Genomic DNA, 288,358 nt, shown 5'->3' with positions numbered 1-288,358 from the left:
TATTTATACTAAGAAACTAAGCATATTTATTTAATATAATTTAATTAGATTAATAATTACAACAATGATACTCTACAATGCATACAAAAATACAAACACTCATTATCTAGATCATACAAAACCAGTCACGAACTTCAAACATGTTTATGTAGCACCGATTTCGCTGAGATAATGCTGTTACAATATTGTAATATTCATTTGTGTCATAAAGAAACGTTGATAGAATAATGAAATGTATATGCTATTTTCGTAAAGACTACTTTCGTAGAAAAATACACAGTACCTCTATTACTGGGTTACACACATGATGATGATTCATCCGACCGATTTCGGCCATGGCGACCACTTTGACTCCTATCCGTCGATTTGGCGCTCGTGTGCTCGAAGATGGCTTATATAGCCTATCTTTGCGGCAAAACTCCTTGCGCATTGAGGGCACATAAGCACGCCGTTCTCATAATTATAGGTTATGGCAGCAGGTAGGCGGGCCTTCAACTGGTCGCGTTTGTAATCAAGGTCAGCTTTACGCTGATCCTCGAACTCGCGTACTTTGCTGTTCACCATCCTGCGCCATTCTAGCCGCTGTGCTGCCAAGCGCTCCCATTGAGAGGGCTCTATATCACATCTCTTCATGTGTCGTTTCACGACATCCTTGTACCGCAGGAGTTGTCCGCCATGCTTTCGCTTGCCATCCTGCAATTCAGAGAAGAAGATGCGCTTCGCCACTCTTTCCTCCGTCATGCGTGATACATGACCGCACCATCGAAGCTGCCGACGCATTAAATAGGTCTCAATGCCACCAACATTGGCACGTCGCAAGACTTCGGTATTTGGCACTCTATCAGACCATCTGATTTTCATGATGGCACGAAGGCATTTAAGGTGGAAGCGATCCAGAGTGCGAATGTGGCGGCGGTACACACACCACGACTCGGAGGAGTATAGGAGGCTTGGCAGCACAATTGCCATGTAAACTGAGATTTTAGTGGCCAACTTAAGTTCGTGTGAGCAGAAGACCTTGGAATATAGCTTTCCAAATGCTGCAGCAGCGGCACCGACCCTGCTATTGATCTCATCATCAAGGTCACACTTGGATGTTAAAGTGTTCCCCAGATAGCGAAATTTATCCACCTGCTTCAATACATCCTCACCAAGCTTTATGGTTAGTGTCTCGTGACCGTGACTGTCCAGGGACATCACCTCCGTCTTATTGACACTAATCTTCAGGCCGAATTTACGGCAGGCTTGGTGAAAAACGGACATCAGCTGTTGCAGGCCGTCTGAGGATTCTGCTAAGAAGCACAAGTCATCAGCATAAATGATCTCAGTGATCAATGCATACGACACTTTGGTGCGAGCCTTAAGTCTAGCCAAATTGAAAAGACTGCCGTCCGTACGGAAGCGGATGCGGACTCCTTGGGAAACAGTTTGTAGAACCTCTCTAACTACGACCGCAAAGTACAAGGCGAACAGAGTAGGCGCTAAGACGCATCCTTGCTTCACCCCACAGGTAACGGGGAAGAAGCCCGTCTGTTCACCATCTACAGTGACGCAGCATTGCATGTCGTCATGCAGGAGTCTAAGAAGCGCCACAAACTTTTCTGTGCATCCGAGCTTCCGTAACACCAACCATAAGGCTTCGCGAGGCACGCTGTCAAAAGCCTTCTCCAGGTCAACAAAACAGAGGTACAGCTGACGACCCTGTTCTCTGCTCTTTTCTTGTAGTTGACGCACAGAGAAGATCGCTTCGCATGTGCCTCGATCCGGTCGAAAGCCAAACTGAGTTTCGGGCAGGATCTTTTCAGATAAGTCCTTTAGGCGGTTTAAGAGTACCCTAGCAAAGACCTTTCCGGGGGCCGATAGGAGCGAAATACCGCGGTAGGAGTCGCAGTCAGATCGGTCGCCCCTGTTCTTACACACATATCACATTTGCCAAGAGTAAAATGTAGTTTCCAGCAAAAAAACTTAACATCTAAATACTAAAGTGAACCATTGAACTATGCAGATACCTCCTCCTATTCTACAGGATTTTTCCATTTATTAATATGAGATATCTGCTCGTCTGATATAATAAGCATCTTTTTTAACTTAAATTAAGACAGAAAATTAATATGCTTCAAGGTAAGTACTTAACCTTTTTATTGACGCAGCAAAACCCGTTAAGGATCCTATCCTACCTCCCACTACCTGAGTATTTAATGTGTATTAGTGTGCAATAGGGTTTTAGAGGTAGAACCATACCTATTAAAAAGCCCGCGGTGTTGCTCCGATTTCCCCTAATGTAATGGCGGTTACGGTTTCATCATTACACATGTTTTTTTTTATGTTTGTAAAGCTACTGGTGGCTCGGAGGCCTTTCCAGTTTTACCAGTGCAGGTGGGCGAGCAAAGGCTAAGCCAGGAGGGGTGAGATTTGCTAACAGCTACCCGAGCGCCTCCAGAGGAGACCTAACAACTCAAGAGTAGCTGCTTCGCGAATGAATCTACTACCGGATCGGAATCGCGACCCGCTGAGAAGATCCGGCGAGAAACTCAGCGAGCTGATTCATGGGTTAGGTTGCACGGCGAACTCTTTGTCGAGTTCGACGAGTACGGTTACCGAGGTCCCTAAGCCTGCTTCTAGTGTTAGAGCTGAAGGCGTCTAATGGGTTAATGCAATAATGCAAAGGTTATTGGATCTGATGGATCCGTAAGGACGTGTCCAGGGCGTCGCCGGTGACTGGCTCCTGCGTGGTCAGGATTCGGGGAGTAGTCAGCGGCGGCAACGATAAGGCGATTATCATAACGCATACCTTATCGAAGTACCGTTCCGACGCTGACTTCATATATTTTCGGACGGCCCAAGTCGTCGTGTAGGTCAACGTTCCTCACGAACCACGGAGCTCCGACACCCAGGTACTTGACCTTCCTGGCCCAGGGTATGGGTTGGCTGAAGAGGGTAATCGCGGGTGTAAGATTCCTCCTCCTAACCCGGGAAGAAATCCGTGTGGAGTTTCACCTTTTAAATAGGACCGCAGTGCTTTTCGCTGGGTTGATATCTACGCGCCATTTTCGGAACCACTTTCCTAAGGTCACGGCTGCGCTCTGGAGTTTCCTCGCGATTAGGGACTTGTTTCTACTCGAGTAGTAAACGGTCGTGTCGTCGGTGAATAAGGCTAGCTGGGTCGGCGGCAAACGGGGAATTTCGTTAATATATAAAGTAAATAGGAGCGGCGAGAGGACGGAGCCCTGCGGGACTCCAGCCGTGAACGGTCGCGCTGAAGGCCGGGTTCCCTCGACTCGATATCGAAAAGAGCGGTTCGACAAGAAATCCCTTATGATGAGCACGAGACTGTCCGGCACGCCCATGTTGAAAAGTTTGAAAATCAAACCGTTGTGCCACACTTTGTCGAACGCTTTTGCAACGTCTAAGAAAAGAGCCCCCGTGTATAACGGTTTAGGTCGGTTAAACCCTACGAGAATGTGCTCCGTGAGGTGGTGCACCTGTTGTACGCATGAATGATTTGCGCGGAATCTGAATTGTTCATCGATGGAAATACCCTTGGAATAGACGAAGTCTCTGAGGCGTTTGTGGAACAGACGCTCATACGGCAGCAGAGACATGAGAAGGCTAATCGGGCGGTAAGTCGTCGGATGATTTTTGGGTTTACTGGGTTTATGTATGCCGATAACGTCCGCTTCTTTCCACATGGCGGGAAAGATACAGTTCATCATAGCGGCATTGAAAATAGATGCCAACATCACAATGAGTTAGGCGGGTAGAAGTTTAATAACGCGGTTAGAAATACCGCCTGAGCGGGGTGCCTTGCGAGGACGTAGGTCTTTGATTAGATCCTTAACTTCCATAGGGGTGATTACACACGCTATCGTTTCACCACAGTATCAGATCACCCACACCAAAACGGGCAGGCCTTTACTAGTACATGGAGAACAGAGCAACGACTTATTTATTGGGAACTGTGGCAATATACCATGCTTTCTTGTCTACTCTAAAGCCTCATAATCGGTGCCGGCGCACAGTGGGTCGATACTATGATTTTAGTGACTTAGGGACCAACTTTGTTTTTTAAGATTTTTCTTCACGTAGATAGATAGAGCTCGTTAATCTCAATAATAATTGTTTTGGGCAAAAATTACAAAAACTTTATAGTTTGGTCAGAAAAATGTGTTTTATGATTTTTTTGTATGGAGCGGGTCACATTAAATTAAATTCCTGCTAAGTACCGTGAGGTCCCGCTTTGAAACTTTATTTTTCTTACACCTTGTCTAGTCTACTATCATTTGGTGCTATGAACATGTGCATAAAGTTGCAACTCTGCCAAATAAATGGATCGAAAAAAATGAATAAATACATAGAATAAAAACCTTTATTTTTATTTTCGTAAGTGCTTTTAAGTTAAATTTGATATGGATTAGTAAGTACAAGCACGCAACAATACCCATAATTACATAATACCTAACAAAAATACATTTAGTAGGTCTCTAATTAATCAATCTCTGTAATTATTAGGATAGTTAACATTAGTTACTGAGGATAATTAGTTAAGCAGCCATTACTGGGTAGTAGAAAATATAGTACACATTTGTGTCTCTCTGGAAGTATAAAGTGACAATATTTATTATATACTAACTAGTGTTCGTTTATTCGTACTACTACTAACATCTTCTGATTGTCGTCGTGATCTTCCTTTTTCCGTTATAATGGATAATTTTATTAACAATTTAGGATTATTTATGATTTTAAGAGAGCAACTACAGTCGCTGTCTCATAATAAAAACTTTCAATTCCTACAAAATCAAATGAACGTGACCGAAGAGAAAAGTGTTGAGCCCTAAATTCTGTACGCACTTTTGTTCAAATATAAGTGCAATATGGAAACGAAGTAGTCGCATGTTAGCACAGTTTATAAGAAAAAAATGTGATTAGTTCGAATGTGCAATAAACTGGCCCGAAGGCATGATACCTGAAGATATCAACACTGTACACGAAAGGCTCGAGATTTCTAATACTGAAGATGTTGAAAATGTACCACGCTCTAATGTACTACAGAAGCCTCGACATCTACTTTTACACCTCGAAAACCTTTTGAAGAATTGGGATCCAGGCACATTGAACAAATTTACCAATCGCTTTCGTTAACCCCGGATTAAATGAAAGCTACTACAGTTGCTAGTTTGAGAAACACTGGAAATGAAGATGTAGGAGAAATAATGAACCATTTGTCAAATCACCCCGAAGATCTAGAAAAAGTTAAGGAGTGTTTAAGTACAAGTAAAGTGAAAAGTAGTACATATTCTCCCGATAAGGCACTATTAGTTTCACTTAAATTAAGTAAGTGGCAGTATATAAGTCTAAGAGAAGCAGCAAATGAAAATGGGTCCGATTTATACCCTTCTTAATATAAAATTAAGCAAGAAAAGACCAAATGTTACCCAGGGAAAGACGAGGTAGTTATTAATGAAGAAAGAGCTGCTATTAAAATGCAAGCATTACTAAGCTTGGCGGTATATAGGCTTTTAAATGTGATTACTTCGGATTTCGACTCGGCAAGAGAGCTACTGCTTATAAGCAAATAGGCTTTGATAGAGCCCCAGGTCAAAGTAATTATAAACAAAAGACTGAAACAGAGTTTGATGATTCATCTATTTTCTTGACCAGTCTAGTTCCTATAAGGCTTCAGAAATTTGATGGAACAATTGTTTGGGAAAACGACCTACCCTCATCAACTTTTTGTTGCCGTCCAATAATGTTTAAATTTATAAAAGAAACGCAGTCAACAGTGGCAATTATAAAAGCTAGCATAACAGAAGAAATAGAAAGACTTCAGCCATCAAAAATCAAACAAGTTGAAGTTAAGCATCAATTGCACATGACGATGATAGACGGCAAAATAACCTTATATTTGTCAGAAACATTTTCTGCTGTCTGTGATATTTGCAAAGCAAAACCGTCAGACTTTTTTGGAGTCACTTGCTTATCAAAGAGAAAATAATGAAGGAATATTCCAGTATGGAATGCCATCTTTACATGCCTGGATAAGACGCATGGAGTGCTTACTTCATATCGGTAAATATAATTTTATTACTTCACAATTTTTTCATCCTATGTAGTTTCCTGTGAGATTATTTTTTAAATGACATTTTTTTGTTTGCGTCTTTTCGTTTGGACTTCAAGAAACGGAGTTGCAAGGGGCGATGACTAAGAAAAAATATCAATCAGAAAGAGCGCTATACCTTAAGCGTTTAATAAGGAATACGGTTTACTTATAGATGTTGTCAAGCAAGAAGCAGGAACAACCAATGATGGCAATACTGCCAGAAGATTTTTCAGGAATGCAGAAGGAACAGCCCGCATAACAGGAATACGTAAAGATTTAATGGAGAGGTTTCACGTGATTCTTCAGACTGTTGCATCTGGAGAGCGCGTGGACCTTTCCAATTTTTCCGAGTTTTGTAGATATACTGCAGAATTGTATATTAATTTATATCCCTAGTATTATATGCCTTCCAGTATCCATAAATTGTTGGCACATGGTAGTGATATACAATAATAAAAAGCTTTGCCTTTCGTGCCATTCCTATAGGTAAACTGTCGGAAGAGGCAGCGGAAGCTCGCAATAAAGATTTTCGGAAATATACAGAGAGTTGTTATTTTAGAAAGATAAGTAGACTGCCGACTAATGAGGATATTTTACACAATCTTCTTTTGTCTTCTGATCTAAAGATCGAATGGTGAAACAAAATATATAATACTTAGAGAGATTGATTAATTAAGACCTACTAAATGTATTTTTGTTAGGTATTATGTAATTATGGGTATCGTTGCGTGCTTGTACTTACTAATCCATATCAAATTTAACTTAAAAGGACTTACGAAAATAAAAATAAAGATTTTTACTCTATGTATTTGTAAGCTTGAGGGTAGATATTATCTTGTTGAACACCAAGTAAAATGAGGTCACTTTTTGATTCCTGATTTAATCAACAATATGATAACTTAATTCACTTTCACTTATCCAATATTTAACCAGTACGTACAACAGTCACTGAATCACACAACGTAACAACGTAGTAAGTGCACCGGGCAAACGCAGTCGAACGAATGTCCATTTCAAGGCACGTTCCACCTTTTTATACTAGCCGGCGCAGCTGGCTTATGAGTCACTTCTGTTGCAGCTGTTGTTTACGAGTGGAACGACACGGCCGGCGCACCTGGCTTGTGTGAGTCACTCCTATTGCACGTGCTATATAACATAAATATCGTTAACGCCGTCATATTTATTCATTTTTTTCGATCCATTTATTTGGCAGAGTTGCAACTTTATGCACATGTTCATAGCATCAAATGATAGTAGACTAGACAAGGTGTAAGAAAAATAAAGTTTCAAAGCGGGACCTCACGGTACTTAGCAGGAATTTAATTTAATGTGACCCGCTCCATACAAAAAAATCACAAAACACATTTTTCTGACCAAACTATAAAGTTTTTGTAATTTTTGCCCAAAACAATTATTATTGAGATTAACGAGCTCTATCTATCTACGTAAAAAAATTTGTTAAAAAACCAAGTTGGTCACTAAGTCACTCAAATCATAGTATCGACCCACTGTGCGGCGCTCCCGCATCTACACCAGATACCTCGTTAAGCGGGCAGCGGGCGGTATTCCGCGCGCTGTCTCGCTCAAATTCTTTGACGGCGGAGTTGCTGCTTCCTTTCTCGAGATGACTTTATTGAAGTATGTGTGTGAGTTAGAATAGGTCATAACCCTATAATTTAGTTATCTTCGCTCTCGGCCACTGCCTACATCCTGGAGTAACAGATCGTTGCCTGTGATACTAAAACGAGATCATAGCGGTGCTCAGCCTATCCGTGGCAAACGTATGTATCCGGGCGGGAAATGCGGCGTATCTGCGTGTACAAGTACTCACTAAAACAGGTATTCAGGCTTTAATGGAACCAGCTCCACTAACTTCTTTCATCATCAGACCAGCTCGGTAGAAAAGCGGTTACAGAATGACATAGCAATTAAGAGTGAAACTTGTCAACTTGATAAATCATCATTTGTCGTAATAACCTACCTATTTATTTAGACTTCTAGATTGTAATGGTTATTGTTGGAAATTCCGTCACGTCGGTTTGAGGTTAAGCGTAAACGCCTTCGGCAAAAACAATTATAAAATAACTTAGACAGTGTATTTGAATTTGATGAACCGAATTAAAAATATGAAGGATATCTATGAAACCGAATAAGACATGTACACATTCACAGCCGCGGCCACTTAATTTACAAACACTTATACTTACTACTCAATTCAAATAAAAATATATAAGCCCATAAATAAGGTAAATTTTATAGGAAATAATCGTCTTTTTTTTCCTTATTTGTGTAGACAATCTCACAGGTCGCGTGTCTTAGTGATTATTGGAGCCCACAGTCATATCACAAAGTGATTTTCGACACCTACTCGAAGAGATCTAATTCTAATTTCCAGATCATCTGATTAATATTCTGGCCTAAAGAAAAACTTCCTGTTTGACTAATTTATATAATTGTTGACGTAGCCCCAAAACAAAGTCGAATAAACAAGTCCACATTTATAGATAACTCCAATTAAAATTTAGAACTATTATTGTTTTTTTTTTACTAGTATCTAATAACCAAAAACGATTCAATGTATCTGTAATATATTGAGTTATAAACTGTATTTAAAATTTTATGAAGTGCAGAGGTGAAAACCGATGAAAATATTCTCAAGGTACAATATACAATATTCCTAAGATACAAATTTATCTTATAAACTATTATTATTGAACAGTAATAAAATTCAATAGGTATGCTCAGGGGAAGTCTGCTTTAAGGAAAATCCCCTATTGTATCTCACTGACCTTTATAACTTATAAGGGGATTGTGCGAGTGAACGATTGATAAAATAACGCTTATTATTACATTCAGAAACATATTGATTTCTTTATATTTAACTAGCGACTCGCTTCGCTTCGGAAACATTAAAACACACAAAAAAAAAAAAAATTTTTAAAAAAGTAGCCTATGTTCATCCGGGACAATGTCGGCTTCTAATGGAAAAAGAATTTTTCAAATCGGTCCAGTAGTTTCGGAGCCTATTCGAAACAAACAAACAAACAAATCTTTCCTCTTTATAATATTAGTATAGAAGTATAGATAGCGGTATGTAAACTGGCAGTCCTGACACAAACAGACACATATGGCCAATACTTATAAACCTCAATCGTTTTGTATCATTCGAATGTACAAATTAAAATGTACCTAACACCCTAATTTTTATATAGATTCAACCCTTTTTACTAAATATGATATATTAAATTATCAGACTTTCTAATGTAGGTACGCATTGTTCATTTTGATACCGATGTTTAGGGAAATTATAAACGGCCACGATACGGCAAGCACTGCAAATCATTCAAAGTGTAACTAAAGAGAACGTCGCATTGCATGGTAAATTTAAGTGTGCTATGATAAAAAAGGCATACCGCGGATCTAGCGGTTTACTGATACTCATAAATATCTGCAATTGCAATATTATAGTTGGAAGGCCGCCTACCATACGAGACTACTTACAAATCGCATCTGAAGAACATGTCATAGCTCTCAATACTATAGAATTCAGCCTAAACACGTCATTACGGATCCTCCCGATCCATTACCGGTGCTTTTAAGTACCTCAAGCACCGATCACCGTCCTCGCCAAACCCGTCGCTTGCGACGAAGGGCTCGACGAGTAAATTTGCCCATAGAGACAGCCCACAGAGTTTCTCGCCGGATCTTCTCAGTGGGTCGAATTTCCGATCCGGTGGTAGATTCTGCGAAGCACTGCTATTGCTAGGGCCAGTGTTAGGTTAGGTTAGCAATACTCCCCGTTGGAGCCCCGTGAGCTCACCTACTAGCTCGGTGAATATAGAATAACCCACGAGGTTACTAGAATAGGTAGGAAAAAAAATTGAATTCATTCATACTGGTATATTCAGTCCATTCCAAAGCCGGATCGCACACGGAAAAGTAAGTCTGTGTAATATGGACGAACTTTGCTCCGATGGCGGACGGTGCAATGCTTAAATGGATATGATGAGATCACCTCAAATAATTTATCAGATAAATCTCCATTGAATAGTGTCCATTGTTGCAATAGACTGATGTAAGTCTACAGGTTAATGGTGAGGACATTATCGACCTGAGATACGAAAAAAACCCACTAAGGACTGATTTTTCAATTATCAAATAAAAGTTTCCTATCAAATTAATTATAATCTGAGTGAATACAAAAATGAAACAATGTTTTTTTTAATTCTCAATGGGAGTGTAATTTTAAATCTGTTCATTACGTATTTTATTATGCCTACATACAACTTTTATAATAAAACTGAATAGTCAGCCCTGAGTATTGAAAAGCAGTTCCTTGGATTTTATATTTATTGATATTTGAAATTCTACATTTGAATTTGAAAAGCTTAATAATATAAAAAAGATGTAACGACAGACATGAAACGAATTTGGCACCATTTGAGGCTCTAAGCACCATGAAGAAAGTGAAAATCCATCTATATCAATAGACAAATATTTCAGGAAATGGGTAGTATATTTTTTAAGTGAGTAATTTTACGCTATCTACAACAAGTAAACAAAATTTAATGAGCTAAAATACGAGATATAATTAATGCAAATTCACATATTATGTAAGCAAAAAAGTTCAACGGGACAGGTATTGCTATAATTAACGACTAAATACGCTAATTGAGTCTAATCGAATTGAAATAAATTCTACTTAGAGTAGAGTAGAGTACTATGTAGAGGTCGTATTTTGTTTTTAATACTCTATTTTAGTGAATAGGTGAGTTTACTTGGGGTAGAGCATTCTGTGACGGCACGGGTAGGGCCTGAGCTTGTTGTGCCGGTTGCCCTTGAATGGGAACTGGAGGTAGCTGAGGCACTTGCCCTTGGTTCACATTAGGCTGCGGTGGTGCTTGTCCTTGATTTTGAGGGGGTTGTTGTAGATTTTGAGGCGGCTGCTGTACTTGGGGCTGCTGCTGTGATTGATATTGGGTTTGAGGCGGCTGTCCTTGATATTGAGCCTGCGGTGGTTGTTGAGCTTGTGGCGGTTGTTGAGCCTGTTGTGGTTGTTGAGCTTGAGGAGGTTGTTGAGCTTGAGGGGGTTGTTGAGCTTGAGGTGGTTGTTGAGCTTGAGGGGGTTGTTGTCCCTGGTACTGCCCCTGAGGCGGTTGCTGAGCTTGATACTGTCCTTGCTGAGGCTGGTTCTGTGACTGACCTAGCTGTCCTTGATATTGACCTTGAGGTGGTTGTTGATATCCCTGTTGGGGTTGCTGATATCCTTGTTGAGGTTGTTGATATCCTTGTTGAGGTTGTTGATATCCTTGTTGGGGTTGCTGGTAACCTTGTTGTGCTTGTCCCGGTGGATAATATTGGGCTTGACCCTGGTGCTGGGGTTGTTGGTATTGTTGTTGTGCCGGATAACCTTGATGTTGTTGATGGGCGTAGAATTCCTGGAGAGCTTGGTGAATTTGGTGTTGAGATCCTGGTAGTGGACGACCGTGGGGATCAACCTAAACCAAAATAATCACTATTGATAAATTTTTCCAATATAATTATTTATGTGTGACAATGTAAGAACAATTTGTAATGCGCAGTTATGTTAAAAACTTAAAATGCTCTTTTCTAAAAAATACAGCACTTACCAAACCACGCTGCTGCAAGTATCTTATCTCTTCTAGCTTACGTCTTTCATACTCTTGGTACTCTGCTTGTGTATAGACCTGATTTTCTTCAATTGGCTTCCAGCCTAGAGAGGAAACATCTTATGTAGTGATATTTAATTGATAACCTTAAAGTTTTCATACCAATCTTTTTACTATATTACCTTCGTCTTGATTGAAATCTGCACGTTGCGTGGCCATCATAAACTCATGGAAATCAATCAGTCCGTCGTGGTTCTTATCATTCTCTTTGAACACATGTTCCCTCATCCTCTCCATCTCTTCGGCTCTTTCGTGCAAATCTTTATTGGGGCCACCAGGTCCATAGAATTTATCCAATTCCTTAACGAACAGGGCTTTCACTTCATTTGCATCCCAAACGCCATTACCGTCCACATCTATTCCGAAAAAGAGGAAGATAGAACTAATTTACTAGTGCCAAAATGAATGGAGAGAGAGAGAGAGAGAGCGCGCGCTAATGTACTATTGACGAAATTAAGACTATATATGAGTTCACATTAAGCCAAACGTATTAACAACACAAATCAAGCATCAACAACACACAACAAATAAAACTAGTCAATATAAAACAAATCAAACAGGAAAACAATGATTTCAAAAGTGTTAAATACAGTCTAGCCATAGTTACGGTTATAATAAAGAAACAATAATATACATATTTAAATTTCGAACCTGACATCCTCTCACTAATAAATAACTGGTCACAACGATTGTGGATTATTTTAAGAAGACCCAATTTTGAATTTCCTGCACTTTTCAGGACACTATTAATGTATTAGCTATCGCACACTGCAGTAGTTTCATGGAATTAGGAAAGAAAAAACTAATTTTTTTCCGTTATAACAATATTTATGGCAAGACGTACCTACGTACTTAACTAAACATGCACAAAATCATTACACGACGGAACATAAATACGAATGGATGAGTGTGATGCAAAAAAAAACAGCTATAATGCGTTGCATGCTACATGTCTTACCATGCAACATGAAAAACACCTTAGGGTCGAAATCTTTCAAATCCATATGGTCACCATTTTTCCAAATCTCTAATAACTGGCCTTTGGTCACAGGATGGTGAAGCTGTTACAAATAACAACATAATATTAATAATGCGATTACTATCAACTCACCATGCATCATGAAGAAAACTTTAGGATCAAACTGTTGATCCATATGATCCTGTTTCTCCCAGACCTCTTCTAATTGTTGTTTAGAACCGGGGTGATGGAGCTGCGTTTTAATTCACATTAAATAAAAACTATTTTTAAGAGAATTAGAAACGAAAACAAACGACAGACAAAGTCCCGAGTGAGCCCTTGTATTTAGATATCGAAACAAATGTTTACAATGAAAGATGGGCATTAAATTGAATTTTTCTTGAAAGAATTGATGAACGAAAGATTGACATTGAATTCAATTCTTTCTTCATTGACCAAGAAATAATTGACAAGAACAAGCTTTGTATTTATTTAGTACTCACAGTTGCCTGCAGGTTACTACAGTCTATAAGAGGTAACATTAGATACATACATGTCACCACACACTTGCGAGACGTGGTCAGTCTCAATTACATTGGAATAAAGAATAAAGCCGTGGTCTTATATGTCGTGACATGAATGCTTTTGCCAAACAATGTTACGCCTAGCCTTGCGAAAAGTCTGTATTTACTAGAGGGATCACGGAAAAAACCTAGAAAGGAAAATACGGAGAAGAAAACAATGTTTCACATCTTGAAAACTATCCAATTCTAAAAACTAAGTTTCGTTGATTACCTACTACACTTAATAATTTGAAGCGTGGCGGCCCTGTTGGGGAATAACCTTTAATGAGGCGGAAATAGCAATGGTAATTGGCGGAAATAGATTTTATACTCGTCATTTGTATTTTTAGTTATATTTGTGTACAGGTAAATTAACAACACATTAAATTCCTACCAGCAAGCGGGTGGAATCTAACTAAAATTTGTAATATTATTTAAATCGTAAATTATAAAAAGAAAGTAATAGGCGCGTGATTAGATCTGATCGCACAACACTAGAATAACATGAATTTTTCAACATGAGCCTCGACTATGTAAGGCGGTTTAAAACCTACGATACAATTTAATTTTTTTTATTGAGTTTAAATGGAAGAAAGCTATACTGTACATGTAATTTGTTACTAAATCATTTTTGTGAAGTCCTCTAATCGTTTTGAAGTCGTTGTGGCCTAAAGGATAAGACGTCCGGTGCATTCGTATGTAGCGATGCACCGGTGTTCGAATCCCGCAGGCGGGTACCAATTTTTCTACTAGGCTGCAATAAAAGTATCGGGAATGGAATATTTCCACTGTTCCTGTCATATTAAAATCTTTTTAATCGAAAACTCCTTGGTTTTAAAAATCGAATACCATTTATTTATTTAAAAAAAGATTCTCGGTCTTGTCACGAGGTTTTGTCAAACTTGTTTAGTCGTTGAGAAAATGGAATTGACTCGAGAAAATTCAAGAGCGATGATTTATTATGACTTTCGAAGTGGTTTAACACAAAAACAGTGTGTTGACCGGATGATTTCTGCATTTGGTGATGAAGCCCCATCCAAAACCACAATTTATCGCTGGTTTGCTGAGTTTCAACGTGGACGTGTCAAGCTCAGTGATGATACCCGTCAAGGTCGTCCAAAAACTGCAGTCACCCAAGAAAACGTTGATGCTGTGCGTAAGCTGATTGAGGAAGATCGACATGTGACATACCGCGAAATTTAGGCAACTTTAGACATTGGTATGAGTCAAATACAAATAATCTTGCATGAACAATTAGGTGTAAAAAAGTTGTTTTCCCGATGGATACCGCATTCGCTCTGTGAAGAGCAAAAAGCGGCTCGCGTTACTTGGTGCGTCAGAACTCTCGAAAGATTCCACGCAGGATCCTCAAATGCTGTATACAACATTGTATCAGGTGACGAATCCTGGATATACGCGTACGAACCCAAAACAAAAAACCAGTCACGAGTTTGGGTGTTCGACAATGAGTTAAAGACAACAAAAATTGTTCGTTCACGGAGTGTTACAAAAAAAATGGTGCCCATGTTTGTCTCCAAAACCGGCCATGTTACGACTATTCCTCTTGAGGGACAAAGAACGGTTAATGTAGAATGGTATGCTAGCGTTTGTTTGCCACAAGTCGTTTCTGAACTCCGTAAAGAGAACTGCAACCGCCGCATCATCCTCCATCACGACAATGCGAGTTCTCATACCGCGCACAGAACAAAAGAGTTTTTAGAGCAAGAAAACATAGAATTATTAGACCATCCGCCGTACAGCCCCGACCTAAGCCCTAATGATTTCTATACTTTCCCTAAAATAAAGAATAAATTGCGTGGACAGAGATTTTCATCACCTGAAGAAGCTGTGGACGCCTACCAAACGGCCGTTTTGGAGACCCCAACTTCCGAATGGAATGGTTGCCTCAATGATTGGTTCCATCGTATGGAAAAATGTGTCAAATTTCGCGGAGAATACTTCGAAAAGCAATAAATACATTTTTAAATAGTAATGTTGTGTCACTTCGTTAATTCCCGAAATTTTCAGTGCCGCCCTCGTAATGAAATACGTACTCAACAAATGTTCACGATTGACTTCCACGGTGAAGGAACAACATCGTGTAATAAAAATCAAACCCGCAAAATTATAATTTGCGTAATCACTGGTGGTAGGACCTCTTGTGAGTCCGCACGGGTAGGTACCACTACCCCTGCCTATTTCTGCCGTGAAGCAGTAATGCGTTTCGGTTTTAAGGGTAAAGTAGCCGTTGCTCTGTAAAAACTAAGACCTTAGAACTCATATCTCAAGGTAGGTGGCGGCATTTACGTTGTAGATGTTTATGGACTCTGGTAACCACTTAACATCAGGTGGGCTGTGAGCTCGTCCACCCATCTAGGCAATAAAAATAATAATTATTGTTATTAATCATGAAGGATTGCCTTCATGATTAATTAAAATTATTTTTTATTATATTGATATGGGAGAGTTAACTACTCATTCAAACGTGTGTGAAACAAACGGTGACTTATAATTCGATCCTAATAAAGATTTATTTGGTAATTAAAGATTAAAGAAACACAAATTATGTGTTTCCAATGAAATTTGTTTCAAGGTTTATTGATTCAATATGAATATGTTTTGTGAGAGTTACTTAACCTTCAAGGCAACGAGTACAATAAGCATAACTTTATCGACGAATTACCCAACATAGCTAGTATGCATTATTCGATTATTTTCTAGAAAACGTCATTACAAAACAATGCTCACAGAATCTGACTCAAACAGTTCAAACACGAACCAAACGCGATAAGGGACTTATTCGAAAAGCAATAAACAAAATTATTTATCAACATGCGTTCATGGAATTCTACTCGAGTGTATATTATGAACGTTCAAAGAGGTGATTTCAACAGACGAAACTTGTATAAGAATTTTTTTATTAATTAATTTTAATAATTCCGTTCCTTCTTTACCAATTATTAAAATGTTACCTAAATACCGTAAATACATTTTGCCTTCCTTTAAGGAATTTGAAAAAATTACAAAAACGTAATACATATATACTATCTATACTATGCTAATCTTATAAAGAGGAAAGATTTGTTTGTTTGTTTGTATCGAATAGGCTCCGAAACTACTTAACCGATTTGAAAAATTCTTTCACTGTTTGAAAGTTACACTATTCCCGAGTGACATAGGCTAATAAATAACCTTTTTTTTTAAAAAATAGGTATCCTCACTAAAACTCCAATAATGTAACCCAAGGTGTAAAAAATTACCTAAAATGTTCTTTAGATCGCGTGCCCTGCGAAAACTATTGATGATAGAAGAAAATAATGTACTACGACTTTGTAGAACACCTTATTATTTACAACGTCGTTGAAAGTTTTGTTAAAGACCCGAGCGGAGCCAAAGCGGTCTGCTATAATATATATTTCTACAGAAATCTTAAGCAATGGAAACTAATAAAATAAACAAGTCTTGTATATTATTATTAGAATATTTAGGTGAGAGCTCTTATTATCCTTTCTTATTCTAATTATATAGAGACAGGTTAAAAAATATTTTTAAGATTTGATATATTAATTTGTTCCCATTGTTCTTGAGACTCTCAATATGACAATAAAAAAATCATATCTTACAGGCTTGTGATGTTTCTTGGCCTCTTCCTCTTCCTTTATTTTCTCCAAATATTCTTTATTGTCGCCCATTTCTTCCATTTTTTGATGTTTTTCAAATTCTTTTTGAATTTCGTATGTCTGTAATGAGTTTCGTTTTTTATTATTATTTTACCTTGGTCAATTAGTTTTATATAAAATTGTCTAAATTAATAATGTAAAACATATAATAATTAATATACCCCAAAAGCCGAATTCAAAAAGGAACAATATACTTTTTCTATATTTTTAACACGATGGTACTCAATCTTTGCTATATTTTAGCTTGAATCTTTGAACAAGATTATCGATAATATCATTAGTCCCGAAATTGTAGACATACATATATTATAGACAATACACTAATTTACTATCAAAATTATAGCATTTTTAAATTAAGTTGGACTAGCAAGTAAAACCAGTTTTTTTAAGTTCCGTTTTCCATTAATTAATTTCCATTTGACTGTACTAACCAAATTTATATTATGTGAACTAAACTAAATGATCTAAATGCACATTTACATTTTTAAACCAATTGTAATCATAAAATGAACATTAAATAACGGCCTTAACTTTTTTTCAGTTGGTCACTAAAAATCGCCACATTCTTAGGTTGGAGATTATTAAACGCACAATAATTTCTAATATGATTATTATATTATGTCTTACATGATAAAAGTTTTAAATGTAATTAAATTGTTTTGGAATATTTTATAAGTGGAGACAGAGAATGGTTTTTTAATCAGATTTATATCAAGAACGGGACTGACCTTAAACTCTTCTCTGCGTTTCTTATCAGCAGCTTCAAGATCAGAAGTCGTTTTCATTATAAGTTTCTTCAGATCTTCAATTTCAAATGTGTGAGCATTTGTATGATCTAAATGTTCACTAGACGGTACTTTGCCCATATTGACGTCAAGATCATTGGTGAGCTCGAATTGCTGATTCGAAAGAAAAAATAATTCAATATTAATAATTTGGTAATTAAATAATCTAGATTTAACAAATTAGTTTGCAATGAAAAATCTTACTGCACTGAACATAAATACACGAACAATGTTCATAATTCACTGTATGTACTTTGAAAAAACGAAATATTTGCCCAGTGCTTAACCTACCTCTGGCACAAAGTAAACGATACTACTGGACACTAATCCGATGGTAGATTCTGTGAAGCACTGCTCTTGCGAGGGTCAGTGTTAGCATCACTCCGGTTTGAACGCCGTGAGCTCACCTACTAGTTAAGGTTATGCTGAAATAGCCTCTCAAGGCTATCAGCTTAGGTGGGGAAAAAAAAAAGACTAAAGTAATGTACACACTTTATCAGTCAGTAGTAACTGATATAAATGAGCCATGCTGCTAAACCACATGCATAATCAAACGCATAATGCAGAACATAGCTCCCTGTACCATTATGGGACATAAGGTTCTTTCCTCTCACACTTCCATACTTGTACAGATAGAAAAAACTAAGGGCCAAATATATGGTGTGTAAATACAATAAATTAAAATTATAAAACCGTTATTATTATACCTTGGTAGCTAAGTGCCGTAATCTCTCTAGTTCTCGGCGCTTGATTTCGTCCAACCTTGTCCTCACATTGTGGTTGACAAAGTCCAGCTGTTCTGCGATTTTTCCAGACTAGAATGAAAAACAGTCTTTGCAATGTATTATTGTTATAGATATTTGCATAAGCTAGAAGGGGCAAGCTTAGTCAAAGGCTATCCACTTCCAAACTTTGAAGTGTCAGCTTAACAATTTGCAGCTACCATACATATGGTGCTGGATTCTTTAACTAGTCACAGTATTTCTAAAAAGCTTGTTTTGTTAGGCTGATATACTTTTAGCTTCTGGGCGAAACGGTGCTGTGGTCACCCTGAAGTCATTGGAAACAGTATCTTGGGTTGATGCATTTACTGTGGGAGCCTTTGTAAGAGCGAGAGCTCCAACCCAGATACAAAAGGTATTGGAGTTTTATAAGGTCTAAGGTCCATCCCAAGGTTTTGTATCTGATGTGGTGTGGTGCATCACAAAAATGTCTTTATTTACTTATAGATGATTTATTGAGTTGCTTGAACGAGATTACAACCCGTTTAAGAGTTTCAGTAGTTAACAGCATCCATATATTATATCACAATGCAAATGCTGCTACACACCTTAAGGCATAAGGTTTAAGTTTCAATTGTATAGTGTAGCAGTAGTCTCAATTGTATAGTAGTCGCAACCCTTCAAAACAGACCACACAAGTATTTCATAGCAAATATAGGCAGGGTAACGGTACACACCAATGCACACTCACAATATGCCCTATCACTAGTAATTACGCAAATTATACTTTTTGTGAGTTTAATTTTCATTTCATGATATTCCTTCATTGTGGATTCATTCATGAATACTCATTAAATACAATGTTCATTAGATAAATTGATACCTCTTATGGGGCTTATGCACTGGTTGTCGCATCACTTAATAAGAGTATACTGGAAATTTAGGTCACAATGAAAGTAGCTATTGAATGATTGTATTCCCAAACAGAGTCTCAACAGTCTTAATAATTAGTGACTACGAGATAGAAATTATTGTTGTATACCTTAATTATTTATTATATAATTAATTAATTAATTAATTCAGATTAATAAATAATTTCAGTTTACACTTGTCTAAAATCTTCCATTTTAAATGATTCTTACTTTAACATCTTCTTCATCAGCTTTCTCTAATCGCTCCCTGAAATCAGGATCGCTCTCCAATGCTTGCACAACCTCCTTGAGGTACCTATGATACTCCATATATTCCTCCTATATAGTACAGAAAATATTTATTTATTTGATAAAAGGTTGTAAATAAAAATACATAATATTTAAATACTTTATATCTTTTATTAATTGTGCATAGCTTTGTTTTTATTCACACAAGAATATGAGTTATATATTCTACATTAAAGCATTAACATAATAGAAACAATCAAACTATGCTATAAATGACTGACTCCAGAAACTCAAATCTCCTCTGGTACTTTCAGTCTTTTTATCATTTTTTATACACAAAGAACTGATGTGACTATACAAAATGGGTAAGCATGAGCAATACTATAAATAAATCTAGATTAAGATTTCGCAGAGAATATTTAGTAAAGAATACAAATGATATCATTAATGTTAATTTCCAAATGAAATTGCTTAGCTAATGAAATTAATCCAAGTTTTAAATACATGCACGCATATATAAAACTAAAAATAGCTCTCTTACTAAAAAAATTTGTACAATTTGCATAAACCAAATCTTTTTGTCACATAGTTCTAATGTTAGTTTTAACTCAGTGCACTATTATTACTATTAAATTAGGCTAAAAATAAAATGCAAATGAAATCAAACATCATTAACAAACAAGGATGTGCAAAGTATCAGATAAAAGTTCAAACACTAATAAATAATTTTATTACAAGACATACAAATCAAGAATTTAATATAAAGATAACAAATACTTTAATTATGCTTTCTGACAAGTAATCATGATTTACATTAATTATACATGTTATCTTTGTTAATTTATTAAAAAAACATGTATTTTTTTTTCAAAATCTAGCTCTGCCATCTCCTAATACACCTTGTATTAGGAATCCACTGAAGTAGTTACAATCCTGAATATGTCTAATGCAACAAAGGATTCGAGTTTGAAAGGTAGGACAGCCATTATACATTACAATTGAGACTTTAACCATATGTCTTAAGTTAAGTGGTAGCATTACCATTGTGGTAGGCCAGTTTGGTAGTTACAGTAACCACTTAAAATATGGCCATGAGCTTGTACCTAACTATCTAAGAAAGTGCCATAAATAAAATGTGATTAATGAGTGCTTGATATGCAAAGCTTTACAGTTAAGCTAATTAAAAAGTTGAAGAGTTGAAATAAATTTATTAATAACATATATATTACATACACGCCAATAGCAAACATACATATTTGGTAGGTAAAATTAAGTTGAAGTCAAACTATAATTAAAATCTAACTTTCACTTACCAAATCATCCTTAATTTCACTGTCTTCTGATTTATCAGGGGTCACAGGAGGAGCATACGAGCAGTGAAGGAAAACGATCATACAACCTATTGTAACTAAAAGCCTCATATTGATCTGCAAAATCGGAAATAATACCATTAAATCAGGAATTATAATATTATCTATTCTTTATCCTATCTTGACCATCAATCAAAGTGTTATCAAGATTCGTCGACTTATTATGCAAAATTAATTAATTTATTGATATTTTTCTAGAAATAAGTAATAATCGGATATGTAAAATTTGTTATTTATGTCTACGTATGTAGTTGAGACAAAGTGGTTTAATTTAATTAAAACAATACCTTTATTTAAACTAAATATATTTTGGAAAATAAGAGCTTAAAATTTTCTAAGGTATGAGAATGTAAACGTAATTTAATTAAGTAGTTATCGGAAAAGGAAAAAAAAACTTTCCACTTACGAGTTAATTTTGCAAGGACGACTAAATCTACATGTACGTAATGACAGTTTTCGTTTGATACTGATTGTATTATTTTTGAATAGGTGCTGTTTTGTTGCCCAGTTATAATAAACTATTTTTCAATTTCACTGAACTCCCAGTACACATAATATAAGTCAATTGACATTCATCGACGTGTCCCAATGGTTACCTATTTATCTTTTGAAGTGGGTGGGCGGTGGGTGCATTATCTATGGTGGCTGCCTTTAGAAACGTGTTGTTTAATCTATGTCGTGTTTAATCTATGGAAACGTTCTTAAAATGAAATTGTAACACCGGTCACTCACATGCGCACGAATACGCAAACCTACAAGTGTAAGATGACATTTGCGAATGATTATGCAAAGTTTTCGCTGCATTCGTGGTTTTCCAAGCTGTGTCGGTTTTTTAACAGACATCAAAGCGCGCGAACCTCGAACCTTCGCGTAGTCTCCCACACATTCGCTTGCCCAGTTGCGCCGACGATTGCGAAGGTAACGGACGTATACTATACGCCATTTTCATAGTTCGTGACGTCTACTGTGTAGCGTATCTTCACCAAAAGAAATCCCATAAAAACAGCATGGCTGTTAATGATGTCTGGGAACCACTTCGATAAAGCGGCACGACACGAGAACCCTCTCATCGTGGCCGCCGGTAACTACATTCCCGATCCTGCGAACAGAATGGAAAGCAGTCGACGTCACCCAAAACACGTCATCTCTGATCCTCCCGATCCACTAACGGTGCTTTTAGTTACTTCAAGCACTGGTCACCGTTCTCGTCGAACCCATCGCTTGCGACGAAGGGCTCGACGAGTAAATTAACTCTCAGACACAGCCCACTGAGTTTCTCGCCGGATCTTCTCAGTGGGTCGCGTTTCCGATCCAGTGGTAGATTCTGCGAAGCACGGCCCTTGCTAGGGTTCGTGTTAGCATCGTCGTCAGGTTTGAGCCCCGTGAGCTCACCTACTAGCCACGGTTACGCTGAAATAGCCTCTCAAGGCTATCAGATTTGGTAGGAAAAAAAAAATGTCTGGGAAAGAATTAAAAAGTCTTTTTCTCTTCAATGTTCTATTGACGAATTAAAAAGGAGGAGAAATTCGTGAGACATTCGTAAACAAGTTTAGGAGGAAGCGCAAACGGGTTCGCAAATTGAGTATACGAACCCATTTGCACTGCCGCTAGGTTTGCGAATGAATGTTTGACGGCCCTTCACATGCGCGCAAACATTCGTACAATGTACGAATATTTGCGCGCATGTCAGTGGCCGGCATTAGAGGTGCTCTATTGAACGAATACTTATGTAGGTAAGGTTGTAGAAAAAAAATCCGTATCATCACCGGCATCCGAGCCAATGCGCAAATCATTAAATACCGATCAGCTCATTATTTATTTTCCGATTTCCGAAAAAAAAATGTCTGGGAAAGAATTAAAAAGTCTTTTTCTCTTCAATGTTCTATTGACGAATTAAAAAGGAGGAGAAATTCGTGAGACATTCGTAAACAAGTTTAGGAGGAAGCGCAAACGGGTTCGCAAATTGAGTATACGAACCCATTTGCACTGCCGCTAGGTTTGCGAATGAATGTTTGACGGCCCTTCACATGCGCGCAAACATTCGTACAATGTACGAATATTTGCGCGCATGTCAGTGGCCGGCATTAGAGGTGCTCTATTGAACGAATACTTATGTAGGTAAGGTTGTAGAAAAAAAATCCGTATCATCACCGGCATCCGAGCCAATGCGCAAATCATTAAATACCGATCAGCTCATTATTTATTTTCCGAGGATTTGCAAGCGAATTAAAGTGTCTTTTCGCAATAAGGTGACACTCTACAAAACTTACATACGTGACCTATGCAAGCGTAGCGTTCGCTCACGCGGCCCTCACTTACTTGATACCCTTTTAAATCATACAATCCAGGACAGCCATCGGAGCACCGTGGTACGTAAGAAACGTGGATCTCCACGACGACATGGACCTAGATCCTTCAGTAAGTATTTGCAGTCGGTAGAAAAACATGTACTATAGTCATAAATAAACTGTATTCAACTATTAATAAAAAACAAAGAATACAATTACTCTCTACTATAAATACTAAATAGTTAAGCGTGTTTCAATAAAGAGCTAGGTCTAGGTCTTCAATGTCAACAAGTGGACAAATCATACACAGTCATCTGAACCTAAGATAAGATTATGTATACCTACATATATATGGTACTATGAAAACCAGGGGCTGATAGACATTTAAATGTCTATCTTACGCCAGATCGGTGTATCCTTGAATGCGTGGACAGTATCGTGGACTGAGGTGCTGCGTATGGAGCCTGATCCGAACAACGCGTTGAACTTCTGCCTCTGAGCCTTCCTATTTAGTTCGGTATTCTGTCATCGTTCTCGTCGAACCTTTCGCTTGCGACGAACTGAATTTCTCGCTGGATTTTCTCAGTTGGTCGCGTTTTCGATCCGGTGGTAGATTCTGCGAAGCACTGCTCTCACTAGCGTTAGCGTTAGAAACGCCCCCAGACTAGAGCCTCGAGAGCTAACCTACTCGCTCGGTTACGCTGGCATAGCCTCTCAAGGTTACCAGCTTAAGTAGGAAAAAAAAGTGGCTTAAAGATTAATACGCCCGTTGCTTTCGTGTCTAGCGAATAGCGATGCGACATTAGCAAATGTTCACGAATGACTATAGTAGAATTATTTTGTCCGTGCAGGTCAGGTCCGTTGTTTGGGTCATAAAACATAGCCTGGCTAGGGCGGTGAGCATGATGCGCGGGCACAACTCCATTATCGATAAAAACAATTGAATATCGAAGGCAGGTACACACACGGCGCCGCGGCGGCGGGGTGGTATACGAAGGGTGGTGTGACATTGTTACATTATGAGTCATTTGTTGTACCTACCTGCAAATTATAGTACATATGGCGAGGAGAAATGTGATTTTGTGCATTCGCTCTCTGAATTTCTTTAGTGACACAATGGCTACTCCTTTTTTGGTACAAAAACAGCAGAATTTATTCAAATATTTTGCATGTTGGCAAAAATTTACTAGCACGCACATCAACTATGTGTCAACATTTTTCACTGAAATGAGAATAGTTCCCGAAAAGTTACAGTCTTCATTTCTGCCATTCTCGTTAACTTGCTGCGGCGTTATGTGGTGTAAGCAGTGGTGTAGCTACCTAGGGGCCAGGCGGGGCAGTACCCCAGGGCCTTGAAGCTCAGGGGCCCTCGAATCCTTATCAGAAATCTCGATCGAGCTGAACTTTTGGAAATTTCTCCTATTTTAAAAATAAATATGACAGGTTGCAACCCCACTTTAATCATGACAACTCAGTTGAGAGAAATTCAAAAGTTATGCCTAGGGAATTCCCCTAAATTCTTTCTGTAGGTTGGCAGTGTTGTCAATTTGACGGATAGTGATATGTGCGTTTTATTATTCTACGATGTGCATTTTATTGTGAATTCGAGTTAAGCCTCGAAGGCTCCGACGGCCGGGCCTCCTTGGGGTGAGCTGCGCCGTCTGGTTGTAGTGTTCACCGCGGTAACCCTTACCTCACCCGGGTTTTGACCTCGGAGGGGATCGGGGATCGGAAGAGTACAGGGGAGTTTCTTAGTGCGGTAGGGCCCTGAAAACATTCTTGGGCCCGCGGTTTCGCAGTTGCGGACCAGTGCCACATACCCCGTGCGCACCCTAGACGCGGGGACCTTGTATGAAGTTCGGCCCCCAGCCCGAAAAAAAAGGACCCGACCTTTATATAATAAACCCTTGAATCTTCTCTATTTCGTTTTATTAGCCAAACCTACACCAAGTATTAATTGTAATTTATGTTGTTACTGTTTAATATTTTTATTACCCCCATGGGGCCCCATTATTTAATTTGTCCCAGAGCCCTTGGTTACCTAGCTATGCCACTGGGTGTAAGTGTTCGATTAGTGATTTTTCTTACATTTTTTATCACCAACCCACAAAATGACAAAACTAAATACACTATCAATAAAACGTATCGACAACAATAATTAGTATCACTATGCCCGTCCACAAGGCTCGTGACTCGTGAGTGGGAGAGAGCGAAATACTCGCTTCACCGCTCCGATTTTTTATGACCCAAACTGCACGGACAAAATAATTCTACTATAACAAGGTGAAGGATCGTGTAATAAAAACAAAAACGAAAAAAATTGTGTGCCCGCACAGGTACGTAGGTCTCACCGCCCTGCCTATTTCTGCAGAGAAACAGTAATGCGTCTCGGTTTGAAGCAGCGGTTGGGGCAGCCATTTTGTTGTAAGAATTGAAACTTAGAATTATTATTTGTGCTCGTGCTAGCACGAGTGCGAGTGCGAGTTCTAAGTTTCAGGCGACATTTACGTTGTTGGTGTCTATGGGCTCCGATGACTATTTAACACTGGGTAGGCCGTGAGCTCGACCAACCATCTAAGCAATATAAAAATCTTACAGCACCACTTTTCAAACGCGTCGATTCGACGGTAGTATCCCCACCGTAAAGAAAAATGGAAAAGAAGAGAGAGTGCATCTTGGTCTATCCGGAAATGTTTATGTTAGTCCATACTCAGTCCATTTAGGACAAAGAACTCTTTGCCATACCAATCCCTCTTTTGATATATTTCTCACAGGATCTGTTGTTAGCTATGACGAAGCTTAGAAATATAAAATCCTCTGAGACTTCCAGCTTTAGCTTATTGGTTCTAGCGGGACACAAGCTGCGATCAATCATCATAATTTTAATCTTTTCTCTGAGAGAACCGCCATTTCTCTGCTGGTTCGTACCAATTATTGAAATTCAAAATACATTTAAGTATGTGTGATACTTATATAAATATTAAACACCTAGACACAGAGAAAACAAATAATTGTTCCTCACACGAATGCTCAGTATTTAATTAATTTTTAATATATGCACGAATCTTTGACCATTGTGGGATTCGAACGGACGACCCTCGGCCAGTAATCAAGAACGCTAACGACTGCCCTAACGACACCTTCAAGATTTCAAGAGTGGGGCAGTACTTTAGAAATATTAACGAGGTTTCAACTGTAGTTAACGTATTCATAGAAGTGACGTTGACAACAAATCTTACTAAAGCTACCCTCAACATATCTTCTTTAAAAAATCAGATAATAGTCAACTACTAAGTTTACCTCTTAGGTGTTTGCATAGTAAGCAATTTTTTTTATTGTAAACTAGACTAGGCAATGTGTGAGTAAGATTATATTTATTCAGTTTATGCTCAGCTTAAAGTCATTTTCAGAATTGAAGACTAATTCAATTCTTGTACAGGTTTATCATGATTTGTATATTTGAAATAGCTTGCTAAAATCAATCCGGGCGTAACTGGAATATCCTCTTAGGCTACTAGCAGCGAACCGGTAGGACTTTTTTTGTTATTTGAAAGTTACTCGTAATAAATTTTGTTCTAATATTTTATGTCAGCCAACATCTCCCTTGAGTTGTGGGTGACGGAAATTATGCTATCATATTTATAAGCACCGGTAATCACTTAATGCCAGATGGGCCATGAGCTCGTTAACCCAACAGATTAGTAAAAAAAGTTATTGCTTCTAAGGACATTAACACAGAAAGTAAACAACCAATTTAATGTACTTTCACCAATCAGTTTCTAATTGGAATGTTAGGTTTAGCTACTTGCTATACATTATCAATTATTTCACATACAGATAATTTTTATTATAAATTAAATCATTTTTTTTTTTTTTTACCCTGAATTCAAAAGTGTTAAGTAATCATTCTCAAAGATAAAACAGTAATTAATCATGTCAATATACATATAAACTTGCTATTGCTTTTACTCATTTTATTGACATTCGACTTGACAGTAGCTTGCTCTTCAGATTCAAAAGTAGCATTGCATGAAGTGCAATACTTAGTAAAATACAGAATTATATAACAATTTTCATTTAGTCCATGTATACTTTTTAGTTTCTACTGTCATCATTTACGAAAATGGTTCCCTTACTCCCAATTAAAACAGTACAACAAATAAATTCACTTAAATTAAGTAATCAATAATATAACTCTTGAAAATAATTAATGAAAAATATCCAAATTGAATCAATAAAACTCAATTTTGACTATTTCAAAAATAGTACATTTCTGCTATATCTGCATTTTAAATATCCTCAGAGTTTTGCAGAGTAAGAAGACCCTGGTATTCCATTTCTTTATACATTATATCTTGATTGAGAGTGTGCAGGTTATCTTGAAATCTTTGACGTAGAGCTAAGTTTTCTATTCCTGAAATTTCAAGTTTGATCTTCTGTCGGCGTTGTTTCAGTTCATCCACTTCCAATTTAAGTTGATTAATTCTCAAAGCCATATCATCTTTGTCATGGCTAAATTCACCATCATCTTCAGATGAGAGATCACACTTTGCATCAGAAGTTGATGACACTCCCTGGGATGATTGGAACATATGAGATCCAAACTCAATGGGTAAGACTGATGATTTAGTTAGTGATTCACCCAAACTTTGATTCGTGCAATTGCCAGAAAGACGACTGTCACAAACTGATAGACGACTGTTTTGCAAATCAACATTAACAGTTTCATCTTCAAAATCACTATCGCTCACACCCCCTCCAAATATATCAACAATGTTTGATGACTCTGGTTTAGTGGCATGCAATGTTGATTGTCGTTTAGAACTTCGTTCAGTTTTTGATTTTTTTTCAGGTTTTGTATTTTTTGATGTGGTTGGTTCAGGCTTGTTCGTTTCATCTTCTTCTTTGATAACTTCCCAAGTGAAACTGATAGCTTCATTATCAGCTCTGAGTAGCCTCTTAACTTCTTTTTCTATTTCTGGTGCTTCAACAAACTTCTTCTTTAGAGTTTTTCGAAATCTGCGTTTACGAACATTCTTAGTTGGTGGAGTTACACCATGGGGCCACAAATACTTTTTATCTACCTTATAAGGATCCTTTTTTTTATTTTTTGTTGGTATTTCTTCTTCAGCTATTGGTTGGTCTGGTCCATCTTTGCAAATCATCATTTGACAAATATCTGCTGTTTTATAGAAACTTTTACCATCAATAGTTTTCAAGGACTCTACAATAGTTGGAAGGTCAATTATTTTAGCATGCATCAACCAATGATCCAAGCGTACCTCTCCACGCCGCATATCATTATCAATCTGTATGGTAAGACGATTTTTCAAATTCTCACCTGACTTTAACAATTCTCGTAGTATTTTAGCAGGATGTTCAGGAAGCTTAAGTATGAACTGTGACTCTAATTCAGCCGGATATTCTAGTTCTCGTTTGTCTTTATTCATTGTCGCTGCCTATGCACCTACTTAAAAACAAGGTGATGTACAGAAAATGTCCAAATTACAAAAATAGAGATCTGTAGCGAATTTTGTCTTCGGTTGAAACGAGAACTGCGTAAATAGATAGGATACAAAAAAATCACTTAATGAGAGCAACAACAACTTGATAAATCATATTAACACTAATTGATTGGTACATAATTACTTTCATAGCTTAACTTAAAGAAAATACATTGAGTGTCGTAAAATTTATGTTTATAAATATTGGGACGTATTTTTTAAGGGATTTTATGACCTGGTAACTAAGACCTTTAAGTCATGTCTTATTTTAATTTATATTCATATTTTTATGAAAAATGATAGGTGTTAATATGGAATGAAATGAAATGAAATGAAGATTATTAATTTGAGACATCAATCAATTGGGATGAACTTAAATGAAATGAGATAAGATGTGCCGACCCCACATAGTGGGATAAGGTGGAGAAAAAGAGAGAGATAAGATGATATGGAATTTATATGTATAAGGGAAATTTAGCTTATTTTAAAATAGAAAACATTGATGTTCGCACTACCTTTGCATAATTAAAACTTCACATACCATGAAGTACGTCCCATTAGTTGTGGACCTGTACTTTTTAGTTGTTCTATGCAAGGTAGCAGAAAAAATGTAATGTTAATTTCTACGTGTTGAAAAAAACGTACAGCCATACATTTTTTTTGTATTTATTGTTGCTACCTGAATAGAAAGCACCGAAACGTCTTTAAACCTTGCGACACTTTCGAAGCATCGATGTATACTGGGCATCACTAGTCACACCCTAGTTCGTAATTCCCTTAAAGCGACTTTTTAGCATTTTGGCGAGAACGCCAAGAGCGCAGTTATGTGCTTTGTTTTATTTTGTCTATTTAGTACATAATTCTTCAGGTTTATATGTATAATAACAGTGGTTTATAAACTGCTTCGTATCTGTGAAAGTGCAAAAATGTGGGAAAATGAAACAAAGCCGCTGAACGTAACTTCTCAGGATCCTCCAAAAAATCCACTGAAAAAGTTTTAGTAAATGACCACCCTTTTACTGAGATTATATTTTATTTCATTTTTCAATAAATAAAAAATGTCGTTATAATTAAAATAAGACTTGACCTGGTAACTAAGATCTATAGGATCTTAGTTACCAGGTCATAAAGTCCCATAGATCAAAAAGTACCCATAGATATTACACCGTAGTTCCACTGAAGTATACTGTATAGGTCTATGCGTAGTTCCAGCGTTGCCATCTGTACGAGGTTCCTCGTACAATTACGAGATTTCTGGTCTTCCGTACGAGGTACGAGGACGTTATTAGCCTCGTACAATTATGTACGAGATTTTGATTTATGAAACTAAAAAATCCTTTTTATTGCTGGGAACTTTGTTATCTACATGATTAAATTATATCTACATCTCACTAGAATAAATATGAAGGAGCTCAAGCTCGTTATCCTGAAGGTTTAAATGAAATTTTTGAGCCAGATAAGTTTTGAGCCCATGTACTGAAAACTGAAGGCTTTGCGAGCTAGCTCATTTTGCCCTATCTACATTATTCCTGCCCCATGCGAATGCCGATTGCGAGCAGGTTTTTAGTAAAGTCAATTTAATAAAAACAGATATACGAAACCGACTTCTGTGGAAACTGTGAACGGCACCCTTCTTGCTGCGGAGGGTACAAAAGGTCCAACACGTGTTGGAAACTGCGTTAATTTTGAAGCATCGAAGGAGATGTATAGTCGTATGACTAAAGAAAAGTTATACGCCAGTGTAAAACGACGTCAGTAAGGATGTTCCTGATATCATATTTGGAGATGATAAACTAAGCCTATAATAATATAATAATACATGTTTTTTTTAATAGATAGAGATATTTTATTTGTAGCAAACTTGTAAAAGTAATTTCATTTTGCAAAATATCCTAATTTTAATGCATTTTTCTTAGTTTTATTACATTTTACGCGCAATATACGAGATTCGAAAGCCAATATACGAGATTTTTATCTGCTTCTGTACGAGGAAAAATATTCAAAGGTTTGCAACCCTGCGTAGTTCCGAAAATTGACATTTATGATTTGGCTTTGGCATTCCTAGGTTAAAGATAATTGAATGAAAATCCTCAATATCCTGCGCTGGCGGGTTTTTGTAGTGTTATTCATAGATTATACACTTAATATATGTGTTATTTGTACAAGTGCAGGGTGCACTCAATAAAATACAATAAGAATTAAGGTTAAGGAAGAGGAAAATTGTGGATCATCCTGAAAATATTTAGAGAAGAGATTATCAGACAGTAATACTACGTACGTGTGTTCAGTTAGTATACTGTTACTAGAAATGGATTTTAAAATGAATGAATATACCCATGCACTGGTTGGTAAAATAAACACTGGGCTCCAAGGATTCGGCAAGGATGTGGATCCCAAAGATGTACGGCGCCAGCACAATTGCTTCGTACGACTATTGAAAGAACTGAATATAGAGGTGATTGAGTTAAATCTTGAAGGAACAATCACAGAAAATATTTTCCTTGACGATGTGGCAGTGATTTGTCATGGAATAGCCTTGTTGCTTAAGCCGCGAAACGAAGCTGAGGCGCGTAATGTAAGTTATTACAGTAGAAATTGCAAAATGTTTTAGTATGTTGCTATGATGTTAATTCAGCGAAATAATGCAACTAATTCAGTTGAAACCGTTTATCCATTACATCATTAATCCCTTTTTAAAATCAAGGTATATGTCACTGCAACATCCTGTTCTACAATAAAAAAATGTCAGTTAGGTAATGTAACATGGTTATGTTTTGTGTTATAAATAGGTTTTAACTTTGATAGCGTAATTTTTTATCTTTTATATTGCTTAGATGGTTGTACGAGCTCAAGGCCCATCTGGTGTTAAGTGGTTACCAGAGCCCATAGACATCTACAACGAAAATGCCAACACCTACCTTGAGATATGAATTGAGGTTGAGACCTTAAAACTCATATCTCAAGGTAGGTGGTATATCTCAGTGTAGCTACAACGGCTGCCCTGCACTTCAAACCAAAGCACATTATTGCTTCACGGCAGAAAGTGGCAGGGTGGTTTTGCCTACGAGTGCGGACTCACAAGACATCCTACCACCAGTACAAGATGTCCTACCACCATCTCAGCTTTTAACAAAATCTTCAGCTTAAATTTGAAACTGTTTCTATTTTGAACAATCCACAGAAATGTTTTGTGATTTTCGATTTTTGATCTGTAAAGTTGTGATGTGAGTACACTGTTGAAATAACATATTTCTAAAAAAAATTCACCACCAGGATGTATTTTTTCTGCTGTAAAAAATATATCCTCACTGCATGAGCCAGTATCACACAGCTATCACATTTTGTAATAGTTGAAAGTGATGATTATAAATTTAAAGAAAAGAGCACAAAATGGGTTTAAATATCTTAGATTTTTAATGCAGTTGAAAATCTATTTGATATCAAATTAACAAGTACCAATAAATTACAGGATACGTAATTAAGACTGTGTTTTAAGAAAAGTTTAAAAAGTCTTAACATAATTTAGGAATGAGGACATTTTAGTATAACCCTATAATTCTTAACTGAATATCTTTCAAATGTTCTCCCAGCTTAATTTTTAATATAGTCACAAGTTGGAATAGAAATTTCAGTTATGGGTTGATTATAGTTTTTTTTTTTGGGCTGGGGGCCGAACCTCCTTCGAGGTCAGCGCGCCTAGGGGGCGCGCGGGGTATGGGGGACTCAACGATCTGCAAGGTGTTGGAAACAGAACGCGGGCCCAAGGAATCTTAGGGCCCACCCACTAAAGGACTCCCCTGCACTCTTACATCTGACGTCCGATCTCCGTCCGGGGTCAAAACCAGGTCAGAGTAGGGGGGTTCCCGCGGTCAACACTACAACCAGACACGCGGCGCCACCCCGAGGACGCCCGACCGACGGGTCGTCTAGGCGATAGTTGACGACCAACGACGTCGGTCTCCGCGGTAAGGCGGCCCTACCAGGCCGCCCGGGCGATGCCGCTGTTGTTCCGGGATACCCCGCTGGGACAGAACCAGCCTGCCGGGTCGGAACGCGATACACCGCCGACCGTGTTGCTCTTCCACAGTATGTTCGGCGACGACAGCGACGACTTAAATAGAACCCACCCAAATGGACTTAAATGGAGTCCACAATGCAACAAGTTCATTTTTGGGGACTATCAACTTTGGAACTCAATGATTCAACCTCTAAAAATACTCCCAGAATTGATAGTTTTTTCACTTTCTGAATACATAGAGATGTCATTGGCTTTCACCAAATTTAATACTGGACTCCATTCACTAGATAACCGGCCATCACCATGGTTGAAGTGTCTATATTTGCCAATTTATATTGCTTCTATAACCAGTCTTGGCATGTAGCATTGTTCAGTAGATAATATCAGAATCTGTGGTTTATGAATTAATAATGGTGTGTGTAGTGCAGACAGCCATGAAAGTTATAAGAATTCAGTTTTATATTTGAAAATTTTCAGTTATGATTGAAGTAACTAGGACTTATTAAGCCAATGCATGACCGTAGAATGTAAGATATCGTTTTATTGACAGAGCTTTAATTCTAGTTTTCATCCTGATTGTGGACTTTAAAGGATATCATGTTCTAGAAACTGCGTTGTCTCCCTTGAAGCAGCTTTCATACCGGCGAATATGTTATCTTAGGAGTTGAAGGTGGTAACGTTCGTAGTTAAATAAAGGTGCCGATGTGACTTCCGCGACTGATGCGAGCTGTGTCCCGGCCTTGTTATCGTTCGATGACGGAGGCTTTAGGCTTGACGGGCCTTGCTTGAAGTCTGGAACGCCACATTTTAAACTCGATTGCTAGTTCGATTGGCCCGGGCGTCTCACCTTTCGGCTTGGGTTCGGCTCTGGCGGATCAAAAAGCTACTTTACCACAAGGTACCGAGTCGTCAGAAAGGAGACAACCATAGAATGTCAACTTCCGACGAGAACACCACTTCGGTTGGGAGGATCATCGTTGTGTTCTCGTCATCGAACATCATGGCTCCGATGCTTGGTAGCGGCGATTCTCGAAATAAACTTCTGCGAGTCTACCATCTCGCAAAAGGTGGCAGATCGTTGGAGAGAGAGAACTCTTCTCCACATTAATCTGCCGCCGTCGAGCCCCTGACAAAAAAATGGAAATTCTACAAATGTTGCGTCCCTCTTCGGCTCGTAGATTTCGAATGGAATTCAATCCACGACTCAAAAAAGTGGTACCTAATTGAAAAAGTTCAATCTTTAAGCATTTTGTTCTAAATTAAAAGTACCGGTCGATGAATAAAACGATAGTTTGTCTATGTTGTCATTTTATGTATTTTAATAACGAAATTAACCTTGCGTTAATGAGTCTCATTTGACCAATAAATAACCATTATTATTCATATTTGTGATGTTAAATGTTTTAAATTAAGTTTGAAGGCCATGTTCTCATTCATTTATTAATTTAATTTATTTGAGTCCAATGATATGTTATCTTCTCTAAATAGTACAATTTTGGTATAATAAAAGTCGATGTTCGCCTTTCTGTTTCACCGCTTACATCTAAACTACCCACCCAATTTTGAAATAGTTTTCAGTTATAGAAAAGACAAACTAGCGAGTTTTCAGTTTTTTTGGACAAGATGATAGATGGCTTACGGCATATAACTCTGGGAAAATCAAGAATGTGTCGTTCAAAGATACGAATACGAACACGAATAAAATAGATAGCTAGAACTAGATAAAACTAGTAAAATATATGATGTTATAACTATCCAACCATAGGGTATTTCATTATGCAGAAAAAATGTCTAATTTTTAATTCATAATAGGCACCCATATTATTAGCATCTACTCAACCGCGCATTAGTTTCTACTGCAGTGTATAATGTGAAAGTAAAAGTTAACTTAAAAAATATAAATCGATTCATATCCATACTAATTTATTAAATGTGAAACTGTGCTTGTTTGCGTATTCCGCTTTCACGTCAAAACGAAATAACGGATTGACGAGATTCTTTTTAAAGTGTCAGAATTAGGTCAGGACGGTGACATAGGCTACATTTTATTCCGCAAAAACATCTCATTCCCATACGAAACTACACTGACACTTTTCCTTGAACACGCGGGCCATACGTGGGTAACAACTAATGGGAAAATTGGAAATTTAAACTATTATTCTGTTTTGTCACATGGTAGATTACAATAATTTTATGTTTCTACATCGTGGAAGTCGATAAACATGTCAATTCCGTATTTCCTTAGAAAAAATACTTAATACCCTACCTGGGGGTTCTAAACACTGGCGTAGTTACATTACTTGATACCAGCACACCGCAAATCTTGACTTCAAAACTTTAATAGTAGCAAACCTTTGCCACCAATGTGGAATGGTTCAACAATAAACTCAGGATCATTGGTATTAGGTTCTTACATATTATTATGAAATTGGCGTTTTGTACGGGAGGAATATAAAGACAATTTTTTTTGTAAAATTTATTTTATTAATTAAAGTATGCACCATTTGATCCCTTTACTAAAAAAAACCATGGGGCGAGAATCAATAAACTTTTTGAAAGGGGTTTGGACTGCCGTGTCGGTGTTGAATTTTTTTCCTTGTAAAAAATTGTCTAAAATCCAGAAAAAAATGATAATCTGTTGGAGCAAGGTCCGGGGAGTACGTTGGATGTCGCAGACATTCCAATTTTAGCTCATCTAACTTAGTGGTAGTTTGTTGTGCAGTGTGTGGTCTTGCGTTGTCGTGAAGCAGCAGTGGCCTAGAGCGATTGACCAATCTCGGTTGTTTAGCAGCTAGTTCTTCCATCATGGTTTGCAGTTGCTGACAATAGATATCTGCCGTAATGGTTTGGCCAGATTTTAGAAAGCTGTAGTGAACGACACCGGCGCTAGTCCACCAAACACTCACAAGTAACCTTTCTGAGTAAATTTTCGTTTAGGGCAGGATTTGGCTCGGTCTCCAGGGTTCAGCCATTGCGACGAGCGCTTCCGATTATCGTACAGTATCCACTTTTCATCACAGGTAATGATTCGATTTTAAATCCCTTCAATATTGTGTCGGTTGAGCAAAGTAACACAGCAGTCGACGCGTGTTTGCAAGTTCCATTCACTTAATTCATGAGGTACAACATATCGTTCAAGTTTTTCTTTTCTTTTCCGATTTGTGTCAAGTGGATTAATACAGTTTTATCACTTACCCCGAAGCCTGCAGCTATCTCTGAAGTGCTTTGTGATTGATCCGCTTCCACAATAACCTTTAATTCTTCATTTTTCACTTTGGTCTCCAGCCGTCCACGGGGTTGGTTCTGAAGGTCGAAATTTCCAGAACGAAAACGTTGAAACCAAAAACGTACCGTGCTTTCTGTTGCGACACCAGCGCCATCATTAATTCTTCGAGCTGTTTCTGCAGCAATGGTGCCACGGTAGAACTCGTACTTGTAAATTTACCGATAGGTATTTCATGTTTTCCGTTGTACGGTAATAAGCGACGCCAAAGAAAAAATAATGAGGAAAAACAAATGAATGACTGTTTTCAAAACACAAATGAATTTCTAAATTTGAATTTGGAGCTCTTAACCAAAGAGGACATATTTCAGATCAAAGTGGTCAGTACGACAAAACGCTAATTTCATATGTAAGGACCTAATATTGGGTACATATAGCGTGTCCGCGATTAGGTATAAACAGGTCTGCATTACTCAACAGTGACAACGATCTATTCAATTGACCCCTTTAGTAAAAACTGACACCTTAATTGGTCCATTCATTATGCTGTTTGCGAATGTTCATTTACAAAAGTTATTTCTTTTTCACCTACATAATACTGAATGAAAAAAAGATTTTTTTTATTGCTAATATGATTGGACGAGCTCTCAGTCCACCTGGTGTTAAGTGGTTACTGGAGCCCATAGATATCTACGACGTGAATGCGCCACCCACCTTGAGATATCAGTTCTAAGGTCTCAGTATAGTTACCACGGCTGCCCCGCCCTTCAAACCGAAACGCATTACTGCTTCACGGCATAAATAGGCAGGGTGGTGGTACCTACCCGCGCGAACTCACAAGAGGTCTTACTACCAGTAGAATTTCTCACAATAAAGCTTCATTATATGCTACAAATTAAATTAAATCAAATTAATAATTATTTTACTTTTTTTAATATTATAATAACCCCAAATTGCATGTTCTTTATTGCACATTGAAGAGTGTTTTGTATTGCAGACGAATAGCCACAGCATTCAAGTTACAATAATGTAACCCAAAAGTACCAGTACCATATCTTAACAAGTACTTAACATGTCTTGACAAACCAACCAATTTCTTTGATAATTCAGTTTTCCAGGTATTTGAAAAGAGTTATAGGAACACACTTTTCACGACTGAGAGCACATGACAGCCATACCCTACTCACCTATAGGTACATTACTTTTCTATTTAATCTTGTTTAATTAGTTCAAACGACGATAATATACATATTACCAATTTAACCCAGCATAATGGTCGTGACCAACGGTTAGCTGGTCCAAATTGTAGTCCCAACTTTTTCTATTTGGACCTAAGCCCTTCATACTATCATCTCACGATTTCTCCGCACCAAGGGGCGCGCCTACCTGAGTGGATTTGCTAAAATCTGCCCTAGAAAGAGCAGTGCTTCGCTAAATCTACGACCGGATCGGAGTCGCGTCCCGTCAGGCCACCTAGCCCATGCCGCTGGTATACCCGAATACCGAACTAGAACCAACTTGTCGGATCGGAACCCGATACATTCTCAATCGGTTGCTTCGTGTCGGCTCCTTACAGGCACTACAGTGCAGTTATCGTCTGAAATACACGTCCTCGGTTACGGCCTCCACTACGCCTAGACCGGCAGTCAGCTTCGGTATACTGTCTAAATTGGAGTCCCCGAACTCGGATTGCGTCGCGGCTGATGCCCGCTGCCCTATAGTGTGCTATCCACAAATGGACAAAATCCCTAAATTATTGTTATCTAGTGACTACAAAACTAATCGATTCATTGAGCTCAAGACGGGCTTTATTTAACACGTTTTTAGTTTGGGGTCATTTCGAAACTACATTTTAAATGGTGCAGGTGGGTAAACAGAGTTAATATCATCGGTCACTTTGGGGCTATGCCATGACTTGTACCAATTGGCCGACTCGTTATAGTTATAAATAAAACGGGCCTTGTGTGGCTTACGACTACGCTTTACCATTACTTTGTTATGAATTCGGGTTCTAGTTTTGTTGAAGATTTCCAAATATGACTAACTTATTTGTAATATTACAATAAGTATTACATATAAAAAAATTACAACGGCAAAGCGCAGCAAGGATATTTATCACAAGATGCTTATCTTTTTTTTTGCAGCTTAAGATTTTGAAAGAAGTGCTCAAGAAAGACCTGGGACAGAGTATAGTGGAGCAAGATGAATCTGATGCGGTCATTTGTGGATCAGATGTCCTTTTCACTGGTTAGTACACCAGCACGAAAATTTATCTTGTAATATGAAAGAGCTATTCTTTAAATTAACCTATAAAGATTTAAAGAAACTCCGAATCTAACCATCTACAGAAAAAGAGATTTCATAATTATTGTACAAAAAGTAGTACAACGTGTACTTGTATGTGTAATATTACGCAATGTATCGTGTCCAATGTAGTAAATATCATAAATAATAAGATTTTTTTAATTACTTTTAATGTTATTCTAAGGTCGAGAATTTTTTGTGGGTATTTGTAAAACTACCAATGAGGCTGGAGCTAGTTTGCTGGCCGAAACATTTCCCGAGTTTCCATGTACTCCGATAAAGGTAAATATTGAAATTTAAAATAACAATTTATGGAAATTGCCTATTAAATTTTATAATTTTACATGTGAAAATAGTTCGACTTATTACATGTATTCTTTGCGTGGTATCCTAAGTCTTTGTAAATTTAAGAGAATACAGGTGACTGGAATTCTGCATTTCATGTCACCTATGTATAAAAAGTATAGGTTATAATTGACATTTTTAATGCAAATCATGTCCGTTTTGATAACAATACTCGGCGTCAAGCCATATTCAAGACGTATTCTTTGTTTTATGTTTCATTCTCCTATTTTGTTCGATGTAGTTCAAAATGTAAGTACTTACTGTGTAAATATCTAAAGCCATTTTTATTAACATTTAAAAATTAATGTAATGTAGACTAGTTTTTTTTTAAGTGAAACTTCTTTATCGACGTAGGGAGGAAAAAAACGTATGTAACGTTTTTCGGTTACGCGCCATCTTAATTTCTTCCGTTACGCGCCATGTTTATTTTTTTTATATAAATGTTAGATGTTTCAGTGCACTATAAAAATGTGCTAATAAATTTTCAGATGTCCAAAGGAGCTGAACATCTCAAAAAGTATATAACCGTTGCCGGCGATGACGTGCTTTGCGTGGGCGCGAGCCAGGAAGCAAAAGAGCTGCTGAAGAGAATGGAACGGGAGGCTAATTTTTCGTATCAAACACTGTCAGTCCCAGAAGACGAGGCTGCAAACTGTCTTTACGTTAACGGAACGCTCGTGCACAGGGCCATTGAAGAGATCCCTGAAGCGTTCAAGGTAAAGATATATTCGAAAATACCTTTACAAGAACCCCACTCTTTGTTGGTAATCGTATCTCCACAAATATACTGTAAAAGGTGCTTGTAGTAGTGCATGTATAATTCAGAAAACTTGAACATTGTAGATTTTTTTTTATTGCTTAGATGGATGGACGAGCTCACAGCCCACCTAGTGTTAAGTGGTTACTGGAACCCATAGATATCTACAACGTAAATGCGCCACCCACCTTGAGATATAAGTTCTAAGATCTCAGTATAGTTACAACGGCTGCCCTACTCTTCAGACCGAAACGCATTACTGCTTCAGGGCAAAAATAGACAGGTCGATGGTACCTACCCGCGTGGACTCACAAGAGGGCCTACCACCAGTAAAATTATAAGTATTATAAATTATAAGTATATAATATTATACTTTAAAATTAAAATTGTTCTTGCTAATTTTACACTGTAATTGCTTTATTAATAATGCGTGAAAATGTCTCGCACATTTCCAGTTACGCGAAGTAGTGTGTTTCCAATTTCGCCAAACATTCTAGCGCATTTTTTCGAATAGAAAGATGGGTTTTTCTTCTACCGTGCTGTCGTGTGAGCGTTCGCTCGCCATACCAGCCTATGAAGAAAATATAATTATAATAAAATGAGTAATAAATACGTAATTATTTCAGGTGTTCTGTGAGAAAATTGATTTTGCTCGACGTTCTATATGCCTCTCGGAACTGGCCAAACTAAAAGCCGATCTCAGTTCCTGCTCGTTATTGGTGAGGAAATTCTAAATTAATGATGCAATATTACTATCATATAAAGGCAATTTCACAATGTCTATGTGTTCAGTGGTATAAGATGCTTCCAAACTTGCTACGGAAACCGATTACATTGAAAGTAATGAGTTGTAATCTAAAATATTATTTAATTAGCTTCGCGTTATTTTATTTATCAGAATCACCATTGCTTAAAGCAAAATGGTGTAACTTTATTAATTAATGTAAATTTGTTTCAATTCGAATTTATTAGTAATTGACTTTTTCTCTATTGTCATATATTTCTAATATTTACTATTCAACAGCATGTTATTAATTATAAATAATACTTAATAATGATTCGCGATGTAATTTTGGAAATATTATTCAATTTTGTCGATTTGGTTTTTATAATGTATGTTTCTTGTTTTGTAAACTCACACATGTAATGTTCTGAATGTATCAGAACTTATTTTACTTACTAACTTGAATCTCCATAGACACTGAGATAAATTATTATTGTAATTCGATATTTTAATCAAAGTGATATTATTACTACGAAGCTTCTTCAATAAAAGTACAAGATTTATAATAATAATTATTAAAATAGTTTGTTGATATTAGTTTATACCTGACTGATTACAATATTTCTTATACCTGTTATTAATGTTATTATTATACTAAAATAATATATCGTTTCCATTGTATCGGAAAAATTAAGTAACCTTTGAGATTTTATACTGTGTTTTATATATTTAAGTGAAGTCTTAGAACTTATATATATTTCTAATAGCAACAACCCGTACCTCATTTACATTCATTCCTTAGTTTTGCAAGACTGATTCTCGAATAGTCCTTTTGGGAAGTAATTTTTTTGTAGGTTGACCCAATTAGAACGAATTGAGCTAATTTAAAAATAATTACTGTTTTATACTTCCCGATATGTAACGTTGTAATTGTCTTCGCTGCCAATTCAAAGATCAAATTATATTCATCAAACTCACAGTTAATATACAACATTAATAATATTAACAGACCTGTGTAATTATTGGTTCTCCATCCAACGAAAACGAGACTTGAAAATAATTATAGAACATTTATAAACGCACACATTGGTGTAAACATATTATGTGTATTAATTCAAAATGTGTTAAAATTTGTCAAAAACAAATTAAATTCGTCATCAAGTTTATCCAACAGATGGCGCTACTGTGTCGTTAATTTATCTGTGGTTTCAACTTTTTTTTCTTACCTAATCCTTGGTGGCCTAAGCGGCAATACCAACTACGCGTTTACTGAGTCTTAACAATCTTAAAGTGTAAACAATAATTAATTAGCAAGAAAATCTTAGCTCTGTGATAGCATTCCCTTGATTTCAAAGTATTACTATATTTAATCATAAATCAAAATGAATGAAATTAATAAAAATACTTAGTTTTCCATTTATCAGTATAATTATTCAATATATGTTGTGTTGATGCTGTCGTATAATATTTTTTTAGGGCGGAGTTTTTTTTTCAGTTTAGGAATTTTTGGACTGTTTTAATCCATTTATTTAAATGATCGATCATTCTAAAAAAAATTGTTTACAACCAACGTAATATTTCTTCTCTATTGAATCTCGGATTGCATTTTTCTCTTTAGGGCGGATAATATTTGAATCGAATATAAACTGAATCACAGTAAAGTTGCTTAGTAAAATATATTTTATGTTGAAGTTGTCCAAAACCATGCATAATATTTTAACATGACATTAATTAATTAGTAATATATGTTATTTATTTAATAATACGCCAAGTACAAAACGTGACAAATAGATTTAAATAATAATGCATAATACATTTTTTATCACGTAATTATCGAAAGCTTGGTTTCTAAACTTAGTCACAGGACCGAAAGTGTCACTTACGCTTCCGGTTTGATCTTTTAATAAATTAATACGCACTCTACATTTTTGTGGCAATTTTTCTATTTAACGTTTTAGCATCGATTTATATATAATTTAATAGGTTTATTTTTATAGTTTCGGTCTTCGCCTGAGTGCACTCCTGCATCGTTTTTCTTAAGTTTTTCACATATTTATTAAATATTTTTCATATATTATGTAATGATTATATGTTTAACAAGCTTTCGATTCCTAAATGATAACTAAAATAATATTCAAAAAGGAAGGACAGTATTATTACTTGTTTAGTATAGTCACTAATACAACGTAGATTTGTAACTCATACTGTCCTGTCTGTATCAGTAATATACAATACTATTAATATTTATTACAATGTTTACATTGTTGCTAGATTGATAAGTCGATGTATTTAAAGTACCTGTTTAAAAAAATACTTTTTATTTAAATTCGTTGTGAAAAAATTCGGAACGTAGTTCTTAATACATCACATTCTTGTTGGCCAACATGTGATTTTCTTAGAGAGGTAAATCAAATAATTTCTAAGTGGTACTGTTTTTAATCGAATGAAAGATCGATATTATTCGATTGTCGACGAGTTTACGACGAGAACGGTTAAAAGGCCATTAGCATAGTGTAGGTGACAACTATAAGAACGTCCAAAACAAAATTGTTCGACTGCCAAGGCTGAAGTTCTGACAAGATGTTTTTAAAATGACGAAAAATTATATTCCTTGGTCATATTAGCTAAAAACTGGCATAGATAATTCTTGATGCAATTAATGTCATCAAACGAAGGACCTAGGGCGGAAAAATTTGTATGAAGAGAATTCAGTTCATAATCGGATTAACTATGTTGTTTATAGTAATTGGGCACGTTTGGGCCGAATTCCGTTATAAGGTTGTAATGAGACATTTTCATATGTGTGTAAATCGATTTTATAAATGCAACACTTACGAATTTCGATAAACAGTAAAACATTACCTCGAAAACAATAAAGTAATCGAAAATTGTAAAACGAATCGCAAATCAAACTGTGAAAATATTTTGAAAACATGTCTACTGGGTTAGTGATGTTCTTATTTATATCGAATATATGTTTTTAAAAGTGTGACTTCAACAAGATGTCTTAATTTATATTTTAGTCAGTATTAAGGTCTGATCATTTTGTACACAGTTAAAACTTTGTAACCGTAAGCACAATTTTCAAGTAGATTAATACATTTATATTTTGTATTTTAATTAATATAATACCTTTTTTCGCTATGACTAATGATATAATTCTACAAAATAACGTTACGGTATTGAGCATACGGGGTATCAATTTAAAAAAAAAATTCACGACGTAAACGTCAAATAAAGAGATTGTCAAAAGGTCAGACCTAAAAATAAACAAATCATAGTTTTTTTTTATAAAGGTTTCCTTGTTTAATACAGCACGAATAGCTCAAAGCTTCCTGTGTTTATTATCACGTTATTATCTTTGCACTTATGCATTCCCTTTATCTAGTATTATTAATGTACGATTATTTATATTTCACTCGTATTCCTTCAAATTGTTATAGATTATTCGCGATAAATTATTTATTATAATATTTATTTCTGAATGTCTTTATTGTATAATTAATTAAATAGCATTTGAGTAGTTGCAATAAAATTATATACGGAAGGTATAATATTGCAACGTTATGGCATTATAACATAAATAAATGTGAAAAAATCCTGTACCGAAATATAATCTTCAAGGTGTGGATTTCCTCCGAATTTTGTACTCCAAATGTATTTTTGAATCTGAATTTAATAAATATGTGTATCTCAACTGTATACGTTTTTGATTTATTATCATTTATATGAAACATCTAACCTTGAAATACGCCATACGCCAAACATTTATCAACAGTAATTAGCGAAATTAGACCGAATAAACTATGAACAAATATTAAGTATTATGGTCACCATGACTTGGTAATATTTTTTTCGTTTCGTGTGGACTTGCTTTTTTTTATATGCGCTTGTAGGCTGACGAGCATACGGCCCACCTGATGGTGAGTGGTTACCGTCGCCCATGGACTTCAGCAATGCCAGGGTCAGAGCCAAGCCGCTGCCTACCGCTTAGTACTCTCCATATGCCTCGTTTAAAGAAGGACATGTCATAGCGCTCGGGAAACACCGTGGAGGGGAGCTCATCCCATAGCCGGATGGTATGGCCGGCAAAAAAGACTTAGAAACGCACTGTGGATGACCGCAGTGGCTCCAGCTAGTATGGATGAACTCTACTCCGGTGGCGGACGGTGCGATGGTAAAAACGAGATGACGATATCATTTCGAACGATTCCTCAGAGCACTCCCCATGGAACATAGGGTAAAAAGTACAGAGGGAGCCGAGGTCCCTCCACAGACCCAGAGGTTCCAAACGAGCCGTGAGTGATCCATTGTGTGAAATGTATCGTAACGTGTAGGTATGTAAACGTATTCCGCTAGACTGCTGACTGCTTAATATAAAAATGAATAACATCCATCTGCCACCAGCCTTCGCTTAAAAGTTCACGAGGTCAGAGCTAGGGTTACCAAAGACGTTCCAAACCTCTAATGAAAAATATTACAGCATTAAAAGACTGTGTGAAGTACGACCGCACAAAAGAAGTGAAAAAACTGCGAGCAAAGATTTTTTTTTGTTTGCACTATGTGGTTTGACGAGCTCACGACCTACCCGGTGGTAAGTTGTCACAGACAAAAATGCTAATCTCATTGTGAATACATACATTCGGACATTCTGTCATAGTCTTCAAACTGGAATGAATGACTTGTAGCCAGGGACGTCTTAAACTAGGATGGGGCTCTTGGGCACATAAGAATTTGAGGCCCTTTTGGAAAGTAAAAAAAGCGAATTATAATAATATTTTTTTACTGAGTATGACCATTTATTATAGGTAATCAAATACAGTATGATATAATATGTTATTAATTATATTAGAATGCTGCTGGTTTTTTGATTACGATTTGGTTAACGGTTTCTTTCGGGATTACTGTTGAGCAAAATCTTCTATTATAGGCATAGTATATGCATTGTAAATACCTTCTGATTACTGATCTGTGAAAAAAGTGTAATGTGCCCGACAAAAATGTTTTGAGAATAAACGTGTGAAAGAAATTGTCGGTCTTTCGGGCCCCCCTGAGAATGGGGGCCCTGGGCACGGGCTCCGTGTGCCTTTATGGTAAAGACGGTATTGCTTGTAGCAGAAAGATAGTGGCACAATATGGGCATATTGTACCATCGAAAATTGCTCGTTTTTATAAGGTAATCTTTTACCGTGAGAGTCATAATGACTGCCAATTTATCGTTTGTTCTAAATGACCACGATATTGAACACTACTCAAAATACGCCGCAACAAAAACAAAACTGTTGGATTGTTGCAGCGAGATTCGTTAAAATTGTGAATCGTTTCTTTAAACGGTTATTTTTCATTTATCAATTCTTATCCTATCCATATTAATCTAACCAAAATTTTGTGGAACCAATATTTTGTGGAATAAAATCGATTCGCACCATCAGGAATCCGGTTACCTGAGATTTACGACAGGCATTTTGTTCAGATAATCAATTAGAGTCACTAACGTGATAGGTTCATTTTTTGTAATTCGGCCGCTGCTGTCATGTTGGAAAAAGCAACTGAATAATATTACAGAATGAACGAATGCGCCGGTAATACTCGCAGCGTTCACGACAGGACGACGTACACTTCCTCGTATGCATAGCGATAAAATTCGTTACGATTTTTGTTATGTAGAAACGTCTATTGTTAGTGTGCGGGGACCGTGAGCGCTTTGGAACTTTTTGAGCAGCTTTAAAAAGGGGTAGAACCCAACATAAAAACCCACTTCCAAACTGTACATTTGATTTAAAAGACCATTCTATTATTAAACATTTATAAGAGAAAATAACAAATGTACAAAGGCTGTGTTTAATTTGTGTAATATTCAGTAATTCAAGAGATCCAAAAATAAGCTGGAGTGCTGTAGAGTAATTAGATAATTAACTTACATCTAACTGTACGATTAGCGATTAGGTCAGCACTGCCCGAGAGCAATTTAATGTCTTGAAATCGACTGGTATAATAAATGACTGTGACCTCACTTACTCATTAACAACGATATAAAACATTATTCTATCAAGACCCGTTAACATTTCAATTCAGCATTTCAATACATATAAACTTATATGTATATGTTAGGAAACATTCAAACCTTCAACAGCATTCAATGTGATCGCGGCGTTTTATTATTCTCTATCGGTCGTCGTAATACGTATTATGGTAGGGAGGTTTATGTGTACGATATGTTGAACAGCGGTTATTCAGACTACGACTTCATATCGCTAGGTGGGTGGTAGAATTCAGGCGTCGCTCCGGTAATCATTAAACATTGAGTGGTCCAAGGGCTCGTTCACTGACCTATGTAATTAAAAGGCACATAGCGATGTTACAGCAGAGACTTCTTCAGTTATGAGGAACCGTTGGCTACATGGGTTCATAGCGATGGTGAGTTCTTCGGGATGTGGATTATAACGTATATTAAACCAGTAAGTCTCAGCTGTGACCGAAAACTTAAATGCTTATCGGTCGCGACCGCTAGGACGTGGTTTTGGTATACGACAGTGAATCCAGATGAACCAAAAAATATCTAAAAATCGATGTTGCAAAATTTAATTAAATTTTCCTAATTGAATCTTCAAATATACTGACTGACATCTTTATCTTATTATTCTTTCTAAAGATTGTAATCCCAAAGTAGTAGTCGTGAAACTCAACTAAAAGATATTTTGTGTAAACCAAACCCAAACATACTCAGATTCAATTATTAAACGACGTCAAGTTTTCAATTAAAAATCCGTGTATTTGACGTTCAGTCGTTCCCGTTAACGAGCTGATAAGGTTCTTATATCGCCATAACGTCTCACATTGCCATACACGTCATGTCACACACGAGGCTTTCAAGTATTAACAAGGTCTTGGCCCAAAGTAGGTTGTCTGGTTTTGACGCGTGTCTTCGGCACTTGAAGCTCGTAATGAGCCTCTTACATCGTTACATGGTTCGGAGAAAAATGAATTTTGTTCGCAGTGTCGGCTTATAGTACATATTTACCACATGCTTCATAGTTCGTAGATCACTTTCTATCGAAAAGCATTTTATAATTGTTTTTATTATGTATGAAGATTTGATTTATATTTAATACGTTATAATACATTCAATAAAGAGCTCCTTTTTACTGAAGTGTTCTTTATTCAAGTGTATTGTTTATTATAAAATGTGGCCCATAAATCGTTTACTAATCGTAACCTTCCGATATTACGGAAACAATTTTGCTATACTCCTAACGTTTTTCGGTCGCTACGTAAAATCAAACAATTTCATACTGCAAGCGTAAGCAACACAGTGTCGTAACGAAAAAAAAAACAAAGAAATGCTTGATGGCACAATTTTGTATAATAGGTTAGATTAGACCAATAAAAAAGAATTGCTTTTGCGTTAAGGCTTCGACGGAGACGCGTTATTGGCCACAATATCAGTAATATTGTTACCACTCGTGTTGACTCAGTGGAGCTAATCGATGTGACGCGTTATTACATTTTATCGGGGAGACGAGAAAAGAGGCACTCCCGTACGAAAACAATGTATCCAAGAGATAATATCATTTATGATACAATACAAACCTCCGTGATACGGATACAATGATTCGTTTTACGATACCGAACAGAATTTTAGATTGGTTAGTATCGAGGTTAGGTTAAGCTAATCGGCAGTTTGTGTTTGAAAAAAATGAAAAAAATACAAACTAAGTTTTTCTATCTATTTTCCTACCTTCTTCTTTTTCTCCACCTTATCCCACTAGGTGGGGTCGGCACAGCAAATTTTTCTCTTCCATTCTCTTCTATCAGCCGTCATCTCAACACTCATTCCTCTCTCTCTCATATTGTCATTCACATACTCCATCCATGTCTTCTTCGGTCGACCTTTTCCCCCTCTACCTTGCACTACCATTTCCATACATGAATCTTCTCTCTACGCATCACATGTCCATACCACGCTACTTTCTATTTCCTACCTAAAATTATGAAATAATAGAGGTAGGACCTCTTGTTAGCTCACTCGTCTGTTTTCTATTATCCTGTTTGTTTCTCCCGTGAAGCAATCATGCATTACACTACAAATGATTAGATTGGTTGAACCAATTTAATTGAGGTCCAAACGTTATATTTCTAGGTATTTTTGGTACATACATTAGCTTCAGTAAACGCTTATTACAAGGTACACGAACAGTTTTTCTGGCCTGTTATAAATTGTGAGCCTTTTATGCGTAAAACGTACACTCGGGGATCATTAAAATAATTAATAGAATGCTAGTTTTAATAGTATGCCTTAAGATTGAAATCCGAGCTTAATCACGAATCACACACACTTCAATACTTAAATTCATTTTGTGTATTACAGTTTACGTTTTATCTTGTTGTTTTATTTTTTTTAAATAAAATTACTATTTACAAATAATTTAATATTAAGACTAGTCGATAGGTAGTAAGAAACTTACTTGATAAATAAATGAAGATGGAAAGCTATGGATTTACAATTAGCATATCTATAATCGAGTATTTTTTATTATGAATCTATTTCGTTCATTATAAATATAAAGCCATTACTTCGTTCCTTAGTGGCGGAATATTGAAATTATTGAGCGAAGTTTTCAATTTACTTACCCACTCAATTTCTAAAGTCCGAAGAGGGAATGAATAGGGTAGGTACGACAGGTTAATTATATCCACTGATAAGCAAGATCCGACCTTCTACGCTCTTCTAATACAGAAAAGCCCTTCAGAGATATAACAATCACAAACTTGGTCCAACAACTTGTTTAATTGAATTTTTTTGAGGTTTTCATTGAGTAAAATATTTCATTAAAATATTAATTATTTCTACAAGCTTAAAATATAGTTTATGTTTAAACAGAGGAATTTCTACCAATTACAATAATGTAGGTAGGTACTATTACACATTTGAAATTTTTGTCCTTTGCTTTTAGTTAACGTTTATTGAATTTTCAAAGGGTTAACCGCCCCTAATTGGTTAATTGAGGGAAAGGTCTATCTTTGGACCTTTTACTGAATTTGTCTTAGTTAACGAATTATATGGGACGACATTGGGTTACTTATGTTTTATTTAAACAGGTGTCCAGAAAGAATAACGTCTTTTCTTTATATTTGATTAAGAAAATTACACTAAAGTCCTATAACAAGGTAAGTTGTAAGAGTAAACTGAGGAAATCCATAAATAATAAGAGGCAGCGTCCTTTGAGTATTATAACATCATACACTTAACATCCGCTGGGCCGAGAGTTCCTACACCAATCTAATGAATAAAAAAGTAAATTTTATTCTTATAAAGTTTAGTTTAGAATTAACGTTTACTCCATTATGCAATCATTTTAATAAATAACTGAATGTTGCTATTTAACAAAAATATACTCTTTCCACTCATCCTATATAAGCCGGTGGCGTGGCACAAGTAATCGCAAACCTATTATTTGTTTTCCCGAATGTCCCATAAAACAGTAGGAAGCGTTCTCAGCCAGAAAATTTAATACTGCACCGCCCGACTTGTCACGTTGGCTGTGTCAAATAAAATAACAGATTATCGAACGGGGCCCGTGATCAGAATAACAAATGGCTAATGGCTAAAGCGGTTTCAGCTAAGCAGTCACGTTGCTGAACTTAACAAACTCGAAGTATGTTAATTTCGAAGCGCACATTTACAATGTTGATTTTTATGAGTATTCCGTAGGCTCTGGAATTACAAAAAAAAAAAACCATCCTTTAAATTCGCAGTCACATAAAGTTTTAATGTCAATACGATGTAAAAAATTTAATACATTATAATTAATTATCATTGATTTGTTGATTATTAGTGAAATCTGGTCACACTCCACGCTGAATACCGGTAAATATATTATAATGAAAAATATCGATATGTTGAAATTACTTACAGGTCATTAGTCAGTTGTGTTTGCTGATTTTGGGAAATGGTTTATTTTTCAAAATCTTAATGAAGCAAAAGAGAAAATGATGTAATGATACATAAACTGAATCTAAATAATGAAGTGTCAATGATTTTGGTCAAATTACGAGATCAAATTACGATTTGCTGGTGGTAGGACCTCTTGTGAGTCCGCACGGGTAGATACCACCACCCCGCCTATTTCTGCCGCGAAGCAGTAATGCGTTTCGGTTTGAAGGGTGGGGCAGCCGTTGTAACTATACTTGAGACCTTAGAACTTATATCCCAAGGTGGATGGCGCATTTACGTTGTAGATGTTTATGGGCTCCAGTAACCACTTAACTCGGTAGGCAGCGGCTTGGCTTTGCCCCTGGCATTGCTGAAGTCCATGGGCGACGGTAACCACTCACCATCAGCTGGGCCGTATGCTCGTCTGCCTACAAGGGCAATAAAAAAAAAAAACCCCAGGTGGGCTGTGAGTTCGTCCATCCAACTAAGCCATAAAAAAAAACTAGGTGTATGCTTTATATGTAAAACTAGTTTGAAAATATATACATAAATCAAAGATTTTAAAAGTTGACTCTAATTTAAATTATCAAGAAAATTAATAAGTATTTATGTAACAATAGAGATTTTGGCACCATAATGAGCAGTTTTGCGGTATGACCGTAGAGGCTCTAAAAGGAATCCAATTAACTTAATAGTGACTGGATCCTAGCGTAGTTGTGGGCTAGAAAAAAATACTTGGACAGAAGGTTCACATTTCTATGAGAGCAGCGAATTTTTATTCAAGAAATACAATTTTGTTGGGAAAAAAGAAATAGTCGTTTTGAAGTCTATCAATTTTTTACGAATATTATAATGGCTATTTCATCAAAACTTTTACGAGTAAGTATATTAAGTTTAATAAATTAAAAATTGATTGACAATTTACGAGTGTGACGCTCTAGCGTTTGTCACGATGAACTTTGAATTTTAATTTATAAAGAACTCATATAAATATCTACGTTATGCAAAGGAAAAAAAAAACAAACGTGTGTGCTGCTGTCCACGAGCAACAGTGACCTCTCACCATCTGGTGCTCTACCTTCCTAGGTAACAAAAGCCAACTAGATGTATTAATTAAATTATCGCCTAGTACAAGTACATAATAAAATCAGGTTGGGTGTGTTTCCATGCCTTCTGTACAACGTAACTTTAGAGCATAGTAATGCGATTTGCTTAAAAGCCTTCATTTATAGCCCATTGCTATTAATCAATATACGTTCATATAGTATATAATACGAACAATAGTACTCGTATCGTTTTCCCGGCTTATCTTTCATCGTGGAACGCGGTTCAAGAATTATTTATATATATCAATCTTTGAATTATAATTCAGGTAACTGATCAAATAGATACTTTTGATACGATCTGTCAAAGAATTGTTTTTCATGATCACGTTATCCCCGAATTGTTTTTCATGATCACGTCATCATTTTAACTGTAGCACCACCTCCCACATAAGCAGAGTTCATTCAACTATATAGAACTACTACGCATATTCACAGTGATTATAGATCTTTCGTCTAGCGATCTTTTTTGTCACATACATCGTGGCTTAAAGGATAAGTCAGTACATTCGTATCGAGCGATGTGAGTGCTCCTGTGTTTGAATCCCGTAAATAGGCACTATATTTCTAATGAAACACTTACTTAACTCATTTTCAAGTGTTAGTTACTCCCACAATGAAAGTATAATATCATATGATAAAAATCAAACCCGCAAAAATTATAATTTGCATAATGACATTTTGAATACAATCATCTTGCGTAAGGATGTCTTTTGTGCCCGCATTGTAAATCCGTATTGCGTTCTGATTTGAAGAGTAGGGCAGCCATTGTAATATACGCACGTTCCAAATTAAGTGACGGCAGTAAGGTTGTCGATGTTTATCGGCTCCGATAAACATTTAACACTAGATGGGTCATGAGCTTACCTGTCTAAGCCGTAAAGAAAAAAATTGACGATGTTTCCTGAACGTGATGACGTGTCCTTTTTCAGACGAGGTTTGGAGAGAGATTTAAGTTAAGTAGCAGCTTGGCATTCCTAAACTCCATAAGTGACAGCAATCACTCATTATCAGATGGACCGTATGCTCGTCTGCTTACAAAGGTAACAATTAAAAAAGTCAAAATACACATTTTATTCTTGACTCTAAGTTTTTTTTTTATTGCCCTTGTAGGCAGACGAGCATACGGCCCACCTGATGGTGAGTGGTTACCGTCGCCCATGGACTTCAGCAATGCCAGGGGCTGAGCCAAACCGCTGTCTACCGCTTCACACTCTCCACAAACCTCATTTGAAGAAGGACATGTCATAGCGCTCGCGAAACACCGGCGAGGGGAGCTCATTCCATAGCCGGATGGTACGTGGCAAAAAAGACCTCTGGAAACGCATTGACGATGAACGCAGCGGTTCTAGATAATATGGATGAACTCTGCTCCGATGGCGAGAGGTGCGATAGTAAAAAGGAGATGAGGGGATCATCTCAAACAATTCCTAAGAGCACACCCCAACTCAAGTACTTCAACACTATGTTACAATATTAACGACATTCGAATTCTTCAGTAAATTCCATTTTCCATGACCGCCCGCGCGTCGTCTACCAAAGTTTTTAAAAGCAGATGTCTGAGCAACCTGTGCGCTAACTTTTCATGTCGCGAACTCGACGACCGTTCGAGTCTTTAAATTGTGTGAAGAAACCAAACTATTTCGTGTGGTATTTCAATTATTTCGAGTCGGCAGCGTAGCGTTTCCACATTATTTCCTCTTAACAATGTTCGAGTACACGAAATAGGTGACCATTAGTAGTTAACGTAAGTAATTTCGAATGCAGCAGATCTGATATTTGTATTCATGAGTCATGAATGCATTGTGGAACACAATCGGATCAGGTATCTCGTTAGGCTTTTATCAAGCAACAATGTGCGATTAAACTACAATGTGAGTTAAATAGAACTCCACATTTGCTACGTGCCTTGACTATTTTCAACTGATCAAAGGTACTCGTCGGATATATGCGTCGGCGGTTGTCAAAATGTAGATTTCGCTCCCGCTGACGAGCTTATTTGCACAACTGACGTTTGACTGCATCAGTATAACGATCATATGAATCTAACCTGCGGTGTTTTACGTTAAAAAGTCATAGTAGCCTAATTATTAAGACCCCTACGGTGGCAATGAGACCTCGCTGGCAGGAGCCAATTGCCGGGGAAATAGACACAAAAGATATTTTCGTACTAGCAGCTTTTACATTGTGTAATGAAATGGATGAAATGATTTCATCATCCCGCTTATTTCGGTGGTAGTGCAGCAGTCCTCCTTCTTAGTTCCAAGGGGGGGTACAGCCGATCTCACAATACAATGAAGTCTTCAAGGTTGTTGCTCATTTTCTATGACTTGGTAGCATTAGATAGGAAGTGAGAACGATCAAATTTCTAGCACAATAATAAATATCAAAAAACTTGTGTTGAGATTTTAACCTCTAAAGAACCGTAATTACTAACAGATCACATCCAGGTTTACCTTTAAGACGCAGCGCCATCAAAAAAAGTTGTCTGTCGGCGTGGAATAACAATTATAATTGAATAATGGCAAGGAAATTAACAGAGAGCGGGCAATACCGTGTCTGAATGGAATGCTTAATATTATAGTTAATGCCATCAATTAGTCAACAAGCATATTGTCCTAAGCTGGAGTACAGATTGGTACCTGACCTCTGAAGACCGGCCGTGACCCATATAATCATTGGTATTATCTAATAGTGCGTGGTGAGAGATTGATCACGAGTGCTAACGATTAATAATAAAGCTCAATCGTCCGTAACCACGAAAACTGTAAAGCTATCTTTATATTGGACATAGTGAAACAAAAATGTGTATTACGTTCAATGTTTTTGCGACAATGGGTGGCAAAAATTTATAAATTATAGCGGCGGTATTATTATATTACATATATATATATATATATATATATATATAGGTATGTATATTTATAAATATATTAGGGTAGCCGTTGTAACTATACTTGAGACCTTAAAACTTATATCTCAATGTGGGTGGCGCATTTACGTTGTAGAGGTCTATGGGCTCCAGTAACAACTTAACACCAGGTGGGCTGTGAGCTCGTCCACCCATCTAAGAAAAAAGAAAAAAAAAGCGGCCCGCTCAGGTCTTTAACAAAAATTTCATGATAAAAAACTATAATACGCACACATTAACCCTTACATTTGCGTAAGGTTTCTAAAAATAGTAAATTATAAAGGTAGTTTGAATAATAATTATTATTTTAATGAAATTTTATTTTCATTTAAATAATATTTGTTTTTATCTATTTTATTTTTATATTATCTTATTATTTTTATATTATTGTTTTTCTAATTTTCGTAACATTATTGGAGTTTTAGTAAGGATTCCTAATATTTTTTTAAAAAGAATATATCCTATGTCACTCGAGGATAGTGTAGCTTCCAAACAGTCAAAGAAGTTTTCAAATCGGTTCAGTAGTTTCGGAGCCTATTCAATACAAACAAACAAACAAATCTTTCCTCTTTATAATATTAGTATAGATATAGGCAATATTAAGTGTTTAGATTTTTATGGAACACAATGGCGTCGAGCCGAATACAACGTTTTAGTCAAAGACCGAATTTCTAGATGTCCCTTTTAGTAAAATTAACATTTCAGATTGATGCCTCATTCTTAGCTTGAGCCTTCAAATGTTTTGAAATACGTAAATATAACGTCGGAAAAACTCTAGGTAAAATTTATTTATAAGTTCTATAAATACCGACCGTTTCAAATAAGCTTTTTTTATATTTTTAATCAATCAGCGAGCATGTCTGTGCTCTGATATTAATTCCTTTTAAAAGTTAGATCAAAATACATAGGAGAGGAGGTGGAGACATATTCTTGACGCTTAACCTTTCTACTAATGCAGTTGATGATTTCTATTTCGATACGCTACCCTATCTTAAAGGAAGGGAGTAGAGAACAGAGGGCAGTATAACTAAAAACCCGCTGTCACTTTATGATCGGCACCTGACCCGCACATTTCATCGATTTTTCGTGCTATATCTGCCTTGCTGTGTTACTCCCATCATCTCATTCCCCATACAAGCGTAGGCGTAAGGACGCCGAATTAGCAATAAACTGATAATTTAACGTAAAAGTTTTTCTACAAAACTGAGCATCGCAGCTTAAAAGAAAACAGCTGGTGGATTCCTTCTACGTGTCTCCTACATGAAGCTATACATAAATGATATTTTTTGTGCTATAATTTTCTGTTGCAATCTAGTTGTCTTTATGTTTAATAACTTTTATTTCATGTAAAGTTTAAAAGGCCTTAATGACTGAAAACTATGTTCCGTAGTAAAATATTTTTCATAATATTTCTAATTCACTTCGTGCACCTACCTCATAATAATGTACGGGCTTAAATCTAGTCCAAGCTCTAACATACTTATTACACTGTCTTGCATTATCGTAAATCATTTTACGGTACATTGAAAAGAAAATTGTTATCAGCAATAGAACGAAAGTTATTTTATACTAGTGAACGTGAGAAAAGATAATATTCTATCCAATAAATTACTTTAGGTTCGTAGCTTGGTCTACGATAATGGTATGGGAAAAATCCTTTCGGTAAATTTTTCCTTTCGTTAGTACGTTACGTTTCCGAACGTTCATAGGGACTAATAGTTGTGTTTAATATTCTCATAGTTATAACATTCTCACTTAATTTAGTTGGAGTTGATTTACAGTAGATTAAAACAAAGAATACATTAAATATTAAAAAAAAAAAAAATTAAATTTTCTATGTTATATTTATATCTCTATAATAATAAAAAACCTAAATCGCAGTTCAATTTAGAATATTGGATTCAAAACTTTGATTTTTTAAGTAAATTTTCATATCGCATATTGCAATATGGAATAGAAATCTATTTATTAACTTTTTGCCCCTACCTAATCGTTGTTAGCCTAAGGGGCTATTCCAGTTACACTGATACTCACAGGGCTCAACCTGAGAGAGCTTGCTAAAACTAGTGCTAGCAAGAGCAGTGCTTCACCGAATCTACCAGCGGATGGGGATCGTGACCCATTGAGAAGATCCGCAAAGAAACTCAGTGAGTTGTGTCTATGGGCTAGGTTCGACGTAGAACTCGTGGCCGTATTCGAGAAAGGTGACCTATGTTTGGAGAGCCGAAAAGTCCAAGAGAGGGTCCGGAGGATTCGATAAGACGTGGTGAGGATGACGGTGGCTTTGCATTTTCTCTTCGCCTGGGTCTGTTATTTAATTAGAGGCCACCACGATAATAAGGTTATCGTGTCGCGCCGCTTTTTAGAAGAAAAGTTCTAACGCTATCTCCAGATACTTATGTACTCGTCGTGAGAATCAACATTCCTCATCATAGTGCCCCGACAGCTACCCTGCATTAAAAAGATACTGAAGCCTGCGGAGGGGGATTATTCTCCCCTTAAGCCACATCGGAAACTGTACACACCAATGTCATCTCATCATCATCATACCGAATCACAAAAATATATCTCCACGGTCATCACTCTCATTATCACATTTATGAATATTTTATTCCTCGCCGACATTACTCATCACCCCTGATAGGCAGGGAAATCAAACCCGGGTACGGGAATTCCCCGGGTCCGACCCATGCCTCGGTAAGGAGACAGGACTACCCGTCGACATTTGAGAACGACGCCCCAAAGTTATAGCAATATACAGCTCTCTACTGAAGTGATTTCTTTTTACGTAATTTTTTTTCAGTCCACGCATTTCCACTTCATGACATCAGCCTCCCCAAGGTTCGCCAACCAGGTGTTACGGAAGTTTTACGCAATACCTAAACCAAGTTAATCTTCAAATTCATTCGTTTTCCACTAAATGCTAATAAATGCTGATCAACAATCATCATCAATGGTAATAGGCAAATTCATTATGTTTACTGATAAGTTCAGATTATTTTAAAAAAAAACGGAGATTATTTCTTCAATAAACGATTTAAACTGCTCTTCTGACAAATGAGTACGCGTCGAAGTTACATCGTTAATTACATCACAGGTTAAACGCGCGAGTTCCAATTAACACTACCCTGGTTTTCGCGAGTGAATTCGATGTAATGCTAATGTCAATGCAAGGATGCTTCAGTGTATCTCGTTTTGATTTTGTATTTTTTTTCTGCACAGAGGTTTACGGATATGTGTATGTGTGAATATGAAGGTCCTTTCACATAAAAATGGTAATTAGACGGTGTTGTGGGTCTTTTACGCTAGTCAACCAAGCTTACCTAAGTGTAAATATCTCCATATCACGCCCTGCCATCAGTTATAACGCAAATCAAATTTTCGATTCTATTTTGTTTTCATCGTGGAATTTATCCGGGCGTCTTTTCTAAGAACAAAGTACTCTTAGTAATCGCCTTACTCGATATGATTGCACAGGGCTTATTACTTGCGGAACTTGGATGCTCCACTATACTTTATTTCTGGTTAATTGTTTTTTTTTACTAAAGTTAGCTTTAGTATTTGGCAGGTTAAAAAGCAGTTCATTGGCAACCCTGTCCGTTAACAATGTTAAATACGACACGCGCTCATTTTAGTTGTTGTACCAACAATTATGACCGGCTGATAAATGACAATATCACATTTATAATCAAATAAATCAGATATTATTGAAAAGCCTTATTAATTTAAACATGTACATTTTCATTTTCGGGTTTGCGTCATTGTTTCAAGTTGCTTAACTTCATTAGTATCGATTTTAGTTAAAACATTTAAGCGGAGTAGGAAATTAATTTGGTTTGTGGTTTATAATTGTTTTCTGTAATTGGCGTTGAAAAGCACGATGTTTGGTTATTAGCGTTCTGTTTTAATTACGGAATTATTGTATTGTAATTAGTTTATGTAGAGAACGCTCTAAAGCTTGCCAAGTAGGATGAGATTTTTCATACGAGTGTAGTTAGCTCTTGTGAACACATTAAGCTATTATCTCACCTTGAAATAGCTACTTGCGACCATTTCAGGGTCGCAATAAAAAAAATTAACGTTTTTTTTTTAATTTAGCTTTCTTTATCTCTGTTTTACTGAAACGGTATGTAGGGGCAAAAGTGTCAAACCAAACTTAATATTCAAAGTAACTCACTAATTACTTCAATTGATAGCCACTGAGTTTCTCGCTGGATTTTCTCAGTGAGTCGCGATTCCGATCCGGTGCTAGATTCTGCGAAGCACTGCTCTTGTTAGGGCTAGTGTTAGAAAATTCTTTCAGGTTGAGTCTTTGAGCCGTTACATACCCGTCAGCGCGAAGACGGAATAGCTTTTAGAATTTACTTAGAATTTACTGGTGGTAGGACCTCTTGTGAGTCCGTGCGGGTAGGTACCACCACCCTGCCTATTTCTGCCGTGAAGCAGTAATGCGTTTCGGTTTGAAGGGTGGGGCAGCCGTTGTAACTATACTGAGACCTTAGAATTTATATCTCAAGGTATGTGGCGCATTTACGTTCTAGATGTCTGTGGGCTCCAGTAACCACTTAACACCAGGTGGGCTGTGAGCTCGTCCACCGATCTAAGCACTAAAAAAAAGCCTCTGAGATTACGAGCCAATAGGTAAGGGAGAAAACCAACCTCATTTTTCATGAAACAATGTAAAATTCTTTTAACTAGAAGGTGTAAATATCATCCGATTGCTTAATACCAATGCGTGTAGTCAAGCTACGTTCGTTATAGCCGACGAAATAGCAGCAATAACTACACGCTGCGGGCTTCATTGTCGCGAGAACTGATACGCTGACCTCGTGCAGTAAAACGCACGTGGCGCTCCAAACTTTATTATAAAGAAAATAACGCTTGCTCATTTTACTCGTACTATTATAATGGAAAGTTTACAAACATAATGTACGTCAATCTTATGTCATGCCCACTGAGTTTCTCGCCGGATGTTCTTAGTGGGTCGCGTTACCGATGCGGTGGCAGATTCTGCGAAGCACTGCTCCTGCTAGGGCCAGTGCTAGCAACACACCCGGTTTGAGCCCCGTGAGCTCACCCACACGTCAAGGAGAAGCTGATATAGCCTCTCAAGGCTATCAGCATAGGTAGGAATAAAAAAATTAAAAAAACTTATGTCATTTGTTTACGTTTGCTTATCATCAATCACTAAGGATAAACTCCAGTGGTACCAGTCAATATTAAATTCTATTAATGGTAATAGGGTGCATAGTAAGCCCTCACGGATAGACTGGCATTGTACTTATTTTTGCCGAGATAAACTTGTACATTCCTATTTTATCGGTGAGGGACCCGTGATATGATACAAATGAGACTCGATCTCATGACTCAAGGGGATGGCGCTTTTACATTGTTATAGACATTACCACTATTATTATTATTATCGCGTTATCTCCTATGGGTTAAAATAATAATAATAATAATAATCGTGATAACGTGTACAGCAATTTCATAACTGTATATAAACATAACGCAATGTAACTTAGTATTAATTAGTTGCAATATTAAACTTTCTAGATGCTCGGGCTACTAGATTGTTTTGTTTTGCACAGCTTTGATTAGTTTGGGACCGAAAAAACATAGCGCACGATAAAAAAAATATTATAAAATGTACTATCGCCACTTGATTCAAAATGAACTAGCGACAATTCTGTTAATTCATTTTGGTTATTTGAAAACTAAACAATATTCAAAGTTTGTACTATTCACACATTTACGGGTGGTAGGACCTCTTCTGAGTCCGCACGGGTAGGTACCATCACCATGCTTATTTCTGCCGTGAAGTAGTAATGCGTTTCGGTTTAAAGGGCGGGGCAGCCGTTGTAACCATACTGAGACTTTAGAACTTATATCTCAAGGTGGGTGGCGCATTTACGTTGTAAGATATCTATGGGTTCCAGAAACCACTTAACACCAGGTGGGCTGAGAGCTCGTCCACCCATCTAAGCTATAAAAAAAAGTAAGTTCAGATATTTTTGTCGTAAAAACTAAACCAAGAACAAGTTAAAAGGGATATAAAAAAAATTAAAATTATTAAGTATTCCTAGACCTAATTTTGATCAAGGATATTATAATGGGAACTTTGTCACTGAATACGCCTTGGGCTGTGTTAACGTGGACATACAAACATGCGTCTTTGAGATTTGGAGACCTCCTAGGGTTGAAAAAGCATTCCTTACATTTGCATTAATCAAGATTTAATCAAGTAATTAAATATGTATGAAATTGATGAATAAATTGTTTCAAAATTAACATTTGAATATTGATATTTCGATTTACTAACATTGTGATAAAATTATAAGTGCCTTAGTGTTTTTTGTCATTGTATCGCCAAAGCATTTTGGGTAGCGCGAGTAATTTCATCTATAGCTTCAGTGGAGCGTGCCTAATTCTCATATTATGTTTATATTTAAATCATAACAAATATTAATTCTTTACGCGTATGTACGCAAAACTGCAACTACAAATTTCGATATGGATTTTATTGAACATATTGAATTAACAATTGGCTTTCTTACTGTTTTATCCAAATCTATCAATTAGAAAATAAAATACTGCGACAATAGTCTTTTTCAATAAATTAAATATGTTTTTGGAATTAATGGAACGGTTTTTGATAGACAACATCAACGTAAGATAAGTGGCGCGTAAGTCGATACATCTATACAAATAAATAAAATTTGTGTGTCTGTTTGTAATAATAAAATAACTACTTTTTACTAAATGCGTAAGCATGTATACCACCGTGCAAACAATTTTTTTTTTTTAATTTTTGTGTGTCTATTTGTCTGTCTGTTTGTTTATTCCGCCTAATCTCTGGAACGGTTCGACCGATTTTGATGAGACTTTCACTGATAGGTAGCTGATGATAAAAAATAAGGAGTAACTTTTTTAGACTAGCTTCACCCCACGGCGTCACCCGCGGTACGACATTAATCGCGGGTAACATCGCGGGAATCAGCTATCAATAATAAAATTTAATATTTCCGAAGCGAAGCGAGGGTGGGTCGCTAGTAATGTAAATTTAGCGATGCACAGCGGAGCATGCTCGGCATTTACTAGTTGATTATTGAAATCATTTATTTTATTTGTTGTCTCTTTGCTATATGTCTAATCAGGTCTTACAACGCTGATTAGAATTTTTGTTTGGATGACGCGTGTAATTGCCACCAAGCAAATCTAAAGAGAGCCGAAGCGCAAGAGGGTACAGACCGCAACCGTGGCAGCCCTACACAGCTGTTATCACCACAACATCCCATTTCGGCTTAGTTAATAACTTTTAGAACAACTTTCAGAACCCTTCCGCTTTCCAACGCTCTTCAAAACTGGACGGCTGCAATGTGTTCTGAACACAAAGGCGAAACGTTTATTAATAAGGATTATATTTGTTTATTCTGTGTGAAGTGTTGGTAATATGTTTGCTATGCCAGCACAGAGAAGATTAATTATAAAGTTAATTTAATTACTTTGCCTGTACTCTCACTCGAGTGTACGACTTTAATTATTAAACGACATTGAACGTCATAGCTTGATTAATTAAATCAAATAAAAATCATATTATATTTATTTCGTTACTGAAGACGAGCCGCTAAAGTAAAAACATATTATTATGTATGTACTAAAGGAATTTCTGATTACACTTAAAAAAATTGATGCGATTGAATTTTTGAAGTGCATTAACTTTGTAAAGTTGAGTGAGTTTAACAGCCTGGCCACGGGACATTCGCCGATACGAATATTCGCGCGGTGCGAACGGCGAAGCGTCTAGCGACTAAAATAAGCGCATAGAAATGTACCTAACAAGCCACGCGCACCGGCGACCGGCGAAGCGACCGGCGAAATGTACCGAGCGAATCGCGCGATGCGGCGGGCGAGCAAAACAAATGCATGAATACGGACGGCGCGAGCCACGGAGTCGAGCGGTAGTCGCGGCGAATAGTACAGTGATTAAATGAGTTTAGTTGTTTTCGCCGCGAAAAATTAACGCCGAAATTTTTATATTTTTTATTTATTTTTTATTTTATATTTTTAAAGTCGTCGTGGCCTAACGGACGTCCGGTGCAATCGTGTTGTTCGCGATGCACCGGTGTTCGAATATCAGGCGGGTACCAATTTTTGTAATGAAATACGTACTCGACAAATGTTCACGATTGATTTCCACGGTGAAGGAATAACATCGTGTAATAAAAATGAAATCCTCAAAATTATAATTTGCGTAATTACTGGTGGTAAGACCTCTTGTGAGTCCACACGGGTGGGTACTACCACCCTGCCTATTTCTGCCGTGAAGTAGTAATGCGTTTCGGTTTGAAGGGTGAGGCAGCCATTATAACTATACTTGAGACCTTAGAACTTATATCTCAAGGTGGGTGGCGCATTTACGTTGTGGATGTCTATGGGCTCCAGTAACCACTTAACACAAGGTGGGCTGTGAGCTAGTCCACCCATCTAAGCAATAAAAAAAAATTAGCTGAAATACTAGCTAGACCAGCTATTTGGAAGTCTAGCCACCCAAAGTATTTCTCGTACTTCTTGTGTAATTCTCCATCTATAGGTATACTCCGATTCTTATTCAAATCATGTACTTCACAATCTTTTCCAAATAATAGGTCCTGAACCAAAAAACTATTAATTTGTAAGCAATATCGAGATAATTTCGATATAGACATTTCGCTGTCGGACTTCCTTACTAGTCGCGGCGGCGAACGTGAGTACCCGTGGCCTGCAAACGGTGCTGCGCGAATGGTCGCCTCGTCCACCGCTTCGCTGTTCGCACCGCCGATCCCCGTGGCCAGGCCGTAAAGGTTGTCGGGACGGACGATTCTCGCGACACAAGGGCTTTCATCTTGATTGCAACGCTCCGAACTCATAAGGATTTACGGCGGACAAACGTTGGTCGGCCCGCTTCAAGAAATAAATAAAAGACAAAAGTTTGGAAACAAAAAAGTTTTAAGTTAATTTAGAGAGAAAAAAAATGCTTTTGCTAGTTGTAGGGCTGCATGCCGCTTCGGTAGGCACAAGCAACGTGCAATAAACTTGAGGTTTCGACCTCGGGTCATTCGACGTCATCCACATTGTCAGGTTCATGTCTATGTCGTTATGTCTAACACTAGGTGGGTCGTGAGCTCGTTCATCTAACTTCAGCTATAAGAAAGTGAAACCGCTTTATAACAATGAAAACTTGCTTAATTGCAACAATTTTTAATTATTATTATACATTATTAAAAGTAAATCTAGGTCAGAATAATGAAAGAACAACTATCTTTAATAATCGCATATTGGGTTATAATAAATTTGACACTGATCAAAATCACACGTACTAGAAGAGACGAAAGAAAATGAATGTAATAATATAAAACAAACTCCCTTAGCAACTCTCACCACAGCCTCCAGTCCAAAATACGATCCTTCCCGAGCCCACAAAACGTTTCTTATGATAGATGTGCCCATTACCAAAAGATTCATTATTAAATGCCGGCAAAAAGTATAACAAAGAGTCTTTATTCACAAGAACGACATATTCCTCGGAGAATAGCTGCTTCTACACGCAATAACTGAAACTGTACTACTGTTTACTAAATGTACAACATTTAAAAACATCGTTATTCTTGTAGCTGTTCGGAAATTTATTGAAAAATAATTTAGTATCGAGAATCAGGCAGTCAATATAAAAATGAGTACAGCTACTGAAAGTATCGTTTAAATTTCCTTGACAGTCAAGGGGCTGCTATAATTTAAAATCAATTACGCGTAAGTACAATGAATACGCACTTGCCGTATTTATGTGGATTCGAAGTTTGAAAATTGAATTTACTGGTTCCAGTCAAAATTGTGGCGTAAAAGCAGAGACAGTTGGAATCCTTTAATTCCTATCCTTTGATAGCTTTGTTGGTCTAGTGCTTAGTGATCTTACTTCTGTGAGCGAGGTTTTAGTTCCGGATTCGATGTTTCGACCGACGTCCAATTTTGGGGTCATTTGGAGGGCATAGCCAATTTGCCGTCAAAACTGCGGGGAGCTCTTAATAGATCGAAGCGGTATGTCACGCCTAAGCTTTTGCTTTTAAAAAGCACAAAATCAACCTCGCGTGGCGTACTGCTCCCACCTCCCCCAAAAAAAAAAAAAAATATGAAAGCCGGCTTGGCTCTGGCCTTGTTGACGTCCACGATGGTAATCACTCACCCTTGGGTGGGCTGAATGCCCGTTTGCTTATAAGGCCAATAAAAAAAGACCAACGGTGGTTTTGATCCAGCGGAATTTTTTTACAGGTATCAGTTGGCAACGTTTTCAAGGCGTTCTCCGCATAGAACCCCGACTGTCTGGCGGTATGATCGAGGTCCAGACAAAAAATCCTCTTTGGGGAAACCGTGCTAAAGCAAAAATAATTAAAGTTTAAAAGCATCTGCTATAGCTGCGCGGATAAGGTTACGACGTTAGTAATGAATGTTATTTGTTTTGAGACATGAACATCCTACCCTACAAATCAGCCTACGTGCTAGCTTCGTGGCAGTAATGGGCAGGGAAAGTGATGGTATCTACTCTGGATGGACGTGCACCAAACTAGAATAAATTGAAAACGAAATCCAACTTTGTTTCTTACGAACTGAATGAGATGAATAAACTAAAATTTTGTTATTAGCGTCGTCTGTAGTCATTCTGGTGCGAATTGTTCTTAGGGAACTTGAATTGAAAAGCCTTCCAGGCTCAATTTGAATGCAAGAAAACTTTGCAATGGCTTTTATTCCTTGTTGGGAAGTAAATGAATTTATGACTGGCGATGAATTCAGTGTTTTTTCTCAATACGACGGTTCAGTTTGAGTGTAAATGAAAATAAAGAAGTTTTTCTGTTCTCGATACCTCGTTGAAACGAACTGCGGATAACAAATCATAGCTTGGATAGCTTACCAGACATTTTAGTAAATATCTCTATATATAAAAATGAATTGCTGTTCGTTAGTCTCGCCAAAACTCGAGAACGGCTGGACCGATTTGTCTAATGTTGGTCTTGAATTATTTGTGGAAGTCCGGAGAAGGTTTAAAAGGTAGATAAATGAATGTAAATGCTCGGAATTAAATAAAAATAACAATTTTGTTTTCCATTTGATGTATCCCCCGTCGGACGGATTCCTTTTGTTTGTTTTAAGTTTATTGAGGCACTACGAAATATGCCGGGTCAGCTAGTCTCTAAATATATATCTATCTACCTTCAGAATTTTTAATGCGTACCGTGCCATATTTAATTTCAACTTCAATTCAATTGTCGCTCTAATTTTTACTAGAGAAAGACGTATATTCGGGTGGTACGAAAAAAAAAATGAAGATCAAAATTTTTTCTCATGATTACAAACACATTTACAAATAAATCAGCGAGATTGATCATGCGATTTTTAAGCAATTTTCTGTTAAATAAATGATATGTAATATGTGCCAATCGATTTTATTTCAATACTTTTTAATATTAGTCATTAGTTGTTAGCAGCACCTTGATTTATGGTTGTCAATGTCGATTGACAAACACAGTGATACTATCTCACTCTTCAGATCACATGACATTGCTTCACTGCAGATATAGCTAGAGTTATTTATTTTCTGTGGGATCGAGTTTTCCCTGTGATTTTAAAGTCATCGTGGCCTAAAAGATAAGATGCTCGGTGCATTCGTATTATGCGATGCAATGGGTATTTGGATTCCGCAGACCGGTACCAATGAAGTTTTTTAATATCATTCACATTGTTATATTACATTACATATATTTAACATAAATTCATTTACCATTCCACTTCGACTTCCACAATGAAAAAATTGCATTATGTAACAAAAATAATCCGCAAGACATCCTGTGAGTCCGCACGGGTAGGTACCACAAACCTGCCTATTTCTGCCGTGAAGCAGTAATGCATTTTGGTTTGAAGGGTGGGGCAGCTGTTGTATGTGTTGTACTGTAAAAACTGTGTGAGGCTTTAGAACTCGTGTCTCAAATCGGGTGGAGGCTTTTATGTTGTAGATGTCTATGGGCTCCGGTAGCCACTTAACACAAAGTGACCCGTGAGCTACGCCTACCGATTTAAGCTATAAAAAAAACAGAAACAAAGCCGAGCTTTTATCGGTAGAGAGATTTTTTGCAGCAAAAAAACAGTGACATTGGCCGTGGAAGGATTGCGGCATACTTTAGCATTTACTAAAGAATACCGCAATACATATTTATGTAGTAACATTTTCGTAAGCACGTGTGACTATAAAGAATTAATATTAATAATACGCAAAAATATTAAAATATTATTCTGCAAATTCTGAAAATTGCGTCTAAGTGAATTTACTACGTAGATAGAAAATGTACCTTGATTTATCTCTTTAAAATTACTAAAGAGCAGCTGCTAGTAAGTGTGGACTGTAATTCAAAGGAATCTTGATAAGCTAAGAATCAAATAGTCAAAGCTCTTGTGAATGTAAATGAGTGCTTTTGGACGGTGAAGCATAATGTATAAGGGGGAAAGCATGTGATTTTCTTGGTGCCGATGTCGAATTGGTAAAAACTCCAGTGCGGACTGCATGGCAAATGAATTGATTATAATAAAAAAAGACGTGTGGCACTCGGGGACTGCCGCGGTAAAGCTATTGCAAAGCATTTTTTTATCAACTTATGCAATTACAATTAGACAATAATAATTTAATATTAAAACAATAATAAAAATAAGACCACGCTATATTTATAAACATTAACAAAAGCAAAACATTAACTGTCCCCGTCACACTCATAAGCTAGACCGCGTGAGAGAGAGAGATGGGCAGACTTTTCATGATGCACATGCAGTGCTACGTCACGCCGCGCGCTATTCACAAACATTATACCAGCGCAACGTGTGAATGTGTTGAACGCGAGCTACATAGTAGGCGTAGTGGGGGAGTTAGGTTATTTTCGTTACGGAATTTCTTGATTCAGTCGCCGCGCTCAAGGCCCGCGTTAGAAGCTATACAATAGCTTAAAAAAATCATACGAATAACAACATTATTTATGCAAGTTGCTATGAATAACTGAAAATGAATTGAGTAACTTCTGAAATTAAGATTTATCTAGAACATGAACGCTAAGTATTGTTTATGTGAAACAATACAAAATAATTGAATTCTTGGTTTTTTTTTTGTTTTTTTATAAACATCACATTCTTTTCACTGATCTATAATTAATTGCTATAAATTATTAAGAATACAATAATTTGAGCAGGAACTTCTCAAATCTTATTGTTATTGGTAACGGTAATAGTTTCTAATTAAGAATACAGCTTGCTTATACCCACAAGAATAGTTATGAGATGTAATAAAACTGGCCGTATTTATATATTATTTAATAGACAATCGAAAAATCCATTTATCATCGTTTATGCATAACGCTACCGAAATACGAGTTTTTGTTAATGGAATTAGTTTCCCTAACAATTGACGGAGACGTAATTAAAGTGTGATTTAAACTGGAGGCCACAACGGCATCGACTTGTCGACGCAAATTAATTAGAGTAGCTAAGCAAAGCCTTTTGATCGTTGATGCTGCACTAACATCGACACGGATAAATAAAATTTGTGTAAAACAGTTTTTTTATCTGTAAAAGCATCACGTAATAAAAATATGTATTTGTTATTAGAGAGAGAGAGAGAGAGAGAGAGAGAGAATACACTTTATTGCACACCAAAACACAATTTACATTCAAGAAACAATCACGATACATTTGTACAATAGGCGGTCTTCCAAAAGCGATCTCTTCCAGACAACCGTTTAGTTTACAGAAATTCTGGAACATATAAAAATATAGCAGGTATGTTGCGGTGTACTATAGATAATACATTATTATAGAAAATATATACATATAATAAATAAAATATATACCGTTTACATATAACATGAAATATATACCAATATACATACTTACATACAATACATACTAATACTTACATACACATAATACATCAACAGTATTGAAATAATAAATGATGATACACTACTTATCAGCACTAAGCAGATAAGTAGTGTTCCTTCACCATTCTTTTAAAACAGTTTAAAGTTTGAGCACTTCTCACTGCATCCAGCAGAGCATTCCACAATCGAACCGCCTGGATGGTGAATGAATTATCAAAAAATGATGATATTAATGAGAGTTTAATTGTGAATTTAAGTAGTTTAAGAATGCGACTTCTGTGACTTAGTTACACAAATATATAGACCTGCTAAGTCCTAAAATGCAAATGAATTTATCACATTGATTACGTATTTCACGGCGAGTGCCGACCACATTATTTATTCATTGGAAGCATGATCCCTGTGGCCGTATCATGTCCTGTTCCGCTACTGACCAGACTGCATTTCGCCTCTAATTAATTAGAACTAGTTCCCATATTGTTGTTTATTGAATAGAAATTCTAAATTGGATCTAGTTTCGTCCAGTTTGTTTGACGAAATTCTTTTATAGCAAAAGTATTGTATTAATTTCTTTATATAGGATTGATGTAGTGAGTTTGTAGATCATAGGACATAGAATGACTTTTCGTGATCTATTGGTATCGTATATATGTACATAGCTGTAATTTTTTTTTTGTTTTTTTACAAATTTTACATGTACATAAATGTTATAAAATATACATGATTTAAAAATGTATGGTATTACAACAATAAGCTGTTTACTTATAGTGAATTTATTTTTAATTACATAATTATTAATTAAGAAACAAAATAGTCCTTATGCAGTTATAAATGTATTCATTCTCAGAAAATATTCAATACGAAACGCTGAATCATGGATGGTTTATGTTTAGTTGACCGTTATGATAAATGCGCCACAAATTCAATGCAATCTTTATCAGCAAATTCTGTGATTTGAAATACTAACAAGCGTTACGTTTTACTAAATACTATTGTTTTCTGAACTGTACTTCGAACTACATATAATAAATATTGCTGTACTGTACATAATTGTCGTGGATATTTTCGATAGCTTAAAATAGATTTATTATAATTGTTACTTTTATTATTTTTAATATGAATATGATAGAAAACAATATGAGGTTTGCAGTTTGTAAGCAGAGGTCTTTTGTTCCGCTCAATTACCCCCGAGTACCGAAGGCAGACTCGTGATAAATTCTTGCCGTGACCTGCATTAGAAATCACGAATAAACTCGACGGGTCTTATCTCTCTTTTGGCGTATTGTATAGGAGATTTTTGAGGAAACACGGAAAAAAATATCAGGAGGTTGTTAAAAGGTGAATTTAAACTACGTGTCTCAAATTTTTCTTAACATTTGTGTATGAAATTGCAAACTGCTTGTAGAAGCATTTGAAAAAAAACTCAGATTTTTCATTTGTTTTGATTAGTTGATAAGTTTCATCAGATTAGTTCCAATCAATAATGGTGTTTGTTTTACATCCAAATCATTAAACATGGTTAAAATTTATTTTATTAAAACGCCTTAGACATATTTAAAAAAAAAAAATTTAATGCTCTTGTAGGCAGACGAGCATACGGCCCACCTGACGGTGAGTGGTTACCGTCGCCCATGGACTTCAGCAATGCTAGGGGCAGAGCCAAGCCGCTGTCTACTGCTTTTTTACTTTTATAAGTTAAATAAAACAATAATTAAGGAAAACTAGTTTACTAGAGCCTTAGTATTTAATTCATTACTTTAATTAAAACTACTGACACCAGCTATCTGGTTTAAGTTGCGTATTTCTCTTCGAATTATTTTGAATTGCTTACTTGGAATTTCTCATTAACGTTCAGACATTTTATTATTTTATCCGATAGTCATTTGTAATATTTTAATTATTTTTTCAATCAACCTTGGCCAGTGCTCGTACAGAAATCTTAAAAAAATTCAAAGTCATCAAAAGGGAGTGTTCCAGCGAAAACTCATTCAGCAAAAAGGGTCGAACAAAGAGAAACGATAATTATTGAGTTTCACGACCAACTGCTTTTTGAAAAGAACGAATCAGTTTCATTTCGGAATCTTACCAAAGTTTAATTACTAAGAGGATATAATGTGGTCATTAGTCACTTTAAGGAGATGGAGACACTTCGTTTAGGTTCGCGTCGATACATTTTATTGCGCCGGGGCGCCACCTGATTCATTTTATTTGATTTACGATCGTAATTCTACACGGAAACGGTGTTTTCAATTTCGAAAGAACGCGTACAGAGGAATCCCAATGAATAATGATGTAAATTGCTAAAGACCCTGTTGTTACGCTACATTTCCATTTTACAATTTTAGGTAAAGTGTCAATGGCTTTATTATGAAGAGTCCACGTGTAGTCGTACCTAGCCTGACCTGTGGTAGAAACCTATTTTCTAAAAAAATCCCGTATGTAATATTTATTTCCCAAGTACTTTTACGATGATGGGATAACATCAAATTACCCAGCAGTAGAGCGCAATATGCCCTCCTATGTGTGGCTACCACTGTCCTGACTATTCTGCCGTGAAATATTCTTGCATTCCGATATCAACGTTGGTAAAAACTTTTTTTTAAATATAATTGATAGATTTACCATATAGGTCTCCCTTGTTGTTTTGTTGAGTGCTAAACAAAGTGAATTTCGTGTTCGAAACCATTAGTAAGTAGAACTTAAATATGGGTCATACACATACATAAGTTCAGGGTGTATGTTGTTTAAAAAGAATGGAATTTATTCAAATTAAATTATATCGGGACATGAATTACAGTTACCATTTTAAATACAAATGGTAATCAAGCAAAAAATTATTAAATTACCTTTTTAACTTATTTGTAACTTATGTTTTAGTTTTCCATTATCCCTTTCTGTGGAGTGTTCACAAAGGCGGTTGCTACATTTCGATATCATTTAATGTTGTTCAGTGAGAGTTATCGTACAATGAAATGCAAATATATCTTTAGTATATATGTCAAATATTTAAAAATATGCATGCATATAATTTTTATAAGTACATTAATTTATAATAAAAATTAAATAAACATTTAGTTACACGCAACCGCGTCACTTCTGTGGACTTAAAATTTCGCCAAAAAAATCAATATCTACCAAAAGTACTACTCACCATATTTTTTTTTATACTGGCCACATTATAGAGCTGCATTATTTTGTCCCTGCAGTTTGGGTCATAAAACACAGCCCGGCTAGGGCGTTGAGCACGTTGCGCGGGCGCAACGCCATTATCGATAAAAACAAATGAGTCATTGATTATATTGGTACTGCATCAGCATCAACCGTCACTGGACTAAGAACACCATCTCCACTCGAATCCTTTTTAAACACACCGTCTTCTGAATTGACAACAAGAATAGCCCGTCAACCACTAACCCCACGGAAGCAAAATATAGTATATACTGACTCAGATGACTCAGTAACCCCCAAAAAATCCAGATTCCATACATTCTTTAAAACCAGCGACACGGAGGACTCAATTCCATCCCCAAAAAAAGTTAAGTGTCAGTCGCTTTTTGATTATAGCAATGAAGAAAATGTTTAAAATGTATTTATATTTTAATATAAGTAAACTACTGGTTGACATAGGTATATATTTTCAATTTTGATTCTTTTCTGTACGAGTCTGTCCCTTCTGTGGTCAAGAAAAAAGTTAAAAACCCTGTATTTCAGCAAAACCTGAAAAACGATCTCGTTTTATATTATAATTTAGATACTATGATTTATCTATATATATAAAAATGAATTGTTGTTCGTTAGTCTCGCTAAAACTCGAGAACGGCTGGACCGATTAGGCTAATTTTGGTCTTGAATTATTTGTGGAAGTCCAGAGAAGGTTTAAAAGGTAGATAAATATGAAAATGCTCGGAATTAAATAAAAATAACAATTTTGTTTCCCTTTGATGTGTCCCCGCCCCGTCGGACGGATTCCTTTTGTTTGTTTTTATTGTATTTGTTTTAGTCTTTTATTTATCGATTGAGGCACTACGAAGTCTGCCGGGTCAGCTAGTAACTAATAAATGAGACTGACTGATTTTGTAAAAATACGATTTTTTTTTTCCAAAATTTTTACCTTGTTTTGTGTATGACCCAAATCTACGTTTTTTTGAACATTACAAGCGATAATCTTTTCTGTTATCTCACTCGGCACAAAGTAGCCAATCTTTTGAAACGGTAACTTCGGGAGATGTTTTTATGGTGTATAAATAAATTCAATACACGTCCACATTGATACGGCCCGGTTACGGTTTCAAAGGGCCGGGGAGGGCTGGGACGGTACGTCATCTGCGTGAGGCTTTCATGTTAATTGCACACTCACAACTTTGATATTTTACGTTTACACCGACGACAATTTGCATTTAATAGTCGTGGATAAAACTTTTTGCGGCCGCGTGTGCATTAAGCTCATCATTTGTGGCTTTGTTGGTTAGTGTTACGGCGAATTTAAATTGTTATGAATACCGAAGTATTTTTATTGACTTGTAAAACTAAAATTGTACTTAATGGTAGGTATTTACTTATTAGGGTAGTATATAAAATAAGAATTTTTACACTTCACATCTTTTCCGACTTATTCGCTTGGTAGCCTAAGGGGTTATCCCAGCTACGCGCCGACAAGTAGTTAAGCTCACGTGCTTAACCTGAGAAAATTTGTTATATATAATTTTTTTTATTGTTTAGATGGGTGAATGAGCTCACAGCTCACCTGGTGTTAAGTGGTTACTGGAGCCCATAGACATCTACAACGTAAATGCGCCACCCACCTTGAGATATAATTTCTAAGGTCTCAAGTATAGTTACAACGGCTTCCCCACCCTTCAAACCGAAACGCATTACTGCTTAACGGAAAGAATAGGCAGGGTGGTGGTACCGCTACGCGCGGACTCACAAGAGGTCCTACCACCAGTAAAATGGGTAGCGATTCCGATCGCCTGGGTCGGATACGTAATTAGCGGCAGTCATGATAGCAGGGTCATCGTGTCGCGCCGCTTTTCCAAAGCGTTCTGGCGCTTCCTTTAGATCGTACGATCGTTCCCTTAGAGCGTATCGGTTCTAAATTTAAGTCATCATGGAGATCGACATTACTCACGTACCGCGGTGTTCCGACGGAAATCTTGCCAAAACGGGATTGGATAACGCGGAGAGCGTGCATGTGCATTCCGCGTGAGAAAACACTACCCTTGCACCTTGTCATCACTTGTTTATAATTGATGAGAGAATGTTAAGTAGTTAACTCTTGTTTTATGTTCTTTTCAAATTTTGTTTTTTATGTCGTACTGTTAACATTTAAATTTAACCTATTTTTCCGCTGTTTGTAAAATTGCTGTAGCATGTCGTAGTGTGTTACGAAAGATTGCTGTACATGCCTGTAACTGGCTTACATACCAGTACTTAATTTTATACTTGTTAATTTTACGCTTGAATGTTTTGTGTGTATTGCTGTTGGTGTGTCTAAATAAATAAATAAATAAATGTATGCAAGTTTTATAGAGTCACCTTGTTACGATGGGATAATTTACAACGTTTGTAAATCATCCTCCATACACTTCCACATACAAATAATTTTTACCGTCATACCTCCCGCCACCGGAGCAGTACATCCATGAACCGCTGCGTTCATTGACAATATATTTTAAGAGATCTTTTCTGCCACGTACCATCCGGCTCTGGAATGAACTTCCCTCCACGGTATTTCTCGAGCGTCTTTCCGAGTATCTTGCTCCAAACGGGTTTGCAGGGAGTACTTCACGGTAGGCAGTGGTTTGGCTGTGCCTAGTATCGCTGGCATCCATGGGCGACGGTAACCACTCACCATTACCATGTTGTAAGTGGGTCTGCCTACAAAGGCAAAAAAAAACATAGGATTGTCAGCTTAAAAAGGTTCTTTGAAATATTTGTGTTCTTTGAAAGCGGTTTAACATGTTAATTTATTTATGGCGGGTGTAAGGCGCTCCTGGTTAAAACGAAAGCAACCGCTAGTGATACCTCTAAAGAAACAATTTTAGATTGATAAAAATGCTCCTAAAATTGTCTTCATTTATTTAATTCACTTTGATTACCCTTACAATCATGTTATCACGAGGGAACGCGGTCAATGTCCTCCACATGTATTTGCTTTGCATTGCAAACTCACGAAATATTCACCTATTTAAATGCAATTTATCATGCCAGCTTAGCGATCAATATTGTTTTCGAATTGTGTTAGTAATGCATGGTTTTAATCTCGGTATCCGGACTATTTATTAGCTAATCGTATAATGTTGTTAAGAGTAATGAAAACAAATATCCCTACCGGTGATTGCCATTACAAATACCCTACCAGCGGGGTACGAGGCTCTAAGTAGTGTTAAAATAGACATAGAATGCAAAATAAGACGTTTGTATATTTATTACTACTACTACGGAAATTTAAATATTCCGCAAGAGAATTTGCAACGAAACAGGCAGCACATGTTGATTTTGTAGTAGTGACAGACGCTTAGGAGCACAATTTCGAAAGACAAACAACGTTCGAGCTGCAATTTACATGACGCGTCACTGAGCATCGCGCCTCGTCGCTGCGAACTAGGATCGCGTTGCGTCGCGCTGCATAATTTTATTCAACCCTAATGCAATTCCGGATCTGGAGTTATCTTACTTATCCGTGGAATTTCATACAATTCAGTAGTTTTTCTTTTGTTTTTGAAACCAGGATGTGCACGGGGCTAGAATCGTGCAAAATTTGAGATATTAGTGTAAAGCTTGATTTTCTTCTCTCAAGTCTGCAGGTTGACGCCGGTGGTATGAGATTCTCATTAAAATGCTTGAACAAAGAGATACCGGTCTCTGATATAATTACAACACGTATCAATGCCTGCAGCGAGCGCCTTTTGTGAACGTCTGTATGATAGCAGCCCTTCCACAATTTATAAGTAGTTCGCACGATGAGAAATACAAATAACTGAGAGTATGTAATAATATAGGTATATATATAAAATTAATTGCTGGTCGTTAGTCTCGCTAAAACTTGAGAACGGCTGGACAGATTTGGCTAATTTTAGTCTCGAATTATTTGTGGAAGTCCAGAGAAGGTTTAAAAGGTAAATAAATATGAAAATGCTCGGAATTAAATAAAAATAACAATTTTGTTTTTCCTTTGATGTGTCCCCCGTCGGACGGATTCCTTTTGTTTGTTTTAAGTTTATTTTATACAAAAGTTTAGGTCTTTTATTTATCTATTAAGGCACTACGAAGTCTGCCGGGTCAGCTAGTACTGTATAAAATAATGCAAACCCTAATTTCAATTTAAATATCTAGTGCAGAAATTAACAAAGCCGGCATTTAAAAAGAAACATATTTTTAATATCGAGAAATAGACAAAATACTTTAACTTGGATAGACGAATGATATCATGTTGCACTTGCTGATACTGGGTTTTCTATAGGCTACATACAGATTTAAAGTCGACACTTACTTTAAGTCAACAAGTCGAAGTTACACTTTCATTGATAAAACGGGACTTCTACTCCTCAAACTATCACGCATGATTTCTTAACTACTATAGATATTAGGGGGAGACTCAAGTAGAAAAAATAAATGTAATAACATCGTGTAGTAAAAATGAAACCCGCAAATTTATAATTTGCGTAATTACTGGTGGTAGGACCTCTTGTTAGTCCGCGCGGGTGGGTACCACCACACTGCCTATTTCTGCCGTGAAGCAGTAATGCGTTTCGGTTTGAAGGGTGGGGCAGCCGTTGTAACTATACTTGTGACCTTAGAACTTATATCTCAAGGTGGGTGGCGCATTTACGTTGTGGATGTCTATGGGCTCCAGTAACCACTTAACACCAGGTGGGCTGTGAGCTCGTCCACCCATCTAAGCAATAAAAATTATAATTATAAGGGACACATTTTGGGGTAGTACAAGGAACTCGAAAGGGCCTCGGCTATACACCTCAAATCAAAAAAATAGCTGGATTTTTAATCCTATCTGGTTATTTCGCAAAAGTATAAGTGCCAAGATTATACTCCTTCGGTCTCAATTAATAAAATGTAGTTAGTATCAAAGTAATCATTTGGAATAAATAAAAAATTGTTTGGTGCAACAATTATTTGTCTTTTGTCTTGGACAGATTCATAATGAAAGCCGTTTTTAGTAGGTATACCTGTTTTGGTGATTACGTATTGTTACGTATGATTACGTACGTGTATTGGTGATATTTATGTTTAAAATGGCGCTTTTAAATCATAGTCACTTTAACACCGATTCAAAATGCTGGTTTCATCATTGAGAAGTAACGAAATGAAATTAAAGGCTTTCTCGTATGATAATTAGAAAATATGATTAAACCAGTACGTATAATAAGAATAGTCTGAACTAGTTCTACAGCACCGAGCACTGGCTAAAGATTTGTGTGCAGCAGAAATTCAAACGCGCGCTCTATAAAGCGCAATCCTTTAAATTGAACATCTAAAATAAATGAAGATAGCGTCTTCAAGACTCCAATATCAGATAGCGGCTGCCTTTTATTTCTTACAAGAATATTTTAACACTCTGTATACATAAGTTAGACGCATAAACGTACGGGTAATTTTCGTCGAGTGACTTGTTTTTGAGTGAATAGGTAATTTACGAGAGCGCGCACCTGCGTACCGGGGCATTGACTAACAGAGGTCTTGGCTTTATGGCTATTATACGGAGGCACATTTCTAAAGGAAAACCTTAACAAATGGAATTGGCATTACTTTGTTACGAGGCCGAGTGACGTAGACCTATTAAGCGAGCGGCGATGCCCACTGAGAAAATAAGATAAAGATATCAACACATCCTCTTCAATTCACTTCTGTGTTACAGAAAACTGTTGTCGCCCCATTGTACTGTTTTATATACCTTTGAACGAGAATAGATCTATGTATAATATTTTTATTCAATTCTTTCAGCCTAAGCGGATTTGTAGACCTAGGTAGAACGTTTCAAGCTCAACTAACCAAGTTACTATTATCTTGTATTATATAAACACGATTCTAAGAGAAAAAGTTTTGTTACAAATTCGTTCAATAGCGATATCACAATATGTTGTTGATCGGATTACCTTGAAGTTTGTCTTTAGTACATATATCGAATGTGAGAATTCGACAGAAATTTGAGATTATCTTCGGATATCTTGGGACTCTAAATAGACCGCAATGTTGATGTTACTGCTTTAACTGAACCAATATAACTAATATTATCGATGAGTACACTATTTAATTTATGTTTTGATCTCTTGTTCGTCGTCATTTGATCTATATTTCTCATGAAATGTTGATTGAAAATTATTTTCGTATTAAGACGCGGAATTAATTTAAACGAAGCTCGAGTAATCTGTCTCTTTTAAATTAAATTTATTTAACTACATTTAAATCTGAGTATTTATGAATTTCATTCAACACTAATTTAACTAGTAGTACCGCAGTAGTCGAAATTCGACAATAATTAATTGGAATTGTAAGTTTGTACACTATTATGATTGTATTTTATACTTCTATAATCACAAATTTCGCCAAGGCTACACTATAAAAAAATATTAATAAAGACAAACAATATTTAAACTATTCTCAATTTGACCACAGACGTCAAGAACAAAAGTTTGACAATAAATAGTATGCTTGCGTGTGTGCGTCAAATAATACATGGTATGTAGTGTGTGCAATGTTTTCTTTATTGATTTAATGTATCTTTTATGCATTATTTTAAAAAAATATTAGCATTGTGCACTTCTTCTCTATGTTCTCTATAAGTGTAGAAAATTTCATACTCCTCTATCCGCGCAATTTTCGTAAAAAGGGATACAAAGTTTTTGCTTCACGTATTAATATAACTAGTCAGGTCATAAGTATTGTCACACAGTAAAAACTTTTCTTTTAGAATGCTGGTCACAAAAAAGTTTATTGAATTCGAATTTCGCATTGTTCATGAAAATAAAAATGTATAACTTTTAGAATTTTACTCATTTTTAAATATGGAGTGGACGCTTAAAGAAGACCGTGTTGCAGTTATTGCGTTGCATCGTTGCGGTTACGCGCCAATTCAAATTTTTAACATACTGAAAAATTTGAATATAACCAAAAGATTCGTTTATCGTACCATCAAACGATACAATGAAGACTCTAGTGTAGATGACAGGTCAAGAAGTGGTCGCCCTCGGTCTGTTAGGACTCCAGCAGTAATAAAAGCTGCGAAGGCGCGAATTCAAAGAAATCCCAAACGTAAGCAGAAACTGTTGGCCCTTCAGATGGGGTTAAGCAGAACCACGGTGAAAAGGGTGTTAAATGAAGACTTAGGGCTTCGGGCATATCGAAGAAAAACAGGACATCGTTTGAATGCTCGTCTAATGGACCTGAGACTGAAGAGATGCCGCGCTTTGTTGAAGCGGTACGCGGGAAAAAAATATCGGGAAATTCTTTTTTCGGATGACAAAATTTTTACCGTAGAAGAGAGCTACAACAAACAAAATGATAAGGTGTACGCACACAGTAGTGAAGAAGCGAGCAACCGTATTCCGCGTGTCCAACGAGGTCATTTTCCATCCTCGCTCATGGTATGGTTGGGAGTTTCTTATTGGGGCTTAACAGAGGTACATTTTTGTGAGAAAGGTGTAAAAACAAATGCAGTTGTGTATCAAAATACAGTCCTGATGAACCTTGTGGAACCTGTTTCTCATACCATGTTCAATAACAGGCACTGGGTATTCCAACAAGATTCGGCGCCATCTCATAGAGCGAAGAGCACACAAGACTGGCTGGCGGCGCGTGAAATCGACTTCATCCGGCACGAAGACTGGACCTCCTCCAGCCCAGATTTGAATCCGTTAGATTACAAGATATGGCAACACTTGGAGGAAAAGGCGTGCTCAAAGCCTCATCCCAATTTGGAGTCACTCAAGACATCCTTGATTAAGGCAGCCACCGATATTGACATGGACCTCGTTCGTGCTGCGACAGACGACTGGCCGCGCAGATTGAAAGCCTGTATTCAAAATCACGGAGGTCATTTTGAATAAACTTTAGTGTCATAAGAATCTATGTTTTATTAAGTTCATTTTGGTATATGAATGGTTACATAATGAATAAACTTGTTTCAATTATTTTACATTAAACATGTGACAGAATTTATGACCTGACTAGGTATAGATATTAAGCTTTGAGCTGACTGAAAAAAATTTGTTTTTCTTGATTAATACTTTTATACTCATAATTTGTAAGTGTTGTTTAAATGAGATATAATACTCGAAATTATCTATGTGTCCCCAGCACTAGAATGATGAGTAAGGCGGATATTATGTATTTTATTAAAAATAAAACGCATATTGTTTCGGGCGCTTACAAAATAAGCTATGCAGTTAAATGTGATAAAATTGTTGGTAATTAACACTTATAAATTTGGCCTGATTACTTCTGAATAGACGAAAAGCCGTGATAATGGTTCATCTTGCGATAAGCTTGTTACTACATATTTATGTCTATTTCTTATATTTATATTATTATATTTATAGCAATTTCTATCTATTTATCTACCACTAGCGACCCGCCCTCGCTTCGCTTCGGAAACATTAAAACACACATGAAACAAAAAAAAAAAAAAAAAGTAGCCTATGTTCATCAGGGACAATGTCGGCTTCTAATGGAAAAAGAATTTTTCAAATCGGTCCAGTAGTTTCGGAGCCTATTCGAAACAAACAAACAAACAAATCTTTCCTCTTTATAATATTAGTATAGATCCTTACTATCTGTCTATCATCTTCCTATCATCGTTTCGTAGCAGTTACCACTTCCTATTTCCAGTATAAAAAAACCATGACAATGCGCGGAAAAATGAATCGCATTTTTTTATCTTAAGTGTTTATTCAGGATTCATTTGTGCTTCTTAGTAAATTTAAAGGGTTCCTTTACATTCCTCATGCTGTTGTTATTAAGTGTTTATCTTTCAAATTTCGGTTTGGGGAACTGCGATATGATATTATAGTACCAATATGACGAGGTAATGTTGAAAAAAATGCACTTCAATATAATACAATTAAAAATAGTGCGTCAACGACGTCGTGCGATACTGGAAAGTTTTTCTTCCTATTCGTACACTCTTGACAGAGTGGTCGTGGTCATGCATCAGTCGGATCACGGATTACGAGTGATGTGCCCGAAGAACTTGAGGATTCGTAGTGGAAAGTATCCACCAGTAGTATTTGCTATAGATTGCGGTCTCACAATATATGAATTAACTTCTGGTTTTTTTTTATTAAACGAAAAATTAATGATATTCAAATCAAATCAAATCAAATAAAAAAAAATTTATTCAACATAAATGAAAGTACATACTTGTTGAACGTCAAAAGACCTACCGCCAATTCACAAGAACTAGCCTCCGTCCTGAGAAGAATTGGCAAGAAACTCAGCGGGCATGTCGTTTTTTTTTTATTTTTAATATTGTTTTTTTTTTTTAATATAAGTTTTTTGTTAAATATTCATTTTTATAATGAGTATTATAACATAACAATTATTACAATATTGAAATGCCCGGAGCGAGCAACTCATTCCCACTTTGTGCAATATTCAATCTTCTTCTGATAATCACATTAACCTGTATCTCATACCTGAATTAATATTTAGACGAGTTGTGACTATAGTTTTTTTAGAATTCTTGGTCCAATTACCAGGAAGCACATCGGTAGCCTCATGGTCACAGGCAAGTTCGGGAAGTTCGGGGGACGGGGTCTAAAGAATGAAGCCAGACAGAATTGGTATTAAAAAAGGTAATCCGCGTTATAAAAAAAAATTCACTCGAAGGAGTTCAGTTGAGTGCACTAGTGTAAGGGTTCCGAAAATGCATAATCACTCACCTAATAGCAATTATTTCATGGCTTATGTCACGATCCTCAGTAATGAAGGACCGAAGTGACAAAAAGAAGTATCAATAAATGAATATTCTCTGCCTATATCAGTTCAAATTTTCGGTTACTTTTTGGATGTTATGTTGATGTTTGGTTTATTTTTAATTTATTTGTGCATTTTAATTTTCGGGTCTAATGAAAACCAAAACTTAATACGAACATTATTATATATTTTTTTATTTCACATATTAGTTATGTGTATTGTATTTATAAAAAAAAATCTCCTGATTTAATCCGGAGAAATACTAAATTCCGCTCTCAAGGAAAAAGTACTATAATTTTGACTATGACTAGTCTCAGATCACGTCCTCTGTCGCGTCGTAGGAATTCAGATTTACATCACTTTGATGTATGAATAAATTTTCAAAAACCAGAGCGATAATGAGTTCGAGAAATTCAGCAACTGTAATTATAATATCATTTCAAAAGTTCCAACTTATTAGATTTATCATCCAGACGAAATTTAAAATCTTATTCCAATAAAAACTGTAGGTACCTCATACTTCTGACTTATATAGTTTTTTTTATACTATGCTATGAATGATTTATATAATCTGTATCGTCTGTATTTTAAAAAGAAGAGCTGTAGTGAGGCATTAAAATTTAACTAAAAATAACGGTTGTGACGAAAAAACTTGTGCCGAAGAATTCAAAATTAAATGGGATCTGAGTTTCTTAGTTAAATTAAGGACGGTTTAGTGTCATTCAAAATAGCTAATGCAAATTAATTAATATACGAGGTTGTCATTTAAAAGAAACAAAAATGATTTGCAAGAAATATTTAATTTAATGGACTGAAGTGTCTACGTTGTATTCTTATTCATAAATCTAGAGCATTAGGAACGATTCGCATAGAGCTATGGTGCACGTGATTATTCAGGGTTCGAAATACGTTTTCAATTCGTAATTAAGGATCAATAGCAAGCTCGTTCCGTCCTTCGGACTCATTGATTTATCTTACCTGTTATGAATTTATAGCAAAATTAACTTAAATAGAGTTTCGTAAAGTACTCACCGTAACTTGTCGCTTTATATTGCTTTTCATTCAATTTACTCAAATTTGGAAACGAATTTTGGCGGCCTGACCAATTTGCCTTTCAAAACTTTAAATTGGTTTTGTTCAATGAGTGCAAGTCATTGACGTCATTAGTTAATGTTGTATTAAAGGAAACTTTATTGGGTTAACGTATATTAATATCAGTATAGATTTGTTTAAAGGCCTGAATTCATTAAATAGGCCTCCGGGTCCAATTGAACGCCTATATCCCAAAAAAATAATTTAAGTACGCAAAACCAGATTACTTATCCGTGTAAACCCACAATGCTTTCTGTATTAGCCACCGCCCATCTTCTTCTATATCTTCTTCTTAGTACTTCTTCTTCTTCTATATCTTCTTCTTCTTATGATGTACACTGGTGGTAGGACCTCTTGTGAGTCCGCACGGGTAGGTACCACCGCCCTGCCTATTTCTGCCGTAAAGCAGTAATGCGTTTCGGTTTGAAGGGTGGGTGTTGTTTATTGAGGTGGTTCAGCAATAAAATCGAGGAAACAAAGAAAAGGCGTATATTTATCGAGAATCACAATGAACAAAATTGCACAGCGCGTTGCGTCCGGTAGGCCGGTACACGTACGAGTCCTTCATTTGACCGTTAAGCGATCACAGACAATACTAGACATTACGAACATAGACAAAATATATTTTATTTGAGCGCGTCGCTAACACTCCCCACCCCAGTGCTGACACAGCACTCTTCATCTAAAGCGATACGAGCGACGCGTGCCGCGGAGCGCCGCCAAAACCCTGTCTTGGTCTTTACTTCCACTAGCCGGATACGACCATCTCTGCCCGGAAATATCTGAGTTATGAGACCCTTTGGCCACATGTTTCGTGGTGAATCGGGATCTACAATTAAGACAAGATCACCAATTTGCAGCGGCTTCTGCTCCTCGTGCCATTTACTCCTCGGTAAGAGATCTGGTAAGATCTGGTAAGAGATCTGGTAAGATCTCTTTTATCCACCTCCGCCAATACATATCAGCTAACCTCTGAGCTTTACGCCATTGTTTCGTCAAGCAAAGGTCCGAATCATCAAAAACACCAATGATTGGTAAGTTTGACGACGTACCGAGAAGAAAATGGTTTGGTGTAAGCGACTCAACATTTCCCGCTTCTACTGAAACGTGCATCAACGGGCGGCTATTTACTATGTTTTCTACTTCTGCCATAAGCGTGTTTAAGACTTCGTCTCTTGTTGCTCGTTCGTTTAAAATAACTTTGAGAGATGTTTTTACACTACGTATTAATCTCTCCCATGCCCCACCCCAATGGGGACTTGCCGGGGGGATGAAAGTCCAATCCATACCATTGTTTATACCTTCATTTTTCAACAGTTCAGTATCCAGTTCCCGCACAGATTTCTGCAGCTCCTTATCAGCGCCTCTTAAATTCGTGCCGTTGTCCGAATATAGTAGGCGCGGCCAACCGCGTCTCGACGCCATTCGTCGTAAGGCCATAATTAAAGAATATGTAGTAAGAAAATTGACTATCTCGATATGTATGGCGCGAACAGTCATGCATGTGAATAAAACTCCGTATCTTTTCACTCGACGCCTTCCTTCTGCAGCTTCCATAGGACCAAACATGTCCAATCCACAAAACGTGAATGGTCGATTGTGATGAGCCATTCGAGCAAAAGGTAAGTCTCCCATTCTAGGTACCTGCGGTTTACATTTACGTATCCTGCACAGCATACATCGGGACACGACATTTTTCACTGTAGGCCTGAGTTTCAATAGCCAATACTTTTGTTTCAGTTCGTTCACTACAGTTTCTTGATTCGCGTGAGCTGCCTTTACATGGAAATGCCGGACTATCAATTTAGCTACTGGATGTCGGCCGTCTAAAATTACAGGATTTTTCATTTCCAGGTCTACATCGACAGCGGCGTTAATGCGCCCGTCTACTCGCAGAATATTATGTTCGTCCAAGAAAGGTGACAAGGTGAGTAATTTACTTTTTTTAGGTATAGGTTTACCCTGTGTCAGTGCGGTTATCTCATTGTAGAATGATTCTTGAGCACTCTTCAGCAGCAAGCGCTCCGCTCGTTCCATCAAACTACAGTCTAACTCGCCGCGTGAACCTTTACATTTATCAATGAATCTTAGTACCATAGCTGCAGACCTCTTTAGGCGCAGCCAGGAAGAAAAACGTAGTGGATCAGGCACAGGTAAGATCACCGATGGTTCCGTGTGTGTGACTGCTACTAGCTCCTGATAACCTTCAACCACGTCTTCGTTCAGCACATCTTGAGGCCACATAGACATGTCGTCCAATAAAAAGGTTGGCCCTGAAAACCACTCGCCCTTGAAGACAGAGTAGTCATAAAACTCCCGTGTGCCTAAGTCAGCGACATTTAGTTTTGTAGGAACATACTTCCATTCATGTATACGCGTCAAGTCGTCTATCTCGCCTAAGCGATTAGCTTCAAACGTTTTATACTTGCGCGTATTGTTCCGAATCCAGTGAATAACTGTAGTTGAATCACACCAAAAATATCTTGCAGTCGGCGTTAATCTATGTTCTTTAAGTATGTTATCTGCCAATTTTGCTGCTAGACGAGCTGCTTCAAGTTCAGCCTTCGGGACAGTTATAGGTTTAACAGGTAAGACACGACATTTGCTCGCTATAAATGAAACGTATATAATACCGTTGTTATTCCAGCGCCAATATGCGACCGCACACATTGCTTTACTTGAAGCATCGCAAAACACATGCAATTGTAAGTTTTCGTAGCCGATACTCGACGACGTAGTATTTGTAGACTTTGTTGCGTAGTTCATGTAGCCACTCGTAGCACGGGGCGACGGCACAACGAGTCTGGGAGATGCGGAGGCATCGCGAGGTGCCGAGTTCCCAGCCGGCCGGTTTACACATTCTTGTCCATTTGTCTCGCTCGCTTGCGCTGTCTTCTGCCGCACCTGATAATATCTTGGTATACGTAACTCGCTAACGGACGTAAGTAAATCAATCCATTTGCACCATTTGTAGTAAATATCATCTGAAATATAGTTATCCCATCCGATATTAAGGCGCCACGTATCTTGCAGCATAATTCTTCCCTGTATGGTAAACGGAGATAAGAAACCCAAGACATCAAAAATTGACATTATTACCCTTAGCATCAACCGCTTTGTAGGGCGCTCCTTACCATGAATAATATTTTCCGGTATACGCTTTAAAGACACATCAAAACCTAATACGTCGTCTTTGGGATACCATATAAGACCCAGAGTACGCTCACCTTCGTACCGCTGATCAATCTTGAATTTTACAGCAGCAGTACCTAAGGTCGCCTCGGGTACTGCGTTCAAGATGGCAACGCTGTTGCTCGTCCAATTGCAAATCTCAAACCCGCCTGACCGATGTATTTTACTTATATTTTTTACCATTTCTATTGCTGTGACGTCATCGGGTAGGCTATCAATATAGTCATCCATATAGTGCGAATTACGTATCGCGTTGACAGCATCTGGTAAGGTTGAGACATACCGCTCAGCATTTTTATTCTTGATGAACTGCGCTATAAAGGGCGAACAGTTCGCTCCAAAAATAAGTGATGTCATCACGTACGTCTTGATATCTTCTTGAGAACTGTTTCTCCAAAGGAACCGAAAGGCTTGCTGATCTTCTTTACGAATTTTGATGCGCAAAAACATGTCTTTGATGTCACCTGTTACTGCTATTTTATTTTCCCTAAAGCGCAGCATTATACCAAATAGCGATGACAACAAATCGGGGCCGGTGAATAAATAATCATTAAGACATGATCCTTTCACCGTGGCCGCAGCATCGAACACTAGTCGAAGTTTTCTTTTGTTTGGGTTGTCCACTCCAAAGTGCGGTAAGTACCAAGTCCGGGGAGTGACCTCGGTGTCTACGAGTTCCGTCGCAAATCCATTGTCCAAGAGATGTTGGACACGTTCTTTGTACCTACTTGCAAAACCCGAATCCTTTTCCATTTTGCTCTCAATGCCTTTGAGTCGTTTCACAGCAGCAGCGTAGGAGTCTGGCATGTTACAGCTTTCATCCTTCCAGGGTAAACCAACACACCAATGATCGTCGATGAGATGCGCAGTACGTTCCAGCTGATCGATGGCGCGAACATCATCGGCATTTTGGCGCGGCTTAGCTAAAATGCCTATTGAGTCTAAGGTAAACGAACGTCTCACCTCCTCATGAAGACTCCGCAAGGCGATCTCGTCAGACGCAGGTCCATCTATGCTCTCGTTTATAATGAGAGTCGTAGCAGCTGATGGTTAGCGCGAGCTCTGCGGCACACGCACACTACCATGAATGCACCAGCCTAAACGGGTAAGTGTAGCAGACGGCTCATTTAAATTACCTAACTTAATTTCTAACGGTAACAATAAATGATAATTATCTTGACCGATTAACATTTCTGGTTTCGAATCAGTGGTACACAAAATATTTTTTAAATCCATTAAGTGGTTATACTTAATACAATTAACAATAGACAATTTTTGCACAGGTAGATTTAACTCATTAATACTACGTGCTCTCACATTATATACCTTATCGTATAAGCCACTAAGGTTCACATTAACAATTGTAGTATCGCAAACAAGTTCGTTATCAGTCCATGCACCGCGCACGTGCATCGTTTCCCGCCGGCCGCGCAGACCCGCGCGCTCTGCAAGATCGGTACTTATGAACGACACTGTTGATCCATCATCTAGTAGCGCACTTTAACTTATTACACCGTTAGGTCCATGTATACGTATAGGAATTACTTTTAGTAACACTTTATGATCACTCCCGTTTATATGCGTAACACTTTCCTTGGTACACGAAGACGGCGGTGATTTTGTTTGCAGCTGTTGTGCATTGGTAGCCGTATTATAGATAGGTGTTCTTTGGGCTTAAATGTCGTTACTTTGGTTACTCGTGTTCACGGTATAGTGTAAAAGTCGATGATGGGGTTGACCGCAGTTGTCTATATCACACACGGGCGCAGGGCAGGTATCTCGCTCGTGACGTGATAACAAACATTTGTAACACAGTCCGTTACGTTTAATATATTGCCATCTTACTTTGCGCAGCGCTTTCTTAAATTGTTTGCAATCTGTTAGTTTGTGAATGAATTTATTACAAAATCGGCATTTAGACTCGTTGTCCTGTAGTACGAATGTATGTGAGCGGGTTGTATATTCGTTCTGATTTTTCGTACGGACATGCGGGACATACCGTATGTTGGTGAATACGCTCGCTGTTGTTGATAATTTTACAGCTTCTTCGTGTAAGAATTCGGACATAATCAACAACCTTGCTTTACTGCTGTTTGTGATTAATTCATAGCTGTAATCTGACCATTTTGAAACGAGTAGTGTGGGTAGCTATGATAATATTATTGAGACAATATTTACCCCGTACAAATACTCCGAGCGTCCAACAGCTTGAACGGCTTCCACAAAATTCTGAACTTTCACTGCAAACGTCACAATATCCTTTTGGTAGTCCTGGTGCAGCGGCGGGAGTTTTTTGAGGTCACAAACGATGCGAGATATAATGCAGTCAGGGTTTCCAAAACGTAGCTCCAGTGTCGACATAACCTTTGCAGGCGACGTGGCGCTGATAAATAATGCACTAACTGCTTCCTTCGCTGATCCTCTTAGACACTTACGTAGTCTCCATAAGTTCTCCTTGTCGGTGAAGTTGCACACAAATGTGGACTCGTCGTACGCCTGCTTAAACTGGAGCCATTCCATAGGGTCGCCGTCGAACTCAGGCAAATCTTTCGGAGTAGACATACGGCTCAGTAGATTAGCGTTGGACGTATTGACGGTGGCGTTAGTGAGGTTTTTTATTGCTACAGCAAGCATTTCCACAGTGCTGTTAGATGTGTTGTACGTGGGCGGTACGTGGCCTCGTGACGTGGACGCATGGGCTGCAATTTTCTCTCTGACTACGGGAGCTGGGGGCGCCTCGCATAGCTGGCCCGGTGTTCTACCATGATCGGGGGCGAGCTGGTCCTTCTGTGGTACCTCCTCGAACGTAGTCTGATGTTTCTCGACCCATTTTTCTGCTTGATGATGAGACCTTTGAACATCTTCTCCGGTTTGTGAACTGTATTCCATCAGGTCGGTCTCTTCCTCAAGTTCCGCTAATTTTAGTTCTGTTTCTCGATCGATGAGTGCCATTTGGATTTGTGCTTTTTGTTTATCTGCTTCTAATTGCAATTTTCTTCGCATTATTTCTTTACAATAAGACGATTTGGATGATGCTTGGCTTCTATATGAGGCTGTTGCTTTTGGAAGCGGCTTATCGGAGACGATGCGCGTAGGTTCCGATTTTATTTGGCTACCCTCCATAGTAAATGTGCGACTAAAAGTTTCTGGAATTTTCGTTTTAATTTGAACACCAGGTTGCACACTCACACTTTTGTTAGATGGCCCATCCTTCAGCACACAGTCCACAAGCACTTCTGTGTCGCGATCACCATTTTGCGATGAACGTTCCTGCTCGCGGAGTTGCTTCCGTGTGTTCACCATTTTTCGCGGCGGCGTGTGGTACATAATATAATTATGAAGTAATCCGGTTCGAAGACCACTTTGTTGGTTATTGAGGTGGTTCAGCAATAAAATCGAGGAAACAAAGAAAAGGCGTATATTTATCGAGAATCACAATGAACAAAATTGCACAGCGCGTTGCGTCCGGTAGGCCGGTACACGTACGAGTCCTTCATTTGACCGTTAAGCGATCACAGACAATACTAGACATTACGAACATAGACAAAATATATTTTATTTGAGCGCGTCGCTAACAGTGGGGTAGCCGTTGTAACTATACTGAGACCTTAGAACTTATATCTCAAGATGGGTGGCGCACTTACGTTGTAGATGTCTATGGGCTCCAGTAACCACTTAACACCAGGTGGGCTGTGAGCTCGTCCACCCATCTAAGCAATAAAAAAAAAAACACATAGAGGCCTTCGAAGAGCCTTTTTTTTCGAGGATTGCAGCAATGCACTTCTGGATCTGGCGGTTCGATGCGTTTCGAGTATACTGGACTATGTTGGACTCAGTTGCTTTCTTTATTATGCTAATCCAGCGGGAAGATGATGGCCCGTCTGTTACCTTTTCCACCTAACTTTGACTCACTAGTCTCTCAATCAGTCTTATTTTCTAGATATGTGACCAAAGAACTTTAAAATTCGTAACTGCGCAATTGACGAAAATCGGTCTTTGAAATCTAGTCCTGCCGGTATTCAAAGAAATTAATAAGTTTTGGATCCTATTTTTTATTACAAGACAATTCCACAAATTTACTGATAGTAGGACCTCTGGTGAGTTTGCACGGGTAGCTACTACCACTCTGCCTATTTCTACCGTGAATCAGTAATGCGTTTCGGTTTGAAGGGTGGGGCAGCCGTTGTAACTATACTTGAGTCCTTAGAACTTGTATCTCAAGGTGGGTGGCGCATTTAGGTCGTGCATGTCTATGGGCTCCAGTACCCACTCTGTTACAACACTAGGTGGGCTGTAAGCTCGACCATCCATCTAAGCTATAAAAAAAAAAAAAATTGTCAATTTGAAATTCACGTTATGCAGTATAATTTTGCTGTGATTTGAATTTTTTTCAGCTCCAAAGACGTGCAGAGTTTTGTTGTAAAATAACGAGCACATTAGCCAAATTAATGTTGAAGCACGCTAGTTCTTCGGACAAACGTGAGCTTAGCTAATAAACATCCGTGAAGCTTAACCTGTAAATAGTGTCGGGATTCACAGTGGTCACTTTCGGTGCTAAACACAGCTCATAATACATATATTTGCATACGTTAGGATTGCTATACTGTGCTTGTTTGGTTTGTTATATTAGGTGTGGGGATTTTATTTGTTATAGAACAATCACTTCAAAGAAAATTGGCAAAAAAAAGGCTTTAAATATTATTGTAATTCCATTAAAGTTCACATAAGGTATAATAATTATAAGAAAAACAGTTTTAAAAGTAAAAGAGCAAGCTAGTTAATTTTAATGGGATGCTTCGAGGCAACTACTTAACAAAAAATTACATGCAAAGATCTTTCCGAGTTTTAAATTGGCAAAGGGGATGGTCGCAAACTTTCCCGACGCGAATCTAGTTACCGTTACACAATGAAAATAAATATTTATTGAACATTCATTTAATGTTTAAATTATTTTAATAATGTTCAGATGAACTTAAAATTCGCAAATAAGTTTTTATTCAATTTATATTGAAGCAATTATAAGGAATTGTAAAACAAAAAAAATTTTTTTTTAATAGATTGGTTGATTAGTTCTCGGCGCTGCTAGTGTGGAGTATTTACCGGATCCTATAGACTTGACAATATAAACTTGTATTACTACTTGTACTAAACTATCAAGCACACTACTTATACTAAATAGATGATATGATTAAAGTGAGTATTCTCATCTCAAAAGACCATATTATTATTTCCCGTTTGTTGTCTGTCCCGACTAATCTCCGAAATGAACGGAGAGATTTTGACAAAACTGTCAAAATGTTGATATTATAAGGAATAGGCTACTTTATTTTAGAAACCGGATTAGGGTTCCGCGCTAAAAATTAATAAAACCATTGGTATTGTGAACGGAATCCTATCTAAATTTGTTAATTAATATCAGAAAAATCCACAGCAAGCCGTGGCTGGACTTAAGTGGTACATTTTATAAAAGTTGAACTTGAACACAAAATTAATAAATCGAGACGACCTTCTAGTCTGTATTGTGGTGGTAGGTTGAGGTCCTAGCGTCATTCAAGTGCGGAATGCCTAATGTCAGCGCTTCGAACTGTAGGCAGGATCCAGGTGTCTGGTCGATATTTCGGTGCTGTTGCGTTGTGGTAAATGAGCGTAGACTGTATTGATTGTAGAGGTATTTATCTTATACCTTTAAATGAGCAATTCTTGTATATTAATATATAATTATATAATCTGAATCTCGGAAACGACTCCAAAGATTTTCATAAAATTTACTATACAGGGGATTTCGGGGGCGATAAATCGATCTAGCTACGATTTATTTTCAGAAAATGTTGTTTTATTTGTGTTTTCAATAATCAACTCTTCCCGACATCTATTGGCGAATAATAATACTATTTTTCTTAATTGAGGGCAACTAACCACTTTAAAGACACAACAAGATGGCGTTATAAAAAAAAAGCCGAGCAAAGCTCGGTCATCATCTAGTTTGTCCTTATATGACAAATTAAAGACTTAATATAAAAGAAATATAAAATCGATGCGTCGCTCTTGGCGGCTGGATTTTAAAGAGAGTTGGTGTCCGAAATTATTATTGAACAGATGCACCCGCAAATGAGGCAATACGCCTGGTTCTGGGGGATTGACCCTGGGCGATGCGACAAGAACCAACGTGGTTGGATTGGGAATAATTACCTGAGAGCATCACTGATATGATTTGGACACAGCTTAGCATCTGGTGCTCTCTACGGGATGAGAGGCACCATGTTCTCTGGCCAACTTAAATAAAAAACTTTTTAATTCATTCTATTTATTTCAAATAACATTTGTAATTGAAATTCAGAAAGCATTGTTTGACTTTCTTATGACCCGTGAATCCCACTGTTAAAAAAAAATTAAATTACATTTACGGATCGAATAATATGTAGTTGAAAATTGATTTTCGGTTTTTACAGAAGAAACGATTGCACATAGTTTCAACGAGTAAGCTATGTGTCAGTATGGTATGCTGCGAGAGCATAGTTCGGATTAATAATTATGCGTGAAAACCACAGACTTGAGCCTTCGTATGCGTGATATCCAAGCCGTTTGATCAGCATTTGATTCCCAACGTTTGATAGTATAATATACATTGCAGTCCCTATTAGAGAGGGCATTGCCTAGACGATCAGATTGCACAAAGAGATGTAACGAAAATGAAGTTAGACAAAGGATATTTGGAGCGATCCCAGGCTGAGACGGCACATGAGATGGCCACTGGATAAACTGAAGAGCCGTGCAAGCGCATTATTGACCGCCACCAAACGGCCTACCCCGTGATTAACATCTAATTTATTGCCACATCTAGAGTTACAGTTCAACGTAATCAAGATAGATTGCTCCTTTGTACGTATGTACATTAATGCTTAAATCATACACTGATTATGTACGTGGCTGAACAATGTTATAATTACAAATACCGTGATTTTTATTATTTTTATTTTTACTATTTATACATTTGTGGGAGTCCGTAACAAGTGAATACGGAGCGGGTCATGAGGTCATCCATCTACAATAATACAATAAATGAAATATCGTTTTTCTTATTTCAAGTTTTATTTATTTATAGGTAGACGAGCTTACAGCCCACCTGGTGTTCAGTGGTTACCGAAGCCCATAGACCACCACCATAAACAACAAGCCGCCAACCACCTTGAGATATGAGTTCTAGGGTCACAGTATAGTTATAACAGCTGCCCCACCCTTCAATCCGAAACGCATTACTGGTTCACGGCAGAAATAAACAAGGTGGTGGTACCTACCCGTACGGATTCACAAGAAGTCCTACCACCAGTAATTACGCAAATTAAAATTTTGCGGGTTTCATTTTTATTACACGATGCTATTCCTTCACCGTGGAAGTCAATCGTGAACAATTGTTAAGTACGTATTTCATTAGAAAAATTGGTACCCGCCTGGGATTCGAACACAGGTGCATCGCTCAACAAGAATGCGGACGTCTTATCCTATCGTATCGAGAACTAAATGCAAACTACTACTGTAAGCCAAGAATTTCTTCGAGTTGAAGAGTATTGATTTTATTTCGATGAACTCTTTTGAAAACTTATTTAGAATTATTGTAACTTCCACCAAATGTCTCAAAGTGATTCTTCGTGAGCATGATCAATCAAGTGATCTGTGTTTTCGTCTGCTTATTACAATAACAATTAAAACAGTTAAACATACCATAATTGGTACGAGGGAAGGTTAGCAAAGTAATTATTATTGAAATGTGCATTAAAAACGTCATTATAGAATAAGTCAAAAGGAAATGAATATCATAAGAGTTCGTCGCTTCTTGTTGCCTCATTAACAAGGATTTTGTTTAATAATTCAAAGAGACATTAGCTCAACGGTGAAATTCTAAAGAATTATTATTTGAAAACGAAACCCAAAAGGGAGCCCAATAATAATTCTTAGCTGGAAACATGGCAATAATGGCGTAGGTCAACACCATCTGCCGCCTTCTGATTTATGACATCTCCACGAAAAAAAAAAGCGCTCTCCGACAGTCGCTTCGGTTCGTTTCTTGCCTTTCTACAAATGACGAAAAAAGATTTTAGCGCATTTCTGCTATGTTTGTGACCTCGCCGAAGCTCCCCGCGTTGTACTTACTCGAGCGATATCCCGAAATTGTCGCGGGACCCGTGTATACACTTGAAGTACGAGTGACGTATTTCATCGAATGGACGCGAGAGAATAATGTCATTGTGAAAACAAAAACCGTGATCCTGTTATAGCAATTTTGTACATACATACAATAAAACAGATTTTAGGAAAACAAACGTTGTCTGTCTTTTTGTGAATGCTAATTTTCAGAATGCTGAAATCGGTTTTAGATTGGTATTGGGTGATGCATTGCGATTAGATGTGGTGAAATTACAATATATGATTAATTTAAATCGCTCAGAGTTGTTGTATATTGGTACTATGGCCATCGGTATGCAGTAATTAGAATATATACATCACATTTCATCGACATTTCAATTGCATAGTGTAACGGCTATTTTGTACTTTTAAAATCGGAATGCATGACGATTTCGGGACAGAAAGAGCTAAGACGATGGACGATCCGAACGGAATCACAATACGCAAAGTACCTTTTTGTAGTACCATATAATCGTACGTGAACGATACCAGAGGCTGCCGCTGCAGCAGACTCTCCTGAAGCCTTGTCTGAAGAAGGACATATAGCGCTCGGTAGAATCATGAAATGGGGTTTCATTTTCTAAGCGTACGTGTTATGATCTACGTGCTTTAGATAGCATAGATGAGCTGTGATCTGACGCCGTCAATATGATGGTAAAAAGGGAACGAAGGGAATATCTCGATCAACAACTTTTTAGGGTGATCACCATGTAATACACGGTACCAAAGACAGAAAGAGCCCAAGTTTCTCAGTAGATCAAGATGTCGCAAACGATCCGTGTCAACACGCTCACTATTGTTCGATAAAGTAAAATACGATTTTCGAGTCCAAAAAAAAAAAATCCATCTAGAACAGTTATTAACAGTTATCTTCATCTAGAACAGTTATTAACAGTTATCTTCATCTATAACAGTTATTAACAGTTATGCGTGAAGATCTTTGCGCTAATCCTTTTAATTGGTTCACAGAATTTTCAGTTTCGAATTTTTCACGCTCGCTTCACATAATTTATAATTTTGATTTGAAGACGTTAATGTTGTGAAGTAAGTATTTGATTTTGAACAGCTATTTACAGTTAAGCATGAAGATCTTTGTGCTATTCCTTTTAATTGGTTCACAGAGTTTTCAATTTCGATTTTTCGCATCGGACGCTTTCACATAATTCATAATTTTGATTTGGAGACGTTAATGTTGTGAAGTAAGTATTTGGCTTTGAACAGCTATATTTACAGTCAAGCATGAAGATCTTTGTGCTATCCCTTTTAATTGGTTTACAAAATTTTCATTTTTTTAATTCTCGCATCGAACGCTTTCACATAATTCATAATTTTGATTTGAAGATGTTAATATTGTGAAGTAACTTTTTGGTTTTCTTAAAATCAGTTCTTTCCAGTTTCACTAGAACAAGTGGGCAAGCAAAAGCTCGGCCGCCAAGAGGGTGACGTAACCTCTAGTCACAATAATAATATCGTACATTAGTGAATGTTGAATTAATAACTTCAGTTGTAACGTAATTTTATTCAGGCTCAAAACGCTTGTCAATTATTTTGATTATCGTTACTGTTTTTGCTGGTGGTAGGACCTCTTGTGAGTTCGCACGGGTAGGTACCATCACCCCGCCTATTTCTGTCGTAAAGCAGTAATGCGTTTCGGTTTGAAGACGTTGTAATTAGCTATACTGAGACCTTAGAACTTATATTTCAAGCTGGGTGGCGCATTTACGTTGTCTATGGGCTCCAGTTACCACTTGTTGGGCTGTGAGCTCGTCCACACAACTAAGCAATAAAAAAAATACGTTCATAGCTTTCAATTTAAACATAATTTTGGTGATTGCGTATTCACAATCAACAAAAACAAAATAGTCGGAGATGAATGCGAGTAGCGTAGCTCATGCAAATGTTTCTAATTCAATTTATCGTCTTAGTTAAGGGACTTTTATAATCCAGCGGGACGTACGCTTCTATATTACCAAGTTGAAAGTAACGCTTAAGATACTTGAATCGTAATAGCTGAATAATAATAAAAGTAGTTACATCATTTTTATTTGGAAGAGATGTGAGAGATCTGAATGAGAGATACATTTAGTTTATAACAGAGATTAGAGGGGCAGTGTAATAAAAAGGCCATTTTGCATTTTATCTCTTTATTACGATTTATTATAACAAACATTTAAGTAGACAGTTTCATATATGAATAAGTTACATTTATGCTAAGTAAACAGGTATGCAGTAAACACATTCTCATAACGTCGGTGACGTTCGTACAAATGTTTGAATAAGTTAGATTACTCAGACATTTCACAAATAAGACGATCGATTATAATAACGGTAACATTAAAATATATCTTAACTCTAAACACTAACAATGAAACGATTATGTAAATCAGTCGTTTGAAGGATAACTTCTAAACATTGTTTAACGTAAATGTGTTCATTTTTATTATCATGGCAATAACAGAAATTTATTTAAAACGACTACGGATTGATTGGTGATTTAAAATAATGTCATTAAATACGATGTAAATGTTTATCAACAATAAGGAATTCAGGCAAGATAACTAGAAAGAAAAATGCGAAATTATTTATTACAGCGAATTAAATTCATTTTTATTATTAAAATTTTGAAATGTCACATCGTCTGTAACCGACCGCAATTAGCTGAAAACGCGTGTTTTCTCAGTTTATGTTTAAAATAAAGTATTTTACACCGATCCGGTAACAGAATTCAGCCTTTCGCAGAGGGACGGATGTGGCCACGCATTCCATTAAAACTCGCTTCATAATTAACAGCGCCGATAACTTCGTTTACTTTGAAATCGCTTCCATTAAAGATGATTTTCAAACAATTACGGATCATTTTTACCCACATGCGTTCGAAAGAAAAAGCATGTAAACAAAATTTATCATATTAAATATTTACCTGAGCTAATCACAAGCTCTTTGTGTTCAAACAGCTGATCAAGTGACGTGAGGCGGTCTGAGGTTATTATATAAATTCGGCATTAATTATGACGTCACGTCATGTTGACGGTAATTAATTATTGTGGATCGAGAGCAGATATTAAGATATATCTGACATGTGGTCGTTGGAGGTGTTTGACGTGTATCGGTAATGATTACAATTGAAAAGATAATTGAGTAGTTGTTCTGAAGAGTTTAAATCAAGACCGTTTCAATCTGAAAGTTCCGAGGATCGTTTTCTTTATATTTTGGTATTAATCTCTGGTAGCGTACCTCTAGTAGTTTGTTTAAAAAAACGATGCATCATTTAACTGTCTCAATAAATAAAGGAATTCATATTGGCAGGCGATTGTTGTACGTTTCCGTCTATATTAAAATTCCTTTTTTCTTATCGAAATCCCAACAATGTCTTCTTTTAAATTAAATTAAGTTTCAGCAAGCAAGCAAGCAATATGGAAAATAACTGATTTATCCGTAGCTTATTTACGGACCGTGCTTAAAAATAAAAAATTAAACTGTAGGACGGAAGCTTAAAGTAATTTAAAGTATTCCTTTAAAACAATAAGGCTTATGACATATTAACTTAAATTACGAGCGATAGGTGATATTAAAGATTTTTCCCGGAAATTTGATATGATTCAATTTTTGCCTTTGGCATCTCTAACCTAGGGTTCATGATGTCATCAATAGCATTTCACAAAAGAAAACGTGTGTACGAATTCCAAGGAAACGGAATCTACTTCAAAGTTACAGATTATTAATTTACTTAGTGTGCATACATCAATAGAGTGCTGTATATGTGTGTATGTATTACATATATCGTAAAGTCACAGTAGCATTCTCGTAGCAAGACTACAATGCAGGGTTACCTCTATAGAGTAAATTAGGTCTACCATTATCACACAGCGACTTATTCTACGCTTATGAATATACTTAGAATGTTTTGTAATAAGATATTCAAGTTAGAAATTTAAGTTTTAACTACGAAATTTGATATTAGTAGTAAGTTCGCTGGTAGAAATGGAAAAAATGGGCATTTCCGTACCGACACGAGGGTGTGTTCCATTTGATATAATTTCGTACGAAAATAAGAATATTGGTGACAAATTATAAATACAGTAGTATTTGAATAAATAATACTACTTATAAAAAAAAAATTAACAGCAGAATTAAGAAATATTGAAAAGCTGGAGTATTTGTTTGTAATTTGGCACAGAAGAATCAGACGAATATTTATAGACACAAAAACACCAGACTAACATTAAAATACAATTACATCAGAATTAATCTAAGACGATCACTTAGCGAGTCTCAAAGTTCCATTCAAACGTTAATTCTAAAATCATCTTAGGCGCAAAAAACTTTGAATTTCTCACAACATTAAACTATGCGATCTAGATATTTCGATAAATATTACAGACATCGTGGATTCTCGGTTTAATGAAGCATAAATACAGAAAAAACTGAACACATACTCGATATTACGAATATAATAATTAAGATCTGCAAGCGGGTCGTTAATTATGACAGGAGGGCAGCCTCGTGCCCGTCCACGGGAACTCGGCCATAATTAACATTTATCTTTACTTAACTACCAGGTGTAGATAACTAAAGAATTTTATAATTACATCATCTAATTGAAAAGTTTAAATCTAAACACGTAATAAATATAAGACCCTGATATTCAACTACTTTTAAATACGACAGGTTTTACTAAGTTTTCAGCACGTGTATAAGGAAGAAGATGCATGTTTCTGTGTATTAGTTCCTAATAAGTTATACACCTTTATTTTATACGTATTATAAATCAAAGGTTTTGATATAATTTATGAAAGTTCCACTTTTTCTGAAGGGCACCACGCATCATTCGATAACATAAATTATTTTAAAATGCGACTAGATCTATGTTTAGAGCCAATAAATTATCTCCTAAATTGTAAAATGTATATTTAGTTTATTATAAATATAACATTATTAAAGAATTAAAATAAATCATTTTGAAAAAAAAAAGTGATGTTGATTCATTAATTAGCCGAACATGAAAATTAATCTAGAAAAAATAATCCGAAATTCTAATTATCTGCATTAAAATAATATCCCACGGCAACTGAGCTTTTCTTACCATACAGCAATAAGAAATTTATACGATAACAAAAATACAAAACGTGCTGAGCCGCTTTATTCACATCGGTCGTTTGTACTTGATAGAGGTCGACCAAAATGGATATTAGGTCATTCCCAAACAAGTTTCGAATTGAAACGCGAAACAAATACACAAATCTAACCGATCTACACATCTTTACCATGTAACTCGCTCGCATAATACACAAACGTACATACGATGAACTGTGCACTAAATTAGTTCGAAAAAGTACATTCTAATTCACTATAGGTACAGACGCTCATTGCGTATACGTTAATTAATTAAGATATTCAGGGTCTTGTAATGGGTCGAGTAATTATTAGAGGAAATTTAGTTAAATACCGTGGTATTATTTGATCGTTTACAATTGATAGAGATCAACTGAAGTGGATTGTCGCCTGGGTTGGGATAGCCGGCGGCAGACGCTGGCCTCCCGAGCCGAGGATCAGACTTGCGTGAAGCTAGCGTGCAGGGAAGTCTCCTCCTGGCCGATCTGGGTGGCCGGGCTGTAGTACTGGGCGAAGATTTTTATTTATTTATTTACATTTTATACATTTTCAAATGATTTTTGATGAGAGAAGGTCATTAGGTAACCAGAACATAGCTGTATTGCACCAGCATCCTTGAACTACCAATGCTTCGAACATAATAATTGAACGCCCTGCCTATTTCCGCCGTGAGGCAGTAATGCGTTTCGGTTTGAAGGGTAGGGCAGGCGTTGTAACTATACTGAGACCTTAGAACTTATATCTCAAGGTGAGAGGCGCATTTAGGTTGTAGATATCTATGGGCTCCAGTAACCATTTAACACCAGGTGGGCTGTGAGCTCGTCCACCCATCTAAGCAATAAAAATTGTCTGTTTTATCAATGCCATTGATACTTCAATATAACGTCGTAAAATAAATAAGATTTAATGTACACGGATTTCATGATGATTTTATAGCAATTCTCAAAAGGGAACCCACGAAATTGAATGTTTTTTTTTGTTGAAAGGAAAATTTTCTTACATATTTATTCTTTCATAACACCGTGTAAGGAAATGAGGTAGCGTTGAAATATGTAAAAGCGCGCATCTAAATGTTATAAAAAGGCCGTAACTTAGGAATCATGAAACTATCATAAAACTCATGCTGTGCCCGATGTTAGAAAACATACGCAGAATTGAGTTATGACATAAAGAAATGGAAATGTTAACTTTCTATCGTGTGTAAATAATTGTGGATATAAAACTCAATTCCTCATATGCCTTCACGATTATTTTCAATGGAATGCGGTAACGGGATGTGTTCATTTCTACTTACGCTCACTCCAGTGAAGGCTCCGCCATTCCATCCGAGTCGGTCGCTATCACGTTGTGGGGTTCGCTGAGAATTGTTCTTCCTGTCACGATTGGTTCCAGACGAAGCAAGTTGAGCGCGGGCGCGTAACGCTGCTCCTAGTGGGACATTGGCGCGGGCTGCTTCAGCACGACCATGCTGACAAAATTCCAATAATGCCACGCCTAAAGCAAGACCCAGTCCACCCAGCAAGACGTAGAACAGTCCCGCCACTTGACCTAAAGTCAGTTCCGAGCCTTGAACGTCCTGAAAAATAATTTTCATGTTAGCGCTGTTTGTCTCGACAGCTATCAAAATAATACTTAATTTAGGGGGCCAAGCTTACCTGGTTAGCTTCACATTCTGCTTTAGTAAACCATTTGCGGATGAGTTTTTGCAACTCGCCGTCATTTTTAAGTGATTGGAGGGCAAGGTTGATTCCGTCCCTAAAAACACTTCTCGTTGTAAAATCTACGCACTACGTTAAAGCTTAACGTTATTTTCGCAAGCTTTCGCATTGCAATTCTGTTTTGGTAAGTAGCTAAGCTATTTCGCTAGAGCTTAAATAGTTATTTGTATAAAAAGGATGCCCACCGCAATTTGGATCCCTTCGGCATTGCGACTGCAAAATCCTGCACCCCAGTGCTGGCAACGGTGACTAACATTTCACAGGGCTTTTTATCATTTTCGCTATTAGAACCAGCAGGATCGAAGATAAAATTAAGCCAGCCATTCCCTTCACCTCCTTCTTGGAACATTGAATTTCCTAGATTGCCAGCTGTATCCTGTCAAATTAACGATAGTAATGTACATGTATCTAGAAAGTGTAACATAATAAATAAATTATTTGTATTACCCACCTCAGGGCATGTCGCTAATTTGTTGTATGATTGACTCGGTTCCGATATACGTGTCAGGGTGAGGTAAGACGCCAAATTGGCAGTGTACGACGAGATAACGATCAATGCGAAAAACCACCAAACCGATCCTACAATTCTTCCGGAAATCGATCTGAGGAAATTAAATTTATGTATGTTTCTTTCGTCAAAACGCACTAATAAACAAAAAAACAAAAAAAAAAAAAATATATATATATATATAGGTATATTTTTTATTGCCCTTCTAGGCAGACGAGCATACGGCCCACTTGATGGTGAGTGGTCACCATCGCCCATGGTACGTGGCAAAAAAGATCTCTGGAAACGCACTGTGGATGAACGCAGTGGCTCCAGGTTATATGGGTGATTTCTACTCCAGCGGCGGGCGGTGCGATAGTAAAAAAGAGATGATGGAATCATCTCAAACAATTCTTCAGGGCACTCCCCATGGAACATACGGAACAAAAGACAGAGAGAAGCGAGATCCCTCCGCAGACCCAGAGATCCCAAACGATCCGTTTGGAACCAAACTATTTGATTTTACGTTAAATATACATAACCTGAAATCATTTTATGGACAAAGCACTAGACGTTTAATACGATTTACTTTAGGATGTAGTTGTAGAGTGACTCAGATTTTCCGCTTCACTAAAATATTTGTTTGGCGTGTCTACTTATTAATGTTCTGCTCTTCGGTGTGAGAATTTTACTACTTTAGACAATCAAATATTAAAATATACACTGACCTCGGCGTAATGTCGCTGCCCTGCTGCATAAAAGAGCCCAGCGAAAACCACATAGAATTCCAGAAGGTGAATTCGTTGACCGCGGTCGTCTGAAACGTTGCGAACGATTTTAATTAAGTTAATTTAAGCGCCGAAACATTCTTGAGGAGGGTTCGTTTTGTCTAGCTTCAAGAATTACCATTACTGGTGGTAGGACCTCTTGTGAGTCCACGCGGGTGGGTACCACCACCCTGCCTATTTCTGCCGTGAAGCAGTAATGCGTTTTGGTTTGAAGGGTGGGGCAGCCGTTGTAACTATACGTGAGACCTTAGAACTTATATCTCAAGGTGGTTGGCGCATTTACGTTGTGGATGTCTATGGGCTTCAGTAACCACTTAACACCAGGTGGGCTGTGAGCTCGTCCACCCATCAAAGCAATAACAAAAAGAAGAATATTTTGATGTTTGAAAATTTACCTTTGTCGTTGCCACTTCCGAGTGATCCGAAGTTTGAGAGTCGGTGAATGAAATCAAACGCCATTCGTGCGGGGAAAATCTCGATACCAGAAATAGTACAACACTAACGGCGAACAAGCTGAATATAATGCAGAGCTGTGAAGATTTAATACAATCATAGGTTTCATGTAAATTTATTATTGAACTAGCGGCCCTCTCCGGCTCCGCTCGAGTCTTTAACAAAAATTTCAACGATATTTGACGTTGTTTTTTTATTTTTTAAATAAAGGAACACTTATTGCGGCATAACTACAAAGTTAGACATATGCTGTCGCGACACTTTTTATAATTAATAATGTGTTCTACAAAGTCGTAGTACATTATTTTATTCTATCATCAATAGTTTCCGCAGGGCATGCAATGTAAAGAATATTTTAGGTAATTTTTCTACTCCTTGGGCTACATTATTGGAGATTTGGTAAAGATCCCTATTTTTTTTAAACTATGTCACTCGGGAATAGTGTAGCTTCCAAACAGTGAAAGATTTTTTCAAATCGGTTCAGTAGTTTCGGAGCCTATTCAATACAAACAAACAAACAAATATTTCCTCTTTATAATATTAGTATAGATAAAACTTTAATTAAGATTATTTCATACCCATATTTCCTTGGAAAGTGGATGAAGGAAACTGAATATCGTAGTGGGGTCCTTGAATGAATTTTTTTTCGTTTTGACATCGAACGACAAAAATGGTTTGCTAAAGTCAATAACAGTTTCTCTTTCTAGTGTGATCGTGAGTGGAGCTATAGCCATATCTACTTCCTGAAAATAACAAGTAAAATCACATATTTAAAATATTTTTGGATGAAACTTTGCGCTGTTGTTAAAATGGTCTACGTAATTTTAAGATAGTAAATGAATATACATTTTTATTAATTGAAAGCACCAGACAGGATTACGTCGTCATTTAAGAGGAAAAAATCCGTTTTTGTATTTATAAAAAAATCCAGTTCACGAGGTGTTGTTTAAAATTGATATTTTGTGTTAAAATTAATTCACGCGAGAAAAAGCTGCACTTTACTTAAAAAAATTCCAAATTCGATCTCTACAATACGTTACAACGTTTGAAAGAGTTTGTACAGTCTCCTCTGGCATACAATAGGTGGTTTCCAATAGCTATTTGCTTGAAAAGGTTTCTAGGAATTTCACAAATATGCTTTTGACGTCGTCCAAGTGAGTGTTTGCTATTGGAAAATCTTGCATTCATATTCGAATAGGTTGGATTTGGAATGGACATTGGAAATATACTTTTTATTTTATCGTATAGAGCTCGCTTGAAGACTGAACACCTGGTAATGTTTACAAATGTAACAAAACTATAATTTGTAATGTTAAACAAAAATATTAGCGAAAAAAGCAATTTCAATAAGTCGTTTTGAACTATGTATGTATGTTTGAAAATTGAGATGAATATTTTATTTAAATTATAAAAAAATACTCATAAAATAATAAATAATAGGAGACATTTTACTTTTCCATAATTAAAAAACGAAGTGTTTGATCATCCGTTTGATGTTGTCCTTAAAATATTAATAATGTACATTAGGTAGGTAGGTTAGGTATAAGTAGAAATAGTAATTAGTCGTAACGAAAGTCATTATTGATAGTTTTTTTTTTTATTGCTAGGATGGATGGACGAGCTCACATCCCACCTGGTGTTAAGTAGTTACTGGAGCCCATAGACACCTACAACGTAAATGCGCCACCCACCTCGAGATATAAGTTCTAAGGTCTCAGTATAGTTACAACGGCTACCCCACCTTTCGAACCGAAACGCATTACTGCTTCACGGCGGAAATAGGCCGGGTGGTGGTACCTACCCGTGCGGACTCCCAAGAGGTCCTACCACCAGTGAAAATTGTAATTAATCTAAGAGTTAAGATAGCCAATGGTCATGATCCAGTTGTGGTTGTGCAAGGTCACGATTGTTTATGCATCGGATGTGAAACTACTCACAGAAAAGTAGCTTAACTTTCGAAAAACGAATTTTATCTTATTTTGATTTTTGTGACGTTCACATGTAAGGTCGGATGATAGCTTTAATATTGAAATGTCGACCTTATGAATGGATTATTGCGGATGGGGACAAGGAGCGTGGGGCGTCCTCCAACCAAGTGGACTGACGACTTAGTGCGCACGGCGGGAAGTCGTTGGATGCGGAAGGCGGAGGACCGCATTATGTGGAAGGCATTGGGGAAGGCCTATGTCCAGCAGTGGGCAGATAAAGGCTGATGATGATGATGATGTATCAGTTTTCTTCGAAATCTGGTAGTTTATGAACTGGTCATTACAGAGGGTTAATAAATAAATAAAAAATTATAACTTTTTTCTTTAGCATTAAAATTTCGTGCTTATTTTTTCTGTTTATAATGCGATTTTCGAAATTTCGAACATAGTTCGTGATGTCAAAAACTTATATTAAAAGCATACAATAATTTAGAGAACGGAGTACGGTTCTGATCTGCTAAAAAAAAAGAGGAAATTATAAGAAAAATTAAAACACTTGATCTTCTTAAATACAAAAACTTTTATCATAAAACAGTATTGGTCTTGCCCAAAAATCGTTCGAAGCAAACTGACCTAATTAGAAAGTTTATCGCATGACCCGTCCCTTAATAAACTAATACAACCAAATGCAAATTCAATTAGCACATTTAAATCATCCTTAATAATTCGATCACTAAAAAATATATCCCTAGCAAGGAAAAGGGTTTTTAATTATTTTTGAGTGAAGAGTATTATTACGTCGGCAAACGGATAACTGAACTGATTTCAACTCCTTAATTTCGACTCCCAAGAGGACTGGCCGTGATAATGCTTTTACCACTGTCTATAGAGAAATGTCGCAAGATTTAATTTACTTTATTATGTACTTAGAACTCGTCTTTAACTGTATTAAAACGTAGCTCCCTATCGAATTTCCGTATTAGAAAGATTAAATTTGTATTTGAATGTATGTCGTCGTTTGAAAATTCTAGGCTGTTTAGCTGGGTAAGCTATTGCGAATTAAAAAAAAAACAATGGCCATTGTTAGTTGTTTGTTGCGTCATTACATTAAGGAAAATATCGTAGACTGTGATCGTGTGGTTTCTAAAAACTTTTGCACGACCCCTATGATCGAGTGACCCATTTTTAAGAAAACTATTGTAATTTGTATTACCTTTCTGACGAGTTCGCCAACCATCCCGTCCCAACCGCCAACTATTTTCGGATTGTCGTTTCCGTACTTTCCGTCTTTCACCAGCCGTAAGTCATCTAACAAACGAAAGAATCTTTTAGGACACATAACTATACTTAATTGAAAAATGAGTTTTCATAGAGCATTTATTGTTATTAATGTTTCCGTTCAAATTTATATTAGGTCAAATGTATTATTCCTGTCTTGATAGACAGCAAAGTATCCATACCTAAGTTTATGAAACTATCACATTAATATAGTTAGACAGTGTCGTGAGAGTTAGATTACAACTTGTAGGTATTATCTGATTGGACATTGAATACGGAATAGGTCTCACTTCGAAATTCGATTTTCACATAACACGAGCCGGGAGACTTACATTTGATTTCCAACTTATCCGATAACATTTTGGCGAGGTCTACACAGAAGCCTCTGTATGGGTCGTTAGGCGTGGATTCCGGCCCGCCTGCTTTATGCCGCATAACGTATGGGGGCTCTTCTATGGTGGACACTATGTATGTTTTGTTTCGATCGTATGTTCCGGGGGGAGACAACGGTGACAGTTTGGGCACCACCGGCACTAGTCCGCGGTTGTCATACCACGTCGCAATCTGTATTGAGCATGATTGAACATTTTTAGTTTTTTGTATCATTCATATGAGTATTCAGCGTCGGATAGCTTACGATTTTAGTTTACTTACTTTGACCATTTCTCCATCAACAGTGAGCTCCATGATTTGCAAGGTAAAGTTGCGACGGTGGCCCTCTTCGTTGAACCGAAGGCTTCCGGTCAGCCCATCTAACTCCGTCTGAAGCAAAACATATTACTTTCAATTCTACAATGCTTTTTGTACTTTGTGGACAGTGTAATTCGCGTTGCTCAATACTTACGTACTCCAATATTTTTCCGATATCTTGGACGAAGAACCTCTAATCGTGCAACGAAAAATCCATTTGCCCTGGTCTTTTTTTTTTTAATTTTAAATGGAATTTTTATATTTTTCAACGGTGAATCCGAGCAGTTAGCAAGTGCGAGGGTTAATTACACGTCACCCGACGAAACCTAATTAATCGTCGGGACCTCGGAACCGTCCTCATCGCGCCCGATAAAAGACGGACCCGTATTCAGCACCTGTGTTCTTGTAATATCGCTCAATTTAAATTTCGCACGACATTATTACGGACCTGATGCACCAAATAACTCGTATTCAGAACAGATAGACGGTAAAAGTTTTTGGGCTACTAATAGCGTAGGGATTCGAAAGAGACTAAGCACGAAGCAAACAGAGAGCTTGACTTTTTGACTTAGATAAATAAAAAATCTATACGTCTTGAAGGATTGGAACTTGAACAAACACATTAGTAACGTTCTTGGTTAATAAAGTTGGTCCGTTTTCCTTGGTCCGATAATAATAATTAAAAAAAAACATTTTTCACATCTCCCGATATCATTGGAAGTTTTAATCGATTCCCAATTTTCTCGAGTACATCTCTAAACCTGATCTCCATAAAGTAGGTAATAACAAAAAAAACTATGTTCACGTTAATTAATATAGGATAACCTACCCGTCAACGGAGTATTTAGTTCTACGCACTTAATTAGGAGGCCGTATTTGATAATAAGCGAATGCCGTAAACGTGAATGAGTAGTGTTGTTCAACTACATAACTGTTTATATCAGCGCGACGTTTCATGTTGCCAAAGACGTCATCCACTCTTCATTACAAGCCTGTGTGAATAACGAAGCATTCGCTAGCAGTCGTAATTGAATGTCTGAACCGATTAATCATTCGCATTGGCAATAGTGTATACAAAACGTCCGTAGAGAATAGGTAACGCTTGATGGAGCTACAACCGTTACTTTCAGAACGAAGCCGAATGTAGGTGACGATACAATGAACTCGAGACCAGAGACCGAGCTAGCGTATAATTATGATATGAGCGTGGGTTGCTAGACAAAAGTTATGGCTGAGTTACATAATAACGTGCTAGTGGGTCTCGGCTGGGGTCATTAAGGCGGTCTCTAGTTTTAAGTACCTTTTTAATCATCCGTGATATCTTGTCGCCGTGTTCGTAAGGTGTAATTTTGCCTTTAGGGTTGCAGTCGATGATGCGGCTTGTGTTCACGTTGGCATTCCGTCTTATCGTTCCCCTCAGTATATCTGGCTTCTTACGGAGTAGCCGCACTATGGCGTCCACCAACACCTGGACCGCATCGTACATGAGGGCAGCTTGGGCCTAAACACAGTGGAATTATTAAAAATACACTTTTAAATATACATATATAACTCTATATATTAATTATTTAAAATGTATGAGTATTTTAAGAAAGTATTTATAGTTTTTATAACATAATTAATTATAGAGTTCTTTTCTATATGGAATGAAAAGAAAAAATTTAAACTTTTTGTTTGATTTCTATTTTGCTATCCAAATTTCGTTTGGTGGCACTTTCTTGGGGGATTTGATCACTTTCCATGTACATGAAATGGTCATATACCATATTAAATGTATAATACATACGTAATACGTATTTTGTAATTTTGATCTTCAATTATCGTCGTATCCTCTTGTACGTGTGAATTTATCTAAAAATAACCTTTAATAATTCATTACTTTTGTGTGGGCGAAACACCCCTTAAAGTCGCTCCCCAAGATTCTCATTTCAACGTTAATACCTGAGTTGTCCCCCAAGATTGACGACCAAAACAAAGAGACAGATTTGGACGTTGTCGAGAAAATCTTCGATAAAAAGTTCCGCATAAAATCCTTAGAATTGTAAAGTACTCACCGAAATAGAATCCTTCTTCCAAACATCGATAAAATCTCTTACGACTTTTCTCGAAAAATCCAGTACTCTAAACCCAGTTATGTTAATAGCTCCGAATTCTGTGACCTCCCTTTCCCAGCGATCGTCCATCACCTGGATAAACAAATACATTGTCGACGTCTAGACACAACTTAAATATTGTGGCAGCAAATTACGTTTTCAAATTTGTATTTTTTTCCATATCACGGTTCACGAGTTCATAGTTTAATACTCGTAGTTCCTTTTAGATTTCTAACATTAATATAGAGCTCGATTTTATTTGCTAATCTTGTTTTCATTCAATTCAAATAAAAGTATGTACATTTAATTCATATTTTATCTTCTTCTCTTTCTTATTTAACTTAAATTCTCAGTTGAGGAATATAATGTGCGGTAATAAATTAGTTCTTGATTAATGTTAGAAATTTCGTCTTCACATATTTAAGTTACAGTATTAATTAGGAGCAGGAATTATTAATTTCAAAATGTCTCGTCAAATCCTGAATACGACCGCTAGAACGCAAATAGCGGTGACCTCTTCAGCCTCCTCAGAATTCCGACAATTAGGCTTTGACTTGACTCGGGGATTACTTACCAGACCGCTTAGAAAATAATGGTAGTTCCGGCGCCCGAGCCTTACGTCGCGCACGTGCAAAATTAGAGCTTCTTTAGCGAGTTGTGTTGTTGAGTCGAGTACAACGTATTTATTGCTCCAGCGATCCAGACGCTCGATCGAGCCGAGAAATGCGATCACGTCAGTTGCGTTGGAGACGCGTTTCACATTAGAAATTCGAAAAGTAGCGTTGCCCGGTTGCAGACTTTGGTACAGTTGCTGGAGGCGAAGCAGACCTATAAGAGAAACACATTTGAGCGTTCGCGTTCGATTCAGCTATAATAGCTATAATAATGTCACTTAAAATATATTAAAATAAAATGGAATGATCTTTTTGGAACGAAGTTCCTTATGGGACGATGCGGAGGGTACCCTAACCGGGAAAAAACGTCCGTAACGTAAGATTTTTATTAGTAATGCACACAGTGTACGACTTAACTTTGTAATAACGTACAAAAAATAACATATTTTTTATCATTCATTGACAACGATCTCAGAGTGTTCGTTTGCGCAATACACCAACTAGTAATTCTTATGCAAACAACCGTGAATGAAGTGTACCAGAATAAGTTCGCATGTTACCGAAAGACCGTGGGTTGTTGCGAAACCTCCAGTTTTATTTTCTTTATACCTCGAATAGAACTTAAAATTAATATTTTTATAATAAGGAACTTCGTTTCTATCCGATGTCCCAGGACACCACACATCTTTTTTATTATAAACTTTGATTTCTATTTTTATGAAACGCATTCTTCGAATATGAACCCGCACGGATGGGTAACATCATCCTATCTATTTCTGAGGCGAAGCAGTCGTGCGTTCCAGTTTGAGGGATGCGACAGTCGTTTTAACTTATAATTTAGACTCGAGCCTGATATTTTACGGACAGCCCCAGTAACTCTTAGGGTGTCGTGAGTTCTAATCATCTAGCAAAATAAAAAGAGATATTTAACGTAACACTTTTTGATACTAGACCTCACTCATGACTCTTGGCTTCGCGAAATTTGTAATTCAGTAGGCATTAAACAAGTTGCGTTTTCCCACGATAAAGAGATTTAAGTTATATCACATTTATAAAATTAGTATGGATTAATGTTATAGAAAAATCAGAAAGATCACAGACTAGTCTTAAGTTTGTAGTCTTTAATTAAAAGTAGAAGAAGCCTTAATCAAAGGCCGAAATTGCTTGGTAATTCAATCTTTTTTTTTAGTCAAACCTAAGATTGCTTCATTCAACTGGTTCAATAAATATGTAGTAAGTTGAAATTAATGTAAAAGCCCTTTGAGCAAGAGAAAACTCTAAAGTGAATATCTCAAAGGATACCATTTTTATAAAACTAATTAACTGTATTAGTATCCACAAAGTATTTTGCTGCTTGAAATTTCATTTAGTGTTTTCCGAAACCTGTTTGAAATTTATATTTTTTCAAATTTCTTTCGGTGGAACCACAGTTTCCTGGTGGCTAAACGGGAATTTATTAATGAGTCTTTTATCTAATAACAGATTTTAATTATGACAAAACTTTTTTCTGTGGTCATAAAAACCGAAAAACTTTTTGCTGGAGCTCCAAGCCGAAATTGTCATAATTCAGTCCATCAGCACAGATTAAATAAAGTCCGATGCTCGATTGTTAGTTTTTATTTTGTGCAATATCATTAGGTGGATTACCTAAAGTGTATTTTCGTCTTACATACCTATGTATTATGGAAGCGGCTTCTGAAAATGTTTTTATCAAAAATAAGATCCTGCGATACGTGGATTGCTTAACTAGTCGGATGTATATTTACTTTACACTAAATTTTAAATCTTCATTCGAGTATGTGTATATATAGGGTGTGAAAAGCAGGGTGGAGCAAACTCTTCAACTATTGTAAATATTTTAAACTAGCGACCCGCCCTCGCTTCGCTTCGGAAACATTAAAACACACATGAAACGAAAAAAAAAAAATAAAAAAAAATTTAAAAAAAGTAGCCTATGTTCATCAGGGACAATGTCGGCTTCTAATGGAAAAATAATTTTTCAAATCGGTCCAGTAGTTTCGGAGCCTATTCGAAACAAACAAACAAACAAATCTTTCCTCTTTATAATATTAGTATAGATGAGCTCGGTGCTCTGTATCTGTCTGTTTAGGAACTTTAGGACATCCTGCAAAATATTTATAAATTTTGTACATACAGAAGACACAAAGAACATAATTAAAAAAAATGCGTGTTTTGTCGATAAATAAGTGCTTTCCATAATGGCCAACACCTGAACTTTAAGTAAATATGTATCCGATTATTCGATCTCTAGTACTCGTAATAAGGCACACAAGGAAAGAAAAACTTAAATTTTTAAATGTCATACTAGGTCTGAACAAAATTGTTGTATGTATAAACTAGTAGTATGCTAAAGTCGTTCTCCACTGCAAAACTATCGTTGGTTTAAAACGTCACTTAAAAATCAAACTTTGAAAAGTAGTTCAATCGGCCTATCGATTTATCTTTTCTATTTATTTGTGTACTCTGTGCCATGAGCAAGTATCAAACCCAAACACAAAAGGCATGTGCCCCAGTTCATAAACAGTTTTGAGCAGCCGCATCGCAGACATGCTACGACAAACCTTTTCCACATGTCATAGTCAAAGAGATATGTCATTAATCATCGAAAAGATTCATTATGCAGCTCCCGATGTGGCACTTATATCATAATTTAAGTGTAATATCCGCGAAAAGATTGAGGTGGTGACGAAGACGCGCCGAGAAGAGGGTTGACATGCGGGTAATGAAGGCGTTATCGTAGGATTTGTCGCGACCATGTCCCGGTTGGCCCACGCCCTACGTCCTCTCGTTGCAATTTCATATCGTGTCATAGTCGTTGCCCTTTTTCTATTTTTTAACACCTTCACGTACATAATTCTTGATGATTTTCTAGTATAATGAAGAAGAGACTTTTTTAGTCATTCTATTCCATATTTAGGTGATATTCATTTAAATTTTAAGTTTCAGAAAGAAACAAAAAAAAGTGAGACAAGATTCCATTTCACGTGAGCCTTAACTTCGAACATGCTTACGTCTCATTCATGTTACATAAAGTCACTCGGATATTTAGAGTTTAACTGGACTCAGGACGTTCGCATTCATAGTAAACTGGAACTAACTTTCCGAGCGTCTTTTTGCAACATCTGCCGAATTCGAATCTAAAAGTTTTTCTTTATCTTGAGAAGTCCAGCTCGGTAACGACTACAGCTTATCTGCTTTACGGAATCGAGTTTAAGCTTGAGTATTTATATCGACATATATATAGCTGAGAAGAAATACCCCGGAATTTTATTTGTGAAATCGCAAAGACTTACATACTTGAAAGATGGTGTTTAAAAAAACTAATTATGTGGTGTCGTGGGACATCAGGTAGGAACGAAGTTCCTTCGGCTAATGTAGAATCGACACAATTTGCAAAAAAAAATCGTGCTCAATTTTATGTTGGTTTTCTTGATTTTTCTCTTATATTTTGCTGATTAGTTTTTATTTAAGTACAGGAAAGTATTTAGGAAATTCAGTGTTTTAGGAAATAATAAATTACGTAAAATAAAAATAAAATCGTAATTCAAATTATCAATTAAAATAACAAAATATGTCTCTTTATTTTTGTTTGACAACATAAAATTACATAGAAATAGAAATAATTACAAAATAGAGAGAGAAGGGATGAGAGAACGAAAAGAAAGAGGGAGAAAGAGAAAGGTATTATACACTACCCGCTTGTGTATACGAATGTCGCGCCTGCGCACGTATCATTTAACGATTTTATTACGCACTTTTTTCCACGGATTTTTTCTTACGGTTTTACTATCACATTTTTTTCAGTTCGGTCGCGCAGCAAAATCCCTATCCCCTCCAAGCCTAAGGAACTTCGTAAGGAACTTCGTTCCAAAAATATGAGATAGTTTATGGAAGCAACGCTTAAATTTCGAAATGATGATTAACAAAACAATTGTAAGATATTGTTGTTGTTAGTTGTAGAATAATAATAATTAGAGTACATACCTCAATGATGTTTGAGTACCGAGTGGTAGGTAGCATTTATTTATCAGAAATAATATTTGGTATCATTAACCAGAACGTGACGATTGGTTTGCAAGAACATACTGAATGGAATCACACATAGACTGTCGAGTAAACTAGCATAATAATATATGGAAATAATTCTATTGACATGTTTTGAATGCCTTCGTAATCATTGACCGATTGATGCGGATTTTTAACATTCTGTGAACATTTGAACTCGATAAATGGGACAGCGATTAACTTAGCGATTAACTTCTTCTTGATTATAGTTCTTATCTTAAAGATGAATGTTTCATGAATACAAATGAATGATTTGAATTTTTTTTATTAATTACAGCAATGGTATTTTTGATTTGGAAAAAAAAAACAATTTTCCCGTCTTCGACTTTACGGCCAGCTCAGAACTTTCAAATACTTTACAGTTTTAATGGTGAAATTTCTTTTGACTACATTTTAAATTAAATTTTCCTATTCTTATTTTTTTTATTTGCCATATATGTATATGAATAATCTAACACGGGTTCAAAAAGTTAAATGAAAATACGTTTTTACACTGTTAACGAATTAAAAATGTCACAACTCTCTTATAACGAAGTGATCTCACAAAATATAATCGTATACGATATTCAATTATCGCCTCCACGATTTCGACAAACTCTTCGTGGGAACTCTGTCTTATCGAAAAATAAATTGTTTTTTTGGTTTCTCTTCGATAAATTGTTCCGCAATAGCAAATAGTGGAAGGGGGCTAAAGCGACAAATTGTTTCGGGTTGTTACCCTTATTTTAGTGAAAAAAAAAATACTTGGAAAGAAAACCAGTTCTTTTTTCCCGGAGAAAATTATCTACAGGCACAGACTGGTCGGGAGGTCGGGACTAGACGGAATTCCGGCGTTGTCGCTCGTTGGACGTGATTCCTCTCTTGAAATGATTACGTCTTTTCTTATTGTGAGAAATGAACGGAACTTCTGACAGTGACCAAGAAGTGAATTGCTCGGTGTTCGTGACCGAGGGGGTAACATTTTTGATCTAGTCGCGTTCTTAAGCGTATTTTGTGTAAGGGAACACGATTCAGTACAACGAAGTAAAATACTTCGGATTGCTATTATTTTTATCCAAATAAATATTACTTTGACTACTACAGAATTCTCCCGTCTCAAATAATCAACTTGCGGTTCTATATGAGCAGTCGGATCACTCTTTAATAAAAACTCGTCATATGTACACATTTTAATTTTAATAGACATCTGTTTCTATTTTTTGTCTTTTTGGGGTCTTGTACTCTTTACATATTAACTAAATTTTACTCGATTTTCAATATTCAATTGAAATATTCAATGTTTGTACACACGGTTGTACATATTATTATAATAAACGCAAACATGGTCGTACAAATATGGGGTATATACGCTCGAATTTGCTTTTATTAGCATCTACCAGTGTGCCTGTTTGATGGCCTTAACTATATATGGTGCGCCATTCTGGGGCCAATCTCTGACCGTGAGAGTGCCGAAGCTGCTGTAGCAGCTAAAATGACCGCACCGGCCAAATGGGTTTGTTCATAAGTGCAGCACCGGCACTTATGGACAAAGCCATTTGAGGTTATCATAATGTCTCTTTTGTGGTGTCATCCGTATTGGCGTTTACTCCGCAATCCTGAAGGTATCCTGATGTCCTGGAGACGGAGGTGATCGCTGCTGATTACTAGAAAAAGCCACCTTCGTGGCTTGGGAGTAATGCTTGGCCGTCCTAGTATTATCTAAGCGTAGAAGATCCAAAGGAGTTGGGAGTATGGTCCCGGCGGCTTTCTTATTCTATGGTCAGTACCGTAACCTGTTGAGGTCATTCGCCCGGTTCTCAATCAGAGCTGAGCTGGAGGCAGAGTGCTATCACTGTATGGAAACCTTTTGCGAGTGGACCACCTTGCAGAAGTAGGTGTATAGGTGCTCACCTATACACCTTCTTCTGCTCTTCTCTCTTAGCACTAACTCGTCGCAGTCAAGCTGGAGGAGTCTGACCCGAAACCTGAACTCTATACAGTTTTGTTGTAGTAAAACATACAATTATGGTGCTCGACTAGTGTTCACAGAGTGTAGTTTTTATACCTTTAGAAATAAATAGTCATCGTGGAACAAGACCGAATTTCACTAGTCACTAATATTTACCACCTGCTTCACGCAGACTGCTACCTTACACGTCCAAGTAAATTAAGAAAGTTTCCTAAACGAGTCACTATACATTGTTTACAAAATAAGTTGAAAATTTGCAATAACAAAATTCAAAATGTCTCTATATTTTATTGATTAAATAGAACTAGACAATGACCAAGCTTTGCTCGTTTTTTTTTTTTTTATAACGCCATCTTGTTGTTTCTTTAAAGCGATCAGTTGCCCTCGATTAAGAAAAATAGTATTATTATTAGCCAATAGATGTCCGGAAGAGTTGATTATTGAAAAGACGAAAAAAACAACATTTTCTGAAAATAAATCGCAACTAGATCTATCGCCCTCGAAATCCCCTATATACTAAATTTTATGAAAATCGTTGGAGCCGTTTCCGAGATTCAGATTATATATATGTCGTGGATAACGACTTTTAGTTGTCGTGGATAACGACTTTTAGTAATATTAAGACGGTGGTTTTATTATTTTAAATGATGAAATGTTGTTTTGATAAATATCACAAAATGAAGGGTAGACTCCGTACCGCCCAGTACAAAATGGCGGTACGTGGACAGAGTCGTGGCATTCCGTGTCAGACAGTCATTCCGTCCGTCTCAGTCAGTCAGTCAGTCGGTCTGTCGGTATGTGCAACGAAACTGTCGGTTTATCCTGTCATTGTGAAAGTTGTGTGTGTTGAGTTTCAATAATTATTATTCAAAAGGTTTTATTGACTTTTTATAAACTGAGTTCAACCAAATACGAGTGATGACGGAACCTACCGCTCAGCCATCCCTGACGTGTGCCAACATATATATATATATACAAGAATTGGTCGTTTAAAGGTATAAGATTGCAATTTATATTTTTACCGTTGATGGTATCTATCGATCGATTGGGTGGTTTAAAGCTATTGCTTACTTTAATAAATTTGAAGCGTCAACTGCACGTTAGATCTACATGTGCTATCCGCAAAATGCTTCCACGACGAAGGAATAACTTTTACGTTATAAGCGAAACACGCAGTAAATTTGCGTTATTTATTTATGCTAGAATGTACTATGAGCATGCAGAGCGCGTTTGCAATATCCTACTAATATAAATGCTGCAAAGCTATTTCTGTTTGAAGTACGGGAATAGTCACGTTTCTATATAGTGGCGGCGTTTACGTATTCATCCTTATTAGCTCCGGTAATCTCTTGACATCAACCGGGCTTGGCCTGTAATGGTACGTATGGTAATAAAAACCGGGCTACTTACGTCCAAAAAAACCCGAAAGCTGCCCAAATCGTCAAAAATGTAAGTCAACTACTACCACTATTTGAATAGGACTATTTTGCCTATCACTACACAGTATAAAACAAAGTCGTCTTTTCTGTCCCTATATCTGTCTGTCCCTATGTATACTGAAATCTTTAAAACTACGCAACTAAAATTTTGATGCGGTTTTTTTAATAGATAGAGTGATTGAAGAGGAAGGTATGTATAATAACATAATAACATCCATTAAATAGTGGAGAAATAAATAATAAATTACAGTTTCCGCAGCGAAGCGAGGGCGGGTCGCTAGTTTATTATAAGTTAAAATTTTTATGCACTCACTACGTAATAATAGAAAATATACATTTATCAATTTCACGTAATTCACCGAACATGGAAAAGTCTATTTGAGAAAATGTAATCTAATATTGCAGGGACTGAGGTTATTTTTATTTTATTAGTATAACATAATAATGTTAAACCCTCCGGGTCTGTTCAACCTACGTTCAAATTTCGTACGAATAATTTTACTACTACCTACTTATTCTTTTGTAATTTATTCTATTTCGTTTATTTTACATTCATTCATGAATGCTTTTCAGCTGATTTCATTTCTAAGGATCGCGTAAAATTATTATAAGTGAACAGTAAACACAATTAACCTAGAATAACAAAAGTATATATTTTTTTTAATGTGTAGTAAAGTACAAACAAATTAATTCTCAAATTTAACCACTTCTTACTATGCGTTTTAGTTTTAGTACATTGTAATGTTGGATTCATGTTTTTTTTTTTTTGCGTTGATGAGTGGACGAGCTCACAGCCCACCTGATGTTAAGTGGTTACTGGAGCCCATAGACATCTACAACGTAAATGCGCCACCCACCTTGAGATATAAGTTCTAAGGTCTCAAGTATAGTTACAACGGCTGCCCCACCCTTCAAACCGAAACGCATTACTGCTTCACGGCAGAAATAGGCAGGGTGGTGGTACCTACCCGTGCGGACTCACAAGAGGTCCTACCACCAGATCCTACCATCATGTGCAATGCGATTCTAATAAATTATGTATTTGTGTATGTGTGCCAATCAATAAATTGCAGGTACATAAACGTATCAAAGTTGATATTGATTGAGTATGATCCCAACGTAGTATGTTGTTATTGGTGGCAGGATCCAAACTAAGTCCATACGTATATAATAACCGCGCTGAACAAACAGCACTATATAATTAAAATCAAACATGAACAGCAAACATTTTAACAAAATAGAAAATCAATTTCACCAAAACCAATTTTCCTTGTTGAGTTTTACAGTTGCAAATCGCCCTGTATTATTCGATGCCACTAAATACCGATTTGAATTGGTGTAAGGAGATGCATATGAATGTGATTCCAGCAATCATGGCCTTTCTGCTGTTTTTTTTTAATAGTCCCGTTGTATATCACCGAAGATTTTCATCAGGACATCACTAAATTTGAACAGGATCACTTCGACATAGTACGAAGCTTTTCGAACCATCGTATACAGCTTTTTTTGTACCTTTTATACTGAAAAATAATAAAATGAGAATATAATCGATGTAGTCAATTCAAATAGTCAATTAAATATGCATTATAACTCAGAAACGACTGCCTGCTCAGATCTTGATAAAATTGAAATGGGTCTACACGAGGAGCACTAACTTTGAATTTTAAAAAAAATCACAAAATGCCTTCAAATTGAGAACTACCTACTTTTTTGAAATCAGCTAGATTACTTATGCTAAAATCTAGAGACAGAAACAAGTAAAGAAGACCTTTGTAAAAGTAGATCTGACATATCTTATGTAAAAAATTAATCCCATCCTGCTGTTTATTTATTTATTTAGTTGCACCAACAAAGTGATCATTAAATAACATATCATCATAAAAACGTCATCTCAATTATAGGTGCAATCGACAATGCAATAGTTGACCAAATCTTGAAATTAGAAAAGTAAGATTAATTGAATGAAAATACAATGGATAATTTTAAGAAATATGAAATACAGAGTAATACCTTTTCACAATTAACAACAATTTTGATATGTACACTTATTAGAAAAATAATAATATTATAAAAATAATAATGTATAAAATACATAATATATATATTAAATACATATTATAAGTAAAATTAGATTACATTTAATTAATTAAGATTAGGCTATGTTCAGGTTACGTTATATTAGCGTTAGAGATGTTAAAATGGCGTCATAAAACACATCATTTAGTTTTTAAAAGACCAGGGTCGCTTCGTGCGTCTAAATACACAATTAATGAAATCTGTTGAAATATTTATCCGGTTGAATGTTCGGGTAAGAACTGACGGCTATCTGGAAAACGCCAATGAAATATTCATTAAAGTCAGAAAATAAATGGATATTCTGAATTTTCAAAATGAGACTGAATTATAAATGTGAACACATTAATTCCGGCGGCAATATGTGTCTTTTAATAAAAAAAATATTATTCTTACGTCAAATGTGTTACTTATTGGATTTAACTGAAAAGCGTTCTTCCAATAGATATGAGTGTAAAGGTTGCGAAAGGAGGCAAATTAAACATATGTACATATTTTATCTACGGTCGTGTTGAGAAGTCATCGTCATTTGAAGAGCTGGAGACTATAATACATTTGACGGTAACTTGGGACGTTAGCCAAAACACCGTTCAAACCGTACTCTTTCAAATAATCATATTTTTATCCAGACCATCTAGGAAGAAAATTAAAGCATAAGTTAAGATCCAGCTTGAATTGAATGAGACTTCCTGAAATTCAAACCCGAAACGTCTTTCGGTGTGCTGGCTAAAATCATTCTAATCTTAATATTGCACCAGCGATTTCTCTGAAGATCCAACCAACATGTCACTTGTTACTAAGATTTGATTTTAATTTTAAATTGCTTTTTTTGTTATATATGTTATATTAGTTTTAGCTTGCGATACAAACGAGAAAATACTTTGTAGGACACAGAGACAAAATGTAAAGTTAACCAATTTGAACGTTTTATATTTTCACATCATGCTTGTTCGATCCGAACCCAGCGCCCTCGTGGCAGCCTAGGGCTCCGGAAACCAGCACGAGGTGCCCGTCGAGCATGTGCCGCGATCCGTGGCGCCGTATGTACTATTTTAACAAAATATCATCTAATCACTCACCGGAACCGATGACCTCCTCGCCTCACGCCGTATCACATATGGAGAAGGGTTTAGGGCAGGAATGGATAAGGATTAGCGATATTGCAAATCGTTAGCGTAGACCGTCACATATACGGATACCGTCCCGTTCGAGAAGCAAGACAAAGTGACAGATGTCAAATCGCGAAGGCACCGTCAAATCGCGACCCGTGTTGCCGTGGTAAAAATTCAAGTACCCACGGATTGGTTTCGAACAATGCTTTTTTCGAAGATAAGAAACAGTAAATCTATTTTTATCTTTCAAATAAACATTAATTAGCCTCAACATGTCTGGTTTGTCACATAAACATGTACGACCGAATGCGAGCGATTCCCCCGATAGTGGCACTTAGAGATTATTTGCACTAATCCTTTAATCTTATAACGTAATGAATTCCCTTTTCGTCTGCAGGGGCGGCATTGTTTAGGGAACACATTAAAAATAATTTAATTACTTCGCTCCACAGTTAACGTATCCCTCATTGTCTCCCGCTCGGTAATGTCACTGAGAAATTGACGTTTTTAGGTGTGTTACTCTGTTTGTTTTGTTTAGGATAGATATTCATTGTAATGTAAGATTCTACACTGATCTTAATCTAAAAGAGTAGAAATTAATTTGTAACACTTTTTAAATAGCAGATGCTTGTTATGGGCAGTGTTCGATTTGAATATACTTTTTTTTTTTTTATCGGGTGGATGAGCTCTCAGGCCACCTGGTGTTAAGTAGTTACTGGAGCCCATAGACATCTACAATGTAAACGCGCCACCCACCTTGAGATATAAGCTCTAAGGTCTCAGTATAGTTACAACGGCTGCCCCAACCTTCAAACCGAAACGCATTACTGCTTCACGGCAGAAATAGGCAGGGTAGTGGTACCTACCCGTGCGGGCTCACAAGAGGTCCTGCCACCGGCCTTTTTTACCTTCCTACTTTTGACTACGTCCGAAAATTTATGAAAATGTGACTATGTTTTTACCTATTTTTGATTATATCCGAAAATTGTGTCTGTTAAATTATAATTTATATATTTAAGGTGCTTTAGATTCTCGAAGAAGAAAATCTTATAGAATCATTTTACTGTTCACCCGTCTGTTTATTTGTCTATCAGTTACTTAAGACAGTTTTTATGTGTAACGGTAAATTGTATCAAATTGAGTAAAAAGTACCTAATGTCAAGTAGGTACTCATAAAAATCTCAAACTTCTCAGCCAATTTAAACAAATAAAAAAAACCATATTCACTCTGAAAATCTCCAGTTGACTCATAATCTTTAAATTTGGCAGGACGAAAGGCAAAAGTAAAGAAACCTAGAGAATATGTAAGTTTTTTCGACCGAAATAATAAGTTTCTCCTTTAATCAAAACAGCTTACAGTAAGTAGCACTTGATAGATAGCATTATTATTTTTTTAATCACGCTATCATTGTAGTTTAATAAAAATGAATTTCTAAGTAATTGAACCTTAGCCTGGAGCTTTTGACGCATTTTTTAGACGCCAGTTTTAGACGCATTTATTTATCTGTTTTATAAGCTCAAGAAATGCGATTCTTTCCGAATAGGATCGACTTGAATCATAGCTATTATCGTTTTTTCTTTCAACGTAACAAACACACAAAGATCGGTCCACACCGATCATGTTCACATAGAAACAAAATCTATATTTGTTTTATATTATTTATTAAAATTTTAGGTTGTGTAGCTATTTTTCGAGTTTATGATTAAGGTGAAAAATGTATTTTAAAAAGTATAACTACACTTTTGTGTTGATGTGTTCGATTAATCATAAATTACACCGGCCGACAAATGAAAATTTTTTGAAAGTTGTTTGTATTTGAGCCACAAATATCACCAATTTATACTATTTTAAACACAAAAACACCTACATATTTGCCCTATCACATCAGATTTTTTTATAAGAAGGAAAAAGCATTTTTTTTTCAAAATTTAACGAAAAAATCAATAATCATATTACAAAAACATATATTTGAACATTTACAAAGAAAACAATGAGTCTAAACAATGCTGCAGGACTATTTAGAGTGACATCTTTTACGTTTCGTGACAAAATTACGTCTGGGTGTAGTTTTTTGTGAGTTTTTTGTGAGTATCTTCAGTAATATCACGTGTCAGTGACCAGCAGTAATCAGCCATCATATTCACATTCCATCGACCTTGGTACCTTGTCTCCATAGTTTTTATGTCCTGATGAAACCTTTCTCCCTGCTCTTTACTGTAATCAACCAAGATTATCAGGAAAAAAGTCCACATGTGAATCTAGAAAGTGGAGTTTTATGCTCATATTACACCCCAATTTTTGATACTTATCCAATAAGTTTGCAACCTTATTTTTATAGTCGGGATGTTTATTATTTCCTAGAAAATTGTTGACAACCACTCTGAACGCCAGCCAAGCATCTGATTCAGTGTTATTCATTGTGGCATAAAATTTTTCATCAGCCATCAAAGATCTGATTTGCGGTCCATCGAACACTCCTTTAATTTTTGCATCAGATAATCTTGGAATTTTTTTACACAGGTATTCAAAACTAGCATTGTTTTTATCCAATGCTTTAACAAACTGTTTCATCATACCGAGTTTGATATGAAGCGGAGGTAGTAAAATTTTTTCAGGACTAATTAAATTTTTTTGTATAACGTTTTTTGTTTCTACTTTGAGATTTTTACGAGGATTCCATTATTTTTTAACGTAGTGCTTGTCTCGTGCTATACTGTCCCACACGCACAAGAAGCATGGAAATTTTGTATATAAGTAAAAAAATATTAAAAAAATATATATAAGTACGTAACGTAAGATTTTTTTAAAAATAAACACACTAATTTCAGTAAAAAGTTTATGAACAAAGTAACTGTAGAGGTTTATTTGCATGTAACCTGTTTCGAATGGGTGTGTCGTTGTTGCAACTAATATATTTCCTCACGAGAGGTCGCACGATTCGAGAAAAGAGCGCCAAAATCTAAAATTTAATTTGTTTTAATCAAAAAATTTAAAATAGCCAATGTCTTAATTTTTTTTAAAACCTGATGTGATACGATAAAATGAGGTATAATTTCGTGATCAGCACTACCAAATTAGTGGAAAAAAGTAATCAGAACTTGAACAAGGAAAATGATGTCGGCCGGTGTTATTTATTTCGAAATTCAGTAATTGAAAGAAACAAAATAATATCAACATTATTAGCTTTCTTAGAATATCTATTCATTTCTTGCGAAAATCGAAAAAGAAATCTAAATTTTTTTTAGGAAAAAACGGTTATTCAAATATTCTAGCAGTATCGGTTTCAATGTTACATTACGAAATGTTATTTTAATACTACCTGTTGTTTCAAGTTATGGAATGAAGAACAAGTAATATTTTATCTGAAATCTAATCGATTCATCGTTATTTTTCGGTTCAATTCTTAGCGAGCATGCTTGTTACTGATTTGATTATTGGAGTTTATCTTACCGTGAGGTAAGAACCCTTGCCAGCTAAAAGACTAATACGGCGCACAAAGAAGAGAGCTTCAACAAAATCCTTGACTCGATTTTATGTGAATCGAATATCGAAGCTTGAGATATCAAAGCAGAATATGTGTTGTGACGTTGCAGAAATCACACACAAAGCCATTAGGATGTGTATTCGATACAGGCATTGAAATCAAAAGCTTAGATTTATTTTTCCATCGGTAGGCAGCGGCTTGGCATTGCTGAAGTCCATGGGCGACGGTAACCACTCACCATCAGGTGGGCCGTACGCTCGTCTGCCTACAAGGGCAATAAAATATATATATATATCACAACAGAAGGATAACATAGAACGATAAAAAAATAATCAAACTTAACATTGCAAAGGTATTTCGTATCACAAATTAAATACCTAAAGCGGGAATGTTTGGCACGTCAGCGCGAAATTAAATCGTGCGAGTATAACTAAGTTGGGTCGTTATAATGCAAAAGCAATAAAATTCATTAATGGTTTCAGTAAGGAATCCGCCGAGCGTGCGGTCAGGGGCGGGAAATCCGTGGATTTTATACATTAAACTCGCTGAATAAATTGGAAGCCGATTGGGCCATTTCGATCTAGAATTCGCGCTCAACCTGGGACCCGGACTAAAATATCCATAAATGAAATTTTATTCAAGCTAATAATATTGAATTGATATAGAAATGTATTAAAATTGAGAGCGAACATATTGCTTTTAATTGGCTCTTCTCTTCCTTTTACCTAATACAGTTTATCTTTTAGTTGATTAATTAATAAGTGATTTAAGATTGATTTTGTTTAAAATACTTTTTAATTAATTTAATGTTATAAGTACATTCTTCTATATTTTCCATCTATCGTCCATAAATTTATCTTGTTATCATTTATTTCTTACAGTAAGTAGCCTATAATGTTATTTTGTTATTCAAACATTACTATTATAATGAAGTTGAGTATGGACATAAACACGGACTTTCAAAAGTTTCTTTCGTGTTTAGACCGCAAACGTTCGTGCAATGTGATTACAGAGGCATTTACTCGGCTGAGTCGAGACGCTAGCTTGTTTTATTCAGAGTCTTGGTAAATCCTTCCTATTCTGTAGCAACAATACGTCGGGATCACGTCTTCATTGTTGCCTGTATCGAGTTAGGCGATTAGGGTGCTTTAATAACAGACCGCGACGCACGTAATCTATCGCTGTCATAAGCTCCTTCACTCACTCGTATACACTTTAAATTCAGTTTTAATAGATTACTAGCTGTACCCGCTCGCTTCGCTGGGCATTTAAAATAAACATTATTATTTCTCACTCCCACAAAGATTCTCATCATTAACGCCCCCGCAACTGTTGTAGGGAGTCCAATACTGATATAAATATTAGCTTATCCATTAAGTACATGTATTTTCTACACGGATACCAAGTTTCAAGTCAATCGGATGCATGGTTCAGTAGTTATAACGGAACATCCGTAAAAACCACTGTAGATTTATATATTAGTATAGATTTTACGAGAAAAACTAAATTCTAAATATTCGTGCTACATTCACTTATTAAAGCACGTTCCGGCGTAACTAAAAATGTACATTTCAATAACTGAAAAGATATTGAAGGTTTAACTAAATGCAAATATTCTACTACATTCGTGTATCCTTTTCAACGGACAGTGGGCACTGATGAACTTACCTGTGCAGAGTGCAAATAAACATGTTCCGATATTAAAATTTCTTTTTGAGGCATAGAATGGTGCGCGAGCACTTTTTCCGTCAAACAAGAATAGGCACGGCGTAGGCCATTACCGGGGTAAGGGTGATTCAAAGAGCACACGATAAATAGGCAAGTAGCCATTGAGCTTGTAAGGGAGTCAGCGTTATTGCGTTCTGAGGGCTCACTGTCGAAATAGAGCCTTTTGCATTTAAAACCGAACAAAATAATGAATTATTATAATCGTTTACAAAAAAATTTACTAATGATGTCGATGAGATGGTAAATGATGTAATATTTGATAATAGAGATCCTATAGCTTGAAGCAGTATAGGTTCAGTTCTTGAAAATGAACTGTTCATTACTTCGAGAGTGTCAAAAGTGCAAACGATTGATAATCACAAGGGACCTCGTTCTGATCATGATTACGTCACAGAACGATGACCTTGCAGATTGTAACACAAAGAACGTCAAAATGAAAAGCTCAGACTTACATTTTTCGACAGTAATTTTATTTTCACACGATTCTTGATGTATTTGAAACAAGAAAAAGGGACGAACAGGCTTGCAGACCTAGTTTTATTATGTACCAATTTATAGACGGGCGCAAAACTTGGGAAATATCAAAGCAGCCGACATTTATTCGAAATATTTTACACGGAAACCTTCTGTTGACGTCTTTCATGTGCCAGCTTGGCTCAATGACACTCGAGGAAAAACTGAAAAAGTTTTATAAACTACCTCTCCAGCACCGGGAATAGGGTCCATATTTTAGATTATAACTTTAAACAGATAAGGCTCTGGACGTTTCATTTCAGCGACTTATTAAGTCTGCATAATTGTGTTTCGTTTAGTTCGTATACGAACTATAATTTGTGGAGTTAATCGTCCCATATAAACTTAATAGCACTTGAATACGTAGTCTTTGGGAGTAGAGTATAGTATATCAATCAGAATAACAATAACAGTTACAAACTTCGCAACGATTTACCGAACATTTTTATGAAATATGTGTTACATTTTAAATTATTAATTTATTGCTGTTTAATTGAGAAAGTTATTGAATACAGAAAAATAACTATATTGTTGACCGTGTTCAAATATTATATAATAATATACACAATAGCACAAAAATTTTGCTATAAAAAATTGTGACTGAATCTTACAATTTTTGCCTATCGTAAAGCGACAGGAATAGAATAATGGATAAATTTAAAAATGGCAAAAAATTTAACCAGTTTTCACCTCTTTAGTTTAGTATTTGAAGCTATTTTATTATTTATAGGTTATTTAATTTGACAACCATATATTTACATTAAGCTTAGAAAAAATATATATTTTCATGTCGGAACAAAAAAAAAATCATGTCGCGCGAGCATTACTACCTGCCCATCTCCGAGAAAATCGCTTTAACATGTAACATGACATGTCTCGATCGTATTTCCAATAGAAAAAAAAAGTATAGGTATTCAAATTAGTATCTGGTGTATATCGACTTTGATGTGACAGACATGTTGAGCAGGGTGTCTTATGGGCATCAAGATATTCCTTGTACCGCTTTGACTGCGATTCGATCTTCACATTATTTCCGATACGTTTTATAAAGTAAGCTAAGATCACTATAGAGTTGACAACCAGTTTGGCGTTAATGTATACAGAAGCAATAGAAATAGCCAGGAGATTGGCGTCATTTGCCTTGAGAAATTAATACCAAGTGCCGATTTTATTCTTTAAGGGACATCACACCTTCGAAACTGGAACGCGTGATTGATTCACGGCATAAATAGGCGGCACAACATACGACTTTATTGCATTATGGAAATGGTTCATGAGTACGTGCTAAGTAGGTATTATATTTGGAAAAAAAAAAGTACCTGCTTGCGATACTTGAACATTTGTATCTCAATGCTTGTTAAGAGTATACCAAGAATCTTATACAGTAGTCTTGATGTTGCCTAGGGTTACTAAATATCGAACAATACAATAATAAACAATATATAATATAATAATTGTCTACCGTAAGTTAGACAGTCTACATTCAAAGTAACGCACAATATTCTATCTGATTGGAGTTGACAAGCACCAAGAAGTGCGTTTTTAATATGAATCATATTATTATCAGTATATTATCAGTATTAGAATACCAAATGTTATTAATAAGATAAGGGATCTAGATCTGTGATATAGAACGATGTGTTGTTGTTTTTTAGATATTTCACGACAATTGCGACAAAAGCAACGCCTATCGTCAATTCAGATGAACGTGACACGATCGTAAAGAACCAACAAAGTAGTGAGAACATCGCGAAGCTAATCCTCATTTCAGATGCAGTACTATCTTGGTTAATGCTTAAGGCCACTTCTTTAGCATCTGCATAGTTTCCGGCAGCGAGACAGCGGACTGCTATGACATCCGCACTTGCTTTTTATGGCTTTTATTCGTTTTTATTTTCTCCAACTGAGTAGATGGTTCGCGTTTTAATGCGAACTTTCATGTTACGACACTATCATGTCCTTGTGGAGTAAGATGTGTTTTATGTCACCTTCAAAGCACTCGGTAAAGTAGACTCTATGTGTGTAACAATTTGCACCCTCACACAATTGAACTTTAAGACCAGTAAAGAATTTTCCACAGATTAGTAAACCGTTTGTTTTGAAGTTGTCCAGAGTTTTCGAAAAACTCGAAATTGGGGGCAGAGTATGTTGGAAAGTTTGTTTTTAATTAATTAATGTTCTTGGCATTGCACACTTTATATCGCGGATCAAAAGATGCGCAGTTTGTACCGTCTCGAGGGCAAGCAAGGAACGATTGCCTGTTGATTTTGCCTTACAAAGCAGGTTCATAAAATTAGAAGATTATTAAAAACTTTAGTATTTTATTTCCATTTCAGCTTCAAGACGCTCACTTTAGTTCATAAACACTAAGGTATTTTTATTTATTTAACATATTTAAACACTTATCAAAAGTTTGAAGAAAAAAGTATTTAATATAAATAGACCAGACTGAATAGACATTTCCCCATAATTCCGCATAAACTAAAGCATTACATCCTAACGTGTATTTCAATTTTGTGTTATCTATATACATACTTCGGCAAACGTTTCTGGGCGTATATTTACTTATACTATGTTGTATTTTGATGATAATATGGGAAACGAAAGCTACGTTCTTAGGCAAATAGACGTTCACGTATGTACTTACTTTGCAAACCACATTTTATATGTAAATGGGCTTTTCCGTTTGCAAAGTGCTCCTTTCTCCGAGGTGATCTTATGACGGTGACATAAAATGAATTTTATGTCGCTTTGGACGCGTGACTACGTCACTCAAAAACTAAGCTTATTTGATACTGTAGACGCGGAGGAATATATACAGAAACCATGATAGGTGTATATTTGGCACACGGGAAGAACAAGGTTTGTTGTTATAGCGTTTTTTACTCAAGTGATAATATATTTTAATACTAAAAAGTTTGAAGCTAATAAACAAATGGATTATGACACAGGGCTGGGGAATAATTTTGAAACAAAAAAAACGAAATAATTGAAAAGCGTTATCCAAAGCTTCTCCCTTTTGTCTATAACGGGCATATTAGTGCGAAAAGCCAACGGAACAAAGTCTAAACTGTTACTAAATATTCTTTTAAATTACGAAGTCATAATTTTTTAGATCTATACTTTATAAATATATTATAATTAAAAAAAGAAAAACAATAATAGAAACATGTAACAGAATGAAGCCCACAAAATTTATAAATTTTATTGATGATACGACGTCTTGGAAGCCCGTACGTATATCAACTGCAAAGCTGTCATTAGAGGTTGATTTGAAGGATAGGACAGTCGTTATATAATATAATTGAGATTTCGACCTCATGTCTCAAGATAGGTGGTGCTATTTACATTAGGATGATGACGAGATTTAACACCAGTCAATAAAATAATTCAGTGAATAAAGGCTATTAAAAAAATGATAGACGGCTATGGTAGTAAAAAGACCCATTTAAAGTGTTAACATACTTGTTTTTTTTTTAATTTACTTTGACCACAAATTCTTTACTGACGCAAGCTTCATTTAAATGAAATGCTTAAGTACGGCCTGCAAAGACGAAGGTTTTACGACTTTTTTTGAGTTTTTAAAATAATTCAAAACATGGCGTCGTGGCCCTTAAAAGTTTTTATTGATATCGCAGCGGTCTCCGAACAGCGGTCGTCTTCAGCGAAATTATATTGGGGAACTGCTTCCGAGGCAAATGAAATGAGAAGCCATTGTGTGACATATTTTTCTACAATTTAGAAATCAAGTGTCACAATCTTATGGCTTTAACAACTGTATCACGGTATACGAGTCCAATTTCGGTTGGAGTGAATAAAGATTAAACATGTTTGAAAATCATCGTCTCGTCCTGTTTTGGTTCGTTGTTAATATTATACTCCTACGTGTTATGAGACAATTATTTACTTTCCTCTTTTTAGTAATCCATCCCATACGTTCGTTTAAAATAATGTTAAAAAAAATTTTACTATACTGTTAACATAATGTGACTACCCCCCCCCCCTTGCGTCGGTTTCCTCATTACTGAGGGTCGTGGTCATGGCCTTGAAACAGTTTGTTTTTTATAGTGCACCGCCATCTGTTCCTATCTGCAGCTGAGTGCAGAGCATCGTGCACTGTGGTATCCAGGGCTGCACGAATCTGGTCCGTCCAACGGGTCGGGTTCCTGCCTCTTGGTCGCTTGCCCTCGACCTTTCCAGTGACCATCAATTTCTCCAAGTTGTCACTGTCTTTCCTTGCGATGTGGCCAAAGTATTCAAGAATCCTTCGCATGCATAATTTGACTAGATCATCGAAATATTTGCCATGAAAATTTAACGTGGGTGATACCAGGCCTCAGGCAAGTTCATACTATTAGTTATTCATTTAGGAGCTCGTCGCTCATTTTCTTTGTGTCAACGTTAGTTCGTTTTCTCTTTTGTTTGCACAAAACGGAATCGCGTCAAGAATACAAAATAAAGTCATTATTGTAAATACTGCACTCATTATTCGAAGAAAGGAGTTGAAATATTTCATCCCCTCGCAGAATTAGAATTCCAGCCACGGTTACTTTAAAAATTTCCCTTCTTTCGCTGAGAAATAAAGGCGTAACGCCTGCTCGTTTTAATACTTTACACAGTAAGGAATAATAATGAGATAACAATATCCGAATTTACAATGGCTTGTAAATATTAATTTGTATTTTGTTTCTCGAAGTTTTGCGATATCGTTAAGCGGCTCTTTTATTTTAAGGAATAAATTACAAGCATTTTTGATTGACACTACATTTATAGGAATGTGCTTATATTGACAGCCGGTGGTAGGAAATATTATTTCGGCCTACAAGCAATTATGTATTCCATTTTGCAGCGTGAGTATCTTAGTTAAGGTAACCATTCAGTGTGAGCACGTATGCTCATCTATTGTAATGAATATAAAGAAATGATTTTAGTATTTAAGTTATATTTGTATGTATATTTTATATTTGTATGTAGCGGTAGGCAGCGGCTTGGCTCTGCCCCTGGCATTGCTGAAGTCCATGGGCGATGGTAACCACTCGCCATCAGGTGGGCCGTATGCTCGTACGTCTGCCTAAAAGGGCAATAAAAAATATAAATTGACGCACACACATGCAGACATATATATATACATACAAGCACTTCTTTAGTAAAAGATTTTCGTGCTCACCGTCGTGCGAGTCATACACGTAAATGACGTTCTTCCAACCATAGAAGGTGATGGTGTCGATGACAGCTCGGTGGTAGTCCGGTCGCATGCTGACGGCATAATCGATGAGGCCCGATGACGGTGGTATCACCTGTATGAACATTTTGTCTTTAGTATAAGAAACTTCAACAGTGCAGAGATCTTTTTTGGCACGTACCATTCGGCTTTGGAATGAGCTCCCCTCCACGGTTTTTCCGCTATGACATATCCTTCTTCAAACGAGGCTTGTGGAGAGGCTTTTTTTATAGTTTAGATAGTTGGACGAGCTCACAGCCCACCTGGTGTTAAGTGGTTACTGGAGCTCATAGACATCTACGACGTAAATGCGCCACCCACCTTGAGATATGAGCTCTAAGGTCTCAAGTATAGGAACACCGGCTGCCCCACCCTTCAAACCGAAACGCATTACTGCTTCACGGCAGAAATAGGTAGGATGGTACCTACCCGCGCGGACTCACAAGAGGTCCTACCAGCTCTGCCCCTGGTATTGCTGAAGTCCATGGGTGACGGTAACCACTCACCATCAGGTGGGCCGTATGCTCGTCTGCCTACAAAGACAATAAAAAAAGAAAAAACTTACTTTCTAATTGTGTCTGTTATTAATAAAAGCCGTAAAAAAAATGTGCCTTTTAGTATGTGTGTGAGTATTATATACTTACCCTCGTAAACTTTGAAGCGATCCTGATTAGGGACTACTTTGGTTCGGTTTTAGGAGTAGATACGAAAATTTCTCAGTAAATACGTACTATGAATCTGTGTTTTTATTGCTTTGTTAGCCTAACAAGAATACGCCTACTGGTACGCTGGCGGTAAGCTATCGCCCATAGACATCAGCAACGCCAGGGGCACAGCCAAGTCTCTTCTCCAAATCTCTTCCTGTGGTCATGAACTAATTCCACGAGATAGGAATAATATCGTATCATAAAAACCAATCCATCAAAAATAAGCATCCTCGTGGCAAGATGTATTGTGAGCCCAACGTCTTATTTCTACGATGAATAATTCAGATGTTCCAATTTGAATAGGACAGTCGTTTTTCCAGTGCATGTAAGACTTTGATCTGATGACTCAGAATAAAAGATATTTGGATTGCAGTAAAAAAAAGTAGTTTTTCCAAAATTAGTAACCGTTTTTTAACAGGAAATCTTAAAGGAATTAAAATATCTTCATTTTTTTATTCCCGATTTTTTGGTCAGTTAACGTGGTTAAAATAACGAATTCTAGTATTACCGTTGGTCTTTATACTGGTTCAAATTTTAAAATCGATCGGTCTTATTGAAATTTGTCAAAGTAGCAATAAAATTTTTCTTGATTTTAAAAAAATAGACAGATACAGGTTAAGTGTTAAAATACTTTTGTTAGGGAGCCTAGTTTTTTTAAATCCTCTCAATCTAGATAAGTAATTTGTAAAATTGTTGTATTGCCATCGTTTCTTTATTTGGTATTAAAAATATGTTGAAAGTATTAGTTATAGCATTAATAAAATTTATTGACATTCAGTCAATGTTTTATTATTCATTACGAGTATGTATAACTTTTTGGCCAATAATAAATTATTGACCAAATGTATAAGATAATATATATTTACGAATGGTGTTGATTTTAACAAGATCTGTGACCAATCGGTCTAATCAGTCTAACAAAATATTACAAATATTGCTATGCTGTAGTAATTACTTACAAATAAGATGATATCACGTAATAATGATCTACTTTCATTACATTTTATACAATTATTTAGACTGAGTATAATATTTTGGTTTTAGTACAAATTGATGATTTAAGTAAAGTAAGCTTTCAGGCGAAAGTGAAGGCGAATGCGATGTTATATGGGTCTCAATAAGCTAGGTTGTAGTGAACCTCCCGGAACACTTAAAGCTACAAATGCAAATGTATAACTGGCCCTTGATGCTGATCTAGTCTCTAGGTTTTGTTGGGAGGACGAAGAAGCCCCTTTGAATGTACTGTGTGTCTGGGCATTTTAGGCAGTAAAAATACTCACTTATCGGAGAGAATCTCGGAGCTATCTCAGGAGGTAAAGAAAATATGTTCAACCAAAATAATCCAGTCTATACCGGATTTGGACTTGGACAAATATATCTAAGACATTGCGCAGTGACGGATTGGTTTGTTATAGTCCCATTGCTCCTTGTGAGCAATGATATTTTTTATAGTCCTTAGGTGAATATACGGCCCAATTGATAGTGAGTACCATCGCTTACGGAAGTTACCAATCCCAGGGACAGAGGCAAACCGCTACCTGCTTATGATCGATAATCCCCTAATCCCCAGGATGATAATGGATTTCTTAATTATTATCGTATCAATACTATTTTTAGATTTAGCGATGTTTATAATATGTTATCAAAGTTAAGGCTCGACTAGGAGGAGCCCGATGACTCGCATTGCTCGGACCTAAAGTGTCAATTTCCTAAATGAAGCTTTCCTTCGGAAATGACTGCGCGTTACCGGTGAGCTAACTTAGGGTCAGGTGTTTTTACTTTAACTCGTTCTAACAGTCGCATTAGATATTAAAATACGACTCCATAATATGTCAAAGGTAAAGTGTGTGCTCCAATTATGAAAAAAACATTCGAATTTGAATACTCATGTACATATCGACGCTTGAAAGGCAAACGTGACTAAGCGACAATGCGTGAACTTTACAGTAGACTAATTTAAAGTTGAAATACCTGAAAAAAAATATATTTTAACGAATCTAGCAGTAGTAGAATCTAGCTAGTAGCTGTAGGATTGAAATGATTTTAATAGACCTAGAAATATATTTTTTTTGCGCATCGAATGTGGTTATTGCCTATCATTTATGTACAAAGCAGCTATTGTCGCTTAGTCACGTTTACCTTTCAAGCGTCGATATATACTTTCTGTTTACTCTGATTTACCGATTCCAGATCTATTATTCTCTAGAAGGATTGACGGTTAATCGTTTTTGGGTTAAATCAAATCAAATCAATTTTTTTGAATAAATCAACATAAATTAAAGTACACACTTGTTAAACGTCAAAAAGAACTACGGCCAATTCACAAAAACTATCCTCCGTCCTGAGAAGAACTGGCAAGAAACTTAGCGGCTATGCTTTTTGTTTTAAATATTAGATTTTTTTTAAATATCCATTTTTACAAGAGGTATTATAACGTAACAATTATTGGAATATTGAAATGCCCGAAGTGAGCAACTCATTTCCACTCCAAATCATCACTCCGAATCCCACTCCAAATCAGCAATACCAATACAAATACCATATTACTGGTGGTAGGACCTCTTGTGAGTCCGCGCGGGTGGGTACCACCTCCCTGCCTATTTCTACCGTGAAGCAGTCATGCGTTTCGGTTTGAAGGGTGGGGCAGCCGCTGTAACTATACTGAGACCTTAGAACTTGTATCTCAAGGTCGGTGGCGCATTTACGTTGTGGATGTCTATGGGCTCCAGTAACCACTTAACACCAGGTGGGTTGTGAGCTCGTCCACCCATCTAAGCAATAAAAAAAAATATATACAAATACCAATATTTGAAGATGCAGATGACATAATGTCCAAGAAACGCTAGGAGAACCTCATTCCAGTACCAAAACGACAACAATAATTTCTGGAAATGAGCTGCACACCGGTGGCGAGTGGAGAAGTAAATGTGCCAAAATCATCGCAAGTACTTTCTCTTGCAATTGTTCGCTTTTGAAAAAAACGCGACTGATATTTTTACACTTCAACGACGTTTCCGGTATATTCGTTTTCTACGTTAAAACATATTCCGTGTTGTTTGTTCATATTTAAAAAGTCTGCTCCCATGTTACTCTTGTAGGAAGAAACGTCGAGAAATATGTGTTTTTGATATTTATTCGTACTTTGCACTGAACGTACAAAGTTACGAGCGTTGACAATCCTACATGCAAAGAGTATTTATTTAGTGAATTATTAATTTGCAACAAAACATACGGTGATTCCATGAAACTTCTGAAGAAAAGAAAAGGAAATGATATTCTCCTTCAAGATACGTTTGCCAGTAAATCTACAAAGTAACAAAAAAAGTTGTTTTTCGTTTTTCCATCTCTATAAGTGGGCTTAGAGTCCTAGGGTAAAATTATTAATGTGGAACCAGAAATTTTCAAGTATCCACGATGTATGAACAGTTCACATTTGAAACATCGTAGGAATTGCTCAAAATTCAAAAATAAAATTTAGTATTAAAAAAATGGACTACGCATATTATTATGTATTCAAAAATATACTGTTTCAGTTAATAATTTACCATTAAAACTGTTTTTTTTATTGCTTTGATGGATGGACGAGCTCTCAGCCCACCTGGTATTAAGTGGTTAATGGTGCCCATAGACATCCACAACGTAAATGCGCCACCCACCTTGAGATATAAGTTCTAAAGTCTTAGTATAGTTACAATTTTTAGTTACAAGCTTTAGCTTTACCTTTTCAGGGAACCAGGGGGTCACGAACGGCATCTGGAAGGTGTTGGAATACGAGTGCAGAGTGTCGAAGGAGTCCGGAGTTACAGCTCCCAGCATCGCCATTACCCCACGTCCGAATTGATTACAGACTGCAACAAAAATATAACGTTAAGCTTAAAATATAAAATCGCAGTTAAAATTACTAAAAAAATGACATGGAACACAACAAATATTAAATACAAGATGGTCGCCACTAGACGGAGAGCTATATTGCTTAACTACAAAATAATTTTAAGGACCGCTGTGTTCTGTCCCGTGGCTTGTATGTTCGGGCGAAAGTGTAGGATAGTTGTTTAAATGAGTCACTTCGGTAGATCCAAAAAAGAGGAACATCCCGGAAGAGATTCTTCCTCAATTAAAAAAATTTTGATGACTTCCATATTCTAACATCATCATCATCATCAGCCTTTATCTGCCCACTGCTGAACATAGGCCTTCCCCAATGCCTTTAACAGAATACGGTCCTCCGCCTTCCGCATCCAACGACTTCCCGCCGTGCGCACTAAGCCGTCGGTCCATCTAACAACGCCCGTCTAAATTTGATTTAAAAATAAAAACTGGAGGAGAAGCTTGATAAACAGTTTATAGCACACTGTTGCATTTATTTTTGTTACATACATACATTCTATAATTTGAAAATTTTCGAATACCGCACTATTTTATTGGTCGTAGTCGTTCGTAATGACGAAAAATTACCTAAAAATGATTCATTAAAAACGTGGTTAGACTGTAAACGTTTCTTAAATCGATACAGTAGATTTCTCAATTTCGTTTCTTCTCACAGCTCACCGGAGTCGCTTTAAAATAAAGTTACTGAAGGCATTGGATATGAGTTAACTTTGTGTCTATCTAAAGGAAGTTTCCCATTCAAAGGATCGTATTTCCAGTGCAACACTTGAAAACTCTCAGGTCATAAGTTTGTTTGCATCTTGTATATATTCGTGCACCAAAATAGCTGGGACGTTGTATTTTATGATTGAAAATTTTAAATCGAGTGAAGAATGTTGTAATGTGTTAAGCTCTACTCGTGCGGTGATTCCGAATATGAGGAGTGTCTGTTGCTAATGGGTGAAACGACCGGGATAGTCGTGGCACGTGATGCTATTTTACCCGGAAACAGAAACTACGGCATGAGCTACGTATATGTAGATTTGGGATCGTGGCACATAATATAACTATTCCACTGTTCCAAAACCTTCTGTTATTATAATTAAAAATTAATTATCATTAATTAATTATATCATATTATCATTAATTATAATTAAATATTATTAATAAAAAATTATCTGACACCCTTTTTTACGCCTTGCTCATTCAACCGTTTTCACCATCTTTCTTTTTCTCTGTCTTTCCATCTGTCATTTTCTTTTCCTTTTCTTACTGTTTTCTCTCAATCACGTTTTAACGCTTCGTTCCGCGCTCTTTCCATATGTTCCCTTCTTACCAATGCTACATGTTCACGAACAATCAAACGCCGAATATTTATAGTTTGCATAATAATATTATAATGTGCCCACGTATCTGGGTACTGTTTGCACCTATTTTTATCACAGGACAGTTAAGAAATCTCCGCAGGCCACGTAGATTGGGGACGACCATCATGTTGTCACGTCTATAACGTTATTAAAGTAAGCCTGTAATTCGTTTGTCTACTTATTGCACAAAGTTATTACAGAATTTCCAAAGACCATAATTGTATAGCAGAAGCTTTCTCTATATCTCATAGTGAACATACTCGAGATTGTGATTTTTTATTTACTACCTTTGTATCAGGCAGCGATGCCAGGGGTACAGCCAAAACGCTGCCTACCATTAAGTACTCTCCGCAAGCCTCGTTTGAAGAAGGATATGTCATAGCGCTTGGGAAACACCATGGAGGGGAGTTCATTCCAAAGCCGGATGGTAAGTGGAAAAGATCTTTGGAAACGCACTGTCGATGAACGCAGCGGTTCCAGATAATATGGATGACCTCAGCTCCGACGCCGGGAGGTGTGATGATAAAAAGGAGATGAGGAATCACCTCGAATAATTCCTCAGGGCATTCCCCATGGAACATATGGTACAAAAGAGAGAGAGAACCGAAGTTCCGCCGTAGACCCAGAGGTTCGAAGCGATCCTCGAGAACGGCACTATCGATGATCCGAACAGCCTGTTTCTGTATGGAGTCAAATGGAAATAGCTGGTATTTGGGAGCCCCGGCCCACAGGCGAGAGGAGTGCTCCATTGCCCTGGCGCGAAATGCCGCTTCGCTCCGTTGAGAACTCCCGACATTTTAAAGGCCAATTTGGCTTTAACTTCCAAATTACTACGATACTGAACACCGCCCGAAATATCGACTCCCAAAATCCGTATACTCGTGGAAAGCTGCAGGGATACTCCTTGAAATTGCGACGCTATGACAAAGGGTCCTTCTTCGCAGTGAACGCGCAAACTTGTGTCTCCAATGGGTTGAACTGAACAGAATTCAGTGGCGTTAAAACAATACTATAAACAATATTGAAATCAAATGCTAAACATTAAGATAGTATCTGAAGTAAGGAACTACATACATAACGGTGGCTCTCCTCTAAGTTTTATTTGTATTTTGACTAACATTTATTACATAGACGCGTTTATTTTGTTCCTTGTAAACAATTTACAAAATTACAATTCACGAATGCTGTCAGAAAAAGCGAATGCACTACGTATTTGGAATTTAAAATTAATGCTATGATTAAACATTACGATGATTAATCGTTCGCAGCGAGTCTCAATTACAAATAACGATGTTCAGGTTTAATTCAGTTTACCGACTCGATAACGAGGGCTAATTATATTATTGTTGACTTCGTTATTTTTATTGCAAACAACGCTTAAAGTTGTGTTTAAACAGTAATGCACCGTCACATTTTCCAAATGAATATCGCTTATGTCGAAGTTTAATCAACAAAAACCCGTGGACCGCTTGTTAGTATGTCATAGACGGCAATGAATAAATTACGCCTTTTTTTTTTGGACAGGAGAAAATCGCCGGACTTCCGCCCTCTACTGGGTATGGAGGACGGGGCATGTCAGAGTCAAACTGACTAAAACCTACTGTGGCGCAACAACCAACGTCCAAACCTCGCATGAGACAGAACTCATGGAAAGGCAAAGGGGGGAAAGTGAAGCGTTTAGTGGGGAGCACATCTCTCCCATCACCCTTCCCCTCGGGACGCTGGACCGGTGGTCGTCGGCGCCATGACCACCAGCCCACTCGGTCGGCAGGCTATTCGAAGCCCGCCTAGATGGCGCCGGTTAGAGTGAGCATAAATTACGAATTACGTTTAAGCGTACGCTTAATTCATTACGAATTCTTCTAATGCTCCCGCCTATTTTGGTTAATGCGGCGATATATTTTTTTTATATCTTTCATCACCCCACCGGAAGAGACTCCAGTATCGGAAAGTGCGATTGCACATGCAAGCTGGTGTGAATCTATGGTTCAACTAAAGGACTTGTCGTGTCCTACTTGTATTCTTATTTCTCGGGATTGACTTAGGATTGTTATTTTGGCAAGAGCAGTTTTGACTGTTAAGTATGGCTGTAGTTGGAAGGTTGCGAAGGCATCTACTCATATGTTCGGCTTCATTTCTGCTTTAGGTCGAAAAAGCTCATTCTGGCTGCACGCATAATGTTTCAACTCATTGCCTCACCCTTTAAGTACAGCTATTAAGGCATGTTGTAAGTAGGCATTATTCTCCTATTTCTGCCGCGAAACGATAAGACATCACCAGGTAGGCCATTAGACTACCTTAATTGCATAAAATAAAACTGAGGGAAGAAAAAGATTAATTAAAATTTAAACGTTAGCAGTTTATCTCCGCCACAAAAATGTGTAAGTTGTAATGACCGCGAACATTCATAGTACTGTAATTAGGAGTGATTTCCCCCTTAATTTATGGCATGAAAACGGAAATGTTGAAACGTTCCGAATTACAACAAAACACGTCTACAACTTGTTATTTGATGCTGAATTATAATATACGAAATATACGCACTTATTTAACGCATCGATCATAATATTTTATGTTTTTATTTTCATGTTTTGTATCCGGTAAATTAAAGAATAGCATTTTTATTTGTGTTCTCTTGTATTATGAAAAAAAAAAATTATAGAGCCGTCACGGGACTCCTGGCAGATGTGAAACATCGACATTATTTTGTAAAAGTAATATGCAGAAAAGAACAGATTGTGATAGGAATTAAATATGTCACAGTGATAAAATAAAATATTACGAAAAAATAATTTGTTTTCAAGTAAAACACAGGTTATGTGTACTGTAGTAAACAACACTGTATACACTACGGAATATACATTATTGGTATCCGAGCTCAGTGTAGCGAGAGAGATGGCTTAACGCCGGATCGAGTGAGAGAGAATCGCACAGTCGATTGCGCATGGCGACGCGTCGCCACGGCATGCGTCGCCACGGCATGCGTCGCCACGCCAGAAATCGGTTTTACGTGCGGCTATAGATGTTTCACATGAAAAAGATTGTCTAATTTGATAATAAACAAGCACTAGAAGCACTAAAAAGCAGGCAGTTCTCAATAATATCTAGAAAGGTTTAACGAGATACAGAAATAAAAATATCTTCTGAACGGGAACAACGGAATCCAGATTCGTGGTAGGGTAGTCAGAATCGTCAACCAATGTTTTCGCTCGGCTGTCTGTGCAAAAGAGTAATGTGACTCTTCTGTGTATATGTATTTAGATTAATTTTACAGGGAAGCGTGGCTGCGATGCATTTGTGGATTATAAAAATTAATCATCATCATTACCGTTACATTTTAAGATTTAATTTCGTGTTAATTTTGAATACTTTACAGTTTTCAGTGGTATTCATAGGCGTGTGTGTAATATTATGTTATCATGCCATATTATGCCATCTCATTTTCATAACAATAACAATAACTGACATTAACGTTTCTTCACACACATACAGAACTAATAGTGAGGTATGACGGTTTGACGGACTAGGGCTTTCTTATTCACGTTTTAGATAAAGATTTAACTGTGAAAATAGTTTTATTTATGCCTGAGGCTCGTGATAAATGTAGAAAATAATACTATTGTTTCGGATTAGTGGTAACGAGAGCACACTGCATACTAATGAGGCTACTAAATGTAATATTACGCCGGCGTACGGGAAGGCAAAGGACAATAAACTGTTATTAGCTTAGTGATTTATTAGAGATCTTATTTAATGCATACAAATTTTAAGGTCTCTGTAACCGCACTTAACAATAAAAGGTATTACTATATTCTGATGGCTTTAATGTACCGGATAGAATGAAATGTTACACATTTTTTGTGAAAGTAGGATAGACATGGAGCCTACGCAGTATGAAGGTAGCCATTTTTTTCGGTGACGTAATAAGCCGCAATATAAGTTATAGGTACATATTTTATAATCTGTTAATTTCTTAAACTACCCCACGATTTAAAAGGCTCTTAGCTCAAAATTATATTAATTAAATAATTAAAAAACTCTTCCTTTAATATATGGATCTCAACCTGAATTTTAAAGCGTACCTACAATAGTAAGCAATTCCATTGTGACTTCTATCTTATTGTTGATATTGAATAGAAGGATGATATCATTTTCCCGCCACGCACGCATTAGCGCTCGCAGTACTCCCAAATATTGTGTGGGGCGTTCGTGTTGAAATATGGATGGGGTAATAAAAAAAAAAGCAAATATCGCTGGTTATGCCCTCAGGGACGCGGGATGCCGATCACGTTTGGCCAACAACACACCCTCGCAGATACTTCACTCATTCTAAACTAGCCGGTACGTACGAGAAAAGTTCATAACAATTTCCTTTTTGTAGGCCCGTGTTCAGTGAAGTTAATACGTCGAATGTTAGTTTAAACTTATCGGCAACTCAAGGCGCTTAGGAGCCTTACAGATAAATCCTTCACGGATGTGGAATTTAAAATTCAGTACTTAAAGAAATTGTATACGTGTCCCCCAATTGGTCTGATGGTAGGGCCCGATGGAAGTTTGTAATTTGCGGGCATAAATAATTATAACAGTCTTTACAACTTACAGTTATTCAGGTACTATTATATCAAGTAATCTTTTTTTTTTCCTATATCTGTGGACGAGCTCACAGCCCACCTGGCGTTAAGTGGTTACTGGAACCCATAGACATCTACAACATAAATGCGCCACACACCTTGAGATATAAGTTCTAAGGTCTCAGTATAGTTACAACGGCTGCCCCACCCTTCAAACCGAAACGCATTACTACTTACTAATTACTTAATCTACTTCTTAGTTACTACTTCTCAACCTTATGGTAGGTTTTGTCGAGAGCTCCTTGCTGTGAGACGTTTAGGTGTTTATCTTACAAAACAACATCAATTTCTCGGTTTATTGTTGTTTTCAGTAAAAGTAAATTACACTTTATTCTTAGAAATATTATTCATAGCTATTTTTGCAATTCAAAGTAATTTTTGTAATAAAATTAAGTAAATCAGCGATATAAGATGCAATTTACTTCAAATCGTTTAGCTTTAGGGCTCGTTTTGATTAAATTATTTATTTGCTCATTTTAATAAATTGCTGATGAAACCTGTATCTCTTCGTCGTGCTAACTAGAGTTGTGAAGTTTTTATTTATTGCTCTAGATGAGTTGGTAACCTACCTAGTGATGCCCGGGACTCATTACAACATGAATACATCTACTCGACTTAAGTAACCGGTATAGTTTCAATGGTATTGTAATTACTCTACAGAAAGTCAAAATAACCACGATCATGTATTTTGATTACCCAAAAAAAAAATTTACATACGTTCTGCAGGTGCAAGTGCACAACCTCAGTATTTTAGTCGTGTCATTGTGAGCTTTTCAAACAAATTCCAATCGAGATAACAGGATTCAGCGAAGGAAAAGCTTTTATATTATTTCAAGTATTCTAACATTCCATATTTCCTGCAAACTTTTCTCATTACAAACAAGTTAGAAATACCTGTGTACGGTAGCTCAGTAAATATTTGACTACCCGTCGATGTAAACGGCAAAAATATCGTTTTCTTGTGTTATTGTTTGTAATGTAAACTTTTTATGATTTTCTTTATGTTCCTCCCTAAAAGATGTATGATATGAATTTCCTCCAGAGAGGTACTCAATAGTGCGCACACGTGGCAGTGACACGTGTAATATACGATGTACGCTGCGTGTTTATTTCGCCAGGACTTTATGTATTAAAGGTGAAGATTATTAAGATATTTTGTCTTTCAAGGGCGTTCGTGGCTAATCTACACTAATATATAAATCTACAATGGTTTTTACGGATAACTAATATAACTAATGAACCATGCATCCAATTGACTTGAAACTTGGTATCCATGTAGAAAATACATGTACTTAATAGATAGGCTAATATTTATATGAGTGTTGGACTCCCAACACCAGTTGCGGGGGCGTTGATTATGAGAATCTTTGTGGGAGTGAGAAAAAAATAATGTTAATTTTAAATGCCCAGCGAAGCGGACGGGTACAGCTAGTAGGGTATAAAAGTAATGTCAAATGGTTTTCAAATGTGTATTCCATACTCCTCTATTATATGACATTTCTTCGCTTTCTTCCCTCTTACATATATCGTCTTTCACGCAATCCATACATTTTTTCCTAGGTCTATCTCTTCCTCTAAAGCCTTTCACATTCATAGTTAAAACTCTTTTAACAAACTCATTGTCATTTTGTCTCAGCAGATGTCCATACGATCTCAAACGCGTACTTCGTCTCTGTCACAGGTGGTTTTGAAATGTGTATTGATTTTAATTTCACGTGTTTGTAGTACTAGAATGAGCATGCTAAGCTGTGAAACTATTTATTTGCTTCGATGTTCTAGTATGAGTGTGTTATTTTTTAAAACATTCCGTGAATTTATAAGTAACTATTTGGAAGTTGCATAGGAATCTTCTTCCTAAGCCTTGAGAGGTGAGATCTAATCTATTGTTTAGTATGTTCCACCTATGAAACTGAAAATATTGAATGTTTCGCCGAAGAAATAGGCACAATGATGGTATCAACTGGGGAGGATTTACAATGCTCCATAGTACCACTCGAACCCTGGATCATCTACCATTGGTAACGGTTTCGATTCCCACATCAGGCTAATATTCATGTGATGAACAGGTTTGTTTGCCGTTTTCCCGGGTGATTATTATCTATATACACATGTATTTATTTAAATGTATATAATATACATATGCTAGTCTCTGGTACCCATAACACAGGGAATCCTAATTTGGGGATTTATTTATTTTTGGCTGTTCTGTTCCCAGTTATTATTATACGCTGCGTTATCAGTGATATTTTCTGAGAGGAAATGACGAACAAAATCCAGTTTGCAATTTTCAGACGGGCGTCAACCTACGAGGTGCTTCTAACGTTGTCGATGTCCATGAGCAGCAATAACCACTTTCCATCAGGTGGACTGCACGATCGTCTGCATTCTGAGGTATTAAAAACTTTATTCGGTCATTATGCAAATGACGTGATTATTCTCATTTACTTGTCGGTAGTACTTTGACAATAATTTCTTTATTTCTCTACGTTATTCGATTTCTCAGTAATGAAATGATAAATTCTGTCTTAATTTTTTCGTAATTCTACGATGAATTATTAGAAACGACAGCCTTTGTCGTATGTCTTGTGGTGAGTAAATGTTTTTACATTGTAATCTCGTTGGTCAGGTCAGAACGGATTAATCGCTTGACACCAGGTAAGCAGTAAACTCGCAGTTAACTCGTCTGCCCAGATAGAGCAATAAAAAGTTACTTACTTTGTATATTATAGTAGTATACATATCCCATAAACATTGTACAAGAACTCTTAATACGATTTTATAGTATACTAGCGACCCGTCCTCGCTTCGCTTTGGAAACATTAAATTTTATTTATTTACCCGCCGTTATTATAGTACCGCGGATGACGCCGTGGGGTGAAGCTAGTCTAAAAAAGTAACCTAAGTTACCTCTTATATTATCAGCTACCTATCAGTGAAAGTCTCGTCAAAATCGGTCTAGCCGTTCCACAGATTTGCTGGAACAAACAGACAGACTGACAAAAATTGTAAAAAAATATATTTTGGTATATGTATCGTATATATATTCATATGCATTAGTAAAAAACGGTTATTTCAATATTACAAACAGACACTCTAATTTTATTTATATGTATAGATAGCTGAGTCCCACGATGTTACCTGCGGTTATTATCGTACTGGGGGTGACGCCGCGGGGCGAAGCTAGTTTAAAAAAAGTAGCCTAAGTTACTCCTTATATCATAAGCTACCTATCAGTGAAAATCTCGTCAAAATAGGTCCATTGGTTCCAGAGATTAGCCGGAACAAACAAATAGACAAAAATTGTAAAATGTATTACTTTGGTGTATGTGCCGTATTACCTATATACATGTAGTAAAAAGCGGTTATTTCTATATTACAAACAGACACTCCAATTTTATTTAAATGTATAGATAAAACGTGGTATACAATAGAAGTTATTACTATATCGTACGTAATCGTACTATATTTTAGTGGTGGGAATACAGCAATTTCGAGCTAACTTCCTGAAGTGGCCACGAACGGCTTATATTCGCTTACCTGCACTGCCGCACTCAACTAGGTAGTGAAGTGGGGCATTCAATTTATACGTCTTAGATATTTTTCTTTAAAAATACCGCGTGTCTTTTCTTTTAATACAAACTTCCATCTATATATTATTGAGTACACTCCACAAACAGCAATAATACTAAATCATTTACATGAAAACACGTCTTATAGGATTATGTTTGAGTGTAGTTCGTGGATAGTAGTGATAGGAACGTTCTGGACTACGGTATTTCTCGAGCGATGTAAACTTTTGACACACTTCTATTATGGTTTGAAAAGAGTAGGAGTGGTTCTTAACCCCTCACTTTCACAGGATCCGTTCGTTTGCGACCTCGCAAGAACCTTTTAGCGATACGGATCAATCACGAATGATACATATCAAATTGAGACCAATATCTTTGTCTTCACTCTTTAGCCTAGCTGCTTTTGATTTCCTTTTCTTATTCGAGTTGATATAGTCGATATTGCGAATCTTAAGTTCAAACTTATTACGAACGAAACGAGTTCATTTCTCTTTATCGAAATGACCAATTTACTCAATACTCGGTATTCAATTTCCAATAATATTTTTAGCATCTTCATTTCTTGATTTTTACAAATAAAAACAAGACGTCATTAATGTTCAGAATATTGAAAAAGTTTTAAAACACTAATTAGCATTTCAGATGCTTTGCAAATAATAATTTTAAGTGATTCCTTCACTTCCTTTGGTCTTTATTTTATTTCACACGTTACTTCCTAGATCGTACCTGGACGAAGTATTTCTGAAGACGAGTGCCTTACATTAGCAGCGAGGCACTCCTCAACGGAGTGAGTCATCGGCACACAATAGCAAACTAAACTTTATAAATTCACAAGTTGATGTAGCACTACGTTCGTAAGGAGCTCGCGAGTGTAGAGGTTCGCACGGACGTCGTAATCTCTCTTAGTAGAAGGCTTGTTTGCAAGCCTCTAGCACCCGTATTCCTCCACGAGCGCTATTGAGTTGGGTGCCCTACTTAATATAGGGCTGTCGGTTTTTTTAATTATAGCCCCGGATGATAACCTCATTTTGTATGTCGAACCTGAAAATAATTCTGTTTTTGTTTTCAGCGAGGGGCGACGCGCGAAACTGAAGGGTCCAATTTTATTAAATCGCCATGTTGTTTTCACAAGTTAAGGTAAGTTTACCTTGCAACGCGATTTATATTTTTAAATAAAACAGCAGGAGCAACTTTGTTTACGGTAAAAAGTTTTCGTTGCAAATTTCAACGTTTTATAATTTCTTCAGAGTTTTGATAAAGCATCTGTGAATAGACGTTAAATAAACTTATTGTGATACAGAAAATTTATTGCTACGGAAATGTTCTCTTTCAAGATCGGGCTTACGTAAATCGTGAAGTAAAATCGAAACTCAACTTGTTAAAGAAGTTAGTTGTGAGTGCGGATGAAGTGTGAGTCGCAAACTAATCTTGTCGAGATGCATTCAGTAAATTCGAACGTACACGCTATCGGTTTTCGGTCTGAAGTACCTACGTGATAAATAGTTGATGTGCGGTTCGAGATTGACTGGAACAAGGAACGCTGCATTGTGCAACTTCAGATACTTGTAGACGTATAATCTATTTATGAATTAATTTAGAAAGACTTCATCGGAAAACAACACTTATCTATGTATAACATTGAGGATTGATAAATTCGAATCTTTTTCCGCGTTTTCCCAATTTTTTTTATATTAGGATTTGTATTTTTTACATCAATCGAATTGGGAGACTAGTGAATATTAAAACATAATATAAACAAACATTTTGTTCAGTCTCATTGTAATGTTAAATTTAAATGACCTAATTAGCGTATAGCCGAGTTTTTGGCATAGATTCTGATGTTGTACGTAAAGTTGGTATGACTTCTGGCAGCCCTACTTTCACTTTAAGCTGTGCTGAGCTTACCTATGCGCCGGTATTAGCGATGTGCATGTGTGGAAAGAGCGCTGATTAGCATATTTTGCTTACGTAAACGAATTTTGTCGTCTCACGAGACGTAAGATGTAGGCACTTTTATTTTCGGTATCAAGAAGCTAAGTACAAAGAAAAAAAAAAGGTATTAAATCATTTTTCTAGTAATGGTAGTCGCGCAGTTAACAAAAATAATTATCTATATTTAAACAGACAAAGACAAATACAATCCATTACCTTTTTTCTAGTCCGTTTATCAACTAACTTTCTTTTTTGTTTAGTAGCTATAGACGATTTTCAGTGTTACAAATTAAAAGAAAATTAGACAAAATTTTTTTTTGCATACTTTCATGAAAAAATATCAGTAACGTAACTAAAGGGGATATTATGTTATACATGAAATAAACCTACGTCTCAAGGGGTCAGTGGTGTGGCTCCAAAACATTTCTAATCGGAATTATCCGGAAATGTAGGGTAGAAATATTTGAAAATCTTCACAATCATTACTGTATCATGAATTTCATATTAAAATCATTAATTTAGTATGTCGTTTGTTATTGGCAAATGATTGCGTCTTGAAACTGTCACGACAGCGTCAAGATTTTTCATCGGCAGCTTTGAACATTATGATCGAACCTCGTCCGGGTTATAAAATATAGATTGGATTATATTAATATTCCAATTCTCCCTACCTTTAATCCCGTTACTAATTTATTCCCTATTAAAACTTTCCTAACAAACCTATTGGCTCGCTACTTTACGGCATGGGTTTGCGATTAGCTTAAAATATTGAAGGGCGAGACTATGCGAAAATTTATAACAAAAAAAAATTATAATTAAATTAGGTGTCTTTATGGAATTACCGAATTCGTTTTGGCAGAAAAAAAAACTTAACGATGTTTAGTTTACTATACGTTTTTCATGTGCTTGTGTGTGAATACTTCGTCATTATCATCATTGGGGGTTGTCCACTGATAATGGCAGTGCTAGCATAGGCCAATACCAATTTACAAAAGTGAGCACGCTCTTCTCATTCTTGGCGGCCACCCTTCGAATACGAATAATCAGTACGGATGTTTAATACAAATAACACATTATAATTTTCTTGCAAGATTTTATAAGCAAAAGTAGAAATCCGGATGTCAGTTCTTGTTAAGCTATTGCATAGCTTTTATCGCGGGCCTTGAGCGCGGCTTACTGTAATCATGAAATTCCGTAACGAAAAAAACCTTACACCCCTCACTCCGCCTACCATGTAGCTAGCGTTCAACACATTCATACGTTGCGCTTGTGTAGTGTTTGTGAATAAGTGCGTGGCGTCACGTCACACTGCATGCGCATCATGAAAAGTCTGCCTATCGCTCTCTCGCGCGGTCTAGCTTATGAGTGTGAAGGGGACAGTTAAGGTTTTGCTTTTATTAATGTTTAATATAGCGTGGTCTTGTTTTATTATTGTTTTAATATTAAATTATCATTGTCTAATTATAATTGCATAAGTTGATAAAAAATGCTATGCAATAGCTTTACCGCGGCAGTTTCCGAGTGCCAAACGTATTTTTTTTCTATTTTACGTGGTTATTGTTCTAAGTAACTTTCATATTAGATCGCATTAATTGTTTTCAAATTTTTCGTAGGAGCAACGGCAATCATAAAATTTATTGTACCGAGGAAACTCCCTAATTCAATTTCGAAACAATTTGAGAAAGCAATGAACACTAATCACCGAGCTATTACCGTTTTCATCTCCTCACTGTTTACGATCGTGCTGTGAACATCACACTTTCAAACTATTATGAGCGAAATTGACGTAATGACCTGTGGATGTGGTGTAATAAAACCACCCCACGCAACAATCCGTCTTCTATTCTGGGAATGAATCGAAAATGTTTCAATCGTAATGTTTTTTCCCAATCGCTGAGCTTTCAGGGATTCTTGTGTAAGTTTGGTAGTTTATTATCGACAAATCGGTTACAACTAAAACACACAAGCTATCGAGTCGAAGGGACTATTAAGCTTACAAATAAAAAAGATTTCAAAGTATTTTAGAAATTTATGCCTCAGAAAAAAGTTATGCGTTTTCTGGTGCTGTTAAAACCTTTTGACTTTATTAACCAGAGACGCTTGTTTTGAATATATCCACTGTCTGCTTGTAATCAACGATACGTACAATATATATTATATAAAAATACGAGTACTCTTAAGAAATATTTCGTCTTTATCAAGCCGGAACATTTATGAGACAGAAATGATTTACAACGGCTTTCACAATACTGTATTGAAAATGCTATGTTTAGGTTCAGAGTATTGCGCTCTATATTCGTTTCGGTCCTGTATAGAGCAAGCGCGTGCCATAAACATTCCTAGCGACCCGAATAACTACCGCCTTACCTACCTACCTACCTACCTCTTCCTCGATACTATGCGTTGCACCCGGAATGTCTTTCCGCGCCATTACAAGAATTTCCAATGAGATTTTCTTAGCTATATTTCTTCGTTTTGAGATCTGAACAAATAAATAACGAACACATGTTCAAGAATGACTTCCACAGTGAAGTCATGTAATTGGAGATGTACTGGCAAAAGTTAGGTTATTTCTTCTGCTTGAGTTATCGTAAAGTAGTCCTTAAGACATGAGGCCAGAGTCTCGAATGTATAACGGATATTCGATCGTTTGGACCAGACTGAATGACTATTCCGCGGTACAAATAGGCATGAAGGTGTTGACCTACACTTGCGAGCTCAAAAATCGACCAGGTCACCAATAAAATATTTCGAAACCGTCCATGTGTTCCGAATCTGTAATAAAACAATGAAAACCAGTTATATTGTTCTGCGATTAGAGCAGTTAACGAAATGGTGCCTCAGCGCGTATACCCATTTATGACAATAACAACTGAAAAAAAACCGGGATTTATTGCATTGAAAAATGGAACCACCTGTTTTTAAAGTACAAAGTGTGACTGCGATAGTTTTTCTATATTTATTTTTATTGCCTGCGTATTGCGAAGAGCTCACGGAACACCCAATGGTGTTGGTGCCCATAATATACCACGTGAATACCGTCACTCACCTTCTAGCATAAGGTCGAAATCTCAGTTGTATTATGATATCGTTGTTCAACCTTTAGCTACTACCGGAATGGGTAACGGATAGCAGTGTAGTTAGGTAGGTAGGTGGCACCGACCAGTGCATGCTCACAATACGACTTAAAATTAGAATTTTTCTAAATTAATTTTGGAAGTGATCGTGGCTTAAGGGGCAAGATGCCCGGTGCGATCGTATCAATCGATGCATCGGTGCTCGAATCCCGCAGGCAGGTACCAATTTTTGTAATAAAATACGTACTTAACAATTGTTCACGATTGACTTCCACGGGGAAGGAATAACATCGTGTAATAAAAATCAAATCTGCTAAATTATAATTTGCGTAATTACTGGTGGTAGGATGTCTTGAGTCCGCACGGGTAGGTACCACCGCCCTGCCTATTTCTACCGTGAAGCATTAATGCGTTTCGGTTTGAAGGGCGGGGCAGCCGTTGTAACTATAGTGAGACCTTAGAACTTTGTCTCGAGGTAAGTGGCGGCATTTACGCTGTAGGTGTCTATGGGCTTCGGTAACCACTTAACACTAGGTGGGCGTGAGCTCGTCCACCCACTAGAGCAATAAAAAAAAACAAAAAAATATTACAATTTAACGGTTTGATTTTGACATAATTTTTAGTTTCTTTCTCATGGAATAATTCGTGGACAATCCCAGCTGCGTATTTCGTTAGAAAAAAATGGTACTTACTTGGTGATTTTAGTTAAGGCATAGACGTCATACCATCACGTCGTATTCTTCGAGCAACGACTACTCTCAAGTACAAATAAAGTATCCCATTATCCTACTTAAATTCCTAATTACTATTTGCTAACCACCCTGAACACAAACAACATTGCCGTAGTGCACGGATAGATGACACCATCAGCTGATCTATTTCTGCAACGAAGCAATAATATATTTCATGCGTTAGTCAGTTATTGTGTGTCAAAGCAATTAAGACAGTAAGACTAAATCTTGATATTAGTTAAATATGTACATAACTATCAGATCACGAGAGGCGTGGTGGATATGCTTTTCTTCGAAAAAAAAAATCGTTGATACACCTATTAATAAAGTATTAATATAGGTATATTACGAGTATTGAAACGAAGTTCCTTACGGCAGGCTTGGAGGGGATAGGGATTTTGCTGCGCGACCGAACTGAAAAAAATGTGATAGTAAAACCGTAAGAAAAAATCCGTGGAAAAAAGTGCGTGGAATAAAACCGTTAAATGAGACGTGCGCAGGCGCGACAGTCGCATACACAAGCGAGTAGTGTATAATACCTTTCTCTTTCTCCCTCTATCTTTTCGTTCTCTCATCCATTCTCTTTCTTTTATAAATATAAAATATTTTACATTGGTTAATATTGTGTGTACATACTAAAATCTTTGTAAGGTTTTCTAGATTATCTTTCTTGCTGTTTTTTTTGCAAATTGTGTCGATTCTACATTAGCCGAAGGAACTTCGTTCCTACCTGGTGTCCCACGACACCACATTTTAATTTTTTATGATACTCGTACAATGCGAACAAAATGTACTGATTTAGTTAATATTAACACAAACCGATGCTTGTCAAGTGCTCTTATTTAGACAGACAGTTGACTTAACGAAAATAAAAATAAAAATTGCGGTGCGTTTCAGCCGTCGATGTGCGCGTATGTAAATAAGAAAGACATGTTTTGGATTACTATTTCTGTAGATTAACTTCGCTTTCTTGATATTTTCGGATGTCCTTGATTACGTAAACTGCTATCTATAAGAAGCATTGAAAACTGTTTATAGGTGGAAATCAAATTATAAAGTAAATCGCAACTTACAAAAACAACAATCAGTATACAACGGTTTTCTAAAACATTATGTGCCTTTTGAGAATTTCATACCTTAAGAGTGTCAGAAATTTCATTTGAATCTTCATTAATGCCATACTAAGTAGATTGTGGAATTCCTTTCGTTCTTTGCAACGACGGACCTGCATTATTAATTTCCTTCAGGTATTTGTCATTGCAGTTAAATTAATATGCTGCATACATTGAAGTCATGATAGATTTTTTCATTGCAGTGCCAAGAACTAAGGTTATCGACTTAATTGTTTTACAAACGCTCTATTTTATTACGGAAAATTGGACGCTATACGCTTGGATGATTCATAGCACAACAATTCGAATTACGCTCACAAATAAAAATCAAAACCTCTAAAGCTTAATTAGGTAGAGAGAAAACGCAATCGCCTGTTCATTACCACTTGCCTGTTCTGCTCCTGGAAACTAATAGCCGAAGTTTAGGCCGGGTGTTAAGTTGTGTACACTTGTGTACGGCGAGCCTTAACGAGCAAGTCACTCAGCCTTTCAGACGGGCTCTGATTTATTTACCACTAACGCCATCTGTTACATGACACAAGTGTCTAAATGATACTTTGAAGTTGTCAAATTATCGCGTACTTACCCCGTGAAGATTGGGATTGTGTTCGGAAACTTTCCCGAATTAGCGTTCAACGTTGAAGTTTTATTACGCGGATTATATGTATACATTACGCGGGAGATTCGTCTTAAACCGTATGATGATGTGATGCCCTAATACCCCTCGTGTTATTAATTTAATCGGATCAGAGTTCGGCCTATCTGATATAAGGATTGCACAACTTAGGATCGGATTTGTAATGAAGGTCGGTTTCGATCGTGCGTGTTAATATATTTGAAAACATCATAAATTGTACTGCTCGATTATTATTCTTGTAAATTGTTTAAGATTTTTTTTTTTTATGTATACAATAAATAAAATTGGAAAAGTATAGTGGTACCGAGTAGTAGCCATTTGAATACATAAATTTATAACTATTTACGTGAGGTGTATTATTTTGGGAAAAACTCGAGAAGGGGTCTCCTTTTCCGTAGAACAACAATTAAAGCTGTATGTTTTTGTGATTTGTACAGAATTTTTAATTGAAACTATTTTTTTTTAATTATGTATACGTTTCGCAATATTTAAGATTTTCGTAAGTTTTACTATTTAACGAGATTACCCTAGTTGCCTTGAATGAAACGTTATTATTGGATAAAGTTTATGATAATTTGTAGTCTTTGCAATAATTGGTCAGTTTTAATCCACATAATTCATTCATGCTACAACACATCTACTATAAAATAATACTCTTTTTGTTAATATCTATTTATGTTCTTGTCTGGCTCTCCGCTATTTGCTTCCATCGTATTCTCACGTACTTCGTCCACATTGCTCATAGAGGCCCCAATAGCTTAAAGAAGCTGATGGTAGCTGGTCAGGTTGACGGGAGAAGATCGCGCGGACGTTCACCTACCCGCTGGTCTGATCTGGTAAAGACGCTCACCGGTCTGCCAATAACCGAGGCTATAAAGACCGCCGAGGACAGGAAGACGTGGGCAGTAGGACGTGTACGCATTGTGCATCGAGTGGTCAACATTTCAAATTAAACATGACCTTCAGGAATGAAGAGACCGACTCAGAAGAAGAAGAAGATTTATGTTCTTATTCTATTATTGATCCGTTGTAATTCTATCTCTTCTTAGGTTTATGGCGTTTCCTTTTAGATTTCGCCAATGTCAAGTGTATTTTCTATAGCGGGCTTTGTGAACAAGCAAGGTCACAGATAGTCACTAAGAATTAAGTGAGTAGCTAAGAATGTTATTCTTAGGTACCTAGTTCTAAATGTCAGAAAACGATGAAATTGTTGATATGACACTTGTATTTTTTTTTAAACGGTTTCTATTCTCTGGTAACTAAGACCTTTAAGTCATGTCTTATTTTAATTTATACTCTTATTTTTATGAAATGACGAAATGAAAAATGATTAATTTGAGACTTTAATCAACTGGGATGAAATAAAATGAAATAAGATGAGATGATATGGGACGAAATATATGTATCTCAGTAAAATGGTGATCATTTACCGAGATTTTTTCAGTGGACTTTTTGGAGGATCCGGCGAAGTTACGTCCAGCAGCTTTGTTTCATTTTTTCACATTTGTGCACTTTCACAGATATTAAACAGCTAATAAACCACCGTTATTACACATTTAAATCTGAAGAAACACTAAATAGACAAAATAAAACAAATCACACAACTTCACTCCTCGCGTTCCCGCCAAAAGTCCGACACTTGTATTTATAGCAGGTCAAAGATAACAAAAAACTTCCATAAAGGTCCCGATCATTATACCGTTCAAAATTACTTTTACATAAAGATGAATATTTAACAGAGAACCCTAGTCTTGGAAATTTTATATGTCGATTCTGTACAGAATATATTAGTTGTTTAAAAGTCAAAGTATTTTCAAGATTTTATTTTTTACTACATAGTTAAATACTTTTATAAAGATTTTTCCTCTCTAAGGACATGATAACAGCAGTTATTTAAGTGATCACAAGAGAGGCGAGTGTACAATGCGTTCAAGAATTAATAATTCATCAAGATATGATTTTAGGGGATGTTCAACCGAATGCAAACGATAAGGATTTAATTCCATGAGTAGAATGGTTCTGGAGTCATGAACACGAAACGAGGGTAGCTAAGAGTGACCACAACGTACACGCAGTACGAAGATTAAATTGAATCTGGCTTCTCGCCAGCTCGCCGTTCCCAAAATTACAAAATATTATGCTGATTTTATATCTATAGAAAAGACGCCTTTGCCTGCGGTAGTTAGATAAATTAGAAGACACGTAAACAGTGGAGTTAGGTAGGTTTTAGGTAGCCAGTTTTTTTTTTTAATTTCGTGCCTCCAAGTATTAAATGGTGAGAATTTTGTATAGGACAATAAGTGTATACAGTGATATCCGAAGACTAGATCCTCGACTTAGGTTTCGACAAGTTACGGACATATTCAACCAAAGCAGGCTTGTAACAAAACTTTGAAACAAATCAACACGAATTTACTTAGTGGGTAAATCAATATTTAATTTTGAGCAAAAACATTAAGTATGTAATTTTTGTTTAAAAAATAAATCATTAACACATTGCCGTAAAAAACGGGGTAGTTAAAACTACCGGTACGGGCTTAAAAGACGCTATGATAAAAATAGAATTTAACAATAAAAATTATTTAAGGCAGAACTTTACGTAAAATATCTATTGATTTCCACCTAATCCTTCTAAAATCCATTTGATCTTCATTTGGTTTTCGTGGCATTTCTTCGGAAAAACAGTTTGATAAAATGAATATCGCCAGCAAGTTTCCCAAAAGATAGGGGCAGAATAGCATACAATCTGTGTAAGCTCTTTTATAATCCGCGTAAGAATTTGCGGGCCACAGGAGCAATATCTTAATAATGAAAAAAATCAAAAGAACGGCACGAGGGTCGGTAATAGCGATCATCTGTGGTAAGATTGCCCTGGTTTTTTAATAACGTCAAAAGGGGAAAAAGTGAAATACGTAAAATCGCTCTACAGGTACATCGCTTGGACGTTACAAATTTTCATGGTGTCTTAAGGGTCGAAATTCAATGGACGTCTGCACACAAAGCTAAGTCTCAGTAGAACGGGAAGTACTATAAAAATTGCGTCGTCGTCATTAGTCTCAGACGTGTTTTGATTAGAGCCCGCACTGCGAGATACTGGAGCATTTATTGTTCCCCGTCGGACAGAGATGCTGCTATGTGGCATTCCGGGCATCTTCTCCGCTGACGACTCCCGATTATAATACCTATGGCCCTTTGCAGTGAGACGCTAGGGCGCCCCAGCCCTTCTCTTTTTATCTTCGACTCGCAATTTAAAATGAGGCCACGTGAATAAATTCCGCCTTAGAGAGTACTGAAATCCCCCAAGAAAGGAGAATTCGTTTAACATTCTTGAATAACTGTGTAACGAAAAAAGGATGTAACTTACAAGTTTTTCATTCCTTATTGGCAGTTGTAACATAATGTAAGGTAGCAGTGGACCACGCAGGTTGACTGGCTTGTTGATATCCACAATGAGGTCGGTCATATGTGTTTTCAAAGTCAGTAAATAAATATCATTGATTCTCGTATCTTAGCCACGACTAATTAAAAACACTACATTTTAAAATTTTATTTATAAATACAAACGAATCCCTGTTGATTAATTTTCAACGTTTATCTTCAAGTTATAAATAAATTGTAGTATTTTTCTATACTAATATTATAAAGAGGAAAGATTTGTTTGTTTGTTTGTTTCGAATAGGCTCCGAAACTACTGGACCGATTTGAAAAATTCTTTTTTCATTAGAAGCCGACATTGTCCCTGATGAACATAGGCTACTTTTTTATTTTATTTTTTTTGGTTTCATGTGTGTTTTAATGTTTCCGAAGCGAAGCGAGGGCGGGTCGCTAGTATTAAATAAACAGTCATTTCGGAAAGTTGGTGTTCTATTTTCAACATATTATACTTTTGGTATATTAATTATCTAGTGCGCCTAAGGGCTTATCTCCGATTTATGAAACTGTTAATGATTTATGAATATTATCATTAGAAATGTAATTTAAATGAGAACATTATTCAACCAAAAATATCGTTAACAGTTTATGTTGCAATGTGTATTAATGAAGAAATCTAAAAGAATATGATCAAAATTTGAATGATATTGTTATATTTTTTACGGACTTTGCAATCCCGTTGTACTGGCACTAGACATAAATAAAACTCCTTTTTTCGAAAACATTTTATGTTTTATTTTATTCAATGTAATTTTTTTCGGCGTGTCCGTTGTTTTACAATTTAAGTAATAACGGACTAAAGTTATTTTCATCGACCCTTGAATACTGTTCAAAAAAGTCTAGTTTTAAACCTAACGAAGTAACGATAATGTTTAAAAAAAAACCATAAGTAAACAATAGATAGTTATGACACTTTTTTTAGACAGACAGCATTGTTAAACGAGCTCAGGGCCCACCTGGGGTTAAATGAATACGTTATGACATTACGAAGTTGAAGCTTCAATCACATAGCGACTAGTCCAGCCTTCAAATTAAAAGGCATAAGTGCTTCACGGCAGAAAATAACAAAATGGTGCTACATACTTGTGCATACTTCGTATAATATTTGGTTGGTCAAGAATACGCATGGCTCTGAACGTAAGTGTTGAAACACGTATTAATTTAAAATCAACTGCCGAAAGTCATTTCGTATCGGGTCGATTCTCGTTACTGCAACCCATTTTAATAACCGTTCAGGCACAAGGCCATTGAAACTGTTCAGTGTGATAGCATCAATGGACAGTGACATGAGCTGTTCGTCCCCGAAATAGGTTTAAGGGGTCGCTTCCAATGAACTCGTTGGCTGTACCGAAATTCATTGGATCAAAGGGGATCTTTAGCTTGTTAGGTTTTCTCTTAAGAAATTTCGATCTCGAGAGGTTCGGGATTTTGAAACGTAACGGTATTATGAAAATAGAGTTGCTTTACAAATCAAGATATCGATTCGTACGAAAAACACGTTTTATTGTAAAATAAACGAACAAATTAACAAAAAAAGATTTATATTAATTGTTAAAACATTTTAGACTAATTACGATTCGACAGATACAAACATTTTTAAGCTATTGCATAGCTTTTATCGCGGGCCTTGAGTGACGTCACACTGCATGCGCATCATGAAAAGTTTGCCCATCTCTCTCTCGCGCGGTCTAGCTTATGATTGTGAAGGGGACAGTTAAGGTTTTGGCTTTTATTAATGTTTAATATAGCGTGGTTGTTATATTATGGTTTTAATATTAAATTGTCTAATTATAATTGCATAAGTTGATAAAAAATGCTATGCAATAGCTTTACCGCGGCAGTTTCCGAGTACCACACGTTTTTTTTTGATTTGTTCAACAATCGAGACGTATAATTATGTAATTAGAATTTCATACTTATAAATGATAAGCGGGCAGGACAATTTCTAGTACATCTGGTTTTAATCGATTACGGAAACATAGAGACATCGGAATACGAATTAACAAAAATCCTGTTCTTAACAAAATTAGCGAACGATTAGCTGTTTTCGAATTAGATACCAAGTTACGACGAAGATAGTGTGGGATGTGGAGTGGTTGATTGGTGTTTAGTATTAGTAATGATACGAATATATGGCTTAATATTGGGGCCTTGACCGGGTAAATACCCGGTCTATTTATGGCGCAAAGTAGTACTGTGTTCCAGTTTGAAGTAGAAAGAACTTTATCGTCATGTCTGAAGGTGAGAGGTAGCTCTCAACTGATACCAAACTCGTGGTAAATTGGAATGTCGACCACGAATCTAACGGTCGGTGGTAGCATTCACTCTGTGATCTGTATTGACTCCAGTTACAACTTGCAATTAAACAGTAAGTTCATCTAATCCAAATAAATCTGTTTCAAAAATTTAATTTATGGTTCAAAAAAAGGTTTTGCGAATGCAAGCTCGTGCTCATTACAGAGTCAGAAGATGTTTTGTGTTAATGTCTGTCTAAATGACTTGTATAGTAAACCGACCTGTACGTCACTCTCGCGCATAGACCTATATAGTAGAGACACGACATATTGTTATATACGTACAATTTCTTATATAAATAGCACCCATTTTGAAGGCACACACATAAATATATATCTATCTCGTTCTTACTCAGCACTTTAACTCGCAGGAAAACAATATAACAGTATTTCAGTGCGTACATAAAATGAAACATGAATATACGTAAATGTCTAATGAGGCCGAAAATCCGCCATGTTGAGCGCACCAAATGTCATTGTCACGTCAGTTCGGCCGTCTGTTTTGGGTTGTACATTATTTATTGACTTTGATATCGATTTAATATGATTGCTTATATAAAATTTCATATTTTATCATGCTTAAAACATACAAAAATAATAATTAAAACGTATTTTATAGGATCTCAAGAAAGTCGATGCCCCAAAGCTATTATCTATATATATATTTAAATTCATTATGGAGCCCTCATCCGAAAAAATCGGACACCATTTTTCGGTCGGAATCTATTGATCATGACACTAATCATAAATACCTCTTTAAAATATGTCATCAAAGCATATTTAGATATTTCGGGAAAAAGGCTACCGACAAAATCTCTTCGGAACTATTTAAATAAAATAGTTTTATTCCGCAGTGAATAAAACACTATTGTAAATTCATTAAATATTTAATAATTAAGTGATTTTAGAGAGGAAGTCACAAGGAATAACGTTTGTAATTAATGAATAAATGTTCTGTAGGTGTTTTTTTTTTCACGCGGTCCCTTGATAAGTTTAAAATTAGAATCACTCTCAAGTGAAAGTGATTCAAATGGTGCGGCGCACCTTCCTTGAGGTGCGCTGCGGTAGTGTGTTACGGACTTTAGAGTCAATAAAATAATTAAAACAGATTGTAATAGTCTAAGAAAAACACGTAATCAAAATACGATAACATTTAGCATGCTAGAAATGGGCAGATGGCACTGTACTACGCCATATGTTTATGTTTTGCGACAAACGACAACTTTATAAAATCAGTGTAGCAACTTTTAAAAATCATCATATCGTTTACTTGGCAAATTCGAAGGACGAACTTGTCTTAGATTTCACACATCTAAATCATATCAAATTTGCACATAACAATATACCTACTTACTTCCCATTAAAGTATAAATTCTACAAATAAATATTACACAAGAATATTTAAAATAAAATGAGCCAAGAACGTTTATCGATAAACCTGATAACATTGAAATCTATTGTACAGCACTAAAACCGCCATGTTTTGTGGTCAGATGACGTCACAGTGGCACGAATTTTTGTTGACGTTTCATTTCCATAGGTTTCCTACTTCAGTGCTCTCGCGGCCGTATGCCCGCTCGCTATACATAGTTTTTATTTATCTATGTCCGTCTTTTGACAGATAATTAAGATTGTTTCTGGTGGCTTCCGTTTTATGTGTGAGTTGCGTGTGCCCGCGTCATATTGTAATTATTAATTTAAATCGCAAATTGTTTGTATAACAAGACTAGAGTTAGACATTTGATATTAGTCACTAACCCATAGTTTTATTAAATAATACCCTTTTTTTTTTTTTTTTTTTCGGGTAGAGGGCCGAACCTCCTACGAGGTCCCCGCGCAAAAGGGGCGCGCGGGGTATGTGAGACTCAACGATCTGCATGGTGTTGTGAGCAGACCGCGGGCCCAAGGATTTTAGAGCCCACCCACTAAACGACTCCTCTGCACTCTTACACCCGACGTCCGATCCCCTCCGAGGTCAGAACCCGGATGAGGTAGGGGGGCTACCGCGGTCAACACTACAACCAGACGGCGCGGCTCACCCCAAGGACGCCCAGCCGACGGAGCCTTCGAGGCGAATCGAAGGCTCTGAAACGTCGGCCGTCTCGGTACGGCAGCCCGTCGGGCCGCCCAGACGGTGCCGCTGGTGTCCCGGAATACCCCGCTGGACCAGAACCAGCCTGCCGGGTCGGGACGCGATACACCGTCGACCGGTCGCTCTATTCACTCCACGGCAGCGCGCTAGAGTGCTGGTAGCGCGCCGCGCGGCCTCACCCCCTCAGGTCGCCCCTTGACCTTCACCGGGGGGAGGCCGCCACCTACAGGGGCCGGGACGTACGGGCGTATTCCCGCCTCCGGCCCCCGGCTCGACGGCGACGGATCGGTGCGGAAAGGGAAGAGCTCTCCCTCTCTCGCTCCGCCGCCTCCTTCTGCGAGATGGTGGACTCGCAGAAGTCGAGCATCGCCTTCCAGGACGCGTCGCTGCTGAGCATCGTAGCCACGACGCGCGGCAGCGAGAGGTCCTCTCCAATGACCGCGACGAGGGCGGCGCGTTGCTCGTCGAATCCAGAGCAACGCGCCAGCGTGTGTTCCGCTGTATCTTCCTCGTCGCGGTCCGCGCAGTGGTGGCACTGCGCCGTCGGTTCCCTTCCGGCTATCTTGTGCAAATACCGGCCGAAACAACCATGGCCGGTAAGCATCTGCGTTAGCCGGAAGGTGAGGCATCCGCGGTCGCGGCCCACCCAGTCCGCGAGAACCGGGCGGACCGCCTCGACGGTACGGATGCCGGCCGACGGGTCCGCCAGGCGGCGAGACCACGCCTCCAGCACGGACCGCCGAGATTGGAGCCTCCGCGCTCGAACTACTCCTTCGCCGGGGCGCCCTTCCCCCCTAGAGCGGAGGTCGCTACGCCACCGGTAATCAGCAGCGAGCGCCTCCGCCTCCAGGTCCCAGGGTGGCGCCCCGGCGAGCAAGCACGCCGCCTCGAAGGAGACGGTGCGGTATCCTCGGATCGCCCTGACCGCGATCGCGCGCTGCGGACGTCGCAGCGCGGTATTAAATAATACCCTGAGATCAACCCCTCACTATACTTGTCTTTTTAGGGAGCCAGGACGTCGCGAAAGCTTAAAATGATAATTCGTATTAAAAAAAATTATATAAAAACTTATTAACGTAGGGTTTGAAATTTAAGTAAAGTAATACGCTACGTGCAGATAAGAAGCACCTCTAGTGTCCTATAACTATTGTGGTCAATTGGAATTGTGGCTGCAGTTGGCTGAATCTATCAATCTAACACAATAAAGAGTTTATTGTTTCCTTTGTAACCAGAATACTGTACAGGTGGTCTAATGTTAAACACTGTGTTATAGTGACTATTCTCAGTAGTGAAATGCTTTACTTCAAAGTTGAATTTGATTCACAATTTGATGAATAGTTAACAATTTGTATTTATCCCCAGTTACCAAAAGCAACAGATTTCAAGCTGTATTAATCTCTAAAAAAACTTAAACAGGCTTAAGAGTTAAGGTGAAAAGTTAATTTTCTTTGTGTTTTCTTCCTTCACGTTAATCCGTAATTAAATTTCAACGAAACACAGCAAGAAAACAAAACAGACCGTACCCTAAGTTGCAGGGAATAGCCCAATGTTGTTACGACATTTTTAAAAGGGTTAGAAAGTCGCGAGTATCAACCGGGAAGCTGAAAAACTTTGGCCATGACGAATTTTATTTCGGAAGGAATAAAAAAAGCGTGGAAGCGTTGTAGCAAAATTCCCGGCGCTTCGCTTCAAAGTGTTTTGATCAACCTACCGTGACGTGGCGAAATAAAAAGGATGGTTCGTGTTGCATTCAAATGAGCACGTCGTGTCAAGGAGGACACCGCTAAGTACAAACTTAATTTTCTTAGACTGAGACCCCGTGAAGATGCTGAAACTCTCAAACTTCTATCTCGTTTATTGTCTATCTATTCATTTCAGTTGCAATTCCATCTCATATAACCCTAATAGAACAACTTGTTTATAGATTTCCAATTACATAGTTTGATGAAATGCTATTGGATTTTTAATTATTCCCGTTATTATCAAGAAGCCATTTAATTCACGAGCACTTCTGAAGAACTCCGACAAAGTCCTTTAGACAAAAACTTAATTTTTGTTGGAGCGGGTACGTAATTAATTTCACAGAGCCGTGTAATATTTTTTAATTAGTGCTTAAGTAATTTACGCAGTTGACAATCAAGTTCTGGGTCTTTACGGTGACAGTTGCAGATGGAAGAGATGACGATTTGTAGTTTAGGACCCGTCCCGTACCAGTGATAAGTAAACATTGAAGTTTGTGTCCAATAAGCCATGGAACCCGGAGGACCCGTATTGATTATAATGTAAGTATGCCGCCGGCGTCCGACCATTGTTCTATTCAATCCAATATTGTTAACAGTATTGGTGCAAATATGATATTCTCGATTCGATGTTTTATAAATAAAATTGTTATACTAAAAGTCTTATTCAATTTCGATCGAACCTTATAACAATATTTGCGTGAATATTTTCTGTATATACATTTATTAGGGTTCTGAAATAACTTAAAATCCTAACTGATTTTATTTGAATTTTATTTTAGAAACATCTATGGTTTTATCGTAGTTCGAAAGCTGGACAGATTTTTATTATGGAAATTACTTGTTTTCCGGCACGCGGTCGCTAGTCGAGAACTTTTCGGCCCCAGAGACCATGTGTTCTACGAGAAAAGCCCTGCCCAAAAACCCTGCCGTAACCAGGAATAGCAGAGTTATCGGGATGCCTTGCCATGCGCCTTGGATGCCACTTGCAGCAAACACGGGAGGGGTTTTATTCTTTTTCGAGGCCACCACTTGGCTCACACCAGACGGCCTACATAAGACGTGTGGAGATTGTGTAGTGTCGACATCCACGCTTAAATGGCCTAGATGGCAAGACTTCATACTAGCATTTAATAATCAAATTAAGGCTTCAAGCTAACTACATAAGGCGAGTGTTCCCAGGAGCATGGGACGACACGTCGGCGGCTACGGTCCGCGATGCGGTCCGCGTTGCCGTTGTCGCTGTCGTCGCCGAACATACTGTGAAAGAATAATCCGGTCGGCGGTGTATCGCGTTCCAACCCGACAGGCTGGTTCAGAACCAGCGGGGTATCTCGGAATACTAGCGGCATCGCCCAGGTGGCCTGACGGGCCACCGTACCGCGAAGACCAGTGTCTTAAGTCGTTGATGTAACCTCGACGACCCGTCGGTCGGACGTCCTCGGGGTGGCGCCGTAAATCTACTTATAGTGCTGACCGCAGGAGCCCCCCAATTCAGATCAGGTTTTGACCCCCGGGCGGAGATCGGACGTCGGGAGTGACAGCGCTAGGTGAAGTTGTTTGGTGCAGTATGGACCTAAAATTATCCTTGGGCTCGCGGTGTGCTCCCGACATCTGCAGATTGTCAAATCCCACATATACCTTGCGTTCCCCCTAGGCGCGTTGTAATAAAAAATAGGTATATCCAGCTTAAAGTCTTAAAACTCCCACACTAATAGGAAACCGAAATTTAGAATATTTGAAAATTACTTTTTAAGGATATCGATAAAGCTAAGAAAGCGTATAAAAAAAATTACGTAAAACATGTATTGTAAAAAATACACTATGACTTCTAAAATGTCTTTCTATTACAATTTTACACAACAATTTTCCTTCCCAACAAAAACAAAAGTATCTATGTTTTTGTAACTTGTATGTATTTAGGAACTAAACACTTTGCTCGAAATCACATTAACAAGTTTAATAATGATGAACAATATTCAGGATTGAATATCACGGTTTATTATAGAAGACGATATTTAATGGGTGCCTTCAAAATGGGTGCTATTTATTTAAGCAATTGTATAATAGCCGGCAAACTTCTTGAGCATTTGTTGACGTAGTGGGGGTAAGTTTGCGCATGGTACACTCACGTGCAAAAATATTATTTACTCTGCGTCATAATGCAATTAAATTATTAAAATCAACATATGTATTTATTTATATATTTATTAGAACATCAACAAAAAATATAGGTTAATAATTGTAATAATTTAATCTTGGGGTAAAATAGATATTCTTTCTATTAAGTCAAAACTAGAGCTGTTGCCAGGTCTTCGTTCAGTTGAAGCGAAGCTGGTATTTGTAATTTTTTTTTCGTTATCATAATCTTGACCATTATCATCATCACTGTTTTCATCACCCGAGTCGCCATCATCGTGTTAAGTCGACATAGGGCTCATCGGTGTAGTTTACGACTCGGTCGGTTCGATCTTCTTTTTTGTCTATAATTAATTATTTTTTGAAGATATTCGATTCGTAGTAATCGAATGTTACTTTTTTCAATTACCAGCTTCCGATTATTTTCTGTTTTTTTTTTCCATCTGAAGCCTAGCTCTTTCATAATTCGTCGTAAACTTCATTCCGAGCCATTAAAATGTATATCTTCTTTAAAATTTTCGAAGCCTTTTTATTACAGATTGAACGAAACTATCCATTCCGGTAACTTTCTTCTTCCCTGATCTTTTCTTACCCGGAGTCCCAAGCACGATGAGCAAGCCAGAGCCTTTAGCTTCGTTAATAATGCACCTAACAGTACTCACTGATGTTTTTGTTGCTTCCGAAGTCTGTTTTACTTTTTCCATAATATCATTCTTCCCCTGTTTTATAATGAAGCAATATACGTCGTACACAATTTTTCTACCCTTTCTTTTGAATACTCCACCAGTTTGTCGCGGCATAGTGTATTTTTTATAAAAAATCAACAAACACTCAACAAATAGCAATGGCAACAAAGTCAACAAGCAATTATAATAAAATATAACTTAACGATTAATAACGATAGATTTTTCACTGTACGCAAGCGTACTTTACGCAAGGTTCGACTGATCTACCAATAACGCGCTCGATACGATTTCCCCTGCCGTCGCGCCTCACCCTCACCACCAAAGTGATCTAAAATTCGGTTCTGCGCAGCCAAGGTCATTTGCTCACGATGTTTGCCGGTTACTATACGTATAGAACAATATGTCGCGTCCCTACTATATAGGTCTATGAACAATTTAGAAATCTTTTCTTGACGTTAGCAAACGAACCGGAGGCACCGCTCTTCAAGAAGGCTGGTTGGTAAGTGTGATGGCGTCTATGCGCCTCCATCGGCTAGGCTCTGTCGTAGCACGAAGTTAGCCGAGTTGACATGTGCTTCTTCAAACGAGGCTTGTGGAGAGTACTAAGCGGTAGGCAGCGGCTTGGCTCTGTCATAGCACGAAGTTAGCCGAGTTGACATGTCCTTCTTCAAACGAGGTTTGTGGAGAGTACTAAGCGGTAGGCAGCGGCTTGGCTCTGCCCCTGGCATTGCTGAAGTCCATGGGCGACGGTAACCACTCACCATCAGGTGGGCCGTATGCTCGTCTGCCTACAAGGGCAATAAAAAAAAAAGTTCCGACGAAATCGTGCTGCGTTTAGTTTTTACTTAGAAGAAAAAAAAACACTTACTAAGTCTGGAGAGCTTAAAGGCATCTGCTGTGTTAATGACGTCGACGTAGAGCTGAAAATCCAACCGGCTCCGGTTAGACGTCGAGTGCTGAACCATCGCGAACTTGAAAGCGTTCTGGATCTCTTCTGTGTTTTGATCGAAGACGACTCCTGCAATGAAGGGAATTTGTAAGACGCAATATCGATTTCTATTAGGCGTAATTCGTTTTGATAAGACCGTGTTGTGATCTCGGACGAGACAGCGCCTATTTTTTCCACGAAGTAATCAAACATTCCGATTTCAACATTGCACAATACGATTTTTGTAATAATATACGTGGTTTCGACATCATAATTTTATGTGATCATTTAATTTTAATAGTGGCGTTCCTTACACTCAAAGCGGGTCTGCCAAAGTAAAAAAAAATCTATCGTTGCTATGATTAAGTGGCTATCGGAACACGTAAGAATTATAACATAGGTACTATCTATATTAATACAGATTTATTAGTATACTATCATTATCTTGTAACATTTTAGTGAAAAATGACAGTATTGTATAAGATAACGGGAATAAAAACGGGACTGTGGCGTAGTATTTAGTTATTCTATTGTGCTCTGACACTAATTTGTAAAAATGACTGTTTTATTTCAGTGAATTCCAATCGAATATTCGTGAATATTGTTCGTTATTTTTGAAAAAAATTCCAATACCAGGCGTTTTGTGAAGCTCAAAAATTCGTCAATTTTTGTTTTTCCTGTTGAATATTTGAGCTTTGAGTCTTTATGTTTTTATCATTTTATTCTAGTGCGTAGGTCGATGTTCACAGAATGTCCATGAATGAAATAGAAATGTGGTTCGGATTTTATTTTACTTTTTGGAACTATTATAACGAAATTATTTTTTATGGTTTCTTAAGCGTAAGTCATGCTTGCATCATGTGATTAGATTAAGCCACACTATTTTACTACATATCTGGATCGATAATAGAGTCGTACTAATACAGTACTACCTGTAGCAGTAGCTTGATGCGGCACAGATTAGATACACGCTCTACTAAATCTTTCTTATACCTTTAAACGAGCAATTCTTGTATATTAATAATATATATGTATATAATCTGAATCTCGGAAACGGCTCCAACGATTTTCATAAAATTTAGTATACAGGGGATTTCGGGGGCGATAAATCGATCTAGCTACGATTTATTTTCAGAAAATGTTGTTTTATTTGTGTTTTGAATAATCAACTCTTCCCGACATCTATTGGCGAATAATAATACTATTTTTCTTAATTGAGGGCAACTAACCGCTTTAAAGACACAACAAGATGGCATTATCAAGCGGTCATCATCTAGTGTGTTCTAATGTGAATGCCATGCACATTCGTTGATTGCTTTTATATATTTGACTAAAGCATGCGTTCGGCGTTGACGATTTATTGTTTTGCAAGCCGCATGCCATAGTATTCCGGTACTAAATTTATAGCTGTAGTCTCGCTCGAGAAAAATATGGATTTATTGTTGGCTCTTCGTAACAAATCGTTATTGGAATCTGAGATACAAAATATTAAAAAAATATATCTTTTATATTCTTTTCATTGTAAAGTCTACACACGTCTCGGTTTAGATAAGTTGTATGACGTAACATTTAAAAAAAATCGTGATTATTTTTATGTTCAGCCTTAAACGGATTTTCGTAATTAGATTAACTTATCACGTTTCAAGATTTGCCAATTTATATATTTGGCTAAAAGATTATTTATTTATGAACACGCTTTTGTTATTTTTGATGGACATTTCGTAAATTGAATTTGTTTACATTTCAAGGTTTATATAAAGATTTTGGGTCTGAATATATCAATCTTTTGTTGTCAGAAGTGTCGTATCAAGGATTTATGGGACGATGACATTTAGATATTAGATATTTTCTCTGGAAATAAAATTCCTTTATCATATTGACGAAAAATCTGCGTATTCCACAGGCTATACGGTTGACAATCGCTTTTCCTATTATTTTTTTATCGCTTGAATAGGCACGTTTCACTATTTAGTAAATAATGTAGGTGTAAAATTGTTGTTTCAGAAATATTATAAGAAACGAATATTATTAATAAATATACAATAGTTATGATATTTATTCTTCATTACATTGCTGTATTTTTTTACTTATTAATAGTATAAATGGTAGTTTCTTGTAGTTAAACAGATTACGGTATTCGAAGTATCTATATATTAATACGTGAAGCAAAAACTTTGTATCCCTTTTTACGAAAATTGTGCGGACGGAGGAGTATGAAATTTTCCACACTTATAAAGAATATAAAGAAGAAGTGCACAATACAATTTTTTTTTTAAATAATGCTCAAAAGATTCATTAAATCAATAAAGAAAACATTACACACACTACGTACCATGTATTTGACGCACACACGCATGCATACTATTTATTGTCAAACTTTGGTACTTGACGTCTGTTGTCAAATTGAGAATAGATTAAATATTGTTTGTCTTTGTTAATATTTTTTAGAGTGTGGTCTTGGCGAAATTTGTGATTATAGAAGTATAAAATACAATCATAATAGTGTACAAACTTACAATTGCAATTAATTATAGTCGAATTTCGACTACTGCGGGACCTCTAGTTCCTGTAAACGAGCGTCTGTCTGCTTGTGCTTGATTATACTTGATTATATTATCATTGTATGTATAACGTTTTAGAAACAGGACAGTTTTAACTTTTAAAAGTTACGTCAACTTCACTTAAGTTAAGATGATAAACTTCACTCCCAGGGTTTTATTTGAGAAGAAAAGTTTAAGTTACATCCATGATTTATAAAGTGGCCTCGAAAGCGAAGTGGCAATGGTACTTTTCGTATTTGCACATGCGGCGAGCGACGGTGAAGTCTCTTCGAATTTCTGGATTTTCAATGTGGATTCTAGCTTTCCTTCATCTTGAGACTTGTACTTGAATTAAACATCAGAATGTACGAAAATTCAGACGGCCCAGCATATTTATTCAACTTCATTAGGATATAACATTTATAATATTAGATGTCGGAGAAGACCACAATTATTAACACTATCGTCAGACATCATCGCATTAGGTGATCGAGCTAAGAGAAATATTGAGTATACGAAACACGTTTTTTGTCTTAGAACAATTCAGAAATCTGCTCTTGACGTTAGCAAACGAAAACGAATGACAGTTCTTAGGACGGAGGCACCGCTCTTCAAGAACATGTGGTTGGTAAGTGTGATGGCGTCTATGCGCCTCCATCGGCTAGGCTCTGTTGAAGCACAAAGTTAGCCGAGTTCCAACGACACCGCAATTGTGCAAATCTTTTGGGGATCGTTCTGCGTTTCGTTTAGCTACCAAACTAATGACCGTCTCCGACATATAGATAAGATAATATAATTGAAGAGTCCGTAGTAGTAGCACGACACTCATCAATACGACCTTTGGTGGTCAAACATTCTCGTAACTACGATTAATATACCTATGTACATTTCTATGAATGTTCACTTTTACATAAAATCATGAAGCTGGTGTGTCTTCACCAAAAAGTAACAATATCGTAATCAAACATAAAATCTACGTAAAATTATTCATATTGGGTGAGTTGTGAGTCTGCGCGTATAGGTAGCATTATCTTACCTATTTCTATAGCACAGTAATGGGAGTGTTCTGTTTTATCGTAAGAAGTTGAGATTTCTATCTACGAAAGTAAAATGAAATTCTGGTTCCATTTAGGACAGTAATTTCTCCTTAAGGTTTCTACATTTGCACTCGATGCTGAGATACATAGTGTCGCTTAGACCCTTCGTAACGATCTGATCCAACAAACCATTGTTTTAAGAAGCAATTTGACTCGTTGCTAGGTAAAGTGGTAATTTGAATAAATGTTTCGTTGATGATAATGACAGTATCAATATCACCAATTAGTAAGGAATGTCACCACGACGATCACAGATTACTTTGGATTCTGGAACTACAATTGTTGCAACAGGACTACAGATAAATCCTACAGTGAATGAGATAAACACCTATGATGGTCTTTAGCTCCAAATGTTGTTTTCTCTGAATGTTTTTTATGTCTATTACTAGATGACACTGTAATCTTTTAAAAACATTCACTTCTAGGAATCGAGGTCGACAATGATACTATAATATCCCGCTCTTTCAACCTTCCTATTTCCCAACTCGCATTTTTAGCTTTTCTCAGCCTTTATCTCTCAAGGGACTCGTTTGCCGAGCTGATCTCCAAAATGTTATCGCTACACGGATAGTGTAGGTGTAAAAGTTTAATAATCTAAATATTAAAATGGGTCCTAGTTTGATAAAACAATTGAACTAAATTGATCAGCTTACTAGATCAGTAAATGGATCCCATTTTCTGTGGTCACTTGCCACTTGCTAGGTCAATTATTGGTATTTAATCGATCGTAATTACTCGCCACTATGCTTTTGTTCCATTTTTCGATGCCTCTTATTGTATGTCCTGTCCATTGCCATTTTAGTTTCAGAATTCAAGTTGAAACATTTTGTATCTTAGTGAAACCTCTAATGACTTTTTTGTACTTTGTCTGATTTTCTTAAATTCAGTATGCTTCTCTCCATAGCTGTCTGGTATGTTTCAAATTTTTTGCTTTGCGTTTTGGTGAGAGCCCAGGTCTGGCAGCCATAGGTTAGAACTGGTAGCAAGCAGGTGTTGTACAGTTTTGATTTGACATGCATCTTGATTTGTTTGTTCTTCATAATTCCTTTTAGCCGCCAGTAGCACTTCCATGCAATACTAATTTCCACAAAGAGTTGTGTCTTCGTTGCGTTTAATTATATAGCATTTGTTCTCCAGATTCTGAGTCTATTTGCTTTTGGGCGTCTTGTGAGCCCGCACGAGTAGGTAGCACCAAGTGAAGTAGCAATGCGTTACGGTTTGAAAGGTGAGGTGTCCGTTGTACTATAAAGCTGAGATGTAGAACTCTGATCACAGGGTGGACGGCGGAAGTAACGTTGTTAATGTCTATGGATTCCAGTAACCACTTACCGGTTGGCCGTGAGATCGTCTACCCAACTAAGGTATGAAGAAAAAGTTCCGATTCTAGGGGTGGGTCAGTACTGGAAGGCGATGCTCGACTTCTGTGAGTCCACCATCTCGCAGAAGGAGGCGGCGGAGCGAGAGAGGGAGAGCTCTTCCCTTTCCGCACCGATCCGTCGCCGTCGAGCCGGGGGCCGGAGGCGGGAATACGCCCGTACGTCCCGGCCCCTGTAGGTAGCGGCCTCCCCCCGGTGAAGGTCAAGGGGCGACCTGAGGGAGTGAGGCCGCGCGGCGCGCTACCAGCACTCTAGCGCGCTGCCGTGGAGTGATTAGAGCGACCGGTCGACGGTGTATCGCGTCCCGACCCGGCAGGCTGGTTCTGGTCCAGCGGGGTATTCCGGGACACCAGCGGCTCCGTCTGGGCGGCCCGACGGGCTGCCGTAGCGAGACGGCCGACGTTTCAGAGCCTTCGATTCGCCTCGAAGGCTCCGTCGGCTGGGCGTCCTTGGGGTGAGCCGCGCCGTCTGGTTGTAGTGTTGACCGCGGTAGCCCCCCTACCTCATCCGGGTTCTGACCTCGGAGGGGATCGGACGTCGGGTGTAAGAGTGCAGAGGAGTCGTTTAGTGGGTGGGCTCTAAAATCCTTGGGCCCGCGGTCTGCTCACAACACCATGCAGATCGTTGAGTCTCACATACCCCGCGCGCCCCTTTTGCGCGGGGACCTCGTAGGAGGTTCGGCCCTCTACCCGAAAAAAAAAAAAAAAAAAAGGGGTGGGTCAGTACCATATAATTGACATTATGAACTCATCCCTCAAGACAGGTGGCGGCATTTTTCTTGTGATGTCCATAGACTCCGGTAAACAACAGAAGACATGCCGTGAACACATTCACCCATTTTATTCTTCTTCTTCTCAATCGTGTCACTCTTAAGTGATCGTGATCATTATATTGTGTTGGAAGGGGCAGACTTGATGTGTCTCACGATGTCACCTATTTAGTGCAATAAAAAATCATTACCTTGGCCATATCAATTTGGAATTTAATGAATTCCCTCGAAAAATATATTTGTGGGGTAAATTAGATTGTGTTAATAGAAAGAATCGGAGTTAAGCTTCCTATGTTTTGCTTCATGTTAGAGAAAACCGAGCTTACATCGAACCACTGATGCGAGTTCCATATGCCTGTAATGAGATCGTAAAAATGAGATCGTGAGACAGCTAAAACGTCGAATAGAAACTAAACAGCTACGTCAAAGAAACGTTTTTAAATAAGCGTAGTAAACCGGCTTTGTTGAATAAACCTGAGTCTCGAGGCACTTGTTTCGACTTTTATTCGAGATTGTAAAAGCCTCCGCCGGAGAAAATACGCCGTGGCTTAGTTTTTATTGTAGCACGAATGGCATGAGGTCGAAGGGAACTTCCCCTTATTTTATGTTCTTACCAACAGATACTTATAATGCTTATGATTCATTCATTCTTTCGTACTTCTCATTTTAATGATCTCACGTTATCACAAGTCTATTTATGAAGCTCATGTATTTTTCAGCATGCAACGCAGTCGACTGATTTTTTCGTAGTCCCACGAAAAAGGACGTCATCTATATAGTCTAGAGTTTGTTTTCACTATATGAAATAAATAAATAATCATGGGCATTTCATATTATATTTCATTTTAATAAAGACGTCTATGTTTACATGCGCCGTACAATTCTAGAACAAACCTCGCTTCGAAAGAAAAAAAGATAGAGCATCCCCACTCAATGCCCGCCAAAAACCTTTTAGGTTTATAGTTGATCCGAATTTAATTGTGTGCTAAATTATATTTAATTATATTTAAGTATTTTTTGCTTTACCACCTGGTTCATTTTAAATTAAAATTTGAATTAAAATACAATATAGTAAGTATATGTATGCGTGAAAATTTTGATTTGAATTTTACTTTTTTGATTTAGTAAACTTAAGTCAGTATTACTCAGTTAATATTAAAATAGGTAGAGGGTAAGAGGCCGACCGAAGAAGACGTGGATAGAATGTGTGAATGACGATATGAGAGAGAGAGAGGAGTGAATGTTGACGTGACGGCTGATAGAATAGAAAGGAATAGAAAAATTTGCTGTGCCGACATCTAGTGGGATAAGATTGAGACAAAGAAGAAAAAGAAGATTATCAGTCAAGTATGCATTAATGCGAACGATCTCAAAAGGTACCGTGCAGTTGACGGGAGTTGATTTGAAGGAGTTTTGGTGAACGCTTGTAATGTTCCTAAAAATTATCTTACTCTACGGCCACTGTGATAGTAAATGGTATATGAATCAAAATAAAAGTATCTCAAACTAAAGTTTTTAACATAATAACAATAATATAATTATTACATTTGAAAATAATTAAATATAGATCCGTATTTAATTTACTATTACCAAATAGAGTTGATGTTACGATGGTGGCTTTTATAAACGTCAAATCCCAAATGATGGCCTGTCTAATCCTTAGCGATTACTGTAAGCCATAGAAGTCCTAGCATCAATGCCCACTACCTAGCCTATATATAGGTCAGATTTTAATTTAATTTAAAATGCTGTAACGGCTGTTTTTCCATTTACATTGAATTTAATTAACCAATAATACGAAGCCACCTGTAAAATTCTCATTGTACTTAACGAAATCACACAACAACAAATACATGTATAAACAACAATTCACAGACAAAATGAAGTTTATGATTTAAACATTAATGTTGTACCCGTTTTCGAAAAACTGGGCTTCGCGATTTTCACACACGTCAAATGAATAAAGGACTGAAATTAAAATAAAACCGCCAGCGAATGAACCGAATGCTTACTTTTTGTCAACAGTAATTCGATGTAGTTAACTGGTTCTGACCCAGCAATAAGTTTTCGTGAAACAATGGCTAAAACTTTAGATTGATAGCTCCAAAAAGAAACGAGATTTCGCTAGGCACTGAATGATATTACGTATTCAACTTACTTCAAATTGTTTAGGGGTTATAACAATATTGACATACGTAATGGTTCAGGAATCAGATATTAACTGATATGATTCATGTTTTTTAGGATTCTCTACGGCTATATTAGAAAAAAATACATCGCTGTTAGAGCATACTCTTATTATTGTTTTGATGGAAATTCATAAAACGCAAAGGCAATTAGTTTCATGAATGATGTTTACTGCTGCTGAGAACTTCCCAATAATTAGTGGACGCAATAGATTAGTGAGCGAGTCAGAGGAGAGCTATTGTCAACTTAATTATCACAGTAGAATCAATATTTCCGCCTAATATGTTGTGGTAGACTATTCTATTATCGTATAATATTTAAGATTTCTTATTGACTCGATTCAAGTAAAAATGTATTTGTTGAGCCATTCAATCATGGGCTTGCTCTTAAAAGAAGCTATATCGTTAACTTAAGTCCATTGGACTTCCGATGTTAAATTCCCTATACAATTGAACTCCATTCTGTTGCATTGTTTGTTCCTAAATGAAAATATATCCACAAGCACACGATATGGTAGTATTTCATCGAATTTTTAATATAGACTAAAAATGATTTGATATACGACTTTTAGTAGAGCATAATATCGTGAATAAGCTTAGGTCTGTTTCAGACGTTGATTAGCGAGACGAAAGCGGCAGTCGTAGCAAGAAATACGCCTTGGCTGTTTTGTGTGGCGATATGATTGAGAATGGTCGGGGCTCGCAGTGGATATGTGTCGGATGACGTGGAATTAATCTGCGTCGTGTAAATAAATGTCGGGCGTGTGTCAGGGAGGCGGCGGCGCGGCGGCGTCTCCGGAAGCCCCCTTCTCAACAGATTGCTGTATACACTTACTTATGTATGCCGCGTAACGCTTGCCAAATTATTCTTTACCCGTAAAACAGGAACAAAGCCTTCATCATCATGTGTAACAAACGCCTGTAAATCCACCTTGAAAATTGAAAATTACGCGATGGAATGTGTGCTTTAGAAAGGTACCGCGAGCATCGCAATTACGAGGCCCGGTAAGTGGTTTTATAAACGAACACTGGGATGGAATAATACAGTTCCGATTTCGCTGTTTCATTTATATTATTTATCTGAAAGGTAATTTTCATTAGGAATGTCATTTGAACTGTTTTCCCGCAACGGAGACCGGAATCCATAAAATAGAATGAACGAATGTTGTTTGCATTTATGGATGAATATTTCAGAAGTATTTATCGTGGCAATCGAAATTCGTACGAAGCCCGTATTAATTATTCTGATAACGTCAGAAACATTTCATTCACTATGTTGTGGACACTAACCGAATCAAACCTTAATTCAATCCGAAACTAAACACTACCGATTGAGCTATCGGAGAGAGGTGAAATCAGTTATCAAACTGTCTAAATAATGTTACTTCTGCTATTAATTTCCACTTTAATTAATTTGATAAAGCTCCGTCATTGCGTCCAACGTTTATTTGCCGTATAAAGGGGATTATTTCGCTATCTGCCTGTAATATTATCGCATGCGCTGGTTTGACCAGTCGGCAGCCATTCGATTTTACATTGAAACAACAAATATCGTGGACAGACTCGGCTAAATTGTGTACCGAAAGCAAATATGAGTTTAATTATTTTTGTTAAATATGTATATATTCATTTTTAAAAAATGAAAAAACCAGAAAAGTAGCATAAAATACAAAAATATAGTTGTTAAATTTATGTACATAGTTATTATTGAGAAATCAATGTCACTTAAATAGAGATAGAATACTAAAATTAAAAAGATGTGAGGTGTCGTGGGACACCGGGTAGGAACGAAGTTCCTTATTATAAAAATATTAATTTTAGGTTTTGTTCGAGGTATAAAGAAAATAAAACTGGAGGTTTCGCAACAACCCCTGGTCATTCGGTAACGTGCGAACTTATTGTGGTACACTCATTCACGGTTGAGTTAGTGTATTGCGCAAACGAACGCTTGGAGATCGTGGTCAATGAATGATAAAAAATGTGTTATTTTGTACGTTATTACAAAGTTAAATCGTACACTGTGTGTATTACTAATAAAAATCTTACGTTACGGACGTTTTTTCCCGCATCGCCCCTTATGGAACTTCGTTCCAAAAAAAAAAAAAAGGTGTGCCTTTTACTAGTATTTTACACAATGTTGTTGATAACATTAGGTTGGCCCTTTGGTTGGGTTTATGCAATCGATGTATATAAAAGTTATTTAAAAATAATACTTTAGTTACGCACAGATTTATTGTTAAAATAAATACGTTTACAGTACAATTTTACGGCGTCCCATTTCATGGAATTATAGTTTTTCGACATAAATTCGAGACCGATTCGCGTGTGACAGATGGCGCAATCGCGTTGACCGTACTTAACGTACGTATCGATAAAAATGTTTATCGAATTGTCAGGTTCTTCGGTTGTTGGTTTTGTTCAGCAGAAATGATGCGGCGGGCATACGACGATTACATTACAGTAGCTGTCGCTATTTGAGCAATGGTGCCCTGATGGCGTGTCGCAGCCGGAACAATATCATGGACACTTCTACACACTCCCCTCAATCTACACAGAACACAAAGGTCAGTGTGCCAGTTTTTTTCATTTAAAATGGATATTATCGGGCATGATTGTTAAGTTAAAAAAATATGCAATATTATTATTATAAAGAACATCGAATCGGTCACCCACCCTGTTTTTTCGTCTTGCCATTATTCCTCATTATGTGGGGTCGGCGTAGCATGTTCTCTTATCATGCTGTATAGGGATTTGGCATGAGTTTTACGACTCGCCGCCTGCCTGACGTTAACCATCCTTGGTTTATATCAGTAGTGTATCCATTGCTTGCCCACGCTCTGCCTTGGGTCAGGATTGGAAGTCGGGAGACAGTGATCGATGGGGTTAATGGATAGTCACCGACTAAAGGCAGTTTTTAATTGCCTTTGTATATAGACAAGTATATGGCTGCGTGATGCTAAGAAGCTACCAGAACCGATGGATATAGGAGCGTGGTCATCATTGCCCTCCTTGAGACATTTCTTCCCTTCAAACCCAAACCCCTAACTGCCTCGCAATAGAAATAGGTAGTAGAGAGATAGGTACCCCTACCGGCTTACAATATGCTCAACCATCGGTAATTAAAAAAAATAGAATAAGCCTTCAGGATACGGTGGTTACGCCCAATAGGAAGTAAAACATACATATACTATATTTATTTAGGATATTCACAACGTATGTATGTATTCCAAGCTCAAAACCTATCAACTGTTTCCTAAAACGTGCTCTGGGTAGTTAAAGGTGATTTACATAAACTGTTTATAGCGACGAAAACTCGTTCAATAAACGGTCAAAGCTAATGTACTTGCAAATTAGATGCAACATTGAGAGTGTCCTTTGGTGAATACCATTGATGACTTTAGATGAAATGGATACAGTTGTTATTTGTTTTTTCCATTATAAAGACTCGCCGGTTTATAGAGTACTAGTGACCCGCCCTCGCTTCGCTTCGGAATCATTAAAACACACATGAAACAAAAAAATAAATTAAAAAAATTTAAAAAAAGTAGCCTATGTTCATCAGGGACAATGTCGGCTTCTAATGGAAAAATAATTTTTCAAATCGGTCCAGTAGTTTCGGAGCCTATTCGAAACAAACAAACAAACAAATCTTTCCTCTTTATAATATTATATTATGATTATGATTATGATGAAATGAAATGGATACAGTTGTTATTTGTTTTTTCCATTATAAAGACTCGCCGGTTTATAGAGTACTAGCGACCCGACCTCGCTTCGCTTCGGAATCATTAAAACACACATGAAACCAAAAAAATAAAATAAAATTTTTTTAAAAAAAAGTAGCCTATGTTCATCAGGGACAATGTCGGCTTCTAATGGAAAAATAATTTTTCAAATCGGTCCAGTAGTTTCGGAGCCTATTCGAAACAAACAAACAAACAAATCTTTCCTCTTTATAATATTAGTATAGATATAGTAATAATAATATAATACCGTGGTATGGACATTGATGCGTAGAGAGAAGATGCATGTGACTAGGAGATGTATGGAAATAGTAGTGCCAGGTAAAGGGGGAAGAGGTCGTCCAAAGAAGACATGGATGGAGTGTGTGAATGACGATATGAGAGAGAGAGGAGTGAGTGTTGAGATGACGGCTGATAGAAGAGAATGGAAGAAAAAATTAGCTGTGCCGACCCCACCTAGTGGGATAAGGGGTAAGAAAAAGAAGAAGAAGATAGTAATAATGAAATGAATTCTACTGCAGATTAAAGTTTCAGATAGGCACAGACAAGTGATTTCCGAAAAAAAGGTAGGATAGTGGTACCCATTCGTGCGGTTAACAATACGTTTTATCAATAGCAAAGTGGGGGGAATTTGGGCAGGAATAATTTTGGGGGGAAGGAGAAGGTAGCGGAGGAGAGTGTAGTGATACTACATATGAATTAAGGGAATTTATTTGATTGTGGGCAAATTTCTGCAACATAATAACTGCACCTTTTCTAAGTACATATAAATGGAAGGTAATGCATTAGTTAGTGGCTTGATATGGTACCAAGCTAAAGGCTAGGTTCACATACCATATCCTCCGATGAGTAATTGGATAAGTTAATACTAGTCTAGGATCCTTTGATTTTAATATTAATTATTATTCACAGATTTACTAGTGAAATACTAACAGCACTTAACAAGTAACCGACTTATTCTAGTGCGTCCACGATAGAAATATTGTTATTAACAGTACACGTGAGTGTGGATCGGCAAGTTGGATGTTTTGACGTGAACAAAGCAAAACCAGGCCGTTGTGAACAAACGTCTGGTCGTTCGAAAGGGAACGTTTTTCTACTTTGTAATATTATGGCTACATTACCATTCGTCGAATGTTCACATTGTCCTTTACTATATAGTTCAGCGGAGTAGTTTGTCTATTTGCAATGCGTTGGGGCGAACACGAATGTCTTTCACAGGCTCGTGTACAAATTTGTGCAATTCAAAAGACTTCGTTGCCACCAAGTTCGCTCACATGCCCAAGCTGTGAAATTTTAAGTTTGCGTGTGTCGAACATGTGCTTAGTATATTTTATATATTTCTGTAAACGCATCCACTCAACTGAATATCAAATGAAGTTTGATAGATGCATGTCTTATTGATCGAACTTCAACTTTATTGGGATGCGATGCTCTATTGGATGTGTGATATCGACCTAGAATAGAACAACCGCATTCTATCCCATAGATGTCGTAATACCTGACTACGAGATTCGCTACAGAATAGTCAGTACCATTCTCTGAATATATTATTATTCTTAAATAGTCTTATACGTTAAAAAACTCGCACTAAATACACTGCTATCGCTGTTCATTATTTATTGGTTGTAAAGCAACCGCGTGTAGATACAACTAGCCTGCCCATTTCTACCGCAAAACAGTTGCATGTTGCGGTTTTAAGGGTGGGCCAGTTATTATAAAATACATAGTTAAGAGTCTGACTTCAAGGTTAATGGTGAAATACGCGTTGTGATGGCTACTTCAGTAACCATGTAACACCAGGACGGGACTTGAGACCATTGGAACCTCCATCTTCCATCGGAACAGCTAGAGGTAGGTAGTATCACAATAATAATAAAAATGATAAGTGTATTCGGAAAAAAAGATTCGAAATAGATAATGAAATATTTATTAAGCGTGTTAATCAAAATGTAGACACAGCTAACACGCCAATACCAACAATAATACCAATAATCTAACCAGTCAATCATTACTTGTTGATAATACTAAATACACTTTGATAGTTTCAGCAATTGGCGGTTCAAGGAATGCATTGCTATAAATTTCTATTCTAGAATAAAAACAGCTTTGAAAATAGCTTGGTTTCTTAGATTTCCATATTAATGTACATCACAGCTTACTTTTTTACGATTGCTCTTTCATTTTAGATTTTACTCTATACATGTGCATAACAAGGACGAATAGTTTATAAAATCTTCAGTCTCCAGTTATTTCATGGAAAGTGTAATCGAAAGCAACACTAAAATATTTTGCTACGTGAAAGTTGATTCTGGAAAATATCAATTTTAAAAATACCTTATCGTTGCTTTGGAAGTTGTGTTTTCAAATCAACACTTTGTACTTTAATAGTTTTGAAATAACAATTACTAAATAGACAAAACAAAAACATAGACAGAATTTTGGTACTATTTATCATATTTTATAATTTACAGAGCTTCAATTAAAGTATAGAACCATGTAAAGCTTGTGAATGAAAATTAGAATATTACAAATACATCATAAAATATATATTGTAGATTTGATGCCGTCATAAAGGGTATTACAATTTAAGCTAATGCTACAATTAAACAAGTCTTGAAGCGTCGATGAAATAATAAATGTTTAGCCATTTTACAACAGTGTTGCCAACTAACCAACTAATCCACTGTAATTATAATACCAATTATTAAGTCTAAATTAGTACAACTGTCGAAACGTTTGCAGCAAATACCGTCTAAGGCGAGTTCCAAGTTGCGGTTTAGTTTTCCGTGTGCAGGCGTTCTGACTTTATTCCAGCATGATTAAGCAAAGTTGGAAACGCGTTATAGTGTTAAAACGCTGCAACTTAGCGTGTTGACCTTTTGAGTGTGTTTAGCAGAACCCTCTCAATTATCTAGTTTCGAAAGCCTGGCTTATTCTGTGTCTTAAGATTGATTTTAATTTTTGTTAGAATATAATTCGAAATACAATTTACGTAATTTGCTCGTATCCATATCATGTTCTTCTATCATTCCGTTCGTCTTTTTCGGTTCTAATGGGCATTGAACATGATATGGAAACAATGAAATAAGATTTTTGTTACATGTGATATATCAATGGAATGAAGCCGGTCAGTGTTCAATCATCCGCAAAGAAATAATTGAATATGACAGAGATATGGAGAATATTGAAAGAATTGGAAGCTATGTACTTTAATTATAGACTTCTTTTATTTCGTTCCAAAAATCGCCGATGTATGAACGGCGGAACGATATTTTGAAAATAGCAAGATCGCAATCATCTTTTAACTCATTATTTTGAAAGAAGAGAACAAAATCTATTACATAAAAACTTCAGTTCTATATGGAAGTACTGTTCAAATAATTTAAATGTATTTTATTAAAAAAACGACCCACTTGGTTTTCAGTGGTTCCCAGAGCCCACAGACATCAGAAAGTGAGTGTCGTCATCCAAATATGAACACAAGATCGAAACCTTAACTATATTGTATAAAAGCTGTCCCGTGTCAGAAATAGGCAGGATAGTGGTCCTTGTCCGTGCAGGTTTGCATTATCATACTAACCTACAATTACAAAACAAAACCTACCTACTAATAGTAAAATTAAGAAAGTTCAATGAAAATTTGTTAACGAATAAAAAAAAGCTTTCCATTTTCCCACTTGATTATAACGAAGCCAACATTATAGAGCTTTAAATGAATACACACTTCTTAAATTACATGTGAATATTACGCTTTATGTAGGAATGGGATTCGGCATCCCCGTCTGTGGTAGCCCGCTGCGCAGCCTAAATGTGGGGTGTAAATTCAGACTAGCGCGTGCTTGCTTAAGCAAAAAGCACACCACTGTGGTTGCTTTTGTCTTAAAATAAAATATATATCATATTATTTAGTTAAACGAAATTTGCTTTAATTATTCTCGATTTTATTAAAGTCTAAATATTTTTAAGGGAGTGAGAAGTATCGTGATTAGCGCAGTTCATACCATTAATTCTTCTTCACATCGACACACTCCACTTTTACGACACGCAAGTGACGAAAATGTGATGTAAATGATGGTCTTATTTTGATTGTTTTTTGTTCTCTCTCGTTGTGGAAAGTGAGATAAGTTAGCTAGCTTAGTCGTGTGAAGGGATGCTGCTAAGACAATCGTCAAACCAGGCAGGCAAGTGCGATTTTTAAAATCAACTAACTACGTACTTTCATTTGCTTGCGTAAGATTTTTTTTATTTTTTTTTTATTGCTTAGATGGATGGACGAGCTCACAGCCCACCTGATGTTAAGTGGTTACTGGAGCCCATAGACATCTACAACGTAAATGCGCCACCCACCTCGAGATATAAGTTCTAAGGTCTCAGTATAGTTACAACGGCTACCCCACCCTTTTTTTTTTTTTTTTTTTTTTTTTAACGCTGGGGAATCCATTTACGGATACCCGGTCCGGGGGGGTAACGAACCGTGTTATGTCGGACTCCGGCGCCTCCTGAGAGGAAGAGGGGGACGAGAAGGTCCTCCACCTCCCCGAATTCCTCGCAAGAGACTACGCCTTGAAAAAGGCGCGCGAAGCACTTGCCCCGCAGAACGACTACCGACTAAACCCCATCGAGCTCCACCACACCGGCTACACCAGACATACGGTACCGCAGTGCGCGCCGAAAGTCTGCCTTCGCCGGTACCCGTCCTGATGATAAGACGGGATTTCATCTCCGGGATAATCCCGAAGGACGTCATTTCGGGAGATACACCGTGGGCGGCGCACAGGTGCCACCTTGCACCGCCCCACCACTGGACCGACAGTCGAGTACCGGGCGCCCCCGCACCCGCCACCTGATAGTCCCTACGGGGGCTGAGCGGGAGCTTCACGCCCGCGCCGGCCATCCCGCCTTCTGCGCTGAGGTGCTGAAGAGGGATCCCACTCCCTTTCACGCTCCTCAGCCTCACGGGACGCCATTACCAGGTCACAAAACCTGGCCATGGCCTCCCACGAGCCCTGATCCTCTAACATGCGGGCGACGACAGCCCGCAGGGAGAGGTTTCTCCCCAGCACCGCGACGAGATCTCGCCGCGAGTGCTCCCAACGCGGGCACGTTTCGAGCGCGTGCTGCGCGTCATCGTCCGGGTGCCCGCACTGGTGGCAGCCCGGGTGTGGCTCTCTCCTGCAGACCTTCCACAGGTACCTCCCGAAACAGCCATGTCCCGAGAGGACCTGCGCAAGGTGAAAGGAGAGTACGCCGTGACGCCGATCCGACCATGCCTCCAGCACGGGCACCAGGGCCCCGAGGGTGCGCCGGCGGGTGGCCGAAGTTTGGCCAAGTTCTTTCAGCAATCGCTCTCTCCACTTAGCGTATGCTACATGACGCGCAGCACGCTTCCACCGACCGACAGCCGACGGGCCGGGCGACCGCCTCCGACTCAAGGCCTGCGCCTTACGCCGATATACCGCAGCCAAGATTTCGGCCTCGAGGTCCCAGGGTAGGGATCCGGCGAGAGCGCAGGCCACATCTTGAGAGATGGTGCGGTACCCCCTGATGACCCTCACCGCAAGCGCCCGCTGAGCTCTATGCAGCAGAGCCGCGTTTCTCGCGGAGAGTGCGGGCGACCACACGGGAGCACCGTACAGGGCCATACTGCGCACCACCCCAAGGTACAGTCGCCGAGTACCGGCGCTGCATCCTCCGACGTTGGGAAGAAGACGGGTCAACGCACCTGCCGCCCCCATGAGCCTCGGAACCAGCGCCTTAAAATGGTGGTCGAATCTCCATTTGCTGTCCAGCACGAGGCCCAAATACTTGAGCTTCGGCTGGACAGCAATGGTGACACCCCCGACTACGAGATTCGCGCCTTGAGGTGGCCCTTTCCGAGCTGAGTGGAAGCACACTGCTTCGGATTTTTGGAGGGCCACCTCGAGGCCGAGTCTCTTTATTCGTCTTACCACAGTTGCCACTGCAGCCACAACCAGGACGGCTGCTGACCGGTAGTCGTCTCCGCGAGCCGTCACCAGCGTGTCGTCAGCGTAGCAAACCACTTCGACGCCAGGCAGGTTAGCCCCGCGGAGGACCCAGTCAAAGCCTATATTCCAAAGGAGTGGACCCAGTACCGACCCTTGTGGAACCCCACGCGACACTGTTTTTCGTCCCCACCCACTCCGCTCGGGGAAGATCACCGCCCGCCCTGAGAGATAATCCTCAATCAAATTACGGAGACCGGTGGGGACGCGGTGAAACCGTAATGACTCCACGATCGTGCTCCAGGGGATCGTGTTGAAAGCGTTGGCAATATCAATCGATACAGCCAACAGTACACCTCCCCCAGAGCACGCCTGGTCGGAAAGATCGCGGACCCGTAAGACCGCGTCCACGGTCGACCGACCTCTCCGGAAGCCATATTGGTTGGACGCGAGATCCGGCCCAATGTTCTCCAGGTGCTGAACAAGACGCCCGGCAACCACACGCTCAAGGAGCTTACCGGCCTCGTCCAACACTACTATCGGGCGATACCCGGAGGGCTCGTCTCTAGGGCGATCGTCCTTCGGGATAAGCACCAGCCGGCCCGTGCGCCACGGCTCCGGGAACCTGCCCTCGCGGAGGCACCTGCTAAACAGCCTTCGAAGTGCAGGTCCCAAACCATCCTCAGTTAAAGCGAGAGCCCATGCTCGACTCGACAGGCCGTCGGGGCCTGGTGCTGTACGCTTCACGCGCATCCTCGCCACTGCCGCCTCAAATTCCGCCTGGGACACACCTTCCAGCTCTCCGCCGTCAGCGACCTGCGCCGTTGCCATTACAGGGGGGATGAAGGCCGTTCGGGATGAGTCCGGAAATAGACCCCCGACCACCCGGTGCAATGTCTCGGGCGGCAGTGTGCTGGTCGTAGGGGGAGCCCATGGGCGAAGCGCATTGCGCGCTAGCCTGTAGGGCCGCCCCCACGGATCACGATCAAGCGAGGCGAGCAGATCATTCCAAGCGGTTTCCTTCGCCTCTCTGATGGCTGTGCAAAGGGCCCTCACCTCCGTCCTGTACACCTCATAAAGGCGGTCCTCCTCCTCAGGGTCACGATGCGTCCTTCGACGTCGGCTTCGTTGGTACGCACGTCGACTGACGTCGCAGGACTGACGCAGGCTGGCGATCTCATCAGTCCACCAGTATACGCGGCGCTTAGGAGCAAGAGTTCTGACGCGAGGCATTGCGGCATCGCATACCCGCGACATTGCCTCGCGCATACGCTCCGCCCCCACGCTTACATTCATCGGCTCACCGAGGGAATCGAGGCGCCAGGCCTGGACGACAGCCGCCTCATTCAGCCGTTCGACATCGAGGCGCTTCTGGGCCCAACGAGGACCCTCCACGCCGCCGCCGCAGAATAAAGAAGTTGATGTCACTTCTGGGGCTACAGCAATGCTGAAACGGATGTAGCGATGGGGCTACCCCACCCTTCGAACCGAAACGCATTACTGCTTCACGGCGGAAACAGGCGGGGTGGTGGTACCTACCCGTGCGGACTCCCAAGAGGTCCTACCACCAGTGATTACACAAATTATAATTTTGCGGGTTTGATTTTTACTACACGATGTTATTCCTTCACCGTGGAAGTCAATCGTGAACATTTGTTGAGTACGTATTTCATTAGAAAAATTGGTACCCGCCTGCGGGATTCGAACACCGGTGCATCGCTTCATACGAATGCACCGGACGTCTTATCCTTTAGGCAACGAATACTTTTTTAATAAAACATCGTGAGATTTCCACGATGTTTTTATCACTGATGGTAGGCTTCATTCTAAGGCTCTAAGCTATAGACTCAACAGTCCGTTATATTTCTAAGGGAAAGCAATCATGCGTTCCGGTTAGGATAATGGATAACCGCTGTATATTTATGCTGAAACTTCAATTTGTTTTAGCCGAGTGATGTCTTTCGCACTGCGATATTAAGACTCCAGTAAGCGTTTAATATCAGATGAGTCTTGAACTCATTCAAGGTTCTGAAGTACCAAAAAAATAACCTGTTGAAAGCAAGGTGTTAATTAAAACTAGCGCTCGGGTGTCGAAGCTGGACGCCTATGCGTTTTTTTTTGTCATGATCCGAATGAAAGTTATGGTTTACCCTTTTTGTTTTGAACAACGCGCGATTTTAACAACTTTTTGATTGGATGCATACCGTGCAGTAAAGTTTGTCGATTTTATAACACAACTTTCACGAAGTTCACAAATTGAGACGTAAATAATATTTGAAATATTTTAGAAAAAAAAAACAATTATGTTCATCCAAGTATCTGAACTTGTTTACCGTTGTGGTATAATTTTGATAACCAAACATCCAGGGATATCCCTAAACTTTTGTTCGGACCAACAGTCAGTACAAGGATGTCTCATATTTGTAGTTCAAGCTTATTTTAATATTTTCATCAAAATCAAAATCAAATTTTTTGTATTAAAAGTTTGAATGTTATTTTCAGTAATATATTGAGTCAAGCTTGGATAGTACTCTATCATTAGACAACTCGATATTATTTAAGTTAAAAATACGTCAATTTTAGGTTGTGTAAATCAAATTGCGATCACTACTTGTTCTGACATAAGTGCGGGCTTAAAAAAGACCGCTATAGCAGCCCAAATGACAATAAATTACTATGCCGACGTAAAAAAAACATTCATTTGCTCAGCTAAGCACAAGTACTAGTCGTTTAAGTGAGTTCATTTTTCGTGAGCGTGCAATGTCAACACAAGATGGCGGATGACTCCCGAGACCACACGCGAGCTCGAACCAGACGCAGATTGTAACAAAAAAAAAGGTTAATTATAATTTACACAAGTATCTTGTATTTAATTATAAGTGTGTGCCAGTATTTTATTTGAGGTTTCGTGGGTCCCTTTTTGGTTGATATTGATATGTTAGAGTAATAAGTCGTGTGACACCATATTTAAATTTATAATTTAAGCAAGACTTTAATTGCCACTACTGAAAACTGAATAAAAAGATAACGTGTTAGATAGCGTGCGGGCAGGCGCGAATGAGTTTCATTGATCTAGCGACACTGTTATCGCTTGATTATTTTTACTCTTTGTTATACTGTATGCGAAAAAGCCGCAATCGAATGAAAATGTGCTCTTGAAAATCCCTTTTTTGACTTCATTTAGAAACACTATAGCTAATTTTATTTTACATTCTGATTTGTCTGATTTGTGATTGGATTTGACTGACGATGTAGAAATTTATATACAGCATATTCGTTAACAAATTAATACACATACTAATACTACTAAATATCAAGTATCAATTAATTAGTCTAATCATTGTACTTAAAGTTCGTTCAAGAGTCGCGATCACTGGATCAACAGCATTTCTATACTAATTTTACTAAATACATATTATGTGCTTATTTAAAAGATTTAAGAATCAGGTTTGTGTACAGCCTCAGGTAACAAACCTGTTTTCTCAGCTTACAAAACAAACTTTGTTAAAGACGAACACACTCGTTGAATGTCATCAAGAACTCGGAAAACTTTTAAAACATAAACATCGCCTTCATTTTCGAAACTGGAAGGCAGCTACGATTGAGTTTCTTGTTACACATACTTTTGTGATAAATAAACACGCTGTTGTTTTTGGAATCATGGGTATTCAAGAAATTCGTTAGTTAATTGAAAAAATAAAGACCGTGGTAGTGCTTTATTATTTTTAATTGTTTCTAGCGTAAAACCTGCCCTTAATGTGTCGAAAATGTTATCGGGTTGTAACACATCCTGGTTAATACCCGCTCCGTGTGGGGACGGCCCTAAAATGAATCGTGCTTGGGAGTTTGACAACTTTGTAATGAAATATGCTCTCGTTGTGTTCCGTGCAATGAAATTAATCGCCTCTTGTTTTATATCTGATAACAAGCCGTTTCATCCCAGTTTTAATAAAACGTCACGTGTTAACTGTTATTAAAATTACAGAATCGGTCCATGCGACTTATTGAATTCTATTATGTCATTTAACTTCTGCTGTACATTGATCGCTTCTGACTACCATGATAACGAAATTAAATATGAAAAACATTCGTTTTGTAAATTTATTTAAAAACAAAAGTGTAGGAATTTAATCGAAAAATACCTTTTTTTAGTGGAAAAAGTTTCTGAAATATTTAGATTTTCGTTTTATATATAAATGCCTGACTTCGATATTCCTTTAAAATCCTGAGGTAATAAACAATATAGTAATGCAAGTAATATTTCATATGAGACAAGTATTCTCAATAACCCAAGGCGCTCTAAGTAATCTAAATTAAGCTCCATTGGATATAGCGGGCACATAACTTTGCCGACACAGTAAACTTTCACAGAGTTCCTCATTTATGATTAATACAACTGTCAAATACTTTGCTAATATGAATTGCTATGAAAAACTCTTCGAGAGTAGGCGACTTTTCATAAAAAGCTTTGAAATTATTTAGTTTTTCGTAAACATCACATTCTTATTATTATTTTTTTCTACCTAATCTGATGGTCTAAAGAGACCATATCAGCGTCACCGAGCTAGTAGGTAAGCTCACGGGGCTCAAACCTGATGACGTTGCTAACACGGACCCTAGCAAGAACCGTGCTTCGCAGAATCTACCACCGGACCGGAAACGCAACCCACTGAGAAGATCCAGCGAGAAACTCAGTGGGCTGTGTCTGTGGGTTAATTTACTCGCCGAGCCCTTCGTCGCAAGCGACGGGTTCGATCAGAACGATGACCGGCACATTCAATACTACAGATATTGTACATTACAAAGCTATACGCATAGCATAAGTTTGATTTGCCGTAAACTCCCATATTTTATTGGGCGTTTGTGTATTTGACAGCGTTGAGCTTGGCATAAAAAAAACATCATTTTCGTTAATACAAAGCGTCGCTGGCATTTTCGATTTTGAAAGTAAAACATCAGTCGATTCCACGTAAATAAACGAAGGTAAATTGAATCGTGGGAACAAACTAAAACATACAGTAAAACTCGGCTCCAAACGTGATATAACCGAATTTGGACCTTGATTCCGAATATAAAAAAAAAAAAAAAACGCATGTGAGTTTTTTTAACGAAAATCCTTGCGGTGATTTCAATGGGATTGTAACTAAAACTGACCTCGATTGCTCACGTAGTTGAAGGTTTGAGATATATCGGTTTTAGTATGATGTATTTCGTATAAGCATAAAACGATTTTCCTTTAAAAAAAAAAAGAGATACCGGATATTCAAAGATTTATGTTAAATAATTTTGTCGGATTAATAATGTGTAATTATCCGGATATGCATTCGGTTAACTTTACTGCGTAATTGAGTTGTAAGTAATATATGTCTGTTTACTAACTCGAAAGTGAAATTGAGGACCCCTCCCGGAGCAAAGTAGGGTTCGTAGTTGGTAAGTTCCGGGACATGGGTGGTCAGCATGTCTCAGGTTTCCGCATTTAATTTCATAGTAAAGGTCGTTACGAATTTTTTACGGAATAAGCATTGTTTTTCTTCCTCGCTCTCATACTTTACCTACTGTAAATGCTAAATATTGTAGAGATATTGAATTATGACAACTTTAAAAAAAATGCAATGTGGTGATGCGTTATGGGTCTAGCAGTAGTTTTTTTTTATTGCTTAGATGGGTGGATGAGCCCACCTGTTGTTAAGTGGTTACTGAAGCCCATAGATATATATATTATTATGTATATATATATATTTTATTGCCCTTGTAGGCAGACGAGCAAAAGGCCCATCTGATGATGAGTGGTTACCGTCGCCCATGGACTTCAGCAATGCCAGGGGCAGAGCCAAGCCGCTGCCTACAACGCAAATGCGCCATCCACCCTAAGATAGAAGTTCTAAGGTCTCAGTATAGTTACAACAGTTTCCCCACCCTTCAAACCAAAACGCATTACTGTTTAACGGTTAAAATAGGCAGCGGGCTAGCCATAGCCATACTAGCGGGCTTGCCAAAAGTTTTCATATCGTGAAAATTAGACTAATACGTGGTACTCAGTCGCCGTGCTATCTACCTTCTCCTATTTTAATTTTAAGCAATCCAGGAATTCATTTTAATACGGTTAAAAAAGAGAAATTTTAAAAATGGGTCAAGGCGCGTAGCAGTTTAGTGACAAACATGTATTTTAATTATTTATAAACTAGTGGAAACGTCACGCTTTGCTACAACTAACGCAAAATGTTTGAGAAACATCAATTTCTTAAAACTACTCTAGCACTATCTATTCGTACGTTAATAGTACTCTGCCAGAAGCCTTTTCCGGAACGCCAGCTTTTTTTTTTCCTACCTAAGCTGATAGTCTAGGGAGACCATATCAGCGTAGCCTTAACTAGTAGGTGAGTTAAAGGGACTCAAACTTGACGATTTTGCTGACACAAACCCTAGCAAGATCAGTGCTTCCCAGAATATACCACCGAATCGAAAACGCGACCCACTGAGAAGATCTGGCGAGAAACTCAATGGGCTGTGTCTGTGGGTCAATTTACTCATTTTTATCAAAATCATATCAATGGTGTAGGAACGTGTAGAGTATAAATTCACATTTTAAAATCGATTTTTAAATGTATATAATGTCATTAGACATTTAAATTATTATCTGATAAACACAATGTGACATCAGAGAAATCGAATGTAGAAAATCTTCATGGCTTTGTTTATACGTGATCGCACACAAGGCCTTCACGTATAGCTTTTCCGATTGTACTTAAACTTTATGCAGTTATCGTTGGAGCTTTATGAATAGTATGTGACATGCTTAGTAAACTAAGATTAATATTTTGTTTTACGTAGCTGTATGAACAGGTTCATGGCCCTTCGACCTCACAACGTGAATGCTACCACCCGCCTTGAGACATGAGGTCGTTCTTTTAATTATAACGAATGACAGTGGTGAAATCCTAGAACAATTTGCTTTGCAATTCGTTCACGATTGGCGATTTCACAATCTTATATACTTTGATTTTAATGTGTTTATTCCAGAGTAAAGTTTCAGGGAAAAATGTGGATATTTGGTAACAAGTTCAGAACAGTTCAAGTCGTTGTAAGTGAAAGTTTTAGAAACTTAGCATTGTTTTCATTACCTCGGCAAATTTGAACGCCCAGACTTTCGGGAGTTTAAAGACGGACAAAAGGTCAAAAAATATAAGACCCCACTCCTGAAATTCGTACAACAGAAGTAGCTTTCTATTTCACCCTCATAAACGAATCTCAACATTCAATCTTCAGAGAAGGCTTCATGATCTTCATTGATTTAGCATTCAAACTGGTTCTAGGCCGGTGGTTGCGCAACTTAAGATCCCTAATGCTCTAGATGTAGGGAGACGGCTGGAATATGAGTTAATCTAACATCATTGTCCATATCACTGGAGCCTGTAGACATCACAGTCCGAATATCGTTGCCCACCACGTGATTTAAGCGCGAAGTCCCACCCTCAAACTGGAACGTGAGACCAATTCCTTCATCGGGAAATTGTTAGTAGTTATTCTCTACCCTTCTCTCTACTCTTCTCTGAGAATGTTGTGAACCTGAAAGAGTAGGTAGCAAACCTATATTCTGCCTATACTAGTGTAAAGTTTGCTGTAATATAACTATAATATAAATCTTAACATTTTAAAATTAAGACATTTTGGGATTGCCACGTGGCAACAATGTTGGTGGGATCGATGACGATAGTAAGAACATATTAGGCATATTAAAAACGGCAAAGATGCAGAAAAAAAAAACGTGGAAGACAGAGGAAGACTGTATACTTTGTAGTGAGCACGTACCTAAAAAAATTTTAAAGTGTTTTTTTTTTATTGCTTAGATAGGTGGACGAGCTCACAGCCCACCTGGTGTTAAATGTTTACTGGAGCCCATAGACATCTACAACGTAAATGCGCCACCCACCTTGAGATATAAGTTCTAAGATCTCAGTATAGTTACAACGGCTGCCCCACCCTTCAGACCGAAACGCATTACTGCTAATATAAGCAGGGCGGTGGTACCTACCCGCGCGGACTCACAAGAGGTCCTACAACCAGTAAAAATTTTACTGGATATTACAAATAAATAAGTACAAGTAAACTACTGCAGTCTATGGTATTATTTTCTGGCTGCTGGTAGCGTAATTTACAATAGACTGCGGGATCATAGTAAATCTTACTATCGGATTTATAGAAATAAACAAAAATCGCAGTCTCTATTTTATTGCACAATGTTTTCTACCTTCAGCGCTCAAGTCGTTTGTTAGAACGCGTTAGGCACTAAAGGAAATTGATACTTACCGTAGGAATTTGAAGACAGATATAGTTGCATCGCTCGGTGCGTATAGAGCATATTGATCGATTATTAACTAGACAGACTATTATGTGTGACGTCTAATTAGGTATTTACATGATTGATAGATGCTTGTTCCATTTGCTTATGATTGTAATGGATTGGAGATTTACAATAAATGTCCAAAGCGATACTGATTCATGAATATAATAAACAAACATATATGATAGAAACAGTGGTACCACTAATTTACACACATATTACCATGACTACGAGTTAATTAATTACCTTTTGAAAATGTCTCTCGTCCTCGAAAAACTTCAAATAAATTAGCATAAAACATTCTACTTCAATATTTTTTTCCTGCTAAATTATGAACGTCGGTTTTCAATATGGAAGCCATGCATGTGCTCCCTTTATTTATAACATAGCCATGAATGTATATTTTTTTTCAAAAAGATTCTGTTTTTAATTTAAATCGTAATACATATTGATTTTTGCCTAAGACTAAGCTCTTGTTAAATGGAAATTAGGATCGATTCGTGAATCTAAGTAAGTAAGGATCCAAGAAATCTAAGTAAGGATCCAAACCACACAAAAGATTAATCTTGTTAAATTCCGTTCGATTATTTTGTATATGCCTTATTTTTTTTATATTTTTCCCACAGGAGAAAATCGCCGGATACCCACCGAGGGGGTGGGAAATGTGGGAGTTGAACCTCACTAAAAACTCCTGCCGCTCACAGCAAAGCTATTTTAGAACAGATATCTATGCTATTGACACTGTCAGAAGATATGAGCATGTGGGTCACAACTTCAATTTCCCACTTAGACAGGATTCAAAGTATCACATAATTTTAAATAATCCGCAGAAACAGTTTTTTTTAATTTAGAATATTTGTAATGAATGGTATGGAGGAAAGCTTACGATGTTCTGTGGAATGCGTATCACCGATGCCTATTATAGACAACGTAACTGTAGCCTTGAGATATGAGTTGAATATTCTAATTTTATTGTTTTCCGGCTATATCTTGCATAAACCCGTGCTGAATCACGTTACACGATACGAACAGTAATTAAGTAAACAATTTAAAACATTAAGAACCTTCGTTCACTTTTCCCATACAAAACAATCAAAGAAGAGGAAGACAAATAATAAATCATAGATTAAAAAAACGTGTAATGAGCCGGTGATGGGCGTAAAACCTAGTTAAGACATGCGTTAAGTAGAATGCGTGGGTCGACCATAACCCGAAGGTGCGGTCACATTCCATTTAACTTTAGGTTCTCGGGTGCAAGGCTGCTAACACTCATGGGCAACACGCACACACCCGCAGCAAAGAGGGAGCTTATGAATTTAATTAATCCTCAACGATATGATTTGGTACTCAACCCGAATTATGTCTTTATTGCATTAGAAGTGATTTCGTGATTACACTATGTAATTAGTATGTGTTCTTAGTAAGGAAGTTTGGAGTGTGATATTATTTTTGAAGTGGTTACTTAAAATCACGTGACTCAATAAAACGATGACACATTTATTTGGAACTAGCTGACCCGGTAGACTTCGTAGTGCCTCAATCGATAAATAAAATACCTAACCTTTTGTATAAAATAAACTTAAAACAAACAAAAGGAATCCGCCCGACAGGGGACACATCAAAGAGAAAATAAAATTGTTATTTTTATTTAATTCTGAGCATTTTCATATTTATCTACCTTTTAAACCTTCTCTGGACTTTCACAAATAATTCAAGACCAAAATTAGCCAAATCAGTCCAGCCGTTCTCGAGTTTTAGCGATACTAACGAACAGCAATTCATTTTTATATATATAGATTAGGTATTGAAGCTGAAATACTGATATCTATTTTGTGATTCAATATTTTTAATCTTAGTGTATATCTACCGATATAAATATAAGTATAGCGAGACAAGTAAACAATGTTTAAATTACATACATTCTTTCATTGTTATGGTACCAGTACACCGATCGCATCTGTTTGTATTGTCAGATTATCGAAAACGTTTAATCAGAATTAACGTAAATCCTGTTGTATCATACAGCGTTTTTAACAAGCCAGCTTTTTCGGAGTAGATTCGAAAATTATTTTGTAATGTGTGAACGTAACTTTATAAATTTGATATACCTAAAAATAGCTTCAAATTACGAGACGTATATTTAAAACTTCCAAACATGTCAGTTCTAGCTTAGTTAATCTATACTAATATTATAAAGAGGAAAGATTTGTTTGTTTGTTGGTATTAAATAGGCTCCGAAACTACTGAACCGATTTGAAAAAATCTTTCACTGTTTGGAAACTATTTCGAGTGACATAGGCTATAATCATTTTTGAAAAAAAAATAGGGATCCTTACTAAAACTCCAATAATGTAACCAAGGTGTAACAATATTACCTAAAATATTCTTTACATCGCGTGCCCTGCGAAAACTATTGATGATAGAATAAAATAATGTACTACGACTTTGTAGAACACATTATTATTTACAAAAAGTGTCCTAACTATTATAGTTACGCCGCAATAAGTGTTCTTTTATTTAAAAAAATAAAACAACGTCAAATTCGTTGAAGTTTTTGTTAAAGACCCGAGGCGTTTTTTGTTAAAGGCCTCTGGTTTTCAATATTTTGTTTACGAATTTATGCCTTCTGCCTTAAAATACTTTTAAGTACTACAATGAAGCTCTCAAAATGTGACCAGCCTAAATAATTGATCTAGCTTAGTCATGTAGCTTCTCAGTGGTCATACATTATGTAAATCTGCCGTAGTATGACCAGTAATAAGCGCACGAGGCAACTAGGTTTCTGTTGATATGCAGCTGTGAAGACTTGGTTAGCTGACGACATTGACTAAATCTACACGGTAAGCCACAGGCGAATACACGATCACGTGCTAAGTAAGATTAATTAATTATTTGTATTCAAACAGTCCTGAGTGGACCGTGATATTAAACGCTACAACCGTAAACATAAATAGTATATCTTCATAAAAACCAAACAAGTATATCACACTAAAAATAGTATTGTGTATTAGAGTAAGTGTATTGGAAAATAGCACTGACCAACTTGGATATGTTCACCGCGGTCCCGTATTGTGTAGCCAACAGATAGCAAAACTCGTTCCATTTCCTTAATCAGTGTTAACAAAATTGAAACAGCACGTTTCAGTAATAGAGATTATAAAAATAAAATGAAATAAAAAAAGGAAATATAAAAATAAAATAAAAATAAAGGGCATCAAAGATAGCGACCGTTCTGGGGAACTTAAGTATGTTCTGCTTTTCGTTTATCTGAGAATTGTGGAAAAACTTACGTAGACCCGTTTAGAGTTTAACAAATAATCAACATTTATGAGATAGATTTTATAAGGGTACGATTTGGATTGCGCGACAATAGCGCGCGAAATACTTTCGAATGGAAGTCGCAATTTATTTCGCTTTTGTGAATTTTATCGCGTGTCTCCGCCGCACCATTTGTATACTCACATTTCGTCCCATCGCTGCGTCACTTTTCAGCTGGTTTTCATGCGATGCCCTTCCACTCTCGTCGACTTACAATTCAGTATTCTTATCTAAATCATTACGCGTTAATTTGCCCATACCCGCATTCCGATGTATCAAGCGGCAATTTAGCTAAGCTGAAATTTGTCAATCTGTACCCAATTTTTATCCAAAGTCAATTTGTATGTCTCAATTACCCACTGAGATAAATCGTGCTACTCTTAACATATTGTCGAATATTACTTGTCCACGTGTAACGATAATTGAGTTCCCAGTAAGCTTGCTGGTAGTTGTAGCTTGTGTTACAAAGAAAACCTATATATTATGTGCATTGACTTGGTCCTTTTTGCTGAAATTTTAATCAGATAAAGATAAAGCGGCCTATTTATAATAAGCATTTGAATTTAATCCAATTTCGCAAATGGAAAGATAAATTTATAATAACCTCGTACCATAATGTACCATTGATGCAAAGGGAACTAACTATACGGGGAAATTAAAAAAAAAATAGTAGCGATGATACTATTATGGATATGATATACAGATACAAAAAGCTCAGCACGCAGGCAGGTCAACAAATCTGTGTTTCCTGAGTAATAGACAGATATAGTAGGTATTATTTGTTAGATCCACTAACCACAACCAAGTATGTTGTTTAATTAGGAAAAACCAAGCTTACTGCGGATTTTTACGTCGAGTAATCATATCTTCGTAGATCAGTGCATAATAACTTACAAAAACAACATTAGAATTGACATTATTTATTAACCTCTATTTTTGCCGATTTCTCACTTTAAATACTTCATTTCAGACAATGTTCTAAGGTTCATTTTGTTTTTGAAATTAACTACCTTCACACTTCTTTATTTTATAAAAATAAATCTGAGTTTGGGGCTAGTTCCTTAATTCGTCCTTAAACGTCTAAGAGTGTGGGTATTGGGCCGTGATAGAACTGTATTAAATTAAGTAAATTGCTCTTTCGCTTTTTCAATTTCCTTAAAACGAATTGTTAATGGCTCTTAATTGGACGAGAACGAAGATCAATTTTACTCACACACTTATAAAATATCATTAGATTAATAAATTTTCATCGGTAATTGAATATAGAGATTGACACAAAAATAAACACTCTGTCGCCATTATTAATCATCACCAAGTTCATATTTTTTGACAAAATATTTCGGTTTTCAAATATTTACTTTTCTAAATCTCATTCGAATCACGGTTAACGAGTGTATTTAGCATAAAGCGATTGACTATAACGGAGCAGATAGCTGCCGTAGGATAGGAAGTGAGATAGTCTTCCGTACTGTGAATTTATTGAGTGTAATTTGCGACATTGCTCTACTGCGCTGCAATTCTGGTCTCGTTTTGACTCCGAATACTTTGTGAAACACAATTCAGCGTAAAAGATTGGGACCTGTCTGGGCTTTCGCTGTTTTTATGTGGCTTAAGTTTTGTTGGCATAGCGCCATAGTTCGGGTGTATTTGCGAATTGGAAAGAAAGATCAAGGCACCGCGCGTCGGGGCATTAACGAATAGTCGTTTTATCAGTGTGGTTGATAAAAGGGAATAGCTACTTTTTATAAGACCAAACGGACAACGTCACCGTCTAACTCGTGGAAAGCCTATAGGCATCAAAACGTAAATTCTGTTAAGGTGTATTACAGTATTTACGTTGCAACCCAATGATCGCAGTTGAATTGAAACCAGATAATTAAAACAGGAATAGATGAAAAGTGTTATGCGAAAAATAGCAATTTTCAATTAGCAAAATTACATAACCGCAGAATCTGTTAAGGTTGTCGCGGAAAATGGAGTGTGGTCAGCCGCTGACATGATAAATAATGACTAAGTAATTGAAAACTCAACAGTGATCAGTCGATTTACAATACTCGATAATTTAGTCTCAGGAACTTAATGATACACAGCTACGCTTTTTGTATTACAGTTAATGCTTTACGATAAAATGTAATCATATTTATCAGTCTAAAAATCTTACATGCTCTTACGTGACAGAAATAACAGAATGACAGAATATTACGCGATTAAAAATAAAAAGATCACAAACCATTTGATTGAAATTGGGACGAGACTCGGTCTTATAGTCCTAACTGTTATTATAATTGCTATTTTTATACACTAGGTGAGTAAAAAACAAAGGTGAGTAAATAATCGCAGGAACAGCCTGGTATTGGACCTATGGTAAGGTGCTGATCAGACCATTAGCCACCGCTAACCAAATAAATTATTGTTTTAAAATATATATATTCGAACTTATGCTATGGACACGATCAATGTACTCGTTGCAACGCACGGCGGACTATTTCAAATATTGTTTTACTTCATTTTTTTTTATTGCTTAAATGGGTGGACGAGCTCACAGCCCACCTGGTGTTAAGTGGTTACTGAGCCCATAGACATCCACAACGTAAATGCGCCACCCACCTTGAGATATAAGTTCTAAGGTCTCAAGTATAGTTACAACCGCTGCCCCACCCTTCAAACCGAAACGCATTACTGCTTCACGGCAGAAATAGGCAGGGTGGTGGTACCTACCCGCGCGGACTCAGAAGAGGTCGTACCACCAGTAAACTCGTAATGTATATGAGTATACTCGTAATGTGTTATAAACTATTGAATTTCACCAGCTAATCAGTTTAAACCGGTCTAAACTACAGTTTAGCATTATTTTAACGCTTACTAAAAATATCTCAACATTTTACTCCATCGTTTACTTAGATCAAACGAGTCAATTTTCTTTGATTTATGTCGAACTAATGATCCTTGTTGACCAAAAGGTCAATCTTAAAATCATCTATTAACATCCAATGGGGCTCTATAAGAAATTGTAATTGTTTCTTATTGTTAGCTCATACTTAAGACGAGTTATAATTACTTGATAAAGTAAATTAAAAATGACATCAAAGACGCGCCGACGGCTTCTTTCATGTTCATTTACTTAGTGAAATTACGAAAAATGTCAATTGTTTTACCGTTACGCATTACGTTCCGCATCTTATTAATTTTATCCCCTTAAAAGCGGCCTCCAAATAAATTAAGCTGTTTATTGTAACCGTGTTGAAACAATCAATGCTTTTCAAGTAGTAGATACTTGGAAAGCTTAAAGTACATCTTGATATAGTATAATAGAAAAATTGTGGTGTCTGGGTATTATTTAATAATATCAGATATTAATCCTGTTTTTACCGTCAATTAGGAATTCTGAGAATGAGTATTAATTTAACAGGACAGGAATTTAACAGGAATTTTAGGTTTATCTACTCGCAGATTTAGATTAATTTGATGTCTTACATTTTCTGTTGTATTTAGAAAATAACTTTATCAGAAAAGATCGAAAAAATAACATCCAATTTTTTTCTCGTAGCTCTTCAACTATATAAACAAAAAACGGCTGACAACCAGATGATAATAAGGTACTGATAAATTTTGTCTATGCCTACCTATTTATAAATAGATAGAATAACAAAAATTTCAACTATATTTGACGTTGTTTTATTTTTTTAAATAACTTATTGTGGCATAACTATAATAGTTAGACATATGCTGGCTGCAAAGTCGTAGTATATTATTTTAAACAAAACGATGTAAAGAATATATCAGGTAATTTTTTACACCTTGGGTTATATTATTGGAGTTTTAGTAAGGATCTCTATTTTTTTTTCAAAAATGATTTTAGCCTATGTCACTCGGGAATAGTGTAGTTTTCAAACAGTGAAATAATTTTTCAAATCGGTTCAGTAGTGTCAGAGCCTATTCAATACAAACAAACAAACAAATTTTTCCTCTTTATAATATTATATAGTACCTATAGATTAGTAGATGTTGAATGTTTTTTGTTAATAGTATCAGATTGATAATTTATTGCTATTGTTTCGAAGAATGGCTTTGAACACTATATAAATATTAGAATATACGATGGACGTAAACCATTATTGACTTATCAGTCGATTTTTTTTTATTACCTTAACTGATGAACGAACTCAAGACACACTGTATAAAATGGTTACCGGGCCCATGGTCACAACGTGAATGCCTGACAACGTAAACATAAAAGAATGAACAAAAGTTTTTAATAATTCGAAGTGTCGTTTTTTTTTTTGTATTGGGATCATCGGAATTCAATTTAAGACTTTCATTCTTTGGAATGTCATAATTTCGGTCCTGTTTCGGACTAAATCTAATTAGTCTTCATTTTGTCAGAGTTTTTGGTTAATTTGTCTGGCAGAAGGAAAGCTTTTGTCTTTTTTTTACATATTAAGTTTCTCTGTTTTTGAGCAAAAAAAAAGGTTATTGGATTTCAGTTCATATTTCAGTGATCTTTTTAATGTTGATTATATTAATGAAATGTATATCGACGCTTGAAAGGCAAACGTGACTAAGCGACAATAACTGCTTTGTACATAAATGATAGGCAATAACCATATTCGATGCGCAAAAAATATATATTTCTAGGTCTATTAAAATCATTTCAATCCTACAGCTACTAGCTAGATTCTAATACAGCTAGATTCGTTAAAATATTTTTTTTCTTCAGGTATTTCAACTTTAGATTAGTCTACTGTAAAGTTCACGCATTGTCGCTTAGTCACGTTTGCCTTTCAAGCGTCGATATGGAAATACAAATCGGGATACTACCTTCGTTATTGTATTTTAAGTGGTAAACAGTATTCACCGTCAACACAAATCCCTAATTTTTTATAGCCATCGATGATTCAAACTTAAACGACCATAACCGCTCGGACCTTTTTAATGTCAGTGGCACTGCCAAGCTACTGTTGACTTGATTAAATCGGTCATTTTAAGAGTTTGAAAATAGGTATTATCACTATTTTTTTATTTTATTTTTATTGCTTGAATGGGTGAATGAGCTCACAGCCCACCTGGTGTTAAGTGGTTACTGGAGCCAATAGGTATCTACAACGTAAATGCGCCACCCACCTTGAGATATGAGTTCTAAGGTCTCAGTATGGTTACAAGGGCTGCCCCACCCTTCAAACCGAAATGCATCCGGTTATATCCGGGCATATATTGTGTCTTAGCTCAAAAAAAGTGACGAAGTGTTTCTTTCTAAATATTAGTCTCGATAATATCTACTTCTAAAAAACCTTATTAAAATATACAATTTATTTTGTGAGACATTTTGCATTGGTGGATAGGCATGTTTGAAAACGTTTATGGGTGGTATCACTATCCTACCTATTTCCTGTTACAAAGCCTTCAATTTAAAGGGTAGGGCAGCTTCAGCGAAAGCACATTGTAGGCTGATAGCATTGATTTAGTGAGTGGCGTTACTCACAGGCGGTAGCGAGTGGCGTTATTAAATCGGCATTCGATTTCGTATTATGATAATTTTATTAATAATGGAATACATATACATTTTTTAAGGATAAATAAATGATTATGTCAAGAATAGACGATACGTTTAAATACCGAAACTAAAAAGAACACCAGAGGAACATTTCATTCAAAGTTGGCTGATAAAGCAGGACTTTACACAAAAAAACTGCTCCACTGAGCAACCACTCTGCTAGCGCTAGAAAATCAGATAACAGAAGCCACCGGATCAATTTAAACAGCGGGAAAATCACTGGGTTCATTACGTTTTATAGCATATTTAAGTCTTAGGTTGTTGTTAGTTTTATTTAAAAAATATTTCTAATAAGCTTGTGATACAAGCACAAAATCCCAGTGGTCTCCATACGAAACTCAGCCATGTTTTAATTTAACACGATACCATCATCCCACTACTGTATGTTGATAGGTTGGGAAATTGCTCCTAGCTAAACTCATTCTATAATTAATAAACATAGCTAAATTAATTTCTCCATTATATGTATGTTATAAACGATTTATAGAATTAATTAAGTCATAAGGTAAGATGCGAACATAATCACGGGTAGAAGAAAACATATTTTGTGTTTTCTTAGATATATAGAAGTTATTCTGTAATGTAGTCAGTTAGTGCACATTCAAACAAAAATGAACGCTCAATGCCGATACTTTTACATGAAACAATGCCAATTTCGGAAATCATTTGAATGGAAATTATGAAAAACAATTCATAAATGAAAAACAAAGGAATTTTTCATTACGCATAGTAAAGAAATTAATTGGATTAAATCTGAAATTACACTGAAATGAATTTTGGATGGTCTGATGATCTAAGCAGCATATTCAAAGTGGTTGGAATAGCTCATTAGTTGATGAATTCCGGGCTAAATTCAGGAGTCGATAGCTTTAAAAATGCTGATTAAAATTTTGGGGTATTTGAAAGGCTTTTTTATTACTTTTAATACAATAGCGATTTGGTTGTCTTTTTCGAACGCACGATTTGGAGTTTGGGTAGCCTTGAAAAACAAATACTGGCAGGAAAATAGAAGATTATAGCGATCGCGGTCGCCCACTTTACAAAATAATATCACCTGGTGCTAAGTTATATTATTGTGTCATCGAATTATCACTGTAAAAGAAATGGTAGATTGTATCTAATTTTGTTGTGGTCAAATTTAAAGGAATTTACTCTTTAGAAAATAGTTTAAATTTAGTACTGTTTAACATACTAAACGTGCTTTTAATAGTCTTTGGATCCTTTTGCTTCAATTTTATGTACTTAGGGTCCTATTTCCCGTAGGATTTGTAAACGTAACTGGGTCAATCATGTCGGAAATGTTTTTGTGGTCGAAGGTCAATGCGATGACATTTTTACGAGTCGTCTTTTACATCTGAAATTTAATAATCTTTATTTGTGTTGTAAAGCTTGTTATTCAAAATATTTTTATTATGATGAAATTAATTGCTTGTTGTGGTAGGAGATTAACTTCAGTTAGTCATTTTGCGTATTATTAGTAAACTCACAACACTTTCCTACGTCCGTACAATTGAAAGTTTGAGTTAATAACTTGAGGTGGGTGACAATTTTTTCCTTATGGTCTTTATGAGCTCCGTTAATCAATGATCAAAGTTTTGCTCAATTGCGAAAAATAGATGTCCTTTTTACGGAATTAATAAAAATCCACACACAAAAACATTAAAAAAGCCTTTTAATTACCGTAAAAATATATTGGTTAAATCTAAATATTAAAATATTAATCAATCTGCTTAATTCATAGTAAATATTTTTATGTTATCATTACAATATTCGAGTTTTTGATATCGAGTTTTGATATCGAGTTTTTGATCGCAGTCAGGAACCTAATACTTTTCGAAACTAGAATCGAGTAATTGTATCGCCATCGTCATTGTAGACAGTACATATTTTTATGTTATTATGCCTTTTTTTTTATTAATTTCTGTGTAAAATTGAGTGTTCGTTTTTTAGTAGTAGGATAAATATGTCCTAAAAGAGGTGACTACTAGCCCTAAGCATAAACAAAATGCATACTTGTTTAAGTGGATTTTAATAGGAAATCCCAAAAAAAGTCGTTTAATAGGAAATCCCAAAAAAACATATTTTCATTCCCAAAATTTTTGTGTTACCTAAAGTAACCAAATCGTATCATCTAATCCAGATAAAAATCTTCTTGTCGATCCGAGTATTGAAAATCAAGTTACGTGAAATGAAACTAAATTAATTGACTTTCACTGAGGGAACGTACTTACCGAAAATAGGCCGAAGGGGAATCATAATGATTGATACCAACAATCCCGCTTTGTGCTCCATTCCACAACTCTACACTTTGAACTTTGTGGAGCATAAATAACCGGGCTTGAAACGAAGCTCGGTCTCCCTTGAGGTAGCCCGAGGCTAGTTGCTCCGCTATTTTTCACTAGGCTACCGGGAGGCTGACCCATGAATGGTTATGATTTGGGAGTAAAATATTTTTTCGCAGCTTCAGTTTAGAAACTTTAAATTACCAATTACGATAGGACTCTTGAGGAATGTGATAATGGAGATAAAGAGTTTATCTTAGGAATTGCAAACGCTTTTCCGTTAGTTTTAGTGTTTCTAGTTTACGATGTTTCTATTCCATCTAATATTCTATGATATTTACTTTGATCCAGAGATGAGAGCTCTTGTCTATTCATCGTACGAATATCCTCTTTCCACGTCACCATTGTTTCTATCACTAATGTATAAGAGAATATATACCTAATATCCAATTGCCACAAACGGTGATATGTTGAACCTTAATTTAACAAAATCTTGACTCTTTTTATGTGAATTTTAACTTAAATTCTGAGATTATTATTAGATTTATGATTGTGTACTCACACTATAAAATATTCATATCCAGTTTGGCTGATGCTAGCGTTTCTGAAAATGACTGGCACATTTTGCCGAAAATCTTAAAGATCTAGGTCACTCCTATATTTGAGGCGAGTATGAGGGGCCCTTTCAAAATCTTTCGACTGTACAATGTGGACCACATCTTGCTTTAAATTTCACTACGAAATACTCGATTTTCAAATTCGGTAACAAAATTCTATACTTACCTATTTGAAATTTCAAGAAAAAAATTGCTAAAATCTATTTATATTAAAAAAAGTGCCAGATGATCATCATTAGTGAGATAGAGTCTAGTGAGATGACCTACGAGAAAAGTAGCGAGATAGATCAGCTGCTTTAGTTTTATACGCTTTAATACAAACAATTACTGGTAGGATAACTTATCAGTCTGTACGGGTAGATACCATCACCCTGCCTATTTCTGGCCTGAAGCAGTAATGTGTTTAGGGCAGCCGTTGTATTTTAAAAACTGAGATCTTTGAACCCATGTCTCAGGGTGAGTAGCAGGATTTACGTTGTTGATATTTGTAGGCTCCGGTAACCACTTAATACCAGGTGGGCCGTGAGTTTGTCCACCCATCTAAGCAATAAATAATCCAGTCAAATACTTTTGCCTGGCTACTCTTGATATTAAGCCAATTTACACCTTAGATTTAAAAAAAATATTGTAGAAATGTTTTTGAAGCTCAACCTCTAGTATCTACTTAGTGCTATTATCTTAAGATTTTATTTATTTTCGTTAATTAGTTTTGTAAATGCTGAAGCTACCTATTAAAGTACAGTTTTGAAGTATTTTTTGTTAAGTATTATTATATTTTGTTTGAGTTCCATTATAAATTTTGTCAAAAATATAATATGAATGTATATTAGTAAATCAATTAAAATAAGGAAAAATAATGTAAACATTGAACTCCGCCCAATCTCATCAAATCTATTTAACATATTTTGTACAGGATCTGTTTTTTCTACGATGCTTGATTGCCGTATTTATTATTATTTTGATTTTTTTTTCAATTTCTTTGTAAACAAGCAAAAATTAATTATGCGTAGTAAGTGGTGAGGAGTTTCGTGTAACGGAACTTGTAGGTACTACCATTCGCATATTATTTGTTCTGAAAATCAATTTTGTATTCTGTTTATTAGCGGTTATCACATCGATGAGTGATTCAAACCGTGATGTCTGAAGCCACAGCCACAAAGTTGGGTTAACTTGGGCTAAATTGGGTAACTTCTAAAAGAATTGGTCTCGGGTCTCGAATTAACGAGGGCATAATACTGCCAGATAACCCCGATAAGTGAACGCAAAAAGGATTTTAATTAATTAAAAGGTAAGTTCATATTACGAGTAAGTCATAAGTAAAATCGTCATGGAAGTCTGTTGGCCGCCATAAAATTATCCTTACGGCTTCAAGTAATTTCTTAGGACCCACTCGTAAAGCTGTCGTAAAACAATTGGGAATACGCTAGATGAGGAACAAAGAAATAAAAGGTTTTATTATTGTTTCGCGAGCATCTAACAGAATTTAAATTCAATTATATTACAGTCTTAGTAAATTTACATGTTGATCAAAGCCAGATCACTTATTTTAAAATAATTTATCGAAATTTTACAAAAACAATACTTAAAATATAATGTTTTAATGATATTTTGTTTTATAATGTTTCTCAATAAAATGAAACATCATCATGGTCATAAAAAAAATAATCTTCAGAAAGTTGCACTGACCTCTTATCTCAATTATTGGGATATTCATTCAAAATATTCCTTTTTCTTTTAATTAATTCTTTATTATTTGCGAAACAAAGGACAATGTTAAGTATTGTTCACAATAGTAATTTGATCAACAAGCCATTCGTTCAAGGGTAACGTGAGACTGTCATTACCGGAAAATACTTAGAATCGTAAATAAGCAAAAGGATGTTGTCGAATTCTTCAAATGTTCACGTGTTCACGTCTCATAATGTCACAATTGCAGTCGAGCATTCAAAATTACTCAGCACTGACGTATTGTAAAATATATGAAAATGGTCCGTAAAGTTTATATCATTCTATTGACTTTTATCCTAATGGATCTTGCTTTGGTAAGTCAAGTTTTTGTTGTTCATTGCCGTATTATGTATATTGTAAAAGAAATTTACGAACGCGAAAAACGTGTTATTAAAGTCTATAGTACCATAACGCGATTTCTTTGTATTTTTTTTATCGCTATTGTTCGACTTCAAGTATCTCGGCTCTATACTCCAGAACGACGGCAACATAGACTGGGACGTAGCAAACCAAATAAACGCTGGTTGGGTGAAATGGTGATAGGTCTCTGCAACAGTATGCGATTGTAGAATGCCCCTTCAGCTCAAGGGAAAAATTTATAAAACGGTCATTAAACCTGTAGTGCTGTATGGCTCTGAATCTTGGGTAACGAAAGTAAAGCATGAAAGAGGAGTGCATGCGGCAGAGATGCGAATGTTGAGATGTATGTGTGGAGTGACAAGAATGGACAAGATAAAGAATGAGTATATCAGAGGAAGTGAAGTAGCCCCGGTAATATACAAATTAAAGAGCGGACGGTGAGCATGGTATGGACATGTAATGCGTAGAGAGAAGATGTGACTAGAAAATGTATGGAAATGGTAGTTCAAGGTTGAGGGGGAAGAGGTGGATCTAAGAAGACATGGATGGAGTGTGTGAATGACGATATGAGAGAGAGAGGAGTGAGTGTTGAGATGACGGCTGATAGAAGAGAATGGAAGAGAAAAATTAGCTATATCGTCCCCAGATAGTGGAATAAGGTGGAGAAAAAAAAGAAGAAGAAGTACGCAGATGAAGGTATGATCTGTCTGATCACTAGTCACTACCATTCATTGAAATTAGCAATACCAGAGGTATGTCCAGACAGCTGGATACTACTGCAATCTCTTCTAGCCTCGTTAGAACAATTACATATCATAGAGCTCGAGAAATAGTGCGGAGGCAGTTTATTCCAGAGCCGGTTGGTGGCAAGGCTTTTTTCCAGAAACGCATTGTGTATTAATACAGCAGCTTCAGTATGGCTGAGCTAGGATGACGGGCGATGCGGTAGTATTGCTAGTTGACAAAGTGATAGTTCGCGTCTTATTCAGAAAAATACACGTATAAATTAATTACTACAGCTACTTTCCTGTAAAATTCTCTCTAATTATACTTAAATATTGATAGTAGCAGTACTTTCAGCGTAAAATTTATTCATGAACACGTTTAACGTATTATTTTAAGCTCTTAATGGAAAAAAAATTACGGCCCAACTAACGTAGTAGTTACAGGAGCTTACAACGTGATTGTTGCTAATTGCGTTGAGACATGATTGATGTTTAAGTTTGGTTTGGTAAAACTCTTGAGTCAACCTTTCCAAGTAGAACGACTGAGTACTGTCTTACGGCAAAAATAAGCGGTATCGAGCTCATAATCCTACAATCAGTACCTAAAATTGCTTACAATACTTTTGTTCTTTTCACCTTTCACCGAACCTCACTTAGAGAAAATTGATATCTTTGTCAAATCGAATCATGGAGCGATTTCATTACTGAATACAGCAGACGTCTGTATTAGCTCCTGACGGTTAAAATATGGCGTTGAAATATCAATTTAGTTCTTAAAAATTTACAATGGAAATTGAATTGTAAAACTTTATATATACCGAATTTCAGGTCAATGCTCTTACGTACGATAAGAAAACCCTGGACGGAATGGTGTTAAAAACTCTCTGGACAAAAGTATATACAGGATACGATCCTAAAGTGAAGGAGTTGGCAATTAATACATTGAGAAAGACAGGAGATTACGACAAGCTGATTGTACATCTAATGAAGGTGAAAAAGGAGAAAGTTCAGAAAATACTAAATTTGCTGTCGGAAATTATCATTACATACATGAATTGATTTTCTAATAAAGTACCAGTATTTTTTTATTATTATTTTATTGAGTCTATTCTAACTTTTCCCGCGTAACGTAACGAAGGTTCAAAGATTCAAGAGACCGTCGTTGCTCCTTGAGATTCTTATACGTTCTTCAGAGGGCAATTTTACCTTATTAAATTTATTTACTTTTGTCTACTAAAATACATTTAAGGTTTCGTTCTTCAGCCCACGCTACATCAGATATTAAAAGTTTATACAAAACATGTTGAACATAAAGTTGATAAGGTAATATAAAGTGTACACAGGGCACATTGAACCCAATCCGGCAGGAAACAGGAACATCATTAGCCTAAAGTAAACTGTAAAAGTTACTCAAGAAACAAACCAAAAGTCCTCAATTGTGAATTTTTAATTTGAAAGCCATTTATGTTTTGTGAGAAACAAAAATATTATAGGATCACTTTCTGCTTGATATCCAAGATAATTTTTCATAGGAAAGAGTAGAGGTGTCAACTTGTAATTAATATCATGTAAAAATTTAGTTTTTATCAATCATGTTTTATTGGTGATTTTTTTTTCTACCGGAAAGCTACATATGTCATAAGATAAAATATTTAAATTGATTAGGAATTACAACAAAAAATTTGAAGAACTGAACCATTTCTTCGGTTTTAAAAATTATAGTCTTACAATTAATGCTTTTGTGATAAGTTTTATTTGTTACATTCCTTTTTAAATGGATTTTGTTTAACTGTTCGATCAACAAAACAAGCGACGTGAATATTGTTCAAATTTCTAAATCTTGAACTTGAATAGTGCTAATTATCTTTTTTGTGTGCATGTGTTTCTTTTAGTAATATAAGCCGTAACTTTAAGTACATTATCTTGGGAATAAGATACAAGAACAATATTTGAAATGATTAATTATATTGGAGTTTTATTATGACACCGTACAGGTGGGTATCACCATTCTACCTAATGCTGCCACGAAGTAATAATGCATTCCAGCCTGATGGGCGGTACTATCGTCATACAAGTCAGATTTTGACATCATATTTCAAAGCGGGTGGCGTAATTCACGTTATGATGCTTACGAGCTCTGGTAGGTCGTGAGTTTGTTCACACATAAAAAGCATTTAATAAACCAAACATTAGGTGTCATACTGCATTGATTCTTGAATTCACTAGACGTTCCTTTATATAAACAAATTCTAATTGATTCTTTGAGTCTTTTTGATTCGAAGAGCCTTAGTTTACACCCGAAGCTTATAGATTGGAGATTTAAAGATATATCTCTAGTTTATAAATTGTGTTATGGATTCCATGTGTTTTTCAGCGAAAATTCATTTTATTAGTTTGAGCTATAGCCAACAAAGGAATGAAGAAATCGTTCGCTTTACAAGAAATTGAGATCCAGTATCCATATTTATGTTGAGCGATAATCGAATTTTTTAACATAGAGAAGAATCTCTAGTCTGCATTATATTGAAGTAATAAGATATTTATTGTACTGTTCAAATCGGAATTCGATGATTTTAATACCTAAACGAGCAGGATCAATTTATCCTCTAGTCTGACTTCATGGCTTCTGTTCCACCGTTTACAGCTTTATAATCCTGACATCAACAGTTGAGTTTTACCGAATGTGTAACACCAAAAACTTGTTATTCTCGTTAGGTGTCTTTGTGTACGTGTTTCGAGTATTTTTTAATTACTCCCGCCGTAAATCCACAGCTCGTGTAAATTTTAAGCCCTTGATGATGGATGTTTTGATGAAACTTTTGTAAATATTAAAAAAAAAAAAATATAATAATTAAAAAGTTTGGTATATCAAACATAAAAAGACTAAAAATCAATAAGGGCATGATAAAGCCTTTTCACCACAAATTTAAGACGATACAAAGAAATAGAAGCTGTGGGCTCTTTGTTATACAGTCGTTTTCAGTAGCATGCATTTCAAAGAGTGAATCGTTGGTGCTGTAAAAACGTGTTTCCTCTCATAGTGTGATATGTGTTTGCCAACTACCAGACGAGAGGACTCAAGTGGTCGGCAGAACGCTCCTCGCTGAATAAATATGGATACGTTTCTCTTCAAAATGTTCGCAAATGCGACTGTATTGTATAAAGTTAACATAAAACACGCACTCCCTCGAAAAAATGGAAGAAAAATGTTTGGCTTGATAGAGAGAAAAAAATCGCGCCATTCGAATGAAAACTAGAGCTATACGCTTTCAAGAAAAATATTCAGTATAATAAAATGTTCTTTGATCTTAAAATTTAATAGAAACACGCAACAAGGATATATCTATTGGACATATTTAGATTAAATGATCTTATTATACTTATATGTAATAAATACGTGCTTAAAGTCTATTTCTTGGCTTACTTCCATTCCTAATATTAATACATCCTATATATCACATCCATAATTTATAGACCTGTAATTGTTTGACTTTCGAACGAAAATTAAAGTACATACTAATGTAATTTTTTTTATTAACCGTGAATAATTCAAACAAATACTAAAATTCAGTTTTCATTTTCCATAAACTGTATGTAATAATTTCACCTACTTCGAGAAGAGCGGCCGTTTCGGTTGAACTAACTTTATCATTTCATTTTCGGTATATTTCAATGCTTGAATGCTTTACACCAAACGAAATCATAGACTATAAATTCATTTTACCCTCGCTTCTTTGTGCCCTTTTGACACTCTAAGCACAAACAATTTCAGTATTCGATACGCTCGTGACAATCACAGACCTATCTCGCTTGTAAAATAAACGCTGTTGTAAAATTTAAATTGGAATATATCGTTTTATTTTCACTAGCTGTCAGCGTAACGTTTCCATTGTCTGAAAATGATGAAAACACGTGTACAGAGCGCGTACAGACCCTCATCTTAGCTGATAGGCTGCACTGTAGTTATATATGTAGTTTCCGACGAAGGGTTTGTCCTTAGTGTTTTCCTATTTTACGACAAGAAAAAAATATGTAAATAGAGCACGAAGGTAATGAACGACGTAACTACGCATAAACAAGATCACCAGATACTGTAGATAGAACTAAAGTGATGTAACGAAATGAAGTTTTAAGATTATTATTTTTTTGTAGTTTTTCTTAATAAACTGTAATAAGTAGATGAGGTCGTAATCCACGAAAACACGAACTTGGTAGCAGCTTACTATTTAAGCCAGCATATACATTGGAAATACTGTCTCTTTCAGACCACCGACGTCCACTGCTGGACATAGATATCTCCCAAACCTCCCCACAATGACTGGTCCTGTGCTACCTGCAATGGCTAATTTCCACGACTTCCAACAGGACGTCTGTCCACCTTGTGGGAATCCTATTCCTGCTACGTCTTCCGGTACGCAGTCGCCACTCGAGAACCCGCCACCGAGAGTCCAGCAGCAATCTGTTCTACGAGTAAAGTGTTCTACCCACTACTATTTCACTTTGAAATTCTCAATTCGCTTCTTCCGCTTCGCTTCAGGTGATCCGTTTGCTGTTTTGCTTCGAGTAGTTCCGATTACTGACTGACTGCGTGCTATCCCTGCAACGCTTTTATAGTCGATACCACATCCCTAGAATTATCGAGAATATTCCACACATCGCTAGTATTGTGTTTCCACTATTTGACAATAGATGGCATTGCACTTCTCGAGCGTTCTAGGTGCTACTAAATCCTTCGATATTCGTTCGACTATTCGGTGATAGAGGGCGTTAATCTTACCGGTGGAACAGTATTATAGTATATTATATTATAAGCCACGTGGGCTTCCAATATAAAATTTGCGTCAGGTGAAACGCAGTGCAGGTACACTATAAGAACTAGAAGAATTGAGACTTCGACGACATGTCTCAAGATGGGTGGCGAAATTCACGTTACGATGCCTATGTGTGTAACCAGTGAATACCAGGTGGGTCGCGAGCTCATTTTCCGAACTTTTTCTGATTTCACCTAGTAATGAAAAGCATATAAAAGTACAAAAAAAAAAGGGAAAATCTATTTGCGGCATTCAGTAGAAGGCATTGGTGGCGTAAACCAATTAACGTCCTTATATTTCAATCTTTATTTGTCTCTTCTCCAGTCAGCGAACCCGAGTCAGCAAACGGCTCGCGTAATTCGCTTTGGCCGTTGAATATTGCAAATATCATGTGTACACGGTATTAATTTTATTACTGAAACATTGGTGGATCTGGATCAACTTGGGAAATGGTAAATTCAAGTTTCGACGGCACCGTAGCGTGGTTGAGACGTGTGTCTTAAGTTTGTATTTCTATAAGTATTTTTTTTTGTTTCAGCGTGTATTTTATTTAGTGTGTTTAATTTTTAGGGATTAGTTATGTATTCTCTTTTAGCTGCAATTTTAGTCCAAACAAGAATGTTTTTACATTCTTGAAATCGCATAAGATCAGTAGCATTTTGCTAAATAGTCATGTGCATGTTGATTGTAGATTTAGGTTGGTCGTTCTCTATGATATACATACATTTGCTATAAAAAGTAATTACACTACGAGTATATTATACTATTCTAATACTCACCTCGTAGTCTGTGGGATTTCTTTAAGAAATAAGGACTATTTTATACTAATTTATCCTATTGGTATCTATTTTTATATTTTTCAGCGCGTACATAAAATAAATAAAACTGTTGAAAATTGATGCTTAAATGATTTTAAGCAGATTAGTGTATACTGAAAAATCACATCGATTAGGTGAAAATTTGTTTCATAGAGATCTAACAAAATAGAATTAAAAAAAATTTATAAAAATTACTTAACATAACATGTTCTAGAAACAAGTAGAAAAATGGATATCTGAAAATAACTCGAACTAAATAACATTTCAATAATCTTAATCAAAAGAAACTGAATCCACATCGAATCCAGGACATAAATTAAATGTGCGAATCTCGGTCATTAAGGCAAACGAAACGGACGACATGATCAAATAAATTTTTGGCTTCAAACCGAATACCATTTCCACTCGACTTGGCTCGAGCATTGTGGGATCTTTAAAATAACAGTAAAAACATCGATTTTGCATGAGAACTTTACAGATGCAGTCGGTTTGTGCGGTCCAAATATGCATTCGGTATTTGAATACATAATATATTATATTATGTTCAATTTTGTTTCGTATTTACAGCGAAAGACTGTTTTTGTGTACCTATGTGACAGTGGTTTTATACTTAAACGGACAGACAGACTCAGCTAGTTATAAGAAGCTACCGGAACATACATCCATGAAGAATAAGTATGCTGCTATTATACATTGAATCATAATAATGTGAAGGTTTTTTGTTGCTGACACTCTTTTTTTTATTGTTTAGATGGGTGGACGAGCTCACAGTCCACCTGGTGTTAACTTGTTCCTGGAGAGCCTATAAACATCTACAACGTAAATGCGCCACCCACCTTGAGATATAAGTTCTAAGGTCTCAAGTATAGTTACAACGGCTGCCCCACCCTTCAAACCGAAACGCATTACTGGTTCACGGTAGAAATAGGCAGGGTGGTGGTACCTACCCGCGCGGACTCTCAAGAGGTCCTACCACCAGTAAACTCATGTACTCATGGGGCTCAAAAAGTGGATGAGGAGAGCCCAAGACCGGGCTCAGTGATCTGGATTGGGAGAGGCCTATGTCCAGCAGTGGACGACTGTGGGCTGATGATGATGACTCATGGGGCTAATACCATGGGACCCCTAGTTCTCCATTGTATTTTGCATAGTCCGATATTTTAAATTGTAATGCACGCGAAATAGACCAATTCTGTATGGGCACACAATAATCTTTTCCATAAGTAATTTCCACTATGTGCCGATAATGTTGTAATAATAATAAATAACTGGGAACAAATCATGCACCGTCACCCGGTCCCAATTTAGGACTCCCTGTGTGTCCCTGTTATAAATACATGTATAGATAATGAACACCCAGACAAAGATTTTTTTTATTGCCCTTGTAGACAGACGAGGATCACGGCCCACCTGATGGTGAGTGGTTACCGTCACCCATGGACTTCAGCAATGCCAGGGGTAGAGCCAAGCCGCTGCCTACCTAAAGAGCAAACAAACCTGTTCAACACACGAACGCTTGCCCTATTTGGGAATCATACCCACGACCCTATACATATATATAATATAATTACCATACCAACGAGTCAGTCAATCAGTGTAAAACACTAATAGATCTTATAAAAATATATATATCTAAAAGACAAGGCTGTATTTGCATAATACTAATAACAGGAGCACTAATGATGAAGTTGTACTAGTTTTTTTATTAGGAGTTGGACGTGCTTTGTGTACATATGGACTTTTACGGTGTAATTGGGATTTCGTAGTTATGTCTCGTGACGGATGACGGAATTCATATGGCTTTGGGTGCTGTAACTTCTGCATCAGCTTCTCTCAGCTACTAATTTTTTCTTTTCTTTCGTAAATCAAAATATTTCTTGACAATTAACTTCTTTATTCTGGTTTACTTTGATTATAATCCATAGAAAGAAATGATATAGACTGTAATAGGCTTCTAAGTAAAAACGCCTTCTTTTCCTTTACCAAAGTACATAAACGACTCACGCTGTAGTTTGATTTGGTGGACCTTGAATAGCCATTATCATAAAATTAAATGATACGAATACTCGTAATAAACGGGATTAAGTTACAAGCTGTTAAGAAAAAAAGTAATGACGCTCTGTATTTTATTTCATGGAATGTATTTCGTTATTTTGTTAGTTAAATCTACTTTTTTTAATTCGGATTGTAATTAATCTTCAGATAATTAAATGAAATTTCGTAACTGAAATGATGACATGCTAAATTTAATTATTTTTTTCAGCAAAGTTCATCGTAATTGGTCTCTTAATTAAATATTTCTTAATTAATTAAATGTTATACATACATCTTGAGAGAGAGAGAGAGAGTATTCTTTATTGTACACCAAAAAACAAATAAATAGTGCGATACATTAAAAAAAAACAAAAAAGTACAATTGGCGGTCTTATCGCTAAGAGCGATCTCTTCCAGACAACCATCAGGTGGACAAGAATCATTTGGAAACGAACTACGCGCGGTGTACCATTCCAGTGAAATACATATACATATATGTACACATACATATACACATACATATCTGATCTTGATGTTGGGTTCATAAAGAATACTTTTGTAACTTAAGAAGGCAATATTAAAGGTCTTTCGTTTCATTTACAAAATTTATAGGTTTTTAAACTAACCATGAAAAAAGATAATTTTATCAAAAACGAATTTCAAAGCAATTATTATACTTTCAAAGAATCAAGAGTAAATAATTGTTTAAGCAAATCATCTGAATAATACCTCTATGCTCGTAATAAGGTTGGGCGATAAATTATGTTGGCAATTACTAGATAACTTCGGAGTCCGCAGTGCAAATAAATTAAATTTGGAAACATTCGAATAATCAGGCTTAGCTCTGTACTTATAGATGGCGGCATGATTCTCAAGTTTTTGACAAGAAAACTTGAAGACAGCGGAATTAATGATCTATTCTATTTACTTATTTACATAACAAATCTGTATATAATTTTTTAAAGTTGTTTAAATTTATTTTAGAAACAATACTCCTGGGCCGTGACCTTAATTGTGTGGAGTAATAAAAAAATGCAAAAGGGAGAAAAATAATACACCTACGAGTTTCTGAGTGGAATGCGTTTAGGTGGGCTGCGTAAGTAGCTCGCAGAATTAGCCTCGTAATAGCACATCATAAAATCAACTTTCATGACCATCAACTTGAAACCTAACTTTAAGGCTCTAACATCCACTATTTACATAAATTAGTTACAAAAAATAAAATAGTGTAGCTTTGAAAATGTTTCAAATTTCTAGTTGAATTACAGTTAATGCAACAGTAAGGTACGATTATGATAATGCAAGTACTCCGCAAAAGTAATTCGAAAATTCTAGTCCTTTTTATCATGCTTACCTTCCTGCAAACACTCAAAACTTTTTAATCAACGCTCGCTGACGTAATCACGAAATACGGAGCTAATCTGCTAAAGTGAATGCATAGGGCAGAAACTACGAAAGTGACATCATAGGTTTGTGGGCTTAACTGCTCTAAGCTATAGAAACACAAATTTAATGCTTTGGATTGGCGTTCAATAGAAAATAGACCGTTTCCACAAGCACTAAAACTTTAATTGTCTTGAGCACGAAAGATGTGCCCGCGACTTAAAGTGCTAACCTTCTAAAGTGAGTTCTCAAGTGGCGGTAAAGGGTGCATTAGATTTCATCAAAGCTACTTATCATATGCTGTGTTACACACGCGATATTAGAAGCATAATATTGAAAGAAAATCAATGTGTTCGACTTTGAAATTTGATAATTGTGTTAGTTTATTAAATATTGTTTATTGTTTATTATTATGATTATTATATTGAACAACTTTAAAATTACTACAGAAAATTACTACACGAAGTTTTTTCTCATGTTATATTTCACGGCATTTGTTAAGTCATCTGATAATGGCATGTCGCGTAAGAATTGCACTTCAATAAAGGTGTAAGTTCACCTTTTAAACACCTGTTAAATAATGAAAAAATCCTATTTTCCATTCTGATGACAATATCGTGCGACACACAGCGCTAATCTGCTGAACCAAATATTAAACTGGCAGAGAACTCAGAATTACGTATTCTCACAGTTTTATTTGTTGTTTGACAACATTTTCATTGTTGGAGCTAGTTAATTGCGGTTGGAATCTAAAGTATTTTAACAGGGTAATAAGTGAAGTTAGTCGGTGTTATTCAGCGTTAGGACCTTTTTTAGATCAAGTCGGAACTTCTAGTTTGGTACAAACCCACCGTAATTTAGGAAAAGCATGTAATTACGTTGTCTATGACTACAAGGTTACCTTTACGGCATTTCAAGAAGTGTTAACCATACCAAAATGAACCTTAAAGTTTAAACTGGCATGAATATAGTTTTATTACCCATTTCAAATATTTTAGTGTTAATCTTGGTGCAGCAAGAGGGTTTGTTGTTCACGTTTCAAACTGTAAGTTTTATTTAAGCACTGTAAGGAAATCACTAGCTTAGTTTACGATGTAATTACTTTGTTTTGTGTCTCATTAGTTTTACACGACTTTCAAAGAACCATGACATCTTGTTTATAAATTAAAATGTGATTGTTTTAAGAAAGATCACTCTGATTACAGTGTCAAAATAAGTTTTAGTAAAATTTCGCGCGTACAGCTTTATCGAAATTCCAATAGCGATCGATAATGCGGTGTCGTTTCGAAGCGTGACTAATGGAGCGTAGTCGTGTTTTAAAACTATTTTGTGCACTATACTTAGTTTGAAAAATTTCAAATATTTCAAAAGTGCCTTCTCTTTTGGAATTTAAATATAGTGCTTATAAATGCAGCAAAGAAGGAATAAAATTGCAGAAATAGCGACTGTAGTTATTATGTTAGTATGTTAAACCATAACCACATTTAGTGTAAGTTTTTTACTCAGTTACAATTGAGTTATCAACTAAAATTGTAATTATAAATTATAATGCAGTCATTCTGTACAGTGTGTGACAAGCATAGTATTTTCTATTATAATATACATTATACTCAAGTCTATTATATCTTGGACTTAGAAATGATCTTCAAAAACGAAGATTAACGGTAAAAAGTACTGATGATTCTAATGTGCACAAATATTAAATAAAATAGAAAATAAAACAAAAATAAAAACTATTAAAAACTTTGAGAAAAAAAATCTTTTTGGATGACGACTTTTATAATTCGATTTATTAAAGAAGGAAAAGTTAGACTCTTTTTTATGTATGGCACGAAGAAACTTTTCTTTTTCGTGTTCGTTGGCTTCTTTGGTGACATCGGCGTATCACACTTTTTAATCAATGATATGAACTACTAAAATCGTTAACAGAATACCACCATTATCAACTTAACAATGGGTCCATCTAACCTTTGTTTGTAACCCTTGTCAAGTGACGGACGTGAGTTCAGTGAATTCGAAAACAAAATTGACTGAAACCTAAATGTTTGTAAATTAAACTTTCGATCAAACTAGTTAAATTTCTGTTGTTTTTAGCAACCGGCCCTAGTATACCATTGATTAATTGCTATATTTATTTACAGGAAAATTTTATTCAGTTGAGTTTTTCGTCAGCAATGGTTTATGGACTGCTTGTCTCTGCATAAGTACTCATTCTAATATGCTTATTGGTATATGAAATGGCTACTTTGAGATGCTATATATGCATATTGCTGAATGCTACTTTTCTTGAGAAAGGAGTTGGATGTTTTAATTTTTAACTTAACTGATGGGTTCATAATGTGTCCTTGAAGGAGGTATTAAAAGTATTCGATACACCCCAGTCGCATCTGGGCAATTAGAGTTGCAATTTTATTGTTTAATTTTTTTTTAGTATTCATTTTTTAATTTTAATTTGCATTTGTATTGTTGACGAGACAATCATGCAGCATGGTCATATGGCTAACCTAATAGTGGATAGTCATCGTGGCTTATGGACTTCAATAATCCTAGAGGACAGTTAAGCCACTGCCTATTTTTTATTGCTTAGACTGGTATACAAGCTCACGGCCATTCTTCTGGTATTGGTTATCGAAGACCATAGACATCAACAGCGAAATTAAGGCCACCCACCTTCAAATTTACATTACAACGGCCGCCTCACCCTTCAAACCTGAACCCATTATTGTTTCGCGGTGATACAGACTAACTTAACCTACTGATCCTCAACATCTGCAGATCGCCAATGCCCAAATACCCCACGCGCCCCCTAGGCGCGGGGACCTCGTAGGAGGTTTGACCCCGACCCGAAAAATAAAACATAAAAAAACCTATTATCAAAAAACCTAGATGCCCTACAACCAATAATTACCACCAACCAATAAAATTACGGGTTTTTTGTGGTTTTGATTTTTATTTTGATTTCTCCTTATTTAATTTTGTTCTATCATTTCAAAATAATGAAATTATATTTTTTAGTATACCATCGTGATCTAAACTAGAAATAGTAAGATGAAACTCATCAATATAATAACTTACAAATAAGATAACAGTTTCACATTGAAAGAAAACACTCGCAATTGAATAGAGCTCGTGGGGTCGAATTTAGGTGTCTTTAACTTTAGCAAGGGTCGAAAGTATCTCGCCCTTTCGAATGGACCGTTCTCACATAAATCTTACGTTAGACAGTAACAATTTTTTTTTTTTTTTTTTTTTTTTTTTTTTTTTATGATTGAATGTTTACTGGTGGCCCGAAGGCCTTTCCAGTTTCACCAGGACAGGTGGGCGAGCAAAGGCTCAGCCAAGAGGGGTGGGATTTGCTAACAACTGCCCGAGCGCCTCCGAAGGAGACCTAACAACTCAAGAGCAATTGTTTCGCGAATGAATCTACTACCGGATCGGAATCGCGACCCGCTGAGAAGATCCGGCGAGAAACTCAGCGGGCTGATGCATGGGTTAGGTTGCACGTCGACCTCTTTGTCGAGTTCGACGAGTACGGTTACCGGGGTCCCTAAGCCTGCCCCTAGTATTAGAGCTGAAGGCATCTAATGCAAAGGTTATTGGATCTGATGGATCCGTAAGGACGTGTCTAGGGCGTCGACGGTGACTGGCTCCTGCATGATCAGGATTCGGGGAGTAGTCAGCGGCGGCAACGATAAGGCGATTATCATGACGCATAGCCTTATCGAAGTATCGTTCCGACGCTGACTTCATGTATTTCCGAATTGATTCGAGGCCCAGGTCGTCGTGTAGGTCAACGTTCCTCACGAACCACGGAGCCCCGACAGCTAACCTGCAAAAGCGGGATTGTAGGGATTGGAGGGTGTCTATGTGTGTGCGGGCCGCGTGAGCGAACACCACACTCGCGTAAGTCATGACGGGCCTTATGCAAGTTTTGTAAAGTGTCACCTTGTTCCGAAGGGACATTTTACTCCGCTTACAGATCATGGGGTAGAGTCTACCGAGAATAAACGCGGCACGGTCACGGACTGATTTTATATGCGGGCGGAATGTCATCGATGCATCCAGGGTAACGCCCAGGTACTTGACCTTCCTGGCCCAGGGTATGGGTTGTCTAAAGAGAGTAATCGGGGGTGTGAGATTCCTCCTCCTAATCCGGGAGGAAATCCGTGTGGAGCTTCCCCTCTGAAATAGCACCGCAGTACTTTTCGCTGGGTTGATGTCTATGCGCCATTTTCGGAACCACTGTCCTAGGGCTAGGGCTGCGCTCTGAAGCTTCTTCGCGATTAGGGACTTATTTCTACTAGAATAGTAAACAGTCGTGTCGTCGGCGAATAAAGCTAAATGGGTCGGCGGCGACCGGGGAATATCGTTGACGAGTAAGCTAAATAGGAGGGGTGAGAGGACAGAGCCTTGCGGGACTCCAGCTGTGAGAGGTCGTGGGGAGGAGCGGGTTCCCTCGACTCGATATCGAAAAGAGCGGTTCGACAAGAAGTCCCGTATGATGAGCACGAGACTATCCGGCACGCCCATGTTGAATAGTTTGAAAATCAAACCATTGTGCCAGACTTTGTCGAACGCTTTTGCGACGTCGAAGAAGAGAGCTCCCGTGTATAACGGTTTTGGTCGATTAAGCCCCACAAGAATGTGCTCCGTGAGGCGGTGCACCTGTTGAACGCATGAGTGATTTGTACGGAATCCGAATTGTTCATCGATAAGAATGCCCTTGGATGAGACGAAGTCTCTGAGGCGTTTGTAGAGCAGACGCTCATACAGTTTGCCTAGAGACATGAGGAGGCTAATCGGGCGGTAGCTCGTCGGATGATTTTTTGGTTTACCGGGTTTATGTATGCCGATAACGTCCGCTTCTTTCCACACCGCGGGAAAGATACAGTTCGCCATAGCGGCATTGAAAATAGATGCCAACATCACGATGAGTTGGACGGGTAGAAGTTTAATAACGCGGTTGGATATACCGTCGGAACCGGGAGCCTTGCGAGGACGTAGGTCTTTGATCAAGTACAGTAACAATGTGTTGGGGTTGTCTTCTACAATATACCTTTTCTACATTGTATATGTTTATTGGAAGCTACATGCCTGTGGTAGTAGGTTTAATGAGTCTTTCTATATTCTCAAATTAAAAAAAAAGATGTGTGGTGTCGTGGGTCACCGGACAGGAACGAAGTTATAAAAAATATTAATTTTAAGTTCTATTCGAGGTATAAAGAAAATAAAACTGGAGGTTTCGCAACATCCCACGGTCATTCGGTAACGTGCGAACTTATTGTGGTACACTTTATTCACGGCTGTTTGCATAAGAGTTAGTGTATTGCGCAAACGAACGCTCTGAGATCGTGGTCAATACGTTATTTTTTGTACATTATTAAAAAGTTAAGTCGTACACTGTGTGCATTACTAATAAAAATCTTACGTTACGGACGTTTTTTCCCGGTTAGGGCACCCCTCCGCATCGTCCCATAAGGAACTTCGTTCCAAAAATGTCTTTATTTTACTATAATTAATAGGGGCGTGTGTTTGGAGGAGACAGAGTTAAAAGTTGATGTCAATTCGAGACTTGACTTTGATCGGTCATTTGCACCGATGGAAATCATCACGTATGAGCCGAGCCGTCATTTCGTCCCCCGGGTTGTCAGGAATAATTGTGCCAGCTATTCTCGGATTTAGCTTTATGTACTATGATAGCGCCGACTGAATTTCTAGCGGATGTCTCCTCCTAAACTGCCCATTGGCAAGTCTCGTGTTCTACGTACCTACACATATCGGCTTACCGCACAAGCTGTAAGATATTTTTTATTCGCTAGATTTTTTTTTATTGCTTAGGCGGGGGGATGAGCTCACAGCCCACTTAGTGTTAAGTGGATAAATGCGCCATCCACCTTGAGGTATAAGTTCTAAGGTCTCAAGTATAGTTACAGAGGCTGCCCCACCCTTCAAACCGAAACGCATTACTGCTTCACGGCAGTTGTTGCAAATAAATTATTTTAAAGTTAAACAGTTTTTTTAATAAAATATGAGTACAAGTTTAAATACACATTATAAAGTCTATAACTTCTTCATGCCCCTATCCCACATTATATGGAGTCGATGCAGTAAGTCTATTTAACTATTGTTTCATGCTGAATGTAGATTTGTCATAAGTTTTACGACCGGCCATCTGCCAAAAGTTAAGCCTAATTGGAAATACTATCGTTGGTATAAGATGGTAGCCAGAAGAAGTCACTTAGTAGCCTTCTACAACACTCACAAGAAAATACCTATATAAGTCGGTCTAATTCTAAGCCGGCAAATGCTCCAATTATAGAATATTTACCACTTAAAAATATATAGTAGACATATTTTATAATTGGCTCTGCCCCTGACATTGCTGAAGTCCATGGGCGACGGTAACCACTCACCATCAGGTGGGCCGTATGCTCGTCTGCCTACAAGTGCAATAAAAAAAAACAAAAATTACTGTATACATTAGTATATAGTACAAAATGCACAGTCTATTAAAAATAGTTTGAACCAATATTTAACGCTATCTATTGGTGATGGTAATTACATGGTCAATAAAATCGTGTTGAGAATTTAATAATTTAAAGAATTTGATAATTTAATTTAATTTATTTTACATTATCTATCGTGGAGTCATTTATAATTTAAAGGTCAATTGTAGCAAATAGGAATTGTAGAAAAGATAAAAATAAGTTCATGAATACCTCTTTACTAAATTTTGGAGTTAGTTCCACTTTGATGGCCTTATTTCATTTATCGTAATAATGATTTTGGTAATATAATTATGTATATCATTACTCATAAGTCAAAACTCAATAGATCCTAACCAAATTTAAATTAGACAACCTTGTACTGTCCATTCGATAAATACACATACAAAAAAAAACACAGACACGCTTCTACAATTCGGTACAAAATTTCAATACCTCCTTCTTTTTTTATTAGATGTTGGTTAATATAACATTACATTTGGCTCAGAAAGTGTACAAAATCATATGCTTTTATCAGATATCCAAGAAAAATGTGCGGCTATCTCTTAATATAGATATTGATGGTTTACGTCCGTATAAAATATGACTCGCATTTTATAAAACTGTATTTGCTTTCTAAGGTGGTTTTAAAAACAATTTATTTTTATAAAGAACTGCATAGAGATAACCCAGTATCAAGTATACGAGTCTGAAAGGCGAAAGAGGCTATCAATCTTGATACTTTACGCTGCTGTGAAATGTCTCTTTCATCTCTACTGATCTAAGAAATCACATCGAGGTTTCAAGATAGTCCTGTCTATTTGGTTTTCCATTTTTTAACTCCAAACCTAAATTTACATTTAAGCAGAGAGTCAAAACCAACTAAAAATATTCGAAGACAACAGGTGCGTAGCTCATAAAAAAATACTTAACTCGCCCCTAATTTTAATAGAGGTAGGCCGTATTTTGAGTTTACGAAGCTTTTTCGATTCTGTCCATTCCTGTCATACACTCATCCTATATACAGGCCATACAACACAAATGAGATTCCGAGCTATTGCGTTAAGAGTAAAGTAGTAAAGGTAAGCACTGCTGATGTTTGTGATGTACTTATTGAACTCTCAGCCTAACCATATAACATAAACATGGCCTATCCATATAGTGCCACAAAAAACATACACATTCACGAAAAAAATATTTAATGTTTCAGTCTTGACGATAGTTGATCGTTTAGTTAAAAAATGAAGAAGAATTGAAGAAATTTAAGAATAAACATTACATAGAATTTTATCACCGTTGTTAGTAATAAATATAATATAGTTAAGTGCAGTGAATCTTCATAAATGCAGCTAGGGACACTCAGGGAATCAGAGAGTACATAATGCACAATTATTGCTGCTTTAAACAAGTTCGCTTAGCGGACGGTTGGATAGCTCTGAATAGTTATAATACTCTTGAGATATATTTTTATAATAACTTTGTAACCTTTGACGCCTGCAACTGTTGGACTATATGGACTCTCATACACAAAGCCCACTTTAGTACACACAAAAAGCATTAAAACTTGCGCTACGAAGTGGTTTAGCTTAGCACTATTGAAAATGAAACTTTCTGCTACAGAAAACAATAGTTGACGTTGTTCCCAGTAACCAACTTTAGGAGTAACGAAACATTACATTGCCATTTGGCTCGTGAATGAAAATTGAGCGGGTGGCTTTTTAAAAAGTTGTAATTTCGTTATTAAAACGACCGCTTTCAATTTTAATACTTCTTGAAGCCAGATCTTTACGATTCCATATTTAATTTGTAGCAGTATTCATTTTGTTCCTAATATTAATGCTGTGTTATATTTTAGCTATAAAATTTACAAACGATACTTTTGCAGAAATTAATAACAGAATTTGTAAGGTAGCTTCGTGAAAAGGCGTTGTTGTAGCTAAATAAATTAAAGCATAAACCGATATTAATGAACGCAATTTTAGCACTTGCTACGAAGTAATCGAATCGTAGGCCGGCTTTGTACAAACATTGCACGTTTTTGTGCGATTAACTTCAAAACCTGTAGAAAAATGTTAAGTAATAAATTACACGTCTTTACGTCATAAATTATCCGAGAAAAAAACAGTTCCCGCGGGATCAAGCTTTTGGGAAATAAATTATCTCACGTGGGTGAGCTTTCTCGGTACGAGCTTGTAAGTAATTGAAGTAATTATTTAGTTTAGGGAAACGTAATTATTTCTCAAGATAATTATCGCACAGTATGATCTCACCTACGCTAATGACGCACATAAATTTAATATGGATTGCTTCCGACTATTATAATGCTTCATAATATTAGTATAAGTACACTGATGTGGCTTCACACCAAATTATCAGACATTATGTGTACTTTAGTTTCAAGTATATTTACAATCTCACTTAATATATAATGTAATGGTGCTGTGTTACGTAGTAATTAATTAAACAAGCTGGTTATGTAAGCTGTATACTATTTAAATAACTGTTTTTTCAATATTTGTTTGGTCGCTGTCGTATTTGTTGTTTGTCCAAACATTAATCTTGTAGCAAACATTCTCCAGTTCATATTAGTGTCAAATTAGTACCATACTAATTCTAAATCTTCAGTCTTGAATAGTATTGTCTAATTCCCAAGAATTCCTGTTGATTTTAGCATTCGTAAACCCACCAGTTTGAAAACTTTGCGTAAGGCAAAAAAGGGAATGTTCGTGAGTGATAAGTTTAATGTAATTCGATCATGGACCATGATCTCTCATGATTCATGGACCTAAAGAGTTTTCGTCTGTAACAAGATGTTTTTTTATCTTTGAAATCATCATAATTATTGTTTGCGTAAATTTTAATCAGAATAAATAGGTTATGCTTGCTTTGAATAGTGAGACTGTCGTATGAATGATACTTGAATGAAAACTGGAACTCAAAATGTAAAAATTTTAGATTTTTCCTTGATGTCTTTATAATCACAAAAATATACTATACTAATACATACATATATTACACTATTTTACACTGCTTACGTTTGAGTAGCTAGAGTTCTAAGCGAGATAGATAGTAAACGTTGCTCTCTGGCCGAAAAATATTCTCTTTTGTGATTCAAAAGCATTGCAATTGGCATCTTAAATAAATTATCTTGTTATTTTATTTGTAAATTTCGTCTTCCTATACACATTATAACGTGGACCACTATGAGATGGGATGTATTTGAAGTTTGAACTAAAAATAACGGAAGTATTTGGTGCCTCCAGCTTCATATAATATTATTACGTTAGCGGAAGCTATCTCAACTATTCGACTTGAAATATTTAAGCTATTTTTATTTTATGTTACTAAATGGATTCTGAATATTTATTTTTTATTGTTTAGATGGGTGGACGATCTCACAGCCCACCTGGTGTTAAGTGGTTATTGGAGCCCATAGACATCCACAGTGTAAATGCGCCACCCACCTTGAGATATAAGTTCTAAGGTCTCAAGTATAGTTACAACGCCTGCCCCACCCTTCAAACCGAAACGCATTACTGCTTCACGGCAGAAATAGGCAGGGTGGTGGTACCCACCCGCGCGGACTCACAAGAGGTCCTACCACCAGTAAATGTAAGTTTTCGCTCCTAAAAATTCAGTAGACTAGACTAAGTAAATTGTACACGTATGGTTTTCATTTTATTTTTCACTTCCTTCCTCAAGCGTAAGTTTATAAATGTGTCCTTCTATAGAAACGCTCGGGCGTTTAATTTACAAAAGTAAAGAGATTTGGTGAAATAAAATTGAATTTATATGCGAGGAACGTTTCTGAATGAAACACGATACGTATTAAGACGATTTCACAAAATGTATTTCGATTATCCTAAAACACGCAATATACTAAGCTGAATTTTACTGTTATGAAGTTTTGGATGACGAATACCATTCTCTTCGTCATGTTTCTAATAGTGACGTACAAAATTTAGGATAATAGGTCAAATAGATGAAGTCTCAAGCGATCGATGAATTAGAAAGAACTAAATACTTTTTACAGATTACTGGTGGTAGGACCTCTTGTGAGTCCACACGGGTAGGTACCACCACCCTGCCTATTTCTGCCGTGAAGCAATAATGCATTTTGGTTTGAAGGTTCGGGCAGCCGTTGTAACTATACTCAGACCTTAGAACTCATATCTCAAGGTGGGTGGTGACATTTACGTTGTAGATAGATAGATGTCTATGGGCTCCGGTAACCACTTAAGGTAAGCTGTGAGCTCGTGCACGACCATATGCAATATAAAAAAAAAATACACTTTTTATATAGGGTCTCATTGATAGAACTCGATAAAGACTGACAAGTCAGTAATCTTCATCAAAATAATTACAAGTGGCAGCAAAGAAGAAGTGATTAAGGGATTGGTAACCCTAGTAGTACTCTTATAGCTACGACATATAATAGAAAAAAAGGGTGCGTGTACTTATGTCCGCGCGTAAGAAGTTATACTTTATTTTTATTAAATTTATTTCTTTTTTTTTTAATTTAAATTTTAATCAATTTGAAAAAAAATCGATTAAACAATATCCTCAAACACGCTTATGGACATCCCTTTTCTTGACATCGTATAAATTTGGTAATTCTCGGTAGGGTTCGGAAAGTTCACCTGCGGCTATATTCAGACTCGCCAAGTTACGTCGGTCGTATTGTAATGAGCGATTTAGTAGGCAACTTCATTCTGTTAATTTTGTGTCACGCAGCGCGCATCGTAAAATTTCACTCTCATCAATTTTTCATAACGCGCCTAAAGAAGTATAACTTCAAAAAATAATTATAAATATTATTTATGCAGTCTTCAATTATTATGTACCAGCCTATCAAATAAGGGTAATATTAAAAAATTATGAATTTATAATATTATTGAGTTAACAGTAAGCAGAAACGCTATTTCATTATATTATGTTTGCATAGCGCAAAGTTAGTACAGCACAAGTGCTAAGACCACATAGTTCTAGCCGTTTAGACACTTGAATTTATACTATACTCCAATATCAATACATTGCCTCACTCAATAGTTGGCTCGCTTGATTGGTATGTGGTTGCAGCTAGACATCCAATAACAGGGGCTTTGCATTGTGGCAAAACGTTGGCGCTCACTTCATTTAATCAGGCCCTCTGGCGCTAAGTGAATACGGACGAGTGAATTTTTACTCTGTTGCGTGTTCTAAAGAAGGTTTTCATTAATACTGACTTAGGGTGTCTTTGTGCGATTGCGATAAGTATCTTTGTTGTTTGCAGAGTTGGTTTGTTTGAGCTCACCGAATATCTTGGGTATTATGTTTCGATTTTGGAACGAGACTGAATTCATTTTAGCCTTGTTCATGTTGAGATGTTGAGATGAGTTCATGATGATACTTTGTCATGTCGTAATTGGTATTGAAAATATTACAACGATAATTTCATTGACCATCCATCCAATGCTAAGCTCACGAGTCCTATGGTGTGAGGTGGTTGCAAGAATCTATGGATACCACCACATGAATGTCGTTACCCACATTGGGCTTAAGCTTATATTGCAATAAAAGCTGCTATTTCTTTGACCAAAACACTGCGATGGAACAATGGAACCAAATTCAGTGTTGAATCCAATATGAATCCGGCGTTTGTGGGTATTAGGAAGATTAAAATAATGAAATGGGTATTGGGAAGATTAAAATAATGAACAAAATGTTGTCTTCGCAACTGACTTCGCTGATTACCAAGCCGAACTGAAGAGTAAAACACTTATTATGATGGAGCATATTTTGAACTTACACTGTTGTAGACTACCTTCTTGCTCACTAAAACGCAAGAGAGTTATTAGTTCTATTTTGAAGTGTGATAAATTCGTTATATGCATAATGGAAATTTATTGACTTTGTTTGACTATATATCTCAAGGTGGTTTGGTGTGATATTCACGTCTTGATGTTAATGGGTTCCGATATTCACATTCACCAGGTGAGCCGTGACTTCTCCCGCTTAGTGAAAGAAAAAGAGTACTTCCACGGAGCTTTGTCATTCTGGCGGGCGACCTAAATTGTAAACACATCAGGTGAAACTTGCACACCACAACTCCGAACGGCAGATGCCTTGACGCGTTAGTCGATAATGTTGCTTTTGATACCGTCGCTTCGCTAACCCCGACTCACTACTCGCTAAATCTGCGCATACGTTCTATCGAAGTAGATTGAGATCACCGTCCCGTCGTTATGAAGCTCGATCGCGCTCCCAAATCCGTTCCCGGCACAAGACCTGTGGTGGATTGGCACATGCTGGGCATCAGTCTGGCTGAATCTGATCCACCATTACTCACGTTCAGCCCGGACTCTACCCCGTCCCCTCAGGATACCACTGAAGCCTTAGAAATCGTAACATCATATATCACCTCGACATTAGATAGGTAAGTTGTAGTGGAGGACTTCCTTCACCGCTTCAAATTGCCCGACGACGTTAGGGAACTCCTTAAAGCCAAGAATGCCTCGACCCTGGCGTACGATAGGTATCCTACCGAGGAAAATCGTATTCGAATGCGTGTCTACTACGCGACGTAAAATCTCGCATCGACGAATTCAGAGATGCCAGATGGTCTGATTTATTAGAAGGACTCGCGCCAACCCAATGATCTTACTACCGCTGAACTCGTACTATAAAATCGGGTACGGTAGTAACTATGTCCTACCTCGTAGGCCCCTCAGGCCGACTCGTGACGTTCGATGTTGACGAAAGAGCAGAACTGCTGGCCGATATATTGCAAACCCAGGGGACGCCCAGCACTCAATCCGCGGACCCTGTTTATGTAGAAATAGTAGACAGTGAGATTGAACGTAGAACCTCCTCGCCAACCTTGAACGCATTACCACCCGTAACCACTTCGATGGAAGTTAAAGACCTAATTAAAGACCTACGTCCTCGCAAGGCTCCCGGTTCAGAGAGTATATCTAACCGCGTTATTAAACTTCTACCTGCCCGACTCATCGTGATGTTAGCATCTATTTTCAATGCCTCGCTATTAAATTTTCTAAACGTAGCAGCGGGTAGCGAGTGAGGTCTTATTTGTGTCATGCGAGGCAAATGGATTATGCTTTGCTGTCTACATTATGGTGGCGTTCCGTCGTTGCCTCTCTTCTGATATGCCATTACTGACGAAAGTAATAGACTTGCCCAATAGACTCACTTAGGTTTTTGTTCACCATTTACCTAGTTTGGGAGGACAGAGAAGATCTCTTTAAGCAGGGATCTCAGGTAGTTTCCACTTCAATATTGCTACTTCGTTCGTTGTTTCTAGTAAAGGAGTTCGTTTTCGCAAATATTTTGGATAAAATTCGAGAATGTTGCTCTCCTGAAAGGTCTTCTGGTCTCTGGTTATTGAAGTTCATAGAGCTATGTAAATGCCAATTCCTATATTAATAGAATTTTAACACATTCTGAAAACATTGAGTTCAAATCTCAGGAACATAATGAAATGAAAAAAAAAACGATTCACGTTGTGTTTTTTTGCGGTTTATAAAGTAAAAAGAATTCAATGCAAAATTTAGGCTCGACAGATTTATTTTTTACAAATCTAAATTTCACGAAACTTCAAATTGAGTACTAAACTAACCAGACTACACTGTTCAAATGACGAGAATTTTAAATGCAAAGCTGGCAACACGATTTGAATAATATTTGACGCTTAGTTTGCATGAGAAACTAATACCAGGCAACATTAATTACGAAACCTCATCATGCGGGCCGTCCACGTATTTACGAGTGATTTGCTGTCCTTCGGGACGAATAGATGAATCGCTACTACGTTTGTTCCCGGCCCTCCTATTCCTAATACACTATTTTTGTATATGGCTGCTGCAGCTAAAGGGAAATTTGGAATGTTTACGATAAACCCATTTCCAAAATAATGATTAGTTACGATGGGGGTGGGAAAAAAATCAGTGATTTAAATTTAGAATCAATACGAAATGGAAATGAAAATCGACAAAATTTAACAAATTTTCTCATAATATGCTAATACAAATTTTGTATAGACGGACTTTTTGAGTGTCTGTTTTTAGATAATAGTCATATTTCCGTTGAAGTTTTGACCAAATTCAACAGCATGAATTATGGTTGTTGGCCAGCGTTAACATCCACAGTAAAATTGAAAGAACAAAAGCGATGTACAAAGTGAAATGCGTTTGGCTTCATGCCATACACACGAAAATCTCTTTCTAGCGCGTGATATAGAAGATAATATTTACTATTTACGATAAATATGTTTTAATAACATTAATATCAACTACCTATGTGGTATGATTGAAATCTTTGATAGTCTATGGCGAAGGTTTACCAAAGCACTATTGTTAAGTTAGAAACAAAAACAAAAATGTGATTTGTAATTATTGTTAAAGTCATGGTATCTAAATATTTCATCAATGTCTTTAAATCACGAAACTCGTACTCTTGTAATCAAGTTGTAGTTTCTATTCACTTGTAAGTTTCTATTCTTATCATAAGTATTAATTGCCGCCACCTTTGTCACCGTTTTTGTAGAAAGTCAATAATGAAAATCGGTCATTTCACGTTATTTTCTAGGACACACAGCGGCCGCAACATGCGGGTTCTCAGCTCAATACAAACGAGGAATGTTTATCAGACAGAGCCTTACGGACGCCGCACCCGTTGACGACTATTTATCACGTCACTCCAGTTTGTACACGCTTTATGTACCAACCGCAAATTTTCACCGACGTATAAATTAACGCTCTTTTACTTCGCGATAAATGATCGGTTCAAATTGCTCCGTAATTGTTTAAATAGATGTTTATAGATTGTTTCATGGCGCAATTTAAAGAGATAGTACTAGTGATGGTGATTTTAATTAGGAAACAGATTATGTTTGAAACAGAGGGACTTTTTTGCGTGCGCTGTAGACGAATTGCGGACTATCTGATTGTAAGTGGTTATTGGTGGTATCAGCCATGGTGGCCGCTTTTGATGAGGTAGGCCGTAAGCGCCGTTTGACTACGAAAGTAATAAAAATACTTAGATGAATTCATCACTATTTTTATATGACTTAAAAAAAAAACAATTCGACTGTAATAACCTCAAAACTTTTTTCAGTTTGAACAGATTTAAGTGATTTTTATATATTTATTTACTTTTTTATTACTTCTTCTTCTTTAAACTGGTTCTTCTCACGTAGTTGTCAAATTTCACCAAATCTGCCTAATAATTTTTGAATTTCCATTAATAATAATCTATATATTAATAGGTGAAGCAAAAACTTTGTATCCCTTTTTACCAAAATTGTAAACTCTTTGTTTATTGTCAATTGTCAAACTTTTGTTAGTGCTTAAAGTCTGTGGTCAAATTGAGAATAGATGAATATTGTTTGTCTTTATTATTATTTATGTATAGTGTAGTTTTGGCGAAATCTGTGATTATATTAAATGAGAATAATAGTATTTGACAATAGAACCATAATAATGTTTAAACCTAAAATTTCAATTGATTAAAGTCGAAGTTCGACTACTGCGGGACCACTCCTCCTCCTCGAGTCGTGCTCCTCATGTCTGAGGGTCGTGACCACCATCACCCATGAGCTTCAATCTTAGGATCTTTTTCCACTTTCCCCTGTCCACGGCGTCATGCAGCGCGCTGTACACTGTACTGTCCAAAGCGGTGCGGATCTGATCGGACCAACGAGTATGGCTGCGGCCTCTAGATCTGTTGCCTTCAACTTTCCCTGTGATCATAAGTTTTTCCAGGTTATCGTTGTCTTTCCTCGCAATGTGACCAAAATATTCGAGGATCCGCTTCAGACATACAGTAGACAGTCTGATTTTGATGCCCAGTTGCTTCAATATCGACACGTTAGTCCGGAAGGCTGTCCACGGAATTCTTAGCATGCGTCTCCAACACCACATTTCGAAAGCATCGATGCGCATTCGGTCTGCTGCTTTCAACGTCCATGTCTCAGCTCCATACACGAAGATAGAGAAAACAAGAGTCCGCACCAGTCTGGTTTTAGTTTTCAGGCCTATCCCTCTATTCTTCCAGATCTTCTGTAGCTGAGACATCGCACTTTTAGCCATTCCGATACGTCGACGCACGTCAGTTTCACATGAGCCTTTGTTGCTGATGCAGGACCCGAGATACACGAATAAATACGGGACCACTAGTACATGTTAATTGACTTCGACAACATTGACTATATTCTTATTTGTCGTGGCGTGGAACCTCTTTGATAGGACATATTATGACCTAAAATGACTACAAGACATAGACTAAGATGGAAAATTGATATTGTGACGTATTTTAGACACAACAACACGACAGTGTATTATGGAAATAAGAGAAAATTATTGATTATATTATTTAAAAAGACAATTATATTATTTAACGGCCGTCTGGTGTAGTGGTAAGTGACATGGTCACTACACAAGGGGGTCGCGGGTTCGAATCCCGCCAAGGGAAGATATTTTGTATGATAAATATAAATGTCTTTTCCAGGGTTATGGATGTATATTAAATATATGTATGTGTATAATAAAAATCTTATATTTATTTCCGTTATCTGGTACCTGTAACACAAGTTCTTTACGAACTTATCACGGGACCAGTTAACGTGGCGTGATTGTTAGTAAATAAAAAAAAAAAAAAAAATTACTACAACTTTAATAGTCTAATCGACGACAAACGACTGAATTGACCTTTAATAATTTTATATTGTTATAGTCGGTATTCTTTCTTGTTATATTTGTATGGTATTACAGCTTATACTACATACTATGGAATGAGCTCCCCTCCACGGTGTTTCCCGAGCGCTATGACATGTCCTTCTTCAAACGAGGCTTATGGAGAGTATTAAGCGCTAGGCAGCGGCTTGGCTCTGCCCCTGGGATTGCTGAAGTCCATGGGCGACGGTAACTACTCACCATCAGGTGGGCCGCATGCTCGTCTGCGTACAAGACATAGACAGAACATCCGCTTTTCTGTAGCAATCAAAACTTTAATCTCATTTCTCAAAGTCACATACGCATTATGCATAAATGTCACACGTTCTTCTAAAATAAAAGCTTATAAATTTTTGTAAGAGTCAAATTTTATTGAACGTATATTTAGTTTCAAAGTACATATTTATATATTATAAACAAGAAGCGGTTTATTTAAAATTCAAAAGCATAATAGTACTTTCTGGGTTTTTTCTCGTCTAGGGGCTCAAAGTTGACGCCCTAAAGCAAAGTAAAAGCTATCTTAAAATAGAGCCTGAAGTATAATAATGGAGTTAGAATTGACTTTTGCATAAACTTTTTTCAAGTAAACTACCAACTACCTTCACTACGGTGGTAATAAGTTATCTTTAGTTACTTTGAAAATATAAGATTTTAACTCGATCAAGACCATCCGAAGGCAAGGAAAAGTTTTATTATCTGTTGACTAGAAGTTTCTGTACTCGGCCATTTCTGCAAACTGTCGACTTGTGGAATGAATTGTGACAGATTTGGCACTATAAGGTAGCGAACGACTTTATTAGTAGTGACACTTTGTAGGGTTGTTCAAATATTTTCTCATTCACGACAATAATTGGCTTTGTTAATGGTAAATAGTGTTTTTAGCTGTATCCGTGACTTCATCGGCGTGCACTTAAATACACTATTAAATTAAATCGTGTAACATAACCCTAGCATAATTTACAAAATTTGATATACCATCAATTCAGTACTTTTGCCTTTTTAATTATTTTAAATTAAATCAAGATACTTTTTGTGAAATATATTTTTTGATGATATAATGGTCAAGGTGCTTAATATTTCTTACTGCTTTTAATGCGTCCTATGAGCCCCCATGGATATTTAAAGTTACGTTGACTATTTCTGCCGCAAACCACTCTTCTTCTCCTTGCGTTGTATTCCTTAATGATGAGGATTGCGACCACGCTTCTGTATCAGTATCTTTCCCACGATTTTTTTCCGTCTGTTTCTCTCTCTATGTGTCGTTGTGAATTTGTGGAATCAAAGGCGGTGCGGATCTGGTCGGACCAACCTATTAGGCATCACCCCTGAGGCTTTTTCCCATCCACTTTACCGGTCACGATGAGCCTCTCGAGGTTATTTCCACGCTTCCTTGCAAAGCAGTCTAATGAATTCGAATTTCAAGGGTGAGGTAGCCGTTATACTATACAACTGAGTCCTTTATCTTATTGCACAAGATGGTTGGATGATTGAATAAACAATAAGAACTAAAACTAAAAACATTCTATCAGAGTCTATCTGATAGTATTTGCGTGATGGCGTCACAGCGGCAGACATCTATCATTTCATTTACACAGATTATATTATTTGGCAGTTTACTGTCACGATATTTTTGTTTCGTTTGGAGATGTCACGTAAATTTTTTTATTCATATTTTTTTTATTGCTTAGATGTGTGGACAAATGCGCCATCCACCTTGAGATATAAGTTCTAAAGTCTCAGTATAGTTGCAACGGCTACCCCACCCTTCAAACCGAAACGCATTACTGCTTCACGGCAGAAATAGACGGGGTGGTGGTACCTACCCGTGCGGACTCACAAGAGGTCCTACCGCCAGTAAATTAATTTATTAGAAAATATTAATTTCTGAAATAATTAAAACGATATTCCTGTTCATTATTTATGTTTTGTAGAAGCACGCTAAAGCATTTAAGCGCTAGAAACGACATATTAAAGTGGAGAGGTTCAGACTGAATGGAACATGCAGATTTGTCTCGTGATTTCGTTCGTAAACCTTTACGTCAGTTTTCATAATTTGATTGCAACAAAGTTACATGATGCGTTCAAATTTTGTAACGAGATGGCTATTCAGTCGCAGATGAAGTTACTATTATTTTATAGTTCTATGATGGGCGCTGTAAATTGTTTAGTGCCATTAAAGCCCGGGATACATCCGTGCATATTTTATAATGTAATTAAATTTGATTGTTATGTTGCACGGATGCTACAGGCATATTTCGAAAAGTCCATTCAATGTTTTAACGTGTGTTCATTCAAACGTATTAATTCGTATATTCGTTGATTACACATAATTACTAAAGGTTACCAGTTCTTGTCTATCATTTATAATAGTTAAATTTGATAGTAATATTGCACGGGTGCTACCAGTACATTGTTCCAAATAGTCCATTCAAATGTATCAGGTCGTTTTTACGTTCAGTACACATAATTACTACATGTTATATATTCCAATCTGTTATTTGTTTAGTAATTATTTTTTATTTGTTTTACTGACTGTTTTTTTTTTATTGCCATAATGTGTGGACGAGATCACAGACCACCTGGTGTTAAGTGGTTACTGGAACCCATAGACATCTACAACGTAAATGCGCCATACACCTTGAGATATAAGTTCTAAGGTCTCAGTATAGTTACAACGGCTGCCCCACCCTTCAAACCGAAACGCAGTAATGCTTCACGGCAGAAATAGGCGGGGCGGTGGTACCTACCCGTGCGGACTCACAAGAGGTCCTACCACCAGTAATTACGCAAATTATAATTTTGCGGGTTTGATTTTTATTACACGATGTTATTCCTTCACCGTGGAAGTCAATCGTGAACAATTGCTAAGAACGTATTTCATTACAAAAATTGGTACCCGCCTGCGGGACTCGAACACCGTTGCATCGCTATATACGAATGCACCGGACGTCTTATCCTTTAGGCCACGACGACTTCAAAGTTGATTAATTTTACGAGTAACTGACATAATAACATACTCATAATTCATTAATATATCGTTCTTTTAATACAAGGACATTTTTGTTAATACCTAATTCCCGTTATAATTAATAAGCAGGTGAACGAAAAATAAATTATCGTTAACATTAGAACGATCATTGTTCCAGTAAATATTTGTTTCGACTATTGAAAAGCACTAGCCGTGTTTTTAATGTTCGCAGAAAGTTAACGATGCGTAGCGACGACATATTGTAACGTTAAACACCATATGCATTTTTAAACGTTCAAAAACTTTGTACAGAAATGTCTGTGAATGTTCTGAGCATTGTGCTATTAAATAAATCGGTGCAGTCAAAACGCCATACATCGGGTTCTGCGAGGAAATTCTCAGTACAATAGAAACGCAGACAATAGCTCAAGTTGTAGCTAAGTGTAGTGTCACGTGTTAACTTGAAAAGATGCACAATATTTCACTTTTAGCGCTCGATGTAATCCTTCGCGTGCAGCTTATCGTTTGCAGGCCTCGGGTATGTTTTAAATGGAAAATGGATCGTTTTTGTAACTATGACATGTTTTATAGTTAACTAGCTGTACCCGTCCGCTTCGCTGGGCATTTAAAATTAACATTATTATTTCTCACCCCCACAAAGATTCTCATCATTAATGCCCCCACAACTGGTGTAGGCAGTCCAACACTCATATAAATATTAGCCTATCCATTAAGTACATGTATTTTCTATATGGATACCGAGTTTCAAGTTAATAGGATGCATGGTTCAGTAGTTATAACGGAACATCCGTAAAAACCACTGTAATACCGGTAATGTTAATCAACGCTACTCCCGCGGTATAAATAGATGTCTGCCTATTCGTACCATACGAGTAGAAAAAAGTTTACGCACAAAAAAAGCAGCTACTTTGAAATAATGAAGAAGCCATGGAGAAAATGAAAAACACAGCAAACTTAATCTAAAACTGGTATGGATCGTATAATCCAGTTGAAGCTAAGAGAAATATATCTCTTTAACAATACCGCACACTCTGGGGATTTCGCAAAGGATCCGTCTATTACCCGTGCGCCTAGGTGTGCTTAGATTATGTCTCTCGGCTGTCTGAAATATGGAAATCGAAAAGATTGAACATACGTTATTATCTCTGGAGAGTGCCGAAGTACTACTGCGTTTGAGTTTCATTGTTTTTTCAATAAGCCGACTTTTCTCGCTAATGTTTTCTCCCACTAAAACCTTTCAGCGTCTAAAGATTTTTTTTAGTTATAAAGTAAACCGGATTTAGTCGACGTGTATGTAGGTTCTAAAATTTTTTTGATGTTTTCTAAGGAAAATTGATGTGTAATTAATTAGTTAGTAGCTCCTACTATTGGATACCGTTCACAACATTAAGATTTCGTGCTATTATCAGCTGTTGAGATACTAAATAATTGCCAAAGAATAAAATTAAATGTAAAAGACCACCATTGGTAACACGATTTCGATAAGCTATGTTTTTTGTTTCATTTATGTTGATGTGAAATATAGTTCCAAATTTCATCGAGCTGTAGTACGGTTATAAGTATGAAATTGCCAATTTGTACTAAAAATTTTTTTTTTTTTTCTTGTCAAGAGGAAATCGCCGGACTTCCGCTCTCCCCTGGGGATGGAGGGTGGAGCATGTTGGAGTCGAACTGACTAAAACCTCCTATCGCTCAATAATCCACGTCCGAACCTCGCATGAGACAGAACTCATGAAAATGCAAAGGGGGGAAAGTGAAGCGCTTAGTGCGGAGCACATCTCTCCCATTAGCCTCCCCCTCAGGACGCCGGACCGGCGGCCGTCGGCGCCACGACCACCAGCACTCTAGGTTGGCAGGCTATCCGGAGCCCGCCTAGATGGCGTCGCTTAGAATGGGTTATCCTATGGAATACCCCCCTGGGTCAGAACCAGCGTTGTTCTTATTATTATCAATGTTGTTATCTATTAAATATTCTTTCATTTCTGTATCAATTCAACAAGGCAACACAAGTTTCAACAGGCGTTTCTTTCTGCAGATTAGTCAAATCATGAGGCATCCATTTTTCCCATCCCATTTTTCATATTTATTTATTTTATTGATTTGACACAAATAAGTCAATATTGTTGGTAAGGTAACGTTAAGCCATGCCGCTAATTCCTGGGTAGTTTGGCTCGGATCGGCTTCCACCATCTATTTCAATTCATTATTATTTACATGTGTGGTCTTCCACGTGGTTCGTTGTTCAAAATGTTCACGTTTAAACCAAAATCGCACAGTGCGTTCATTAGCAGTCCTCTCTCCAAACGCAATATTGATATTGCGAGTTGTTTCTGCAGCGTTAGTTCCGCGTTGGAAATCGTATTCAAAAATCACCCGAATTTTCGAAGTATCTATCTTTCTTGTCTAAGCTGATTAAAAAAAAACAACTGAAAGTCGATTATCGAATGTCGCAGATTTTTTTAAATAAAAACCCCACAGGTACCATTTGAAAAAAGTTTCACTCAAAAATTTCAAACCATAAAGGTTCTCTGTCAATTCGAAGTACCTATTTCAATAGAACGGCAATTTCATACTTTAACCCCTATTATTTTATTAAAATTTCGTTTTTAAATAAATACTAAAAAATAAAGGGTTTTTGTATTAGTCCTCCCACAGTGTTCTAGCCCATAAGACTTAATAAATAATCCTTCTTAATAAAAGAGGCTTTTAATGTTTTTCCAAGTATTAAACAAGGATTTTAAAGTAGTTATTACGTCGTTACATAAAAATAACGTCAGAATATTATCAAGTAAGCCATTATAATCTGGGGATTAATCCGGGACGTGATAGAAACACAAAACAAGGTATAACACTGAACAAGCCCGAAAGTCAACACGGGCGAGCATCCAGATAATTTTTAACTACGTTTAAAAATACTTTTATCCTCCGTATCTCGCAAAAAACTGAACAGTCACGAAAACAAGTCAAACAATAGCAATACGCCGCCTTCGTGAAATATTATTTTAGGCAAAAGCGCTTCAAGCGGTATTTCATAATAATATAGTAACCATACAATTGTTGCTTCCAAGAAAAAGCGTCCTTGTAAATATAGGTTCGAATTTTTTTTCAATATTCATTAATATATAATAAAATGTATACAGTTCATAGGCTATTCTATTCTATTTACAAGCAGATAAAATTGTTTAAATACCTATTAGAAATAAGGGTAATTAAAGCTTTATATTTTGTTGACGCTAATGCACGGAATAAATAATATAATATGGTTTGGTCTCATTATTTAATGTTTAATTATCAAGAAACAAAAGTTGAAGAATTATGGGATGGGTGACCGGCTCGCGTCTAATCGAGCGAGGGCGAGCGTCGTAAATAATAACTTCATACATAAACAATGAAAGCCATCGCTGAACCACGACCTGATCTGGGCGAGGACAATCATTTCATAATTTTCATGAAAATTGATATCGAACATTTTATTTTAGCACCAGCTTTACACTTCCGTTTTTTCCTTGTGTAAATGACGTTTTTGCTAAATTAAAATCTTCGGAAACCAAGTGTAAGATTGTATTCGCTTACAAAAATAATTTCAACTAATACGTGCTACTGTCGAGTTTAAATATATTTTTTTCATTTCATCCTGTATACTTATTTATAGACCCACTTACTTCTCTCCAACTGTTGATTTTTTATATAATTTTAATGTGATAAAATTTATTTTTCCAAATGTTTTATGGGTTTTATTAGATTATTCTGTTCTAACATATTGCGTGTCGTAATGGTATTATAAACAATATGATTAGTATTTATGTCTAAATGTTCATTCTCTGTGCTTGTGCATTCACATGTGTGAAATGCGGATAACAAATGACGGTAACGTTCTGATTGAGATCAAATTTATTGGCTCGCATTCTGAGAACAACCACAGACTAAATCACAATAACGGCATACGGGCTCGGTTCTAACTCAAGTCTGAAGATTACGTGTGTCTGTATAGTGGCATTGTTTGGTACATTCTCCGTGGAGGTTGTCATTGAATTTAATTAAGGGTGCCATTTCTTGTGTGAGTCGCCGCTAAATATGGCATAGTGTACGACGCTTGCTTCTAAACGTTTTAAAGGTTTGTTTTGCTAATGAAAGCGAAGAGGTTTCGTGTTTGATACGTAATTGTTGTTTGAAAGCCTACGTTAAATTTGGGGCGTGCAGAAGCGAAAACACTGGTATAGTGCATAGTGCTGAATGTAGTGGCCAAATGGCCGACAGTTTAAAATTATTGTAGACAGACGCAGGCTTGGCTGTGCTCAGAGCATTGCTAGAACTCGCAAGTGACGATAAACGTTTACCGTTAGAACGGCTATTGGCTCGTCAGTCTATAACAGCAAAAATAAGATCTTCAAAGGAAATATATTCCACAAAGCGATTGTTTGAACGGTTATAGATGATTACAACATAATAATAATGAAAAAAAAAATTGCTCCAATCGGTAACTCAAGTTTCAGTGCAAAAACGTTTTTAGAACGCCTTAATGCTAATCAGAAAGTATTTGAGTGCACACCGAAAGAACAATGGAACGAATATTTTTAATTAAATCGATACGACAAGAATCGGAAGTAAGAAGAATCGAAAAAAAAATGTGTCAATCTTGTCGACGCGAAATGAATTTTGTCAGAAGTAAACCATACTTTGAAATCACGTTTTATTTCGATAAATCAAAACCCAAATGTTATGGAAACGTGAATCGCAATATAATTCTTAAAGCGAAGGCAGATCCGTATAATCAAATTATGTTCCGACGTGTAATTATTTTTATCTAAGAAACGGAGTTTACTGTAATTCGATGTGCAGCACGCGTATAAGGTACCAAGTAAATAAACTCGCTAGCGTATTCGGGACGTATTGTAAACAATATTGAATTTAGTTGTCATCCGCAGTCCCGTAATTATTTTGCTTAGATGGATGAACGAGTTCACGCGGCTTCTGAGCCTAAATATTTACGGAAAACCATGGATATCGCAATATGGATGTCGTTATCTTCCACGAGATATGAGGACGCAATCCCAATTGTGTTAACGGCTGTTTATAGCTGTAACGCGTGACTGCTTCACAGCAGAAAGAGGCGGCGAAGTTTTGAAGTTTTCTAATGAAATACGTACTCAACAAATGTTCACGATTGACTTCCACGGTGAAGGAATAACATCGTCTAATAAAAATCAAACCCGCAAAATTATAATTTGTGTAATGACTGGTGGTAGAACCTCTATTGAGTCCGCACGGATAGGTACCACCGCACTGTGGTGAAGCAGTAATGCGTTTCGGTTTGAAGGGTGGGGCAGCCGTTGTAACTATACTTGAGACCTTAGAACTTATACCGCAAGGTGGGTGGTGCATTTATGTTGTAGATGTCTATGGGCTCCAGTAACGAGTTAACATCAGGTAGGCTGTGAGCTCAACCAATCAGAAATTGGTACAACCAATCACAAATTACAGCTCGTATTTTCGTACTCATGTATTGAACGTTGCTACTCATCTTGAAAGTTGAAGTCAAATTGAACAACTTTAAGCAGAAACGCATGACGTTTTCGGTCAGAATTAGTTGCATACCCGTGTCCATAATACAGTACATAACGTCTTCAATTAGGACTAGAGTTGATGTGGTCAAATTGTACGTAGGTAGACTTGTCTTTGTCACGTCTTTGATTACTCAATTAAAATCGTGCACTTACTGTAAGCTCTAAGAAAATTATTTCTTTGTTATGAAGAATTCATTTTATTATGAACTTACTTTGATTCCACAATAAACAAAGAAGATCTCGAGTTAAATGAAAAGTAACATTTTTAATTAAGACACTATAAAGAATTCTTAACTTTCATTTGAGCCATTGAAACCTATTTCGCATTTCATTTTAACTTTGGAACTCACTAAAGGTATCAAAATTCAAATCTTTATATTATTATACTTTCTTAGTTATTGCATAGATCGGTGAACGCGTTGTTCTAAGTGGTTATTGGAGCTCATAGGCATCTCCAAGTCAGTGCCGCCATGACGTTGTAGTGTCTCTTGTAACGGATGCGTATAGTAATAATTATACATAAAATCATAGTAAAATTATAAGGCTTCTCAAATTATTGAACTCGTATTTCATGGTATCTTCATAAATATCTTAAGAAACGTTGAGAACTATTGAGTAAAGCTGGAGAATCCCAGGTGGTCATACTGCAATGTGCAAAGTCGGGCAAAGGCGTTCAAATTTTTAAAAAAACGACCCTGTATATTTAGTTATTAGAATAAAAATTAGCTTTGTAAAATTATAAAAACGTTGTAATAGGTACCGAAAACAGAACGATGAGCTCGAACTTAACAATTTTGAATACTTTGAAAAATTCTTAAAATCGTTACTGTTTTAATAAAAAAGAACGAGTTATTAAGCGATTTGAATACGATTCAATCGATATTAGTGTAATTTTCATGTACTCGAAAAATAATCGAAATAGTTTTCACGAGTTCATGCTAGATGCTTTACAGAGCTTAACAATCAACTTTTGCAATATTTTAAAAGATTTAAAGAAAAATAAACGTAGAGTGAACCACAAATAAAATTCATCCTTTGTACGTGTCTAATGGTATTAAGAGGGGACACAGATTAATCATATTAATCCATTATATTGTGATAGGAATATGATACATACTTATAAACGAAAGACTTTATTAAGCTATTGCATAGCTTTTACCGCGGGTTTTGAGTGCGGCAACCGAATCAAGAAATTCCGTAACGAAAATAAAAGCGAACATCCGCCACTCTGCCTACCATGTAGCTCGCGTTCAACATATTCACACTTTGCGCTTGTGTAGTGTTTGTGAATAAGCGCGTGGCGTGACGTCGCACTGCATGCGCATCATGAAGAGTCTGCCCATCTTTCTCTCGCGCGGTCTAGCTTACGAGTGTGAAGGGAACAGTTAATGTTTTAGCTTTTGTTAATGTTTATAAATATAGCGTGGTCTTATTTTGTTATTGTTTTAATATTAAATTATTATTATTGTCTAATTAGAATTGCATAAGTTGATAAAAAATGCTATGCAATAGTTTTACCGTGGCAGTCCCCGAGTGCCACGCGTGATTTTATTTTTATTTTTAAATCTACAAAATCGTCGTCGTCATGCCCTACAGGATATCTGGTGCATACGTACCTTGCGATGTAGTAGTGTTCGAATCCCGCAGGCAGGTACCAATTTTTCTAATGAAATACGTACTTAATAAATATTAACGGTTGACTTCCACGGTAAAGGAATAACATTGTGTAATAAAAATCAAACCCGCAAAATTATAATTTGCGTAATTACTGGTGGGAGAACGTCTTGTGAGTCCACACGGGTAGGTACCACCAGCCTATTGGAAGCAGTAATGCGTTTCGATTTGAAGGGTGAGACAGACGTTGTACTGTAAAAAAAAATCTGAGATCTTAGAACTCATATCAGGGTAGGTGCCGGCATTTAGGTTGTAGATGTCTATAGGCTAACCACTTACCATATATACCACGGTAACAACACAATAGGTTATCCTTCATGTCTGTTACGATCTTATTTCACCTAAAACAGTTGATATGTTATCATCGATTACGCAAATGCCATTAACACGAATAGCTTAAGGCAAACGTTACAATAACGAGTTACAAAACGTATAAATTATGACTACATCGATAATTTTTCTCTCGTATCCTCATTTTTCCTGTACTAATATCGCTTTTGTGGGCCAAGACATATCTATTTGAGATTATGGAGCGAAAACGAATATAGAAGAAATCCATTCAGTCAGATATGTCCTTATTCATCGTAGCATTGAATGAGGACATGGCAGCTCTGAGTATCGAATTTCGCGACCAGGATTTAGTGTGTTAGTTCACTTTTGTTACACGACATAACTATGAATTGTAATAATGAATAGAGCACACGGTTTTTTTTTTGCTGATTTGTATTGTGTATTTTTTCCGTTTACATCATAAATATGTACATTGTAATGAAATTCAAAATTGAATACGATCCAATCGATTCACCGCTGACTTGATTGTTTCAACTTGCATCCAGTGTTTGTTCCTCTGTAGTTTATACGAATTCCGAACTAACCAAGGACTCCAGTACAAGTGCTCTAAACTACCACAAAGTATCTAATATTGAAACGCAACTACAGACAAGACAGTGAGAATATTCTAAACAAGAACACTTTAGAGTTTCCACGATGGTATAGCAATTAGACAATAGGATCGTTGTATTAAATGGTAAGGTTGCAAAATTGCGCTACTAGTCATTTTAAGATTCTATAATGTTTATTGTTAATTAGCTCACACATAGAGCAATGTATATTAAAACAATCATTGAAGACGTCATCGAACATTATTCATCCTGGTTATGTGTACAAAATATATTGTTAATTCAATCATTCATTTCGCAGCCGTAATAGTATAAAGAATGGTTTCCAAAGTCTAAACGGCAATGACTCACCACCTTACCTTAAACGAAAAGCATATCACTGGTGGTAGGACCTCTTGTGAGTCCGCACGGGTAGGTACCACCACCCCGCCTATTTCTGCCGTGAAGCAGTAATGCGTTTCGGTTTGAAGGGTGGGGTAGCCGTTCTAACTATACTGAGACCTTAGAACTTATATCTCAAGGTGGGTGGCGCATTTACATTGTAGATGTCTATGGGCTCCAGTAACCACTTAACACCAGGTGGGCTGTGAGCTCGTCCACCCATCTAAGCAATAAAAAAAAAACTAAGCCAAGCTTATACAGCAATGTACTTAGTTATTTTGATTATCTTTAAATGCAAACGAACATTTTCATATTTCGTATTGCGGTAATGTAATGCAAAGGAATCCACCAGTTGTGTTCGCAATCCCTCGAGCTTTCGCGCTTCAGCTAATTTTCAACTGTGGAAGGTGCGTTGAAAATGGGAAACGCTAAAACAAGAACCAAAAAATTTACAACTTGTATTTTTCGAGAGCTGTTCTCATACATGGTGTGTAATGGGTAATTCGCCCGGGATACGTTGTTGGATTGGACGATAGGGTAAGCTGATGGCCTTTTTATGAGGAGGCCCGTATCTAAAGTAATATAATAATATGAAGGCAATGAAAAAAATAGAAGACGACAACTATATTATACTATTTTGAGACATTCATAGACACCGACAGCCACTTATCTATAGCCGGACCGCGAATTTGTTTGCTATCAAGAAAGTGTAACGAATCGACAATTTACTTATTTAATAGGTCATTAAACTAATTATAGATTTTTGTTAGGCTAAACTTTTCGAATACTTAGAATATTTCTTAAAATATTAATTGATTAATGTATGGTCAAAACAATTTGTTTACGTAAGTAGAATCGTTTTTTGAAAGCAATAATCTTGTCTTTTGTACATTTGAGCAGTTTATTACACAATGTAAATTATAATAATCAATTAATTAAAAAGTACACCGCAGGTTTCATCTTCCGACTAAAATGATTGTTATAGCTCGCAAGGGAGCCATCGTACGGGTAATAAGCATATCTCGAAAAAGAAACTGTACTGAAAACCTTTAGTGCGCAATGTAATTTTAATTTATGAGGAGCTTAAACATTTTATGAGGGTAAAATAATTATTAATTGTTAGATAAATACTACTCTTTAGTTTTAAAGACGAATTCTTTAACCATTTTTGACGTGACAACGTCTTATAATTCGATGGAGCCGGCTGCACGCACGAAAAAACATAACTCATGCGGCGCTACCTCGCTCTGAGGCGTTCCATTTAAGGCTTGAAGTGCAAGTGAGAGCGCGCAACGAGCGACAAATAGGCACAATCGGCCTCTGCGTTCGGCAGCGTTCGACATCTGTCTCTCTCCTACTTGAGTGAGCGATGCATCCACGTAGACAGCTGCTATACAATAATACATTTACATGTTTTCGTCAAGTATGAAGTTGAGTGAAAAGTGAATGTGGTGTGAATTGTTTACAGCAACGATAATTGAAAAATGAAACCATTCCATCAGTATTTTCTTATGACGTTGTCAGGTTCAACTATCGTCAGTAAGCCGACTTTACGGACAACCAATTTTTTTAGTCATTAATGAGCTATCAATGAAATAAAAATAGCTCGACTGTATGTAAAGCTCACTTATTTATTATTTCGCTCAAACGTGCTTCAAATCTTTCATCTTATGAATACAACTTGCAATACAGCACGCAACGAAACTCCGCAACGAATCTAACATTGGACGGTTAGAAATTAATGTTTTTAATTTTACAAAAACGCATTTCACGAGAATGTCAACATAAATCCATCAGGCAGGCAAAAATATGATTTTAGCTCGGGCCGCACGGCGACCGGTGGATTTAAAATAAGACCACGTCAAAGGAGAAATGATGGGTGTTCCGCACCATACACTGGATAAAATTGCTCTTATGTGACAGACCCACGCCGCAGACAATAAGTTATCCGCTACTATGCTAGCACCCGAGTATTAAATAAGGGCGCTATCGTTTTCATTCGATACGACACATTGTTTTGTATGAGTCAGTACTGTCTGTATTTTCTGTGAGATTTCTGTTCTGTGAGCTCGTTCACCAACCAAAGCAATAAAAAGAAATCACTTCACGATAAAAATAGACAGGGTGATTGATGGTAATTACTTGCACGGGCTCACAACCATAACCTACCACTAGTTCGATTTTTATTAAATGTATAATAATATTAAAAGCGCGTATTTCATTAGAAAAATCGGTACCTGCCTGCTGAATTCGCATACTGACATCGTGGTATCGCTCGTTACGTATACCCATCTCATCCTGTAGGCCACAACTACTTCTTCTTTAGCTTTTGTGATTGTGCATTCTAAAGATACAATATGGATAGAAACGATATCTTTTACGATCCATAAACTATTCAGTGAGCGACGCAATTTCGAACCTTTCAATTCCTAAAATAAATAATTAGCACAATACAAAATTTAATAAGTTTGAGGCTACACAACGGAGTTTCCGTAAAAACGAAATGTAAATAAAATGAAAAAGGTCAAACGCGGGAATTAACGACCCGCCGAAGGGTTCCAGCTTTGAATTAATTATCTTTATCAACGAGATTATACATTTTTCTACTTTTTTCTCGCTGGCTTCGGAATGTTTCTGAAATTAAAATACTAGCTAAGATTTCTTCGGTAAGCATTTTTAGTCTAGCTGTCACAGATTTTAGACAGCTAAAGTATACTTTAAAATATTTGTTAATCTTGCTCTCGGATCAAAAAACTATATTGACACTCATCAATACTGTTTTTTGACTGGTTGGCTGGATGGGCAAAGGATCGGGTGCGAAAGTGACTCTCCTATTAAACAATAAAGTATTTTTTCCCGAAAATCTAATATGTGATGTTATTAAAATGAATTAAATGATTTCTAGTGATCTATGCCAAGCTCTCAGATTAAGAGAAATAATATTTTTCGTGGTTGGTTTCCTTGTTCTCTATACGTTCATGCGACTTTGCAGAGCTATTTTCGGCTAAGTTTATGTGGTATATATAGTACCATCAACGTAAAATAGAGGCGTGTACGTAATATCAACAAATGGATGCATTTCAATATACTCAGCGTCTGTCACAGCTAGGCGTGCCCGTGAGCCTTCTAGTATCATGTACAAACTTGTTGTTCAAATACAATCCACTAGATTCGTCTGAAACAAGCTCCAACTTTTTCCGACTCATTAATCTTTCCCCACTCATTTATCGTCCGCACGTGTCGCAGTTAGTAGGAATCTTGTACGGTCAGCAACACAGCTGATTACGGCTATATGTCAAAACCTTTTACGCTACGTTTGTGAGCGTCGTTTCGACGTTACTTTTCAAGTTATAACAATTTACCGATGCTCAGGGACGCACGCCAATCTTGGTAATTGATTCAATCTTTCAGAAATTTCAGTAAAAATCAGTTCTTCTTTGGTAGAACTTGTTCGTAGTTGGTAGAACTTGATTACCATAGAAAACATGTTGATGCTTGAAAGGCAAAAGTGACTAAGTGACAATAACTGCTTTGTACATAAATGATAGGCAATAACCTTATTCGATGCGCAAAAAAATATATATTTCTAGGTCTACTAAAATCATTTCTATCCTACAGCTACTAGCTAGATTCTACTACAGCTGGATTCGTTAAAATAATTTTTTTTTTCAGGTATTTCAACTTTAAATTAGTCTACTGTAAAGTTCACGCATTGTCGCTTAGTCACGTTTGCCTTTCAAGCGTCGATGTGATTATCTCTCTGGTGAACTCTTGTATTATTTATTAAAATTTGTAAATAGCCCGTAGGCATAATATTCGGACAGATTTGAAGCTACGAAATTAAACTATATCACCGTTTTATTTGGATAATATAATATCGCCGGGATTTAATTAAGCAATCGGCACGGTTCATTACAATACCATTCAGGCCGATCGTACAAATGGTCCATTAAATTCCGTGCAAACTGGTATAAGACTCCCACTGTATCGGCGCTGAGTCGTGGATAGGTGCGCGGTCAGATAAAACGTTGCTCAATGTATTTTGGCACCTAAAATAAAGGTTGCTGACCTCGGACATTACTAAACTATACTAGGTATACACTAGTATTTGAAGGTATGAGTCAAGCAGAGGTAGTCAAGATATGCTAAATACGAAAACAGTTAGATCTCTTATTTTTCTCATCTACAAAGTTCACTGATACGGGTCGTAGATAAGCGCCGGTCATTGACCTATGTCTTTGCAGTAATGAAGAAAATCTTATTAAGATATGCATTCAAGATAATAATTGAATTATGAAAATCGCTTTTATTGAATTTTTTTTTGCAGATAATCTTAATTTTGAGTTAAGATAAAAATGTTATAGGTACATTCAAATATGTTTTGCAATGGAAGGGTGAAGATTAAGTTTTCACAATAGTCTTATAAAAGTGAAAGAAATCTTTTGTTGCTATTATAAAAGCGGAATCTTTACGTATTTTTTTCTTTATTTCAGTTTTGCGAAGTACGTTTTCCTCTTTCATTCAGCCGTATTAGATTAAGAACGTATAAATACGTTATGTATGGACTCTTCATTTTTTCAAATAAAATTCTTTTTTTCAAGTTACTATGTTAGTAATTAAGAATCCATTAGTTATTTTATTAAAAAATAAATGGTGGGCGTGCAAAATTGGTGCAAGTGAAAGAAGTGAAACTTTTTTTCCGGTGTGTAATATTGTGGTTTATATCATTTTTCATCCTTAAATCATATTTATCTTGTAATATGTGTGTAATATGTGTATAAGAGATAAGGCCTTGCTCGCTTTCTCCCTTATCGCAATTAAAATGCGGTACTTACCGGTCCATCAGGCGTATATTACTATTTTTGTGTTATTATAATAATGTAATCTTAGTGGTATGTTTGTCATAATTCATTAAGGAAAATAGCAGACTTGGGGACTTGAGCTTTTGAGGTAAGCAGGGAAATTCTCCTTGACATTTCTATGGGCTCCGACAACCGCCTTGTATAAAGTGAGCCTCGTATAAGGACGTTATGAGTGAGAATTGAGTCTTGCATAAAATAGAATTTTACTTTATTATTTTATTTCTTATGTTAATTTTAATCAGCACACTCTCTTAAATGTAAGTAACACAATGGAATACGTAATATTTATACACAATTACATATCTATATATTAATACGTGAAGCAAAAACTTTGTATCCCTTTTTACGAAAATTGCGCGGACGGAGGAGTATGAAATTTTCCACACTTATAGAGAATACAGAGAAGAAGTGCACAATGCTAATATTTTTTTAAAATAATGCACAAAATATACATTAAATCAATAAAGAAAACATTACACACACTACATACCATGTATTTGACGCACACACGCATGCATATTATTTATTAATGTCAAACCTTTGTTCTTGACGTCTGTGATCTAATTGAGATTAAATAAAATATTGTTTGTCTTTATTAATTTGACAAAATTTGTGATTATAAAAAATAGTCTTTGAAAATAGAATCATAATAGTGAATCATAATACAAACTTACAATTTCAATTAATTATAGTCGAATTTCGACTACTGCGGGATCACTAATAATTCTTAAAATACAATTATACGTGTTTGTTTGTTTGTGATTTACGATTTAATTGTTAATCTGACATGCTTCAAACTTATTAATACGAGTAGTTTTGATTGTCACTTTAGGGATGGCTTTAGCATAGCCACTGTTAACGTATGATAGGCGTTGTGCTAGTTTCGAATTGATAGATATCATGATATAGGGATAGTAATAGTATCATAGTTATCATATCATAATATAGGGATAGTGATAGATATCATAATATAGGGATAGTAAGCACAGCTGTGGTTTAAGTTCGTATTAATTTTGAATGTGAACATTAAAACGGTCTCAATAAAAATAAAGATGTCCTATTATTAGAAATCTTACGAATGTAATAGCACCTGAGAATTTAGAGTACGTGCTATTTCGCATATTATTGAAGATTCAAGCAAATTAAATAAATTCTTTTGTTTTAGTTTTCTGTTGATCTAGGTGCTTCACATCAAGAGGAAGTAGGCAGGTGATATTCCAAAAAAAAATACGCCTCTATTTTCTAAGGTACGCTAGAACGGCTCTTGAAGTGGATGATGAAAGATTTTTAGGTATTAATCTCACGCTTGAAAAATAGGATCGAGGATTGGAGTGTTCACAAGCAGTTTTGACCTCTATTGCCTCTGTGCGTCACCATATATTAATGGAGATAGAATATTTTCATCTCGTGTACCACATTATAATGTCATTGTTCCGTTTTTATTCAGCCGTGAGTGAATCTGTTGAATAATTGAATAGTTGTGCTATATGGTCTGTTGCTTGCAGTTAAATTCGAAGTTCAATGAATAGCACATAATTTTTTGGTTTCGATAAAGTTTGTTGGCTAAAATTGCAAATTGATAGATACGTGATTACCTTTTTTATTTTATTTTTCAAAAAATTTCAAACACAATTTTTTTTTTTTTTTTATTGCTTAGATTGGTGGACGAGTTCACAGCCCATCTGGTGTTAAGTGGTTACTGGAGCCCATAAGCATCTACAACGAAATGCGCCACCCACTTTGAGATATAAGTTCTAAGGTCTCAGTATGGTTACAACGGCTGCCCCACCCTTCAAACCGAAACGCATTACTGCTTCATGGCAGAAATAGGCAGGGTGGTGGTACCTACCCGTGCAGACTCACAAGATTTCCTAACGCCAATAGAGCTACTGTTGTTGTGAAGTATCATGTATATTGATGAACTATAAGTGCGGAGTTGTGTCGCAAAAATTAGTTTTATTCACATCTGCATTTCTTGAATTCAACCATGTGCTACGAGTATAAACCCGTAAACAATCCTGCTTATTTTTTACGGCGAAGCATTAATTTGTTGTTATACAATTAAGAGTTCAAGATTATGTATTAGGGTTGGTAGCGGTTTTCACGTTGTGATATCAACGGGCCTCCGTGACGGTTGACATCTGGTATGCCATAACTTCGTTCATCAATCTACGGAACAAAAAATAAATATAAAAAGTAGGCAAGGTGCTAATCTGGCTCTCTCTACTAAAAACAATCAAGGAAGCCCTCCGAATAAGCGTATTACAATATTGTTAAATTGGAAGTAATCTCAGCGTAATATCGCAAAGTATAAGTCCACCGGTCCATTAGTTATAGTTCGAGCTAGATTTAATCCTTGCCAAACCGACAACTTTGGTAAGTGCCTCCGAACACGCTTCGTCATACGTAGAGGCATCCGACATTTATCACTTACCGGTTTTATACATAGTACAAGTTTTCCGTCCGCAGATTCGCCTGTATAGGTCACGATTCTACTAAAAATTTGGCCAGCGTTATCCGTTGCGAACGAAAATAGTTTTGTTTTTTAACGTAGCAACGTAATAACTCTGCCTCTTTGTTCAAAATATTTACAAATCACATAAAAATACTATCGTTTATCGCTCTATTTGTCGAAACCGAGGCAAAACTTACATTGAATTAGACATTATTTTTGGAATCACTTTCAAGATTTTATTTCAAATACTTGTTTATTTCTGTATTCTGTGAACTAAAATAGCTTTATGAACTTTTATATGTATAGTTTTCTTTACCGCACCTTCTATCGTTATCTATTTTTGTATACATCTCAAAAAAAATTTCTACTTATTTACTGGTAGCCTAAGAGGCTATTCCAGCTACGCCTATTTTGCTTTGATACAGGCCTTTAATCTGTTTGCTCAAAAAAAGATGTGTGGTGTCGTGGGACACCGGATAGGAACCAAGTTCCTTATTATAAAAATATTAATTTTAAGTTCTATTCGAGGTATAAAGAAAATAAAACTGGAGGTTTCGCAACATCCCACGGTCATTCGGTAACGTGCGAACTTATTGTGGTACACTTCATTCACGGCTGTTTGCATAAGAGTTAGTGTATTGCGCAAACGAACGCTCCGAGATCGTGGTCAATGAATGATAAAAAAATATGTTATTTTTTGTACGTTATCACAAAGTTAAGTCTTACACTGTGTGCATTACTAATAGCAATGGAAGTTGTATACTGAAAACATTTTGCTACTTTACATGTCATTTGCTTCACCTTGGTTCGTTGAAACTAGCCGCCAACTTTTCAGATGAGAGAAATACATATTATATTAACAGGAATACTTAGTCGACTGAAAACTCACTCGAAAATGAAAACTCAATGAAGATAAAATTAAATATGTGATCCAAAAAACAAGCTACTAAAATATACAAGGCTTTACGGCGCTTAAAGTTGTCGTAAAGGAACCAAAAGATAATAGAACCAAGGATAATTATCATCATCGTCAGCCTACACAGGTTGTTTGCCGCAAATAGTAAAAGTGTAGGATGTAGAAAATAAACAAATCGTATTTAGAGAAACATGCATTAAAATAAACTAATAATAATAATAATCGCAAAGTCTACTTATTCGATTTTGATCATAAGCCTGACTCAAAATAATGTTGGTTGTACTCAAAAAACCATCTAATTTGCTACCAATAATAATGTACAAACCAATAATAATGAAACAACAATAATCGACGCTTTAGTTTTTTTTATCAAGGATATCGTAAACGCTATGGTCAAGCGAAAGCCACTGATGTGCCTTTTGTGTTCAAGAACGTTCATCCCACGTGTCGACTTCATTTTTAATTCAGTTACTTCGCGTATTTAAACCAAGTTAATGAACACTTTTCTTAGTCTTCCCTTTTCGAAAGTGTTTCCATTATAAATTGACTTGTAATTAGCTTTATTTTTTTAATATGTAGACTGGTTGACAAATACAAGCCCCACTGATGTTTAGTGGTCACGGGAACCCATAGACGTCATATGTGTATGCTGCCACACATTTTAACTTAATATGAGGCTTAAACCTCAATTGTGAAATATAGCTGATCTCCCAGCTCTTCAAACTGGAAGCATTGCTGATTCGCGGTAGAAATAAGTAGGGTGGTACCTGATATCATCTACTTGTGCCGATATTCGTTGCCACCAGTATATTTACGGCCCACCAAAAGCCCATAAAGTTGGCCACTTTCAGTAGAAAAAAGCGAAGAAAGCTTTTATAACATTAAACGTTTCGCGGTCAAATTAAAGATATGTACGTACAAAAGTAAGTAGTTCGTTAGAAGATTGAACATTTTTTTTTTTTTTTATTTGATTCGATAAACATCAAATTCATTCTTCAAAAATATTAAATATTATCGTTGCTTAATGAAACATGCAAAACAGCGACAGTGATATTAAATAATGTACACAATAAAATATTATAATTATGCTGTCAGTAGAGTAGTAGGTACTTACTAGGTAGGTAGGCTACTGGTGGTAGGATCTCTTGTGAGTCCGCACGGGTAGGTACCAGCACCCCGGCTATTTTTGCCGTGAAGCAGTAATGCGTTTCGGTTTGAAGGGTGGGGTAGCCGTTGTAACTATACTGAGACCTTAGAACTTATATCTCAAGGTGTGTGGCGCATTTACGTTGTAGATGTCTATGGGCTCCAGTAACCACTTAAGACCAGGTGGGATTTGAGCTCTTCCACATATCTCTAAGCAATAAAAAAAAAAAAGTAGCTATCCATCCTATATTTGAAACAACTAGTCTGTAGTAAGTAGTATATAGTAGAGCAAAGATAAACTTATATTTGCTAGAAGCTTCTAATAAGCCCTCGCACGAGGTATTAGAAAAATATTAGTATAGATAGCTTTTCTGCGGGTATCTTCTTCGCGAAGGTAAGATCTGTTTACATTTACTTTAGTATACTGTGTAAAGACTTTCAATCACTAAGACAACAGTTTACCATCGGAGCCCATCCCTTTGTCATGATTGATGTGTAGTAAACGTGGCAGTGGTTTAAAATGATAGTGATCTGAATGATAGTAATCTTCTTTTTTTATAATCAAAGTAATATGAAATTGTTTTTTTTTTGTTGTAGCAACAACCCAATCTCACGGCAGAGCCAGCCGCTATGCCAATACAGTTCCAATTGATGGAACGGACTACAGAACGGATTCTGGATTTATGTGATTTCTAGCAATAACAGTAGTTAAAACAGTAAGGGCCCAGAAATAGGATGGAAGGCTAGGAATTAGGGGAGAATAGTGCTATTATAGGCACTAAGATGATCAGGAAACATTCTTAGCTGGAAGTGACCACTTTTAGCAGACATCATATTCCCTACAATAACAAAATCCAATTTTGTATTCAAAATCTTCAACCGAAAGAGTATTGAGATTGGACTTCAAACCATGATCTATTGATTATTAGGTCCTGCCTATGTTCATAGGCCTGCATTTTCGAAAATAGAACAATACTGTAAAGCTCATTTCGATGATTGAAATCGTTGAGCGAAATTGAATTTCAATTATTTTCCTCAAGGCGGGTGGTTTATCGAGGTAGTAAACAAAAAGTTTTTTGTTATGACTCCTTATTGCCATTCACAAACACGAAATTAACATTTCCGATCGAAGCTGTCAACGAGACATGACAGAAGCCATCTTGTTTTTTTTTTAATTTGTTGTATTTATTTTGAATTATATAATAATATATTCTTAAATACAATTTCGAATGACACGAATAGAAAAAGTGCTTTTTTACGATTGTAAATAGACAGATGAGTCTGACCAGTGCTAAATGGTTAGTGGAGCTAATGTTCATAAAATTACAACAACTCAAATTTTTTTTATTGCTTACATGGAAGCACGAGCTCACAGCCCACCTAGTGGTAAGTGGTTACAGGAGCCCATAGACATCTACAACGTAAACGCATTACGGGTCTCAGTATACTTACAGCGGCTACCCCACCCTTCAAACCGAAACGCATTACGCATAGTTATGTGTTAGATTTTTTTTTTTTATGTTTCTAACATAGATTATAAGTAATTATTACTAACAAAATGTTATGGTTTAAAAAAAAAAAAAGAACTGAAATAAAGTGTTAATAATAATAATAATAATTACTGTTTCACGGCAAAAATAGGCGGGGTGGTGGTACCTACCCGTGCGGACTCACAAGAGGTCCTACCACCTGTAAATTGACCCTGTTGATATTGAATGGTCGTCTAACTCAACGCGCGATAGAAATAGGCGGGACAATGAAACTTGCTTCTCCTTATTTAAAAAAAAAAGCAGATATTATTGGATTTTCATTACATCAAAAGCAATTGAAATTTCCATATCACGTTTCAAATTCGCAAAATGTACATGATCATGTACACGAACAGGCACTAGGGGTAGGGCGTTTTGTAAATCCACACGGATAGGTTCCACCACCATACCTATTTCTGCTGCGAAGCAGTAATGCCTTCCCCTTTGAAGGGTGGGGCAGCCGTTATACTATAGAACTGAGTCGTAGAAATCAAATCTCAAGCGGCATTTACGTTCTTGATATATTAGCGCTTAATACCAGGTGAGTCGTGAGCTCATTCACCCGTCTAAGCTATAAAAATTCAACTTCACGATCTACGACCGTACTAAGCGAGTGTCGTTCTCTATTAGACACACAAAACAAGTAATAATTAAATTAAAAATAACATATTGATTTGCAATTATTATTCCTTTTACTGAATTTTAATCATAATTCATTTGCATGTGTATTATTTGTAAAAAATGACTATAAGCCCTATTGCCATAGAAGATCTCGACAGCTGTCAATTACATTGAAGTTGAAGACTGTGGGCGCCAAATTGTTACAAGAATTACAGCGCTGTTATTAATACGAGTGGGTTAGTTAAACGCCCAACTGCTTTGCGGTATCTAGCTCAAATCACTCTTCCACAGTGTAATGAATGCTAAAAAACTTAGATGTTAAATTTAATTAATTTCTTCAAGGTTCGAATAAAATAAAAAGTGCCTGTCTGAACAGAACAATTGTAGACATACAGGTACACTCTAATTTGAACCGCGCATGAAATCAATATGGAGAAGTTTTTCAAGATTTAGATTGTTTTGAGGTAAATATAATATGATTTGATACGATCCCTCAGTGTCTAATACATTTGTTGAAAAATAAATGAAGAAAACAAATGGTTCTAAATTGTTGTTGAAATTTATTAATTTCCCAACATGAATTTTTACTCTTGATTCACTAAATTTGACTAAAAAGTTAACGAAAATTAATTATTGGCTTCTTTTTTTATTGCTTAGGTGTGTGGACGAGCTCACAGCCCACCTGGTGTTAAGTGGTTACTGGAGCCCATAGACATCTACAACGTAAATGCGCCACACACCTTGAGATATAAGTTCTAAGGTGTTAGTATAGTCAGGCTAAAATACAAGTGGATGAAATATATTATTATACTGGCTACAGTCAGAAGACTTATTGAATATACAAACTATAAACTGCATTAATTGAATTTTAACTCATGACAATCACTCGAATTAATATATTCTCGTAGCTTTTAGAACAAGATCACAATATTATGTGATCCTTAAGCTTAAGATCTTCGAATTGAACAGTAAAAAATTGAGTCACAATTTCATTATTATTTTTCTAGGTAAATTGCACTAAGCTTTACGAAGATTTATTATTCAAAGCTTTTTAATTCAAATCTTTAAGCTGTCGGTTACAAATAATTCCGAATTTGATAGTAATACCCATCAGGAAAGTTATAGTTACGGCTGAAATACATTTATTTCTTTTAGTTTATAATACAAGAAAGATAAAATTAGATTTTAGGTAAGATACAAAATATATACTTTTAATTACGAGGAACTTTTTTTTTAAAATATCCTCAGTTCTTGAGTTTTAAAACTTATCATCTTTAAATTAAAAATATGTTAAACGTGATAGTAGTTGTCGATCGTAGAGTGAAGTTATGTTTTAATTGCGGAAAAGTTATTAGAGAAAATCTAAACAGTATTCATGAATATGATTATACTTTAAGATGTTTTTAAAAAAGGTACTCACCAATAGGAATTTTTTCAGCTCGCACTCTCATACATCTTAAGTCGATCAAAGTCAAAATAACGTAAAAGGTCACAATTTTATTGAATTTAAACATGACTGCAATAATTAATTAAATCACAACTGTTTAAATTTTAAAACTGATAAAATTCACATTTTGTGCATCGGAGTCCTCACAAGGTACGCGTGGCTGTTGAGTAAATTTACGTAGAGGGAAAGTTGACGACGAGCAAGTTGGCAGAGCGGCTGCTCTCGCTGTAGTCGGCGTACGACTGGCGTTGGCTCTATGGACCTCACGCCCGCCCTGCCCAGCACCCTTAGCCGCCCTCGACATCCTCTTTTCTACACGATACGCACGACTTATTTTATTACTTTTATTTTTCTTTAATAATCTTGCTTAATGGTCTATTTCGTTGCTCGATGAAACTTCTTAAATTTCCTTTTCGAATACTCACTTTAGAAAGTTCACGCTGGTGACTTTTAGGAGAAACTGAAGTTTCAGAGTCCGTTTTGCATTAAAATCGTGCATTTACTTATATTAACACTTAGTATTTTTGTAACGCGACTTTTATGACTAAAATATTATTTGACATTACAAACGTGTTATTTTTTACATATTATTATGTATCAAGCTTAAAAAGACAGAAAAACTATAAGAAAAACCCCTAAACATTTATTTTCTTGTGTGTTAAAAGTGATTAATAATTTATTGTTTGTGTAATTTCTATTTTTTTTATTTGAGCGCTCAACAAAAGCACCAACTAAAAGCTCATAGTGAAACTTGCAATCGAAAAAAGTATATTTGGAGTCATATTTAGAGACCGTTGTAGGCAAGGTTAGGTTGTTTTGTTTTTTAAATGGCTGGATATGATTAGGGGCGGTATTAATGTGGAAACTGTCTTTAAATAAGATAATTTTTATGAAAACGGATAAAGTATCAAATGATGCGGGGTCCATTGGAAATAGACATATGTACTTATACTTAGTGCCAAATGGTACTTAAATATGGAAAGAGGAGAAAGGACAGACTAACGAAGAAATAAACAAAATATAAATGCATAATAAATGGCCGAGCGCGTGGATGGGCCGTGCTGAATGGTAAACTCCCGAAAAGTCCCAAAAACGACTTAAGAGTTACTTATAAAATATTTTCGACGGAAGATTGAATGAAACAAAACCGTCAAAGACCAAAATGGCTTTCAGTGATACTAATTTTTTAGGAATACTGACACACACTGAAAGCATTCTTATAGACATACAAGAGGCAGAAGGTATGATTTAGTGAGAATGGATAGTAGGGAAAAACTAAATTTGTAGGCACTACAAGTTGTCATACATTACCGCAATGCTATTATTTATAATCAGCTGACACTTTAATGTTTCCAGTGTCGTACAGAGCGTTAGCTTTAGATTGCGGATTCACAAAATCAGATTTAGTTATTATTAAATCTGATTACCGTATCACATCACTGTTGTGAAGTACTATTTGTGACACTGCCTTTTATTAAACATATGTACACGTACGAATGAGTTCGAGATTTAAAAAATGTAAAGTTAATAGCGATTAGCAATGTATGTATTAGTAATGTATCTCTGGGCCGATTTTTCGATCGAAGTCAGTAACTTTTTGAGAGATATTTAGTATTCCAAGTGGCATTGGTGAAGCAAGGTGTACTTCCGACATCCATGAGAGAAAAATAATTCAAAAGTTTATTTATTAGGTATTTTGTATTGGCAACATTGAATGGCGGCCTGCTAGGAGTTATTATTAAAACCACCAATGACTCTTCTTTCTTCTACTCCCTAATAAATAAAATATATGAATCTAAACGTCATCGTCAAATATATTGATGTCGTCGTGGTCTAAATGTTAAGATGTGTATACTTGTATTGAGCGACAACTGTGGTGCCTAAATCCTAGCGGCAGGTAATAATTTTTGCAATGCAGCTTGTCCTTGATTATACGAGGGCGGGATGATAAGTAACTAGCCTCTGCTATTTAAAAAGTAAAAATTAAAAAACTATATGTCATTTTTAAATTCGTATCCCTGGCCACCTGTGTTCTAAATTTGAATTTGGTGGCGTGAAAATTTTTTGTCATTTGAAAATATATTTCGTCAACTGTTTTCAAAATGGACAAAATTGAACAAAGAGCGGTGATAAAGTTTCTTCATATGAAGGACATGAAAGGGAAATATATCTATGACGAGTTAAAGAATGTTTTGGGTGAATGTGCTTCTTCTTATGCCACAGTAAAAAGCTGGGTAGCTGAGTTTAAGCGCGGTCATAGATGTATCCAAGATGAAGCCCGCCTCGGACGTCCAAAAAGCGTCACGACTTCGGAAATGGTCGTGTAAGTACATGATATAGTTATAGTTTTAAGATATACGTTCTATGATCTTAGTATAGTTACAACGGCTGCCCCACCCTTCAACCCGAAACGCATTACTGCTTCACGGCAGAACTAGGAAGCGTGGTGGTACCTACCCGTGTGGACTCACAAGAGGTCCTACCACCAGTAATTATGCAAATTATGATTTTGCGGGTTTGATTTTTATCACAAGTCAAGTCAATCCTTAACTTTTTAAAGTACGTATTTCATTAGAAAAATTGGTACCCGCCTGCGGGGTTCGAACACCGTTGCATCGCTACATACGAATGCACCGGACATCTTATCCTTTAGGTCACGACGACTTCGCATGTCATGTAATAAAAATCAAACCCGTAAAATTAATAATTTGCGTAATTACTGGTGGTAGATCGTACTGCAAGCCCGCAAAAGTAGGTCTGTCTACTACTGTTTAAGGCTGGGACTGTGGTTTGAAGGCTCGGACATATGTACACCCCATAGGCTTAGACTCCGTCTTAAGGTAGCTGCCGGTACTTAACACCATGTGACTATGTGAAAAACACATTGGTAATGAAAAAATAATAATCTGTTTGATATTTTTATTCATTACTAGCTGACTCGGCAGACTTCGTAGTGCCTCAATCGATAAATAAAAGACCTAAACTTTTGTATAAAATAAACTTAAAACAAACAAAAGGAATTTTCATATTTACCTACCTTTCAAACCTTCTCTGGACTTCTACAAATAATTCAAGACCAAAATTAGCCAAATCGGTCCAGCCGTTCTCGACTTTTAGCGATACTAACGAACAGCAATTCATTTTTATATATATATAGATTTATTACACATATAAAAAAGTATTATTTTCAATATCTTCAATAGTACACCATACAAACGTTATAGAGTCATTTTGTTTTCACTGATGTAAAGCTCATCTATTTAACTTGACTCTAATACATTTGTAAACTTTATTTAAAACCTTGCAGAAGTTATAATGGCCTTTCAATGTTTCCTGCTTAAAGTTTATTTGTATCAGCTTTACCTATTCTATTTTGTTATTATTCTATTATATATTATATAAATATATCATTTGAAAGACATTGACTTTATATGTAAGCGATATTTTACCGTCGGAATCTAATTAAATGTTTAGGAGTACGGGTTGGCGAATATTAGTATCGCACAGGATAAGCGTTCGTGGTAAGCGAATATATTAAATCTGATGAAGCCTAAATAGTGTTACAAGTTATTTCAACCAAATCTTATATAGTACTAGCTGTACCCGTCTGCTTCGCTGGCCATTTAAAATTAACATTATTATTTCTCACCCCAACAAAGATTCTCATCATTAACGCCCCTGCAACTGTTGTAGGGAGTCCAACACTCATATAAATATTAGCCTATCCATTAAGTACGTGTATTTTCTACACGGATACCAAGATTCAAGTCAATCAGATGCATGGTTCAGTAGTTATAACGGAACATCCGTAAAAACCACTGTAGATTTATATATTAATATAGATAGTTGAGTTTTGGATCGGTATCCGAGAGGAGTATCCTCCGAGCGACGCTCCTTTTGCTGTTTCCTATGAACTAGTGACTTACGACAGACCAGCTGCGAACTTACACTACACCAGCATGGCAGCCATGTTCACTACCGCAACAGTACAAGCAATCAATAGCATTCCTCCGACTTTCACGCCTTCTATTACCTTTAGTAATCTTTCTTTTATAGTAGTTAATACAATAATATCTGTCCATGGACGGAACATGAATCATCGTGGCCTAACGGATAAGACGTCCGGTGCATTCGTGTTGAAGCGATGCACTGGTGTTCGAATCCCGCAGGCGGGTACCAATTTTTCAAATGAAATACGTACTCAACAAATGTTCACGATTGACTTCCACGGTGAAGGAATAACATCGTGTAATAAAAATCAAACCCGCAAAATTATAATTTGCGTAATTACTGGTGGTAGGACCTCTTGTGAGTCCGCGCGGGTGGGTACCACCACCCTGCCTATTTCTGCCGTGAAGCAGTAATGCGTTTCGGTTTGAAGGGTGGGGCAGCCGTCGTTACTATAAATGAGACCTTAGAACTTGTATCTCAAGGTGGGTGCCGCATTTACGTTGTGGATGTCTATGGGCTCCAGTTACCACTTAACACCAGGTGGGCTGTGAGCTCGTCCACCCATCTAAGCAATAAAAAAATAATAAAAACCGAAGTATTATAGGAAAGCCGTTGTTCAAGTAATATCGTAAAAAACAAGCAGAACTAAATTATAAACTTTTAGGTTTTGCTGAAAAAACTTGTTTGAGCAACTCCCACCGTTTTTGCTCAGAGCACGCTCGAAAACTTTGGTTGGAAATGATATTACAGTATTGTCGTTGAAAAATACAGTTGAACAAACGAAGCTGAAGCCGATAGCGTAAAATGCAGCACGATCCCTACGATCGCGGTAGCAGATAAAAATTTCATTTGACATGTGGAATTCCTCCAGACGGTAGTTCGATTGCTGGGAATTTTTATTGCGACAAGAAGTGTAATTGTGCGATGGTTCTTTTTTTTTATTCAATATTCAATTGTATCTTGTATCTCAAAAGTGTTTTCATCTCTAACCTTAAATCTTCGTTAATCATTCAGTATCCATGCGGAAACCGTTTCGTATTAATTAGCAGAAATTGAAAGATGTCCTAACGTCGATTCGACGTCAATGGGCTTCCGTGACCACTTAACACCTGGTAGGCCGACAACTTAGCAATAAAAAATAAAACTGTTTTCATTTTTCCAACTATTACTCAACACTCAGCTTACTGCGAAATTGAGTTAGTTAATTTACACTTATTATTATAATAATAATAAATTAATTTACTCGGACATCTTCGCGTTGCGATATAAAATTACAATGACGTTAATAATTTTCGTAATCGACTTACATTTTCGTGGTAACCATAAGTCGTTTTATTTTTCCAGAAAATAACATTAATGAATTTGTTTAAAGTGTGTCAAAATTGCAATGAAACAAGAGTCGTTTCCACTTAAATGCTCCACTCACAAGCCAGAAATAATCACGGCTTCTGAAGTCCGTGGCTTGCCAAATATCTGGTCGTAAATTATTGTTGTTTGACGCATTACGGCAAAATCTATTACAACGCGTTATTTAGGTACATTATGGGGATGCTAACTTATATACCGGCCCTTTATTTATGGGTTAGCGTTATGCTAGACTCGTTCGGTTTTAAATTGCCAAGTTAGTGCTAGATGTTCTCTGACCTTTATAAAGTCATGACTTTAAAATGGAGTTTCAAGTAAAAATGAAAAATGTAAAACTTTTTAGTTGAGTTATTTAATAAGTAATTACAGTCGGAACATTTATTGTTTAATTACTGTTACTAGTAAATAGTGTTTTTTTATAAAATTTAAGAAATACAAAATTAATATTGAGTTGCAATTAATGTCTTCTATAAGTAACTATTGCGCAGTGTTACATTATATAATTAATTTTATTGAAGACCACCAGAGATATATAATATAAACCGATATTATATGTGAAATCATTAAATTGTCGTGAACATTTTTACGTGCAAAAACTGCGGATTAAAATTGTAAGAAACTAAACGCAAAATTGTTAAAAAGCCTGCAACGTAATCGCTAATCACAAATGGTCCACGAACATCTACATCTCCAAAGAAAGCTCAAGAGATTTACAAAGGTGGTTGCCCAGAAAATTGAAACTCACATCAAATAGAAAAAAACTGTTGATATTAGTCTAGTATCTTAAGCCTCCGTAATTATCAAAAATGTTTAAAAATTTTAAGTGAAATATGAATTTATTTGAATTTAATACATATGAGTAAAGCTTGACACACAGCTCAATTTTTTAGGTAAGGATAGTTAGCCCCCGTAATTATCAAAAATGTTTAAAAATTTTAAGTGAAATTTGAATTTATTTGAATTTAATACATATGAGTAAAGCTTGATACACAGCTCTATTTTTTAGGTAAGCATAGTTATGGAAAGTTAACAACTTGATAAGTTATGGAAAGTGTCACATTGAACATCAGATATTTTGAATTTAGACTTAAAAATGTCAACGTGCAAGCTATGAATAGTTTCCTTCGGATTTCGTGCTCATACCTTATTTACAAACCCCTTGATTTCAGCTTAGCATAAACAAACTAAGTTGTTAAACTTTTAAATTGAAATTATGATCACAGAGCGAAAGTTTGGGGTCCACTGCCCACCCGAGCCCAGTGGGGTGCGACTAAAGTAGCTACTTGTACGTAATCCTTGTTTCTAAACTCGTAATTCTTTTTGATACTTGATCCTTAACTTTTATGACCTCCTAGGGGTAGATTGTATACTTAGTTTTATCCTTTATTTAAAGAAAACTTATAGTTACAAACAGAACGGAAACTAATCATTGCAACCAATTAACTTGTAGATACAGAAACTACTGAACTCGACAATGCAATTTGCAAGCGAATCAACTTCAATCGAGCGGAAACGCATTTCTGCAATGTACAACGCTGACCAAAGTCAATTTCAAGTGATGTCTTCCCGTAGCAGATCGTTCCATGAACCCACAACATGTATTTTCTGAACGACGTTAAATTCCAACGGTAAATAACATTGCAGGAGAAAAGCATCACGAACGTTAGACATAGATTCTGTGCGTTTATATCCTCACAATAATTCGAACTATTACACCTTCGTTCAATTCCAATGAAAATAAATGGTGCATGAAATACGCTTACCTAACCGGCTGCAGTTTCGAGTTAATGTGTACTGATCTCCAATAGCTTTGCATGATGTAATTACCCAAAAATTAGCCTTTTGAAACAATTACATGTATGACAATGATCCAAACGAATAAATCATGAATCAGGAAACGGGATATCAGGGGATTATTTTGATTCAGGGCAGGGTGTGTGGAAGTCAGCCGGCTGAAGCTCCCTAACACTCAACATCCTGCGTCTTTACTTTCGATGAGAATATTGGCTTGAGGCAGACCGAGGTCTAGACGACGCGTTCCGCGCAAGGCCCATTTTGATAATTGGTTGATTATTTTCGGCAGCACAACCGCTAAACGTTTCGGTATACGGGCTATCTAAAAGCCACTATGCTAACGTCAGCAATTGGTACCCTGGGATACTTCGATGGGTCAAAACCACCATGGGTTGAGGAGAGCAGTCATCTTTCATCCGGTCCCTTTTTCGTAAAGTGGATATAGATCAGATTACGTCCTCAAACTGGCACAATGACAGGGTCACAGGTATTTTAGGGGCCAAGATTAAGGCCACATGTCAATCGAGGTCCCCGGCTTGATAGCCAGGTTGATGTTGATAAATAAGTGTTCTCTCTCATCGACCCGTGCGGACTTCCAAGAGGTCCTACCACCAGTAAGTTACAACGGCTACCCCACCCTTCAAACAGAAACGCATTACTGCTTCACGGCAGAATTAGGCAGGGTGGTGGTACCTACTCGTGCGGACTCATAAGAGGTCCTGCCACCAATGCCATTCCATTACCACCACCAGTACATTTAAACATTCCTTGACTTTGTCTGCCTATTGCTTCAAACCAGTAACTATTAAACTATAATGATTTCATTTAGAGCACGTCAGATACAGAAATTTGTTTTGTGATGTTTGGGATTTGTTATTTACGTCAGTAGTACTAATTTATTGATGAATCTACTTGAACTCAAAGTTCCGTAGGTCGTGGTCAATCACTAATTTTATAAGTCTTGTTTAGTTTAATTTTCTTTGTATAACAACACCAATAAATATTATCATTTAGAATTGTAACTCATTAAGGTTCTGGAAAAGCTTAGGCCTGTTTTTATCTGATTCTCTGGCGTTCGTGTGATCCTTCTAAGCTTTCTAAGTTATCAAATATACTTTTATCAACATTTCGAGATAAGGCTGGTTTAATTTTAGTGTTTTCTTAAATCAGTAGTAGTAGCAGTTTTATTTTTCCAACTGGAATACACCATACAACCTAATATATATATATGAAAAATGATATTATAATATTATGAAGTGAAATGAAATGAAGTTGATTACTGGAGCCCATAGACATCTACGACGTAAATGCGCCACCCACCTTGAGTTATAAGTTCTAAGGTCTCAGTAGAGTGACGACGGCTGCCCCACCCTTCAAATCGAAACGCATTACTGCTTCACGGTAGAAATAGGCAGGGTGGTGGTACCTACCCGTGCTGACTCACAAGAGGTCCTACCACCAGTAGTGCATAGTTCGAGCGAAATATACCTGGTATTTGGTCGCATATTCTACCGAGTAACCGGGCCGACACTACTACACATGTAAAATTTATGCTACCTCCTATGTACTGCCATGTCCTTCTTATTTACCTTCCCCAGAAGTAAGCTAGTGTAGCCTAATATTCCACTAACTGTTCACTAATAAATGGGTAATGTGATCGTTAATTTTAAAGAAAATGATGTAGAAAAAATTTCAAAGGCGTCTTCTTTCTATTGAATACCTCTAAATTGTGTATTGTTAATAAGCAATTTAGCGTCATTCGAATGCCCAAACTAATAATATTTCTAAAACAGTTTAATTCTCCAATATCTAATGTTACGCTGCCTAAGATTAAGGAGATAGATAGAAAAACGTAGTTTTTTTAAGACTGTCAATACATTTTCCGATTCAATAGATACATTACAAAACGATGTTTTTCGACGAAATAAGGCTGTTCACATTAATATTTTTGTCTACGCCATTACGGAGAACCAATCCTATAGTCGGATACGAAGAATATTTTCTAAATCTTCAATATCTCGATACCAAAATAGCACACGGGCTAAGGTTTACTATATCTGATTTGTTCTTCAAAAAGTTCAAGCAATTTTGAGTTACGTTCCTCCTTCGACGTAGCAGATGGTCATCTCTGAGATCTGATTTCAATTAAGGAAACAAAAGTCAAAAAGTTTTATTAAACTGAATACCGTTTTTGGTAAATACATCGTTTAATATTTAATGCGGTCCCTAACTCGGCAGATAAATTACATTTTTCATTTTCTCTGAAAAATCAACGGCTCGTATAAAATGAATATACTGAGGTCCATAATCGTAAACTAAGTCGGCCAGTCATATTTAATGAGCTTTCATACTGTATACTTTATGTATTTAAAATTCTAATATTGCCTATTGATATTGTAATTTATTTAAAATATGTATTCATCTTGGTAGTGTTGACTTACGTGTCGCGTAAACTTCTGATTTAATACTGTATCTTTCAAAATAGTGTTGTTTTTTTTATTGCTTAGATGGGTGGACGAGCTCACAGCCCACCTGCTGTTAAGTGGTTACTGGAGCCCATAGACATTTACAACGTAAATGCGCCACCCACCTTGAGATATAAGTTCTAAGGTCATTAAAAATAGTTAGTTTATTTTAAAAATAATTTTGTTCACTTTTTCTGAGAGCACAAGGAAATTACGTTTGATTTGTGATTTTTTTTCCCTACAATCGCTAATACTCGATATTTCTATCGGATTCGTATAATAGTATATCCATTTATAATATATATTATATATGTACATATATTATTATATAATTTATATTGCAGATTCACAATTCGTCCTACCACCAGTTATAAGTTTAAAGAGTTTAGCAAGGCTTTAAGAATATGACAGTTATCGAGCAATGTAATGTGGGCAAATTTCTGGCACGTACGACTTATGCAGATACGAGGCCTAAACATGTTGCTATAATATAATTCTTACTCATGCAGAGTGTGTAAACCGCCTATATCTGTCGTGAAGCAACAGTGCGTTTCGGCTTACAGGCTGGGGCAGTCGTTGTATTGTAAAATTAATTTTGTAATACCTTCGAACTCTTGTCTCAAGGCGCCGGCATTTATGTTGTAGATGTCTATGGGCTCCGGTGACCACTTAATACTAGGTGGGCCGTGAACTTGTCTACCCATCTAAGCAAGAAAAAAATATGTACGTAAATTAAAATCGTCTACTATGTATATATCTAACAAAGATGTAGCAAACGACAATTAAAACACCCAACGAACACTAAGCCCGTACGAGTATCCGATTATAGGGCTTGTTGAAGTGTATTTCAGTCCGATTTCGATTTGTTCTTGAAATTACAATAGCCTTGTGATTTATAATTGAAATATACCCACTCGATTTTCATAAATACACATACCCGCACAGAATAGAACAGCCTCTGAGAGCAAATATCACACCAATTAAGTTATCCCCGGGTCTTCTGTGTTCGACAATTCTAGAAATCAATGTAACCAAATCTCGGGCAAACGTGCCGCCGAAATACGTTAATTTAACAGACTCCTTTCGCAAGTTTTCATTTCCATTCACAGCGTCACGGGTGCCGTATGTAAAATATGAAAATAAATGTCATTTTTTTTATAAATTTTTTATTACCCTTGTAGGCAGACGAGCATACTCCCATAAGGCCCACCTTATGGGAGTGGTTACCGTCGCCCATGGACTTCAGCGATGCCAGGGGCAGAGCCAAGCCGCAAGCCTCGTTTGAAGAAGGACATGTCATAGCGCTCGGGAAGCACCGAAATGTAATAAATATGTTTGAGGCGGATGTTAGTAATTCCATGGACTGTACTTACCGGACTAACTTATCCATTCTGAAGGAGCTCGGTAATACCACTAGGCTGTCCGCCATCTCCTTCCAATGTAATCTCAAGTACTTCGGTCACATTGCTCGTGGAGATTCTGATAACCTAGAGAAGCTGATGGCAGTTGGTCAGGTTGAGGGGAGAAGATCACGCGGACGCTCACCTACCCACTGATCGGATCTGGTAAATACGCTCACCGATCTGCTAATTACCGAAGTTATAAAGACCACCGAGATCAGGAATACGCGGAGAAGCATAATGCGTCGAGTGATCAACACTTTAAGCTAGACACGAACTTCAGCAATAAAGAGACCGACTAAGAAAATACAAAATGCTATATAATATGCTAAATCACGCATTCAAATTTAAATAAATTAGAGGCTGTATTTTTTTTTTTGTACAATGGAAATACACTCCAACTGAACCGGTCTCACTGATGTACGTTGCGGTATTCAGACGACCAAACTAAGGATAATGTTTGCGTATATTTGCCCGCATTTACATCTACAGGTAGCAACGTGCGTACTACGAGTATAAAATAAATATATGCTTCGTAAAAATAACCCTTAAATAAATATGTAGAGAGTGCCAGCGTGATAGGTTGATTTGTGTTGTTTTATTTTTGGAACGAAGTTCCTTATGGGACGATGCGGAGGGGTAACCTAACCAGGAAAAAAAGTCCGTAACGTAAGATTTTTATTAGTAGTGTGCATTGCTAGTGTACGACTTAACTTTGTAATAACGTACAAAAAATAACATATTTTTTTATCATTTATTGACCACGATCTCAGAGCGTTCGTTTACGCAATATACTAACTCTAATGAAAACAACCATGAATGAAGTTTACCACAGTTTAAGTTCGCACGTTACCAAATGACCGTGGGTTGTTGCGAAACCTCCAGTTTTATTTTCTTTATACCTCGAATAGAACTTAAAATTAATATATTTATAATAAAGAACTTCGTTCCTATCCCACACATCTTTTTTTTTATTTGATTATTACAGATTAGTTGTTGTTAATGTTAATCTATAATTTATTTGAATAGCTTGTGCCGTGAGAAGTTCTTGAAGAAATTTCGCCACATTGATAAAGAAAGTAGATGAGTGACACCGCGTCTCGGTATGGTTCAACTGGTATGGAATGGTATTTTGCTGAAGATACGGACAAAAAGAATTGCTATTTTGCTAGGTTACCTATGACTTATCCATAAAAATATAAAATCCGCTTCTAAAAACTCCATATTCTGCGAAAATTGACTTGATTTGTACACAGAATTTCAAAGAAATACCGTTTGTGTTTTATGGTAATTGCCTACAGCGTCACCCATTGAACGTTGCTTAAACTAATCTCGAAAACTTTCTAATGTCGAACATAATTCAGAACTTTGAGCTCGATCGATTGGTTACATTTCAGTTTCTTAGCGACAAATTGACTAGTCAGAATTTTCTTTTCTTATCGTAAAATACGAAATCAAATTTTGTTCTTCAACTGTATGTAAGCCAATAATAATTCATAACTATTCAAAGAAATAACTTCGGACACTATATTTTTTTACCAGACGATTATTTTAATATTTTTTTAACACATAAATATTTGTAGACGATGTTATTACCGGTAGAATTGTAAGATCACACGAGTAGGTAAAATAATTTTGTCTTTTGCGGCACGGAACCGGGATTATAGGTTTTGGAAGTCTATATGTGTGTGCGAGTGTGATGACCGAACACCACACTCAATACCGTTTATACCATAAGGGCACACGGGGCCCGTGCCCAGGGCCCCCATTCTCAGGGGACCCCGAAAGACCGACAATTTCTCTCACACGTTTATTCTCAAAACATTTTTGTCGGCCACATTACACTTTTTTCACAAATCGGTAATCAGAAGGTATTTACAAGGCATATACTATGCCTATAATAGAAGATTTTGCTCAACAGAATTCCCGAAAGAAACCGTTATCGAAATCGTATCCAGAAAACCAGCAGCATTCTAATATCATTAATGACATACTAGGCTGCACTAAAAGTATCGGGAATGGAATATTTCCACTGTTCCTGTCATATTAAAATCTTTTTAATTGAAAACTCCTTGGTTTTAAAAATCGAATACCATTTATTTATTTAAAAAAAGATTCTCGGTCTTGTCACGAGGTTTTGTCAAACTTGTTTAGTCGTTGAGAAAATGGAATTGACTCGAGAAAATTCAAGAGCGATGATTTATTATGACTTTCGAGGTGGTTTAACAAAAAAACAGAGTGTTGACCGGATGATTTCTGCATTTGGTGATGAAGCCCCATCCAAAAACACAATTTATCGCTGGTTTGCTGAGTTTCAACGTGGATGTGTCAAGCTCAGTGATGATCCCCGTCAAGGTCGTCCAAAAACTGCAGTCACCCAAGAAAACGTTGATGCCGCGAAATTCAGGCAACTTTAGACATTGGTATGAGTCAAATACAAATAATCTTGCATGAACAATTAGGTGTAAAAAAGTTGTTTTCCCGATGGATACCGCATTCGCTCTGTGAAGAGCAAAAAGCGGCTCGCGTTACTTGGTGCGTCAGAACTCTCGAAAGATTCCACGCAGGATCCTCAAATGCTGTATACAACATTGTATCAGGTGACGAATCCTGGATATACGCGTACGAACCCGAAACAAAAAACCAGTCACGAGTTTGGGTGTTCGAAAATGAGTTAAAGCCAACAAAAATTGTTCGTTCACGGAGTGTTGCAAAAAAAAATGGTGGCCACGTTTGTCTCCAAAACCGGCCATGTTACGACTATTCCTCTTGAGGGACAAAAAACGGTTAATGCAGAATGGTATGCTAGCATTTGTTTGCCACAGGTCGTTTCTGAACTCCGTAAAGAGAACTGCAACCGCCGCATCATCCTCCATCACGACAATGCGAGTTCTCACGCCGCGCACAGAACCAAAGAGTTTTTAGAGCAAGAAAACATAGAATTATTAGACCATCCGCCGTACAGCCCCAACCTAAGCCCTAATGATTTCTATACTTTCCCTAAAATAAAGAATAAATTGCGTGGACAGAGATTTTCATCACCTGAAGAAGCTGTGGACGCCTACAAAACGGCCATTTTGGAGACCCCAATTTCCGAATGGAATGGTTGCTTCAATGATTGGTTCCATCGTATGGAAAAATGTGTCAAATTTCGCGGAGAATACTTCGAAAAGCAATAAATACATTTTTAAATAGTAATGTTGTGTCACTTCGTTAATTCCCGAAATTTTCAGTGCCGCCCTCGTATTATATTCTATTTGATTACCTATAATAAATGGTCATACTCAGTAATTTTTTTATATTATAATTCGCTTTTTTTACTTTCCAAACGGGCCTCAAATTCTTGTGTGCCCAAGGGCCCCATCCTAGTTTAAGACGTCCCTGACCACACTAGCATAGATTACGGATAAGTGTATGCCAGTTTCATAACCTAACGTCACATTATTAAATATCGTTCTACCGCGATATTGTACAATTGAGATTAGGAACTTTTATCTTAATGTGGGTGGTAGCAAACATATTATGATGTGTAAGCACATAATACAATATGGGCTATGAGCTCCTTTACCTTATCCCGAGGTAAAGAAAATGAAGGTCGAGTTTCAAAAATATCAGGAATCTATGCAGCGCATTATAATTGAAGTTTGATTAACTAGTTTATCTCCATGCAAAATGTTCTTTAAAATGTCGAGCGTCTTTCCAGCTAGACCATGAACGTTTTCAAATCAAAACGACGACCTATTTGCTATGATCATATTTTCGTGAATTTTTATGACACAAAGAGTCTCGGGTGCTTTAAATTTTTACAAAAGATTGTATTCGGTATCTGCTCGATACGAGTCGCGTACTGCGTCAACTGTTGACTATCGCCCTAGGGAAATAATGGCGTATTAAATCTAGAACACGGTCTATTCGGATTTTAGCAAGACTAGTTTTGTTTTTCAAAGTCCACAATGTCTTTCAAAGGCACTTTTAAGCTGTCAATTCATCTACAACTATTAGCGGAGGAAAGAAGTTGTTGCTCGCACTAAAAATCATAAAAAATCTTGGGATCTGATCGAAGTGCCAGCTATATATTATTATCTAACTGTAAAAATATAATGGAAATTTTAGGTACATAGGTGAATCCGTTTAGTAGTTCAGTGACAAACACTTATCGAATATTTACTTAAAGATAACCTTAACGACTTTTTTAAAAATGTCTTCAACTCATTTTTATTAGTTAAACCAAATTTTACTACGTCGCTAATATCCCGTAATCGGTAACCGCATTTCAGTTTAACCTTTACGTTATTTCAATATTTTTTTTATAATATCTATGTATTATAATAAAATAAATTAAAATAACTACCCGCCTCTCAAAAAACTACCTATTTATACGTCGGAACAAATTGAGGGTAACCTACTGCCTACACGAGCACCGATAAAGTTACATTGTAATTACGCAACAACACCAGGCTTCATTTAAACCATAGATTTTTGTTCACCGATTTATATTTCCCGCGGGAAATGAATTGTTGAAAACGTGGAAGTGCAAAGAGTAAAGAAAAACAACGCGAAAGCGAAGCTCTTCATTTTCATTAAATTTCACTTTAATGGTTTTAGTTAATCTTGAAATCTTTCCTCGGGAAAATTAACGCTGACAGTATAGTTTTACAGTTCTACATTTATGAATATGAAGTTTTTTTTAATACCTATTTCCTTAAAATCTATCCATATTAAAATGAATGCTTATGTTGGTTGAGATAAATATTGTGGCGCGTCTTTTATCTGATTGAGATGAAATGCTGTGCAGTCTGTTTTTGTTCGTAATTGAGAGAAGTATTGTTCAAAGTATTAAGACCCCGAGCTCTATTAGCAATTCCTTTATTTTGTTCATTAATGAAGCCTAACATCTTGAAAATGGCTTCAACTTCGAGAAATACTTTAAATCTATTCCGTTTGATTTTGTTAGAAAATATACTTAATTTTACATAAATAATGTATAATAGCTGAAGTCAATGTTGTATGATCAAGACTACCGATCATTAATTATGTCACTATCTTAAGGTACATAGGTAATGTAATATGTAAATAGGTAATGGTTAACCACATATTAGAGTTTTGCCATCAATTTAGTTGTCGTGGCCTAAAGGATAAGACGTCCGGTGGATTCGTATCTAGCGATGCAATGGTGTTCGAATCCCGCAGACGGGTGCAAATTTTTCTATTGAAATACGTATTTACAAACGTTCACGAGTGACTACCACGGTGAAGGAATAACATCGTGTAATAAAAATAAAACCTGGAAAATTATAATATGGGTAATTACTGGTGGTAAGACCTCTCGTGAGTCCGCACGGGTAGGTACCACCGCCCTGCCTATTTCAGCCGTGAAGCAGTAATGCGTTTCGTCTTAAAGGGTGGGGCAGCCGTTGTAACTACGTATACTGAGACCTTAGAATTCATATCTCAAGGTGGGTGGCGGCATTTACGCTACAGATGTCTATGGGCTCCGGTAACCACTTAATACTAGGTGGGCTGTGAGCTTATCCACACATATACGCCATAAAAAAAAATTCAAGTCCTAAAAAATGTTTTATTATTTAGAATAGTTTTCGAGAAAAAATCCGAACCCGGTGTTCTAAATAAGAAAAAAATTGACCTAAGCTTTTATTACGCTTGGATAATTAAAATATGCCAACTTGGCAATAAAACGCAAACAATTCACTACTGAAGACAAGAGTAATGCAATAAACCCAGATAGGGTTATTATGAATAGTTCACCTTTATTGCAGTAGTTTGCATACAAGTATGTGACGTGCATATCCAATTTGCGGTATATATGGTCTTTGTAAAGCTTATTCAGATTAACAAAAAAAAAAAACGTTTGGCACTCGGGAACTGCCGCGGTAAAGCTATTGCATAGCATTTTTTATCAACTTATGCAATTATAATTAGACAATGATAATTTAATATTAAAACAATAATAAAAAAAGACCACGCTATATTAAACATTAATAAAAGCAAAACCTTAACTGTCCCCTTCACACTCATAAGCTAGACCGCGCGAGAGAGAGATAGGCAGACTTTTCATCATGCGCATGCAGTGTGATGTCACGCCAAGGGCTTATTCACAAACACTACACAAGCACAACGTGTGAATGTGTTGAATGCGAGCTACATGGTAGGCGGACTGAAGGGTGTAAGGTTTTTTTCGTTACGGAATTTCATGATTTGGTCGCCGCGCTCAAGGACCGGGATAAAAGCTATGCAATAGCTTAAAAACACATCGTTTTCTTACACTTAGCACTAAAATTTAATTTATATTTTTTTATTGAAACGACATATTTTATTTATATTAACTAAAACTACCGTGTCACTGTTTTTTTTATCAAAGAAACACTCTCTTTCTATTGTCATTATATATTCGTATGAGTGATCGTTTGGGTTACGCCAAAATGTTGGTTTCGTAGTTGTGTATCGTGAATGTTTGAATGACCGATTTTTATTATTTGCCTATTTGATTTACAGTTGGCACGCTTTAGACGACATTTCGTACGATATTGACTCCTGAGCAGAAGTTTTATTACATATCTCGATCGCAATTTTCTTGACGTTTCTAGAATCTCATATCGTACTTATTTATTCCCTTGCACTGCGTGCTTCAAAGGAAACTTGGGGCTCGTCACTAACTCTTCAATTCAATTTTTTACGGTTGAATGTAGCCAGTGGTAAGAAGATTAACGATATTCTTCACAAAATCAAATGCGAAAAAGTATCCTGAAATCACGTGTATCATCGAGTGTAAATGAATTACGAATAATGATTTATGAATAATTTAATATTTTTAACTCACTCAAAATTCAATTTGAATTTCAATCTATTTTGTAAATCTTTGAAAACTTTTTTACTAATTTTGGTCGATAAAGGTTTTTTTAATAAACTTTTAACCTTTCAAATCTGCTATTGTCAAACTGCTATTATGAAGTATTGTACCTAAAACCGCCATAAGTTTTTAATCTTAAACATTTTGAACACTCGATTGAGTGAAGGATGCGCGAACGCATAGCAAAGAAACAACCAAAAAAAAACTGTCACAGAAAATTCAAGTTATGTATTATATGAACAGTTAACTCGCATCACAAACGTACACACTCGAACATCTGTAAAAACACACACGGCCCAAAATCTCAGTGTTTAAATGTGATAATGAAGTGGCGAGAGGCAACAGAAGCGGGCTTGTTCAGACATCGTGCATGACGTTGAATAAGTAATGAACCTCCTTACCCGAACTGCGACTGGAGTTGTGTTTGAAGAAAACAAACTATCCCATGTACTAAGTCGATAAATAGAGAAGGATTAAATGACTTTGCTATCGCGTATTGCATTCTATCTACATATATCCACACGCGAATGTTTAGGGCAAAACGATGTCTTTTTTAATTTAAAATTCTTTAAAATGTCAATGATGTATGTCAATGGTCTATAATAGCAGCTCTTCTTCCCATAGATATGTCTTATCAGCCGACCGTGCGGTTCACTGCAGAATCGATAGCTTTATTTTCTATTTCTATGTACACAATGTGTCAACTGTCATCCTATCGCCCATGTCTGCCACGAAGCAACCAAATATTTTGGTTGGAAGAGTGTTTCGTGCACCATACAACACAATTTTTGACGCCTCCAGCTGTATTGACGCCTTCAGCTCTAACACTAGGAGCAGGGTTAGGGACCCCGGTAACCGTACTCATCGAATTCGACAAAGAGGTCGACGGGCAACCTAACCCATGCATCAGCCTCCTGAGTTTCTCGCCGGATCTTCTCAGCGGGTCGCGATTCCGATCCGGTAGTAGATTCATTCGCGAAGCAATTGCTCTTGAGTTGTTAGGTCTCCTTCGGAGGCACTCGGGCGGTTATTAGCAAATCCCACCCCTCCTGGCTGAGCATTTGCTCGCCCGCCTATCCTGGTGAAACTGTAAAGGCCTTCGGGCCATCAGTAATCTTACAATAATAAAAAAAAACGCAATTTGGATTTAAACGTTATGTATCTAAGCTTCGATATTCGATGCCAGTCGCAACCGCCATTCGAGCAGCTGAGGACCGGACGAGATGGAAACAGCTCACGAGACAGGCAACGGTCGAGTTTCAGGGACACGACCTTCAGCAATGAAGAAAGCGACGAAGAAGAAGAAGAATCTAAGCTAAGTAGGTGACAATATTTACTTTGTGATATCGAAGGGCTCCGGCGACTACTCACAACTCACTACCAAATGAATCATAAATACCTTTTCCCATCCAAAGTACTAAAAAAGCTTAACAAAAAATTCCTTTTGGAAAATATATTATTACTGTCTGAAAACTTACTTTTATTGCTTTTGATGTAGACATGAACAAGAACACTTATGATATTTGAGTATTGATACATGAGTACAATGAGTACATAAATTTATGAGTATTAAGAAATAGAAACTACTTGACTCTTGGTGTCTCCACAGAAATCCTGCTGAATTTGATTTCGACTTCTATAACATAGAGATTTTAAATAACCTAAATCAAGTCTGAAATACATTTTTCGCATAGAATTTTTCCTACGTGGAGTTGTTATAGCTTGAAAAAAGTAAGTGATTCGTGAGAACGTTCAAAAGAGTACTTAAGAGGAAAGAATTTTACGATCGGATCCTAAGTGGAAACTTCTGCTGTGACATCAAAAGCCAAGTAAAACTGTAACGTAAATACTGCCAATAGCAGTGCAATTAATATTGTGGTATTTATTAAACACATAATATCTAATATGACGCGAACTAAAAGTAATTTTTGTACTAACTTACTTTACCATTGCAAATGCTTAGGACCAAATCCGAAACTAAAATGCAAAGCAATCTAATCATGCAAAAGTTGTATTAAGTTAACCGTCCTATGTCACAAAACTACACTTTACTTATTTTAGTTTGAATATCGTAATATAAATGATTTTGAATACGGGTACTACATAGTATATAAAACTTAGTTCACGTTGAATTTTCTGCTCTCTAGAAAAGTTATCGGTAGCTTCCCATGGGACTACATATCGTTCGGTGCCTCCACGTTCTGACTTCCTCATACCTAATAGCGTACGACTTTATATTCAAGAGGGCTTTAATCTCGCAACACCTTCCCATCTCTACTTTACCGCCAACTCGACGTCTTTCGAATGAAATGTAAGCCAACGATTACAATTGGTCCCGTCGGAGTCCGTAACTTATCCAAAAATCCGAGGTGATTTAATATACCTGAGAATTCGCGGATTTAAAATGATCGCAGAAGGCTTCGAGCCACGGATTGCGCCGTGAAGATTTCTCTTTAGATATATTTCTTTGACCACGGTTTTATTATCAGATTAAGGATAAAAAACGGTGATATTAAAATTACGAAGCTGTCACCCGAATTCGGGATCGGATTGGCATGGAAAAATATTCTGTTATATTTCGTAAGAAAATATGTAAATTCCTAACATAAAATATTAGTAAAATCTAGCCATGCTTTGCTGTCGTGATCCATGAAATGACAAGAGTAATAATAATTAATAGTTAAATACATTTATGGAAATAAATAATAATTTGTTATGATGAAAATGTTTTCAAAAAATATTAAGAGTTTAGTGCGCTTTAATAAACCGTGACTGATGTTTCGTAAGTTGGTAATAAAATTTTAAAGCATATAAAATTCTTCAAATTTAGAGTATTGTCTGAAAAATTATTTGTGCGAGAGCGCGGTCCCAAGCAACTTCAATGCTAAGCCCCATCGAGACTAGCCTGTACTTGTGAAAACGTGCTTTTGTGTTAGCTTTTTTCGTGGTGGACATTTTTAACTGTTCGGAAAACGCTATATGACTGTAAAACTCACAGAGGTCTCTTTATGACAACTATTCGCATAGCCACACACACGAATATAAATTGAGATTTCGTCACAAAAATTAAATAAGTAAAATAATTTTCGTACGCGGAAAAACGTCAATAATTAATATCTATGTGGTTAAAAATTACAAAAAAAAAGACCAGTACGCTTGATCTGTTTTATGGGTTATACGAAATGGAACTGCATTAGTTATTCCGAAGCAATAGTCGTTTAGATGGTTCTACTGTTGGATTATTGCCAAAATGTGTAAGTAGTAGTGGTGGAAAATGTATATCAAAATTATTATTGTCAACGCTTTGGAAATTCCATCTAACGCATCGGAAGGCTTATTGAGTTTTTTGAAAACTGTACAAAGGCAAATGAGCTCAAGACTCTTTAAGTTTTCAATAAACAACCATAGGCACTACAAATTGAATGCAGACGTCTACTTTGCCATTCACGAAGTAGATCCTGTCTTTGAAAATGGAATGTAATACGCAGATGGTGATGTTTAAGCTCCTTGGTGTTGCTTGCCGCTTTTATACATGAACATGCCACTTCTTTTTTCTACGGTGCTACTTATAATAGTCTCCTGAATCCGCCCTGCCTATTTCTGCCGTGAAGCAGTAATGCGTTTCGGTTTGAAGGGTGGGGCAGCAGTTGTAACTATACTTGAGACCTTAGAACTTAATTTTTTTTTTTATTGCTCTTGTAGGCAGACGAGCATACGGCCCACCTGATGGTAAGTGGTTCCCGCGCCCATGGACTTCTGCCAGGGGCAGAGCCAAGCTGCTGCCTACCGCTTAATACTCTCCACAAGCCTCGTTTGAAGAAGGACATGTCATAGCGCTCGGGAAACACCGTGGAGGAGAGCTCGTTCTATAGCCGGATGGTACGTGGCAAAAAAGATCTCTGGAAACGCACTGTGGATGACCGCAGTGGCTCCAGGTAGTATGGATGAGCCCTACTCCGGTGGCGGGCGGTGCGATGGTAAAAACGAGATGTCGGTATCATCTCGAACAATTCCTCAGAGCACTCCCTCTGCTCACTGCTTGAATATGGTATTGCAATGGCAGCAGCACGTGTACAAAAGATCATAGGACTAACGACTTCCACCAAAGTAGTTTAATCCTCAGACACAGTCCACTGAGTTTCTCGCCGGATCTTCTCAGTGGGTCGCGTTTCCGATCTGGTGGTCGATTCTGCGAAGCACGGCTCTTGCTAGGGTTCGTGTTAGCAACGTCATCAGGTTATAGCCCCGTGAGCTCACTTACTAGTTAAGGCGACGCTGATATAGCCTCTCAAGGCTATCAGCTTAGTTAGGAAAAAAAAAAACCAAAGTAGGGATCAAATTAACCCTCCCTTGGGATAATAACTTTAGCTCACCATTGAATACAACGAGGTAACGAATGAGTTTCACAAAACTTGGAAAAGACTAGTTTACTTTGTATTCTCTCTGTATCCTAATTAGGATTTCCAACGTCAATAGAAAATACCTGAGCGGGACCTTAATTATAAACCTGTCAACTTGGTTGGGGATTCGTGTCAAGAGTAGAGGGCCCCAGTAGTTATTCGTAGTCCGGTAGCTTCCACGAGCGAAAAGGGAAAGCAAATAAAAGCCTTTTCCTCAATTAAGCAATTTATGTAGACATAAGTTCTACGAGTGTATGGTGCGCACCGGTTACTAGATTTTCCAGGTGCAAAATAGTTTGTTTATTTGGTCAAAACCGTGGGTTTACAGTAAAAGTAGAAGCGTGTTATAAAAGTCAAACCCGCAAAATTTGAATTTGCGTAATTACTGGTGGTACGACGTCTTGTGAGTCCGCACAGTTAGGTACCACCTACTTGCCTATTTCTGTCGTGAAGTAATAATGCGTTTCGGTTTCAAGGGTGAGGCAGCCGTTGCTCTGTAAAAACTAAGACCTTAGAACTCATATCTCAAGGTAGGTGGCGGCATTTACGTTGTAGATGTCTATGGGCTCCAGTAACCACTTAACACCAGGTTGTGAGCTCCTCCATCCATCTAAGCAATAAAAAAGAATAAAAAATATAATTACTGATGGTAGGACGTCTTGTGAATCCATACAGCTAGGTACCACCAGCCTGCGTATTTCTGCCGTGAAGCAATAATGTATTTCGGTTTCAAGGATGAGGTTTTTTTTTTCCACAGGAGAAAATCGCCGACATCCCACATACCCCACCCGCCGTGCGGGTGGGGTATGTGGGAGTTGAACCTCACTAAAAACTCCTGCCGCTCACAGCCGGCGCCCTACCCCGGACCGGGTGGGAACCCAGTCGGAGCTATTGAGACGGCGGGACAGGGTTTACGCAGAGCATATTACATCCGTCCCGCCGTCCCCCAGACGCCGGACCGGCGGCCGCCAGCGACACGACCGCCGGTTCCCTCGGTCGACGGGCCAAGAGCCCGCATTGATGGCGCCGCGCTACACCTTCCCCCGGAGCGGTCGGGGGAACGCGGTTTACCACGTCGCCCCACGCCTAGGCTCCTTCCCGCACAAAACGGGTGGAGCCCCAAGCTCTTAGGGGGCCGGGTTACGGACGAGACCCCGGTCCCGACCCCCTGCTCGGCGGCGGCGGATTTCTGTGTAGTGAGTAGAGCTTTGCCTCACTCGCCCCGCCGCCTCCTTCTGCGAGATGGTGCACTCGCAGAAGTCGAGCATAGCCTTCCAGGACTCGTCACCGCCAAGCATCGACGCCACGACGCCAGGCAGCGACAAGTCCGGTCCTATCTTTGCGACCAGGACACGGCGCTGCACCTCCCAAGCGGGGCAGACAGCGAGCGTATGCTCCGCCGTGTCCAGGTCGTGTCCACAATGGTGGCACCTCGTCGTCGGCTCAGCTCCTATCCGGTGCAGATACTTTCCGAAGCATCCGTGCCCAGTCAGCACCTGCACCAGACGGAAGGTGAGGCGTCCTCGGCCACGATTCACCCAGTAATCAAAGACTGGGTAAGCCGCCTCGACGGTCCGTAGACCCCACGTGGGGTTGGCCAACCGCCTCGACCACGATTCGAGCACGGACCGCCGAGAATGGGCCTTCCGCGCCCGCAGCTCACTTTTGGAGGGACGCACCACGCCCAGAGCACGAAGCTCGCTGCGCCACCGATAGTCGGCAGCGAGCGACTCCGCCTCCAGCTCCCACGGCGGCGTCCCCGCCAACACACACGCCGCCTCGAAGGAGACGGTGCGATATCCACGGATGACCCTGATAGCAACGGTGCGCTGCGGCCGGCGCAGGAACCGAGCCATAGCGGCCCGGTTGCGTGGCTCAGCCCATACAGGCGCACCGTACAGGGCCATCGATCGCACCACCCCCGCGTAGAGGCGGCGCACAGACTGATCCGGTCCCCCGATATTCGGGAGCAGTCAGCTCAAAGAACCGGCTGTCCTCATCAATCGGGGGACCAGCTCCGCAAAGTGAGCACGAAAAGCCCATCGGCTGTCCAACACGAGGCCGAGGTACCTCAACTGCACCCCGACCCCTATTCGGACGCCTCCAACCACGATGTGGGCGTCGACAGGTGGCACTCTCCGTGGCCCGTGAAACCACAAGGCCTCGGATTTACTGAGCGCCACATCGAGGCCCAGTCTCCTTATCCTCCCGACAACGAGGGCCACTCCCGCTGTGGCGAGACGGGCAGACTCTCTATAATCATCCCCCCGGGCCACGACCAACGTGTCGTCCGCGTAACAAATAACGCGGAGGCCCGGGAGGAGGGCACCCCTCAGCGCCCAGTCGTACCCGATGTTCCACAAGAGGGGTCCGAGAACCGACCCCTGCGGAACACCCCGCACGACCGGAAAACGGTGAAGGGTCCCACCGTACCCGGTACATTTGACCGACCTGGCCTCCAAATAGGAGCCAACCAGCCGGCGGAGGTAGAAGGGCACTCGATGCCTCTCCAGTGCCCCCCCTATCACGGGCCAGGGCAGGGTGTTAAATGCGTTGGCGATGTCAAGAGGCACCGCCAACGCCACCCCACCCCGTCAAGGATGAGGTAGCAGTTGCTCTGTTAAAACTAAGACGTTAGAACTCATATCTCAAGGTAGTCGGCGGCATTTACGTTGTAGATGTCTATGGACTCCGGTAACCGCTTAACATCAGGTGGATCGTAAGCTCGTATACCCACCATAGCAATAAAAAACTTCGCCCATTTAAAAAAAATATTGTTTAAGTTTTCTTTTTTATATATTTCATTTCAAGAAGCATATTAACAAATCGTACTTAATTAGATCAGCTGAGAGTCTCAGCCCATTCTTAACGCAAATGACTTAAAGGAAAGGCCGGCAATTCTGCCGCTAGCAAGCACCGTATTTTAACCAAACTGTCTTGGAATGATTCAGTGACATTCACTTTATATTTAATTAAAAACAGTCACGTTTACAAGCGGTCGTCCGGTTTATTGTTTAACAGGAATGAACAAACTTTACTTAGATATGTAGATAAAACTGCTTACCAAAGTAAATAATGCAATTCTGAATTCAATAATAAACTTTCGACATTTTTTATTATTATTTTTTTATTGCTTAGATGGGAGGACGAGCTCACGGCCCACCTGGTGTCAAGTGGTTACTGGAGCCCATAGACATCCACAACGTAAATGCGCCACCCACCTTGAGATACAAGTTCTAAGGTCTCAAGTATAGTTACAACGGCTGCCCCACCCTTCAAACCGAAACGCATTACTGCTTCACGGCAGAAATAGGCAGGGTGGTGGTACCCACCCGCGCGGACTCACAAGAGGTCCTACCACCAGTAATTACGCAAGAATTTTTTGGGTTTCATTTTTATTACACGATGTTATTTCTTCACCGTGGAAGTCAATCGTGAACATTTGTTGAGTACGTATTTCATTAGAAAAATTGGTACCCGCCTGCGGGATTTGAATACCGGTGCATCGCTTCAACACGAATGCATCGGACGTCTTATCCGTTAGGCCACGACGACTACTACTACATGGTCACTCGTTTTCTCTATCAACAGGGAAACATGTAATCATGGTTATCAAGACTCAAATAACCATTTAATAAACAAACAAATAACTGGGATCGAATCACGCACGGTTATCCGGCCCCAAATTAAGATTCCCTGTCATGTCTACCAGAAACTGACGTGCATACTTATATTTGTTTACATCTAATCTATACATATGTAGATTATAAACACCCAGGAAAACAAACCGGTTAATCACACGAATGTTTGCTCGACGTGGGAAACAACCCACGACCCTCGGTGCAACAGTCGGTGGTACTAATGCACCACACAGTCAGTCGATTTCCAAGATTGTATTATTTTATTCTGAATATTTAGAAAACGTTATCTCGATTCTCAGTTTCATCGTTCAGAATAATTTGTGTGACTTAACATTTCGAACGGTTCACGGTGCAATTAAGTGTTTCGACTTTCATTGCAATAAACTTCAGAACGTTTCTTCGAACGGCTTTCGAGATTCTGGAGTTGAAAAGACTGGTTAGGATATTCCGCACTTACATGATGACAAACGACGTTATACATACATGAATAGAGACCAAAATTCAAAAGACCATATGTTTGAAATCTCAAATACCGCACCACTGAATCGTTGAAATCGACAATCATATTTTATTTAAAAATAATAATCATTTCGCAGCAAATCTATATATACTAGAGGTCCCGCAGTAGTCGAAATTCGACTGTAATTAATTGGAATTGTAAGTTTGTACACCATTATGATTGTATTTTATACTTCTATAATCACAAATTTCGCCAAGACTACACTATAAAAAATATTAACATAGACAAACAATATTTAATCTATTCTCAATTTGACAACAGACGTCAAGAACAAAACTTAGACAATAAATAGTATGCATGCGTGTGTGCGTCATATACCTGGTATGTAGTGTGTGTAATGTTTTTTTTATTGATTTAATGTATCTTTTACGCATTATTTTAAAAAAATATTAGCATTGTGCACTTCTTCTCTATATTCTTTATAAGTGTGGAAAATTTCATACTCCTCCATCCGCGCAATTTTCGTAAAAAGGGATACAATATTTTTGCTTCACGTATTAATATATAGATATATAAAAATGAATTGCTAATCGTTAGTCTCGCTAAAACTCGAGAACGGCTGGATCGATTTGGCTAATTTTGGTGTTGAATTATATTATTTGTGGAAGTCCAGAGAAGGTTTAAAATGTAGATAAATATAAAAATGCTCGGAATTAAATAAAAGTAACAATTTTGTTTTCCCTTTGATGTGTCCCCCGTCGGACGGATTGCTTTTGTTTGTTTTAAGTTTATTTTATACAAAAGTTTAGGTCTTTTCTTTATCGATTGAGGCACTACGTAGTCAGCCGGGTCAGCTAGTATTCAATAATTCTACTGTTAGTAGTGTGTGTATTTTTTTCTTTATATCTTTATGTCAATAAAAATATTTTTGAATTGTGAATGGCCACAAAAAATGATTTTTACATTAACTTTAAAATTTGCATGTACTAATAAATTGGTACAAGTGAATCCTTATATCAGTTTCATATGCACTTTCTTAGATTACATTTTGTGTCGCCACGTTAATGTGAAGTCTACGGTTTGTTAGTCTAAAGTGTGCAGCCATATATTACGTACGAAATTATAGGTTATTTTAAAAGGCTTATTTTAGACGAAAAGTATAAGTTAGCATATAAAAATATTATTTTAGGATCTCTAGTTTAAAATTTTTCGTTTTTTAATTCATTAGTGTACTGCACGAATCTACGTAGCTCAGGTGAAGTTTAGTGTTTTAATAACATATTATAGAATGTTGTCATCTATCAACAGTATGTCTTTGCCTTTGTTCGTCTGTTCGCACTTGTACAATGAATTTCAAGTTAATTGTCAACCGAATATAATTGGCTAGCATCACAGCGCAACCGTATACAATACTAAGCACATAATAATAGTTGACGTTGAAATTTGGTGCCATTTTGTTCAAGCAACTGAAATTCGGGAATATAGTTAATTTTGTGGTTAAATAAATTTCTGAAAATATTTATTTGATAGAAGGAAGCTCTTTTAACACGCTTCACTTGTATGTATGTTTGTATGTTTGTAATTTAATTATTATATCTCATTCAGATTAATGAATAAACTGTCTTCGAAAAGAGAACTTATTGTTTTATATCTTTTTATATTTAATTCTTTTTTTTTTTTCATATGCGTGCGAGATCAAGACACTCTCCCAGTTTTGTAGCCACCAGAAATCATATACATCATAACATGTATACCACAATCCATCTTATACATATTATATATAGATATGAAGTCTATGTCTAAGTCTAATGATATGAAGTCTAAGTTCAAACTGAATTGTGTAAGCGCTATCTATCTCTTCAAACCGTTATGTATTGCTACCTCGCGACAGTAATTGGTAGCGTGGTGTGTGGTATCCGTCCTGCCAATTACTGCCACACTACTGATTAGGAGAATAGTTCACAAGCAACCTTAATAAAAGTTTCGTTTTTTTACATTAACGATAGAATATAATTATCAACCTTTATAACGAAATACAAACATATTTATCTGAAACATTTTATTAATTATCAAAATCGATCGTAGTGCAAGTGTAGCACAAACGTAGCATATGCTACGCGTTTGCTACGCAAAAGTAATTGAAAAATTGAGACTTATAGTAAACGCTGGAATCCAGCAATATTATGCTTGTTGCTAAACAATATTATAGAAAAATGCTGAATAGCCACTTGGTCTCGGAGGCCATCTCCACGACCGCTCACAAACTTTTATGTTGTGAAACTTGGCTGTTTGTGCTTGACGTTTATTGCTTTTATATTTTACGAGCGTAGGAGAGACGACTTGCTAAATGCTCTTGAACCATCCACGCAATTGTGTCGTTTTAAACTACAAGTCATTTCTGTTTCATATTACGTGATATGTTCAAATATTTGTTGATATAACACAAGTAAAATCATGTAGACCTCTGTTAATCAGTTAATTATTCTAGTTAGTATTTCTTTGATTAAAATGAAGATAAATGACAAAAATAGACGCTAATTTGGAGCGGTAATTCGCAATAACTATATCGTTTGGTTTTTGATTAGAGCTTAGAGAGCTCTGGTTACTATCAGTACGTTCGATAAGACAAACAAGCATCCATCGTTCGTTGTGAGGAGCATCGTTCGAGGAGTGATCCATTCTACTAACATCTAAGCTGACCCACACGAGTACTTGCACTAAATTTACGAGATAACATGATTTCTAATAATGATTTCTGACAGCTTTCACAAGCCCATATATATTGGCCCCTCCGGTGCATACTTTCTCCTATTCTTTTCAATGTGTATGGGGAATACTCGTATATAATGAGGAAAACCTTAGAGGAGTGGAAGGGGTGCATCTCAGTCAGTGTCATAAATAATAGCAATCTGAGATATGCGGACCACGCTTTTCGCGTCATCTGAAAAGGAACTATCTGACTTGTTCCGTAGAATGGAATATGAGAGTGGTTTGGTGGAACTCTCCGCTAATAAGTCCAAAACAAAGCTCATGACAGTGGACAGGATCGGTGAATTCTCTAAAACTGAGGAGCTATCAGATCTAGAATTCATCATCGAGCTTATATACCTCGAGTCCTTACTGACCGATCACAGGGGCAGCGAAGGATAGAACAGAAGGAGGACACAGTTGGCCCAAATATTGATGACCAAGCTCACACGAATATGACAAAATCACAGTCTCCAAAGTCAAGAAAATGAGACTCGTCCGAACCCTAGTTTTTTCAATATTCCTCTACGGTGCAGAGTCCTGTACAATTAGGGCATCAGAGCGCAAGAAAATAGACGTATCTAAAATGTGGTGCTGGAGAATGCTCCGAATTCTGCAAGCTTGCAGAACTGGGCATCCATGGATCGTTACTGAGATGGTGCGAGTCGTACATACGCAACCGCTCGCAATTGGTAAACATTCAAGGGTTTAAATCTAGAGTGCACGTGGTCCCATCAGGGGTCCCTCAAAGGTCTCATCTCGGTCCTTTCTTTTTCCTAGTCTACATCAATAACATTAAGCATGTCATTCAATCTAAATTTAAATTATACGCTGATGACTTAAAAGTGTAATCGTGCTATTGAAGACCATTCGTATATAATGGCTCTTCAGTCAGATATCAATGCGATTTACAAATGGAGTACGCAGAATTGCATGCACTTAAATTTGCAAAAGTGTAATTTTATTAAATTTACAAGAAAGAGGGTTCCGTTTCAAGCCAAATACTTCATAAACAACACACCCCTTCAAGAAGTCAATACTGTTCGGGACTTGGGCATCATCTTGGATAGCGCATTGAGCTTCAGATCCCATATTGATAACATAATTAGCAGGACCTCTCGGCTTTCTGGTTTTATAATATAGGCAAATGAAAATATTCAATTAACCTAGCTTAACTATTCTTATTTATAATACGATTGTACGAAGCATTTTGGAATATTGCTGTACAGTCTGGAGCCCTGGCTATCAAGTACATGCAAATAGGATAGAAAGAATCCAAAAACGGTTCCTTTATCATCTCGCTTTTAATGGTAATAAGTGTCACAGTGTAAAGAAACAGATCACGAGACAGGCTACGGTCAAGTTTCAAGGACACGACCTTCAGTACTGAAGAAAGCGACGAAGAATAAGAAGAATGGTGATAAGAATAAATTCAATTTCAGGCGGTAGTGGTATGAAGAAAAACTTCCCAATAGATATAAAACATAGATAAAAGTAGAGCATTAATTAAAATTAATACATTTTAATTTTTGTTTTAATATAAAAATTTATTACGATTTTATTGTTGCTTAAATATTTTCATTTTATTATTCACTCCAATGTTAGAGCGACAAAGGTCCTAGAGTAACAATATTTCCTGACTGTGTGATGTCGACTGAAAGCTAAAACAAAGCGTTATTGTCAAATCTAAAACAAAAAGAGACATCAGCTGGAAAAACATTTCCATGGACAGTAACTATTGATCCGCCTGGCTAACGACTGCCTGTTTGTTTCGTTTTTACTGTTGGTATAGCCCAGAATGACATCGACGCAACGCGACCATTACGTAAAAATAAAAAAATAACAACAAATATTTTTGAGATGATTTTTGTTGGAATTCATTCTAGATACATATTTTATATGCAATTCATGACAAAGTATACGAAATGGAATGTGTGTTCATTGAACACAGCCCACTGTTTCTTTATTTATTTGCATGAATAGGCAGACGAGCTCATGGGAAACTTGGTACTCTGTTAATACCGTAGAACGCTATAGGTATTTTCTCAGGTAACTCACCACAAGACCTACCTCCAATAAGTAAGTACGCAAGTTCGTGTACTCTATTGAATTATTTGTTGCACTAGATGTTCTTACAGTTCATAAAGAATAACATGAAGTTTCAAGAGTATTTTTTTAGCAGCTGTCCCGTTCTTCAAAGCGGAATATAGACAAAACGTTAAAATCTAACTGTAAATATGTTTATTATATACAGCCCAATTACCAATAATAAGGACCAATAATAGCCACCGGAGTAGAGTACATTAATACAACCTGGAGCCACTACGTTCATCCACAGTGCGTTTCCAGAGATCTTTATTGCCACGTACCATCCGGCCTTGGAATGAGCTCCCCTTCACGGTTTTTTCCGAGCGCTATGACATGTCCTTCTTCAAACGAGGCTTGTGGAGAGTACTTAACGTTAGGCAGCGGCTTGGCTCTGCTCCTGGGATTGCTGACGTCCATGAGCGACGGTAATCACTCATCGTCAGGTGGGCCATATGATCGTCTGCCTATAAGGCAATAAAAAAAAATTAGGAAAATAAATAAATTCTATTTTACAAGCATTTAATTTTCATTCCACAGTATTATTGCTTCAAAATAAAAAAATAAACCTTTTAGATCGTATTATGTTGCGTAACTTTTTGATTAAAAAAATCGTTACTTGTTCCGATTCGATTAAACATCTTCGTAATTAGGTACC

At 36.9% G+C, this 288,358-nt stretch overlaps 6 protein-coding genes across 7 annotated transcripts; 2 read left to right on the top strand and 4 right to left on the bottom strand.

Moving 5' to 3' along the window:
- Window positions 1–10,433: 10,433 nt before the first annotated feature.
- Window positions 10,434–21,665, bottom strand: NUCB1 (Nucleobindin 1). 2 transcript variants are annotated; one of them, XM_028176381.2, is made up of 10 exons: window positions 21,432–21,665; window positions 20,969–21,082; window positions 19,638–19,745; window positions 18,481–18,588; window positions 17,717–17,887; window positions 16,932–17,048; window positions 12,899–12,998; window positions 11,910–12,143; window positions 11,728–11,831; window positions 10,434–11,595 (listed from the first exon to the last, which is right to left on the bottom strand). In XM_028176381.2, the coding sequence occupies exons 2-10, from the start codon at window positions 21,074–21,076 to the stop codon at window positions 10,855–10,857; spliced, it is 1,791 nt and encodes a 596-aa protein (XP_028032182.2). In that variant the 5' UTR covers window positions 21,077–21,082; window positions 21,432–21,665; the 3' UTR covers window positions 10,434–10,854. The 2 variants fall into 2 exon arrangements, with proteins under 2 accessions (XP_028032182.2, XP_028032180.2); XM_028176379.2 differs by lacking the exon at window positions 12,899–12,998 and adding an exon at window positions 12,746–12,848 and having other exon boundaries at window positions 21,432–21,641.
- A 5,401-nt stretch (window positions 21,666–27,066) lies between these two features.
- LOC114244547 (transcription initiation factor TFIID subunit 7) lies at window positions 27,067–28,979 on the bottom strand. Its single transcript, XM_028176400.2, has 2 exons — window positions 28,869–28,979; window positions 27,067–28,825 (listed from the first exon to the last, which is right to left on the bottom strand). Exon 2 carries the CDS (start codon window positions 28,761–28,763, stop codon window positions 27,603–27,605), a length of 1,161 nt encoding a protein of 386 aa, XP_028032201.2. The 5' UTR covers window positions 28,764–28,825; window positions 28,869–28,979; the 3' UTR covers window positions 27,067–27,602.
- A 1,893-nt stretch (window positions 28,980–30,872) lies between these two features.
- LOC114244553 (N(G),N(G)-dimethylarginine dimethylaminohydrolase 1) lies at window positions 30,873–43,888 on the top strand. Its single transcript, XM_028176407.2, has 5 exons — window positions 30,873–31,392; window positions 38,203–38,305; window positions 38,547–38,644; window positions 39,196–39,423; window positions 40,091–43,888. Exons 1-5 carry the CDS (start codon window positions 31,126–31,128, stop codon window positions 40,196–40,198), a joined length of 804 nt encoding a protein of 267 aa, XP_028032208.2. The 5' UTR covers window positions 30,873–31,125; the 3' UTR covers window positions 40,199–43,888.
- Window positions 43,889–82,986: 39,098 nt separating this feature from the next.
- Window positions 82,987–88,299, bottom strand: LOC149503481 (uncharacterized). Its single transcript, XM_089740184.1, has 2 exons — window positions 87,475–88,299; window positions 82,987–86,313 (listed from the first exon to the last, which is right to left on the bottom strand). The coding sequence occupies exons 1-2, from the start codon at window positions 88,297–88,299 to the stop codon at window positions 82,987–82,989; spliced, it is 4,152 nt and encodes a 1,383-aa protein (XP_089596310.1).
- Window positions 88,300–95,604: 7,305 nt separating this feature from the next.
- Window positions 95,605–256,778, bottom strand: LOC114244525 (glutamate receptor 1). The gene is made up of 18 exons (XM_089728562.1): window positions 256,497–256,778; window positions 165,124–165,273; window positions 134,671–134,798; window positions 130,190–130,319; window positions 108,599–108,852; window positions 107,986–108,117; window positions 107,232–107,432; window positions 105,896–106,003; window positions 105,574–105,805; window positions 105,177–105,271; window positions 102,614–102,778; window positions 101,978–102,112; window positions 101,523–101,611; window positions 100,759–100,909; window positions 100,493–100,683; window positions 100,245–100,344; window positions 99,884–100,165; window positions 95,605–99,095 (listed from the first exon to the last, which is right to left on the bottom strand). The coding sequence occupies exons 1-18, from the start codon at window positions 256,588–256,590 to the stop codon at window positions 99,027–99,029; spliced, it is 2,706 nt and encodes a 901-aa protein (XP_089584688.1). The 5' UTR covers window positions 256,591–256,778; the 3' UTR covers window positions 95,605–99,026.
- On the top strand, window positions 204,805–206,861 carry LOC114244526 (uncharacterized). Its single transcript, XM_089736310.1, has 2 exons — window positions 204,805–205,011; window positions 206,611–206,861. Exons 1-2 carry the CDS (start codon window positions 204,949–204,951, stop codon window positions 206,839–206,841), a joined length of 294 nt encoding a protein of 97 aa, XP_089592436.1. The 5' UTR covers window positions 204,805–204,948; the 3' UTR covers window positions 206,842–206,861.
- Window positions 256,779–288,358: the final 31,580 nt, after the last annotated feature.

This window comes from Bombyx mandarina, chromosome 01 (genome assembly GCF_030267445.1).
Source record: "Bombyx mandarina strain Sakado chromosome 01, ASM3026744v2".
Lineage (NCBI taxonomy): Eukaryota > Metazoa > Arthropoda > Insecta > Lepidoptera > Bombycidae > Bombyx > Bombyx mandarina.
This window is presented reverse-complemented; position numbering and strand designations above follow the sequence as displayed.

Coding starts and splice junctions, on each gene's coding strand:
- NUCB1 (XM_028176379.2), bottom strand. CDS start 21,076: ATGAGGCTTTTAGTTACAATAGGTTGTATGATCGTTTTCCTTCACTGC. Junction 17,888..18,480: donor TACGGCACTTAGCTACCAAG/GTATAATAATAA, acceptor CTTTCGAATCAG/CAATTCGAGCTCACCAATGA. Junction 17,049..17,716: donor AACGCAGAGAAGAGTTTAAG/GTCAGTCCCGTT, acceptor AACTCATTACAG/ACATACGAAATTCAAAAAGA.
- LOC114244547 (XM_028176400.2), bottom strand. CDS start 28,763: ATGAATAAAGACAAACGAGAACTAGAATATCCGGCTGAATTAGAGTCA.
- LOC114244553 (XM_028176407.2), top strand. CDS start 31,126: ATGGATTTTAAAATGAATGAATATACCCATGCACTGGTTGGTAAAATA. Junction 31,393..38,202: donor ACGAAGCTGAGGCGCGTAAT/GTAAGTTATTAC, acceptor TTTTTTTTGCAG/CTTAAGATTTTGAAAGAAGT. Junction 38,645..39,195: donor TTCCATGTACTCCGATAAAG/GTAAATATTGAA, acceptor ATAAATTTTCAG/ATGTCCAAAGGAGCTGAACA.
- LOC149503481 (XM_089740184.1), bottom strand. CDS start 88,299: ATGCGAAGAAAATTGCAATTAGAAGCAGATAAACAAAAAGCACAAATC. Junction 86,314..87,474: donor GCTCGGAGTATTTGTACGGG/GTAAATATTGTC, acceptor ATTATAAACGAG/AGCATAGATGGACCTGCGTC.
- LOC114244526 (XM_089736310.1), top strand. CDS start 204,949: ATGAAAATGGTCCGTAAAGTTTATATCATTCTATTGACTTTTATCCTA. Junction 205,012..206,610: donor TCCTAATGGATCTTGCTTTG/GTAAGTCAAGTT, acceptor ACCGAATTTCAG/GTCAATGCTCTTACGTACGA.
- LOC114244525 (XM_089728562.1), bottom strand. CDS start 256,590: ATGTTTAAATTCAATAAAATTGTGACCTTTTACGTTATTTTGACTTTG. Junction 165,274..256,496: donor AGCTGAAAAAATTCCTATTG/GTGAGTACCTTT, acceptor CCTTCATTGCAG/GAGTCGTCTTCGATCAAAAC. Junction 106,004..107,231: donor TATCACGGATGATTAAAAAG/GTACTTAAAACT, acceptor GTTTTGCTTCAG/ACGGAGTTAGATGGGCTGAC.